This window comes from Leopardus geoffroyi, chromosome C3, assembly GCF_018350155.1.
Source record: "Leopardus geoffroyi isolate Oge1 chromosome C3, O.geoffroyi_Oge1_pat1.0, whole genome shotgun sequence".
NCBI classification, from domain to species: Eukaryota; Metazoa; Chordata; class Mammalia; order Carnivora; family Felidae; genus Leopardus; species Leopardus geoffroyi.
The window spans coordinates 2,783,828-3,063,948 of NC_059338.1; the positions used below are offsets into that span (position 1 = coordinate 2,783,828).

General features: G+C 51.7%; 7 protein-coding genes, 7 long non-coding RNA genes and 2 other non-coding genes across 46 annotated transcripts; 6 read left to right on the forward strand and 10 right to left on the reverse strand.

The window, feature by feature from the left end:
• Positions 1–18,279: 18,279 nt before the first annotated feature.
• LOC123585926 (SLAM family member 9-like) lies at positions 18,280–29,617 on the reverse strand. 7 transcript variants are annotated; one of them, XR_006706488.1, is made up of 7 exons: positions 29,163–29,611; positions 24,098–24,490; positions 23,432–23,728; positions 21,959–22,093; positions 21,670–21,761; positions 20,582–21,417; positions 18,280–19,663 (listed from the first exon to the last, which is right to left on the reverse strand). XR_006706488.1 is itself a non-coding variant. In XM_045454662.1 (6 exons), the coding sequence occupies exons 1-6, from the start codon at positions 29,233–29,235 to the stop codon at positions 21,325–21,327; spliced, it is 1,083 nt and encodes a 360-aa protein (XP_045310618.1). In that variant the 5' UTR covers positions 29,236–29,611; the 3' UTR covers positions 18,280–21,324. The 7 variants fall into 7 exon arrangements, 4 of the variants coding, with proteins under 4 accessions (XP_045310618.1, XP_045310619.1, XP_045310622.1 ...); XM_045454662.1 differs by having other exon boundaries at positions 18,280–21,417; XM_045454663.1 differs by having other exon boundaries at positions 18,280–21,417; positions 21,670–21,753; positions 21,957–22,093.
• A 3,483-nt stretch (positions 29,618–33,100) lies between these two features.
• Positions 33,101–34,144, reverse strand: LOC123585927. The gene is made up of 2 exons (XR_006706491.1): positions 34,093–34,144; positions 33,101–33,621 (listed from the first exon to the last, which is right to left on the reverse strand). It is a non-coding gene; the product is annotated as an uncharacterized LOC123585927 (long non-coding RNA).
• Positions 34,145–48,903: 14,759 nt separating this feature from the next.
• FCRL5 (Fc receptor like 5) lies at positions 48,904–87,434 on the reverse strand. Of its 4 annotated transcripts, XM_045454669.1 has the most exons (17): positions 87,195–87,432; positions 76,873–76,893; positions 75,386–75,640; positions 73,754–74,008; positions 73,187–73,471; positions 71,485–71,757; positions 68,549–68,827; positions 61,300–61,578; positions 60,648–60,926; positions 59,996–60,274; positions 57,734–58,012; positions 54,544–54,822; positions 54,000–54,116; positions 53,408–53,435; positions 52,389–52,471; positions 52,111–52,179; positions 48,904–50,029 (listed from the first exon to the last, which is right to left on the reverse strand). In XM_045454669.1, the coding sequence occupies exons 1-17, from the start codon at positions 87,334–87,336 to the stop codon at positions 49,875–49,877; spliced, it is 3,357 nt and encodes a 1,118-aa protein (XP_045310625.1). In that variant the 5' UTR covers positions 87,337–87,432; the 3' UTR covers positions 48,904–49,874. The 4 variants fall into 4 exon arrangements, with proteins under 4 accessions (XP_045310625.1, XP_045310628.1, XP_045310627.1 ...); XM_045454672.1 differs by lacking the exon at positions 75,386–75,640 and having other exon boundaries at positions 87,195–87,434; XM_045454671.1 differs by lacking the exon at positions 76,873–76,893.
• LOC123585935 lies at positions 55,458–57,217 on the reverse strand. The gene is made up of 2 exons (XR_006706497.1): positions 55,849–57,217; positions 55,458–55,608 (listed from the first exon to the last, which is right to left on the reverse strand). It is a non-coding gene; the product is annotated as an uncharacterized LOC123585935 (long non-coding RNA).
• LOC123585936 lies at positions 70,944–73,931 on the forward strand. Its single transcript, XR_006706498.1, has 3 exons — positions 70,944–71,165; positions 71,576–71,681; positions 73,707–73,931. It is a non-coding gene; the product is annotated as an uncharacterized LOC123585936 (long non-coding RNA).
• A 3,476-nt stretch (positions 87,435–90,910) lies between the features above and the next one.
• TRNAR-UCG lies at positions 90,911–90,995 on the reverse strand. Its single transcript has one exon. It is a non-coding gene; the product is annotated as a tRNA-Arg (tRNA).
• Positions 90,996–105,803: 14,808 nt separating this feature from the next.
• Positions 105,804–131,362, reverse strand: FCRL4 (Fc receptor like 4). The gene is given in 13 exon segments (XM_045454674.1): positions 105,804–107,091; positions 107,225–107,256; positions 111,074–111,142; positions 111,372–111,466; positions 112,366–112,393; positions 113,481–113,594; positions 120,438–120,725; positions 121,696–121,725; positions 121,728–121,976; positions 122,252–122,506; positions 124,019–124,273; positions 127,963–127,983; positions 130,087–131,362. Coding segments are annotated over 13 exon segments (1,584 nt in total). The 5' UTR covers positions 130,118–131,362; the 3' UTR covers positions 105,804–106,974.
• On the forward strand, positions 120,634–122,262 carry LOC123585934. The gene is made up of 2 exons (XR_006706496.1): positions 120,634–120,747; positions 121,787–122,262. It is a non-coding gene; the product is annotated as an uncharacterized LOC123585934 (long non-coding RNA).
• A 25,477-nt stretch (positions 131,363–156,839) lies between the features above and the next one.
• On the reverse strand, positions 156,840–173,627 carry FCRL3 (Fc receptor like 3). Of its 11 annotated transcripts, none has more exons than XM_045454691.1 (15): positions 173,398–173,624; positions 173,229–173,320; positions 172,620–172,640; positions 171,480–171,722; positions 170,751–171,011; positions 170,229–170,513; positions 168,909–169,196; positions 168,302–168,580; positions 166,959–167,237; positions 166,482–166,601; positions 160,979–161,035; positions 159,761–159,880; positions 159,268–159,336; positions 157,393–157,424; positions 156,840–157,308 (listed from the first exon to the last, which is right to left on the reverse strand). In XM_045454691.1, exons 1-15 carry the CDS (start codon positions 173,412–173,414, stop codon positions 157,183–157,185), a joined length of 2,289 nt encoding a protein of 762 aa, XP_045310647.1. In that variant the 5' UTR covers positions 173,415–173,624; the 3' UTR covers positions 156,840–157,182. The 11 variants fall into 11 exon arrangements, with proteins under 11 accessions (XP_045310647.1, XP_045310646.1, XP_045310655.1 ...); XM_045454690.1 differs by having other exon boundaries at positions 156,840–157,320; XM_045454699.1 differs by lacking the exon at positions 168,302–168,580 and having other exon boundaries at positions 156,840–157,320; positions 173,398–173,627.
• Positions 173,628–185,104: 11,477 nt separating this feature from the next.
• On the reverse strand, positions 185,105–202,253 carry FCRL2 (Fc receptor like 2). 7 transcript variants are annotated; one of them, XM_045454707.1, is made up of 12 exons: positions 200,910–201,260; positions 199,515–199,535; positions 197,315–197,587; positions 196,801–197,085; positions 194,845–195,132; positions 194,181–194,261; positions 193,787–193,900; positions 189,214–189,241; positions 188,110–188,195; positions 187,804–187,869; positions 186,153–186,184; positions 185,105–186,069 (listed from the first exon to the last, which is right to left on the reverse strand). In XM_045454707.1, exons 1-12 carry the CDS (start codon positions 200,938–200,940, stop codon positions 186,031–186,033), a joined length of 1,344 nt encoding a protein of 447 aa, XP_045310663.1. In that variant the 5' UTR covers positions 200,941–201,260; the 3' UTR covers positions 185,105–186,030. The 7 variants fall into 7 exon arrangements, with proteins under 7 accessions (XP_045310663.1, XP_045310659.1, XP_045310658.1 ...); XM_045454703.1 differs by having other exon boundaries at positions 194,181–194,426; XM_045454702.1 differs by having other exon boundaries at positions 194,181–194,459; positions 200,910–201,257.
• Positions 202,254–208,543: 6,290 nt separating this feature from the next.
• On the reverse strand, positions 208,544–223,395 carry LOC123585947 (Fc receptor-like protein 1). Of its 4 annotated transcripts, XM_045454710.1 has the most exons (12): positions 222,437–223,078; positions 218,956–218,976; positions 216,310–216,579; positions 214,981–215,268; positions 214,547–214,825; positions 213,596–213,709; positions 212,505–212,532; positions 211,326–211,408; positions 211,050–211,118; positions 210,505–210,536; positions 208,929–209,586; positions 208,544–208,681 (listed from the first exon to the last, which is right to left on the reverse strand). In XM_045454710.1, the coding sequence occupies exons 1-11, from the start codon at positions 222,465–222,467 to the stop codon at positions 209,515–209,517; spliced, it is 1,287 nt and encodes a 428-aa protein (XP_045310666.1). In that variant the 5' UTR covers positions 222,468–223,078; the 3' UTR covers positions 208,544–208,681; positions 208,929–209,514. The 4 variants fall into 4 exon arrangements, with proteins under 4 accessions (XP_045310666.1, XP_045310668.1, XP_045310665.1 ...); XM_045454712.1 differs by having other exon boundaries at positions 208,929–210,536; positions 214,981–215,139; positions 222,437–223,395; XM_045454709.1 differs by having other exon boundaries at positions 208,929–210,536; positions 222,437–223,393.
• LOC123587091 lies at positions 211,909–211,970 on the forward strand. The gene has a single exon (XR_006707147.1). It is a non-coding gene; the product is annotated as a U7 small nuclear RNA (small nuclear RNA).
• A 6,999-nt stretch (positions 223,396–230,394) lies between the features above and the next one.
• Positions 230,395–240,641, reverse strand: CD5L (CD5 molecule like). 3 transcript variants are annotated; one of them, XM_045454713.1, is made up of 7 exons: positions 240,486–240,641; positions 238,140–238,166; positions 235,259–235,600; positions 233,629–233,943; positions 232,096–232,416; positions 231,929–231,984; positions 231,203–231,275 (listed from the first exon to the last, which is right to left on the reverse strand). In XM_045454713.1, the coding sequence occupies exons 1-6, from the start codon at positions 240,511–240,513 to the stop codon at positions 231,953–231,955; spliced, it is 1,065 nt and encodes a 354-aa protein (XP_045310669.1). In that variant the 5' UTR covers positions 240,514–240,641; the 3' UTR covers positions 231,203–231,275; positions 231,929–231,952. The 3 variants fall into 3 exon arrangements, with proteins under 3 accessions (XP_045310671.1, XP_045310669.1, XP_045310672.1); XM_045454716.1 differs by having other exon boundaries at positions 231,204–231,275; positions 235,280–235,600; XM_045454715.1 differs by lacking the exon at positions 231,929–231,984 and having other exon boundaries at positions 230,395–231,275; positions 240,486–240,639.
• A 4,335-nt stretch (positions 240,642–244,976) lies between these two features.
• On the forward strand, positions 244,977–262,102 carry LOC123585950. The gene is made up of 3 exons (XR_006706502.1): positions 244,977–244,990; positions 247,772–247,773; positions 261,965–262,102. It is a non-coding gene; the product is annotated as an uncharacterized LOC123585950 (long non-coding RNA).
• On the forward strand, positions 253,407–255,366 carry LOC123585951. The gene is made up of 2 exons (XR_006706503.1): positions 253,407–253,679; positions 255,168–255,366. It is a non-coding gene; the product is annotated as an uncharacterized LOC123585951 (long non-coding RNA).
• A 7,116-nt stretch (positions 262,103–269,218) lies between the features above and the next one.
• On the forward strand, positions 269,219–273,731 carry LOC123585165. The gene is made up of 2 exons (XR_006705961.1): positions 269,219–269,444; positions 273,182–273,731. It is a non-coding gene; the product is annotated as an uncharacterized LOC123585165 (long non-coding RNA).
• The last annotated feature ends 6,390 nt before the right edge of the window (positions 273,732–280,121 follow it).

Here is a 280,121-nt window from a genome sequence, read left to right on the forward strand (position 1 = left end):
TGTATCCAGAATGCCCGTCTCCAGGAGAAACCTCCTGCGTCCGGAATGTGTTGGCTTTACTCCTGAGCAGATTCCCAGCAGCTCCCCGTCCAGATTCTACATTTCCGCTTTTTCCCACCCTGTACTTCCCTCTGCCTCCACTTTCCAGGTTCATGGTCCTTGCCTCGGTTTCTTTGAAGAAATGTCCCAAGAGCCTCCGTATTCCTCTGCCTCTGAAAGTCAGATTAAACCTGTCCCACGTGCTTGTGTGAAATCACCACCTAAACTTGCAGCAGCCCCGTCCTGTCCGGGAGGGTCCTGGTGAAGAATCGGGCTGGGACCCAGAGCGGGGCTCCCCTGGGAGAACCTGGTCCTGTTCCTGGAAGGGATCCTGAGCAAGCCTCCCGGGAGGGGAGCCGTGTGGACCGCAGACACAGCTGTGTCCCTGGGGACCCGGGGGACGTGGCCGGGACTCGCTGGGGGAAGGGGTGGTAGGAGGAGGCTGGGAAGCAGGTCAGTTCCACCGACGGAGCAGACAGAGTGGGGCCGTCCCGCCTCCTGGGGAGCCCGGCCCTCGTCATGCTGGGGGTGGGGGCGGGGCACAGGCCTCGAGCGTCCCCCGCGTGCAGGGCCCTGTGCAGGGGGCTCCGCGCCTTCTCCGGGACCCCCTGTGGCTCCGCGGTTCTCTCCTCCCCACCTGCTCTACAGAGGTGCGGGCACCCGCACCAGGACGCACGGGAAGAAGGTCGGGATCGAGTGGGAGGGGCTGCAGATGACAGACCACAGGCTCTGTGACCGGCCTTGTGTGCACCCCCAGAACAGGCCAACTCGGCCATCCCGTTCCTGCTGCCTACGGAGGTGGTCCAGCTGGAGAGAGGCAGGCAAGGGCTCACGTCTGGGGACGGGGACTTTGGGATTCGTGAGGACACAGGGAGACTCCTGGGGGCCGGGGCGTCCCTGTCCTGACCCCTGCTGCTTATGTGGAGTGTTTCTTTAATTCATTCACCTAGAGGTTTATGCTGTGATCTCTCTGTATTATTCCCACAACTGGGAAGGTCTTTTTTAATTTAATTTAATTTAATTTAATTTAATTTAATTTAATTTTTTTATTCTTTTTTTTTTCTTTTAAAGGGAGGGTCTTTAACAGAGACCACTGTGGACAACTTTTGAGCATAAATTGTTGCCAATATTTTCGGTTTTTCCGCCTTGGGATCTATTCACAGATGTGAGTGACGAGGCGCATGCTGGGAACGATTCACATTCTCCCTACTCACCGCCCTTGTGTGTCTAGAACACTAGTAACTCGGAACATGAGCCCCAGGTTTCTGAGCTGCTTGTATTTTCTCTTTTCTGATTTCTACGCTCATCCCTGAACATGATCCACTGGAAAATCCCGTCATATTTGGGTGGTGAGATCACTACATTTTGCGAGAGAGGGTCCCTGAGGGAGAAACTACTAAGGACTCAGGGGGGCCTGGGGGAACCGGAGAGGCTTCCGGAGCCTGTGAGGACTTGCTGTCCCTCCCCAGGGTGTGGACTAGGAGCCATGCACTTCCTTCCGTTTGGGGCTCCACAGGAGCAGCTCCTGTGCCTCCCGGGCCTGCAGCCAGCACCCCCCCCCCCCACCCGGGGCAGGAGCAGGTGCACGGGGTGGGGGGTGGGGGGCAACGGAGCAAAGACGCACCTCACGCAGGGGGAGTAAGCAGAGGGACGGGGGAGACAGCACACAGGCAGGGGTGCAGAAAGGGGGTGAGAGCTGAGTTTGGCTCCAGGGGTGGGAGGGATGGAAAGGTCCAGGGACTCACAGAGAATCCCCGGGAAGGAGAAGTATCGCCATCGGGGGGGGGGGGGGGCTAGATTGGAGAGACGGGAAGGGACCCCGAAGGCCTGGTGCCCGGCTCAGCGCGGAGCTTTGTCCTGAAAGTGGCGTCTCCCAGGCAGGCGACGAGCGGACGCTGGCGTAGCAGGAGCCCATAGCACCTCTGCTCCAAAAGACAGGAGTGAGAATTCCGCGCCCCTCGTGCCGGGAAACCCGGATGAGAGCATCGCCGCCGTTCCCGCTGGAGTCGGACCCCGAACAGGTCAGCAGGGACCCGTCTGCTGCGTCTCCCCCATTTCTCTGACCTCGTGCCCCGCCCCCACTCTGAGGAGCCTCCCGCAGAACTCACCCTCCCCGCTCGCACCCGGAGTCCCCGATGCAGGTAAACCGGGTGCCGGCGTGTGGACACGCGGAGCGACAGCGGCCTGGCCGGGCCGGGCCGGGCTCTCCCTCCAGCCCCTTCTCTCTGTCCCCACAGGGGAGCTCCTGGACGCACCCCCCCCCCCCCCCCCGCTCCTGTCTGGTGACCCCTGTTTGGTCTCAGCGGCAGGACCACGTGCAGGCACCGACCGCGAGCTGTTCAGGGTGCACCGTCTGCCCCCAACCGGACCCTCCCACGGTGGACTCGTTCCTTCCACGCCTGCGCCTGCGCCTGCTCCTGAGCTCCTACTGGGTGCACAGACCCCTGCAGGAAGCACCCAGCCCGGGCTCCGCCCCCCTCACTGTACTGGGAGGAGAAAGGCAGTGGGCGGTGCCCACAACACAGAGGGGGAGGGGCTCTGGAGAAAAGAGCAGGTGGGGGGAGGCTCAGGGCCTGGGAGTGTGGTTTCGAGGTCACACCAGGAGGTCGGAGCGGCCTCCCCACGACGCCTCTGAGAGGAGACCAGAGGAGGTGAGGAGTGACCGTGGACATCTGGGGAGCTGCTCTCCGGGCAGAGGTGACAGCCCGTGTCATGGCCTCAGGCGGGACCTGGGCTGTTGTGTTCCAGGAGCCAGAGGTCAGGTGCCCAGAGCATACGTGAGCCCAGACAGGACAGTTGGGAGATTGGGATCAGACAGGTATCAGGGAGCCAGATCGGGTCCATCCTGACCTAGAATCCTGGGATCCCAGGGCCAGAAGGGCCTCGGAGCTGCCCCATAACCCACCACCCGCTGGACGGCTGAGGAAGCGGGGAACAGGAGGGACGCACGCCCCGAGGCACCCGGAGAGAACTTGTCCCCTGAACGCCTTTCTCAGACCCGGGTCTGGCCGGAGCTCACCTGGCCTGGCCCGGTGCAGGGCTGTGCCGTCCACCTTCAGGGTCCAGGAGAGACCTGCTCCCTGGGCCCTGCAGGCGGGGCTGGGAGACCCGGCCGCGGGCGGCCGCCGCTGCAGCTCCTTCCGCCAGGGGGCGCTGCCGGCACAGCTTTGCCCGCAGGCCCTGCACCTGCTGAGGCTGAGACTCAGGGGCGCCCCTGGCCCGCGCCCTGACCCTGACCCTGACCGCAGCCCAGCCCGTGCGCAGGGCCCTTCCCAGCCTCGCTGCCCGGGTCTCCTTGTCTGCCTCCGGTTGGGCCCCGGGAAGAGGCCTGAGGGCAGCCAGCCTGGTTTGCAGGGCGGAGGGGGGGCAGGGGGATGAGGAAGGGCGGCCCCAGGGCGGCCTGGGCAGGTGCAGGGTGCACAGTCAGCTTGTCCCCCGCGCTCCCTGGGGCTGGCCCTTGTCGGTTCCTCTTGTGTTTGCCGCTGCGGGTTCCCCGGGGGCTCATTGGGAGCCAGGGAACAGGGCAGGGGGTAGGAGCGAGGGCAGCAGAGTAGAGAGCAGGGAAGAGTGGGGTGACAGGCGGCCCTTAACCTGCCAGAACCACTGGGAAAGGTGCCATGGCCCCATCCCCACTCACAAGTTGTCCCTCTCCAAGGGCCATAGCCCAGGAAGGGGAAACTGAGGCACCAGAGGACAGGGCCGGCTGCAGGTGCGCTCCTCTCCTGCCCCTCATTCCTGGGTGTCCTGGATGAGAGTCGTGTGGAGGACGCCCCCCTCCGGCCCTGCTCTGTGGACACACTGGGTTTCCGGGGCGGAGAGGGGGGGTTGCTGCTGCCACACCCCCCTGATCAAGGCTGTAGGTCCGGGCCACACCCGCCTGCACACACCTGCTGGGAGAGCAGAGGCGGCCCACACCTCGTCCACCTCACTGCTGGACAGCTGACGACAGGGACGGGCAGGACAGGGCGATGCAGGCGGAGGTCAGCACGGAGTCTCTCCCACCCGTGAGCCCAGCGCCTCCTCTCTCTCCTGCCCCCACCCGGCCTGGCTCTCTGGGCCTTGACCCTCCCCTGCATCTGAAGTTTGGTGTGTCTTCCTAGCTGGCCCGAGGCGAGGAATAAAGCATCTCTCAGGCTGACAGTGCCCGGTGTGCAGAACAACCAGTGTCCCTGGACCTGAGGTCCCAGAGCTGGGGGTGGGGTGCCCTCAGGGTCCTCAGTCTTTCCTCTTCAGATTCTTCCTTCCTCTGCCTGGATTCTGCTGCTAGGTCAGCCCCCCAGGCCCCCCGATGCTGGGAAGGGGGCGTCCACGGGCCGGCCCCACAGGTAGGTCCCGGGGACGAGGCGGTACCGGGTTCTGGTCCGCGTTCTGGTCTTACCAGTTTGCAGACAGGAACGAGAGTATGGACACAACATTAACAATCACAGGGAAACACCATGTGTGACTACACGTTAATCCATTTTAAAATGTAAGTCAAATACTGCCTTTCTAGGAAATCGTACTGGCAAAACTCTTTTAAGAAGGGGCAGGAATCCTGGCGAAACCCACTGACTTATAAGAAGTTAGAAAGGTGGCTTCCGGGCACCCCTCGCGCAACCACCCTCAGGGCTCTCTGAGAAAGGTGCCTAATGCTGGGGTCACACTCTGTGTGGCACCACAGTGGTGTGGTCTGGGGGCAGGGGAGCCGGTGTGGATGTCTCCGTGTCTCCAGGAGAAAACCCAGCAGGACTCCCTGGATGGCTCCCTGTCCCCACGGGGTCCCTGTCCCTAACCAGGAAGCCACAGTGACCGTTGGGTGGCAAACAGGAGAGAATCAGGCTGGGGGAAGACCCTAGCAGAGCGGCTGTCTCCCCGTTGAGAAATACTCATGTCATCATTTCCCCAAGGCTGGGGTAGGAAGGAGGCACAGCTCAGAGAGAAGAGCATTATTTCAAATAGTGGCAGTGTTTCCAGCCCCCGACTGGAGGTCGGAAGACTTTGCATGGGGTGGGGGAGGGCAGTGAACGCCACACAGGGTCCCCCGCTTTGTGCATCCCAGAGGGGACGGCGTCTCGGGGCTACTGGGACCCTGTGTGCCCTTAGTAGCTCTGAGCTCAGGCTTCTTACCTGGCCTCCCCGAGCCTCGGTTCCTCACAGGCAGAAGCAGGGTAGGGTGACCCAGACTTGGTAGCCTGGCCCCCGCCCTTGGCCCCAGAGCCCCCCCCCCCAGGGTGGAGAGAGGGGCTGAGCTCTGCAGTCAGACCCCCTGGGTCCCCAAGTCTGGTTCTGCCACCTTTGGCCCTAAGATTTGGGGCACATTGTCCCAGATCCCGGAACACCGGCTGTCCCTTCCTGAGCTTTGTTTTGCCTGACCCGTCAAATGGAGAGAATGACACCTAAGCCAGGTGTTACTTGGGACATCAAATGACCCAGTGCAGCTTCCGAGCAGGGCCTGACGCGGGGACCCAGCTCCCTCGTGTGTGTGCAGTGACATGTCGTTTCCTTATTGACAGTTTTTCTCATGATCCAGCAGTTTACGAATAGAGAAGGGGTTCCCGTGGGGCCTGAGGGGTTGAGGTGACACAGGGACGGCGCCCGTTCCTACGGGCCCCCCACCTCTGTCCTCCGCGCACGCAAAGGGCAGGGGTGCGTGGAGCGAGCAGAAACGGGTCGGGTGCATGAGCAGGAAAGACAGTTGTCCTCACAGGTGCAGACACATGCAAATAAGATTCTGCTCGCCCTGTTTGCCTAGCAAAGGAGCACCGTCGGGTCTGTTTTGTTGACAGTCCTGAGTGTGGGGACACCCAGCACACCTGCTCCACTCCTGCCCAGCCCCCGGCCCTCCCTGTGCCCGTCCCCCCCAGCCCCCTGCCCCTATCGCCCTGGCTGTCCCCCGCCCTGCCATCGCTTCCTACCCCCACCCCACCCCCCACTTTGGCCTCCCCCCCACCTGCTGAGCTATAGGCGTACGGATTTGAAAAATAAGTTTTTGTTTTTCTGTTGAGAATAATCCATGTTGATTACTTAAAATTTGGAAAAACATAGAAACTGACACAGAAGAACGAAAACCACTTGTTATCACGCCTCCCAGAGCCAATCTTTGTTGAGTCATAATGGACACACAGCGTGGTGACTATATGCACGTTGTGAAAATGTCACCACACGAGGACAGTTAGCACCTCCACACCTTGCGTCATGGTGGTGCCGTGACACGTAGGATCCTCCCTCTCAGTGCCCTTCTGGTCTGTAGCGCAGTGGCATTTTCTTTTTCTTAGTGTCGGCTATTATTATTTTTTTTAAAAATGTTTTTAATGTTTATTTATTTTTGAGACAGAGAGCATGAATGGGGGAGGGGCAGAGAGACAGGGAGACGCAGAATCCGAAACAGGCTCCAGGCTCCAAGCTGTCAGCACAGAGCCTGATGCGGGACTCGAACTCACGGACTGTGAGATCGTGACCTGAGCTGAAGTCGGACGCTTAACCAACTGAGCCACCCAGGCGCCCCGGCTATTATTTTTTTTTAAGTTTGTTTATTTTGAGAGGGAGAGACAGCACGAGCAGGGGAGGGGCAGAGGGAGAGGGAGGGAGAGAGAGAAGCCCAAGCAGGCTCCGCCCTGTCATCATAGAGCTGGATACGGGGCGAGGACCCACAGACCGTGAGATCGTGACCCGAGCCGAGGTCGGACGCCCAACCGACTGAGTCACCCAGGCATCCCTATAACACGATGGTGTTAATTTTAGTCACCAGGCTGTGCCTTAGATCCTGGGACTTACTCATTTCAGCCCTGCAAGTGTGAGCTGCCTCCCCACCCCAGCCCGTGCTGCTGGCAACCACGCTCTAGTCTAGGGCTGGGTGTTCAGCTCTTAGTCTTGTTTTTTTTTAAGTTTTTATTTAAATTCCGGTTGGTCAACACACTGTGTATTGTTGGTTTCAGGTGTACAATGTGGCGATTCAACGTTTCCTTACGTGGCCCCGGTGCTGATCACAGGTGAGTGTAACAGGTATGGATCCACACGTAAGTGAGCGCATTGAGTCTGTCTTTCTCTCTGTCGCACTTAGTTCACCTAACACATGGCCCTCGACGTCCGTCCGTGTGGTCATGAAACGGCCACCTCCTTCTTTTTGTGGCTGACTAGGACTCCCTGTGGTGTGTATGCCCCGTGATCTGCCCATCCCGCTCTGGACCCTGGGGTGCGCACGTGTCTTGGCTGTTGCGACTATGCCGCCGTGAATGTGGGGAGGGGGCAGAGTCTCCGAAATCTGGATTCCAGTGCCCTCAGGTAAATAGCCAGACGTGACACTGTGGGGTCGTACGGCATTTCTATGTTTTAGTTTTTGGGGAAACTCCACAGTGTTTTCCACAGTGGCCGTGCCAGTTTGCCCCTCGTGTCTTTGCTCGTTGCCCCTTGTGTCTTTGCTCGTTGCCCCTTGTGTCTTTGCTCATTGCCCCTTGTGTCTTTGCTCTTTGCCTCTTGGGTCTTTGCTCGTTGATCCTTGGGTCTTTGCTCATTGCCCCTTGGGTCTTTGCTCGTTGCCCCTTGTGTCTTTGCTCATTGCCCCTTGTGTCTTTGCTCTTTGCCTCTTGTGTCTTTGCTCGTTGCCCCTTGTGTCTTTGCTCATTGCCCCTTGGGTCTTTGCTCTTTGCCTCTTGGGTCTTTGCTCGTTGATCCTTCGGTCTTTGCTCGTTGCCCTTTGTGTCTTTGCTCGTTGCCCCTTGTGTCTTTGCTCTTTGCCTCTTGGGTCTTTGCTCATTGCCCCTTGTGTCTTTGCTCATTGCCCCTTGGGTCTTTGCTCGTTGCCCCTTGTGTCTTTGCTCATTGCCCCTTGTGTCTTTGCTCTTTGCCCCTTGGGTCTTTGCTCGTTGCCCCTTGTGTCTTTGCTCATTGCCCCTTGTGTCTTTGCTCTTTGCCTCTTGTGTCTTTGCTCGTTGCCCCTTGTGTCTTTGCTCATTGCCCCTTGGGTCTTTGCTCTTTGCCTCTTGGGTCTTTGCTCGTTGATCCTTGGGTCTTTGCTCGTTGCCCTTTGTGTCTTTGCTCTTTGCCCCTTGTGTCTTTGCTCTTTGCCTCTTGGGTCTTTGCTCGTTGATCCTTGGGTCTTTGCTCGTTGCCCCTTGTGTCTTTGCTCGTTGCCCCTTGTGTCTTTGCTCTTTGCCTCTTGGGTCTTTGCTTGTTGATCCTTGGGTCTTTGCTCGTTGCCCTTTGTGTCTTTGCTCGTTGTCCCTTGTGTCTTTGCTCTTTGCCTCTTGGGTCTTTGCTCGTTGCCCCTTGTGTCTTTGCTCGTTGCCCTTTGTGTCTTTGCTGTTTGCCTCTTGGGTCTTTGCTCTTTGCCTCTTGGGTCTTTGCTTGTTGATCCTTGGGTCTTTGCTCGTTGCCCCTTGTGTCTTTGCTCGTTGCCCCTTGTGTCTTTGCTCTTTGCCTCTTGGGTCTTTGCTCGTTGATCCTTGGGTCTTTGCTCGTTGCCCTTTGTGTCTTTGCTCGTTGCCCCTTGTGTCTTTGCTCTTTGCCTCTTGGGTCATTGCTCATTGATCCTTGGGTCTTTGCTCATTGCCCCTTGGGTCTTTGCTCGTCGCCCCTTGTGTCTTTGCTCATTGCCCCTTGTGTCTTTGCTCTTTGCCTCTTGTGTCTTTGCTCGTTGCCCCTTGTGTCTTTGCTCATTGCCCCTTGTGTCTTTGCTCTTTGCCTCTTGTGTCTTTGCTCGTTGCCCCTTGTGTCTTTGCTCGTTGCCCCTTGTGTCTTTGCTCCTTGCCCCTTGTGTCTTTGCTCTTTTCCCCTTGGGTCTTTGGTCGTTGCCCCTTGTGTCTTTGATTCCAGCTACGCTACCGGGTGGGAGGTGATTTCGTGGTTTTGATTTGCGTTTCCCTGAGGAAATGCATGTTGAGCTGGGCTGTCTGGATGTCCCCTCAGAACAGTTCTCCTCAGGGCCTCTGCCCATTATTTAGTCGCAGGCATTCACATACAGTTCCTCTGGGTATGTTTTCCTGTACATTTTAAAATAAAATGAAAACAAAAAAGCTAGCCTTTTAGATAAAGTACTGGTCTCCAAAGTGTGTTATACGAGATGATCCAGTGAGGGATGCAAAGAAAATACAAGAATGTCTATTTATACTTTCATTTTGATCAGGGGAAAAAACCCCACTTCGAGCATGTAATAGAATTTCACCGGCACCCTGGCCTGATCTGTCTGTTACCCAGTGACAGCAAACAGCCCCGGGAGGAGCCCTCCCACCCACTGGCTGGACTCCAGATTCTTGCTGTCTGGGGGGCACGGATATCACTGACTGAACCAGCACAAAAAGGTGGCGTTGCCGAAAAAGATCCCCTCCCAGGATTCATGGCTTGAAGACAGCACACTTAAGTGAAGAAGAAGAAAAACCAAAGCTGGCTTGTCCCACGCCTGGCATGAGCTCTCCGTCTGCACACTATGATGCAAAACAGACCACCAACTGAATCGGACAAGGCGCTCATCACAGATTCAGACTTGTTTAGATCTCCAGGATGAGATCTCTCTGACTAGCCCCCAAATGTATTTCTAATAGACCCGGCTGTTTGGTGTGACGTTGCCTTAAAATAGACGAGGAATGTAAACAGTCTAAGCTTCCCTACCTTCCCCTGGCCCGAATCCTTGAATTCAAAAATCCAAACTTGCACAGTATTCAAGAAGACGGAAGTCTGGCTGTGCCCCTACTCCCGTCATACGTCTCTTCTAAACCCATTCTGAGCCTTGAGGGATTAGCTAATGTTGTACGAAGCCATCACAAACTGTAAGATCTTAACATATTGTTTGTTTCCTGGGTATGGATATCTTATATTTTCTAGGTTGTAATTTTTGGTGTATGCTTTAAAATGTGCAATTCCCAAATTGACAAATATATCGTGAGATTGTCTGCTTAAAATCTTTTAACATACGTTTTGCAATCTTGCCATAAAATTGATGAACCACTAACATAGACTTTATTTCTTTGCCCCTCTACCTCCTAAAGATTTGGAAGGTTAACATCCCATTTTCAATTTTTTAAAAGTTTGTTTTATTTACGTTGAGAGAGAGAGAGAGAGCAAGAAGGGGAGGGGTAGAGAGAGAGAGTCCTCAGCAGGTTCTGTGCCGTCAGCGCAGAGCTCGACGTGGGGCTCGATCTCACCGACCTCGAGATCATGACCTGATCAGAAATCAAGGGTCTGATGCTTAACTGACTGATGCTCTGGGCGCCCTTCCTAGTTTAATTTTAATTTTACTAGGGGTGTCCTGTAAATAATAAATAAGGAATTTAAATCTACTCTGTCTCTCGTTATCGACACTATGAACGGGCCTCTATTTCTGTTCCTGGGTTTCGTGAGAACGAATCCCGTTTTCCTTCTCCTACTTCTCAGTTTTTGCTGATGTAACTTGGGGTTTTACACAGTTTATACTTCTTGAGTCTTGTGTACTTCGTATCTTCCTTTCCAGAAATTTAGAAATATTAGAATCACATGTCTGGTTCCCTAGCAGCTGGGGAGGCACATGCTGAACTAGACCCATGCTCAAGTTTCGCTACGAGACAGAGGTTGAGGGTCAGGATCTGGCGTGCTGAGCTGGGGGTCGGACGTGGAAAGCCTCAGGAAAGTGGGAGCTGGGGGTGTTTAGGCTGCTAACGTTATTCTAAAGCGATGTTACAACCAATATCTGTGTCCTTTAGAGATATAGTAGTGCCCCCTCACCCACGGGAGATGCGTCCCGAGATCCCCGGTGATGCCTGAGCTACAGAGTCCCAAACCCCATGGAGACTGTATTCGCTCCTGTGCACACGCACCTGTGATGAAGGTTGATTTCCAAGTCAGGCACAGAGATTAACGATACTAACCAACGAAAACAGGACAATCATAACCTTGTACTATCATAAAAGCTACGTGTATGTGCTTTCGCTCTCAAAATATCTCACTGTCCTGCACTCACTCTCCTCCTTCCGAGGATGGTGTCAGATGATAAAATGCCCATGTGACGAGGGGAAGGGAGGCGAAGGACGCAGGCGTTGTGATATGGCATTAGGCTACGGCTGTCACAGGGAGAGTCATCTGCCTCCCGACTGGGATGACGGCAGAGAGTGAAACCACGAACAAGGGGGCCTACTGTACTCTCTGTACTCTGGACTCTCTCTACTGTACTCTCGTGGGCTGCCGTGAGAGAGATCTAATCGTGGTGACCTAAACAAATGACGGGGTTGTTTTTCTCTGGTGTTCAGAAAAAAGCCTGTAGGCAAGCAGGTCAGGGCAGGAGTGGTGACTCTGCGAAGCATCGAGGTCCCAGGCTACTTGTATTTTTCTGTTCCTCGGTATGTGGCTTCTGTTCTCAAGGTCGCAAAATGGCTGCTGTAACTCTAGCCATCTTGTTGCAAGTTCCAGACGCCACAGAGAAGAAAAGAGGGGGAGGGGGAGAGGGCTTTTCCTCGAGCTCCCCCCACGGAATTCCTGCACTTCATCAGCCCTCCCTTGTCGTACAAAGGTCTGGGAAGTGTCAGTTTCCAACGGTGTATGTGAGTTCCCTTTTTTTCCACAGCCTTGTCAACGCTGAACATGATTATCCTGACTGTCAATTTGATATATGGAAGTGGTGTTCTCTTCCACTTCTTTTTTTTTTTAATTATTTATTTATTTTGAGAGAGAGAGAGCATGCACATGAGTGGGGGATAGGGAGAGAGAGAGAGAGAGAGAGAGAGACAATCCCAGGAAGGCTCCACACTATCAGCACAGAGCCCGGCTCGGGGTTTGAACTCACGAACCGTGAGATCATGACCCAAGCCCGGAATCAGCAGTCGGACGCTCAACCGACTGAGCCCCCCAGGGGCCCCCCTCTTTCATTTCTTATTTCGGTGATGATCCGTGCATTTGAGCATGTTTTTGGAAGTCAGCTTGCTGTCTCTGGCCAAAAGGAATTTGTGCAGGGAAAAGCCTCCTCTCTTCTCCACCATCCATACCCCCCCCTCGCCCCCCATCCCAACTGGCCACACAAGACTTGACTTGTAGAGGGTGTTCAGGCCTGGGGACGTATGACAAGTGGACTGAGGCAAGGCGGACAGGTTCTGTGACAAAGCCTCTGAGGGAGAAACCGAGATTCTTCTGGACAGAGTCAAATTCAAACTAAGGAGAAAAGACCAAGGGAGATGCTTGCTGGGCGGAGTCACGAACTCTGGGTGAGGACAGACAGAGAAGTGGTTGTTTACGAGGTTCTGGGAAATTTGATTCCATTCCCATATGTGGTTCCTGAGGAGCCGGTCTGTCTGGGGTCATGTCCCCAGCGGGGAGGAGCGGCCATGGAGGGAGGAGGGAGGACGTCAGCTCAGTCCCCGCTGAAGGCTTGGCTGATCCTCGCTGCTGCAGGGTCATCCAGCCTGCGGGGGGGGGGGGGGGGATGGTAAGCAGGCGCCTTTAGAGCTCCTCTCCAACATAAAAGCCCTCGCACCCCGATGAATGACACGTGTGTCACTGAAAAACCAATGTCGGGAGTTTATCTCCTCCAGCGCCTCTTGGAACGTTATCTTCAATGTAACGCAGACGTGAACTTGATTGAACTTGGCCTGAATCCCTCTTTCACAGCCCGCGACGACCACAGGCCGTCAGACCGGTAATGTTTGAGGTCTGCAGCCTCGCTGTCCTGCCCGTGGCTTCTCCGCTGCGGACCCCAGGTACGCGCGTTGCACGGGTGCCCTGTGTGCACCCCGCAGAAGTGCTCGCCTGGGCTAATCCACCGGCTGGTGCGGTGACCCCAGCGGCATCTGGAGGCCGCGGCAGGGCAAGGGGGGGAGGGGGGCTGCCCGCGTGCCTGACCGCCTCGGTGCCAGGGCGACCCCGCCCGACAAGTGGCCCTCTTCACGGGCGGTCCAGCCTCCGCACTCTGACTGCTTGTCTCCTCCTCCGGCCGGTCAGCCTTCTTCAGCCTCTGCAGTCCTGGTGGACGCCATTCTCTCCGTCCCATCACGTCATCGTGGAGGAGTCCTATAGGTCCTTGCACATTCCGTCTCCCGAGGGGGGAGAGGGGACGACCGACCACCATGTTCGCCTGTGACACGGGGCTGCCCTGTCCTGTGGGATCTCGCACTCTGTCCTCTCTCCAAGGGCGGTGCAGAACTCTTCTCTGGGCACCTGCCACGGTCCTGTAACTTTGTGGTCCCTTATGGCTCTGGCCCTGAGGGGCGCCGGCTTGTCAAATACGGCTTTATCTGTCCAACCCAGCCCGGCGGGGTCTCCCCGTACCCACAGGAGGGGCTGGGGGTTCAAGCTGTGACGTGTGCAACTGTCGTTTGATCCAACCCTTAGCGCTGGTCGCTCACACGGCCTGCCTGCGGAAGGTCAGGGCCACCCCTGGGATCACAGCCTGTGCACCGGCAGAGGGGGCCCTTCGGTAGATGCTCTTCCCCTTTCAGGGGGAGAAGAGTTTATCGACTACGGTCTTTTACCGGTCGGTCTGAAACTACCCCTCACTCAGACACCCCGTTTCCTGGCTTGGATTCCTGGACTCCCAGGTGGGGTCTGCTTCCGGTGTCGGTGTTAATAACACCCTCTTTTGCCTTGACTTAAAACAAGCCGTTAGGGACTTTCCGCCTTCCTGGCCTGCAGGCAGGGCTCGGGTTGTCAGAATCTACTCCACATACCCCACGACTCCCAGGCGCTGAGAGCAGTGCTCCGTCCCGTGACAGCTCCCTGCCCCAGCCCGTGTGCACGGAGATGAGTGAGTGGCCATTGTATGGGACGGCGCCCCTTACACAGTGGGTCTGAGGCCCCTTCCGGGCCCGGAGGTGGACGCTGTCCGTCCTTCCCTCAGAGGGCTGCTCCGCACAAATGTAACTTTGGGGGCTCCACGTACCCGCGGTGCCCCCCTCCCCGCCCTGCCCCGGTCCCTGAACCCCACCGATGTCCCCACCCAACCCAGCCATCGACGAATTACCACCAACCTTTCTTCCTCCTCAAACAGCTGCCCCGAGAACAGTAATTTGGAGGCCCGTCTGGTGAGGTCCGGGACTCCTCCGTCAGACTCCCTTGCAGATTCTTACACAAAGCTGCGTGACTTTTTGTCAGTCTCCAGTAAGCAAATCCCTCTGACCTCTGCATGTGTGGAGGCTTCTCCTGCCCCGTGGTTGATGTGTGGTCAGAAACCTAACAACTTTTGTGGCGCCTGGGTGGCTCAGTCGGTTAAGCGGCCGACTTCCGCTCAGGTCATGATCTCGCGGTTCGTGGGTTCGAGCCCCACGTCGGGCTCTGTACTGACAGCTCGGAGCCTGGAGCCGGTTTCAGATTCTGTGTCTCCCTCTCTCTCTGACCCTCCCCCGTTCATGCTCTGTCTCTCTCTTTCTCAAAAATAAATAAACGTTAAAAAAAAAATTTTAAAAGAAACCTAACAACTTGCAACCCAGACATGGGGGTGCCTGGGTGGCTCGGTCGGCTAAGTGCCCGACTCTTGATTTCAGCTCAGGGCCCGGTCTCACTGTTCGTGGGTTCGAGCCTTGCGTCCGGCTCAGTGCAGACAGCACAGGGCTTGCTTGGGATTCTTTCTCTGCCCCTTTCCCGCTCACGCTCTCAATCTCTCTAAAGAAATAAATAAACTTAAAAAAAAAAATTAGCAGAGACACGGTCTCTCATACGGACCTTGCAGTCTTTGTCTAACCCGCCCCGCTCTCCTCCGAACCCCACTGCGGCGTGCCTTCGGTCGTTGGCACGGCCCCGCGTCTGCTGCTCACGGGACCAGGTGTCCCCTGGCCCGGGGCGGCTCCCCCCAGTGGCCGTCAGTCTTCAGGAGACTCTGTTGCATCAGGGGAAGCAGGTGGGAGGCCCCCAGCAGCCCAGGGCTGGCCACAGGCCTCCTTCCCCTCCCAGGGATGTCTCTGATTTCGGAAGGAGTCGTGGCTCCGAGGGGTCCACGCAAGTGCCCGGCTGACAGCTTCACAAGTGACTTGGTGCAAGGCAGCGGTCCAAGTGTGCTCAGAGGACCGGACTTCACGGCAGAGTGGAGCTTGCTGTGTTGAGCGTTTAACCACGTGGGGGCACAGGCCGCGTGGGTCTGCGTTTGTCCCCTGCCCTGGCTCCACCAACAGACCCGGTCGGAGCAGCAGGGCAGGCGCATGGGGCTGCAAGGGTCCTGCTGGAGCCTGCTCTCGTGTGCAAGCTCCACTCGCGATGTGACCAGACGCGCCCGCTGCTGTGGTCTCATGGCTCAGAAGACACGCGGCTGAGGGCCGTCATCGGGTTACGTGGTCATTTGGTGTGGCCCATGGTCTGGCGCTAAGTGCCTACTCGAGTCCGATACCCTCTCCGTGGGAGGAGAGGTGCTTTCCACGGAAATAGCGGTTCTCTTCACCCCAGAGGAACCTCTGAGTTTTCTTCTGTCAAGAAGGGTCGGGTCTCAAGATCACGTCAAAGCCCCGTGGCCCCAACACCACAGGGCCGATGGCAGGGCCACATACATTGTAGCCCCAGCCGGAAAACCTTCTCTTGTCTTCCAAGTGGGGGTGATGTTGCACACCCGTTGTGACACGCTCGTCAGAGTCACAAACCCTTGGAAAGCCTGGTGTCTCCTTCCCTATGAAGGGGCAAAAAGTGACACAGTTTGCTTTCACCTGGAGGGATGTGCTGATGTTCCCTAAGTGACTGGACCCCTAGAACCTGTAACGGAATGTGAGGAACCTCGGTTTTCAGGAGACTTACGGTCCACGTCCTGGTGCTTTGCTGTGGCCCAGGGCTCCAGGGTAGCCGCTACGTCACAGGCCGGATGCCCGTGGTGGGTCCGCATGACGGGAGACGGACTGAGACTTGGCCCCAGCCGCAGAAGCCGCGTCCCCACGGCCGGAGGCACCCCGAGCAGGTCTGCTCCTAGGAGACCCCGGCGGGTGCCCTTTGCAGAGCCGAGCGGGCAGCTCTGAGTAGCTTGTCCGCAGGGACAACGACACTCAGCTTCGGGCGAGCTGACGTGGGGGCTGGGGGGCTCCCGGACAAGCCCAGACGAGGGACGGATTCTCTCGGGGCAAATGTTCGCCACCTTCCAGCCGCAGGTACTCAACTGCTTCTCTGTGGGAGGGACGGGGGATGTGGCGGAGGGCGAGGGGAGGCTTCTGCCCTCCGATCGCCTACGGTGCAGGGGGGGACAAACGACGCGGAAGCTAAGGACGTCCCCGCGCACAAGCAGCATTTGCGAGCCGCGCGGGGACCGGGTGTGGAAGGGAAGCAAACCCAGGAGAGAGATCCGCACCCAAGCTCGATCTGGTCGCTGTTTGCAGAAGAAGTAAGGGAGGCAGGAACTTTAGTCTCGTAGAGACGCTCCCGGGGGAGAGTTGAGCAGGACCCACCATCCGGTCTCTCCCATTAAAGCCTGCCCATGTGGAAGGTGGGAAGGGGGGGAGAGGGCAGAGGGAGTCGAGGCGCCAGGACCCTGGCACTGGGCGGCCCCGGCCAGGACCGGGGCCCTGTCCCCTCCACCCTGGACGGGGACGCGGGAGGAGGGAAGGAGGTCAACTGAGCATCCCAGGGCTCATCCACCCAGATTTCGCCTCCTGCATCATGGAGCCACTCGCTTCCCGTCCTGCAGCCCTGTAAGACGGTGGCCCCCCGGAGGCCACGTGTCCAACGCCCTCTCAGGGCCTCTGCACCTCTAGTGTCCTCCAGCCTTCCTCGGCGGCCTGTGGCTTCAGGCGGGCGGATAGAGCCGGACCCCGGCTCCCGGCTCCACGTTCGTTCCTGTTCGTCTGCCTCCCCCTCTCCTGCCGCCCCTTTGGCCGTTGTCAGCAGCGTTTTCTAAAACACTCGGCACAGGAACATCCTCTCCCGCGAGCAGCAGCAACCCCACCGCCTCCGTTCTCCTTGTCCCACAGCTGAGCAGGAGCAGGCAGGGCGGGACCGTCCCCTCGTGACCTCGAGGCTCCCTCCCCTCGCCCCTCCGCCCTCTTCCTCCAGTTCCGGGGCACGGTTTTCACGCAGCGGCCGAGGTCCCGCCGGGACAGAAGGTCCCCCGGGAGTCCCCTCAGGCTGGGTGGACGCCTGGGACAAGGGAACCGTGACTCTCGCTGGGACGGTCAGTCAGAGTGGGAGAAAAGCAGGGAGAAAAGAGGGCGAGGGAGAGGATCTCAGGAAAATCAGCCGCCGGGAGAACCAAAGGCCCGAGTGCGCAGCGGGGAGAGAGGTTTGTGTGGGGCCTTCAGTGTGGGCGCCGGGACGGGGTAGGAGCAGGACAGGCAGGGGATGGCCAGGGGGCGCCTCGGCCGGGGGCAGACGGGCAGCTGCACACACGGCTGGGGGTCAGCTCCCTCTGCGACCACACTTCCCGTCTGGCTCGACAGAGCTGGGTTCACAGTCAAAGGATAGGAACACACATGCCGTGGTGTCACTCCGGGTTCTCCAGGGAAGCAGAGTTAAAGGGATGCTTGCAAGTCTAGAGAGATTCATTGTACAGGTTTGGCTCACATTCTCGGAGAGGCTGGCGGGCCTGGGGGAGCCAGGCTGAGACAAGGGAAGGTCTGCTGTTGAGGTTCAGGCCAAATGTCATCAGCCTGGACACACAGGGAAGAGCCAGTGCCGGAGGTCTCGTCCCCTGACCGTCTGCTGCAGAAATCTGTCCTCCTCGGGGGAGGTCAGACTTGGCAGCTTCCAGCCCTTCACCCGATGAGAAGCGGCTCACCCACATTGTGGAGGGCAGCCTGCTTTACCCAGAGTTTATCCTTTTCAGTTTATCTCATCCCACACGTCCTCGCGGAAACATCGAGAATGATACTTGACCGCAATTCTCGGCACTGTGGCCCAGCCGGGTGACATATAAAAGGAACCACCAGATCGCACAAACACGAATCCAGAGAAACGTAGAAGGGCTAAATGATACCAGAGAAAGTAGACTTCAGAGCCCGGGAAGTTACCAGGGGCAAAGGAGAATAGCGGACAATGACGGGAGGTCAGTTCGGCGAGACGTGACGAGAACCCCCGACGTGTGCCCACCTGAAGACGGCACGTGGTGCCGTGGCACCAAATACACGTGGCAAAATGGCAGAACTGAAAGGAGGAACAGGTGCGTCCAGCGTCGCAGCCAGAGGGCCCGGCACTCCGGTCCCGGCAGCGCGGCCAGAGGCGGACGGTCAGCAAGGACACGCGACGCTAAACACGACCACGAACCAGCCTGAGCCGGCTGATGTCTGAGGAACGCTCGGCCCCACCAGCAGCCCGCAGAGCCCTCTCAGCCCCCAAGACAGTGTCCCATCCTGGCCCAGAACACAAACGTCAACGATTTCTCGCGTCCTGAAATAATGTGTTTTCTCGGACTGGGACAGACCTCGGGTAGAATTTAATAGCAGAAAGATGACGGGAAATTTCCAAACACTTACGGAGGAAACGAGACAAGTCTCCATAGCCCAATGTCAAAGAGGGCGCCTGAAGGGAAATATCTCAACATTTGAAGGGAGCGCAAATGAACATACAAGACATCGAAACGTGGGAAAAGACGCGAACGAGGTGCTTATAAGGAAATGGACATGACTCAAAGCACAGTTTACCAAAGGAGAAATGCTCCAAATTTATAATTTAAGCATTTATCTTACAAATCTATACAAATAAGAGCGAAACAAATGCAAAGCAAGTGGAAGAGAGGAAATAAGGAAAACGAAGGTGGAGAAAATGAAACCGAGTCATGTAATCAAACATATTGACAGAAAAGCCGACAGCGAACATCACTGTTGAAGGCGGAAAACTGGATGCTGTCCCTTAATGTTGGCAACGAGCCAACGGTGCTTGTGGTCACCGCTCCTCTGCAGCATCTAGGGAAAGTCTCATCAGATGCACTAAGGCAAGAGAAAGACATAAAGTGAGATATAGACTGGAAAGGGGAAAAGAAAAGCTGTCTTGATCACACACATTACTTATGTTTGTCTACGTAGAAAATCCCAGGAATCTACAGAAAATTCCCCAGACTAGTGAGCGAGTTTGCCAAGAGGGCAGGATAGAGGCCAACGGGGAGGGGACTGACGGGCCACTGTACCAGCCGGATGGAACAGACATGGAACAGTTTGTGCTCCAGGCCGGGGGCGGTCACAGAGGCCCTGAGCAGGTGTGCGGGGGCAGGTGGGGCCATGTGGTCGCGCACAAGGGGATTAAGGGGGGGTGGTCCCCGGTGCCAGGGAACCCCATCACGATTGGGGTGGTACCCTGGTCCTGTGTACCTCATGCCCCTGCCTGTCTGGTCTACACTGAAAATAAGAATCATTTCAGACTTCAGGTCGGGGCTCTTCTCTCACTGAGCGTGTGCAGTGAGGTTAATCATACCAACCGCCTGCTATAGTTCATCCAGCCCAGCGTCCAGGAGATGCCTTCACCTGCTCCCTGCCCACCAGCAGGGGTGAGGTTTCAGGACCCCGGGGCGGGGGGCGGGGGGAAGAGGCTTGTTTCACAACATTTACTGCAAGGTTCAGACACAGCCCGGCTCTGCCCCCTCTCCGGATGCGGATACCGTTCTCAGATACTGAGAATCGTCCTTTCAGTTGCAATCTGGATGTTTCTGGAAGCCTTAGTTCTGAGGCACACGCAGCTGCTTGGCTGGAGGCTGGTGTGTGCATGCTCCCTTGCAGAAGCTGAGGTTTTAGGGGCGATTAGCTCGTCTGCTTTCCTCTGATCTCGGGGGATCCACCTGCTTCCGGTGGAGCCTGAGGCTGAGCTGGGGAGACGGACAGGCAGGGACACTTGAGACCCAAGTCCTGCTTGGATTACTAATTCCGGCAAATAGCAGGCCACTCTGTATGCATGGGGGGGAAGAGGTAGAGATGGAAGGAGAGAGTTTGTGCGTCCAAGAGGTGACCTGAGGCTCAGGTAGGCGACCAGCCTCTCCTCCGAACGGAACACGCACATTCACGGCCTGAAAACACTTTCCCTCCTGTGGGGGCCGAGCTCCTGCTCTGTCTTGCCCGGCCCCTGGATTACAAGAAGGGAAGCTGGGCTGTGAGGGCAGGGAGAGAGGGCGGGGAGGACACAGCGCAGGGGTGAAGAGGGGGAGCCGGACCCACAGCCCCAACAGACGGGAAGGAGAGCCGAAAAGCACGTGTGCCAACCCAGGGACCGGTCCTGTTTCCTCTTGGGTAAGTGGCAGAAACCGCTACGGCTTCAGCGTCTCCGGCTTTCCTCTTACAAGTGCGACAACAAAATAAACTTGTTGCACCCGAGGCGCTTGGCACAGGCCTGGGGCTTCAGAGGCACCGGATCTGGGCCCCTGAGCAGGAAGGAAGGAGTCCAGGGTGGGGCCCATTTCCTGAGAAGGGGCACCTGCTGTGGGTGGAGGTGGCAGCTGACGCGTGGGGGTCACCCCTGGGGGCTCTAGGGGTCCCCGTGAGGTGGGGCCCAGGTGCGGGATCAGCCGTTCAGGAGGCGGAGCACCAGCCAGGGTGCAGGCTGCAGGGAGGGAGCCAGCAGGGTCAGGGGGACGGACCAGAGAAGGGGTGCCTCAGACGGGGCCTCACGTGTAGGGAAAGGTCCTTCTTAGACACGAGGAGCTCAGTGTCCCCTGTGGGGACAGGAGAGAGAGGGAGGCAGAGGTCAGTAAGCGGCCAGGGAAAAGTTCACTGGCAGAACGAGAACTCACTCATCAACTTCTGCTTTTTCCTGAGAAACAGGAGCCCTGCCAGGTGTCAGCACGAACACACAGAAGGGAGGAGGTTTCCCAGGACGCGGGAAAGCGGACGACGGCTGGGACCCAGGCACTGGCTGCGGTGCGGCTCGGGCTCCCCCAGCCGTGCGGCCTTGACACTCAGCCTTTCTGGCCTGCTGCTCCTCGTCTGCAAAGTGGGCACAAAGACACCCAGCTCACACAGTGTCTCGAGGGCCCAGTGAGTGATGAACGAGGGGGGTGACGAGATCAGTGCCCGTCACGGGGCCAGGACTCAGCAAGCCCTGGCTAGTGCGACTTTGTATTCTCTTTACACAGCTCTCAAGCACAGACTGAGCCGGCTGGTGGTGAACTGGTCGAGGCTGGAAGTGGAGGCTTCATGTCGATGGGTCCCAGAGGCCGAGGGTCCGGACAGGACGACGGACGGGGCACACACGTGGGGACAGTGGGCTCCGTTGACGGTTGCCAAAGGGGCTGAGGCTGAGCGGAACCGGACCACAGCTTTGGACTCGATTAACGACGAAGGTCCCCCTCGATCTGCCGCGATGTGTGTCTTCTGCTCAACTTGTGCACGACGGGTCCGCATAGAGATTCACGGAGGGTGGATGAATCCGGTCCCTGCTGAGAGCAGTCAGAGGGGGAGGGGGCACGACCAGGGCCGCAGGCATCACGCGCACTACAGAGGTGTCGGGGGGAGGCTGGATTCCTGCTTCTTCCAGTTAAATCACCCTCAAGCCCTGGCCTGGGTGGCGGACCTCACTGTAGACTGTCGTGAGCGGTGTCTCCTGTTCGAGATGTGGTTCCCCCGAACCCTGGAACGCAGAGGGTTCCTGCCACAGCTGAGGGACAGAGAGGCCCCAGAGGGACCCACACAAATGCGATGCCACTCACGTGACCTCCCCCCAAAGCGCCCAGAACTGCACGGACCCCGTGTTAACTCTGCACTGTCTGGAGAGGGATACAGAGGCAACGAGCCAGAACCTGCTGATCCCTGGGTTTGACAAACTCACACCCAGGCACAGGGACATGGGAGAACCCAGGCTGACCGCCTCGCCCGGCCTTACCTGGTCCCTGCTCTCCCTGGAAGTCTGCTGGCTCAGCTCTGCATACTGGACGCCATCATCATGGTCCCTGTGCTCTTCCTGGGATCCGGGACCTGAGTCCCACGGATGGAGCTTGAATCTGAGCCTTGGAAACCTGTACCCTCCCCCACCATGCCCCCCTCGGTCACGCCCACACCCACCAGCCTTCTGCAGGGACATCCCTGAGCAGCAAGACGCAAGGGGGAGGGAGCTGAGGGTCAGCGGGGGGCGGGGGGAGGTACGCGGGCACGGGAAGGACAAGTGCACCTGCCTCTCCCAGGCTCCAAGCTCTGCTTCCTCCTACGTGAGCACAGAAGGAACAGTCCAGCTCCGAGGATCAGCAGCACGACCACAAGAGCCCCCAGGATAGCTGGCAGGTGGGCAGACCCGTCCGGCCCATGTGGACCTGTTTGCCTCCCACACAGACAGTGAAGAAGGATGAGACAAGAGACAACGTCACATGCCCGTTGCCAGGTCGTGGAGACGTGTGAAGGGGCCCCGTCTCGGCTGGAGAGGGGGCAACACGGCAGGTCCTGTCGCTCAACCAGCGCCGGGCCCCTGCTTGGGGCCGGGGTGCTGAGAGGGACAGGACAGGGTCCAGGCGCTTCAGCGGCTCAGCCGTGGGGGGGAGGGCTGGGAAAAGGCCGAAGGCAGCCAGCCAGGGCCATGGCGGTGCACTAGAGGTTCACAGCCGGGACACGGGTCTCCAGGGAGGGCTTCCCGGAGGAGGGGAGGGCCGAACTGAGTTGAGGGAGGAGCCGGAAGGAGGAGGGTGAGCGGGAGGCAGGAGGCTCCTCCAGAGGGGTAGGGGTCACTGAGGGACGAGCTTCCCTGGGGACTCAGGGATGCTGAGGCAGCAGGGGGACGATGCGGTGGAGGGACGAGGCGGCACACAGGGAAGCTGGTCGCTGCTCACTCGGGGACACGCTGACGGTGAGCAAGTCAGGTGGGGAGGCCGAGGTGGGACAGGAAGGCAAACAGAAGCAGCCGCGGCCCCCCCCTCCGGTGCCCTTGGCCACAGCATCAGCTCTCGGTGGGGGGGGGGGGCCCTGTGCTCCCGAGAGGAGGCGAGGGGTGAGGGCGGCTCAGGGGGGGCTCCTGCAGGGCCCTGAGCGAACGAGGTGAGGAGCCCTGCTCGAGGTCAGTGCCTGCTGGACGGGACCCCAGCGTGGGCTCCTGTGGGCCGGCAGGGGTCACACACGGTGGGGCAGCTGTAGGCAAGGGGGTCCCTGGAAAGGAGTAAGTGGGGAAGGGGAGGACGTGGGACTGGAAGGTCCGGGGAAGAAGGAGCAGCCTGGCCAGAGGCTGAAACCTGGGGAGCCCAGGACACATCCGGGAATCCAGACGAGCACGTGGGCGGGAAGCGTGTCCCCGAGACCGGAGACGGGCACACGAGCCCCGACGCCTGAGCCCTGCAGGCCGCGGCTGGCTCGGCCTCCCTCAGGTGGCACCGACCACTGACCCTCCCCCCTCGCTTGCTGGAAACCTCCCGGGACACACAAGGACTGAAGGATGAGGCAGGGGTGAGGTACCCGAGGGGGCTGCCTGGACCAGCAGGGGTGAGGGGTGCAGAGGAGCAGGAGAGAGACACCGAAAGGCACAAGCAAGCGGGATGTGCTTGCCAGCCTCCTGGACGGGTGACGGTGGCAGGAGGTGACCTAAACATGGGGGACAGAGCCCAGAACCCTCACCCAGGGGGACCTGAGCTCCGGGAGTCCCCTCCCCTCTGACAGGATGCACTCACCGTGGGCACAGACTTCCCCAAGGTCCCGGGTGGCAGTTTTCCGGTCCCCCGGGTTGCTGACCACACAGGTGATGCTGGGGCTGGGCTGGCTCAGGGGCAGCTTCAGAGCCAGGGTCCAGGGGTTGGGGGCCGGTCCTGGGACCCCTCTCTGCTCCAGCTCCCTGGGGAGGACCTTGCTCTCCCAGGACACATTCACATCCTCTCTGGTTCCCGGGGCATGGCACTCCAGGGTGACATTGCACCAGTCTGGTGTGACGGATGGAGTCTCGCCCAGGATCTGGGGGCGGGGCACGGGCTCTGGGGCCCGAGGGACAAGAGGACACGGGGTCACGTGAGTGGGAACCATCATGCTTCATGCTTTCTCGGGCGGAATCTCACTGTCGCCCTGGCATCCTCCCCCCAAGGATGGTGAATCCACTTTACAGATAAGACAGACTTGACCCAAATACACAGCGAGTGGCTATGAGGATGAGAGCCATTGCGTGAAGCCTCAGGCGTGATCTCGGCTCTGCCTCGACTTGTGGTGAACACACTGCGTCCAGTTTCAAGGGAGAAGCCAGAGCCTCAGGTCTGGGGTCTGGAAGGGGTCCTGCGAGGGGGGCCAGGGACACACCCAGGGACAAAAGAAGTGGGTAAGTATGTATTGGGGGAGGAGCCACCACCTACCGTAGACAGTGAGGTGGAAATACCGGTACATTTCTCTTCCTCCACTTAAGGAGACTCGAGCCGAGTACTGCCCACTGTCCTCAAGGGTCAGGTTGTCAATCCTCAGGGTCGTGGTGTTGAGCACATGGACCCTCTTCTCGAGCTTGTCCTGGAAGTTGACCCATGTTGGAACATCTTCCCCAGGAGACACCTGCAGGATGACCGTGTCGTGTGGCTGAGATTTAATGCCCCAAGAAATCTTCTCCAGCTTGAGTCCTGGAAGTGATTCTGGACTTAGGGTCACATGAAACGACACAGAACTTCCTTGAGTTCCCTTCACAGAAACCACGTTTCCAGAATCCTCCAATTGAGATCCATGGGTTCCAGAACCGTTGACCACAGTGCTGAAGGCGCCTAGGGCATTGGAAACAGACACGGTGAGTGTTTTGTCATTGAGAATAAGGAGAAAACCCTAGAACACATGGCGCTCATGAAATCCGCCCAGTAGACTCCCTTGACTCCGGGAGGCGGGACAGAGCAAGAATTTGGAGTCATGCTGGAATCAGGACCTGGTCTTCGTGGGGCGTCCCCTTGAACCCGGTCCTGACCTGCTGTCTCCCAGTGTCCTCGCCGACTAACTCTGAGAGTCTGGACGTGACGACATCACGGATCGAGAGCCCCGAGCACATCTGGGCCGATGGCAAGTGCCCAGCCTAGGAGGCAGCTTCCACCGTGGCTGCCCACACGCTGTGGGAGCCCTGGCCCTGGACTGGGGGCCGCGCCCTGTGACTTGCTCTGGAGCGGAGTGGCCCAAGGTCGGGCTCAGGGAGGCTGTGCTACGGGAACGTGCACTCCAGTCGCTCAGGGGCTGAGACAAGGGGAGATTCTGAGACTGAGGGGGCTCCTGTCACACAAGGTAGAGGCATCACACCCTGGTGGCTGCACCCCTCGGGGCCACAGCAGGGAAGGCACACAGGGGAATCGCCCGTGGGGGTTTCTCTCCCCTCCAGATGCGGCGTGATCTCTGCTCATGGGTTTGGCCACCTAGTCGCAGGGCCCTGCCTACCTACCCAGAACTAAAAAATGTGGGAGAAGATATGATGGGTAGGTGAGCTCTGCTGTGCCTGCCACGAAGACCACGCTTCCCCAGCCGGTCCCCGACACACCCTCAATGTCCTTCCTCAGTCACCTCTTGCAGAGCCGTGACCAGAAGGCAAGGGCCTCCGGGCCGCCCCTCCAGACCCCAAAATGCCCCATGCGGCACAGCCCAGGGGACCTGAAACCCTGGGTCCTTCTGGAGACCCGGATAGGAAAGAAGGGGACGGGCAAAGAGCGACCTTGTCCTGAAAGGAAGACCCATGTGTCCCCTGCAGCAGGGCAGGACCGCCTGGGGGACCGCTGCCTGCCAGGGCCCCAGACCCCTCTCCAGGTCCGTGAGCTGTCCTCACGCGGGGCCTGTCTCCTGGCTGTGCTCACATGGTTCCTGGCTCTCCCAGGAAGCAGAGAACCCAGAGAAGGGCTCAGGCCAGTAGTGCTTGTAGAAGATTCCAGATCCTTCTACGCAATGATGTTCTCACTAACTCCCTCATTCCAACAGCAGGCGGCTGCATCCCGCCTGACGCTTCCCGGCCCGGACGGCCGGTCCCTGTCCCCACGTGCCAGCTGCTGCGTCCCATTGCGGTTTGGATCTGTTTGTGCCCTTGGCTTGTTGTGTCCCATTAGTTTGTAGAAGCCGCCGCACCTGTCGTAAGAGAATCAGCCTGTTTTCTAACACACATAACATAACTCTTCTCCAACGTGCACATCACCTCTGTCTGTGGACTCTGGCCCGGCTCTCAGCCTCAAGAAGCTGGATGTACCTGTTACTTGTAAGGCTTATTGGTTTTACGTCTTGCAAAAAACATCGGCCCCCCTAGCAAAAGTGTGCTTTGAACTCGGTCTGGATGCCTCCTAGAACTTTTGCGATTGCAGTGTTGGTGTGTGAATGTGACCGGAAGGGACCGTGCTTGGGTCTCAGACCAGGAGGTCCCTTGCAGCAGGGCGGTGGGGACCGGGGGAGGGTCCGGGAGGCGGGAGTCCTCCGCTCTCTGCAGCCTGTGGCCTCGGGCAGTCATGTAAGCTCCCTGCCTTCTCCTTGAGTCTCTGACGCAGAGACAATGACCGCGCTCCCCTCACGGAACCGATGCCAGGGTGTCAGAAGGCGAGAGCTTTCCCTTAGGTGTGAGCTGTTCCCATCAGGAGGATGCTTGCTCCTGGCAAGCACAGCTGGGGTCCGCCCCGAACTTCCCACGTCCCGGTTGGAGCCCTGTGCTCCCCACCAGCTGCCCTCTCGGGGTCTCCTCCCGGGATCAGGGACGGGCTCCCGGGAGACAGACACCCATGGTGCCGCCCACAGGCGGCCACGGGAGCCAAAGTCCCCTCGGGCCTTCCGCTCAGAGCCATGAAGCTCCCGGCTGTGTCCACGGCAGCTGGTTTCCATGGTCCCTGTCAAGTCCACAGCAGAAGGAAACTGAGCACACCTGTGCAGGGGGGGCAGCGTCCTAGAGACGAGGGAGGGCCGGATACTGTGGCTCCACATGGTGTGGGCATCTCCCCATTTCTCTCCACCAGGCTTCCTCGTGGCTCTAACATATTGTGTGTTCATCACAGCTAGCCTACGGACGGTGCAGTTGGTCGAAGCAGAAGGTAGGTGTGGGTCCCCCCCTCAGGCTCCTCCAGGAGTCAGACGCCCAGGGCGTGTATGTTTGTTCAGGCAGCCGCAAACACCATCAACCCGAGCGAACGCAGCATATGTTGGTAATTGCACTTCGAGTTTCCTGGTGGCCGGGACCCGTGCGCCCTCGATCCTTCCAATCCTTCTCTGACTGGGCTGTGAGCCCCTGCTGGCTCCCTCAGGAATGAATGGACCCAATGAAGTGTCCGGGGAGACCCAAAGGCAGCTCCCCGGCCAAACGGTCAGGGCTGAGCTGATGTGCAAATAGGCAAAGTTGGCTGCAACTTCCATGAATTTCGGAGAAACAGCCCTTGTTGCAACCGGGGTGGGGGTGGGGACGGTGCCCTGGGCTCCCGGAGGGACTGCGATTCGGCCTCCACCGTGGTACCTCCCCGAGGGCTGTTCGCCAGCAATTCTGAGCCAACAATGACTGTCTCGGTGCCCCCAGCGTTGGTGAGAGGGGCTCAGCACCAGGGAAGTGGAGAGAAGGGAGGTGGCATTTTGTGCTGACCACAGGCGGGCCTGCACGGCTCTAGCCGGGCTGTGGGTTAGCGGCTTTTGTCGGTTCACCGCTGTGGCTCGTGTCCTGAGCCTGCCGTGCACACAGAGTTTGCAAACACCAGGGAAGGGGCTGCTGGCCTTCACACATGGTCTAGAAGACCCTGCTCAGGAGTGGAGACGGAGACAGCAGAGGGTCAAGGATTGTGAGCGGAGCTTCAAAGAGACATTATCCTTCCGGCCTGGGGGGCTGAGCCACTGACGGCGGAAAGCCTAGGCTCCTGGTTTTGAAGGGTCCTCAGCTGTCCGAACCTGTCAGCACCCAGGACTAGGACAGGATGGAGACAGAGAGCACAGGCCTTGGAGAAGCCAAAGGAGAGTCCTGTCCAGATGGGGGCACCCAGGCTCAGGATGTCATAGGGGGGAGGGTCTTGAGGGGACCTTTCTCAGAGGAAGGGGCTCCGTCAGGGGTGAACTTACCCCGGGTCATGAAAGGCAGGGACAGACCTGGAGCCGGCTTCGCTCTCCCCCAGCCCAGGGCTTCCCCTGCAGGGAGCTGCCTGCACCTCTCCCCCTGCCCTCCCCTGCCCGGCGCAGGGGCTCACTCTCAGCGGCTCCCAGCAGTCCTGGGCTCTCACGCCCCAGCTATTCTCCTGGCAAAGGGCACCCAGGTGCCTGTCCGCCTGTGGCAGGGCAAGACCTCGGGCACCTGCTGGGAAGGAGGGAACCAGGGAGGGAGGAGGCTTAGCCCTCAGGCTGCAGGGGAGGGCCTGCCCCCCAGGCTGGATGGTGAGCCTGGGCTTCAGGAGGCCGGAAGCCGACTCAAGCTGGGAGGAAGGCAGTGAGACCTCTCAGATCAGCAGAAGGTACTAATCCCAGAGAGGAAGGACAGAAGGACAGAAAGACAGACGGCCAGGGACACAGCTGGCTGTGATCCAGAGAGCCAGGCTTTATTTAAAGAAGATAAAATTTAACATTCAACAGTGAACTTAAAATTTTCCATTTCCTCCCTTCCTTCCTTCCTCCTTCCTCCTTCTTTCTACCTTTTTTCTTTCTTTCTTTCCTACATAATTTTCCAATCCAGATGTTTATGGAGAAACTCTATGTAATTTCACATATTTCTCCAGTCAATTAAATTGAAAGAAAGAGAAAGCCTACGTTTTTTTATTGACAAAATTATTTGGATAACAGGGATGTCAAAGCCTTATAAGCCAAGCTCATGTCTAATGAGAAACGCCCTGTTTACAGATGCCCCGGAGTCGGGAATTTCCTAGAACCCCGGTACCCCCCTTCCCCGAACAGGCCAGGGCACTCAAGCAAAACATTGCAGGAAATGAAATTCCCAGGAATCCACAGCTCTCGGGACCTCGGTCTTGTCCTTTGTTTTTATTTCATCTGTTACACGAAGGCAGATGGTCTCGGGGGAAGTGCTAACAGGAATATCTGGGTTTCATCAGGACAGTCTTTCAGTTCCCTTTTGCTACTTCCCTTCCCGTCACCCCGTTCACCCTGTCCCGGGGCCCTGATTATCAGCGCCCTCTGTTCCATCCACACTCTTCCAGCAAGTGGGCACAGACACCCTCAAATTCCGGAGGCCGCCCTCCCTTCCTGGTTCCTTGTGTCCGTGCCCTCCTCTCGTCCCAGAAGTGGGACCAGCTCCGACGGGGACCCTGGGTCGGCCCCCCTGCTCCCCTCACAGCTGCAGAGGCAGCCTCTCCCCTGTGCCAGGTGGGTCCAGGCTCAGAGCCAGATGCCCCCCTCATGCTCCCTGACAGTTGGTATTTCGGGCTGTTCCCCACAGACATCAGACACACCGGACCCCCGCCTCCCTGCCCCGCACACCGGCCTCCCACCCGGGGAGCCCGGGCCACTCACTGAGGACGAGGCTGCTGAACCCCAGGAGCTGGGAGGCCCAGCACAGGTGGGGGTCTTCTGAGTGGGCTCCCATCACAGGCTGCCTCCTTCAGGCTTGGTCTGGGCCCAGTTGGCTGTGGAGGAAACATCCAGGAGGCAGAGGCAAGAGAAGAGGCTAGCTTCTGCTCAGAACACTCTTAGGCTCTTCCCACCCCAAGGGCGGAGCCAACTGTCTAGGACAAGCTGGCTGGTCTAGATAAGCCATTCAGATGCTTCCTCTTCTCTCTGGCACCTGCAGTGACCCTCGGGGAACGATGGTGGAATAAACATAGGAACCCCCCCTGGGTGAGGCGCTGTGTGGGAGACGCCCCGTCCTGTGGGCACGACCAGCCTGGTGATCTCAGCTCCCCAGCCGGCACTGCTGGGACCCCTTACCTGTTTCCCTGGGTTCACATTCCACCCAGGCAGCCCTGTTCCCCAGGGCCAGCCGATGGCCAGGCCCAAAATCGCACAAGCCACTGTACCAGGGACACAGTGACCCCCCTGCTTTGGGCCTGTCCTCTGTCGTAACACCATTGAACGAGTCAAATCTCCTTTCTGATTTTCTCTGCACTTAACTGTCGGGTGTCTAAGGAAGACGCTCTGAGCACAAGAACAAAGCGCTTTGTGGGAAGGGCCCACCCCCACACCCCAGTGCAAACACGGGCATTTCCCTTTTGCCAGCAGCCCAGGCTCTCCGGGCACCCAGACCCACCCTGCCCCCACACACAGGGCAAACCCCCCCAACAGGGCAGCACCCCACCAGCGCGTCCCCCTAAGGCTCTGCCAGCCCTGGGCCCGCTCTCACACACAGGCAGGGGGCAGGGACGGGCTCCTCCGTCCACAGACTCGGCTGCCTCAGACTCACGGCCACTTGCTGAGGGTCAGGCCTCTTCTCCCCAGACGGGGCCCCACGACCTCTGAGAACCTTGTCTCCCGTGGACCCTGGGGGAGCAGCCCCATAACTCCCCGCCGGCCGTGCCCTTTCCCCGCCCACGGAGGCTCCCCCCAGCTGCTCAGAGCCTCGGATCCTAAGGCTGGACCCCAGGATGGCCGGGGACACGAACTGAAGGTAGTCAGCCTATGGGCTGGGAAGTCCCTTCTGGGGATGTGGAAGCCCATCCTAAGGCTTTGGACGACCATCGCTGGTCACTCAGCAGGGAGGAGCAGGGACTGGACTCCTAACCGTGATCTCTGAGGCCCAACATCCCAGCCCCCGTCCCTTCCCACCGTTGTGGCCTCCAAGAGTCACCCCGTCCACTCTGGGCTCCCCGACCTGCTCTGCGCTCCTCGGACAAGAGAGCATCAACACCGCCTTCTTCCCCCGCTCCTGTCCAGTAACGGGGACGGTCCTTCAGAAGGCTCAGTCCCTGGCCTCGCGGTTAGAAACTCCTCGGACGGAGGCCCCACCCGGGCAGCTCACCACTGGTCACTTTGGCGTGATGGGGAGCAAGTCGGCAATGCCCCTGTCCCTGTCCCTGCACCCCCGGGGAGCGCCTCGGGGGAAGAATGTCTGCTCACCAAAACCACTGTGTGGGGGACAGGGCCCAGGGCCCCGGAGGGAACCCCCAGCAGCTGCAGGTCAGGGACACGGGAGGGGCCGCCAACACACGTGCCACGCCGGCACCCCACCAGGGACATTTCGACCCCACATACTGATCTCTGTCACTCGCCGCCGTCCTGGGCAGCAAGAGCTAACGTCACCCGTGCACAGCGTGTCTGGTTTCTGCGGTTCCCAGGCTCGGTCCCTGCGAGAGGCGGCAGATATCAAGATTAGCGTCCATTTTACAGATGAGTAACATCGGGGCCCATTTAGGGTATTTGATGAGCCCACGGTCTGGAAGCCGGGACATGGCGGGGCCAGGCCCACATCTCAGGCTCATAGGCCACTGGTCTGTCCAGACCTCAGTCCCTCCTGACCTTGAGAAGCCCCACTGGAGGGGAAGGGGGAGGGAGGCCAGGCCTGCCCCTGGACAGCCTCTCTCCTTTCTCACACCCCCAGGCAGAGGAAACAGGCCCTGTGGCCTGAACCCTGCAGCATCTGAGGTCCAAAGAGGCCCCTGCTGACCACAGCCACCCCCCTACACTGCCTGCGTCACACGTGGGCCAGCCCCTCCAGCCCTGCTCACCATGGGGCTTACTTCTCCCACACTCAGCCGCTTCCGGAACTTTCTAACCAGACTGGCAGCAGCTAATTTAGATCATGACCCTGAGCCGGAGAATGCGCCCTAGGCAACATGGCTTCTGTGCTGACCCGCGGGCTTCGGGCTGGAACCCCTCCTGGACGTGCCGGGGCCACAGTCAGCTGCTGGGAGAGCGGCTTTAGGACCAGACCCAGTGAGAATCTCATCTTTTTCACTCATTCCCTGCATGTCCGGGGACCAATGGCTCCATGGACCTGAGCCAGTGAGCTCTCAACACGGAGGGATTTGGAGACGCTCCAGGGGTCACTGGGTTAATCACCGGGACTGTGTGGGGCCGGTGAGGTCACCAATGTTCCAGAAAGCCTCCAATTGTATCCAGAATGCCCGTCTCCAGGAGAAACCTCCTGCGTCCGGAATGTGTTGGCTTGACTCCTGAGCAGATTCCCAGCAGCTCCCCGTCCAGATTCTACATTTCCCTAATTTCCTTTCACAGAAATAGGACTGACCTTGAGGACGGGAAACCCCTGAGGATAGAAACTCCTTCCGTCTCCAGCGCCCGTCAGCATTTCAGTTCAGGAGCCCGCGGCCGGCTCCCAACAGAGAAACGTGAGGGTATATTGCAGACGCTCACCAACAGCACAATGGAGTCTGTCCCCCAGGAGAGGGAGGCCACTGAGCCCAAACATAACGCGCGCACGTGTGGCCATCGGACGGGGACCGACAGAAGAGGAACGGGAAATGCGTCTGCCTCCCGCGTGCGCCAGAAACAAACGCGAGATACTGCGTCACGTGAACCCCGAGGTCGCACCGCGGGTGGATCCTGAGTGCCCACGGGCCCCACGCGCCTGGCGTCTCTAACAGCAATCCCAGAGGGAACGGGACTGGTGATGAGGCCCTCCCGCCCTGGGGTGTGTGAGTAGCCGGGTCCTGCCTGCACTGTCCTCCCTCGGGACACCGGCTCTGACACGGCACGGGAGCCTCCCCTCCCGATGACCTTCAGGGCCAGGACCCCAGTCATGACACTGCCGTCTATTGCCAAACCCCTCAAAACCCCCCACCCGGGCGTGGAAGGGCCCCTCCCTCCTGGAGATGGCCGACCCGGGGGCGGACCCCGGCCATGTACTCAGACCTGCCCCCGACCCTCCAGGCCCAGTGACAGCGGCCTCGGCCCTTTCCAGCTGGTGAGGGTCCAATACTCCGTCCCCCACCCCTTCCTTTCCTGGGCCCCTGCCGAGGGATCCTGGGGAGGGGGGAGGCAAGTCACTGTCCCCATTGTCTGTAGGGTCCCCAGATCTAGGAGGGCCTGCTTGCCAGACTCTGACAATCGGAGCAGGGCCCCGACCTGACCTGGGGGAAAATTACCGCTGAGGATGCCACCGACCTGTTGTTACATCTGGACCTGGAAATAGTTCGACCCACATCCCGGAGCAGAGGCCCAACTCTACTGTCCTAACAGAATCTACCTGTGGGGACTCAATAGGCCTTGTGGGCCGGGGACATCTGGCACTGTGTGTTCCCGAGCAGTGCTGCCTTGCATCTTCGGGCGGTTGACATTATTGAGCTCCTACTGTATGCCAGGTGCCGAGGCCCCTCACTTGACGGTGTCCTGTGTCTCAGGGCACCCGAGCATGATGGACAAGCAGAGCAGCAGGACCAGGACCCCCTCCTCCCCGGCTGGGGGTCCCCGTCTGGCTGGGGGTGAAGTCAGGAGCTTCCGAAGGAAATCGGGGCCCCTGAGGTCCAGGAAGCTCTTTCCATCTTGCGTCCTCATGTGTCACGCGGGCCATGTGGGTAGTGGGCACGCAATGCATGTTTTCTGGATGTGAGGAAGGCTCTACTCCCACAGACCTTACAGAGGAATTGGGACAATTCTCTGGGCACCAAGCTTTGGTGTGGGTCACACACTGCACCAGATACAAGCAGACGATGCCTCCCACAGGCGTCCCCAGCGATGAAGGCCTGAGGCTCTGAGCTGACCTCTCCCTGAAGGTTTTTCTAGACTCAGGTCAGAGCTCAGAGGCCCTGCCTGCCTGACCTCTGCTCCTCGGGCTTCTGACCACCCAGTTCCCACAGATCTGGCCAGAGAAGGCTGCCTGTTCCCGCCACCCCTGTCCCATCCCGGTGAGCACCTGCCTCACCCCTGCCCCAGCAGGCCCAGACCCAGGACCCGGCGCAGGCTCACGATGGGGACAGCGACCACGGGCTCTGTGCCTGGGGTTTCTCTGACCCTGAGCCCTCACCTCACCTTGGGACTCAGCGAATATCGGAGGAGTGTGGCCAGGTCACCCAGACATTAGCTGAAAAACAAGCAGAAATGACTGAGGCTCATTCTGGGTCCTGCACACCACCCACCCCTACTGGTTTTGGGGGCCCATCCTCCTCTCGATGGGTCTGCACCCCCACTCAACCTCCCATGAGGTCGTCACTCTGTTCTCCAGGACAGAGGGTCTGTGGGTGCTCCAGGCCCCCAGGGCCCTGTGCCGGACAGCCCGCACCCCCAGACCTCTCACGCCGGCTGTGCCCAGCCTGGCCTCCGGGGTCAGTGATCGCCTGTGCTCCCCCTGTCCAGGCAGCGCAGCCCCCTTGTGTGTCCAGCAAATCCCTGAGGCCCGGCCACACCTTCCCCCGGGATGAGCAGGGGGCTGGGGCACGTCCCCTTCTCTTCCTGCCAACCTCTCCAGGTGATTCAGCCCTTAAAGCCTGTTCCTTAACCCACAGGTATATTCAGGAATTCCTCCTGAAACCTGGTGCACGACTAAGAGACCCACCTTGCAAAATGGCACAAGACCCTGGAAACAGCAGTGGGGACACAACAGGGGCGCCTGGGTGGCTCAGTCGGTTGGGTGACCGACTTCAACTCAGGTCATGATCTCACGGCTCGTGAGTTCGAGCCCCGGCGTCGGGCTCTGTGCTGACAGCTCGGAGCCTGGAGCCTCCTTCGGATTCTGTGCCTCCCTCTCTCTCTGGCCCCTCCCCTGCTCATGCTCTGTCTCTCTCTCTCTCTCTCTCTCTCTCAAAAATAAATAAACATTAAAAAAAATAAATGTAAAAAATAATTTAAAGGACATAGAAACAAAGAGAGGAAACTGAGGCACCTGGCTGTTTGTCCAGCCCCCCCCCCCCACTGCCCTCCCTGAGCCAGGCGGCTTCGTTGCACCCCCACCCCGGACCTCCCACCCTGTACTTCCCTCTGCCTCCACTTTCCAGGTTCATGGTCTTTGCCTCGGTTTCTTTGAAGAAATGTCCCAAGAGCCTTCGTATTCCTCTGCCTCTGAAAGTCAGATTAAGCCTGTCCCACGTGCTTGTGTGAAATCACCACCTAAACTTGCAGCAGCCCCGTCCTGTCCGGGAGGGTCCTGGTGAAGAATCGGGCTGGGACCCAGAGCGGGGCTCCCCTGGGAGAACCTGGTCCTGTTCCTGGAAGGGATCCTGAGCAAGCCTCCCGGGAGGGGAGCCGTGTGGACCGCAGACACAGCTGTGTCCCTGGGGACCCGGGGGAAGGGGCCCGGACTCGCTGGGGGAAGGGGTGGTAGGAGGAGGCTGGGAAGCAGGTCAGTTCCACCGAGGGAGCAGACAGAGTGGGGCCGTCCCGCCTCCTGGGGAGCCCGGCCCTCGTCATGCTGGGGGGGTGGGGGCGGGGCACAGGCCTCGAGCGTCCCCCGCGTGCAGGGCCCTGTGCAGGGGGCTCCGCGCCTTCTCCGGGACCCCCTGTGGCTCCGCGGTTCTCTCCTCCCCACCTGCTCTACAGAGGTGCCGGCACCCGCACCAGGACTCGCGGGAAGAAGGTCGGGATCGAGTGGGAGGGGCCGCAGATGACAGACCACAGGCTCTGTGACCGGCCTTGTGTGCACCCCCAGAACAGGCCAACTCGGCCATCCCGTTCCTGCTGCCTACGGAGGTGGTCCAGCTGGAGAGAGGCGGGCAAGGGCTCACGTCTGGGGAAGGGGACTTTGGGATTCGTGAGGACACAGGGAGACTCCTGGGGGCCGGGGCGTCCCTGTCCTGACCCCTGCTGCTTATGTGGAGTGTTTCTTTAATTCATTCACCTAGAGGTTTATGCTGTGATCTCTCTGTATTATTCCCACAACTGGGAAGGTCTTTTTTAATTTAATTTAATTTTTTATTCTTTTTTTTTTTTTTTTTTTTTTTTTTTTTTTTTTAAAGGGAGGGTCCTTAACAGAGAACACTGTGGACAACTTTTGAGCATAAATTGTTCCCAATATTTTCGGTTTTTCCGCCTTGGGATCTATTCACAGATGTGAGTGACGAGGCGCATGCTGGGAATGATTCACATTCTCCCTACTCACCGCCCTTGTGGGTCTAGAACACCAGCAACTCGGAACTTGAGCCCCAGGTTTCTGAGCTGCTTGTATTTTCTCTTTTCTGATTTCTACGCTCATCCCTGAACATGATCCACTGGAAAATCCCGTCATATTTGGGTGGCGAGACCACTACATTTTGCGAGAGAGGGTCCCTGAGGGAGAAACTACTAAGGACTCAGGGGGGCCTGGGGGAACCGGAGAGGCTTCCGGAGCCTGTGAGGACCTGCTGTCCCTGCGGACGAGGAGCCGTGCATGTCCTTCCGTTTGGGGCCACTCGTCCTGCTCCATAGCAGCGGCTCCTGTGTTGCCGGGGACCCGGAGCCAGCCCTGTCCTCCCCCCACCCTCCCCCCCGCCCCCACACCCCTCACCCCCCCCCCCCCCCCCCCCCGCCGCCCGGCATGGGCAGGAGCAGGTGCACTATTGCGTGCCCGACTCCACAGTGATCACTTTTCTTCCATTTAATGTTTCAACCTGTCCCAAGCAGGCAGGTGCTCTCCCATGACCTGGGTCCTCCCGCAGTTCCCTGCAGAGGAAAACTTAAACCCGAGTCAATCTGGAAGGAGCCCCCCTTCCCAGAGATTCAGTGTCAGGAAGGCTCCGGTTTGGGGGAAGAGGCAGGTTATTCACACGCCAGGTACCAGAAGCTCCTCTCCTGCCCCTACCTCAGCTCAGTTTTGAGAATGGGACGATCAGAGGGCTCCGAACTGGGGTGCAGAGGGCAGTTGGCCGCTTTACGAGGTCACTTGCCGCCAGGCTGTGGCCTCTCATGCCACAGCAGCGGGAGGAGCAGAGCATTTCTGCTGGTGTGCTGGCTGCAGGGTCCCCGTGTCCCCTGTTTCTGCCTCTTGGAGCCGCAGACCAAGACCGTGGGCTGGGCCTGTGCCTGTGGTTGCTGGGAAGGACAGGAGGGGAAGACTGGGCCCGAGGGCACCTGGTGGTCCCTTCCCCAGCTGGGCCCTGGGACACAACACCAAAAGAACCCACAAACGCGCCGCTAAAGGTCCCAGAGGCCAGAGTTCAGGGCTGTCAAGCAGCTGGAAGTTTGGAGGAAAAATCAGAAAGCGTGAGAATCTAGAGGGACTGAGACCCCAAATCAGACAGCAATGTGTCAACCCCCTACCTGGCAGCTAAAGAGTTCCCACAAGGGGGAGACCCTGGGGACCCCGTGAAAAGAACAGCACAGCAGAGAGGGACCTCTTGCGGACAGATGGAGCCACGCAACCGGAGATTTTCTCTTACTTTTTTTTTTTTTTTTGGTAATGTTTATTCATTTTTGAGAGACAGAGACAGAGAATGAGTAGGGGAGGGGCAGAGAGGGAGGGAGACACAGCATCCGAAGCAGGCTCCAGGCTCTGAGCTGTCAGCACAGAGCGGGGCTTGAACCCACGAACCGTGAGATCATGACCTGAGCCAAAGTCGGACGCTCAACCGACTGAGCCACCCAGGCGTCCCGTCTCTCATAATTTTAAATGCACGTGGACTGTATGAGTCAGAAAATCTCACTCTTGGTTGTTGACTCCGAAGTCCTATTCCCAAAGAAATGGAAACCAAGGCTGAGGCCAGCGGAGATGAGATCGGTGTCCAGGGAGGGAAATTTCCCCCACCCGGGGCCGCTCTTGCAAGACCCCGAGAGCGAGTGCCTCCTTAAAGCTTGCACCTGACGCTTCCCCTGCCTCACCCTGGTCCCAGCCCTGAGCAAACGTGGCCGCACGAAGACACGCGTGTTCGTGGCATCGGTATGTGTAACAGCCCAAATGGGGAAACAGCTCGAGTGTATCTGTTGGTGGGTGGACAATCACGCTCTGCTGCATCCACACAGGGCAGCGTTATTCAGCACCAGGGAGACGCCAGCCACGAACACGCACGGAAATGTGGGGGGCTCTCCGAGGCACGATGCTTAGCGGAAGGCATCAGACACAAGAGATCACAGACCGCATGACTCCGTTTACATAAATTTCTAGAAAAGACAAAATTACAGAGTCAAAAAGCAGATCGGGCGTTGGATGCCCGAAAATCCAGGGGGATCCAGAGGGAGGGGGACGGATTGAAAAAAGGGTTAGCGGTGGAAATATTCCCCCCCCTGCATCGTGATGGTGGCTCCCTCACTGGGTACCTCTGAACAAATGCGTGCATTACGCATCCTTCAAGGCAAACAGGACTTGCTGGGGCCCTGAGACAGGCTTTCAAGCCCCGAGGCTCACGGACAATCTCGACCACGGGGGGAACCGATCCAGACGCCAGACAAGGGTTTGTCCAGCCCTCTGCGTCTCACCTTCCCAGGACCGGGTGAGGGGTAGCATGCGCTGGGAGAGTGAAACGCACGTTAAAGAAACAGACGCACCCGTCCTTACTCACAAACAGCAAACGCTTCCGAACCAAAGCAGAGGATTCCAGGGGCCCGTGGAGCCCGGGAACCACCCAGAGAAGGGCGTGGAAAGGCGCAGAAGTGGGGGGAGCAGGGTTTGTGCTTCACCAGCTATTTTTTTTATTGATGTGTAAGGTACGTAGAGTGGAAGTTACCGATTTTAAGTGTACGAGATTTTCTCGTGTTTCCCAGAAGGGGTGGGGGGGGGGGGAAACGTAACTTTCCTACAACTCTGTCTTAGATTCATTTAGGTTTTTTACTTCTTGGGCTGCCGTGGGGACAGTTTGATCTGCTATGTGCCTCAAGACATGAGTAGGCACGCCTGGGGGGGGGGGCTCAGTCAGTTAGGCGTCCGACTCCTGATGTCAGCTCAGGTCATGATCTCGCGGTTCGTGAGTTCGAGCCCTGAGTGGGGCTCTGCACTGACAGAGTGGAGCCTGCTTGGGATTCTCTCTCCTTCTCTCTGCCCCTCCCTCACCCGCACGTGCTCTCTCACTCTCTCTCAAAATAAATAAAATTAAAAAAACCTTAGGGGCGCCTGGGTGGCGCAGTCGGTTAAGCGTCCGACTTCAGCCAGGTCACGATCTCGCGGTCCGTGAGTTCGAGCCCCGCGTCGGGCTCTGGGCTGATGGCTCGGAGCCTGGAGCCTGTTTCCGATTCTGTGTCTCCCTCTCTCTCTGCCCCTCCCCCATTCATGCTCTGTCTCTCTCTGTCCCAAAAATAAATAAACGTTGAAAAAAAAAAAAACCTTAAAAAAAGATATTATGAGTAAAGCTGTGCCTCCCCTTTCGGTTTGGATCCTCCTTTCAGAACCATGTGGTTGGGCCGGATGTTGATGTCTGCGGCTACTCAGTTACTGCGACAGGTGGGTTTAGACACGGGAGGCCATGGGCTGCGAGCTTAGTCTGTGGATTTGCTCTGAACTTGCCAGGAGAACTTGCACCTGAGGCGAGTGAGTGGCCTGGGCTTATGACATGGTTCCATTGCATGGTGACAGTAATGGCCTTTTGATTTGTGTGTGTGTGTGTATGCGCGTGTGTTCATTTTTGCACCGCCCTTGTGTAGCCAGCATCATTGGCATCATTATCTCTAGGAGCAGAGCCTGGAGAAAACAGCGCATTGGCAAATGTTGCTTTTTTGCAAACCCTTCTGGGAGAAACTGTTGGGTGAGGTAAAGAGCTTCGCAGAAGTTACAAAGCTTTTTGTCTTTCTTTCTTTCTTTCTTTCTTTCTTTCTTTCTTCCTTCCTTTCTTTCTTTCTTTCTATTTTACTGGAAAAAAAACATAACAGACTATCTAGGCTGCCACAGGGCTAAGAGTTACGTTCACTTGGAATCAAGAGACTCCCCACACTTGAGACGCTCGTTGGTGTCTGGGCAGAGCACCCCCTCCCCGCCCCCGCCCCAGCACGGTGGCAAGAGTGTGGAAATCACAAGGTGCTGTTTGGAACTGCCCAGCGTCACGCGTCTTGTGCGCACTAGCACCGTATGAAGGCAGTGGGAGCTCAGGTGAGCTGGGGAGGGACGCTCCTCACCTTCTACTTTAATTTTCAGAGGCTACGGGGTGGGTGGCGCCCACGCAGATCGCCAGCTCTCCAGTTGTCGTCCAGCATTCTACACTCTTCTGCTAAGGCCCCTTTCAGACTCTGCACCGTGAGGTCCAGAGCTGAGGCTGCAGAGCTGAGCTGAGCCGAGCTGGGAGGGGAACCCACATTCTCGGCCTCGCAGGCAACACCAGCGGCAACGTCTCGTGGCTCTGGGGTCAGTGGTCTTCGATGCAAACGCCGGCAGAGGCGGCTGTGGTGAGGGCCCTGGGGCTGCGAGGGGCTGTTTGGCTCCTGGCCATCTGGGCCCCAGCGACACCTCGAGGAGGCGCAGGAAGGATGGAGGGGACCTGGCCGCTCCTTCTTGCCGAGGTCCCCGAGATGTCTTTGGCTGCCGAGTAGGAGGAAGGTATTGATAGTAACTGGAATGGCCAGTATTTATATAACTCAAAGCTCATCAGCATTGTAATGAACCAGTGCTGCAAAGGACTGTGGGAAATGGGGTACCAGTGGGTTGCATTAGTGAGGTTATAGTCCTCCATTTACTGGGTCAAGAGAATGGGTTGATGACTTAAAGTGAGTCAACTTCTATTTTTATTTTTTATATTAAACCGTTTGAAAATTGTTTACATGTTTTATTTATTCTTGAGAGAGAGAGAGAGAGAGAGAGAGAGAGACAGGGTGTGAGAAGGGGAGGGGCAGAGAGAGAGAGAGAGACAGAATCTGAAGCAGGTTCCAGGCTCCGAGCTGTCAGCACAGAACCCGATGTGGGGCTCGAACTCACGGACCGCGAGATCATGACCTGAGCGGAAGTCGGACGCTGAACCGACTGAGCCACCCAGGCGCCCCGGCACCGGGAGTTTTAAGAGGATCGGAGATCCTGGCGGGAAGGCCTGTGCTTGTGCTGTCAGCGACACCCGGTGGCGCGAGGCGGAACTGCAGCCCCGCTGACCGGTCCCTCCTGGATACGCTCCCCTTTCTTGGGAAGGAGTCTTGACACGGGGTGACCAGCCGTCCCTCGCCTCTGCTGTCCCGTCTGTGTGCACTGCGGCTCCCCGGCCTCTGGAAGCAACTATATGGAAAGAAGTGGGCGCCATGTGCCTTTTAGAGGAAGTTTCCAGTTAGGCGTTTCCAAGAACCACGGTGGTCCCACGATGCACGCGGCGTGGCTGGAGTGGCGCCGGACTGATGTTTTGGGGAATCAACGCCCTGCCGGCAGAAGGGCTTAACCAGCATCTGAGCAGACGCTCACGGCGCCCGTCCAGCAGGGGCGGGGACGGGCCCAGGCTCCCGGCTCCCATCGGAAGCTGACCCTCTGGGGAACGGGGCTGGAGGTCTCCTGCCCGGCGGCCAAGTGCATGACGTCAGGGCGTGAGAGCGCCGCGCACACATGTCTGGAAGCGGCACTGACGCTCTGGGGACCTTTCTACAATGAGACGTTGAGCCCGGGCGCCGGCACTCTGACCAAATAGGGCAAAGAAACTGACGTGCCTCTGTGTCAACGAAACTCTGGCCCGTCACCACGGTGCCACCTTTCCACCATCATGGTTGACAAAACACGTGTTCACCGAGGGGCATGGGCTCCTGAGCCCTGCTCGCCTCTTGCCCCCAGCTGGAAGAAAGCCGCGCGGGTCTGCCCCGGACCCGGTTGCCTCACGTGGGACACAAGGGCAAGTCTGTCACCTTGCGCCCGGTTGTCGCCCGAAGACCGGGCAGAGGCCGGGGCTCCCACCTTCCCCAGCGGCTCTCTTTCCGGATGCTTCTGGGCTTTGAGGGTGAGTGCTTGCTGCCCTCCTTCCCTTCCAACGCCGGCACGCTCCCTTGCTGAGAGCTCCCGGAAGGACTGGAAAAGCCCCTCGAGGAGGACTGTCGTCCCTGTGGCCCGAGGCCACCGGCTGCTGTCCCTGCAGACGCCCGTACGCGCCATTCTGCCCCGTCAGGCAGCTTTCCGCCTGTCCAGAGCCCTGCCGAGGGCCTTTCCGCCCTCTCATGTAGCTGGCCAGACGGGAGCCACAGTCTGGTTGTGGGCGACAGACTGTGCCAGGGGCTCTGTTACCCAGAGCCAGACTTTGTTTGGAACACTCAGTTTCGACTGTTACGTATTTGCTTGGTGTGTATTTTTCTCAAGCTTCGTCTCCTTCATTTCACGCTTGTTGGGAGGAAAAATCTTGCTCTGAAGACAGGTGCTTATTGTCACCAGCCCTTCGAGAAAACACTGTTGGCCACGAAGCCTGCCTCACTCACTGGCCACGCAGCCGCCACGCGTCCTGCTGTGCGTTGGTCCCTTGAGCCTTGCACCTGTCGTGTTTCCGTGTCCCTGCGAGGGTGGCCTGTGCAATCCGTCCCCACCACACGGGGTCACTGGCTGTCAAGGGCTGCATGTAAAACACAGAACTGTTCTTTTCCTTCTGAAGCTGGTGACCTCGTGAATGTGGCCCAGGCCCAGTGGGACCGAGAGTCTCAGGAGTGTCTGGGGGTCTGACCAGCCTCCCTGTGAGCTATCTCGGCCCCTCCTTCCCTCCCACGGGGCCCCTGGCCCAACTTGCCCTCCCTTCTCTGAAGGCAGCTTTCACCAGCCACTTAAATGTGGGTTTCCTCCTCCCTTGTCCCTGACTTTGGACTAAGCTCCTTTGTGCTTGGGTATTCCTGGGCCTCTCTCAGGGTTTTACTGGTTTTTCATCTGGGGATACAGACGAGGGGCACAAAATAGGCAAGTTATACAATTCAAGAACTCCTGGGATGCCTGGGTGGCTCTGTTGGTTAAGCGTCCAGCTCTTGGTTTCAGCCCAGGTCATGATCTCACGGTTCGTGGGTTCGAGCCCCGTGTCAGGCTCTGTGCTGACGGTGCGGAGCCTGCTTGGGAGTCTCTCTCTCTCTGCCCCTCCCCTGCTCATGCTCTCTCTCTCAAAATAAATAAAAATAGTAAAAATAAATTAAAAAAAATAAAATGCTTAAGAAAATTCAAGAACTCCTATAGATGTGACCTGAGGCTTACCAGCAGCTGAGAGTTTTTGTGAAAACCACACAGGCAGGGGAGCTTCCAGGGGGACGGAGGGGAGACCGGCTGGGGAGGTGGTGGCCAAAACCTCCGGGTGTCCTTCTCCAGTGTTGGTGGGAGCTGGGATCAGTCAGGTCTTGTTTAGGTATGAAATAGGAAGTTTCTGCAGTAAGAACCCTACGTTAGGTTTAGTTTAAAAAAAAAAAATTTTTTTAATGTTTATTTATTTTTGAGAGAGACAGAGACAGAGCATGAGTGGGGGAGGGGCAGAGAGAGAGGGAGACACAGAATCCGAAGCAAGCTCCAGGCTCCGAGCTGTCAGCACAGAGCCCGACGCGGGGCTCGAACTCGCGAGCCGTGAGATCATGACCTGAGCCGAAGTCGGACGCTCAACCGATGGAGCCACCCACGTGCCCCTAGGTTTAGGTTTTAATAAAAAAAATTCAGAAATCCCTAAAATTTTTGTTTGGCTGGAAGAGAGCAGTGGAATCTCTCCTCTGGCACGACGATCCTTCCAGCAAGTCCCCCAGCACCAGGCACTGGGGCCGTTTGACGAGCAAGCTGCCGAATCATTTGTGCAGACCTCCTTCGTTTTCCAAATCAGCTCTACCTTTTACCTAATTGGCTTCTTATGACTTCACAAACTTATCTAAACCTCTCACCCTTTACACTATTGGAACACCAAGGTATTAATGTGTATGATTCTGTAAAAACAAAGGAAGCGTCCTTGCATTGGGGGGGGGGTGGTCTTCTCTTTCTGTGGGTCGTTAGGAAACAAGACGAAAACCAAAATCAAAACCAAAGCGCAAACAAACCGAAGATTTTTCCTTTTTCTTTAAGTCTCGATAGCAGGGACTTTCCTGGTGACGAGTGGTCTTGGCCACCTGGGGCCGCTGGGTTAGCCGGGTTCTCCGGGGGAACAGAGCCAACGGTCCAGGCAGACCCACCGCCAGAGGGGAAGAGTCGCGTTACGAGGGTTGGCTCGCCATACGCCGAGGCCAGGGAGTCCCCGTCGGCGGGACTGGGGGTGGGAGAAGGCGGGCGCCCCACTCGAGGACGGGTGGATGTGCCCTCCGTCCCCCCGTTTCTTCTTCTGGTGGGGCCTCAGCCGATTGGCTGGTGCCATCGGCGGCGGCGAGGGTGATTTTCGCTCTGTCTATGGATGCAACTGCTGTCTTCTTCTGGGGACGCCCTCGCAGACGCACGTGGGATTAAGGCTGTGCCAGTTCTCCGGGCCTCGCTCAGCTCAGTCAAGTGGACGCATAAAGCTAACCATCACGGCCACCATCGGGCCGGGGGGCTTAAACCGCACGCACCCCGTGGGTTCGAGGGCTCTGGGCTCATCCCCTAAGTGGCTGGCAGAGGCTCGGGGGCCTTCACCCGGGCCTCCCCGAGTTGCCCGTCCCTCGCCCACGCCATTTCTCCACAACCACTTTCTTCACGTTGGCCACAGACGACAGACCAGACCAGAAGAAATGTGGACAAACCGAGTGTCCCGGGGGGCGAGTCTGGGCACCGGATCCCACCGTCCTGCCTCCGTCACAGACACCCCAGCCCGGGACCCAGGCTGCCCAGCAGTGCCGTCGTTTGCCGCTGCGGTGACGCGTGTGGGGGCCGGCCAGCACGTGCACACAGGCCCAGCCTGGACAGAAAGAGCTTGAGAGCTCCCGGGTTGTCCTGAGGCAGGAGACCACACGGTCCCCCCCGCGGGCCCGTCCCCTCGGCAGGGCTGAGCCCCCCGGGGCAGGACAGGCCCTCGTCACGGGGTGTCGGCCGCAGTGGCCTGGTGGCCCCGCGCCCGCCCTGTCCGGTCCCTCCTTGGGTTTCGGAGAGGCCTTTCTGGGCCCATGCGGTCGGAACAACGTGACCGGGCTTTGGCTGAGCCTTTGTCGTTGTGTGTGTGTCCTGGAGCTGGAAGAGGAGGGAGACCGACTTTTGTCACCCCCAGGGCCGTTTGTCATTTTAATAAAGGTGACAGGTGCACTGGCATCATCGCAGGCCCCCCCCCCCCCCCCCCCCGTGATAAATGTGATCACAGGTGATGGTGCTGTAGCTGCTGCTTGAGGAGCCCTTCCACGCGCCCGGCCCGCTGCGAACACCAGTCCTGCATTGCTCCCAGGCTGCTCCGGGAGACCCCGAGCCACCTGCCCGTTCCATGGCCAGCGCCTCGGAGCAGGCCTTGAACTTCGCCGAGAGGCAGGCCTCCTTCTTAAAAGCGTGCGTTCCTTTCAGCGCGTGGTCTGGGAGTCTCGGCAAGTATACACGATCACGGAACCCCCCCCCCCCCCCGCGGTCGGAGAGACCATTCCACCCCTGCCACGAGCTCCCCGTGCCCACCGTGGGGCACCCTCCCCCCACCCCGCCAACGCCGGCAGCCGCCGACCTGTCCGCTGCCCCTTGCGAGGACATCACGAAGACGGGGGCGCGCCGCCTCCAGGGTGTGGAGATGGCCTCTTTCGCTCGCTGGGACGCGTCCCGGGCTCAGGCCCCTGGTCACACCTGCCGGGAGTTTGGTCCGTTCAGGGCCGCGTGGGATTCCGCCGTATGCCGTTTGCTCCTTCCGTTTATGAGTTTACCGCATCAGGGATATTTGTTCGCGTTGTTTCCAGCTTTTGGTGACTGTAATCAAAACTGCTAAAACCATCCGTGTGCCGGTTTGGGGTGCAAATGGTGGTTTTCATTTCCCTCGGGCGAGTACACGGGGGGCCGGACGGCGGGCTGGTGCAGTAAGTGTGGGTTTAACTTTATGGGAAACGGCCAAACTGAGCAAACTTTTTTTGTTGTTTTTACAATTTGTACATCTTCGGGCTCACCGCAACCGTTTGGGGCAGGTGCTCTGGTCGTCCCGCTCTCCAGGCGAGGGCACTCAGCCCCCCCCCCCCCCGGGCCAGGCGGCCTGCCCAGGGCGCACGCCGGCCCTGCGGCAGATCTGGGGAGCTTGGCCTCGGCCCTCCGGCCCGATGCCATCGCGTCTCGCTCACTGGCGTCTGTCGCTCTCACGCCGCTGCCTTCCCCCGCCTTCCCTCCTCACGCGGGCTGGCCCGGCCCCGCCCTCCTCGGGCCCCTTGTCCGTCAGCGTGCCCACCAGCCGAGCCCCGGTGGGTCCTCTCTCTCCTCCTGGCCTTGATCTTTCCTGCTGCCGGGGGCCGCGAACCCGGGAGCTGCAGGCCCGCCGGGCACCGACGCGAGGCCCTCCTCGCTTTTGCCAGTCAGAGCCCCCAGAGAATGCATCTGGAGAAGTCACTCCTTCGCTTCTATTTCTCTGGAAAATGACCAGACAGCCCCCAAATCGCGGAAGTCCATTCCCGAAGCGCTGAGCACATCCATTCCTCCGCCTCCTCCCTGATCGCCCTGCTCTCGCGTCACAAAGGACGCCGAAGTGCTCGTTTCGGCAGCACGTCTAAAAAAAGGACACCGGGTCATCTTCCGCCGTTTCCTCTGGAGCATCTTTGTGGCAGTTCAGCAGCTGCTTCCTCGTAACGATGAAGCAATAAAGGCAAACGAAACCGCGAGCACGGGCGCCTCCCTGCCTGCTCCCGAGAACACCCGCTCCGCGTGTACACAAACAGTGTCCCCACCTGTAATCCAGTCAAGCAGCTGTCGCTACTTTTCCTGTTGTGCGGATGAGGTAACCAGAGCCCGGGGAGGCCAGATGGGGAGCGGCAGGACCTTCGGACCCCGGGTCGCCCGTGCTTCACAAACGCCTCCGTCCACACGGGACGGGTGATCCGTGAAGCCTGCCGAGGACGTTGGTCGGGTAGCGAAGAGTGTGGGCACTTCTGGCTCCGACTGACCGATGCGTGGCCTCGGGCAAGTGGGGTACTCTCAGCCTCAGTTTCCCCATCTGTAAAAGGGACGCTGACGAGTACTTGTTGCACGGACTTCCTGGGAGGGTCGCGTGATGGATGCAGAACGCCTCACGAGCCACCTGGTGCTCATGAATAATAAATAGTAGCTGCTTTTGTGAGTTAGGTCTCTGTGGGGCGGGCAGTACTAACCAGCGGGGCTGAGAGGACAGGAGCGACCACGAGGCTGGCTAGCTGAAAGAGAAGAGGTTAAATCAGGGGACGGGGTGCAGGTCAGCGCACTGTCACAGAGGAAGACGGGCCTCGGGGAGGCACAAAAAGCACAACAAAGAGAAAGCAGCTGTGACCCAGGAGCGGTCGACATTGTCTTAACCCCCAACGTGAGGGAGGCCAGGCAGGCACCCGTCCTGTTCGAGGAGACCCCCCCCAAATGAGGATTCGTTGTTCTGAGCTGACTGAGGAAAACCCCGAAAGGTCTAGTGGAGGCAAGAGGCCACCATTATGATCGGGGTGGTGGTTTTCGTGTGTCAATTTGACCGGGCCACAGGGTGCCCGGATATTTGGACACTGTTCTGGGCGTGTCTGTGAGGGTGTTTCTGGAAGAGGTTAACATCTGGATGGGCTGGAGTGAAGCAGATTGTTCTCCTGAGTGTGGGTGGGCCTCGTCCAATCAGGCGAAGGCCCGGCTGGGACAAAGAGAGCTGAACCTCCTCCGAGTGAGAGGACAACTTCTCTTGCCTGACCCGCTCCGACTGCGGGCATCAGGCTCCTTCCTGCCTCGGACTCCGACTGAAATGTCGGCTCCTCCGGGCTCTCGAACCCGCTGGCCTTTGGCCTGAAACCATACCAGCTGTGAGTGCTCAGTTTGCCAACTGCCAATCTCGGGACTTGTCAGCCCCCATAGCCCCACGAGCCAGTTCCTGACAGCAAGTGAACACCTATGCCTCTGCATCTCCCTCTGGTTCTGTTTCTCTGGACAACGCTAGTGCACAACTAGGAAAGCTGAGGCGAGAGAGCCCAGCAGGCCGGCCGGCCTCCTGTTCTCCGGGCTGGAACCTGCGGCGGACCCGCCCCAGGGACAGCCTCCGCCTCCAGAGAAGACCCGGGGATCCGACTGGGGCGGGGGGGGGGGGGGTGGGAAGGAGGAAGGAAACAGATCCCCAGGCCGTATACAGGGCCCCGGTAAAGATGTACCGTCACCCGCTAACTGGGGAAGCCTGAGGGGTGCTCGGGGAAAATTCCAGCGTTTCCCTAGCTTCTTGTTGGGCCCGTCGTGCTCACCCTTGAAGCCCGCAGCCGGTCAGGGGTGAGGTGGGCAGAAGGAGTATCGGTGCCGACCCCACCACTGCAGGGTGCTCCCCCAGACCCGACGTTCGACCTCTGTGCGGCCTCCTCCCGGGAGCTCCCGGGCACTGGGGTTTTGTCCCTCGACACTCCAGCTCCAAAGCAGGTCAGAAGGGCAAACGTGTCAGAGGCCACTCCAGGTCCCTCGGCACCCGAAGCCGAGAGCCCCTCTCTGCCCCGCTCCCCTCCGCAAGTCACTTCGGCTGAATTCCCTGCCACGCGAGCCCCAGACCCCGCCAGGGCGCCGCCCCCCACCCCCCCGCCCCCGCGAGCCCCGCCCCTCCACGCGAGCCCCGCCCCTCCACGTGAGCCCCGCCCCTCCACGCGAGCCCCAGACCCCGCCAGGGCGCCGCCCCCCCCACCCCCGCGAGCCCCGCCCCTCCACGCGAGCCCCGCCCCTCCACGTGAGCCCCAGACCCCGCCAGGGCACCGCCCCCCCCCCCCCCCCCGCCCCCGCGAGCCCCGCCCCTCCACGTGAGCCCCAGACCCCGCCAGGGCACCGCCCCCCCCCCCGCCCCCGCGAGCCCCGCCCCTCCACGCGAGCCCCGCCCCTCCACGTGAGCCCCGCCCCTCCACGCGAGCCCCAGACCCCGCCAGGGCGCCGCCCCCCCCACCCCCGCGAGCCCCGCCCCTCCACGCGAGCCCCGCCCCTCCACGTGAGCCCCAGACCCCGCCAGGGCACCGCCCCCCCCCCCCCGCCCCCGCGAGCCCCGCCCCTCCACGTGAGCCCCAGACCCCGCCAGGGCACCGCCCCCCCCCCGCCCCCGCGAGCCCCGCCCCTCCACGCGAGCCCCGCCCCTCCAATGCCCGTGGCAGGTGCTCCCATGGTGGGAGCCGACTGTTCCACCAGGAAAGCCTCAGGGAGGAGCGACGGGGAAGGGAAATGTTTTCCCTGCAAAATCCCCGGCCCGCCTCCTCCAGGTCTTGCTGGGCTCCCTCCTGAGCCCCTGGTGGCGGGAGGGGTGCCGGCCCGGGCGGCGCCCCTCCACCGACACCCGGGGTCCGACGCGCTCCGGGCTCCACCCTCAATGTTGTAGCTAAAAAAATGAAATCTCAGGAAAGTTAACAGAATGCTACAACCGATGCCGTATGCCCTTCTCTGCATTCACCAGTTTGGGTTTTTGCCACGTTTGTGCTCTCTCCGTACACACACACGCACACACAAATGCACACTAAGACAGACACACGCTAACACAGACGCTAACATGCACATGAAAAAATGTTTACTGAATCACTTCAAGGCATTTCAGATATTTTCAAATAGTCTTAAAGTAATGCCAACTTACTGACTCAGTAGTATCAGTAATATATAGTTCATATTCAGTTTTCCCTAACTGCCTCCGAAGTTTCTCCTGTGGCTTTTTCTTGACCCAGAACCCGCTCGAGGTTCCCACCTGTCGGGCCTCCTCCGTCCCCCCGATGCTCTGAGGTGCCTCTGTCGGAATGTGCAGGTGTCCTCACGGGGATCAGGGCGAGCCTCCCGACAGGAGCTCTGTGCAGGTGAGACGCGCTCCTGCACCCACACCGGAGGGCTCACGGGAAGGGGATGTGAGCCCACCGGCAGGGGGTGGGCCCGCATGCAGGGGAGAAGCTCTCCTGCTGTCAGGGGCTGGCCTTAACGTCCCAGGCAGATGGGGGGCATGAAATGCAGCCCCATGGTGTGGAGGTCCACAGCCAGCTGCGCCCGTCCCCACTTGGTAGAGTCCCACGGTAGCCCCGCCAGACGGAAGAGCACTGAAGAAAGGAGCTGCAGGGGAGCAGGTGTCCGGGGGGGGGGGGGCGGGTGTCCAGGGGGAGCAGGTGTCTATGGTGGAGGTCTCTACAGGTGACGGGTGTCCACAGGAAGGGGGCAGGTGGCCTCCTCGAAGTCCAGGAGCAGGCTCCACTAGGAGTGGCTGGCGTGTGCATGGGAGTGGGACCCAGAACAGGGACCGTGGCTGAAGCCCGCTAAGGAAGCCAGGGGACGGGATGGCCCCGGGGGGGAGCAACGCGTCACCAGAGAGACCGCGAGGCGCACGGGCTGTCACTTGGGAAACGGCAGCGTCCCGTAGTCCCGTGCTCCGGTCACACCGAGGGCAGAGGCCAGGGGACGGGGCCTGGACCCGTTCAAGTCACCCCATGCCGATGTCCTTGCCCCCAGGATGGCTTGGGACGCAGGGCGTGTGTGTGGACTCAGCTTTGAGGAGCCACGTAGGCCGAGGGGCATGCCACCTTCACCTGGGAGTAGATGACAGACGAGCCCGGGGGGTCGGAAGGCCGGTGGCTGGCGGCCTGGCCGTGGGAGGGCGGGTGGGTCCGGAGGAGCCCTAACACGGAGTCCGAGTTCGCTGAGGGAGAAAGAGCACTGCTCAGCCGGGAAAGGAGGCCCAGAGCTCCCCGCGCCCCAGCCCCCGTGTCCCTGTGTCCCCGTCCCACCCTGGCGCCTCTCCCCACCCACGCGGCAGCCGCCCTGTACCGCAGGGGCCCTCTCCTGAGCCCTTCGCCTCTGGCCGGGCCTGGCCCCTCCTCGGCCTCACTTCCCACTCTGCTCCCCACGCCGCTCCCCGGGAGCCCGCGAGCAGGAACCTCCCTCTAATCTTGTCAGTGCTTTGAGTGCAGACCCCTGACCGAGCGGGGTGCTGTGCCCCTCTGTGGCCTCAGACGGGTCGCCGCCACTTCTGCCCTGGTGGTCTCGTCCACGGGGTGGGAGCGATAACGTCACCCGCCTCCGGGGTTACTGTGACCTCACGTGAGCTCACGCGTGTGTGCGTACCTTCCAGCGTCTGTCATGTGTCGCGTGTTTGCTGTGTGCCAGGTACGGTGCAGACGCACACGTGTGCACGTTTATGGCGTATTCACGTTTAGCACTTAAAACTACTTGGCACACAGGGACTTCGGAACACATGTGGATGTGATGTCAGACGTTATTATCACTTGTACACGGTCTTAAGCTGGAACGGAATAGGGCAGTCTGCAAGCAGGCTCTGTCCTTGTGGCTCGGTGTGACGCTCCAGGCTTCCTGGAGCCACACCGAGGAGCAGAGCTCAGTCGGGAGCTGGGACTCTGGAGACAGACCGTTCAGTGATGCACTTGCTTTGCGACTTCGGGCTAGTCGGTTCAGGTCCTCTGCCTCAGTTCCCTCGTTTCCAAGATTGAGGTAAGACAGTACTCGCCTCAAAGGGGGTTGTGAGCGTGTGTGAGTCCATGTGTTAACAGGTGCGCCATTGAACCAAGAATGGGCACAAACACGGTTCATCTGACTTTATACAAGAGGATCGGAAAACCAGAGGGAAGCAGAACGGCTAGAGTCACACAGCACTCTTTACGGAGCGCAGCTGGGAGCGGGTTGTCTCCCTGACGCCGGAGGGGTTGGGCTGGGACCGGTCCTGGCAGACCACTCACGAGCGGGCAATGACACAGCCAGACCCCCAGCAGTCAGTCACCCTCAAAGCTGCTGTAATGGCATTTCCGCGTCTGCTCTCTCACCCCTATGAGACAGCGTGGGGGTGCAGAATAATGCCCCCAAGATGTCCATGTCCTGATTCCCGGAACCTGTGAGTGTGTGGCCTTACAAAAAGGGACTCTGCGGATGTGATTAAGATTAAGGATCGGGCCGCCTGGGGGGCTCCGTCGGTTAAGCGTCAGACCTCAGCTCAGGTCATGATCTCGAGGTTCATGGGTTCGAGCCCCGCGTCAGGCTCTGTGCTGACAGCTTGGAGCCTGGAGCCTGCTTGGGATTCTGTGTCTCCCTCTCTCTCTGCCCCTCCCCTGCTCATGTTCTCTCTCTCTCTCTCTCTCTCTCTCTTTCTCAACATAAATAAACATTAAAAAAAAAAAAAGATTAAGGGGAAATGATTCTGAATTATCCAGGTGGGATTTTGAGAACTTAAAATCAGAGAACGTTTCCCAGCTGCACTCAGAGGGAGACCTGACTTGGGACAAAAGGTCAGAGATGTGGCACTTTGAAGACCGGGGAGGGGGTGTCCTCGAGAAGCAGGAAAGGGTCAGGAGATACTTTCCCCCCCGGGGCCTCCGGAAAGGAGCGCGGCCCAGGGAGACGCCGGTCTGACGTCTCCTCCCCCCCACCCCCTACCCCCCACCCCTCCGGAGCTCGTGGCCATTTGCCGCGACAGCAGAAGCAGTCGGACAGAGGCAGGACAGGGACGGTAGCCCTGTGTCCCGTGACGGCTGCGAGTGCAGAAGCCCTGATGGCGTAGCCGGTCCTCAGGCCATCCCGCGGCGTCCGTGGTGAATGGCAGAGCGGCACCGCACGGTGGGCCCGGGGACCCCAGCAGGGCAGGCGGGCGCAAGTGAGGGCGACCCTGCGTGAGGGCGGCTCCGCGCCCGGTCTGCGCCAGACCTGCCCGAAGGACGGAGGCGGGGCCACGCGCGGCCAGCGCTGTCAAAGCCCAGGGTCCCCAGGTCTTACCTGCAGGTTTGCTCCCCTGCGGAATCCTCCGGACTTCCGAGTACACAACTTCTCCTCCTTTAGGATTTACTGGAAAGAGATTGCAGTTTGAGAGACTGCAAGGCTCTTGCCTCTGGTCTGAGTTACTTCCTCCTCCCCCAGCTGGAGTTCGCTCTCTGCAGCGACACGTGTCCCCCGGGTGTCCGCACGCCCCCCCCCCCACCCCGTCCTCTCCTGCCCCACCCCTGCCGGACCAGCCCCGGCTCGCTGCCCCCAAACAGCGGCACCTCGCTCCTCACCATTGCTGTATACTGGCTGCAGTTCCAGCCAGGCTGGTGCATTGTGGTAGACGGGCTCTCGGACGTCAGAGTCTGAAGGGCTCCTGTGGGACAGAAACGGCCGTGTCTCCCAGGAGCCCTGATAAAGGAGCCAACGTTAATAATCGTGCCCCGTTGGCAGGTCTTTGCGCAAGGTGGCTGCCAAGCCCGGAGACACAGACGAACGCGTCCCGGGTGGTTTGCTGGTATGAACGAGTACGTTACAAATCACAACATGTTCCCGGACGTGGTGGGCACCTATGCTAATGCTTGTGACAGTATCAGGGCGATTCTATTATTATCCTTCTCTTACAGATGGAGAAAATGGTGGTTCTGAGAGAGAAAGTGACTTGCTCAAGACCGTGTAACTAGACAGGGCAAACTAGAACCTGGCTCCAAAGCCTCCCCTCTCAGAGAGATCCGCATCTCAGAGGAAACAGTCATGATGGGCACTCAGAGGAACCCGCATGGTCAGGATGCTGCCTCCACGGGCTTGCCCGGAGAGGGTTTTGAGCTGTGGCGTGCCTCCCGAGGTCAGCCGCTGGGATCCAAGATGGCAAACCTTCTTCACCGGCACCGCGTCTGGCTGGCGGACCGCCTCTCCGGACGGTCAAGTCGCGTGGCTCCATCTCCTTGGCTGTCCCCACGGCAGGTGCGGGTTAGGTTGCTCACATTCAGAGATTTCCAGGCCGGCTGAGCTAAGATTAGCTTTGGGCACGGATGGATCCAGTGTTTACAGCGGTCACGCAGACGGCCAAGGCAACAATGGTGCAGGGTGCAAGTTAATAAATAAAAAGGAACTGGCCCTCGATGCAAGGAGGCCCAGGTAGCTAAGGTAGCAGTGAGTTGCTACCTGGGAATTGCCTTGACCTACGCCAAGGGAGACCACAGTGTGCAGACGGCACAACCTGTCTGCGTCCTCAGCGGTCACCAGACCCAGGTCAACTTTTATCCCCTGCGGGCATCTCCCGGAGCACACGAGATCATAGCCCGGGTCTTACCTGGAGGGGTCAGAGGTCAGCCTTCCTCCTGCAAAGGAAAGCAGAGCATTTGGAGCCACGGGAGCATGGCCGCAGGGAGGGGCAGGCACCAAGAGGCGGACCCTTCTCTGCTAAGCCCGAGGGAGGCGGCAGATGGCCTGAAAATTCCTGAGCCTGGCTTCCAGAGGGGCCGAGTTGCAATGTGAAAGGGGGCTCCCTAAAGAGCAACGCTCGACGGCTGCAGGGGGAAGCAGACCTGATGGGCTATGACAACACTGCCCGTTGAGACACTCAGCAAATCACGAGGCCCCACTGGGTTTCTGTCCCCACTCCTGTTTCTCGGTCTTCCTTCTCTTCCTCCCAATCTTTGGGGGCCTCGTAAGGGTGGAGAGGGGAGGGCACTCAAGTGTATGATGCTGGATAAACTCCTCTCCTCTGGGCATCTTCAACGCACTAGGGCTATTTGGGGAACTCTGTGTTTGTGAAGAGGAATTCCGGGGGACCAGGAGGGGAAGGGGGGACCGGGATGGTGGTGGGGGCAGCGGCTGAGAGCTCAGCACGAGCCTGAGGGGACAGGACGGGGAGGGCAGGGGCTCCCGCAGAGGTGACCCACCTGCTTTCCTTGGGAGCCAGCAATACAACAGCAGGGCCACGACCCCAAAGCCCAGGGTGCTGAACAGCCCCCCGGTGACACCCGTAGCAATGGGGCCACTTCTGCTCCCGGTCAGCCCTGGAGAGGAGAGCCCACGCATGAGCTGGAGGGAGAGGCTCGTAGCCTTGACCTGCCCTGACCCCTGGAGATGGTGCCCGGGCCTGGAGGAGGAGGGGAAGAATCTGGGGAGCCAGGACTCTCGAGGCAGCAGCACAGGAGACAGCTCTTCTCTTTGAGAGGAAGCTGCTGTCTGCAGCTGGGGCAAGGGTGGGGGGCCAGGGCGGACAGAGCCCATCAGTGAGCGCTAAAGTCAACGATCCTCTCGGGCCTCCTGCTCCCACTCAGGTACCAGCACTCCAGAAACGCTTCAGAAAATGACAAGTTAGAGAACTCCCAGCTTTGCGCACCTGCCCCTGAGAACGTCCTGGTCAGACATCAGCAGGGGTACCAGAACATCCTCGGAGGTATTCTGTCCACATCTGTGGCCTGGGAACAGGAAACTTACCTGACATGCTGAGTGGCACCGCCTCGCTGCGCCGGGCCCCCAGGCCGTTGTCGGCCTCGCAAGAGTAGTTTCCAGAATGTTCTGCGGTCAGAGAGAGGTTGAGGGACGCTCCTCCTCCAGAGGGGGCCGAGCTGTTCCCCAGGGGGACGTCCTCATGGTAAAACCAGTACCAGATGGGGGGAGAGCCCCTCTGGGCCTCGCAGTGAAGCTCCACCATGTCTCCCACCTTGGCCTGGGCCCCGGGCACCCTGAGGGTGAGGGTGGGGTGCGACGCGGGGACTGAGGGAGACAAAAACCAACAGAAGTTCCTGCTTCTAATGTATCCATAAAGGAGCAGTAATTATAAACAAATGGCAGAAGTCAGATCTTGATCTTGGAAAACAGGCTGAAACTCATACGGCAGACAAAGCTAACAACCTTAATCTACAAATGCACAAAATACCCAGTAGAAGAGTGTGACAGGGTATGAATCACTAAAAACTTTAAATAGCCAATGAACAATTACTTTCATTACTAATTAAAGACGTACAAATAAAAACACCCGTCAGATGGGCAAAACTTAAAAGGACAGACGATACTGATAGAGTTATGGACAAAGAGGTGCCTTGAGATGCTCTAGGCGGGAACGCAAATTTGAGACACTTTCTTGCATGGCGATTTGGCCACACCTGCCAAGTTCAAAACGCACATCAACTTTGACCCAACAAATCTACCTCTAAGACTGCTTCCTTTAGGGATACTGACGTCAGATGTGCAAAGGTCTTTGTGCAAGGATTTCTATGCCAGAATTTTTATAATAGCTAAAAACTAGAGGTAGCCTAGTTGGCTGACTAAAGAAACACAAGAGATAGCCAAGATGTATGTTTTAAGTGAAAAATGCAAGTTGCATCGTTATGTATAATCTGATGCTGTGAAAAATTTTATACTTTTATATTTATACATTTGAATACTTCTAGAAAAATGCCCATGAAACTATTAATAGCAGTTATATCTTGGAAGTACACCGACATAAAAGTGTGTGCCTGCAGGTGGAGACCTTCACTTTTCATGTTCTCCCTGCTGTACCTTCGGTTTTCTTTTCTTTTTTTTTTTTTTTTCAACGTTTATTCATTTTTGGGACAGAGAGAGACAGAGCATGAAAGGGGGAGGGGCAGAGAGAGAGGGAGACACAGAATCGGAAACAGGCTCCAGGCTCTGAGCCATCAGCCCAGAGCCCGACGCGGGGCTCGAACTCACGGACCGCGAGATCGTGACCTGGCTGAAGTCGGACGCCTAACCGACTGCGCCACCCAGGCGCCCCGATACCGTCGGTTTTCTTACGAAGATTTATGTATCCCTTCAGAATAACGAATTGTTAACAACTCGAAAGTTGTGCTGAAACACGGCCATGAAGGATGAAGGAATGCCACGGTGGAGACCAGGGCAGGCCCATGGAAGCCCGGCTTTCCCATCGCTAGCTGTGTGCAGACTGCCTGCTTCCCACCTCTTGAGTCTCATCTTGCTCTCCTGCAAATTGGGGATAACGGCGGTTTATCTCCAAGATGAAATGGGATCTCGCATGCCAACTACTAAGCACAGGGCCATGCACATGCAAGGGCTCAGTGAGGATGATGATGATGACAATGACAAGGACAATGATGGCGGTGGTGGTGGTGGTGGTCAGAAATCTCTCCCTTTCCCGCAGTTCTCTGTGATCGGTACCCTTGTCGCAGAGCTAAGACATAACTCACGGAGTCCAGGCAAGGAGTCCCTCAGGTGTGATGGCAGCAGCAGAAATAGCCTGCATCGTGTGAAGGAATCATAGAAACAAAGGCATGAAGGTGAGCAGAACATCAGGAATACTGAGTGTGGCGGGTACGATGCGCGGTCCGCTGTGTTGTGAAGAGAGAGGGAGTGGCATTTAGCTCACGTTACACGCCTGCGTGGTGGATCTGAGAGGTTAAGTGTGTAAGAGTCTCTGAAGTTTCTCCTTTTGAATATCTCCTTCCAGGAAACTTTGAGTCCAAAATACTCCACAGTCACTGTGCACCAAAATCATAGAATTTTAGGGCTGGGGATGACCACAATGGCCATCTAGTCTGATTTTCCCACTTTATGGGTGTGGAAATCGAGGTCAACATATGGGGAAATATGCTCGGCCAAGGTCATGCAGCTAGTTGCCTCCAGAGCTGAGACCAGAACGCTCACCTCTATGGCCCTTAGCATACTTGTGCTACCCTCCCCCGGGTCCCCCGGAACGGGAGGTTGGAGGTTCGGTCTGTAGGGCTGTCACAACTGGTTCAGAGCTCACAAGAAGCTGTTTCCCTTTGGATTCAACACTGAATGGCAAGTGGTCAGAGGGCAGCATAGAGAACGGAGGAATTTGGTGGAGAGTGGCTCGTGGCATCCGTGCTGTCCTGTTCTCACCTCTCTGTGCTGCTCTCCCGCAGCCCCACTGCTTTAAGATTCACTTTGTAAAAAAAAAAAAAACAAACGTGGACTGGTTGTGTCTCCTAAAAGGCCACACACAGAGCTAATGTTAATATGGAGTTTTTAATATGGAAGTCTGAGGCGTATTTATATTCCTGGTAATAAAGAAGCATAAGAATAGGGGCGCCTGGGTGGCTCAGTCGGTTAGGAGGCCGACTTTGGCTCAGGTCATGATCTCGCGGTCCGTGAGTTCGAGCCCCGCGTCGGGCTCTGTGCTGATCGCTCAGAGCCTGAAGCCTGTTTCAGATTCTGTGTCTCCCTCTCTCTGACCCTCCCCCATTCATGCTCTGTCTCTCTCTGTCTCAAAAATAAACGTAAAAAAAAAAAAAAAAAAGAAGCATAAGAGTAAAGGCTTGAGGGGGGGGTCAAGGAGAGAAAAACCCGGACAAGGAACAGCCAAACCTGTTTCTGGAGCAGAGAGACCCATAGTCTCCCTGTGTAATCTTAACCACAGATCAGAATATAGTCTATGGTGTAAAAACCCTTTGCATTTTTAGTGAGGAGTTTCCATGCCACTGAGGAAGACCGCTTGGGCTGGGTGGCCAGGAAGGTCCAGGTTCTTCTAGGGGAAACCACAGGGAGGATCCTGGATGCACAGAGGGAGGTTGTGGCAGCAGGAAGTACTGGGGGCCCGAGCCTCTTGGCAGCTGGGGGGAGGACCTCAGCTCCCCTCCAGGGGCTGGTCCTTGCCTGTGCTGCTGCTGGGGCAGGACGAACTCACCGATGACACTGAGTGGCACCACCTCACTGCGCTGAGCTCCCAGGCCATTGTCGGCCTCGCAGGAGTAGTTTCCAGAATGTTCTGTAGTCAGAGACAGGTAGAAAGACGTTCCTCCCCCAGAGGGGGCCGAGCTGCTCTCCAAGGGGACGTCCTCGCGATAAAACTGGTACAGGATGGGGGGAGAGCCCCTCTGGGCCTCGCAGCGAAGCTCCACCACGTCCCCCTCCACGGCCTGGGCCCTGGGCGTCCTGACGGTGAGGACGGGGCGGGACGCTGGGACTGAGGGAGGAAAAACAGTTAACCATCAGTTCGTGCTGTTTGAACATCTCCCTCCACAGGAAAGACGTTTCAAACCAGAAACTGTTTTCCTCGGTCTTTAGCGACCTTGTGACATTATCAGAGCCCAGTGATGATTTCCTCAGATCTGAGGACACAATAAGATCTATGTGGTGCCGTATACAGGTCAGAGGACTGGGATACAGAGTCTCCAGTGTGTTTGGGGGCCTGAAGGCAAAAGTTACAGGGACTGCCGAGAAGTCAGGAGACGGTTGGGGGAAAGGAGGGACAGGAGACCCGTGACTCACACAGCCAGGGACGTCACGGAGCCTGGGCCGCGTCGGAAACGAGGTCCACAGAGAATGGGTGCTGATCACCTTATTAGCTCATTTTATAGTCATTCACTCATCCAAAATTAACGGAGCCCTACATCAGTCCCAGGAAGTGCGCTATGTGCTAGGGATTCAAGAGCGAGAAAGACCCCGTCCCAGCCCTCCTGAAGCCTCAATCCAGAGGATGGGATAGGCAGCGATCACGCGAACAGCAGGTGCAGAACGAACACAGCGATGACTGATGCAAAGTGGAGACTAATGTGCTGTGAAATGTGTCATCCCAGGGACCCGGTCTCGCAGGGGCTGGTCAGGGAATGCTTCCTCACAGGGACATCTGAAATCAACCAGGTGAAGAAGAAAATGCAGCGCGTGCCCGGCAGGCAGACAGCATGTGCAAAGGCCCTGAGTTGGAAGAAGGCTGGAGCCCTGGGATTACTGTAACAAGGTGGCAGCAGCAGTGAGAGGCGGTCTGAGGGGTGGCATGAGTAGGAGAGGGAGGCTGGGCTCGAGGAGCCTCGGGGAGGACACTGACCCCCCTTCACACAGCCGCAGGAAGTCGCTAAGTGTATCTGTACAGGGCTGTGAGGTAATCCGATTGGTCCTGACTCATCACGTTAAATAAATGTCCGGGGAAGGGTCCTAGAGAGAGGGAGACACTGGGAGAGGAGGAGGAGGACACAAAGGGCTAATCGGTGTGCAAAGTGTCGGGAATGCGAGAAAGACAGAACCTAGGGATCAGGTGGAGACTCACGGAGAGCGGACGCCTCTCCTCTGGGCCTTAGGCAGAGGACGGAGGGGTCACCGAGTGGGCACCAAGACAAGCGATATGGCGGTGGAGTCGGGGGCCAGCGTCCGGGAGGGAGCAGACAGGTCGGTGAACTGGGGCTCTGCTGGGGTCTGAGGACAGTGGTGGCCAGAGGGGTTGAAGCAGCAAGCAGGGCAGGTTGTTGGACTGGCACGTGTACAGGGGGGTGCAGGCTGGTGTGGAGCAGGTGACGAGGCGTGGGGTCCAGTCACCAGCGGCTACACATCAGAGCCATGGCCTGACGGCAGGATGGAGGGCAGAGCTGTGGGTGAGATGCTGCCCTGCGGGGAAAGGGGCATCTCGGGGAGGCCAGCCCGCGACGGGGCCAGCCCCGCTGGGACACGGTGGTCCAGCCCCAGGCAATAGGGGCGGGGACAAAGTCGGGAGAAGCTCTGGCAAGTCTCGTAGCCAGAGCTCCGGGAGGGGGCCGGAGGAGCCAGAGAGAAGTTCAAGGGCCAGTGAGACAGCGAGGCGGCCTTTGTCCTGATGGACAGACAGAGGAAACCCCACCCCGGCCTCTTCTGGGCTGAGACGTGCCCACGTCAAGTGTCCTTTCCTGCCCATCATTGCGGACCAGGATGCGGTCTGTGGTCTGAAAGCCTTTACTTTACATGAGGGCGTTCTTGGTCACAGTGGCTGCAGGATGGCTTCTGGGGAACACACAGCAAGGGGAAGGTGCAGGTTCCTGGAAACGGAGAGTCCAGACCTCCCAGATGGAGGCTGTGCGGGCAGGGGCCTGCTGTGATGTCATAGTGCAAACGGCCCCGTGGCATCTCCAGCCTGGGCCCCCGGGGAAGTTGGGGGCACGGTCGGCCCCTGGTTGTGCCGTCATTGGAAGACTCAACTCACCTGTGACGTTGAGTGACACCGTCTCACTGCGCCGGGCCCCCAGGCCATTGTCGGCCTCACAGGCATATTTTCCAGAATGTTCTGCGGACAGGGGGAGTTTGAAGGACGCTCCTCCTCTGCTGTGGACCCTGCTGCTCCCCAGGGCGTTCTCCTCGTGATAAAACCGGTACAGGATGGGGGGAGAGCCCCTCTGGGCCTCGCAGCGAAGCTCCACCACGTCCCCCTCCACGGCCTGGGCCCTGGGCGTCCTGACGGTGAGGACGGGGCGGGACGCTGGGACTGAGGGAGGAAAAACAGTTAACCATCAGTTCGTGCTGTTTGAACATCTCCCTCCACAGGAAAGACGTTTCAAACCAGAAACTGTTTTCCTCGGTCTTTAGCGACCTTGTGACATTATCAGAGCCCAGTGATGATTTCCTCAGATCTGAGGACACAATAAGATCTATGTGGTGCCGTATACAGTTCAGAGGACTGGGATACACGGTCTCCAGTGTGTTTGGGGACCCGAAGGCAAAGGTTACAAGGACTGCCGAGAAGTCAGGAGACGGTTGGGGGAAAGGAGGGACAGGAGACCCGTGACTCACACAGCCAGGGACGTCACGGAGCCTGGGCCGCGTCGGAAACGAGGCCCAAGTTGGAAGACTCAACTCACCTTTGACGTCGAGTGACACCGTCTCACTGCGCCAGGCCCCCAGGCCATTGTCGGCCTCACAGGCATATTTTCCAGAATGTTCTGCGGACAGGGGGAGTTTGAAGGACGCTCCTCCTCTGCTGTGGACCCTGCTGCTCCCCAGGGCGTTCTCCTCGTGATAAAACCGGTACAGGATGGGGGGAGAGCCCCTCTGGGCCTCACAGTGAAGCTCCACCACGTCCCCCTCCACGGCCTGGGCCCTGGGCGTCCTGACGGTGAGGACGGGGCGGGACGCTGGGACTGAGGGAGGAAAAACAGTTAACCATCAGTTCGTGCTGTTTGAACACCTCCCTCCACAGGAAAGACGTTTCAAACCAGAAACTGTTTTCCTCGGTCTTTAGCGACTTTGTGACATTATCAGAGCCCAGTGATGATTTCCTCAGATCTGAGGACACAATAAGATCTATGTGGTGCCGTATACAGTTCAGAGGACTGGGATACACAGTCTCCAGTGTGTTTGGGGACCCGAAGGCAAAGGTTACAGGGACTGCCGAGAAGTCAGGAGACAGTTGGGGGAAAGGAGGGACAGGAGACCCGTGACTCACACAGCCAGGGACGTCACGGAGCCTGGGCCGCGTCGGAAACGAGGCCCAAGTTGGAAGACTCAACTCACCTTTGACGTCGAGTGACACCGTCTCACTGCGCCAGGCCCCCAGGCCATTGTCGGCCTCACAGGCATATTTTCCAGAATGTTCTGCGGACAGGGGGAGTTTGAAAGACGCTCCTCTTCTGTTGTAGACCCTGCTGCTCCCCAGGGCGTTGTCCTCGTGATAAAACCGGTACAGGATGGGGGGAGAGCCCTTCCAGGCCCCACAGTAAAGCTCCACCACGTCCCCCTCCACGACCTGGGATCTGGGCCTCCTGATGGTGAGGATGGGGCGGGACACTGGGACTGAGGGAAGAAAAGTAAGTTAGTTGGCATCTGTATCTTTTCACATTTCTTGTATTTTCATTTTTCAGACATGACCTCTGCACTGTATTGATGACGTTTTCTAGATCTTTCCCTGTACCAGAACACTCATGCATATCAACACATCAATGGACACATAAAAGCATACAGGCACGCACATGCACAGGACCACAATATACGCACCGGTCTATGGCCTGGTCTTTCCTTCAGGAACGCACCATGAGCTTCTTTCCACGTCATTGCTTGAAGATCTATCTCATTTGCTTTTAGAGATCCAACTTATTGTGGTATGATTCACACGCCACAAAATGCAACTCTCTGAAATCTACAATTTGCTAACTTGGGATAAACATTGCTCGATTACTTTAATAACCGCAAAGCATTCCAGTGCATGGATTCACCACGGTACACTGAAGCAGTTCCCCACGAGCAGGTGTTTATGTCCCAGCTCTCCTACAATGTCACGTCCCACAGTCCTGCATACATGTCATGGTACATTTGCACATGAGCTTCTGAGCATGAATTCTTAGAAGTGGACTTTCTCGGGTGAGGAATATGAACATTTCAAGTAACCATATATTATGCTAGATTGTTCTTCAAAAACTTTGGACCCTTTTCCCTTTGCATTAATGGAGGTAAGAGCTCCTGCTCCCACACTGTCATGAGTGATAGTCACAGAAATGCAGAGACTCATTTTTATTATTTCTTGTCTCTTCCTAATCCTAAATTCTACAGTTATTCTTTTAATGATTATGTATTTTTGAGAGAGAGAGAGAGAGAGAGAGAGCAGGGGAGGGGCAGAGAGAGAGGGAGACATAGAATCGGAAGCAGGCTCCAGGCTCTGAGCTATCGGCATAGAGCCCGATGGGGGGCTTGGACTCACAAGCCGTGAGATCATGACCTGAGCTGAAGTCAGATGCTCAACCGACTGAGCCACCTAGGTGCCCCTACAGTTATTCTATCTGAACAACTCCCCTGTGTATCCTATGTGACTCTTCTGTCTACTTGCTGATTTTTCATGGGCTGCTGGTGCACTATAATCCATGAATGAGAAGTTACTGCCTGCAAAGTATTCAGATATTGCTTACAAAATGGAAAATTTGACAGCTGTTGTTAGTTTTTCAAAATGTATCAAGCCAATTCTTTTTTGTGCTCCCCTATGAAATAACAGTAGTCATCATGAGAAAATTCTTGTTCTTTTATTTCTTTTTCCCCATCTGGCCAACTAGCTTTTCTTTGTTATGTATATATTTTTTACACCTTTGGCACTCTCTGTGACCATAACTCCCACAGTTGATTAGGCTTGTTTTCATATCTGATTCAGTGGTTTTCAACCCTATGTGTACAATATTCTTAACTAAGGACGTGTAAAAAAAAAAAAAATAGAGATTCTGAGACCACATCTGAGAGATTCTGAATGTAATGGGTCCGGAGAGATTAGTAATGAGCCTGTTTTCAGAGCTCCCAGACTCTAGCCTGCAGCCAAGGCGGGGCTCTGCTGGTCGCTGGTCCAAAGAGATCCAGCTTGCACTTCTTATAGCTAACTCCTTTTGAGCCCTTTGTATCGATTCATATTTTGGCTGGCTGGATTTTGTCATCATATAACTTGTTCGAGAAGGTTTAATGGATACTAAGTTCCCTGGGTCCCTGCATGTTTGAGCATGTCTTTTGGATTTGGTATAAAATTCTCCATTCTTTTTCCTCCTTTGAAAGTGCAAATCTGCGGAGAAAGAGGATCTCTTTTGCATCGTTGGTGGGAATGCAAGCTGGTGCAGCTACTCTGGAAAACAGGATGGAGGTTCCTCATAAAACTAAAAATAGAACTACCCTACGACCCAGCAATTGCACTACTAGGCATTTATCCACGGATACAGGTGTGCTGTTTCAAAGGGACGCATGCACCCCCATGTTTATAGCAGCCCTATCGACAACAGCCAAAGGATGGAAGGAGCCCAAATGTCCATGGATGGATGAATGGATAAAGGAGATGTGGAGTATTACTTGGCAATCAAAAAGAATGAAATCTTGCCATTTGCAACGACGTGGATGGAACTGGGGGGTATTATGCTAAGTGAAATTAGTCAGAGAAAGGCAAAAATTGTATGACTTCATTCATATGAGGACTTTAAGAGACAAAACAGAGGAACATAAGGGAACAGAAACAAAAATAATATAAAAACAGGGAGGGGGACAAAACAGAAGAGACTCATAAATATGGAGAACAGGGGCGCCTGGGTGGCGCAGTCGGTTAAGCGTCCGACTTCAGCCAGGTCACGATCTCGCGGTCCGTGAGTTCGAGCCCCGCGTCGGGCTCTGGGCTGATGGCTCAGAGCCTGGAGCCTGTTTCCGATTCTGTGTCTCCCTCTCTCTCTGCCCCTCCCCCGTTCATGCTCTGTCTCTCTCTGTCCTCCAAAAAAATAAATAAACGTTGAAAAAAAAATTAAAAAAAAAAAAAAAAAAAAGCGTCCGACTTCAGCCAGGTCACGATCTCGCGGTCCGTGAGTTCGAGCCCCGCGTCAGGCTCTGGGCTGATGGCTCAGAGCCTGGAGCCTGTTTCTGATTCTGTGTCTCCCTCTCTCTCTGCCCCTCCCCCGTTCATGCTCTGTCTCTCTCTGTCCTCCAAAAAAATAAATAAACGTTGAAAAAAAAATTAAAAAAAAAAATAAATATGGAGAACAAACTGAGGGTTACTGGAGGGGTTATGGGAGGAGGGATGGGCTAAATGGGTAAGGGGCACTAAGGAATCTACTCCTGAAATCATTGTTGCACTACATGCTAATTTGGATGTAAATTAAAAAAGAAAGAAAGAAAGCAAGCAAGCAAGCAAGCAAGCAAGCAAATCTGGACACGACTCCTCTCTCCCAGCATTGGTTTCTGTGCAAAGTCTAAGACCAATCTAATAATCTTTCTTTCTGAGATGACCAATTTCATTTATTTTTGCCGTGATCACATGTGCACGCGCACCCACACACAATGCATGTGCATGCACACACATGCACGTGCACACAACAAACACATGCACACACATGTACACACGTGTGCATATATAACCTCGAAATTCAGTAACCTTATCAGAGTATGTTTTTTTTTTTTAATTTTCTTTAACATTTATTTATTTTTGAGACAGAGAGAGACAGAGCATGAATGGGGGAGGGGCAGAGAGAGAGGGAGACACAGAAGCCGAAGCAGGCTTTGGGATCTGAGCCATCAGCCCAGAGCCCGACACGGGGCTCGAACTCACGGACAGCGAGATCATGACCTGAGCTGAAGTCGGACGCTTAACCGACTGAGCCACCCAGGCGCCCCGAGTATTTTTTTTTTTAAATTTTAAATGTTTATTTATGTTTAAGACACACACACACACACACACACACACACACACACACACAGTGGGGAGGGGCAGAGAGAGGGAGACACAGAAGCCGAAACAGGCTCCAGGCTCTGAGCTGTCAGCACAGAGCCCAACGCAGGGCTTGAACTCATGAACCGTGAGATCATGACCTGAGCCGAAGTCAGCCGCTCAACCGACTGAGCCACCCAGGCCTTTCGATCTACATATTCAATTTTCTTCACTTTGGGAAAATTTTTTATTTATTACATCTTGGACTTTTGTTTTTTCTCTTCAGTTTGGTTTCCTATCTTAGGGACATTCCACACGGGGGTCTTCACTGGTCTCCGTATTTTGAACACTTTGTTTCTTTCGTTTCTCTTTTTCTACTTTGCATTCTGTCATGTTTTCTCAAACCAATTCTCCCTTTGATTAACGGTTTTCAGAAGGATACATCCTGTTCTTAAGGGTTCAAACTTGGATTTCATTTCTAAGAGAGCTCTGTGGGGTTTTTTGGCTTTTCTTCTGAGCTCTGCTAATTTATAAAATATCTTCTGTTTTCTTATCATCTCTTCTTTAACCTGTTTGTTCCTTTTTGCAGTTTTTTTTTTTTCTGGCATCCGTATTGTCTTTAATTGTATCGAGAATAGTTAGAAGAATTTGTGGGGTTTTTTTGTTTCCTATGGCAATTCTTTTTAAAAGTATTATGAATTACGTGTCCCTTCTTCCCCTTTTATAGTTTCAAATGCATCAATGCAAAACTCCCATCTTCTGCTTCTTTTGCTTATAACTAATCCTTCAGTGGATGGAGGTATATTCAGAGTCTTGTATCTGCTTGAGAACGCTGTGTGTGTGTGTGTGTGTGTGTGTGTTTCGTTGACCCAGCGCTGGTGATAGGTTCCAAATGGGTATATCTTACCAGAACGCCTTCCCGCAAACTCTCTTTGTCATTTCTTCGGGGCACAGTCCCTCAAAAAAGTACATAGTTTTGTCAGAGTATCTGCCTGGCTCACAGTGAAGCTTCCCAGCTCACACAGTTGTCTGCGAATCTAGGGCTCATGAACTTCTGCCCACGTGCAGGAGTGGATGCAAAGATCAGTGTTCTCTTCCTCATCTTGCCTCAAAGGCTTTTTGTTCATCGTTTTATGAATGCCGACTGAGGACCCACACTGTGCCAGGTGCCAAGTAGGCACAGGGATGTGGCGGAGACCCAGAGTGACGAGGCTCTGTTCTCATGAAGCTTACAATGTGGTTTTGAGGGAGGCAGGCAAGAAACAGGAGATAAAGAAGTCTGAGGCATTGCTAAGTTTGAGAACAAAATAAAACGTGGTGATGGGATGGACGGCGCCTTAGGGCTGGGGCCTTTCCTAGGTAGGTTACGTTCCGGCTTCGGAGCCTGGGTCTCACAACACTTAAATTTCTTAACTCATCTCTTGACCCCACAATTTACGTTGGGGGAATGTCTGCCTTTGGTCATTCCTGATTTCTGTGACCTGAGACAGAGGTCGTCCAGGAGCAAGAGAGCCTTCAGATCTGTCTGTTCAAAGATAAGACAACTCCACCCAGACTCACGTGTTCCAAAGACCAGCACGTTGCCAGTTTACACACTCACCAGCTGCTGCCTCCAGCCGCAATCGTGCTCTGACTCCTGCCCCCTCCCATGGCCCCGGCGGTGCCGCCCCTCGCGCCGCCGGGAGCGACGGTGAAGCCGTTGGGTGGCGCTCTCCCCCGGGGGGCCGGGCAAATGGGCGCAGCTCGGCAGCACGCCCCGCTCTGCCCCCTCTGTCTTCTCTGGGGCTCGGAGGGACGCTAATCACCGTCTTGCCTAACTTCCAGCATACGGTGGAAACAGTAAGACAAAGGCAGTTTACACGTTTTGCCCGAATTACGAACCACATTTTCATAGCCAGAGCCAGAATTCAGATTTTCTGACTCATACTTAGATCGGCCGACCCAAGTGTTTTCAGGTATGCTGGCTCTTTCTAGGAAACCCCAGAGTCCCTGCCGTACACACGGGTCCCTAAAACAAGTATTTTCTGAACCGTAGTTCGTGCTGTGCTGTGTCGTCTCCACACTTTTGTTGGGCTGGAGGTGGGCAGTGCATGGCCTGCGGCCCCCGGGGCCTGGCTGCCCGCCCGGTCCTACCGCTGCCTTGGCTCGAGCCATCCGGCCCTGGAGGCCGGGCAGAGGCTGAGATACACGGCAAGGAGTTGCAGCCAGAAGCCGAGAAGTTGATGCCGGTGTGGCAGAGGTCACGAGGTGGAGAGAAGGGAGGGCGCTTAGGAGCAGCGGGGGTGACGGTGGGGACACAGGAAAATAGCTGGTGGCCTGCGAGCAGAGTGAGCTTTGAGCTCGTCACAGGCCAGTATCACCTGCTCTGGAGAAATAAGTGATTTTCTGAGACATCTCCCAGCTCTTCCTTGTGTCTGCAAGTGTTGCCTTGTTTTTCTCGCTCCCTGGACGTCCACGAAACAACCCTCCCCTCTGGGGACACCCGGTCTGTTTCCTCATGACGTAGAATGGTCTGGTGAACCCCGCTCATGGTTTTTCCATCATCCTTCTATTTCTCATAAAAACAGATAAACCAACAGGGGCGCCTGGGTGGCTCAGAGGGTTGAGCATCTGACTTCGGCTCAGGTCATGATCTCACGGTTACGTGGGTTTGAGCCCTGCCTTGGGGTCTGTGCTGACAGCTTGGGGCCTGGAGCCTGCGTCCCATTCTGTGTCTCCTTTTCTCTGCCCCTCCCCCACTCACCCTCTGTCCCTCTCTCTCTCTCTCTCAAAAATAAATGACATTAAAAAAATTAAAAACAAAAAAACGGCCAAACCCACAAACAACTGGGCTTTCACTCCCTAAGAAGCAAAGATCCAAGTGTAAACAGAAGCAACTTCACTCCAAACGTGATGTCACCTATTTGGGTGGTTACATGGGTCACCGTGAGCTGTATGCCTCTGATTCGTGTGCTTTTCTGAACGTATGGCATATTTTAACAACTTAAAAAATGTGATACGATAAAATGAAACTTATTTTCACGGATTCAGGCAAAAGATCACGGAAACTCCAGAAAACCCTCCCTCCTTCCCTCGTCGACCCTGCCGTGAGTGCTTCAACGGCTTGGGAACTCTGGACCAGTTGAGGGCTTGCCGCCTACTTGGCTGCGTGACCCTGCTTGCAGCCAAGTGCACGCGTGTTAGTGCTTCTGGGCACTGGGTTAAGAAAGAGTCTCCCGGGGACGGGACCTACAGAACATGCGAAATCCTCGGAGGGAATGCATTCGTCTGGTAAAAGCTGGGGAGTCCCTTGAGCTATCCAGGGGTCAGGCTGAGCCAGGGCAGGGAGGGCTAAGGCCCACAGCTGGCTGCCAGGGGCGCCAGGTTGGGGAGGTGGAGACTGCGAGATCCGTGCAGACTTCTGAAAGGAAAGAACCGCGTGAGAGGCAAGGACTGAGTCAGCGCCCCCGGGGTTCAGCCACAAAACGCCGCATGCAAAAGCAGAAGACGCAAAGGAGAAGGGAGTCTGGGTGTGACGGCTGCCTCGCCACTTGTCGCATCGGGCCTCAGTTTCCTCTTCTGTAACATAGTGGCAAAACAGAGATGAGTGGCTGACAAGAATGCAGGGCTTACCTTTGACAGAGAGGCTCTTGGCCTCACTGCGCTGGGGCCCGAAGCCATTGTCAGCGGTACAGAAGTAGTTCCCAGAGTCCTGCACCGTCACGGTGACACGGAGGAACACTCCTCCTGCAGACAGGACCGACCTCCTCCCCAGGCTGATATTCTCGTGATAAAACTTGTACAGGATGGGAGGCGAACCTCTCTCGGCTTTACAGGAAAGTGTCACTGTATGTCCTTCAGGAACCAAGGCCCCACGGGGGCTGAGGGTGAGGACAGGACGAGACACGGGGACTGAGGGAAAGAATCATCAGTCAGCGGGTGCTGGGCCTCCTCCCTGCACATTTCCGGTGCTGGCCGGGCTTCAGCCCCTGCCTTCCACGCGCCCCCTTCTCCCCATCCGCCCCCCTTGAGGTGACCCCACTCCTGTTTTCCGGTGTAAATGACGCTCTTGTGGAGGAAGTCCCTTCTTTTACCCCTCCCTGTTCCTTCCTGTGACCCTGGAAGAGCTGCCCCCACCTGCCCACCCCAGAAGAACCCTCCTCCTTCTCCACCTGCCTCTGTCCCACATACAGATTCTCTGGCCCCGCCGGCTTCTTCCAAACTCCATGTAGACGTATTTAATCCTCTCCACATTAGAAAATCAGCAAAGCATGGGGCGCTCGGGCGACTCGGTTGGTTAAGCGCCCAACTCTTTGTTTCGGCTCAGGTCATGATCTCATGGTTCATGGGTTCGAGGCCCATGCTGGGCTCCGTGCTGATGAAGCCTGCTTGGGATCCTCTCTCTCTGCCTCTCCCCTGCTTGCTCTCTAAATAAATAAATAAACTTCAAAAAATTTAAAAAATCAACCACAGAAAACCTTCCGCATCTCTGTGTACTCTTCCCCGTCATCCCTTTCTCCTGTGGACGGATTTCTGAGAGAAGGGGCCTACATTTCCTGTCTCCATTTCTTTGCCTCACACTCCTGTTTTTGTCTGTGAAAAACTGCTTTTTTTGCCTTATCGCCACCAATCTATAACGTTGATCTTCCGCGTTTGCGATTATAATGAGAATATAGCGCTGTCACATCTGCATCGGCTGTATGGGTGCCTGTCGTGTATAATTTGTCAACACATGCATGCAGGCACTAATTATCAAACAAGCCAATGGGACAGGTGCTATTACTGCCCCTATCTTACAGAAGAGGAAACTGAAGCCCAAAGCAGTCAACCGCGCAGCTGGTAAGCGAGGCAGCGGTCACACCCAGACTCCCTTTTCTCCTTTGCGTCTCCTGCTTTTGCATGCAGCGCTTTGTGGCTGAACCCAAGGGAGGTGACTCAGTTCTTGTCTCTCATCAGCTCGCAGCTCTGCTTTGTCTGAAGTGGCCACATCTTCTGCTTCAAATACGTTCTTCCCTTGGTTTCTGCGGTTTCTGGGTCATGGCGCCTCCTCCCACGAGCCACGGTGCTCAGGGCCCTTCCCCTTCGGCGGGGCTGGCCTGAGGTCCTGTCTGGCCTCTCTTCTGGAGCCTCTGCTGTGCTCCGGGTGGCTCCCAGGGCGGGCTCTTCTCTTTTCTGCCATCCATTCGTCACCCCGGCGGCCCGAGTGATCTCTCCGGTGTGAGTCCCGATCGCGGAGCCCGGAGCTCCCTTTGGAATAAGGCCCAAACCCTGAGCATGGGTCTGAGGCCTCCTGCCGCCCGTCCTCCGCCCCTCGGCCCTTCCACGCTCGCTGCACTCTGCACCGCCAGCCTCCCGCCGGGTCCTGGACGGGTCCCTCATTTCCGCTGCGCGTCCTTCGGCGCCTGCCTCCACCCGGGTCCCAGGCCCTCTCCCAGCCCTCAGCTCCCCCGTGAGCTCTCCTCGAGTCCTGTCCCGGGCAGTGCAGATCGGGGTGCCCCCCTGCCCCCACGGCCCGCAGGTACTCGTGGGCCTCGGCCTGGGGCTGGCCGGGGTGCCGGTCCACACCCGCCGGTCGCCCCCAGAACCGTGCGCAAGGCCGGGCCCGGTTCGCCTCAGGCCTCTGCAGACGGCTCGCAGCCCGCGGCGCGGCGCTAGCCGAGCGCATGCGCCGTCACGTAGGCACTTCCGCCGCGGCGGGCGCTTGCGGTGACGTCACTGCCCAATGTCCTCGGGCCTCTGGGTGTTCGCAGCGCGGAGCCCCTGCCCTCCTGGTCCGATGCCTCCGTCGGGGCTCCCTGGCCCAGTTCCGTACGACCTTCTGCGCAGGAGCTGCGGGAGCGGCTGCACTCTGGCTCGTCGCCAGCCTGGTTGTGTGTTTTCTCCAGAAGCGGACACTGAGGCTGCGCGGGTCCTGCGCCGGGACCGGACTGCGCATGAGTACACCCCCGCCCCCAAAGGTGCGCCCGGAACTGGTTCTGCGTCGACGGTACAACGCTGAGACTCGAGGCTCCGCAGAAACCGGGTAGGTTCGTAACTTTTTCGACACTCGCCTTTGTCACTTTGGGGGCCTTAAGGCCATCGGGCGGGCGGGGGGGGGGTCATCCGTGCTTCCCAGACTCGCTCTCCCCTGCACCCCTGCTCCCCGGCGCCCGCGGAGGAAACGCTGATCGCGCCGCGCGGGCTGAGTACCTTTGGTGGCTCTGTACCCCGCTGGGATCCGTACGTGCCGTTCGAGAGCCAAGTGATCAAGGTGTGTGGTGATCAATAATTGATGTCACCTCTGGGCCCCGGGGACTGATTCTGCAGTTACTGAGAGCACGTGCGAGGATGGGGCCTCGCAGGACGAGGGGTGGGCACGAGAAAGCACCGGGCTCCTCGGGTGGGGCCGGGAGGGGGGCTGCGGTGCAGGCGACCCGGGCTCTGATGGAGCTTGCACTGTGCCAGCGACCAGGCGCAGAGAGGCAGGCAGCTGTCCCCGGGAACATCGGTGGGCCTTGGAGGCGGGAGCACACTACCGGAGGGCTGGGGGAAGGAGGCCGAGGATGGAGGGCCGCAAGCCCAGGACTTACCAGTCACAGTGAGGTACACGGGCAGGCTGCGTTGGGCACCCAGGCCGTTGTCCGCGGTGCAGTAGTAGTTTCCAGAATGCTCTGCCCTCAGAGACATGACGGACTTCACGCCCCGAGTGGGCTCCATCTTCTGGATGACGACTTCTTCGCGAAGGAATTGGTACAAGATTGGGAAGGAGCCACTCTCGGCTTTACAGGTAAGCGTCACTGTATGTCCTTCAGGAACCGAGGCCCCATGGGGGCTGAGGGTGAGGACAGGACGAGACACAGGGACTGAGGGAAAGAATCTTCAGTCAGCGGGTGCCGGGCCTCCTCCCTGCACATTTCCGGTGCTGGCCGGGCTTCAGCCCCTGCCTTCCACGCGCCCCCTTCTCCCCATCCGCCCCCCTTGAGGTGACCCCACCCCCGTTTTCCAGGGTAAATGATGCTCTGGTGGAAGAAGTCCCTTCTTTTACCCCTCCCTGTTCCTTCCTTCTGCCTGTGACCCTGGCAGAGCTGCCCCCACCTGCCCAAGCCCTGGGGTCTTCCGCTCAGTCCCTGTTCTCCGCTTCTCCGCTTCTCCGCTCACTGGGGCTGGGCTCAGTGCACCACCCTTCATCCTTTCCCTTCCAGATTCACACACTGTTCCAGGATCCCCTCCTCTGTCCCCGCACTCTCCCTGCATCCATCCTGACCCCCCTCTGTTTCCCTTGGAGAGAACAAGGTCAGGAAGAGGATGGGAGGCCTGTGTGTTTCCAGAGGCCAGGACTGGGGTCTGCCTGCTGAGTACTGGCCCAGTGCTGAATGAAGAGTCTCCTTAGGCCGGGCTGGGTTAGGCAGCCATGACTTCCCTAAGGGCCTTGAGTGCCCTGGTCAAGGAGTGGTGGTTTCAGGGGTCCTCCTCACCCCCGGCTACATCTCTGGAGCGGCTACGATGTTATTACCCATCTCTGTATCCTACAAGGATGTGCGTGTTGGTTATTGTCAAAAGTTAACTGCTAATTGGGAAAAGATACTTCTGCATCCCTGGGAGAAAGAGAGATGGAGACAAACAGGGAGGGAGGGAGCGAGAACGAGGGAGGGAGGGAAGAGACGCTGTGGACACATTGAAGGGCGTGACGGTCCTGGGCTGGACAGAGCACAAGGCCCACGATAGACAGAGAGAGACACTTGTTCAGAGATCTGGGAGACAGCAGAGACATCAGGACGTCACTGGCTGCACCGTGTTCCTCCAAAATGCCTGTGTGGAAGCCCTAACCCCAGAGGTGGCTGTTATTTGGAGACGGGGCCTTTGAGGAGGTAATTCAAGTTAAAGGAGGCTATAGGTGGGGCCCTAATCAGGTCAGACCGGGGCTCTTATGACAGCAGAGGAAAGAGGCCCAGGTAGGACTCGGCGAGAAGCTGGCCAGCTGCAGGATGGAAAGAGTTCTCTTGAGACACCAACCTACTGCTCCTTGATCTTGGACTCGTAGTCCCCAGGGCTGTGAGAGAATGCACTTCTGCGTGCAGGCCATGCAGCCTGAGCAGACCCACGCAGGTGACTTGGGGAGGAGGCAGGAAGCGGGTGAGGCAAGAGATTGGTTGGGAGGCAGTACAAGGCCCGAAGAAGCCGGAGGGGCTGGGCTCCGGTTGACCAGCAGGACAATCAAGCACTGATGTGCGGCTCCGCCCGGCTCCTGCCCCGTCCCCGGGTCCTGGCGGATCAGAACCCGCTGACACTCACTCTGCACGTGTAGCTGGGATTTCTGGCTCTGTTTGCAGACGCCGGAAGACCCTCTCTGGGCCTCGCACCAGTAATACGGCGGGTCTCTGCTCCTCGTGGTGAGGGTCGGGATTTTCAGAAAGCTTTCCGAGCCCAAGTGCAGCACTTGGTCGTCTTTGAAGAAGCGGAACCAGAGTTTGACGTCTGACCTCAGCGGAGGGAGCTGGGTCTTGCAGGTCAGGGTCACTGACTTCCCGGAGACGGTCGGTGAGAGGCTGGCTGTCAGCACAGGACGTGGAAACAGCTCTAGAGAAGGATCACAACGGTCCCCAGAGCAGTGAGGCCCGGAACTGCTCTGGAGAGAAACACAGCCCGTCTGCAGCAGCCGCGGCAGGTGCACAGCAGGCAGGGGGGAGGCCGCTTTCCATCCCCAACCCCCTTCAGCTCAAAGCACTCCTGGGCTTCCTCCGATTCTCACAGGAGTGAGCCCTGAGGTGCGGGGGGTATCCCAGCCCACCCTTCTCACCCTCTGCTGCCTCAGGGAGCGTCCTTTCAGCAAGCCCGTCTGGCAGATAACGAAGGCTTTACCTTGGACTTCGATGTTGACCATGTTGGAAGAGTAGGAACAGCAGCCATTCTTAAATCCGGAACAGTGATAGTCTCCGTTATCTTTGAGACTCGCTTGCTCGATGCGGAAGTCGGAACTGTCATCAGAGACGCTCAGGACCTCGCCCCGCCTGTGCAGGGTCATGGCATCCAGAGTGATTTCTGCATTTGCTCGGCATCTCAGAACCACAGAGTCGCCTTCAAACACGAAGGGGGGAGCCTGCAGGATCAGGTTCTCTGCAAGACAACGCGAGCCTGGTCACTCGGTGCCTTCTCTTGATTAGTGTCCCCAACGGATTCAGGCTCCAGGCTCCCCGCTGTCAGCACAGAGCCCGACGCGGGGCTCGAACCCACGAACCGTAAGATCATGACCTGAACTGAAGTCGGTGGCGTAACTGCCTGAGCCACCCAGGTGCCCCTCCAGTAGGTAAATTCTTAAGAGGGGAATTGCCAGCTCAGAGAGGATAAGCATCTTATTTTCTTCTTGTTACCATACTGCTTCCTTGTTCATGAAATCAGAGAACATCATAACTTGCTTCGAGTTCAAACAGGTGGCTTTATTTGTTATTCTTTCTGGGGTGCCTGGGTGGCTCAGTGAGTTAAGCATCAGACTCCCGATCTCACTCAGGTCGTGATCTCACAGTTGGTGAGATCGAGCCCTGTGTTGGGCTCTGTGCTGGCAGGGCAGAGCCTGCTTGGGATTCTCTCTCTTCTTCTTTTTAATTCAGAAGGAAATTACGCCAAAATAAATCAGAATCTCTTTACATAAAAAAACAAAAAACAAAAACAGGTGGCTTTAGGACACAGGGAAAAAGAGAAATGTTCCTTCTTTCTTTCTTGTTGTCTGTATACATTATACTCTTGCACAACATGGGGGTGGGGCACCGACCCCCCATGCAGTGGAAAATCTGAGTATTACGCATTTTGTGACATTAACACGTATTTTGTATGTTCTCTGTATCATAGACCGTATTGTTGGAAGGAAGTAAACTGGAGGGAAATGTTATTAAGAAAATCATCAGGAAGAGAAAATACATTTACAGTCCTGTCCTGTAGAAAGTCTGCAGGGAAGGGGACCCGTGCATTTCAACCCCATGGCATTCATGGGTCAGCTGTACCTCTGTCTGTCTGTCTGCCTGTCCATCTGAAAAATCCTCATGCTGCTTATTATTCCAAATAAATTTTATAAGTTTGAAACTACACGTGTGGGGTGCCTGGGTGGCTCAGTCAGCTGAACGTCCAACTTCAGCTCAGGTCGTGATCTCGCGGTCCGTGAGTTCGAGCCCCGCGTCGGGCTCTGAGCTGATGGCCCAGAGCCCAGAGCCTGCTTCGGATTCTGTGTCTCCCTCTCTCTCTGCCCCTCCCCGACTCTCACTCTGTCTCGCTTTCAAAAATAAAAAATTAAAAATTAAAAATTAGAATAATTAAACAAACCAAAACTATACGCAGATTCAGAAACCGTTCAAATAGTTTGCTTCTCCAATTTTCTTTGACCTGAGCAACAAACTCTGGGTGTCATCTGTGTAGGTTATTGTTCCGCAAATATAGGCGGCTTCGGGGTGACTGTGATGTTTCTAAAGAAACTGTGGTTTGTTTCTTTTCTTTTTTTCTCACCTGAAGAAAAGGTCAAGCTCACTTGGTCACTTGGGAGCGAGTCCTGGGTCTGGCATCCGTACTGTCCGGAGTCACGGACCTCCAGGGTGTTGCCTGGGGTTTCGCGTAGCCTTCTCCTCCCAAGGTACCAAAGGAACCGTTTTATTTTCTCCGGAGCGTGGAAGTGAAATACATTGCAAGTCAGGGTCACTGTCTCTCCTCTGAAGGCGACGGTCCATGGAGGATGGAGGGAAATCACGGGTTTGGGCGCAGCTTCTGAGGAAGAGAGAGACAGAGCCTGAGATGGGGACGGCTGTGGTCCCCGCCGCGGTCGTCTGTGTGGGACGGACCCGAGGACCAGGCTGGGGGGGATCCCCAGGAAAGCCCCCCGGGAGGGTCAGTGGTTGCTCACGGCTGTTTGTGGATTGGAGCCCCCAGGGGATGGCAATGAGAGAAATGATTTCAAGCCGACAGTATAAGCAGCAGGGTTCATCGCCGAACGTCAGTGGGATCAATGGCCAGTTGGCTTTTTACGGGCGCTGGAGAAGGCCGCCCCTGCCCTCCTACTTCATCACGTCCACTGACTCATGGGGACCTCCCAGGGAGCTGTGCGCATCACAGGTGTGCACTTTCTCTCACGGGATAAATCCTGTTTTCTGAAGGTTTTGGCACTGAGTTAAGCCTGAGAGATTAACTTGTCTAACACCTTCGTGTCACAGATGATGTTTCAGATGCCCAGAGACTCTTGTCACAGCTGATTGTGGCAGAGCAAGGAACGGACAGGTCGTTTGCTGGAATCCAGAAGTGAGCCAGACAAGGATGAAATCCCGGGGCAGCTGATTTCGGGCAAGGAGAGAGGTTGTATTGCCGTTCATGAATCCTCAAATATTCAGGACATTCTCTGACCCAGGGGAACGGTGGTAGGAGTCAGAACTAAGAAAACGTGTGACACAGATAATATGTCTTCTCCCCCAATTCCTATTTTGGGTGCATTTCTTCTTTTTGAGGGCCTAGTTGCTGGATGTTCTTCTGGAGGAGGAACGTTTCCTGCAGGATTTTACTTCTAAATGTGTAGAGAACGTAGTATTCCTGCTCGCGTCTTCACAGTGCGATGCTTACAGAGACGTTTTTCGAGCTTGCTGATGGGAGAAAACCTTATCCCAAGCCCTGCACGTTTGCCGTGGAGTTGAGGACGTCCTGCATGGTCAAGTGGGTTCCATCTGCGGTAGGGTTAAGTTCAGGGTCTACCGAAGGCCAGGAGCCGCTTGTGCATTTCTTAGTCCTTCCAGGGAGAGGTGGGGGGGGGGGCGGTGGGGGGGGGGTGGCGTGTGGCTGTCCTGGCCCTTGGGTGATGCCAGTAGAGCACGTGACACTTTCACATCCCTTCTGGTCTCGGCGAGAGCATGAGCTATTGGAGACCCTCAGACAGACATTGCAAGCACCTCGTGTTTTTTAGGGAGACATTCTTATCCAGGGACACCCGAAGAGCAAAAGAGACGAGAACTCACCAGATTTTCCACTGACAGGAGCTGCAAAATAAATAAATTAGCCAGAGATGAACACAGAGCAAGGATTCTTCGGTTTTTCAAAAGTCATGGCTGTTGTTTTCTGTTCATTTTATTATTTCTTTCAATAGAAATCCATTTAAAAAACTTAACAGACACTTGTCAAATGTCTCTTCCTTGGACTTCGAAGATGAATAAAAAAAAACGGTACCTGCTGGCAAGGAGTTGACGGCTGGGGGAGCAGAAGCAGGAAGCAAAATAACGTAGTGCGGAATGGACGTGCAGTAGTAGAAACACACACGGGCATCTTGAGGGCGGAAGGGCCAGCGGGGCCAGTGAGTGTGTGTGTGAGTGGGGTGTGTGTGTGTGTGAGTGTGTGGTGAGGGGGATGGGCTGTGACACGTACCTGAAAGAGTGATCCTTGAGAAAACTGAATGAAAACAGGAGTCAGCCAGGCAAGGGTGTCTGTACCTGGCAAGACATGGTGGAGAAGGTAAGAAAGGCAGCAAGGGCCAGCAGTGGAGAAATAGCACTGGTGTTCAGTGGGGCTGAGACGGAGTTCTGGAAAGAAGGGAGTGAGGAGGACTCGGGTCGGAGAGGCATGCAGGGCTCACGTCATGGGCGGTAAGTAGCTGAGGTTTTCTTCTAAAAGCTGCAGTGTTACCATCATCAATAGGGAGCCATGGAAAGGCTTCAAGTAGGAGAACGGTAAGGTTAGAATTTGTAACTTCGATGGAGCGTTATGACGGTGGGTAGACGTCCGTGAGACCGGATGTGAAGCAGAGAGGCTGATTAGAAGGCAGGGGCGAGAGATGATGATGTTTACTTTTCTTCAGAGTGTTTATCCCAAATTATTTGCTTGTTTACTTTCCCACCTCTAGAATAGACGTTCTGTGAGAGCAGGGGCTTCTTAGGTTTGTTATATGCCCCCCTGGATCTACAACAGTGCCTGGCATTTAAGAGACATTCCGTAAATATTGAATGTGTATTTATTAAGTAATGAATTAAGTAAGTGAATAGAGGTAGGAGGTACAGGTTTGAGAAATGGGTAACAGGAAGACAGAGGAGGCAAAGTTGGCAAGTTTATAAACCGCTTAGACACTCCAGATGAGGGACTGTTCGTTTATTCAACAAATTAAAAAAATTTTTTTAATGTTTATTTTATTTCTCAGATAGAGACAGAGCTTGAGTGGGGGAGGGGCAGAGAGAGAGGGAGACACAGAATCCGAAGCAGGCTCCAGGCTCCAAGCTGTCAGCACAGAGCCCGACGCGGGGCTCAAACCCACGAACCGCAAGATCATGACCTGAGCCGAAGTCGGTCGCTCGACCGACTGAGCCACCCAGGCGCCCCTATTCAGCAAATTTTAAAATGCCGACTATGTGCCAGGGCCTGGGTAGGACAAAGGAGATCCAGCAGTGACCAAGCGGTACTCTCCCTCTCCACGTGAGGCTGGTGGGGAGAAGTAATCCAGACCTACGAGCTTTATAGAGAACAGTGGATTATTTCCCATTGCCCAAGTATCTTGGTCACCGTGGACTTTGCATGGTTTTAAATGTGGCTAAAATTTTCCCGAGTATATTCTATGTGGTAGACGTTTACGTGTAGTGTTTTAGGTGATCTTGTCAACATCTCTGTGAAGCAAGTTCTAGGATCATCCCTGTTTTACGGGCTGTAAACTGGTTTAAGTAGCCAGGAGGCAGCAGAATGGAGTTTGGGGCCATTTGTCTGAACACGTGCTATGTGGCCCCAAAGCATGTGCTCCAGGCCATTACCCTAACCTGTCCCTCTGTGTTGGCACAACGTTGGGATGTCCTTCTATTTCTGGAGTGTTTGGTGCAGCTTTTTCCTGCCACTGGGCCCCACTACACGTCTGCCTCCTCTAGCTCCTGCTGTCTGTCTCCTGAAGGCATTACCAGCTCCTTGGCAGGCAGTGTGGTATTTGCTTACACCACTGTCGGTAACTTTGGACATTTATTTAACTGGGCTCTTGTTAGGTGGATGTTTCTTGTACACTGGGTTTGCTGGAGGCCTACTTATTTATTTACTTACTTATTGTGTATTTATTTTGAGAGAGCGCAAGCAGGAGAAGGGCAGAGAGAGAGGGAGAGAGAAAATCCCAAGCAGGCTCCGCGCTGTCAGCACAGAGACTGATATAGGGCTTGAACTCCTGAACTGTGAGGTCATGACCTGAGCCGAAATCGAGAGTCGGATGCTTAACCGACTGAGCCCCCCCAGGCGCCCCTGGAGGCCCTTTTAGATCATGAGCTTTCTGAGCACAGAAATGCTGCCTCCCATGCTTTCCCTTCATTCTCAGCACCCCGTACAGGGCTGTGCATATGTGTCAGTAAAAGTTTTTGTGAAATACATGAATAAATATTTTATTCTAAGGTTTTCATTGTTGGTAAAAACAAACCCCTTTGTGTGTGTGAACTGATAGAGACTGAAACACATCCGCAGATGCAGTTAGTGCCGTGTACTAGAAAAATGACACGAGGGGCGCCTGGGTGGCTCAGTCGGTTGGGCGTCCAACTTTGGCTCAGGTCATGATCTCACGGTCCGTGAGTTCGAGCCCCGCGTCGGGCTCTGTGCTGACGGCTCGGAGCCTGGAGCCTGCTTCGGATTCTGTGTCTCCCTCTCTCTCTGACCCTCTCCCATTCATGCTCTGTCTCTCTCTGTCTCAAAAATAAATAAACATTAAAAAAAATTTAAAAAAAATGACACGAGTGAGATGATGGAATAGGAGTTCTCCAACCTGTGTCTCCCGCAGAAGCAAATATTTGGCAGCCATCCATAGATAAAAGCGGGGAAGCTTTGGGACCTGGGTAGGAGATTGCACAATCCCATTGGAGCCCAAGACCAAGGAGGATCACTTTGAAAAGGCGGGCACATGCCCCGGTAGAAGACTCACTGACTGTGAGCCCAGCTGCAGATCTAGAGCTGCCTCGTCTTTCTGGGGACTCAAATCTGGTCTCATTCGTTCGTGGTCTTGCATCTAGATCCTACTGCCGAGAGACTCGAGAGGAACCATCCCCTTCTATGCTGCAGCATCATGGCCCACTGAGCTCAGACCCAACTGTTGTTGCCAAAGTAGTCCTGTGACCCCAGCTCCAGTGTCATTCTGCTGCAGTCTAGAGGCAGTCTTGGCCATCTAGGAATCAGCCTAACTCAGTGGGAGAGTACTCAAGGACCCAGCAGAAATGAGACCCGTTCATACCCCTGGCAATGGAACCGCCAACTGCGGACCCAGCAACAGCCGTGAGACCCAGCTCCAGCTCTGTTCAACCATATCTTGGAGGCAGGCTTATAACCCCGGGGAAGCCGCAGAAGGTATTTACCTTCCAAAACCAGTCTGTGAAGGTATCAGCTCTTCTAAATAGAGACACCAATGCAGAGTTGCACTGATCATGAAAAGTCAGGCAAATATGACAACATCAGTGGAAACTAATAAAGCTCCAGCAACTGACCCTAAAGAAAAGGAGATTCATGAACTATTTGACACAGAACTCAAAATAATAGTCTTAAGGAAGCTCGGTGAGCTATAAGGACACAACTAAATGAAATCAGGAAAATGATACACAAACCAAATGAGAAGTTTAACAAATAGAAAACATGAAAAAGAATCAAACAGAATCTTGGCACTAAAGAATACAGTGACCAAACTGAAAAATTCAGTAGCGGCAACAGCATAATTGGTCACTTAGGAGAAAGAATGAGCAAATTTGAAGACAGGCTGTTTGAAATTATCCAGTTAGAAGAAAAAGAAAAAATGAAAAAGTGAACAAAGCTTCGGTGACTTCTGGGAAAACAGTAAGTGAATCAATGTACCTATTACTGAAGTCCCAGAAGGAGCAGAGAACAAGAACAGAAAGATTACTTAAAGAAATAACGACCAAGAACTTCCCAAATCTGGGGAGGGAAATCTATATCTAGGTTCATGGCTCCCAAATAACCCCTAACAGGCTGAACATCAAAAGGTCTAAACTGAGGCAGTTATACTCAAATTCTCAAAAGTCAAAGACAAGGAGAATTTTGAAATCAGTAAGAGAAAAACAATGCATCAAAGAGTCTCATACAAAGAACCCCCCCGTAAGATTTATAGTGGATTTCTTTAGCAATATTGTAGGCCAGGGTAGAGTGGGGTCATATATTCAAAACACTGAAAGAAAAAAAAAAAAAAAACACTGCCAGTTGAAGTACTATACCCAGCAAAATGAAGGAGAGAGAAAGACTTTCCAAGACAGGGGCTCCTGGGTGGCTCAGCTGGTTAATCATCTGACTTCTGCTCAGGTGATGATCTTGCAGTTTGTGAGTTTGAGCCCTGCGTTGGGCTCTACACTGACAACTCAGAGCCTACTTGGGATTCTCTGTCTCCCTTTCTCTCCCTGCCCCTCCCCCATTCATGCTCTTTCTCTCAAAAATAAATAACATTAAAAAAAAAAAAACTTTCTGAGACAAAAGCTGGGGGGAATTCACCACCACTAGACCTGCCTTATAAGAAAAGCAAAAGAATTCCTCAAGGGCACTAAAGCAAGGACACTAATTAGGAACATAAAAACACACACTCCCTGGTGAAGGTAAATGTATAGTCCAATTCAGAATCCTCTAAACATGGTACCTTAGTGCATTCAGTCTGCTATGACAAAAATACCATCGTGGGTGGCTTATAAACAAGAGAAATGTATTTCTCACAGCTCTGGAGGCTGGAAAGTCCAGTATTAAGGCACCAGCAGACTCATCTCTGGTGAGGGCCTGCTTTGTCATAGACAGCCATCTTCTCATGTAACACGGCAGAAGGGTGAGAGAGCTCTCTGTGGTCTCTTTTATAAGGGTACTAATCTCATTGCCTTGCAGAGCCCTAAAGACTTAATCACCTCTCAAGACCTCACCATCTCCTAAAACTACCACCTGACAGGTCAGAATTTTAACATATGAATATTTGGGGACGCATGTATTCAGACGATAGCATACTGTGTGGTGATATATAATCATTTTTAACTGTAGCATAAATTAAAAAAGACAAAAGTATTACAAATAACGATAGCTACAATCATTTGTTAATGTATGCAGAATATAAAAACAAGGAGATTGTGACATTAATAACTAAATGTGGGGAGGGAGAAAAAAAGTGTAGAGTTTTTATATGTGATAGAAATAGATTTCTTAGCTTAATTGACTGTTATGTTTAATATAAGCCTCACAAAGAAAAAAATCACAAGGAAATCACAAAGAGAAAAAAAAAACCTATAGTAGATAACACAAAAGATAAAAAGAGAAGTTAAAGCATACCACTACAAAAAAATCATCAGATCACAAAGGAAGATAGTAGGAGAAGGAAGAAAAAAAAGGAACTACAAAATAGTGGGAAAACAATGAACAAAATGGCAATAGTAAGTCCTTACCCATCAATAACTGCCTTTAATGTAAAAGGATTAAATTTTCCAATAAAAAATGTGGGATATCTGAATGAATAAAAAAATCCAACTGTATGCTGCCTACAAGAGATTCATTTTACATTTAAGGGCACACATGGGCTCAAAGTAAAAGGATGGAAAATATATTCCATGCAAATGGTAACTGAAAGAGACCAGGAGCAACTCTACTTGTATCAGACAAAATAGATTTTAAGTCAAAAATTGTAACAAGAGACAAAGAAAGTTACTATACAGGGGTAAAGTGGAATTAGGAGGATATGCAACCATAAATGTACATGCACCCCATATGAAAGCACCTAAACATAGAAGACAAATACGAGAACTGAAATAAGGAATAGTAACAATACAATAGTAGTAAGGGCCTTAATACCCCATTTTCAACAATGCGTAGATCATTCAGACAGGAAATCAATAAGGAAATGGCAGGCTTGTACAAGATTCTGAACCGAAGAGTTTGCATATCTAACATGTACACCTGATGGATGTATACAGAACATTCTATCCTACAGTAGCAGAACGCACATTCTTCTCAGGTGGTCATGAAACATTCTCCAGCACAGATTATGTATTAGGTTATAAAACAAGTCTCAAATTTGAGAGGATTGAGTTTTCTGACCACAATGGTATGAAGCTAGCAATCGTTCACAGGATGAGACTGGAAAATTCACAAATAATGGAAGCAAAGCAACACACTCTTGAACAATCAATGGGTCAAAGAAAAAATCTAAAGGGAAATCAGAAATTATCGTGAGTGAAATAAAAATGGAAACACATTGTAAAACCTATGGAATATAGCAAAGCAATTCTGAGAAAGAAGTTAATAGTCATAAATTCCTACTTCAAAAAAAAGATAAAGCTCTCAAATAAAAAAAAACCCTAAAATAAAAAAACCCCTAACTTTATACCTTGAGAAGCCCAAAGTTGGCAGAAGAAAGGAAATAATAAAATTAGAGAAGAAATAAATAGAAGATAGAAAATAGAAAAGAAAACAAAACTAAGAGCTATGTTTTCAAAAGATAAAGTAAATTGACAAACCTTTAGGTAGACTAAGAAAAAGGGAAGACTCAAAATCAGAAGTGAGAGGAGGCATTGCAACTGATAGCACAGAAATATTTTTAAAAAGACTACTATGAACAGTATATCCCAACAAATTGAATAACTTAGAAGAAATCAATAAAGTTCTAGAAACATGCAATCTACCAAGACTGGATGGATCTTGAAGAGATAGAAAATCTGAACAGACCGATAACAAGTAAGGATATTTAATCGTTAACCAACCCCTCACCCCCCAACAAAGTAGTCAGATGACTTCACTGGTGAGTTCTACTAAACACTTAAAGAATTAACTCCAAACCATTTCAAAGGCTTCCCAAAAAATGAAGAGGAGAGAACATACTTGCAAACACACTTTGTAAGGTCAGCCAAATAAGCATTCTACAGGAAAACAAAATTACAGGCCAATATCTCTGATATACATAGATTTAAAACAATCCTAAAATGGAATGCTAGCAAACAGAAGGAACATGTGAGATTTGCCCCTGGGATGACCCAATGTGTGCAACGCAATAAAGGTGATACACTACATTAACAGAATGGATGATAAAAATCATCAGATCATCTAGGAGCGCCTGGGTGGCTCAGTCGGGTAAACATCTGACTTCTGATCAGGTCATGATCTCACCCGAGCAGATGAGGTTCCTGAGTTCAAGCACCGTGCTGGGCTCTGTGCTGACAGCTTGGAGCCTGGAACCCACGTCGATTCTATGTCTCCCTCTCTCTCTGCCCCTCCCCCACGCCTGCTCTGTCTCAGTCTCTCAAAAATAAATGTTAAAAATTTTTTTTGAAAATCATAGGATCATCTCAATAGATGTATAAAAAACATTTCACAAAATTCAACACGTTTTCATGATTAAAAAAAAAAAACTCTCAACAAATTATGTATAGAAGGAAAGTATCTCAACGTAGTAAAAGCCATAAGAGATGAACCTATAACTAACATCACAGTTAATGGTGAAAAGCTAAAAGCTTTTCCTTTCAGTTCAGGAAAAAGGCAAGAATGCCCACTCTTGCCACTTACATTCGGTATAGTCCTGGAAGTCCTAGCCAGGATCATTAGGCAAGAAAAAGAAATAAAAGATGTCCAAACCAGAAAGGAAGAAGTAAAACGGTCTCTGTTTGCAGATGGTTATCTTATATATAGAAAACCCTCAAGACTCCACGAAAATACTGTTAGAACTGATAAGCAATTCAGTACAGTGGCAAGACACACAGTCAATGTACAGAAAAAAGTTACATTTCCGTATACTAGCAACAAACTATTTGAAAAAACAGGAAAACAATCCCACTTCCATTAGCATCAACAAGAATAGAATACTTAGGACTAAATTTAACCAAGGAATCTAAGAATCTCTATACTGAAAACTATAAGACATTGAAGGAAATGAAAGAAAACACAAATAAATATAAAGACATCCTGTGTTTACGGCTTGGGACAATTCATATGTTAAAACACCACATTATCGAAGCGATCTACAGATCTGATGCAATCCCTCTCAAAATTCCAATGGCATTTTTCACAGAAATAGAAGAAAGGATCCTAAAGTTCGTGTGAAGCCACAAAAGATACTGAGAGTCAATGCAATACTGAACAAAAACAAAACTCGAGACCTACTCCTTGACTTAAAAGATATTACAAAGATATAGTCATCCCAACTGGCACAAAAGCAGACATATAGAGCAATGGAACAGAATCAAGGACCCAGAAATAAATCCACACATTTACAGCTGACTGACCTTCAACAAAAGTGCTAAGAACACACAATGGGGAAAGAATGGTCTCTTTTGTATACTGTGCTGATTTTATTTGTACAAAAATAACTCTAAGTATATTAATGACTTACATGTAAGACCCCAAACTGTGAAGCTGCCAGAAGAAAACATAGGTAGGAAGCTTCTTGACATTGGTCTGGGACACAATTTTTTAGATATGGCCCCAAAAGCACTTGGGAACAAAAGCAGAATAGACAAATGGGGTTGCATCTAAGTAAAAAGCTTTTGCACAGCAAAGGAAACCATCAACTGCATGAAGAGGTAACGTATGGAATGGGAGAAAGTATTTGTAAGTCATGATTCTGATAAGGAGTTAGTATCTACAGTGTATAAGGAACTCTAACAAATCAACAAGAAAACAAATAGCCTCACTGAAAAACAGGTAAAGACCTGAACAGATATTCTCAATGGAAGACATACAAATGGCCAGTAAGTACATGAAAAGATGCTCAACATCACTCAGTCGTCAGGGAAATGCAAATCAAAACCACAATGAGATATCACATCACACCTGTCAGAGTGGTTATTATCATGAAGACAAAAGATAAGAAGCATTGGTTAGGAAGTGGAGAAAGGAAAACCCTTGTGCAGTGTTGGGGAGAAAGCACTTGGTATAGCCATTATGCAAAACAGTATGGAAATTCCTTAAACAATTAAAAATAAAACTATCATACGATCCAGCAATCCCATTTCTGGATATATATCCAAAGGAAATGATACCAGTACCTTTTAAAAAAGTCTCTTTCCTTAAGTTTATTTATTTTGAGAGAGAAAGAGAGAGTGGGGGAGGGGCAGAGAGAGAGAGGGTGCTTCACCTACTGAGCCACCCAGGTGGCCCGGAAATGTTACCAGTATCTTGAAGAGACACCTCCGTTCATTCCCACGTTCACTGCCACATTCTTTGCAATAGCCAGGATATGGAAACATTCTAAGTTTCCATACCAAGGAGTATGGAAGTCTACCAACCAAGGAATGGATAAAGGAAATATGACATATATGTATATATATGATGGAGTATTATGCAGCCTCAAAAAAGAAGGAAATCTTGCCATTGTAACAGCATGGATGAATCTGGAGGACACAACGCTAAGTGACACAAGCCAGACCCAGAAAGACGGGTGCTGTGTGACCTCACTTTCACGTGGAGTCCAAAAAAGTTGGAACTCACAGAAGCAGAGAATAAAATGGTATTTCCCAGCTGGTGGGGGAGCCAGGGAGGTGTGGATCCAAGGAAACGAACTTTCACTTATGAGATAAATCCTGGAGACCTAATGCACACCACGGGGACCATAGTTAATAAGAACAGACACTCGAAATTGGCAGGGAGAGTAGATCCTGACAATGAGTTCTTACCACACACGCGCACAAAAGGTGAAATGAAAAGATAGAAATGTTAATTAGCTCAATGGTGGTGGTGATTTTAATCATAGATGTATATCAAAACATCATCTTTTGCATCTTAAACATGTACAGTTTTTATTTGCCAGTTATACTTCGGTCAACCCCGGGGGAAAGAATGTCATGTGCCCCAGGCTTTCCCTGAGCCTCACTGCCTTCCCTCTGGGGCCCTGCTGTCCCCCTCCCCCTGTGATCTTTATCTGCCCATCACTGCCAGGGTTTGCCATGGTGTAGGGAAAGGGGACATCGTCGTGTTAGAAACCGTGCCCTTCCGTGCCCAGGACCAGGGTCTGGGCTGGTCATACAAGCAATAGATGATCTCCTTTGCAGAGAAACAAGGAAGGTCTCCTCTGAGTCAGGCAATAGGAACAAGCAAACAGTACATTTTCTGGACTTCATGAAGTAAGATTTATCGCAGAAAAACAACGAATAGATCCTTCACTGTGTGGTCACTGGGTTTCCTTCTCCATAAGGGTGAAGGTTTATCCCAGCTCCCTCCACTGCTTCAGACTCAAGGGAGAAACCCCTGAGCTGGATGGGGAGTCCCGAGAACAGTCTCCCCTTGCAGGAGAGAACATCTGAGCCCCATGAAAGGGCCAGCCCCGGGGTGGAGAGAGAGGCTGTCCCCGTCCCACCTTGGGCCCGCGTCGGGCACTTGTACTCACCCAGGACCAGCACTGACACCCACAGAAGCATGAAGGCCTGGCCTGCCCCGGGATGAGGCCAGACGAGGGCTTTTCTCAGGAGTAACAGGGCTGGTTTTGATTCTTGAGAAGCACAGCTCCACAGCAGCCCCGAGGAGCTCATCTGAGAAAGTTCTTTTTCGAAGAGCAGGTCGTGCTAGTGAATTAGAAAGAAGGAAGTGGCACTACCCTTCTTTAACTGAGAATCAGAATGTCCTGCCCTACGACCAAGGTGAGAAAATAAATTCTAGGCTTAAAAAAACACACACGGCTCCGTGACCCCACATCTCTAAGGCTGGGAAATTACCTTAAGGGAAGTATGTGCAGATTGTGTAAGAATGTTTACAGCGGTGTTGTTCATAACTGCCCAGAACACTGAAAGCACGTGAAAGGTCATGAACACGGGACCGTGGATGAAGATTCTGTACATCTCTGCGGCAAGATGCAGTGCAGCTGTTACGAATGAGATCAGCCCACATGGAGAGGCGTGCAGCACCCTGGTGAGTGGGAAGAGAGAGCCCAGGAGTGGGTTGGTACTCGTAATATCGTCCCAGTGGGGTAGATGTGACAAATAGAACACATGTGTGCAAGCTGATACAAATACGCTGTTTTTTTTTTTTTCCTGGAAAGTATACCTAAGATAGTAGTTGTGTTGATAAGAACTGTGGATGGAAAGGAAATACTTCATTTTATGGGTTTCTTTACTCTTTTTAAAAATTTTTTAAAAATGTTTATTTATTTTGAGAGAGAGCGTGAACCAATGGCGGAGGGGCAGAGAGAGAGGAGCGAGAGGATCCCAAGCAGGCTCTGCTCTGTCAGCACGGAGCCCAACGTGGGGCTCGATCCCACCAACCGTGACACCATGACCTGAGTTGAAGTCAAGAGTCGGGTGCCACCCAGGCATCCCTATATTGTTTGAGTTGTAAACAACCACTATGTTAATAATTAGTGACAAATACTATGTTGGTGCATTGCTTTGATAATTTGCAAAAGTCAAGCTTCCATCCTGGCATACTGGTCAACAAAGATCCCTAGGACATTAGTAGCATGAGGACTGCCACTTTCTTCCTTTCAAGTAGTGTTTCTCACCTTTTTTCTCCCCCTGGGCCCACACCTCGGTCCTCCTAAGGGGACGTTTAATTTCATGTGGACAAATGCATATCCCGTTGCATACGTGATGCCCCCCTGACCTGCGGCGCTGGGAGACAGGAGAAGCATCATAAGGGTAAATAGAGTTTAACCCACGGCAGCCCAGCAGGACCTCAACGCGAGCCAGGAGCCTTCCCATGCTTTTGGACACAAACAGCGTTGCTATGTATATTCTTGGACGGGTCTCCCGGTGCGCGCGTGCGCACACATTTCTAATGGGTACACCCCTAGGAGTGGAGTCTGTGGCTCCTAAGGCTTGCGTATATTTTGAGAAGGCACCGCTAAATTGCTTTCCAAGGTGGTTGTGCTAATGCACACCCCGTCAACCTGTGTGTGTGAGTTCTCGTCCCTCTAAAATCCTTGCCGATCGATACTGGTATTATACACAGTCTTGTAAATTTTAGCCCTTCTTCTGGGATGATCTCAGTGTGGTTTCAATTGTTGTGTCCCTGGTGAATTTTGCAACTGAGCATGTTTCATATTTAATTGGCAATTTAGATATTCTTTTTAATGTGAAATCTCTTTTCCAATCTTTCTCCCTTTTTCTAGTTTTTCGGTCTTTCTCATTCTGTGTTGTGGGGCTTTTAAAGCTGGATATGGATCCTTTTTCCAGGTAATGTGTTGCGAATGTCTTTCCCTGTCTCTGTCCCACTTTGATAGAGCCTTTGACAAATCCCTGCTGTAACTCTGGCGGTCCATTTAGCCGTCTCTTCATTTATGGTCAGAGCTTTATCTGTCCCTTCCAGGAAATGTTGTCTACTCCAAGCTCTTGAAACTATTCTCCCAAGTTATTTTCTAGAAACTTTATTTCTTTTACTTTTACTTTGTATCCACAGTATCATTGGAATTGACTTCTATGTATAAGCAAGTGTTCATATTCACTTACAGATGGCCACATTGCCTGGGTCTCAAATTTATTGAAAATCCCAGCTTTCCACAGCACCATGCAATTTCACCTCCTTGTAAGACAAACAGCCATGCGGGTCTGCTTCTGCAAACTCTGTTCTCGTCCAGTTGTCTGTTTATTCTCATGCCAGAACCACAGTGTCCTAATTGTTGCCTTTTTTTTTTTAACTTGAGAGAGAGAGAGGAGAGAGAGAGAGATACAGACAAAGAGCACGTGCGTGCGTGAGAGCACGGGAGCGGGGGAAACGGCAGAGGGAGAGAGAGAATCTCAAGCAGGCTCCTCGCTCAGTGCAGAGCCCAACGTGGGGCTTGGTCCCACAGCCCTGGAATCATGACCTGAGCCAAAACCAGGAGTCAGTAACTTTCTTGTAGAAGTTACATTTGTTCGTTAGGCTTATTCCTAAATAGTTGATATGTATTTTTCATGTTATTGTAAGTGGTATCATTAAAAGCTTTCTCTAAATATTTTTTGTCGGTATATAGCTACAGCTTTTTTTTTTTCTGGTTTTCTGTCAATTACTAAGAGAATTATGTTAAAGTTTACCTCTATAATTGTGAATTTGTCTATTTCTTCTTTAATTTCTTGTCTTTTTTTTGTTTTATAATTTGAAGTTGTTTTATGGGTGCATATACATTTAAAATTACTTATTTATTTATTTATTTATTTATTTTTAATTTTTTCTTTTTTTTTTTTTCAATGTTTATTTTATTTTTGGGACAGAGAGAGACAGAGCATGAATGGGGGAGGGGCAGAGACAGAGGGAGACACAGAATCGGAAACAGGCTCCAGGCTCTGAGCCATCAGCCCAGAGCCCGACGCGGGGCTCGAACTCACGGACCGCGAGATGGTGACCTGGCTGAAGTCGGACGCTTAACCGACTGCGCCACCCAGGAGCCCCAAAATTACTTATTTATTTATGTAATTATGTAATTTATTTATGTTTATGTATGTTATTTATAATTTATATATATTTATAAAGTTATATAATTATAATTATTTCTTTCTGGTAGTTTGACTCACCGCTCTTAAATGTCTCTATATGTTTCTAACCTGAGAACCCATTGGCGGGGGCCCATCTACCTTTGGACCTGATTTAGATGATTGAATCTGAATCTGATAACCCTATCCTGTGATTGGATGAGTCTTTGGGGGTCTCTGGAGGTGGTGAGCTTATTTTTCGTGTAAGAAGGATGTAAATATTTGTGGCTAGAGTGCAGACTGCCTCCTAAGAAGCAGTTCTTGGATCTGTATGTACCTCACCCTCTTCCCATCAGAAGTTCCTTATATATCCTTCACACTTGAATCTAGCCACCCAGTAGAACGTGGCAGACGTAAAGCTGAGCACATTTTGAGTCTGGCCCTTCGGAGACGTGGCAGGGTTTGTTTTTTATCTTGGCGCCCTGAACCACCGAGTATGAAGTCTGACCGCCCTACTGGACAGTCCCATCAAGGGGAGCTGCTCCAGCCTCCCAGACCAGGCCCCAGACATGTGGATTAGGCCATCTTTTTTAAAGAATTTTTTTATTATGTTTATTTATTTTGAGAGAAAGAGACAGAGTGTGAGTGGGGGAGGGGCAGAGAGAGAGGGACACACAGAACCCGAAGCAGGCTCCAGGCTCCAGGCTCTGAGCTGTCAGCACAGAGCCCGACGTGGGGCTCGAACCCACGAACCTCAAGATCATGACCTGAGCCGAAGTCAGACGCTCAACCGACTGAGCCACTCAGGCACCCCAGGAATACTCTTTTAGTCATCAAGTAATAATTCATTTATCCCTAATACTTCCTTTGTCTTCAAGTTTATTTTTGTGATTAGATCAAGCTTGTTAATCATGTCACTCAAATCTGCATACTTACTAATTTTAGTCTGCCTCAGCTTCTGCGTTTTGTGCGTGTATAATTTTACCTTATTCTTTCCAATTCTTATGTTTTATTTCTCTTGGCCATTATTCAGAGAGTGCAGGCACAAAGTCGTGAAGCCCGTGTCATCTTCCCCTTTTGGGGTTTCTTGGTGACCGAATGTCCGCTCCTGACTCATATTGGATGTGTAACTTGAGTTAAAAATGAACTTTTATGGTACGGTGTAGGGAATATAGTTAATGATGTTACAAAAATCTAGCTATGAAACTGTCTTGAACTGATGTTTTTTTATAAGAGTGTTCTTTAGCGATGGTCTAAATTTCTACCATGATACGTTATCTGTTCAGACTTTCTTCCCTAACTCAGGACAGTTTTTATTTTTAGTTATTTTCCCTGGTTTTTATTTGCTAGTATTTATTTATTTTTAATCTCAAAATAACCAGCTCTTGAGTTTAATTACAGTTCTTTGTTTTGTAATTTATAAATTTTTACTTTTCGTAGATTTTTTTGTTTTCTTCAAATTATTAAATGAAATGTTTAATTTTTTTCCTCTTTAGCCATGTGAATATTCATGGCTCTGGATTTTTGTGTGTGTGTGCTTTAGCCATGTTTTGTAAGTTCTGATACAGTCTTTTCATTATAACATGTTCTAGGTAGTTTACAATTTCAGTTTTGATTTTGTCTTTGAAACAAGAATTTTTAGAGTTTTCAAATATCTAGATGGTAGATTTTTCTTTTTCTCTTTTCGCTATTATTAATGACGTTTCGTTCATCATTTCATTGTAATCCAAAAATATGGTGTGTGTATATCCTACTTTCTGGAATTTATTGAGATTTTCTGTGACCTAATATAGTCGTTGTTGTTGGTAGTTGTTAAGTATTCCATGGGGCTTTGAGAAGAATGTATATTCTTTATCTTCAGGACAGAAAGTTCTACATATATTTAGTATAACCAGCTGGTTAAATATGTTAAGTAGATCTTCAGTGTTCTCATGTAATACTTTTGGTTGATTTATAAATTGTAAAATTATGTGATTTGATATATGGAAAGTTGTGGTCAATCTTATGTTTTTCATCATTATATACTGCCCTTCTTTTGGTCCAATTAAATACCTTTTTTTTTTTTTTTTTTTTAGCTTGAATTAGATTTGTCTGAAATTAATGTCAGGATTCCTGTCCCTATTTGTCTGGTATGCTTTTTTATTTTTTGTTTTTTTTTAATGTTTTATTTATTTTTGACAGAGAGAGAGAGAGAGAGAGAGGGAGAGGGAGAGGGAGTAGGCGGGAGGGGCAGAGAGAGAGGGAGACACAGAATCCGAAGCAGGCTCCAGGTTCTGAGCTGCCGGCACAGAGCCCGACCTGGGGCTCGAACTCACGGACTGTGAGATCATGACCTGAGCTGAAGTCGGACACTCCACCAATGGAGCCACCCAGGCACCCCTGTCTGGTATGCTTTTTAGCATCAATTCACTTTACCTTTTAGGTCACTTTGTTTTAGAACGATTTCTCGCATATAATAGATGCAAAAGCCTATTGGGTTTCATTTTTAGATCCCAAATGTATCTATTGCTTTTGTAACATTTATTTATCACCTATGCATTCATATGACAACTGTGTTGGTCTTAATCCTGTCACTTAGTTTTGTGTTACCAAACTTTCTCTTCTAATTGCTTTATTTTCTTTCGATCCCTCGTCAGTATTTTCTTTTATGGTCGTATTACATTGCTTACACATCAAAGAGTGTATAGTGTCTTTTCCGTTCTCTTAGTGGCTAGCTGTGCAACTCTAGTGTTCTTAACGCTCTTTTTCTTGATGAGACTCCATTTATTTTCTGACAAAAAAGAGAGACCAGCTCACTTTTACCTCTTGCCATGTTTTCTTCCCTTTCACCTCCTGATGAGTCATAATAGAACTTCCACATTCTCTAAAGTTAGAACATTCATGCCGAGTCCTACAACCACAGTTCTCACACTTGCGGAACGCTGGTGCCGTGTTTGCGTGGGCTCGAGACCCCCCTCCGACTCTGGTTCTTACTTTGTCTTCAGGGCTCCGCGGTGCCACCGTCACCGAGCTCTTGCACGTTAGAAAGAATTTGTCTTGTCTTTGTTCTGAAGATAACTGGGTCTAAAATTCTTGGGCTAAACGTGCCTCTCTTGCCGCACCAGCCGTCGTCGTGGGGCGCGGGGCGCGGCTGTGGCTGCGTCCCCCGTGACTCACCCTTGACCTCTGAAGTGGCGTAACTTCATCAGAATGTGTCGGATGCCCCCTTCCATCACGTCCACCTGCATTTACTCTGTTGGCTCTGCTCAGTGTGCCACGAATGGCTGCGTGGGCTCTTCTGCGTAGCACTCATACCACTGTTTTCCCAGAATAACTTTAGCCTTTTGATTCTTTCCTATTTTAGTTTGTGGAGTTTTCTCGAATCTACCTTCAGTACTTGGTGCGTCGTAGCGGTTTCCCATCTTTCCTGTTTCCTAACGTAGCTCATTTTCCTCTTCCCTTTACAAACGTTGTTAATTTACCTCCAGTCTTGTTTGTTTGATTTTTCACTCCTAATAAGCCTATTACATTAAAAAAAGAGAGCTTTTATTTTTTTTTAATTTTTTTTTTTAATTTTTTTTTTCAACGTTTATTTATTTTTGGGACAGAGAGAGACAGAGCATGAACGGGGGAGGGGCAGAGAGAGGGAGACACAGAATCAGAAACAGGCTCCAGGCTCTGAGCCATCAGCCCAGAGCCCGACGCGGGGCTCGAACTCACGGACCGCGAGATCGTGACCTGGCTGAAGTCGGACGCTTAACCGACTGCGCCACCCAGGCGCCCCCAAAAAAGAGAGCTTTTAAACAAACTCCTCTGATATCACGGAGAAGACAGTATCTGATTCCCCCTCCCCCCCCCCTTGGACTCAGAGGTCTGGCTTTTCTTCCGCCATGCGTGCCTTTTCCCCAAATTGCTCTCGTACAGACGGTGAGCCCCCTGCCAGTGACATTGTCACGCGGCTTATCTCTGCATGGGGCTCAGGCTCCCCGAGCTGAAGGACAGGGCGTGAAAGGATCGGGGATGTGAGTCGGGCCGCGGACGGCTTGTGCTGAGCCATGTTGCTGCAGGGCGTTTTTCTGTCCGTCTCCGCCACGGCCTCTGTCTTGGGGGCAAAGAGGAGGTCTTCCTGTATGTCACAGGATTTCTGCGAGACGGGTCAGCAGGCTTCCGTCCAGCGGACAGCGTTTGCACCGGCAGAGTCGCCTGCCGTCTCCTCCTGTGTCCTGGGCTGCTTCATCCGGTCCTACCGTCCCAGGTCTGGAGGACCTCCGGGGAGGGAGGGACTCCGGGGGGCTTCTGCAGCCCCCACACTCCCCAAACCTGGCCTTCAGAGCAAGGGGTTAGTTACTTCCTGAAGCTTTGGACCTTGCCGCCAGCTTTTGGAGAAGCTGCAGCTCTTCCCAGAGGCGTGTGTAGGAGCCTGTGTTCACTGTCGCCTTCTTTCTTCCCCTGCTTTGGTTTCACATTTGAGTTTCACTGTGGCTAAGAGCCGTCCTTCACCGTTTGGCACTTGGCATTGTGGCTTTTCAAAAGTTTCATCAAAGGTGGAGCTTTTTCGTTCTCTTTGTCATTTGTGGCTGGTCTCAGAGAGTAAAGTGTGGTCGATACGATACGCTTTTATTCTGAACTGCACGAAATCCCATATGTTGGACGCTTTACCATACGTCGCACCAGGTACTCTGCGTACATTAGCTGGTTTAATCTTTGTGTCGACTCTGACGCGTGTGGATCGGTGAATAACGCAGGCAAAGTTTATCAGGCAGGCAGTATGATCCTGATTTTCTAGGTGAGGAAAACTGAGGCTCAAAGACATTAAGTGCCTTAATTTCAAGTGCCTTAATTTCAAGTGCCTTGTGAGGCCAGAGACTCAGAGCAGCCGGACTAGAACCCACATCTGTCTGAGCATGAGCCTGACAACTTCAGTAAAGAGATTCACCAGCCCCTGACATGGGAGCAGGCAGCCAGGTCCGACACTGCTAAAGCCAGACACGGTCAAATGACCCTCAAGAGCAATTAAGGGCCTGTTCTGGGTCCCTGATGGCAGGAAATGGAAACCCGGCGTTCTGCAGTTTATAAATAAGCATTGTGCTATTTATATGTGTGTATGTACCACTGCCCTGCTTACACGCAGATCAAAGCCAGAGGTTTGTGGAGGGCCAGAGAAGCAGGTGTCCTGGGAAGGGGGGTTAAGCACGCTCGTCTTGTGGTCCTTCAGGGCTCTGTCAGTCCCTCTGGGAAAGGGGTGGAATCTCCAGGGTGCTCCGTGGAGGCAGCCACGAGAAAAGGTGGGCAAAAATCTGCACAAAAGGAGGATTTAATTGCTTGTTTTAAAAAAGTGTTTCCAATGTTTACTTTATTTTTGAGAGACACAGAGAGGCAGAGCGTGAGCAGGGGAGGGGCAGAGAGAGAGAGGGAGAGGGAGACACAGAATCGGAAGCAGGCTCCAGGCTCCGAGCTGTCAGCACAGAGCCCCACGCGGGGCTCGAACCTATAAGCTGTGAGATCATGACCTGAGCTGAAGTCTGACGCTTAACCCACTGAGTCACCCTGGGGCCCCGGGAGGATTTAATTTCTTAAATGGTACATCTGGTCGTCTTCCTGAGGGGACACCTGACAGGCCATGTTTTGTGAGGATGGGGGGCGGGGGGAGGGTGTGATGGGCACAGGCTCTGTCACTTAGCAGTTGCAGGACCTTGAACAAATGATTAAACCTGAGACCAGGTTTCCTCGTCTTTAGAAACAGAGGCAATGACACCCGTCTCACTGGGTCGGCAAAGTGTCAAGGCCCAGACCTGCTGGCACCTGGTGCCCCTCCAGCTCCCTCCCCTGCAACACTTCCACCAAATTGCCTTCACTTGTGGTAACGAATGCTTATTAAACATTGCCGAGTGAATACATACATGTTTAATAACTGCTTGGGAGTATAGTTTTCGGTGAAAAAATTCACTTGTTTTTATCACCACAATCGAAGTTTTAAAAATTTCCATCGCCCCAAATAGAAACTCGTCGCCCATTTGCACTTTCCACTCCCACCCACAAGCCCAGGACACAGATTACTCAGTTACTTTCTTCCTCCGGAGTCTGGTCTGTTCCGACCACGGGCGCCTACTCGGCGTGGACTCACACCCTATGCGCTCTTCTGTGGCTGGCTCATTGCACTTTGTGTGAGGTCCTGGGGCTCGGTCCTGGGGCTCAGCCCCCTGACAGCGGGTGTCGGTATTCTGTGGATGGATGGTCTGTGGTTTCGATCTTGGCTTGGGTACCAGGGTGTATTAAGAATCTGCTGGAGTATTTCAGTTTCCTTTAGGGTGCTGCCCACTCCAGCCTCAGTTTGATGAACACGCACGACAGCCAGAGACGGCCGTCTGCCATCCGACTTTCCGGGCTTTGGAAGCAAACCACCCATGCCTTTGGGTCAACTTTGCACACTTGCTACTTTTTCCTGACCGCGTGCGGAGGGGAGATTAGCTCAGTTTAGCCTGGCCCTCAACTCCTGTCCTTAAATGCTGCCCATTCTTTTTGCGTGCGGTGGCTTTGGCGCCCTGCACGGGGCTCCGGGGACAGACGCTCCCCCGCCTTCCGGCATGTTGCGAGTTCCGAAGCCACGCCCACTTGTCCCACGTAATTCAGCCTCTGGACGCCCTGCGTCAGCCCGTCTCCGTGGATTTTTATTTCTTGTCAATTCCCTAATTTGCCTGGTTATATTTAGAAAAAAATAATAACCGAGGCAGGCACCCATCAGTAGGTCTGCCGAGCCAATCTCTGCCCGTCTTGGGGACATGCCAAGGTGAATCTCACCCAGAGTCTTCGCACACAGACCCTTCTTCCCTCCGTGCTTCCTTTCCAGCTTCACCCTCTCAACTCTGGTTCTCAGCCTGCGAGGAGGCTGCCGTGTGGGAGGCAGGGGGTTGCCTGAGTTGGGCAAAGTGGAGCCAAATCCCAGCTCTGCCAGTTACCATCTGGGTGACTTTGGGCAAGTGGCAAGGTGTGAGCCCTGGCTTCCTCAGGTATGAAGCAGGTGTTATGTCTCCTTGCGGCCCAGCTGTCAGGACTGGAGAAGATGTTCCCAAAGTCTATGCCGCCAGCACAGAGGGCAGAGAGGTCATGAGCCCGTCACCCTGACCTCTGACCCCGGGCCTTCTTTCCGCTCACGCAGTCACTGCGCCCACAGGCCGCTGTCGGCCCGGGCATCCGGGGGCAATTGCCCTCTCACCCCAGGACTAACATACTTATGAATGCAACAGTGGTTCAAATCGTTAACGAAGGACTTAGAACAAGAGGGACGCCTGGGTGGCTCAGTGGGTTCAGGTCATGATCTCACAGTTCATGAGTTCAGGTCCCGCGTCGGGCTCGGTGCTGATGGTGCTGAGCCTGCTTGGGATTCTCTCTCTGTCCCTCCCTCTCTGCTCCTTCTTGTGCACGCTCTCTCTCTGTCTCTCTCTCAAAACAAACAAACAAACTCGGAACAAGAGACCTAGAGCTTGTTTGGGGCCTGTTTGATCCTAGAAGGTCGGTTCTCAGTCGGTGATGGCCTCTGAGCAGTGCCCCTCGACATGAAGCCTCAGGCTGCCGCTGGCCTCATGAGGATGCTCGGCCCTGCACTCGGGAAGGCCCTGAACTTGGCTGAATGCTCTGCTGCCATCCTGAAGGTCCTGATAATTTTATCTCCAGACTTGTGTTCTGAAGTCTGATGGGGCCGTGAAGTCAGCACCAGGGCAGGAGAAAGGCCTGCGGTAGGCGTGCCCGCCTTCCTCGCTGCACATCCACACCGTGAATGCCAGCGAGCACAGGACTCTGGGCGGGCCGGCAGGCATGGGGGTTCAGCGGGACTCAAAGTGAGTGAAAAGCAAGCATGTTACATGGATGACTGACAGCCCCGAGAAGCGGCACTTTCCATGTGGACCAGAACTTGCTTGAACGTAGGAAGAGGGCGGGTGTGTCCTGAGTGGGTAACCTGAACAGCCAAGGAAGCGCACCATGCTCCTCTGACGGTGCCTCCCCAAGTTAGCTGACGGCCTAGGCTAGGGCAGCAGGAGGGGAAGAGGAAGGCGGGGCAGTGTGCAGCCCGCTCCTTTCCAGACCCTCCTTTCCAGCTTCCCAGAGGCAGGCTGTGTCGGCGGGAGGTGCACGTATGAAGGGATACACGCAAAACGTTGAGAGATTTTTGCCGCATTTCCACTCCTCTCACAGCATCGGCTAGTAGGTGTATGCTGTCTGATCTCCGTGATCCCACAGATGCAGGAGAAGCTCTTACGTTTGCAGTTGCGCTATAAAGATGAACAGTAAAATCCATGCAAATCATTTCCAACGTTATTTTTTCTCTCCGTAGAAGGACTAAGAACTAAGTAGCAAAAAACATCTTGGCAAGTTGAGGCAGAGACCGTGGAAAGAAGGAAGAAGCTTTATGTTTCTGTATTTTGAACACTTTTTTTCCCCTTGCTTTTTGAACAAGGCGTCTTGCGTTTCTCTTTCTCACTGGGCCTGGAAAGGCAGGTGCGTCCCTGCCTCGAACGCTGCTCTCCTGTCTGAGGTCCTGGGCAGCCCCCGGCCCTCGGCGAAGGGGGGCCCCTGTGCAGGTGAGCTCACTTCCTTTTGTAATGAAAACTCTCATTTTTTACACCAGAAACGAACAGAAGCCAACTGGCTCAAGGCCTTCCCCTTCCCCTCCAGCTCATGTAAATTTTTGAGGTGTTATTTTTCCGTGCCTCTGGGAAGTCCAAAGACCCAACATGCTTTTGCATAAACATAAATGATATATTTATCTTGGGGTTCCTCTTTCTGAAACTCTTGAAGTGACATTTGGCTGGGGGCTGTTTTACCCTTTTATCTCGAGTTCACGCTCAGCCTTAACAGATTTTATTAAATGTAATAAACAAGAAACCGGGATGGAGCTGACGTGAGCCGAAGGCGATGACGTGCACAGTAGGGTCGTCCGATGTACAGCGGGATGGGGCACAGAGACTCTCTAGGTAAACTTTCTAACTTGGCTCAAGTGTGAAAGCAAGGAATGGTCAAAAGCACTCACAATTAAAAAAAAAAAAAAAAGTTTAGGCCCTGGGGAGAGAAAGCCAATGTGAATCTCAAAGTTTTCAGAAGTCTTTGGGGGGCAGCAAACATGGAAAGTTACATCCTGGCACGTGAATCGGGACACTGAGGGGAACGGGTGGGACCGTGTGTGCGTGGCAGCCCGTGTCCATCCAAGGTACCGTCGCCCCTGGTTCCCTGGTTACAGTAGCCGCTTGATTTTGGAGCTCTTCCGGCAGCCGCAGCCGCGGACGCCCCGGGATCTCGAGTCAGCTGTGGGGGCGGGGGCTGCTCTCTTGCAGGGCCAGGGGGAGTTGCTCCTGGAGGCTCAGCCCTAGAGGCTCACTCTCCAGCCTTCCCCTCCGCGTCCGACATTAAATCCCTTTCTTCATAAAGCAGCCGCGGGGGATTCTGCCGTGGCTGCGGAACCCTGACTGATGGAGCGGTCGGCACAGAAAATGGGGTGTCGGTGGCTTCCTCCGGTGACTCCAGCCAGGATGCTCATTTGTTTCCAGTGACGCAGACACGGCTCACTCATCTCTCCCGGTCCTGTGACCCGAAGTCCTGGTCAGCCACGGGATTCCGATCACCATCCTGGCCTTGCTTCCTGCCGTAGGAGCCGCGTCTTCGTGGGTCTCCACCGCCCTGAACCCGCCGTAATCAGGGAGCCCGCTTCGGAAGCAGGGTCATCACCTGTGTCCAGGGCCCATTTCTAGTATGCTTTTCAAAGAGGCTTGGACTTTTTTTTTTTTTCAAAAAAAATTTTTAATGTTTTTATTTATTTATTTTTTTCACATTTTTTTTTTTTATTATTTATTTTTGGGACAGAGAGAGACAGAGCATGAACGGGGGAGGAGCAGAGAGAGAGGGAGACACAGAATCGGAAACAGGCTCCAGGCTCCGAGCCATCAGCCCAGAGCCCGACGCGGGGCTCGAACTCACGGACCGCGAGATCGTGACCTGGCTGAAGTCGGACGCTTAACCGACTGCGCCACCCAGGCGCCCCTGTTTTTATTTATTTTTGAGACAGAGAGAGACACAGCATGAGCAGGGGAGGGGCAGAGAGAGACGCAGACACAGAATCCAAAGCAGGCTCCAGGCTCCGAGCTGTCCGCACAGAGCCCGACGCAGGGCTCGAACCCACAGACCACGAGATCATGACCTGAGCTGAAGTTGGACGTCTAACCGACCGAGCCACCCAGGCACCTCTACAATTTTTTAAAATGTTTTATTTATTTTGCAGAGAGAGAGAGAGAGAGAGGCAGAGCATGAGTGGGGGAGGGGCAGAGAGAGACGCAGACACAGAATCCAAAGCAGGCTCCAGGCTCCGAGCTGTCAGCACAGAGCCCGACGTGGAGCTCGAACTCACAGACCGCGAGATCGTGACCTGAGCGGAAGTCGGACGTCTAACCGACTGAGCCACCCAGGCGCCCCAAGAGGCTTGGACTTTTTTTTTTTTTTTTTAATTTTTTTTTTTTCAACGTTTATTTATTTTTGGGACAGAGAGAGACAGATCATGAACGGGGGAGGGGCAGAGAGAGAGGGAGACACAGAATCGGAAACAGGCTCCAGGCTCTGAGCCATCAGCCCAGAGCCCGACGCGGGGCTCGAACTCACGGACCGCAAGATCGTGACCTGGCCGAAGTCGGACGCTTAACCGACTGCGCCACCCAGGCGCCCCGAGGCTTGGACTTTTATCACATGCCCTCTTACCCGAAGAGGAGGACACAGGCAGGATGTGTGTGTGAGTGGGTCAGACGTGATGAACCCACTTCTGACACCTCATCTGTTCAAATCCTGAATCCTCCCACTAGGTTACACCAAGGGATTGCTGGGACCCCAACTTCACTGATCCCGGGCCGCTGCGGAGTAACAGAGAAGTTCTGACCCACCAAGAGAGCAACTAATGAGGACCGCTGTGCAGTGGCTTGTGCAGGCGCGTTGAACCCAGACCCTGTCAAGTGCCCCAATATCCATGAACTCAGCCCCAGACGAAGTTGCCGTCTTTCTCCCTGGTCTCCTATCCTCAGCAATATCCAGGTTTTGGCTGCTATACGCCCTCCTCTGGCCTTTGCACTGTAATGGCCCCCGTGACATGTGGAGATAGTCCTTCCCAAGACAGACCGGTTGCTGCTCCCATTCTATTAAGAGAGAAGCCAACACCTGATAGGCCACTGGATGTGGGCAACATAGATCACGTTTGGCTGCCCTGCTCTGACCCAGTAACCAAATAGCCCACACAGCTGCTATCCTTGGGTGGGCTCCCAAGCAAGCAAGACGTCTTCGGCTTGTTTAGGCTGTAACGCAATCAGTTCGTCCTTGGATTTTATGACCCCGTGGACTCAAAGGGTCCAGAAGCGCTGTGGGTGATCACGATGTTGTGCGAAGCCCGTGGCAAGCCCAGACGGGGGACTAGCAGTCAATGACCCCAGGGTTTTGAAGCAAACCTGTGCCCTTCACCAGTAACTGCTGTTTCTTTTGAGAAAACTCGTGGGTAGCACTGAAAACCGGGCCAGCACTGGACGCCTGAACGTGGTACCACAGAGACCCGAGCCGGAGGTTGTCCGACCCACTGACCAAGAGCTCCTGTGCGTCCAGGACCATTGCGTCACCCAGTGGACGTGGTTTCCGGGAGGTCGGGCACCTGAAGGCGCCTGCAGGTGTGAAAGACGGTGACTGGCTTGTGTTCTGCTGCTGTCCCACCCTGCTCTCGGCCAGCAGCTACGGCCCGGTGCCAAGTTCCCTGTGACGGGCTGACAAGGGAGGAGAACGGGAGAGTCGTGGCTGACGTATGCCCGCATCAGCTGCGGGGGACACCGCAGCCCCACTCGGGGGGCCCTTGAAGGGCAGCAAAGAGCCCCGCCAGTGCCGGAGCTTCTAGCAGCACATCCACCGGCTCACGGGCCTGCAGGAGGAGTATCCAGCGGCCGGGTCCGCTCTGAGCCATGAGCAGGGGCCATGTGGTCCGAGGTCCAGAAAGCCCAGAGCTGGACGCTTAGGGAAGTTATACGGGTGGGCTGGTGGGAGTGGGCGCAGAGTAGGAGACCATTTGTGTCCCGTGAGTGCCCATCAGAGGCCCTGCTGCAGACGGGGGTCCCTAACCCAGGGGACTTGGTGATCTGCCACAGGTGAGTGTCAGCGGGCGTCTTCCAGGGCGACCCTGTGCTTGCCCGACGGGTCCGCATGTGCAGTGGCACTGATGGCAGATACGGTGGTGACGTACGGGCTCAGTCATATAAGCACTTGCTTGCCCAGGCCGGTCTGGCCACTGGAAGACACGGGGGCCACACCTGCGCTTTGATGGAGTGGGGCCAGCTGTGGATCGTTCACATTGCGTCTCTTCCATCGCCGGGAGGGCAGAACTGTCCTCAATGAAGCCGATGATCCGTTCATTAAAAAGTAGTTATGGGGCGCCTGGGCGGCTCAGTTGGGAAGTGTCTGACTCTAGATTTCAGCTCTGGTCATGATCTCGTAGTTCATGAGTTCAAGTCCCACGTTGGGCTCTGTGCTGAGTGTGGAGCCTGCCTGGGATTCTCTGTCTCTCTCTCTCTCTCTCAAAAATAAATAAACGTTAAAAAGAACTATTTATTAATGGCACAAATATCTGAAATGGTAAGTAAGAGAAAATATATTGTGGTGGGAGAAGTAAGTTAAACCATGGTGTGCTTCAATACGCTTTTGTGACTTTTATTAAAAAACACAGAACTAAACAAACAAAACACAAAAACTCATGGAGTGGCTTTATATCTCGGGGGATGAGACCACGAGAGTCGGAAATGTACATTATTTCTAGTTTTAGACTTGAGATTTTTTGTTCACTGAAATCTTAAAATCTACACAGCTAATCGCAAATAAAGGCAGTCTTCATATCACCACTTTGTAGCAGAACTGAATTTTTTTCGTAAACTAGAACGTTAGATACCTGTTGGTCTTAATACATGTACACTTTATTTACTGTATTTTTTCCACTTCACTGTGAAAATGGTGTGTGTACATAGTGTTTTATTGGCATAGTCTCGGAAAAGTGCAGGACATGTGTATGCATCATTTGGATTATGGATTCAGGTTTTTTGCATGTTTGTATCTTTTGTTATGGATGAAGTGTTTATAAAAACAAAGTGAGCTGTAGTTAGAATACTCAGTTTTTAATTTTGTAATTTTTAATTTTCTTTTTTGTTTGGGGAGGAAGAAAAGTTTTTAGCATAAATGTTTTACATAATTTGTACCAAAAAAAAAAAAAAAAAAAAAAGGGATGGCCTGACACTGGAGACATTACTAAGTATATGTTTTTAAAACAAAATTAAAAAAAAAAACCCACAAAGACGCAAGCTTTTTAAAAAAATTTTTTAAGTGTTTATTTTTATCTTTTTTTTTAACGTTTATTTATTTATTTATTTAAAAAAATTTTTTTTTTCAACGTTTATTTATTTTTGGGACAGAGAGAGAGCATGAACAGGGGAGGGCAGAGAGAGAGGGAGACACAGAATCGGAAACAGGCTCCAGGCTCTGAGCCATCAGCCCAGAGCCCGACGCGGGGCTCGAACTCACGGACCACGAGATCGTGACCTGGCTGAAGTCGGACGCTTAACCGACTGCGCCACCCAGGCGCCCCAACGTTTATTTATTTTTGAGACAGAGAGAGAGCATGAACGGGGGAGGGTCAGAGAGAGGGAGACACAGAATCCGAAACAGGCTCCAGGCTCTGAGCAGTCAGCAGCCTGACGCGGGGCTCGAACTCATGGACCGCAAGATTGTGACCTGAGCCGATGTCGGACGCTTAACCGACTGAGCCACCCAGGCGCCCCGATGTTTATTTTTAAGAGAGAGACAGAGACCGAGTGTAGGCGGGGGAGGGACAGAGAGAGAGGGAGACACAGAATCCGAAGCAGGCTCCAGGCTCTGAGCTGTCAGCACAGAGCCCGATGCGGGGCTCGAACCCACAAACTGTGCGATCATAACCTGAGCCGAAGTCAGATGCTCACCCGACTGAGCCACCCAGGTGCCCCTAAACACAAGCTTTTAAACTGGACTAAACTGGAGAAACTTCTGACATCAGCTCTGCCCCTGTACTGTGTACCAGAGTATGAATGATGCCTCGCTGACCCCAGCGTTGTGGATAAAAAGTATTCAGTAAGCACCTACTCTGTGCCAAGCACAGTTCTAAGTGCCTGGGGTCTGTCAGTGAGCAAAAGAGACAGAGGGTGTTGTCCAATGAAGCGCACTTGCTCGAGGGCTGGCGTACAGGAAGCGTAATAGGTGAGTTTTGTAGCGTGTTTCACAGTGATGTGCTAAGGGGAGAAGAGACGAGGGAGATGGGCTGCTGGAGATCGGGGTGAGAGTTTCCAAAATACACGCGTTTCGGGGTGGGTCTCAAGGCCTTGACGGCCATGCGGGGGGAAGGGCTCTCCCTGCAGGCTTTAGGGGGGCTACAGTGTCTGCAGCTGAGTGATGAGAAGGAGAGAGGCGGGAGGTCACGGGAGGGAGGTCGGGGGGAGCGCTGTGGGCAAGCCAGGGCCCCGCGTCTGCTGATGGGAGAGGGGACTTCACTGCGAGTTTGAGAACACAGCCCGACTGCGGCGCCAGGAATGGGTGGTGTGGGGGAAAGACGCCAGCAGGGACCACAAGCCCACCGCTGTGATGGGCGAGGGGGGCCCTCGCCAGGGCGGAGGTGCTGGTGGTCACCGAAAGAGACCGCGTCCGGGTGTGGATATTTTCGTGCTTTATTGTGGAAGATTAAAAACCTGCAAAGCAGAGGCTCGTGTGAGCCCCTTCCGCCCACAGCGTACCTGTCACCAGGCTTCAGAAATGGTGCACGCGGCTGGCCCCCTTTCACCCACCTGCCCCGCTCTACTGGATTGTTTCAAACAAGGCTGTGGCACTTAATCTACGAATATGCCAGTATGAGTTCTTAAAGATGAATACTCTATTTGTAAAATAAAGCATAAGTATGGGGCGCCTGGGGGGCTCAGTGGGTTGAGCGTCCGACTTCGGCTCAGGTCATGATCTCATGGTTTGGGGGTTCGAGCCCCACATCGGGCTCTGTCCTGACAGCTGGGAACCTGGAGCCCGCTTTGGATTCTGTGTCTCCTTCTCTCTCTGCCCCTCCCCCACTTGTGCTCTGTCTCTCTCAAAAATAAAGGTAAAAACATAAAAACATAACTATAACACTATCACTTATACCGAAAACAGACAATAATTTCTTAACAGTAGTGTACAAATTTCCTTTAGAATTTCCTAAGTAGTATTTTTCCTAACTTGGTTTGAGGCGGGATCCAAACAAGGTCTCTTTGGTTGATGTATGTCAAGTCTCACTTAGCTTATAGGTTTTCTCCCTCTTTCCTTTCCTTTCCTTTTTCCCTCCCCTCCTCCCCCATCTCCCTCCCTCCCCTCTCCTCCCTTCCTTCCCCTTCCCTCCCCTCCCCTCCCTTCCTCTCCCCTTCCCTCCCCTCCCCTTCTCTTCCTTTTTTCTCTCCCCTCCCCTTCCCTCCCCTCCCCTTCTCTTCTTTTTTTCTCTCCCCTCCCCTCCCCTTCTCTTCCTTTTTTCTCTCCCCCCCCCTTCCCTTCCTTCTTCTTGTCATTTGCTTGTTGAAGAAACTGGGTCACTTGTCCTGTATATTTTTCCACAGCATGGATTTTATTGATTGCTGTAGCCCCTCGTATTTCCTGTCAGCTGGTTGTTGGGTCTAGAAACTTGATTGGATTCAATTTTGATATCTTGGGCATGAGTACTTTGTAGGTGACATTGAATACTTCCATCAGGAGGCAGAGTGTTAGGCTGTCTCGTTTTTGATGCTAACCTAATCAGTGGGTGTTCCATGAAATTTGCCATCAAAAGAGTGGTTTTCTGTGCCTTTCATTCCTTCTTCATTTATTGGAAGAATTACTTATTCTCATATCAACTATTCGGTAACTAAAGGCACGCCTCCTGCAGGAAAGACAGCCCAGTACCCTTGGGTGGGAAATTGTGTTTGGAAAGCACAGCCTGTGGGAGGGATGCTCACTGCTGTTGGGTTGCTAATTATTTCTAGGCCTTTTCAGTGGACAGACCTAGGAAATAAATATCTTTTTTAAAAAGAGCTTGATATCAACTTCTGCGGATATTTCCAATTAGGGTTTGTAGGGTTATTAATTTTGTTTTTGTATTTTTTTCTCTAGTGTGGAAAATCTTTGTCTTAAATAACATTAACATAATTACCTTTTGCTTTCGGAAGCTCAGCCTAGAGCCTGCTCCTTAATACCCCAATTAATTAATTAATACCCTATTTAAATTCTTTTCTCTGCAAACTAGTGGTGTGGATTCTTTTGTCTACAGCGCAATCCTGACGTAAGCAGTGTAGGCAGGAGAGGTGGCCCTGGGCTTGGTGTGGGAAGGACCTGGGCACTACGCATGGTTAAGCCAACCGATGCAGATGACCCCAAGTGGGACAGTTGTTGGGGATGCATTGAGCAGAGACCTGAGTCACTCAGGCGTGCCTTTGTGCAAATCCCGAATCACCAAAACCTGTGCTTCTGTTTTTCAATAGGAGTGCTTCTCCACCCTTCTTCCTTTTCCCTAAATGGGACCGTGGGGAGCACATGACATTAGGCTCCAAGCAGGGGTCCAGGGTCTTCTCTTACCCGTGATCCTGGTCACCTGAGCAAGTCTTTCAGCAGCTGCCCCATCACCAGTCCAGAGAAGGTGAATCAGGAGTCGCGGATGTGAAAGCACGTGGGCAGTTGGGACCAGCTGGTCACTCCCGGGACCCTGAGGACTACACTGAGCTGGGGCTTCGGGGCAGGGATGAGTCATGCAGGTGGGACATTCTCGTAACTGTCCGTGGCATCTTCATGCTGAGACCTGACCTTTCCGGCAGAGTCCCCTTGGAGCTGTGTCTTCACCGAGGAGTAGATAACTGCGGCATGCTGGGGTGGAAAGAAGAGGAAGGAGATTCGGGAACAGGGAGAGAGGATGGGGCTGTGGGGAATGGTGGGAGAGAAAACAGGCAGGGGCTGTAGGGAGTGGTGGGAGAGAAAACAGGCAGGGACGGACACTCACCTTGTCCTCTAGGGACGCTCCGGAGGCACTGGCTGTGGAGGGAAAGGCACTCACTGAACTACGGGCATCCCGACCCGCTCAACCCAGGCTGCGAGCTTTCCCCCCAGAGGCTGGGAGCCACTGAACCCTTTGCACCGGTGCTTCTGCTTCCCCCCACCCTCGACCCCCAATGTGCCCCACAGCACGGGTGGTTTCCTGTCTTACCGTTTCGTAGCCCAGCCCTCTGCAAGCTGTCTGTAATCTCCATTGATCTGTAAGGTCCTTCCTCACGACCACGCCAAGAAACCTTGCTTCCTGCCTTTACCACGTGTCAACACAGAATTTCTCTCTGCTTTAATCTTTGCCTCTCTTAGCTAACAGCACCTCCTCCTGACTCCAACCTCAGAGTACCCCCCTGACTGCTCGGCGGGTTCCCATGAGAGCACTTCACGTGCGTGCCCGCGGGAAAACCCTCTGTCACGTTAACGGGTTCTCGTTCTTAGCTTTATCTCCACGGTTCTCCAGAAAGGGAGCTGCAGTGAGAGGGAGGTTTAGCTGATGGTATTTGCCAGATCCTACGTGTTGGGAATTAAGAGTCTCAGAGAACTGGATGGAAGCATCATAGCCACATAGTGATGTGTGGAGACAGAGCCTAATAAAAAATGCTTCTGGGACAATTGGGGCTTCTTTTTATCACTGTGTTCTTACCATCAACCTTTCAGAGTTACAGATCTTCTTAACGATGTGATAGAACCTAGGTTCTCTCTTCCCAGAATTATAGTCATACGTGTGGAACTATGTGTACAATTTTAGGGGTTTCATGCAGACCTCAGGGAACTGGGGAAGAAGTCTTGCTACAGATCATTAGTAAATAAAGTGCCTGAGATAGAATTTGTCCACCAACACAGTGCTCAGCTTCAGTGGTGTTCTGACAAATCCGTTAAAGAGTGTGAACAATAGTACATGATCAAGGTAATACTAGAAGACGCATTCAATTAACCCAAACAACTTGGAGGCAGTTCTGATTCTGCCATTCAAAGGGTCCTGACTCATGGGGGTGGCTAAGAAAGCCAAGTGACGGACAAGGCAGGTGGTCAGTGTTGGTCAAGGATGGTGATAGGCTCTATAAGCAGGAGATCTTACAGCAAGACAGAAGACTTGGTCTTCGGTTCGTCTTTTGCTGGATTTGTGATCTTGGGAAGGCCCTAATGCTATTTGTAATACAAGTGCAAGATTAGACTACAAGTGGAGATTTCTACTACGAAGATACAGAGGATTTCAATTTGCAAGTGAGCTGCCGTATTTGGAAAAGCCACCTATGAAATGGGAGAAAATATGTGCTTGCTATATATCTGATAAGGGGTTAATATCCAAAATATACAAGGAACACAGGGAACTCAATAGCCAGAATCCTCCCACTACTGCCTCAACTAAAAACTAAAAATGACCTGAATATACATTTCTCCAAAGACAGATGGCCAGCAGATGCTGGAAAGGTAATATGGCAACATCACTGATCATTAGAGAAATACAAATAAAAGCCACCATGAGATGTCACCTCACACCCATTAGGATGGCTCTCATTACAAGGGCAAGAGCTAACAAGTGTTGGGGAGGAAGAGGAGAAAAGGTAGCCCTTGTGCCCTGTTGGTGGAGATGTAAGTTGGTGCAGCCACCATGGAAGACAATATGGAGGGTCCTCAAAAAATTACAAATAGAACTACCATATGATCCAACAATCCCATTTCTGGGTTTGCACCCAAAGGAATTAAAAATCAGGATCCTGAAGAGAGAGCTACACCCCGTGTTTGCTACAGCATTATTCACGGTAGTCAAGACATGGGAACCACCTAAGTGTCCCCGAACGGATGAATAGGTAAAGAATATGTCACACACACACACACACACACACACACACACACACTGGAATATAATTCGTCCGTAACAAAGAAGGAAATCCTGACATTTTGACACCATGGGTGGACCTGGAAGTTGCCGTGCTGAGTAAACGAAGCCAGACACAGAAAGAAAAGTCCTGCACCTGCTCACTTCATGTGCAGAATCTGAAATAGTCAAGCTCATAGAAACAGACGGTAGGACAGCGGTACCCAGGGGCTGTGGGAGGGGGAACAGAAGGAATGGTCAAAGGGTACAGGGTTTAAGTTACATAGGATGAGTGAGTTCTGTGGACCCACTAGGGAGCACTGTGCCTGTAGCTGGCGACAGTGTATTGCACACTTACGATTTGCTAAGAGGGTAGATCTGTGTTAAGTGTCCTAACCACACACACACATAATAATCATGATGACGATAGTAATGATCATAATAAGAAATAAGAATGGGTGGAATAAAATTTTACGAGACACTATCCATGCTTGTGGCCTCGAGGATGGTGATGGCTTTGCTGGCATGTACTTATCCTCAAATCGTCCAGTTGTATACATTAAATATGTACAGCTTTTTCCACATCAGAAAAAGTAGTAGTGAACTACTTGTAATATGCTAGAATATGGATGAGTTGCAAAACATCATGTTATGGGAAAGAGGCCAGACAAAGAGACTACATTGCATATGATTTCATTTACATGAAATTATAGAAAAGCAAAACTCCAGGGACAGAAAGTGGGCCATTGGTGGCTGGGGCAGAGGTGGAAAAGTTATCTCAAAGGGGCAGGAGGGGACTTCCCGGGGTGTTGGGAGTGTTCTATGTCCTGATGGTGGTGGTGGGTCTGGGCCTGGATACATTTGTTAAAATTAATTGACTATCTGTCACCTATCCTTAGGTGTCCCCATGGACGGATGTGTCCAGCTTGGACAGAAGATGGGAGTGCAGCCATGGAGCCCCAGCCCAGTAGGGCCCACGGCTCCCAAAGGACTCCAACGGTGGGAAGCTGGATGCGAGCGGGTGGGGATGAGGCCATTGAAGGGTCACAAAAACTGCCGGATTAGAGACGGCCGCTGTACCAAGGAGCGGCAGGAAGGAGTGTCAGGCAGGAGGTCAGAAGACAGCACTCACTCACCTCTCAAGGAACGGCCTTCTTCTGCACCTGTTGCCAGACAGGTGGACGCCAGCTCCCAAGCACCAGCCGGGCGAGTCCTTTCCCACCCAGGTCCCCAGCACCCTCCAGGATGCTGAAGGGAGACCAGCCACAGAAACAGAGAGGCCAACTCCACCCTGCCCTCTCACCGCCAGCAGCTCCCGTTCTGAAGTTTGCCTGAACTAGCGGAGGGCTAAGTTTTGATGAACATCTTGAACTAGATATTCTAGCTGCTGACTTGACACTGTGACATACCGTGTCCACCTGCTGTCTGTTACCTACGAGAATGGAGAGTGTGCTGAAAAGCCTTTGCTGCCAAAATGTTCACCCTGGGCGTGTGGGAAGATCTCCCGCAGAGCAAAGTTTCAAGAAACAGTGGGGAAACACATTTTTGTAATTAAGTCCTCAGTCTCGCTTGTTCCGTATATTGGCTACATGGGGCTGTTTATATGAATGAACTGAACATATGTGTCTATATTCATATACGTTATGTGAACGTGTATCTACACACGTTCTCACCACATAGCAGGTGGCTTGTAAACCTCATTACTTAAATACTTAATTCATTACTTCAGGGAAATTTTCAGACATCCACCTTCACGGTCACAATATCGATCAGAAGGATCTGATCGTCAGGAGATACACGAAGCATCTTTTGGAGTCTGTCTTCTCTCTTTGGAATCTAAGCTCCGCCTACAGGGATTTCCACCTGCCTTGTCTGCCGATCGACTCCGTGTACTCACTGCGGCGCCTGGCACGTAGGGGGTACTCAGGAAACACGTGTTGAATGAAGGAGTATAGTTTGCAACCAGGATCTTCCCCAGTGGCTTACCTTCCCCTTCTTGCCCCAGTCGAATAGTCTGGATCTCAGAATATACCAGGTGTCCCTCTCCGAGACTCCCTGGAAAGGAGAAATGGCACTTTCAAGGCTGCTGCCGTCAGTGGTTATGTGCCACACAGGTTTCTTCCTAAGCTTCCTCCCCACGCTTCTTGGACACAGAATGAAGCAGTGATTTCTCGGGGCGTCTGGGTTTGGGATGCCGTAAGGACACCAGGGCTTTCTCCAGGCATCCAGCACATTATCTTTCCCGGGCTCAGGCGGGAGCAGCTTCCCTACGGGGACTCCTCACCATTGCCGTACAAATGCTGGAGCTCCACTGGGCTGTCTTTCTGTCCCTGGCACCTGCCATGGGGGGCCTGTCCTGGGCCTGTGACGGGAGAGCTCCTGTGACACATGGAAACACATGATCATCCCTGGAACATCGTAAGACGCACAGCAGCAGGATGGCCAGAGAAGAAGGGGCATGGGGGACATCGGCGGACAGCGGGGGCCAGGGACCCAGAGAGGAAGGGGCGTGGCGGGGCGGGGAAGAGGAGAGGGGAATCAGCAGATGGCAGGGGACCAGAGACCAGGAATGGTTTAACTGGACCTTCAGTAGGTCCATATAGAGCCGGACTGTTCTTTGGAAAGAAACCCTAGGACCACAGTATGGGCAGACTTTTGGGGACAAGGCTGGCCAGTGTCTGACATCATTGTAACAACCATTCCATGGAACGGTCACACTCAGTTGGTTAAAAAAGCCTCGCCTCATCACCAGGAGGTGTTGACTAAGTGTCTTCACACGGTCTTACCCGGACAATTCCAGAGGGAATTAGACACAGTCTGTGCTCCCAGTCACTGGCTACAACCCAAGACTGAGACGCATAGGTAGAAGAACCAGATTTTCCAAACCAAAGTTAAAGACACAAAGTCTGATGAGTACACGTGCACATGTGAGACTTCCCTGAAAGCTGGAACAGTTGTGCACATATTTACAGCAACACGTTGCCTGACCAGAGTCTCGTCTGCTCCAGAAATATTCTGCGCCCACCTAGAAAACCTAAAATCTTTGGTATTACCCATTTGGGTGAATGGATACATTTCAAATAAATGGATCTAAACACACGCAAAATCCACAATACGAACGATTAGAAGGTTCTAGAAGTTGTGATTTTGCTCATTTCAGGGGATGTGAAAACGTGGGCACCTAGCCACAGGGGCAGAAAGACACCACGTGAGCTAATTTTGTAAAACCACAGTCCTGCATAGTCTATTCTTGGAAGACCGGAAGCCTGAGGCCTCACCTGGTCGTGTTTCCTGGAGAATCATCTCCTGCAAAACAAAGCAAAGGCACATTTGTGTCAGCAGAGGGCGCTCCTTCCCAAAAGCTTCATGAAGGGAAACTGGCTTAGAGAGGCCATCAGAAAAAGTCCATTGAGACCATGCACCCGATCCTGGATTTTTAGGAAAATGATCTGGAAAAGGACTGAACAAAGCGCGTAGCTTGCTGGGGATAGGGCTATACGTTCCTGGGCCGAATATGCAATCGTCTGAGACTTGACGAGGGTTCAAGGCAGAGATGATACACCTCAAGGAATACTGCCGGGGACCAAACGGTCTCTCTTGCAGAGCAGTGAGGGGATGTCACGGAGCATCCGTGCTCATGCCCAGAGGAGTCTCGGGCTCCGACTCAGGCCTGCTAAGGAGGCTTGTGGTCCAGGTCCAAAGTGGCCCACGCAGCCACATGGATGGTGCTGAGAACAGCGTGGTGGGTTGAACCGAGCTGATTGGATCGAGAGACCGAGTTGGAGGGTGGCTGCACTAGAGCTGAAATAGCTTCTGGGCCCGTCTTCCACACTAGGCTCTCTCGCATCTGAACTATCCTGATGGGACTAAGGCAGAAGCCTCTGGAAGTGTGCGGCTCTCCCCCGGGGAGGGGAGGAGGGGAGGAGGGCGGGCTGGCCATGGAGAGCCCAGCCCTTGGAGCACAGGACGGCAGCTTCAGGCTTTGACGCGGGGAAGTCTCCAAGGAGGAAGGAGGATAGAGATTAGCCAGCCTCCCTTCTCACAGCCCTTTGGTGTCTCTCGAACGCCCATTTGTGGGGGATTCAGACGGACTGCGGTGTGTAGCTGACTGACCATTTGAGCCAAAAAACTGCCCGGGGAAACTGTGTGTATTAAGTTTTTGGAACTTGACATTAAGAAGTTTACTTCCTTCCTACCTCTCACTCGAGACTTAGAGAACCTGGCCAGCTGCAAGCAACCCTCAACCACAGCACCTGTTCACACCTCAGGCGGAGGGTGTATGTCTGTGGGTGTTGAGGGCGGTGAGGGGGGAGAATGGTGGGTGCTCCAGGGAGCGGGGTGCTCGGCAGAGACCGGGCTTGGCCTCTAGCAGCGGGTAAGAGAGAACACCAACCTGACTTCCTCTGGTGCCGGCGGTAAATCAGCAGGCCTGCAGCCAGGACAAGAACGCTGAGCAGTCCCCCAGTGGCTCCCGCAGCAATGAGGCCCATTCTGTTCCCTGGAGTGCCTGAGCGGGGAGAGCCTGCATGAACCCCGGGGAGAGAGGGCCAGGACGTCCTGGAACTTTCCTCAGCTCGGCTGGGGTCCTGAGCCCTGGAGTGGGAGAGGAACCTAGCTGACCTGGGCTAGGCCCGGGCCGGTGCACAAGGGGCGGGACGGGACCCTGCGCTCCGGTAGGAGGCTCCAGGCTGAGGGTCTGGGGGGCCAGGGCAGAGGGGAGAACGCAGCCAGCTCCCTCCGCTCACCCACAGACACCAGCTCCAGATTAGCATTTGAGGGGACCCTCTCTCTGGATAGTCCGTATTCTTGTACTCTGGCCTCTTGGGAATTGGCCCCGGCCACCCGGGAAGATGCGACATGAGGCTGGTTCGGCAGCCCGCTGAGAAAGACAGCACAGATCACTGCCGACGGGCACTCGGGGAACGAGGAGCAGCTGGGACGTGGCTCGCCATTAAAACCACGCTGGGACGCCAGAGGGAAACAGCACTGCCTCGCTCCTCCTAGAAGTGCTGAAGGGGAGGAGAGAAGCCGAAGGAAGCAATAAACTCAGTTGTCAGGGGTTTCTGACTTTTCCATTGGATCCATTCTCCTCATTCAAGAGATTTCATGTGGCTGATGCATTCATTCACTCATTCACTCATTCATTCATTCGGTAGCCATTTATTGAGTCCTGCCATGTGCCAGGCCTTGAGGATAGAACAGTGAACAGGACTGCGAGGTCCCTGCCCTCATGGAACTTACAGTCCAGGGAGGGGAGGCAGACAATAACCAAATACATTTATAACATGTCTGGTGACGGTAAGGGCTAAAAAGCAAACCCAGACTAGAGGGGCAAAGCGTCGGTGGGGGTGGCAGTGTTTGCATGCAGATTCTTGGTCCTGACAGAAGCCAGATTCAGACTTCGGATGCCACAGGATTACACAGAGAACATTCGCGTACCAGAACCACAGCAACGTTAATTATGATTCCCACTTAACTACATGGCACTCTGTGTCTGTGGTTCCTGCCACAAGGTAGGCACTCAGCACCCAGGGCCACCTGCCATTGGTGGCATTTCTGTCTCTATGCTTTCCCTTCCTGACAAAATCAACACACCTATGAGTGATTCTGCCTGCAAACGGTGTTTGTGGGGAGTTGCCAGCCACCCCCCCCACCTCCCATGACAGCTAAACCAGAGGAGTGGAATGCCAGGGAGAAATCCAGGGACACAGCAGCTTGGCTGTGTGTCCTAGAGTAAGTCTTTCCCCATTGCCCGCCTGGGCGTCCACCTGTGCCAAATCAGAATCAGCCATGCCTAGAGTACCTAGAGTTCCAGATTTAACGAGCAGAGAGCAAGTCTTTCCCCTCCCTGATAACCCCATTTCCTAGAAGAAATGGCTCCTCTGGGGAAAGGAGTTGAAATATGTTTTAGTTTGAAAGGCACAGAACAGTTGCGCTCCATCACCTCCAACAGTCTAGAAGAAATGGGCTAATTCCTAAAAACATACAACCTGTCAGGACTGATTCATGAAGACTGGACAGACCAGTAATGAGTGAGGAGATTGAGTCAATAATAAAACCCACCCAATGAAGAAAGCCCAGGGCCAGATGGTGTCACCGGTGAATTCTACCAAGCATTTAAAGAAGAATTTTAACTCCAATCCATTCAAAGTCTTTCCCCAAACCGAAGAAGAGTGAGCACTTCCAAACTATTTTATGAGGCCAACATCACCCTGACACCAAAGTCAGATAAGGACACCAGGAGAAAAGTACAGAGCGACATCCCTGATGCATATAGATGCAAAGATTTCCAAAGAAGGTATCTGACTGGTCAACAGGTACATGAAAAGGGGCTCAGCATCCCTCATCAACAGGGAAATGCAAGTCAAAACCGCAAGGAGATACCGACTCACGCCTGTCAGAATGGCTATGATCAGAAAGAAAGTAGCAAGTGTCGGCGAGGATGTGGAGAAAACCCACATGTGCGGTTCGTGGGAATGCGAGTTGGTGCAGCCACTGTGGAGAACAGTATGGAGGTTCCTTAAAAAATTAAAAACAGAACTACTATGGGACCCAGCAATCTCACTTACGGCTATGCATTTGAAGACAATGAAATTACTATCTGGAGGAGACATCTGTCTCCCCATGTTCTTGACAGCATTATTTATAGTAGCCAGGACAGGACAATACCTCAGCGTCTATTAACAAACAATTGGACAAAGAAAATACGGTATATGTCATTATTATATACATATGATGTATATTCCATCACATACATTATATATAATATTCCATCACATATGTAATATGTAATGTTCCATCATATACATTATATACATAATATTCCATCATATATAATGTAGATGATATTCCATAATATATTATATATATAATATTCCATCATATATTATATATAATATTCAATCATATATATAATATTCAATCATATATATAATATTCCATCATACATATAATATTCCACATGTATTATAATATTCCGTCACATATAATATATATAATATGCCATCATCTATATTCTATACATAATATTCTGTCATATATAATGTATATGATATTCCATCATATATTATATATATAATATTCCATCATATGTAATATTTCACCATATATTATATATATAATATTCCATCATACATATATTTCACCGTATATATTATATATAGTATTCCATCATATATACGATGCACTATTAGTCATAAAAAAGATACCCTGCCATTAGCAGCAACATGGATGAGACTTGAGAGTATTATGTTAAGTGAAATAAGTCAGACAGAAAGACAAATACTGTAAGAGCTCACTTAGATGTGGAATCTAGAAACGCCAGAGTCGTAGAAACAGAACAGCTGGGGTGGCCAGGGGCTCTGGGGGGAGAGCAAGATGGCAGATGTTAGTCAAAGGGCACGACCTTCCGGTCATGGGAGGAGCCAGCGCGGGGCGTGTAACGCACAGCGTGGTTGCTACAGTTCGGGACACCGCGCCGCACACGTGATAGTTGCCGAGAGCAGGTCCTAAATGTCCTCCCCACGCACACCCGTGCGCACACGATGCTGGTGTGAGGTGGTGGAGTGTTAACCCGCCCGTTGCGGCAGTCGTCCCACGTGATAGAGCGCGTCATCATGTTGTATATATCATCATATATGTACCACCAATTATGCCAATTCTGTCTCAATACAGGTGGGAGAAGAGGGACGGAGGTGTAGACTCCACAACTGGATCGGTGGGTTAAGATCCTGGCTCCTCCGGCCGTGTGGCCACAGACAATTATTTCATCTCCCTGTGCCTCAGTTTCCTTTTCCGCTGTTGTTGGTGCATTGTTGACATACGTGAAGCGCTCTGAACGCTTCCCGATGTGGCGGGGGGGGTGGCGTCCAGGCAAGTGTTAGGTCTCGTCTGGCACCCTCGCGCGACGCCCCAGGCCCTTGGGAACCTCGTGCTACCTTCCCATCCGTTCAGGGGACGTCCCCGCAAGTTAGGTCTGCTCCCACACAGCACCGCCCCGGCCACCTTCAGCCCATTCTACAGACTGAGTTGTGTCTCCCCCAAGATTCACATACTGAATGAAGAAGCCTGGAGCCCCAGTGTGACGGTTTTGGGGATGGAGCCTTTGGGGGGGGTCATCAGGTTTAGGTGAGGTCTGGGGGGGCCCCATGATGGGATTAGTGTCCTTACAAGAAGAGACACCCGAGACACCCCCGCCCCCGTCACCCCTCTCTGCCATGTGAGGACACAGGTGCTCCAGGAAGGCCGCTGTCTGCAAGGGGGCGGGGGAGAGGGCTCTCCCGGAACCCGACCAGTCAGGCATCCTGATCTCAGACTTCCGGCCTCCGGGCCGGTGAGAAATGCATTCCTGTGGGGGAAACCACACGAGCGCAGACTGCCAGAAATTCTCTGCTGCCGGAAGCTCTCCCGTTTCTGCGCACAGAGGTTTTGCAATAAGGCCCACGAATTTAAAAGATTTTGTGAGAAATCCCCTCTCTGTCATTGGCCAGCCGAACCCTCGACGTCTGCTTACTCCGTGAGAGCGGAGGATGACACCCGTTAGAGTCGTGCACGCCAGTGCGACGGCACGCGTGGGCAAGGACACAGGTCCCTTGTACTGACCTTAACCTCCAGAAGCAAGAGGGACATGTTCACACTCAGCTCTGAGTTTCCAGCAGACTCTCTCCTGCCCACTTCAGGGAGTGTCGCCTTTGGGCTCCCCGAGGACACCTGTTTCGGTACAAGAGCCCTTTCCCCAGAGGCCGCCCTCTCACTTGCAGAGCCTTTCTGGGGTTCAGGGCCGGCGCATCATCTTCTGGGGGGCGCCCCTCGGCGGCTTCTGGCTGTGCTAGCCTCTTCTCCCTCCAGAAATGCCACGAGCGTGACACCGGGTTCGGTCTCTGCCCATCTGTGCCGGGACCACACCCACTCACAGCGTTCGCTGAGAAATTTCCAGAGTGAGAGGCGGATGCTCCCGTGGCACCTGTGTGTGGGAAGACCTGACCCGGGAGGGCCCCCGTGATCACAGGACTCGCCCCGGGGGAGCTGAAGGGAAACTGCACGGCAGCCGGGCGGCCCCCTCAGCAGCCCCCCTTCCCACAGCCCCTGAGCCACCTGCTCGGTCCACGGCTGTGTCAGGGCCGACCGCTCTGGGCCCATTCAGTGTGGCTGACGGCGGGGACTTCCTCGGAGGACTTCTGACCTTGCCCTCCGCCTCTCACAGCTACGTGATTGTGTGCAGGTGTGAGCTTTGTGACCTTACACGGATTGCCACACCTTTCTGAGCCTCAGAGTTCTTTTCGGTAGAGCGGAGACGCCAGTGTCATCTTCTCCTTCCGGGATAGTTGCTGCGGTCAGTATAACCGTGTGTGTAACATTCGTTCACTCAGTGGGTGTTTATCGAATGCCTACGGTGGGCCAAGCCCTGGTGCTGGCACCTGGGATACAAGAGTGGTCAGAATACAGACCTGCCCTCGGGAGGCTAGTATGACCGGTGGGAGGGACAGAGAGACACGGCAGGGCCGGTGGGGGTAAGCGCTTTGAGGAACGACACGGGGGCCCTGGGGAGGAAGGGCCAGGGTGGTCTGGGCACGTCTCACTGGAAAGGTCTCACTGGGGGAGGTGAGGGGTGAGTATGAGGCTATCACGAAGAGCAGTGCAAAGGCCCTGAGGCAGGAATACGACTGGACGGCTTGAGGAAGAGACAGGGGGCCGCGCTGGCTGCAGTGGAGGAAGTGAGGGGAGGGAGGAGGGAGAGCAGGTCCTGCAGAGCCGCGGGACCTGGTGGACGATGGCCGTCACCCTGAAGGAGACGGGAAGCCAGCACACGGGGCTTTGTACGGAAGAGCAACGTGAGGTGCAGGCTCCTTGGGATGCTGCGCAGGGAAGGGGCTGTGGAGAGCAAACGCGGACGCAGAAGGCCGGTGGGGGCGTTGCCGCAAGAACGCAGGGAGGGAATACTGGCGACTCGGGGCAGGGGAGGCTCCGGGAATGGCTCAGGTCCCGGCCTTTCCTGAAAAGCCAGCTGGATGAGACGCGCAGGTGGCCTAGATGCGCAAGACGGAACAAAAGGCAGGCCTGAGTTTCGGCCTCAGCAAGGAGGAGGGTGGGGCTCGATGTCCCGGGCGATGCGGCAAAGCAGGAGCAGTTGGTTCGGGGGCACAACCCAAACTTGGGATGAGTTCGGTTTGAAGACGCGGACGAGCCCTTCCTGTGGAGCATGTGGGTTGAGCGCTGGATGCGTGAGAGGTCTCAGCTGTAGGGGGTGTGGGAGTCGTGGGTAAATACAAGTCCGAGGTGCATTTAAAGTCACGAGACAGGGTGGGGGGCGCCTGGGTGGCTCAGCTGGTTGAGCATCTGAGCTCAGGTCACGATCTCACGGTCCATGGGTTCGAGCCCCGCGTCGGGCTCTGTGCTGACGGCCCGGAGCCTGGATCGCGCTTCGGATTCTGTGTCTCCCTCTCTCCCTGCCCCTCCCCCTCTCACGCTTCACCGCACTCTGCTTCTCAAAAATAAATAAATGTAAAAAAAAAAATTTGAAGTCTCGAGACAGGGTGAGACAGTGCAGACAGTGGGCATGGAGGGAGGACCGAGGACAGAGGCCCAGAGAGATGGGAGGACCCGGTGAGGGAAGCCTAGACCCCGTGTCTGGCCGTGGGCAGGGGACAGAGCGCGTCTGGTGAGTCAAGGGGGAATGTGGTCCCGGAAGGAAGGCGGGGCCAGCTGTGTCGAGAGCTGGTGACGGGCCGAGTGACACGGAGACAGAATTGCCGTTGACCCCAGCAACGTGGAGGCCCGTCCACCCTCATCAGCGCGAGTCGGGTGCCGGAGAAAGCCCGGTGCCGACGGGGTTGGGAACTCTGCGCGGGAGCCTGGCCGCTGTGGCTTCTTGGGGACAGAGGGAGAGAGACAGGGGCCCAACGGTGGGGCCCAAGGGAAGGCCCGTCCCCTGAGCGCACGTGACCGGGCCTGCGTCCCCTCCCCTGCCCTGCAGTCTGGGCCCTGAGACCGTCAGGCCTGCAGGATGGCTGGTCCTGTCGGGCCGCAGGAGGCCGCGATGGGCCCCGATGCCTCCCTGAGACACGCGTGCCCTTGACACGGACGACCCTGCGATGCCGTTAACGAGCTGACGCGGCTCTTTGACATCAGCACGCGACGGGTCAGAGGGCGGGCACGTGCGGTCGTCTCCGGGGCGAGAAACGGCTCCTGCCGGCCAGGCCCCACGTGCCCTATCAACGTTCCCAGAAACTGTATCGCGGTGGAAGATGGCAAAGTGGAACCAGAGGAGGCAGAATCACCAGCGGCGTTGGCCACGCCCACCCCCAACCTGAGGAAGCCACGCTAAGTAAGGCCGCTGGAGAGGACGGCTCACCTGTGACAGTGACGTTCAGGACCGCGCTGCAGGCGAGGCCGTGGCCGTTGTCGGCCGTGCAGAAGTAGCCCCCCGCGTGGCTCCCGCCGACCGCAGGGATCTCCAGCTGCGCCCTCTGGGAACGCCGGCGTTTCCTCCCCAGACTCTCCCCCGTGTCCTCCCGGTGCCAGGAGAACGTGGTGTCCCCTGTACCTTCGGCCGCGGAGCAGATGAGGACCAGAGGCTCCCCCGCAAGTGCCCGGCCCTCCGGGGGCTGGGTCTCCAGGAGCACTCCGGACACCGGGACCCCTGCGTGGACACGAGACAGCGGGTGAGGGCCTGGGGGCAGGGGGGAGCTGGCATGTCGGACGGGGTCACTCTTTACGTGACTTTAAGATAAGATCTCCTCGTCAGCGTGGGGCCCCTGGGTGGCTCAGTCTGTTAAGCGTCCGACTTCAGCTCAGGTCATGGTCTCGAGGTTCGTGAGTTCGAGCCCCGCGTCGGGCTCCGGGCTGACAGCTCGGAGCCCGGAGCCTGCTGCGGATTCTGTGTCTCCCTCTCTCTCTGCCCCTCCCCCACTCGTGCTCTGCCTCTCTCTCTCGCAAAAATAAACATTAAAAAAAAAAAAAAATAGACTGTGCAGTTGGGACCCAGACCCTCACTAAACGTCCTGTTTCCATCCTGAGACATGAAGTCCCAGGAGAGAGAAAGCAGTGTTTGAGTTTTGTCTGAGGTCCCGGCGGCCGCCTGAACGGTCTGCGGCGACAGGGGACCGTGACCTGTCTGCAGTGACAGGCGGTGGCTGGCACTGGGCTGGACCACACCTGTCTCTGGGAGCCCTGCTCAGGTGCCTAAGACGAGATGGTGATTGTATTGATCTTTGCACGTGTGTGCGTCCCGCTCTTGGGCGGGCGCTCCCGCTCTGGGTGGCTATTGCTCGGGAAGAGGCTACGCCTAGCCCCTCCGTAGTTCGCCCCAGATCTGGCCTTCTAGAAGGTGCCGGCTCAGTAAGGAGCAGGGCGCCTCGTCGTCTGGCTCGCGTTCGTCTTCCTGAACCCTTGCGTCGAAGTCGGCCGCTAGCGTTCCGAGGCGCTACGGCTCCCAAGGAAGGCTGAGTTTTTAGCAAAATGGTGGTGGTCCTTTGATCACCGTACCTCGCTTCTCAGGGCCAGCCGCCCCCATCAGGAGGCGGTCCCCAGCTGCACAGCGCGAAGGCAGCAGTTTGTGGGGGCGGGGGAAGCCCCCACCCCCACCCGGCCGGCGGCTCTCCCACACTCACCCTGCACGTCGACCTGCACCGGAGGCTGAGCTTGTGGACGCCCTGGGCCGCAGCAGCCCCGCACGTGTACGACCCCGCGTCTTGTCTCCAGATGGCTGCGATCCGCAGTTCCGGGGACCGGCTCCAGTCTGACAGCACGACCCTGCGGTCCCTGAAGAAGCCGAAATGAAGCACAGTGTCCGGCCGCTCTGGAGGCAGCTGAGTTTCGCAGCTCAGGTTCACAGAACTGCCCTCTGTGGGCTGGGAGGGGGTGACTTTCAGCTTCGGGTGTGGAAACAGTTCTAGAGAGAAGAGGGAAACCAAGGTCTCAGAGGGCGGCCCTGGGGGCCCTGGAGCAGGCGGGCTCGGCTGCTGGGTCCTGGGGAACTTCAGACACAAGGCACGACACGGGCGGACCCCGCCTTCCCCTCTTTCGGGCCCAGCTCGAGTGCAAGGGCCCCGCGGCTCTGCCTGCCGGGGACACGCGTCCCTCGTTACCCAGCGTTGGGACGGCGATGTGTGGGTGCCCTGTCACACGCTGAGCAAGTCGATAATCTGCATGAAATGAAAGGTTTACCTTGAATTTGAACAGACTTGGTATTTGACCTCCGTGTGTGCATTTTGTCCCCACGCCCAGTGCACTGGTAGAAGCCACTGTTGTCTGAACTTGCTCGTGGTATCCAAAGGTCCTGGCTCTGATTGGAGGCGGAGATGACTTTTCCGTTCCAAATGTACTTCACAGAGGTCAGTGTCTCTCGATGCCTCGTCTGGCACCTCAGGACCAGTGTGTCACCTTCAAACACGCCGTGTGGAGCCTGGAGCACGAGCCAGCCTGGAAGCCACACAGAGACAGGGGCCTGGTGCTGAGGACGCCCTCTCCTCTGGGTGCAGCTCGGATCACAAGGCTTGGCTGTGTTTTTCTTTTTTTAAAAAGTTTTTTTTTTCGGGGCGCCTGGGTGGCGCAGTCGGTTAAGCGACTTCAGCCAGGTCACGATCTCGCGGTCCGTGAGTTCGAGCCCCGCGTCGGGCTCTGGGCTGATGGCGCAGAGCCTGGAGCCTGTTTCCGATTCTGTGTCTCCCTCTCTCTCTGCCCCTCCCCCGTTCATGCTCTGTCTCTCTCTGTCCCAAAAATAAATAAACGTTGAAAAAAAAAAAAAAGATAAAAAAATTTTTTTTTCAACGTTTTATTTATTTTTGGGACAGAGAGAGAGACAGACAGAGCATGAACGGGGGAGGGGCAGAGAGAGAGGGAGACACAGAATCAGAAACAGGCTCCAGGTTCTGAGCCATCAGCCCAGAGCCCGACGCGGGGCTCGAACTCACGGACCGCGAGATCGCGACCTGGCTGAAGTCGGACGCTTAACCGACGGCGCCACCCAGGCGCCCCCTTGGCTGTGTTTTTCCTGTCTCTCTCGCAGGGTTCGTCTCCTGCCCCGGGCCCACTCCTTCCCTCCCGAGTCTGTATGACCTGCTTCAGCGGCAAGTCGTAAATGGGCCCCAAACACACCACCTTGACACCCCCCTGCCCCGCCACTCGGGGGCAGAACCACAGCATGAGGATTCTAACGTGACCGTGAGCCACACCGCGACTTTGCCGAGTGCGGTTACAGATCACCCCCGACAGGCTCACCCGGGCCCGAGCGGGAGTCACTGGGAGTCGGGGGGGGGGGGGGTGGGGTTGATTCCGGGGAAGAGACTAGAAACTGTCACCGTGCACTGGGGTTTGCTCTGTGGCAGGCTTGTCAAACACAAACCCCGGGGGCGAGGGACGGGGAGCGGGGGCCCTGGCGGACATTGTCCCGCTCTTCAGATGCTCGTGACAGGTCAGTTCTGTCCCCTGTAAGGGGACTCAGGGACTGACTGCCTGTTCCCTGCACGGTCCCCATGCGGTGGTCCAGACCATTGTCTGTGAAGTGGGCAAAGCAGGACCGGGAGAGAGTGGGTGCCCCCTGAGGCAGGACCGTGGGAGGAGAGAAGGGACGGGTGTCAGGAAGGGGGAGGGGGAGGGACACAGGCCTGACGGGGAAACTCCCCTCCTCCGAACTCCTCTGTGTCCCTGTCTTGTCTCTTGCAGGAGGCTGGCCGGCCCTGCGGGCACGGGCTAAAGCAGCCTCAGTTTGCAATCCCCTAAACGACGTCTGCTGAGTGGTGTTGGAAAATGACACTCTAACGTCTGTCCACAGTCCTTTGAAAAACAGCTACAGACAATGAGGGGCCCTGGGAAATGACGGTGTTGGAGGTCAAGGGTTAGCGCTGAGCCAAGGCCCCCAGGTCTGCCCACCCCAGGGGGCGAGGATATGCGAAACGACTTGTAAAGGTCTAAGTAGTTCACGTGCTTGCTCACCTGAAGAAAAGATCATGTTCACTTGGTCACTTGGGAGCGAGTCCGGGGTCTGGCATCTGTACTGTCCGGAGTCACGGACCTCCAGGGTGTTGCCTGGGGTTTCGCGTAGCCTTCTCCTCCCAAGGTACCAAAGGAACCGTTTTATTTTCTCCGGAGCGTGGAAGTGAAATACATTGCAAGTCAGGGTCACTGTCTCTCCTCTGAAGGCGACGGTCCATGGAGGATGGAGGGAAATCACGGGTTTGGGCGCAGCTTCTGAGGAAGAGAGAGACAGAGCCTGAGATGGGGACGGCTGTGGTCCCCGCCGCGGTCGTCTGTGTGGGACGGACCCGAGGACCAGGCTGGGGGGGATCCCCAGGAAAGCCCCCGTCGGGAGGAACACGATTTGCCTAGGCTCGACTTTCCTGGCTGCGTTCACCTTTGCCAGGGGTGCGGTGGCCGCTCTGTGGTCTGTAGGGGCAGGCTGGCCTTCCAGGGGACGACCCCAGCCGGCCCCGCTCTTCGTGGAAGGGCAGCCATGCGGGCTGGGCCCTCGGTCGGTCCCTCCTGACTCCCTCCTGTTACAGCCGTCTGTCTAAGAGGAGCCTTTGTGTGGCGTGGCTGCGTGGTGGGGTGGGGGCCGTCGACGGGGGCTTGGGGGGGGGAAGTGTAGGAATTTGGGGGTTGATTATGCAATTATGGAGAAGTTGTATTTTTACCGAAACACGAAGTGGGTGTGGGATAGTGATGCTCAGACAGAGGCACACCGAGCGTGAGTGCCAAGAGCCAGAAGCTTCTCACTCCCCAGACTCAAGGATCTGCTTCTTGACAGTGGAATATGGGCCTTGCATGAAATCAGGCCCTAAGATCTTTGGAACCCTGACGGACAGACAGGAGCTGGAGTGTGTGCAGTAAGAGTTGAATTCTCCCCGTTGAAAATCAGGGAAAAGACTTCTCTCTGCCTTCCTTTTCTTTAAGAATTCCTTTCTAGCGTACGTGAATCTTTGGACACTTGCCAGTCTCACCACCGGGGAATGTCCTGCTCGGGAAGGAGCCATCGCCTTTTGGAATGTGGACAGCTAGGGGCAGAGACGTCTCCCTGCTCCAGCACGCACAGCAGCCCCAGCCCCAGACTATGCAGACGTTCTTTCCTGGGGTGGCTAAAAGCCAGTTACCCTGCACAGTGGTCTTCCCAGGTACTGAGATAGAGCTCGGATGAACTGTGTGGGACAGAAGGCACCATCAGGGCCTTGTGCCTGACAAGTGACTATTTGGCCGTGGGACCTGTGTGCAGTGGGAGGAGGGGCTGCTCAGCTGAGTCAGGAGTCGAGATTCCCTGGTGCCCTGGTGACCTCTTAGCGGATGGCCTGAGATGCCCGTCGCACCCTGGTTTGACTTGTCTCCAACAACAAATGTTTTCTTTCTCTGCTACCTCTGTGGAGAAGATTTCTGGACTGGGAGAAAATTTTGCTTTTAATTACATTTCCCCAGCAACAAAGTGCCACGGAGGCACTTCCCTCTCTAGGTGTTTATTTTCTGAGTTTTGTACCTTTGAGATTGGGAGGGCTGGTCACTGAAGCGGACCCAGAATACACCACCGTGGCCTGAAAAATTATGTTGAGCCGAGGGCATTTCAGAGTAGATTTCATATGTATTTTTTATTCTGAACACCCTTACCTGCCTCCCAGAAGGACTCCGTTATAAATCGCCTCCCAGGAGTAACCAGGAGCAGTGGACTCTTACCAGCAAGGACTAAACAGACGTCGCGAAACTACCCTAACGTGCCATCTGCTCTCCAAAGGGCCGGGGTGTCTTTCCTGAAAGCCCTTCGTTTTCCAAGAAGTGTCCTCCTCCCTGGCCCCTTTCCCTGCTCAGACGGTGTCTGAGCCCCAAGTCCCAATCGCCTCCCGGGCTCGCAGTTTCTGTGTGCCCTGGTAAGAAGGGAATACAAATCTTTCTCCTGCGAATCTGTCTTTTGTCTGTTTAATTGGCAGTCCCCAGTGAGACACTTAAGGGGAAAGAGATGTTTTTCTTCCCTGAGATGCTACTCACCATTGGAAACCTCCACCCACACCACCTTCCCCCTCGTGGCCTGCTGCCTGGGCCAGCAGTCTGTTGGGCTAACCTTTCGGTGTTACCGAGGAAATACAATTGCAAAGTGACCTCTCGCATTCTGCCTGAGATGCAGGAATTCATGACTTTGGGGACAGTTACCAGCCAGTACTGGGTCGGGAGATGTCAGGGGAATAGAGCCAGGAGAGGACCCCCCCCCCACCTGCCCCCAGTGGGGGGCGCTGGGAGTGGTCTTGCCTCTATGGTGAAGGACCCAAGCTTCCTGGGGGGTTGGGGGGTGGGGAGAGCTCTCATGCGGTTTTGGTTACCTCCCTCCTCCCCCAACTTCCTGTCGTGCTGCCTGAAGCTGGGGCCCCTACCACGTGTAAAAAATCAATATGAGACTCGAGCTTTGTTCTGCAGAATTGCCTGTGGTAATCTAAATCCGGTGAAGTAGAAAATAAACCAGATTATTTCCATGTGCAATATTCCATTTTCCAAAACTAAAATCTCAATCACGCGGGCATGCAATTTATCGTAAAATCTTAAAGTGGAATGACCGTAGGCGTGCTTTTTCGTTAATGCCTTTACGCTCACACGAGGAGTGTCTGCATTTAAGGGCGGCTGGAGACTTTAAACATTCTTACCTTTGTCTGCAAGAACACCCAAATCGATCTTTTAGTTATACCCGAATGTAAAGGGGATGCTCTCCCTGTGTTGGGGGCAAAATTATAGAGTAATGGGAACGCTTGTTTTAGATGAAAAAGCTGATGTTCTGTTTGGTGATGCAAACGTTCTTGCGTCTCCACAGACTTTTTCTGTCTCTCTCTACAGGACCGTACAGACGATTCCATGTTCACAGTGACCATGGATAGAAACCCCTACTGTCCGTGTTCCTGGGAAGCATCTGGGATGGGAAGGGGGACTGGGAGGCGGGTCTTGGACCCGAGGGAAGGGAAACCTTCTGCTGGCGTGTGCAGCTTGTTTCTCACGGGTCCGCGGAAGCTGTCCCCTGCTGTGTGCTCAGAGAAGACGCACCTTGTCGGGGTCTCGTGAGGTTTGGACTGAGTCAGTGAGCTTAACCACATCTAGTGGCTGATCTGAGATACTTGCTGTATTTTCTTCTCTACCCTAGAGCATCTAGCAAAGTCTGGCCAAGTGACAATCTCTTCCCAGTTAGGCAGGGTTTTGTGGGAGATGGTCCGTGTCCCCTGACCGAGGTGGACGGCCACAGACCCAGGAACGGCAGGGGGTGGTGTACATGAGGGGGCCGTGGCTCCTGCTGGCTGGGGCCGGATGACAGCAACCAGCTCCCCAGGATGAACTCAGTGGTCCTGAAGGGATTTTTCGGGGGTTACTAGAACAGCTGGACGCAGCTCCCCCAAAGCCTGGTCTTCCTGCGGACCAGCAGGGCGGGGGCTCAGAGGCGACACGATCTGAGCCGTTACCAGGAAAACATCTACACAGCCTGCTGGACTTTGGGGTGGAGAGCTTGCTCATGGTAGGGGTGGTGCTGTGTCGGGCCAGGAAAGGTGAAGAGGCAGAGATGTTTGCATCCTGGGTGCCCCTCACTGAGGTCTCAACCTACCTCTCGCCTTCCCTCCCAGGCTTCTGTGCACCTGTCAGGGCGGCCAGCACCCCACACCAGGTGCGGGCACGCCCCTCCTTGACCTCTGTGACATGCGCCCCAGCCCTCCCCCTACCATTCATCTGACACAATGGCAGGTATGACCTGAGATCATGACTCTCCGGCCCATGGGGTCAGAGTCATAGGACAGGATGACGTTGCCCTGCCTGTGTCCTCAGGATGGGGATGCGGGGACCAGGTCTCCCCTTAAGAGCACTCCAGACGGAGGCCGGTCACTAGAATATCTAGAAATGGAAAAGAGAAAAGAAAGAGGGGGCCTACTTACCAAGCTGTCCACAGACTGGAGCTGTAAAGAGAGGTGAGGGTGAAGGTCAACGCGAGGCCGGAGCTGAACCCTCCCACCCAGAGAGCCCCCTGCCGGGGCCCCACTCCAACGAGGGCGGGAGAGGCGTGCCCAGCCCCACCACCCGGAGGAGTCAGGGGACACCGTGGCGGCCAGAGCGCAGGCGGAAGAAGGCCTGGACCTCAGCGGTGTGATGCTGGGCGAGCCACGGAAGCCCAAGCCTCCCCTGCCTCATCGGCAACACGGGGACCATAGAGGTGACCTCGTGGTCTTGTTTCAGTGGGTGAAATTAGTAAGGCTTCCATTACTGGCTGCTGTCCCTGTCCTTTAAACGTGAGCCTGGCGGGGCGCCTGGGTGGCCCCGTCGGTGGAGCCTCCAGCTTCAGCACCGGCCATGATCCCAGGGTTTGTGGGTTCGAGCCCCGCGTGGGGCTCTGTGCTGGCCGTGCAGAACCCGCTTCAGATCCCCCGTCTCCCTCTCTCTCTGCCCCTCCCGTGCTCCTGCTCTCCATCAAAAATAAATAAACCTTTAAAAAAATACATAAACAGGAGCCTGGTGTGGCTGCTGCTCAGACCTGGCTTCACCATCTCCTTGCCTGGGGGCTCTTCCCTTCAGTATCAAGAAAAGGCAGGTCACACCCTGATGAAGTCTACCTCCTCCTTGAAGCCTTCTCAGATGCCTCTGGGCTGCAGGGTCCTCACTCTGCTCTAGGCTCTAGTGAGCCATCACAGCTCGCTGAGACTGGAAATCGGATATGCGGTGCGGCTAACAGCACGGTTCCTGCGAGTGTGGACTTGACCCCTGACGGCCGCTGTATGGAGCTTAAGGGCGAGAGACCGTCTCTGCGCCTTGGCTCCCGTATCGGCAAGGTGGGATTTATCGCAGTTCCAGCTCACGGACCGCTAGGAGCTTGGAGTAGACTCCCACAGGGGGTATTGTTAGAAAAGTATCTGGCGTGGTCGGGGCTCAGCAATTCATTATCCATTGCCATCAGCGAGAATTAACGACTGTCACCACACGTTCTCTCAGGAGTCATCGTGGAATATCTTTGTGGTCTGTTTTCAAGCCAAATGCTTTTGCATTTGTACTTTGAGTTCCTCACCAGAGTGTCAGCTCTTGGGGACAGAGACCGTGTCCTCTGTGTCCTGTGTTCTCCCCCGTGCCCACGATACCCCCTCGTTCACTGTTTACCAAGTTCCCGTGATGTGCCAGCCTCACTGATAACTCTGCCCCTAGTTAGGGTCTGGAGAAGCAGCTAGGAACAAGAAATGAGCTTAATAAATATTTGGTGTACAAGTGACCGACTGGTCATTTGTATTAGCTTGTGCTGCTAGGACATTAATGCCTCACTTGGACCAATATTGAAAAATAGTACAGAGGTGGAGTGAGGGGGTGGGGGGGAGAATCCAAGGGAAATCATCTTATTTCCTGTCTTGCAAATATCAGAGCAGGGCATGACTGTAAGATTCAGAGAAGGAAATAACTGTCTCAGTAGAAACTCATTTCTTTCTTTCTTTTTATTAATTTTTTTAAATGTTTGTTTATTTTTGAGAGAGAGAGAGCCCATGAGCAAGGGAGGGGCAGAGAGAGAGGGAGACACAGAATCCGAAGCAGGCTACAGGCTCTGAGCTGTCAGCACAGAGCCCGACGCGGGGCTCGAACCCACGAACCACGAGATCATGACCGGAGCCGAAGCCGGAGGCTTAACCGACTGAGCCACCCAGGCCCCCCGGCAGAAACTCATTTCTATGTCGACTCACATTTAGGACACGTTCCCTTCGCACGGATTTAGGGCTTCTGTGATCAGGGAGGTAACTGAATCTAACCGTGGATATTTTACGTGGCGAAATAGGCCCACGTCGGGAGTGGGAGGAAATTTTTTGTAGGCAATTAAAAGTAAGCGATGAACACACTTTTGGAAATCATTCCCCAACCACCCCCCCCCCCCATACCGTTCGATCAACACCTCGCCTCTCGTTCATTTCCTACTGTTTTGAAATAGGAGTGGAACCCATTTGTTCAGCAGCCCAGAGGGGGTGGGGGGCTTTTGCTCGCGGAGAGGTTCGGGTTCCCCCGAGAGCAGAGGCGTCTGCTCGCCCACTTACCCAGGACCAGCAGAGATGCCCACAGGAGCATCAGCACGTGCTCTGGGATGCTCTGGGACGGACGGACTGGCCGGTCCCGGCGCCGGGCAGTGAGTAGAGCTAGGTGCCTGTGCGTGTGGCCGGCTGTGATAGCGAAGTGAAAAGAGGAAGTGCAGGAATGTTTCTTAAAATACCAGCAGCACGTTACCCAGGGCCAGAGACTCTCAGTGATGACAGTGACTGTCTAGCAGAATAAGTGCTGCTCCGACTTCGTGGTGTGAACGGCGCCTCAAAGCTTCCGTTGTCTTGGTCCCAGAAGCTTCCAGCCGCTGCCTTCCAGGGAACCTGCAACACGTGCTCTCTCTGCTGCCAGAGGCCGGGCAAGACTGCTGACCTGCTGTGAATCACATAAGCCAGGGACGTCCTCGAATCTGTCCGGAGCAGGAGAGGTTCTCCTTGGAGGCCGAAATGCGCTTCTCTGACCTCAGGGGCCTCCGCCGGACCACCTCCGGCCGAGCATCCACATGTGACGAAGCACGAATCGTAAGACAGCTCGCGCTCCGTCCGACACATATGAAAATAGCCTGACTCATTTTCTCAGAGGAAGCTACCAACTTTGATCTGATTAGCAGGTGGACGGCAGAATCAGTTATAGGCCCATCTCGCTCTTCCTGGAGAATGCACTGCCAAACTTTCCGTTGAGGGTCCCGGAAGCTAGAGTTTGTTTACAGGAATGTCCTGACGAATGCACACAGATTCTCTAGCTGTAACTTACGCAGGGGGGCCGGGTGCTGGGAGTCCAGGGGCAAGCAAGGGTCAGTACGCTTTCATGGGAAGGGGGCAGGCAGAAGAGCCAACGAAAGGCTCAGTACAGAGTGAAAAGCGCTGTGAGGGTCCAAAAGGAGGGAGATCTAACCCAGGGCTGGGGAACCAGGAGAGGACGCTCAGGGGAAGTAACAGCCAAGTTGAGGTGTCTTTCCAGGACTGAGCAGTGAGAATGGACCAAGGTGGATGGCACTCGCCATCAGCATCATCTTCACCCCCAAGACATCTGTGACTCGGTGACCCTTGATCCTCCTGTGAGTGGCAGATATCAGACAGAGGACGGAGTAGGAGTGATCTGCATCGCTGTAGCACAGCATTCCACGTGCCTACAACAGCTCCTTTCTCTAACTGGGGCTTGTACTGAACACCACTCGTGCTCCGGGCAATGTCCGTGACCTTGGAAGTATAATAAGATGAATAAAAGACACTTCTTTTAATGTTTTTATTTATTTTTGAGACAGAGGGAGACAGAGCATGAGCAGGGGAGGGGCAGAGAGAGAGAGGGAGACACAGAATCGGAAGCAGGCTCCAGGCTCTGAGCTGTCAGCACAGAGCCCGACAGGGGGCTTGAACTCACAGACCGTGAGATCGTGACCTGAGCCGAAGTCGGATGCTTAACTGCCTGAGCCACCCAGGGGCCCCGTGAACACACAGATCTTTTTTTTTTTTTTTTAATTTTTTTTAACGTTGATTTATTTTTGAGACAGAGAGAGACGGAGCATGAACGGGGGAGGGCCAGAGAGAGAGAGGGAGACACAGAATCTGAAACAGGTTCCAGGCTCTGAGCCATCAGTACAGACCCTGACGCAGGGCTTGAACTCACAGACCGCGAGATCTGAAGTCGGACGCTTAACCGCCTGAGCCACCCAGGGGCCCCGTGAACACACAGATCTTTTTGCTCGAAAACTGGGCCAAATTAGAACAGAATCACAGATCCTTAGTGCACCCTATTCCAGACTCGCACCCACACTGATGTGGGAGAGCGTGTGGAACAGACTCTGGATTTGTAGCCTGAGGCCCAGCTGTGGATTTGCTCTGTCACTTGCACAGGTCAAGGCAGATCCACTTTGCTACTTTGAGACTTTTTTTTTTTTTTAACAAAACCCTATTTTTTCCCTACGTTAAAGTTTTTTTTTTTTTAATTTTCAAATTTTATATATTTAAAAAATCTAAGTTCAAATTCATTAACATACGTAGTATCGGCTTCAGGAGTAGAACCCGGTGATTTATCACTTCCATGCAACGCCCAGTGCTCATTGGAACAAGTGTCCTCCTGAATGCCCATCCCCCGCCTAGCCCATCCCCCCACCCCCACCCCTCCAGCAACCCTCGGTTTGTTCTCTGTCTCTCCTACATTTTTTTTTAAATTAAAACTTTTAGAAAAATGGCAAGAGCAGGACAATAAATATCTGTGTGTTCTTCACCTAGATTCGGCAATTGTTCACATTTTGTCATATTTGCTTATCTTTTTCGGAGGGATGGCCAAGGTGGCACTGTTTGCAGGCTGTGGAAGAAGGCTGCATGCGGGGGGCTCGCCCACATGTATTGTGCTGCAAGACGGAGCTGGGGGCGGGGGACAAGGAGGACCCTGTGGGCTTGGGGCCAGCGGCCAAGAGCTTACTTTCCTTACGTTGTCACGTTCTGCAGGGAATCCAAAGGATCCAAGAATTTTATATTTGAACCTAAACTAGCCGGTCATAATACAGCTTGATTTGTCACTGATTTCATTTATAGGTAGCACGGGGATCAGAATGAGTGGTCCCAAGGTGTGCCACTTGGGCATGCAGATTTTTTCCAACTGAAAACAGTCAAAGCCCTAAAGACTCCGAAAGAAACTCTGATACCCTCCCCTCCTTAGAATTTAGACGGAGGACCTGCCCCAAGAAGAGAAGCATCACCATCGAGAACCGTAGAATAATACAAACTAGTCTGGCGGAAGCAGCTGAGCGAAGCCGGTGTTAGAATTCCTCCCTTCGTCCCGTGGCTGCCGGCGGCCCCCAGACATTTGTTTATCCGACATTGACTTTTCCATCTTCCTGTTCATGGTTTTCCTTCCCTCTGAAGCCCAGCTCTTAGTTCACCTTAGTTCAGAATGACGTAAATACCTCATTTTGCCCAACGTCTTTGGGATCTCCTTTATGTGGATTCTCCGTATGGATGTCCTTAAAGTGTATTTCCTCTCATTAATCTGTCTCATGTCATTTCAATTCTTAGACCAGTCAGAAGAATCTTGAAGGGTGGATAAGAATTTTTCCTCTCCAACAGCAGAAACCATTTTTTTTTTTTTTTTTTTACTATTTCACCTCCGTTGACTAAAACATTTTGAAAAAAAAAATCAGCAAAATAAAAATTGTTTTAAACTGTAACTTTTAGTCCAATTTTGTGATTTCCCAAACCAAAATCACTGGAGGTCAATATGTTAGAGAATTTAAAATTTAGATGCGTATGTTGTACGTCTGAAATTAGTGTAACATTGAGTGTCAACGATAATCGAATGAATGAATGAATAAAATAAAAAACAAAACTTAGATACTATAGGGGCCGAGGGCAGGCTGTTCCAAGGTAGGCCACTCTAGCATAAAGGTTATTCTGAGCAGAAGGCAATCAAGACCCTACAGGCTCAAGACAAACTTTCCTCCTTTAACCGCACAGAAGACTCTAAACTGGGGTCTTTCCCAGAATAAGGGTTATGAGCAGAGATAAATTCGATCTGAGTGGCCCATCTGTATGGCAGGGCAAACATCTAGTTACCAAACATCTGTTCTCCGTGTCGCCCTGTGAACTACTCGCCTCCCCTCGGAAGTCCCAGACCCCTGCCCCCTTCTCCTTAGTTCAGGGTGACGTACTGACCTCATTTTGCCCGACCGTCTTCGGAATTTCCGTGTCTGCGTGGAGTCCCCCATATAAACGCTATTAAATATGATTTTCCCCTGTGAATCTGTTTCATGTCAATTGGACTCTTTGTCCGGCAGAAGGACCTTGAAGGGGACAGGAATCCTTGCTCCCTGATAGCACCAAAGTAAAATCACCCATCCACTGGCAAACAACATTAAACTGCATTTGGCTTCCAAATTTCATCTGTGACTACCCGTTTTTAGCTGGAACTGCACATCACCAAGACCTCAACAGAGGGAAGGATTTGGAGAGGCATGATTTAAAAAATGACACTGGAGGGGCGCCTGGGTAGCTCATTTGGTTAAGCGTCTGACTTCGGCTCAGGTCATGATCTTGCTGTTCATGAGTTCGAGCCCCGCATCACTTCAGATCCTTTTAAACATTAAAAACATTGCACTGAGGGTGCTCTCTACCTTATGGGAATGGGGCAAGTTTACATTTTACCAATTTATTCTGGTTTAATTGCTTCTCATAGATTGGTGCCCCTGGCATCTGTTTTATTCTGACTCAGCCTATTTTAAGCAGTGTGAAATCAAAGCCTGTGGGGTCTGGCATTTTACAAGTGTGGTGTCAGCGCTGACCAATGTCGGAACAGATCTACGTTCTGTTGGCTATGTTTGCCTGGGCTGTTCCCAACTTTTCAGGACTTACAGCAGATTGCAAAAATGGCCACAAATTCTTCCCTTCCCTGCATGAATGATCTTATGATGTGACTTTGCCGCTCCTCTCACGAAGAGGGAATCTGCTTCTGTACGTCTTTAATGTGGTCTCGTCTTGTGACTTGTTTTGGCCAATAGAAGGGGCAGCTATGCAAGTTGCAGATGTTTATCTCAAGAGGCTTTGTAGGATCTGCCTTCACAATAGCTGCCATGGGACCGAGCCCGGACCAGTTTGCTGAGGATAAAAGACCATGGGAGAGGACCCCACGATCCCAGCCACCCCAAGTCAGGCCATCACAAACCAGACAGCCCAAAGCCATCCTTCTGCTGACGTCAGAGAGTCCAGACAAATCAGCCCAGCACTGCCCAGGCGATAAGAACTGTCTAACTGAATCCGGCCCATGCCGCCCAAGTGCAAAATCCTAAGATAAATAGAAGTTCCAGGGTGGTTCATTATATAGGATTAGTATCTTACATAGGATTAGTATCTGATATGACTTATCTCAGTACACTGTAGGTGCCGTGACCAAAGTCCCATCTTAATTTTAATGATGTTGAAATGAATACAGTTATTCCAAGTGGTGTTATTTATACTTATAATCTTACAAGTTGCCATAGAAAAATGCCATGAATTAATTCAAATTTTCGTATGCTTAGCCTTTCAGTTCCAACCATATGTTCAACTTCCTGAACATCAGCCTCAGCTTGATTCTCTTCAGGAAACTTAATATTTTTTGCCCTCAGGAGACATTCTTCTATAGATTTGCCCTCTATGAAGGTGTTTGTGCTTGGGAAACTTCTTGGTTTTTATTAAACGCATAGCTGCCTTCTCTAGTGGCCAATATTGAATTGAAGAACACGAAAAAGAAGCCCTGTTTCAAGTTTAGTTGTGTTTTTTAGTTCATTCCGTTCTTCAGCACAAGCCTGCCATCATTCTTACTATAACTAATTTCATAATAGTATCTTTATTTGTATTTCATTGACAAAGGCACACTTTATTTGCGTATTTATTTAGGACTATTTTTTTTTTTTTTTTTTTTTTACTTTCAGAAAGAAATGATCTCTTTTTTTCTTGAAACTCCGAGTTCTCATTCTCTCTTTTGTTTCCCCACTTTTGGTAGAGACATGGGTAAAAAGCCACTCTTCTCTAACATCTACTGGAAGTAAAATAATCAGATATTTGAAAGAATAAATGGCAGCTTGTCACCCAGCTTCAGATTCAGGGAGACGACAGACACTGCTAGAGACTGTGGTCGATTGGATTGTACACCCTGCATTTGAAAGCAGCCGGATATTCAACGACGGTATCCTTACCAAGGCTGAAGATCTGTTGTTAGCTGATTTTCCAATTTTTTAAGAGAAGCCCCAGATACAGATTGTTGTGTGAAATCTCCTGACTGCCTAACTGCAACTAATTTAAACAATAAATGCCAGGTGGGTCGACAACACGAACCAGAGGAATATGTGTGCAGTGAGATTTTATACGTCCCCCCTCCCCAGGGTCAACACATAGTATGGAGCACAGTGGCCTAAACACAAACCCGGTAAGCGAATGAACGGGTGGATGACAGAACAGTATTCTTCAAAAGGGCATGAAATAGGAAAGGGCCACCCTGTCACTGTCCTGCCCTAGGCTGTGTATCAGCATGTGGTGGAGTAAGTCGGGAGGAAAAGAGAAGACGGAAGTGGCGGGAGGCCACTGAGGGAAGCCTTCCGAAGGAGACTTGGTCTGAAGAAGAAAGAGCAGAAGCCCCTTCTCCTGGGGCATCCTCATCCTTAGCATGGCAAGCCACTTGTGTCTTTGACAGAGAAGCTCTTTCTCTATGGAGCCCGATAGTTCTGAACTCCTTCCGTCCTGATCCCCCCTGCATCTTCTCTCAACTGTGGAATGGGTCACGGCTGGGGGAAAAAAGGTCACACGAAAGAGATAAAGAGCCATAAACCATCTGTTTTCCAAGGCAGAGCTCTGCTTGAGGGGGGCAGGACAGGGTCCAAGGGCTCCGTCTCGTCTCCCTTCCCATCTATCCGGTGACTTCGGGATGCAGGGCTCTTGCCCATCCCCGAAGACACCTCTCAGGTTCAGGTAGTTGGAGGATTCCCTAAGCAGGTCTCCTTGTCCAATTCTTGGCAATTGGGTTGAGTTCCTACCTTGAAGAACTCAAAAATTAAAAAAAAATTTTTTTCTCACCATATGTGTTGAGCAAAAGCCGGGTTGGAGTCATTGTTGGTCTGTGGAACTTAACAATGGTATAAATTAAGAAAGAAACAAGAAGAACTTGATTCTCCTGTTTTAGAGTAAGTCACCCCAGTACGTGTATCGGTTTTATAAAAACCACAAAACATTTCTAATTAAAAAAATCTCCCATTTCAGACTAGAAAGTAGAAAGTCAAGAAAATATTTGAACTGGTTAATGAAATAAATCTGTAATTGGAACATACAGAATCTAGAACTTCTGAGACTCAAGTTCTTTTAATGTCCAAGTTTTCCAGGCAGGAAAGGAATGGAGTGCGTGTGGCCGTGTGCTCGTAGAGGGTGGGGGGCAGGGTGCTGGGGTAGGCCGTTGGCGAATAATCTCACTTACCTGCGGGGCTGGGACCAGCCCGACCGTGGCAATTTCATGCAAATGTCTGGGGGTAGAGGTGGGAATGCACAAGGTACCACTCACTGACTTGGAGAAGCTTGGTGCCCTGAAACTGATGTCAGAGTTGTGGTAATGGGGGTTCCCATGAGGTTAAGAGGAAGAAACTTTAGAAAGTAGAAGTTTAAAGAATCATATCTGCAAGGGCGTTCTCTGAAATTTAAGAGGGGAAGTTGGGCTGTGGGCCAGTTGGTCAGATTCTCAGTTACTGTCTTCAGCAGATTCTTGTTGTTTACTTATTTATGAGATATCTTGGGTACCACACACCCTTCCCATTGGCGCTCGATCTCCCTTTAGATGGACCCACCTGATGTACATGCTTGGTGGGGAGTGGTGCAGCCTCTATTTTAAAAGCCCCAGGAAGGAGACTCTTCATCCCCCATTCCTGAGCTGCCGTGGGGTGGGCATGTGACCTGGGCTCAGCCAGTAAGACTTTTACCCCAGGACTTTGCTGGTGGCTGTGGGGCCAGGAGCGTGGATGGGCAGCGTGCGGGGCACTTTTGTGTAGCAGGACACTTGCCGTGGCTCCTGATGTTTGGGACTCTGGCCCCCATTTGTTCCTACCCATCTTCTAAGTCTCATTCTCCCAGTTTCCAAGCCCCTGATATACTCCCAGGAAAGCACCTCCTTTTTGAGATGAGAGCCAGGGTCAGTATCTGTTGCCAGAACCAAGAGTCCTGACTGAAATTCTCTCTGAAGACTGGATGGGTGTAGATGAAGCCACTCGGGGCCCCGTGCGTGTGGCTGGGTTTGCACCCCCAGTATGGAGAATGTAGCAGCAGCAACATGGGTACGACTCACTGGAGACTTCCTGATGAGTTGGTGTTGGGATGTCTAAGAGGGACGGTACTTCCTATAATGAAAATGGTAACAATGATCCAGTATTAAATTTGCCATTGATTATTTGCCTTCTTTGCGACAGGCATTTCTTAGAAGGTCTCGTTCAGTCCTCCAACAGCCCTGCTAGATGGGGTGACTGCTCCCATTTGCAGGTACGATGCTTGTGGCCCATTGAGCGTGCAGGGCGGTCGGCACTCCCGCCCAGGTCTTGTCCTTTGCTTGTTGTGCCGACACACCGGTCTTCCTTTCCCTCTGCACAGACAACGTGATACTCCATATGGAAAACCCAAAAGATTCCACCAAAAAAACTGCTAGAACTGGTCCACGGATTCAGCAGAGTCGCAGGATGTAACATCAAGGCACGGAAATCAATTGAATTTCTATACACCAATAATGAAGCAGCAGAAGGAGGAATCGAGGAATCGATCTCATTTACAATTGCACGAAACCCATAAAATACTTAGGAGTAAACATAACCAGAGAGGGGAAAAATCCATACGCCAAAAACTACAGAAAACTTATGAAAGAAATTGAAGAAGACACAAGAAAGTGGACATCTGTCTTTCAAAAACAGAGTGGGGAAGAGTCTGTCCCCAAATACACCCCACGAACTGCTGCTGCTTTTGTTGAGTCTCTGCAGTGATCTCTCCCAACCACGTGTCAACCACATATTCTCACACCGTCATCTCGTGTTTGGATCTTTCCAGGTTTGTAGCCTCCTCGTAGGTGCCTGTCAGGCTCGCCAGCTCCAAAACACAGAGGTTATGCTGCTGGGTGGAGTCCGGATGCTCTTGTCCCAAACATGTCTACTTTTTTGTTGTTCTAGATTGTTCTTTGTGCCTTGTATCCATCAGGGTTCTCCAGAGAAAAGAGGTTTGCTATGAGGGATTGTGTCATGCAATTATGGAAGCATAACCCATACTGTGGGTTTCTCTGTACAGAGAAGTCTCACAATCTGCCATCTGCAAATTGGACGTCCGAGAACCACAGGAGCCAACGGTATGAGCCCTGGTCTGAGAACCACGGGAACCAACGGTGTGAGTCCTGGTCTGAGAACCACAGGAGTCAACGGTGTGAGTCCTGGTCCAAGAGCATGGGAGCCAATGGTGTGAGTCCTGGTCTGAAAACCATGGGAGCCAACGATGTGAGTCCTGATCCGAGAACCACAGGAGCCAACGGTGTGAGTCCTGGTCCAAGTCCAAGACCCAAGAACCAGCAGTGAGGATGTGCCCCCTCAAGCCCCTTCTTCACTCTCTTGTTCTGTTCTATCCTCTGCAGAGTGGGCGGAGCCTGCCCACACCAGTGAGGGCAGCCTTCTTTACCCGACCTACTGATTCAGATGCAATGTCTCCAGACACACCTGGAATCAATATTTCCTGGGCGTCCCAAGCCCGGTCATATTGACACATAAAATTCACCATCACATCTCGATTTCACCCACGTACTTTGTCGGGACTTCCTTCCTTCTTTTATTTAGTTTTTTCCCCCATCTTGTCTGTCTGTGACATTTTTATTATTTCTGTAGCTGCCAGGAGTTGATGGGCCACGGCATTCCTCTTTCTTAGGATTTATTCTCCCCACTCCCTCTTTTAATTCAGAAATCTATGTCTTGTCTACTTTGCCTAAACAAGTTTCTGGGAACAGTCCAAGGATTTTCATTTTGCTTGTAATCCAGGAGGCTGTAGTGGTCTATGGTAGGAAGTGGGGACCGAGGTGAGGGGTGGGAAGAGAGACAGTCTGTGGTATTTGGGGGACCAGGGACTCTGCAATATCTGGCATAAAAGAAAGAGACAGGTGTCTGCTTTTAGGAAGAGTTTCAGTGAACTGTCCTATAAAGACGGATTCCCATTTGTGTCAATTATTTTTTGTGTTTCTTGACATGAAAGCCTTATTTCATAACTGTTGGAAATTTCTAGAACTCGAGATTGAATGGATGCTTGTGGGCAGCTCCTACTCAGCCGGGTCCCCTCAGCCTGTGTCCCCTCTATGTGTTGGCTGTCCTGGCTTCACCTCAGGGTACAGAAGGGCTGGTCCTGAGTGACGGGATGAAGTAAGGAAGGGCTGGTCGGCTTGGCAAGCCCTGGTCCCTGAGGGTTTGGGTCTGGGTCATGAGCAGGTCATGGACTGGACGGTCTCAGAGCCTTCTTGGAGCCACCGGCCACCTCGTCAGCTTCCTAGTGACTATTTCTCCTTTTCCTTGAAGCAGCGGCTGAAGACTCCAGGAGGGAAGAACCTGGGCGTCCCAGCTGGCACCTGAGCCAAGGCCAGACACGCCTGCAGGGCACGTCTCACTTTCTGTGCCTCCGCCGAGGCTGCCCTCTCTTCACCGTGGAACAGACCACGGAGGGGTCCTGAGGAGGAAGGCCGTCCTGGAGAGCAAGGAAGGTGATGTTTGTTGAGGGCCCACTGTGTCAGGTGCACTGAACCACACTTCGGTTGGAGACCAAGTCCCTGGAAGAGAAGAGCCGGGAACGTGGAGCCTCCTTCCGAGGTGTCCCTAGGGGAGGCCGTGGCCGTGAGAGAATCAGGAGCCGTGAAAACCACAGGCCTCTCACAGCCCAGTCCCACAGCTTCCACCTGTCTCGCAAGACAGGACAGAGGCACGACAGCACCAGCTCTGGAGGAAACTGTCACAGAGACCCACACTCTCTCCCTTGCAGTCAATGCCAAGGCTGCAGCAGCCACCTCCCCCCAGCTCTGGCGAAGACAGGGGTGCCGCCCCAAAGCCCTCCCGCACCCTCCTGTCCTCGGTGGATGCTCCAGAAATGGGCACCAGCCACATCCAGACACGCCGGAGCCTCTGAAAGGACAAGCTTAGACAGGAGCCTGCGGCCAAGGACAGGGCGCTGGCTGCATACCCACTTTGACACCCCAAGTGAGTCTAGGCAAGACTTGGGCTGTCAAAGGCATCCCTACAAGCCTCACCTCACAGAGGTGAGCCCCTTCCTAACAGCCGCACTCTCCCTGGCTCTACACGGGCTCCTGGTCCTTGGCTGGAAGGTTCCTGAAAGCACAGAGACGTGGGTCAGTCCCCAGGACAGTGAATGGAGGCGGGAGGGGCAGGTGGAGAAAGGTCGGCAAGGGGCTAAAAGTAGACAGTGTCGGGGGACCAAGTACTGAGAGAGACACAGCATCCTCAAGGCGGGGAGCCTGCTGCCTGATCGACTGTGCACGGGCAGTTCAGGTGGGGTCTGTCAGGAGTCACTCCCGAGGCCTGGTATGACCAAGACTAATCTAAGCTGGAGAGGTCCAGGTCAAGTTCAGAGAAAAATAATCACCCAGTTGGAGACTTTCCCCAAGAGCATTGTTCATTGTCATTTTCTTCAAAAATATAGATAGTGTGAGTATCTTTCTATCATATGGGGCTCGTGTCCCAGAAAAGATGCTTAACTTTCAGTAACACATGATCTAACCAAGATAAGAAACGAAACGTTGACTCTAAACAAAGCTTGGCATTCTCTGATACGCTCGAACTGTGTTATCACCTCTAAAAGTACAGGTGTATATCACTGTTGACCAAAGGGGTTCAGAAGAAGATTCACACTGAGTGAGAGGGAGTGTTGCACGCAAACATCCAATGTGAAAAAAAGAGGATGCAGTTGTGTGCATACGTATCGATTATTATCAACACGGGGTTTTAGTTTACATTTCCTGCAGTGTTTCTCTTTTGTATCCTGAAATAGTCATAAAATAGTGTCTTACGTCTACGGCATCTTTGTATTGATTCTGGAGCCCGACTTCTGGGTTCAAAGCTAGGCTTTATCACTTACTAGCTGTGTGACCTTGACTAACTTACTTACCCTCTCTGTGCCTAATGTCCTCATACACAAACAATACTGAGTACAATCAGCCAACATATGTCCAGCAGCTAGAACAGTACGGGCCACACGGTAAGTGCTGTGTTCGAGATTAGCTCGTATGATCATTAAGAATTACAACGTTTCATCATTATTTCTAAAAGGGGAGACGGGGGGGTGCCTGGGTGGCTCCGTCGGTTGAGCGTCCGACTTCGGCTCAGGTCATGATCTCGTGGCTCGTGAGTTTGAGCCCCGCGTCGGGCTCGGTGCTGACAGCTCAGAGCCTGGAGCCTGTTTCAGATTCTGTGTCTCCCTCTCTCTCTGCCCCTGACCCACTCTCATTCTGTCTCTGTCTCTCTCAAAAATAAATAAACATTAAAAATAAATAAATGAATAAATAAATAAATAAATAAATAAATAAAAGTGGAGATGGGAGGACAGTGAGACTTCTCAGAGACGGTGACACTGGGCTGGAATATGAAGATGTAGGAGTTAGACAGGGATGGAGGGAAGAGGTGACAGAAGGGGTCCCTCTAGGAGGTACAGCACGAGCTCAGTGCCAGAGAAGGCAAGGGATATAGAACACGGCACGTTCGTGCTCCAATTGCCACGTTGGAGACCTTCCCAAGTGCTCTGTTTTGACTGTTCAGTCAGGATCCCAGCATCCTTAGCACACGGTGCATGCATAGTAAATGTGGGATAAATGAACCAGCCCAACACGGGGACTAGACCCAGAGGCTCAGCTGGGGGCACTCGTCCAGCTCCCATCGGGCACAGCGGCGCGTTAGCGTCGGCCGTGGGCGAGCTGTGTCTCCGGGACGGATTGCACGAAAGGGGTCCACTCACTTCAAGTACCTTGGGAGACGGTCTGGCGGGCTCCTCACCCAGGAGTGTGCGGTCAGGACGGGCACCCACACATCACCGGACCGCTGGCCGACGCGCTTCTTGGCCGGGGTGCCCCAGCCTGTCCCGCCGTGTCTCTCACTCCTGGCCCGGCGCCCGGCAGACGGCTGGTGCTTCATGCGTGTTAGTGGGAAGAATGAAAAATGTTCGCGAGGCCTGTCCTCCCGAGGACGGCCGGCGGGTGCCTGGAGAACTGAGTGATGTGGCTACTGGCTGATTAACCCGAGAGAGTCACTTAGCTTCTGGGGGCCTCGGGGTACTCTTTACGAGTAGCATGGGGTGCAACAGGGCATGAGCTCTGGGGCCACGCTTCCCCAGCCAGCTGCTGGCTGGGTCGCTTTAGGGAAGTTGCTCAACGTCCCTGTGCTTTGGTTTCTGTATCTGTGAAATGGGGAAAACAGCAAGAATACCTCCCAAACGAAGGTTGGATTTGTTTAGTGCATGCTGAGTGACGGTGACGGTATCTGGCCAATGGCAAGTGCTCAGTGTTTGCCATTGTTATGGCTAGTTTCGCAAATTCTCCCAAACTAGCCCAGGGGCTATGCATCTCAGTTACCCAGGGGACTTAACGGTAGGTGAGGGAACAGAGCGGCCAGGACCCCAAGCAGCATCCCCATCACTGCAGCCAGAGTGTGGCCCTTGTCCTCTTGTGAGGAGGCTCTGGGGGCTGGGGCCCGGGCGGGAGCCCCCAGAGGGGCGGGGAGGGTCCCCAGGGGTCTTGCCCTGGTTTGGAGAGGTTGTGTGGACATTCGCTCGTCTGTCCCGTGGCTGGTGTGCAGTGTGTTCCTTTCAGGACAGCCCCGGGGAGAAAGACCACCGCCGGATGCCCTGTGTGCACAGGCTCCTGTCCCCATGTCAGCACAAGTCACGGAGAAAACCCAGCGTCAAGCCAACCACAGCCCGATGCTCCTTCTCAGAGGCTGGCACCTTGGGTCTGTCTTCCGGAAGGAGAGCCCAGGCTCAATTAGCCCACCTACAGCACGGAGGGCGCAGTATTGCTGCGCCGGACCCCCAGGCCGTTGTTGACCTCGCAGGAGTTGTCTCCAGAATGTTCTGCGGTCAGAGAGAGGTTGAGGGACGCTCCTCCTCCAGAGGGGGCCGAGCTGTTCCCCAGGGGGACGTCCTTGTGATCAAACCAGGACAGGAAGGGGGAAGAGCCCCTCTGGGCCCCACAGCAAAGCTCCACCACGTCCCCCTCCACGGCCTGGGCCCCGGGGGCCCTGAAGGTGAGGACGGGGCGGGACTCTGGGACTGGGGGACCCGGCGTCTGGCGGAGGGGACCCCGGTGCTGGGCAGGACCCCGCAGCCGCCCCAACACCCGAGCTCACTGACCACACATGGATTGGCCTCCCGGCAGGCCTGTCCAGGGACACTTACTGCCACGGCAAGTTTCCACGCCTGTGCTGCCCAGTGTGGCGGCCCAGGCCACACGTGGCTTTTGGGCGCAGAAATGTGGCGAGTGTGAATGAAGGAGCGAGCTTGTACATTTTGATTCAGTTAGGGGTGGCCAGCCCAGGTGACTCATTGCTGTGGGGACCCGCCCAGTCACTGACCCTCTCCCTTCTTTCTCTGCCATAACAAGCCGTTGAGCCCGCTAAAGCAGCTGTTCGTTCTGCAAACTCTGCCTTTGTCGGGAAGGGTGAGCTCTTCGTAGCTGTGGTCCCCACGGGCACCTTGAAATGTCCTCAAGACCCAGGGTTCCTGAGCCCCGTTTGAGAAGCCCTGGCTGACGTGCTGTGATGACGGTTGAGGTGACGGTTGTGGTGACATTCAGGGCCCTCCCCGGGCAAGCTGTGCAGGAGTGACTCCGGAAGGCTCTGGAAGGCGGGGAGCTCCCCTCTGCTCCCCGGGAACGCTGACGGCTCCTCCCCAGCCTCTGCCACTGGCAGCCTGCACGGCCTCTAGAGTGTCCCCACGGGCACAGGAGAGGTAGATGTAAGAGAAGGGTGGCGGCCATTCTGAAGTCCTGTGATGCTCGGTCTCTGGGTCACCGTTCCAGTCCCGACGCCCCCGCAGACATGAGAGGGGTTCAGGATGGCATCAGGACCTCTCTGGGACAGACTCCTGTTCCCACCTGATGGGAAAGAGGGAGCTGAGGTCCCAGTGATGTCCCCACTCTACCCTCCGCTTGCCGGCCCTGTTGTCCCTTTCCACCAAACTCACTCCACATGTGGCTTTGGGATCTCTGGCTCTGTTTCCAGACACAGGCAGCCAAGGTCTCTCCTGCTACTGCTCCCCCCTCTACCCCACAGCCCTGCTTCACACACGCACTCACACAAACATACGCGGGGGGTGGGGGTTAGGACCGACGACACTTCCTACCAAATTCTTGCAGAAAACCGTAAAACAGCGTAGGGCCTCCGTGGACCATAACGCTCCGCGCGGAATGATTCAGACCCAGGGCAGCCAGCTGAGCAGGTGTGAACCGGCTTCTTGAATTTGATGGCGGCTTTCCACGAAGACAGATGGCTTCTCTCCTGTCATTGCCACGTCTGACGTTACCGCTGTCCCTTCTGGTTCTGCTGATGGTGGCAGGCCGTGGTCAGGGCGGGGGGAAGGGGGAGGAGCTGGGAAGGCCTTGTCTGTGCAATCTTGCTCAAATTTCAAGTAGGCAACCATCACAAGCCTAATCACCACCCGTGTCGTCATCCTCAGAGCTAGTGTGAGAACCCGCTCAGCCACGCACCGGGCCCAGTGTCCCGCTCTGGCCCCACAGAGTCCCTATTACGTGAGATGATATTATGGCCCCCATTTCGGGACATCCTCCGGGCTAATCACCACCGCTGGCGCCCCTCTGTCACTAAAGAAGACGTGCGACGCTTGGCGGGTTTCTTTGGACTCTGGAGGCAACATCGTCCTCATTGAAGTGCGTCTGTCTTCCCCAGTCGTCGAGAAGCCCACGAGGCCGTCAGGTTTGAGCGAGGCCCAGGGCAACAGAAGTTGCCGCAAAAGCACTGATTGCCACAGAAGCTGCTCAGCCACTTGACACGTGGGAAACAGCAGATCTCGCGGCCCCCGACGTGACAAGCAGGGGCACCGCGTGGGCCTCCGAGGAGCCAGGACAAGAGAGTTAGGGCATGGGCTCCTCGGATTCTGCAGCAAACTATATTCCCTTTGGAGAAAAGGCACCCAGTTTGCCGCTGGTTCTTACTAGAATGTAATGCTCGGGGAGGACTTCTCATCATGAGCAGAGTCTCCCGTGACCACAAGGCTGAGCGTGCACAGCACGGGCCCCTCCCCCGGGGGAGGTCATATAGACCAAAACCCTGGGCTCAGGGCTCATGCTGGCACATGTGTTACACGAGCGGGTTGCCAGACCTCTGCTGCCTTTCCTCTCCTCCCGCGGCCCAACCTATGGCCTCGTGTAGAACTCCGTGTCAGCGGTGAGTTGAGGAAGAAACACGGGGGCTGGTTCGCAGGTGTTCGTGCGAGTGGTGTTCTCACGAGGCGGCCTGCTGTACACGATGAGGCGGCCAGGACGCTTCCCGGAAGCAGGTGATGCAGGAGACCCTTCCAGGGGTCAGCACTTCCGGGTGTCTCATGTGTCACCTTCTCCGTCAGTCTGATTCGAACCCAAGTGAATTCCGGTGACTCCATCCGACGGCCGAGGTTCCCCGCACTCGCCCCCCCTGGGCCGGGAGGGAGCCCGAGGCCGCAGCACCAACACACGGCCCGCAGCAGCCTGTCCCCCTCCGCGGAGCCTGCGAAGAAGGGCTGAGGTCTCACAAATGGACGGTTACACGAACAGGAGAATTTCAGATGGTGGGAAATTCTGTGAAAGAAACAAAATGGGAACCGCGATGCGTAGGCAGACAGATGAGCAGTTGCTAATAAATTTGAGGGTTTGGTACGTTCCAGACAGTTCCCAGCCCTTCGCACCCATTAACTCCTGTAATCCTCACCAGGACCAGAAGGCGGAGGCGCAGGGAGCCCCAGCAGCCCGTCCAGGACACAGACGGCAGGTGCGGGGTCTGGCTGGCTGCGGGGGCAGGTTCCCGCCAGGTTGTCACAGCGTGCTGCCTTCTGATTCCAGTATGGTCTTGACCTTCCTGATCAGTATTCTCAAAGCCATCCTTTAAAAAACAAAAAAGAGGGGCGCCTGGGTGGCTCAGTCGGTTGAGCGGCCGACTTCGGCTCAGGTCATGATCTCACGGTTCGTGAGTTCGAGCCCCGTGTCAGGCTCTGTGCTCACAGCTCGGAGCCTGGATCCTGCTTCGGAGTCTGTGTCTCCCTCTCTCTCTGCCCCTCTTCCGCTCACGCTCTGTCTGTCTCTGTCAAAAATAAATAAAAACATTTTTAAAAAATTAAAAATAAATAAATAACAAAAAAAAAGAATAAATTCCCACTTCTAGTTGAGGTCACGTGAATCGGTCCATGTTCTCGACTCCGAAAGAAGACGTCGATATTTTATGAACAAAAGGGCAAGTCCCACGTTCAGTAGATTTAAGCCTGCGTGGAGACCAAGTGTCTTCCCTCTTCCAAGTTAGCGTCCAAGGGTCTCTCTCTTCCAACTGTCTTCCCATCAGGTGTCGAGGGGCCAAAGGAGTTTGTGCCAAGTATCGCAGGCACCTTGCTACTCTGGAGCGGGGGCAAGGTGCCCGGGGGGGGCTGGCTTTGCAAACGCATGCTGCTCACGGTGATGCTACTTGATTCTGGTGGGACGCGGGGACTTCTCAGGAAGACTCCCGCGGTGCGTGTTTGTTTTCAGACCCGCATCCCAGGGGTCGGTCAGCTGCGGAGCCGTGAGGAGATTGAAAGTTCCATCAATAGCCACCCGTAAGGCCCGCCCTTCTCTTGGTGGCTCTTATCCAGCCTTCATTGCCCTTCCTCCCTGGCTAGGGTTACCTTGCAGGCAGGCCGTGCTCACACGGAATGACAGGCAGGTGGCTGTGACCACAGAGCTCCCGTGGCCTCCAGTGGCGGGGACCACTCTCTTGTGGGCTGTGGGAAGCGGCTCAGGTAGATGCTTCGGAGCTTCCGGGCGCTGACCGGGGAGGCCGGCGTGCCTGGAAATCACGAAGAAAGAACAGAGGAAGGCATGGATGCTTTCTCTTCTGCCCGGAACTGCCAAAGAGCAGAAACCGGAATTGCACGGAAGTGTTCATTTTCCAAGCTTTCTGACTTGCAGCCCGCGGAGGACTTTCTCAGCAGGCCACCGACCACCGTGTCTTCCTTTTGTGTCTCCTTCCCTCTGTTCTGGTTTTACCCCTCACGCCGCATGTAAGGCAGGTCCTTCCTAGCTCAGGGGCACAAGAGATACCGGCTGTGGGGGCAGAATCACATCGATTCTCCACCGGAAGGAAGAGGGAAGAGGTCGAGGCAGGAATGGCACGCGTAGGCAGAGCCAGTCAGCCTCCTTCAATCCGAGGAAGGGAGACAGAGCGCACAGTTATGAGGAGGGACAGTTTGGGAACATGACTTCATCTACAGAGAGGTGGGTCTCAGGAGGACACAAGAGTCAGAGGGGTCTTTGAGAGGCGACCGCGCTAGGGGTTAAAATTCATCTTCATTCATCAGCGAGGCACTGCTTCGGGCTTACGCATTAGGGGTAAGACCTTTAAGACATTCTCCTTGAGAACACAGTTGGAGAACCAGCCTGTTTCCCACATTCGCACGGATATTTCCTCTCTTTGAACTAAGCTTGGATTTCACGTTTAGAGACATTTAGAGACGTCTCAGCAGATGTCCTTATGGCTCACAGCCCGCGGCTACAAGAGAGCACCTGAGGACAGAGTATATCTTCATAATCTCCGAGGTGACTTTGACATGTCAGAGTGCCACACACAAAAGGCAAATGACACATCATGACTGTCTACATCCCACGTGTTGGATAAGGAGTTAGTGTCCCTAGTTCATAAAGTATCCACATAATTCATTAGAAAAGTACTATTCCAATTTCTAGAAAGTCAGTAAAGTTCTGATCCTTAACTACTAATTGAAAGAAGAAAACACTGCCAGAAACATATAAACTGATATTCAGCTCCACAGTAACCAAATAAATGAAACTTTAAACAAGAAAAAATAATTTCTATCATTTTTGGTTTTTTTTTTTTTTTTGAACGTTTATTTACTTTTGAGAGAGAGGCAGGGAGCGTGCAAGCGGGTTAGGGCAGAGAAGGAGGGAGAGAGAGATAATCCCAAGCAGACTCCAAGCTGTCAGCACAGAGACTGATGTGAGGTGTGAACCCAGGACCCAAGAAATCATGACCTGAGCTGAAGTTGGTCACTTAACTAACTGAGCCACCCAGGCAGCAACCCCCGCTGCTAATTTCTTTTTTTTTTTAATGTTTTATTATTTTTGAGAGAGAGAGAGAGAGAGAGAGAAAGAGGAAGCAAGCAAGCAGGTGAGGGACAGAGAGAGAGGCAGACACAGAATCTGAAACAGGCTCCAGGCTCTGAGCTGTCAGCACAGAGCCCGACACGGGGCTCAAATCCACAGACTATGAGATCATGACCTGAGCCCAAGTTGGACACATAACCGACTGAGCCACCCAGGCTCCCCTCCTTGCCCCCTGCCGCTAATTTTTATCATTTTTGTAAAAGAAAGCAAAGTGAACCACCTAGTGTTGAAACTTGGGTACAACGTTTCTAGAACCATATAATGTAAATCTCTGTGTTAAGAGCCAGAAAGTTCTTTATAATCCTTTTCCCAATAAGAATTGATTGTGAGGAAAAAGAGATACAGACAAGTTTCATTCCAGGGGTGCCTGGGTGGCTCAGTTGGTTAAGCATCTGACTCTTGATTTTGGCTCAGGTCATGATCCCAGGGTCCTGAGATCAAGCCCCATGTGGGGCTCCACTCCGGTATGGAGCTTGCTTAAGATTCTCTCTCTCTCTCTCTCTCTCTCTCTCTCTCTCTCTCCCTCTCTCTCCCCCTCTCTCTCTCCCTCCCTCTACCTCCCACCCCTGCTCATGCATGTGCACTCTCTCTTTCTCTAAAAAAAGTTCCATCTCAAAATGTTTATGAAAATAGAAAAAAATGAAAATTCAAATCTGACGGAATGGCAAGTGAGAATACATCTGTATGATGTAATATTATCAGACCATTAACCATTATATTGAAGCTTTAGAATATTTAAGTGTGAAAAAAGGCCCACATAAGAAATCAGTACCAATACATTTTTGGAGAAAAATCCCAAATACTTGGAAATTAACAGCAAACTTTTATACCATTATTGAGTCAGAGAAAGATCGTGATGGCTATTACAGACTATTTAGAACTGAATAAAATACTAAAAATTATACGACACTACACTAAAAATCATCTAGGAGAAGGCAGGGAGGGTGAGCAGAGAAGTACAAATCAGAGGGAAGCGAAAAACCAAACACCGGAAGGTCTAGATCTAACCGTATCCACAATAACCAAGCTCTGGGATTTCGCTACTCCATTGTTAGTGTCAAAACCTCATAGCCTCTAATGCTTACAATAGAACAGAAGAAAGGTTGAAAAGGAATGAGCCGACGTGCCATTTTAAGAAAAGGAGCAGCGGAGCAGACTACCTATTAATTTCCTATTGTTGTGGAACAAATCACACAAACATAGCAGCTTAAAGCAGCAAACATTTATCGTCCCCCGTTTGGGCGGGTCGGGGGCCCGTGCGCTTCTCTCGGGTCTTTGGCTGGAGGCCTCATGAGGCCAAAATCTGGATGTAAGCCGACCGCATCCTCGTAGGGGCAAGATCCCACTTCCCTCATTTCCTTTCCACCGTGTGACACGGGTCCGTCCCCTCGTTCTTGCTGGCCGTGGGCCGGGGACCAACCTCAGCCCCTCCACACGGCTCGTCTCCTCACAGGCCCCCCACAGCGTGCAGCTGGCTTCTTCTTCGAGCCCGAAGGAAAATCTTGCTGATGCCTGACTTGTTTTTCAAGGCTAACCCGATTAGATGGCTGAGGAAAAGCTCCCTTTTGATTAGCCAAAGACCAATGATTGGTGACCTAACGGTTGAGTGACATCTCATCACATTGACAAGTCCTGATCACGTTTAAGAAGAGAGGATAAGACAAAAATGAGTGTCATCGGGGGCAGGAATCTTCGGACCCATCAAAGAGTTCTGCCTCCTACACATGAGGCAAGTGGAAGGAATAAAACCATAAAGATAACAGCAGAGACCAATACCTAAAAAACATACACAAAAAAATAGAACCGATTAACAAAGCCTGAAGTCAATTCTTTGACAAAATTGAGAAACTTAGCTAAACAGATCAATGAGCAAAAGAGAACAAAAGCAGTACTAGCAACGAAAGAGAAGGTGGCACCAGACAAGAAGATATCATGTAAAATTTTATGCTAACAAAATTGACATCTAGAGGAAATGGACAAATTCCTTGGAAAATACAACTTGCCAACATTGACACAAAAAGAAAAAAAAAATGTACGAATAGTCCTCTTTCAAGTAAGAGTTTAAATTCCTTAACAGAAAACTTCCCCATGAAGAAAAATCCAGGTCCAAACAGCCTCACTGGTATATTCTATCAAATATCCAAGGCAAGAAAGTGGTTGGGCATCTGACTTTGGCTCAGGTCATGATCTCACAGCTCGTGGGTTCGAGCCCCGCATCGGTCTCTGTGCTGACAGTTCGGAGCCTGGAGCCTGCTTCGGATTCTGTGTCTCCCTCTCTCTCTGCCCCTGACCCACTTGCATTTTGTCTCTGTCTCTCTCAAAGGTGAATAAACATTACAAAGATAATAAAATAATGGAATAAAAACTCCACTTATATTGGCATGCAATATAAAAACAATTAGGAATACATTTAATAAAAAGTGTGCAAAATTGACAGTTGTATGAAGTTCACGGATTGGAAGACTGACTTTAAGAGGGCGGTTCTCTTCATGTTCATCTATAGATTCATAGGAACCCTAACTGAGATTCTAACAGGCTTTTTTGAATGAATTTAAAAATCAATGGAAAGATTCATACGGAAAGGCAAGATTAATTAAAATGATTTTGGAAAAAAACAACAAAGTCGATGAGCTCATCCAACTGATCTCAAGACTTAACACAAAGCAGCAGTAATCAAGAAAGTGTGCTTTTGGGCTTAAGGATAGATGTATAAGACCGTCTACTGATAATGCAGAGGTAGGCTTACATTGATACGGTCAACTGATCATTGACCAGGGGTACAACAAAGGAAAAAGATGGGCTTTTTTTTTGTTTGTTTTTAAGGAAATGGTGGCAAAACTGGATATCTGTATGGGAAAAATTAACGTTGAGTCTCACCTCTTGCTGTATACAAAAGTTAACTTGATATGAACCGCATACGCAGAAATGAGAGTTAAAACTGTTCCATTTCCTAAAGAAAAGGTGGACCAAGGACCTTTTGATATTCTGTTAGGCAAATAGTATTTATTTATTTATTTATTTGGGAGGGAGAGCAAGTAGGTTTTAAACAGGCTACACAAAACGTGAACTGTAAGAGGAAAAAAGGTAACCAATTTCCATTAAGTTAAAAATCTTTGCTCTTTGAAAGACACAGTGAAGAGACTATGGAGGCAGGTCACAAACCAGGAGGGAATATTTGCTAAGCATGTGTCTGAGACAGGGACGTATATCCCCAATACATAAATAACTCCAGTAACTGGAGAAGAAGAAGAAGAAACTCGAGTAAAAAGAGGCAAAAGGGGGGCGCCTGGGTGGCTCAGTCAGTTAAGCGTACGGCCTCAGCTCAGGTCATGATCTCGCAGTTTGTGAGACTGAGTCCCATGTCAGGCTCTGTACTGACAGTGCGGAACCTGCTTCAGATTCTCTGTCTCTCTCTCTCTCTCTGTCTCTCTCTCTGCCCCTTTCCCTCTCTCTCTCTCTGTCTCTCTTTTACTTTCTCAAAAATAAATAAAACAAAACGTTAAAGAGAGAGAGGGAGGGAGGGAGGGAGAGAGAGAAGAATGCTTACTCAGCAAACAGGGCTGGAACAAGTGCATTTCACAGGAAAGAAAGTGAACATTTCCCCCGCGTTCTACGCACACGAAAACTGAACTTGAAATAGTGCCTAGGCCTGAATGTAGATGCCAAAACTATAAAATTTCTAGGAAAAAAATAGAAGAGAATCTTTTGACCTCGGGGGTGTACCTTCTCAGATAGGAAACACAAAGTAGACTCCTAACATTAAAAAGTTGATAAATGGGACTTCATCAAAACTACAGACTTTGGCTCTTCAAAAACTACTGTGAAGAAAATGAATAGCAAGCTACAGACATAGAGAAGATATTTGCAACATGCAAATCAGACCAGACTTGGAAAAACAACTCTTGCAATTCGATCATAAAAAGACAAGGAACCCAACAAAGAAGGGGTAGTTGTGGACAGACCCTTCTCCGGAGAAGATGTGCAGAGGGCCAGGAAGGACTTGGGAAGACAACGGAACCACAGATCACCAGGGAAACGGAAGCCACAAGGACATCACACCACGCTACCGCCCACCCTCCTTGCGATGGCTCAAGCGAAAGACTGCAAACGCCAAGAGTGGGCAAGGGAGCAGAACACCTGTAACTATCAGCACTCGCGGGGGCATGAAATGGCGTAGCTGTTTGGAAAAGAGTATTCGAACGTTAAACACGAATCTATTGTGTGACTCAGCAATTAGACTCCCAGGTGTATACAAACGAGCAGCGGAAACATGTCCACGCAAACACTCGTTCGTGAATTTTCATGGCAGGTTTATTTTTCATAATGAAGAACAAAACAAATGTCCATTTACAGACATGAATGGACAATGAATGAACAGACAATGAATGGAATATTCCACACAGTGGAATATTATTCAGCAGCAAAAAGGAATGTGTTGTGGCGATTTGAAACAATGTGAATGAATCTCAGAATTCTTTTGCTTGGGGAATGAAGCCAGGTGCAAAAGAGTATATACTATATGATCCTATTTATGTAAAACTTTAGAAAATTACGCTCTCATCTGCGGTGCTAGGAAGCATCTCGTGATGCCCTGGGCAGTGAGGGAGATGTTTGGGATCTTGATTGTGGTGGTGGTTTTGTGGATGTATACAACTGTCAAAACATCGAATTGTATACTTTAGGTATGTGTGATTTATTTTTTTTTTATTTATTTATTTTTTTAATTTTTTTTTTTTCAACGTTTATTTATTTTTGGGACAGAGAGAGACAGAGCATGAACAGGGGAGGGGCAGAGAGAGAGGGAGACACAGAATCGGAAACAGGCTCCAGGCTCTGAGCCATCAGCCCAGAGCCCGACGCGGGGCTCGAACTCACGGACCGCGAGATCGTGACCGGGCTGAAGTCGGACGCTTAACCGACTGCGCCACCCAGGCGCCCCAGGTATGTGTGATTTATTGTGTATAAATTACTCTTCAAGACATTTGTAAATAAATAAAATCAATATAATGCAAAGAATGAAAATAATGTCTTAAATCTTGATGTCTCCCACGTTACCTTCTTGACTGCTTGGACACATGATTTCCTCTTGGATGTTCTCCTAAACATTCCTCAGAGTCTCCCTGACTGCTCACAGGTACTGTTGTTCCTCAGTTTGAGGACCTGGACAAGGGGTTCTGGAAGGAAGGTCTGCATCCCCTCAGAACTGTTCTGTCCCCCTGCCGTCCTCCTGTCTCGCTGGCATTGCTGATCCTGTCTGCTCGAGTGGCTGTCATCATGGTGGGTACTCACATTGTGGACACGCCCTCCTGGAGAATGACTCTTACTGGGCCCGGGATGCTGCCTGGATGCTCCCTTTTGTCACCACTCTTTTAGATGGGTTTCCCACAGCTGGCACCTCATGGCATGTCCTGCCTTCCTTATATGGCTTTATTCTTCCCGCAGCCCAAAGTTGGGGGGCATTCAGAGCAAGATCGAAGCGTAGACACAGATTTCAACTGGATTTCTTGCTCTCTTTAAAGGCCAGGCATACGTTCTAGATAGCATTTTGTATCTGATGATATGGAAATAAGACATCAAGTTCCCCTTTCATAATAAAAATACGTATTTCCTGGCACCTGGGTGGCTCACTCGGTGGAGCCATGTGACTCGATCTCAGGGTCATGAGTTCAAGCCCCATGTTGGGTGTAGAGCTTACTTAAGAAAAAACTTAAAAAAGAAAATTAAAAAAAAAAAAAGAGGGGCGCTTGGGTGGCTCAGTCGGTTAAGCGTCTGATTTTGGCTCAGGTCATGATCTCGCGGTTCATGAGTTCGAGCCCACGTCGGGCTCTGTGCTGACAGCTTGGAGCCTGGAGCCCGATTCGGATTCTGTGTCTCCCTCTCTCTCTGCCCCTCCCCTGCTTGCACGCTGTGTCTTTTTCTCAAAAATAAACATTAAAATTTTTTTTTTTAATATGTATTTCCTCTTTACGAAGGACATCACTTTTGTCCCTCAGCAAATTAGCTCACCAGCTGATTTTTTAAGGCTAAGATTGAAACCTCAGACTGGACTGCATTTTGCTGTCTGTTACACTTCCTGTTGTCCAAGCTTCTGACGCCCGCGGGGGAAAAGAATAACATCTGAAATACACATTACTTTTTATTCTTGAGTTATTTCAAAGGTTTGCAAAGCGTCACTGTGCTGTTTACTTAACGTCATAAACAAGGGGGGGGGGCGTAAAATCCACGCTGCCCATAACTTGTATCAGTTCATACACATCCGTCATCAGTGAGTGCGCTAGCTTGCTAAGGCCTGATGTTTTCGTGGCTGCGAACAGTTCAGTGTCACCCCAGGTGATACAGGCTAACAGCTCCAGCTATCCCTAACGAACACAAGTGACTCCAAGCGACTCTGCCCCTTCTCCAGAGACTTAAGCACACGTGGCATGCTTTTTTGTTGCAGACTTTGAGTCTGGAGTTCTCTCTCGTCCAGCAAGAGAGCGGACGCAGAAATGATAACGAGAGAGGCGAATGTCCGGGCGGAGATAAGAACCCCGAGTAAGGGTCCTCACTCCGTATTTATTAGGGTCAGAAGGCTTACATACGTGATGGATGTGCAGAAAGAAACGATAAAACAGTAATTGTTAATTCACGTGTGTGAGAGAGAAGGGGTTTCGAAGGTATGGGGTAGTTAGGGCTCAGGGTCAAGACAGATGGACATCTGGGCGCCCAGCAGGCGGCCCTTTACTGCAGGCACCGTTTCTGTTTATCTTAACTTTTCTAGGGACTAAGATAAGTGAGGCATGCCGCCTCAGGCTTAACGAGCCATCTTTCTTGCTGGCTAACGTGGGGCACTTTCGCCCTGTGGTGGCGGCCCTCCGCCTCAACCTGTTCCCAGACGCTTTCGTCCTGTGGAAGCGGCTTTCCGCCCCAAGCCTTGTTAACCCATTGGTGCAAGCTTAGAGAATCCTTCAACTTATCCCCCACACGTGTCCGATGTTTCTTCAGTGGTAGACACTCAGTGCTTGCTAGGCCCTGGAAGAATCGAGTGGGAGCCGGTGGGCAGAGGGAGGGTGTCTCCCGTGGGCCCAGGACTGCCGCGCCCCCTCCCTCCTCTGCCGGCTCAGGCCATGCGGGCTCTGGGGCGGCACTAGGCTTCGCCTGCTGAGTCGTGAGAGTCGCCAGCTCCACTGGGCTTCCGGGGTTGGTGGTCAGGCCTCCGGAGCCTCCAAGTAGTGGATGTTGAACAATTAGACGGTGGAATTCAGCTGCTATGGGTACGGGGGAAGTTTGATGTTGTGAGGGAGGAAGGGTCTTGAAGACCACAGACTCTGTGTGGGTTGGGGTGTGGGTCCCATACCTGCATCTATCTTTTTTTTTTTAATTTTTTTTTTAACGTTTATTTATTCTTGAGACAGAGACAGAGCATGCACAGGGGAGGGGCAGAGAGAGAGAGGGAGACACAGAAGCTGAAGCAGGCTCCAGGGTCTGAGCTGTCAGCACAAAGCCTGACGTGGGGCTTGAACTCATGGACTGTGAGATCATGACCTGAGCTGAAGTCGGACGCTCAACCGACTGAGCCACCCAGGTGTCCCCGAATCTTACTCATTAAAAAAAAAATTTTTTAACGTTTATTTTTGAGACAGAGAGAGACAGAGCATGCACAGGGGAGGGGCAGAGAGAGAGAGGGAGACACAGAATCCGAAGCAGGCTCCAGGCTCTGAGCTGTCAGCACAGAGCCCAACGCGGGGCTCGAACTCACGGACTGCGAGATCATGACCTGAGCCGAAGTCGGACCCTCAACCGACTCAGCCACCCAGGTGCCCCCGAGTCTTATTCATTAATATCAGCATCAGCGTCATCACTTACCATCTGTCTACCTAAAAAAGGAAGCAAGGTGTTTGGAGCAAACTGTTTATTCAGAGATGGTGCATTGAAGGCTTTTGATCACGCTTGGAACACGTGGCCATTGATTGTGACCTCGTGATCCCGGCTAGACGATCCCTCCTTCCTCCTCTGCTCCTCGGGCCCAGGAGGTGAAGGCCCAACCGCCCTGCCTTCACGTGTGTCTCTACTGTGAAAACGTGCAGCATTTATTGAAATGCTGTCCCTTCTGTTCCCACAGAACACCCAGACTCAGGCACGGAGGAGTGGGACGGATCTTTTACCCAGCCTCCCAGACGGAAGGTGAGTGGTTGCAGAAAATGGGGAGAAGGTATCTGGGGGCCACTCTGGGTATGGGGCTAGTGGTCCAAGGCCAGCGACGCGCATGGGACATTCTCATAGCCTTCTGCGGCCTCCTCATGGTCCTGCCGTGCAGGGTCGTCAGGGTCTGCCCTCTTCACCTCTGAATAGATGATTGCAGGTTCCTGGTGGAAAACCTACAAACAGTAAGTACCCAAGGATGGGTGAGGAAGAACGGAAGGGAGAGAGAGCCAGAAAAGGGGACCTACCTCACCCTTCTGATGCGTCCTTGGTGAATGTGCTGTTGGGTGGGAGGAGGAAAGAAAAGTATTAGACTGCGGGTGACAACTTAACAATCCCCTCGTGATGCACTTAAGTCTTTCTTCTGCTGCCTGAGCTGTTGACTGTTGGCTCTGCTGGATTCCTCCCAGCCTCAGACAGAGCATCCCTTCCCCACACACTGATAAAGCCTTTCCCCTGCCCACCAAATGCCCAGAGTGGCTTCCCGGTGTTTCTTTCTTTCTCCACTGCTCATCGCTCCGGCAGAGTGGGTCCCTGCCCCCATCCCACCCCCACTCAGGGCCTCTATGGCCACGCTGGTTAGGGGAAGGTGGCACGTGTGGTTTAGTCTGTGCGGGGAAAGTGGAGGAGGCTGGAGAGGGGGTTGGCATCCTAAGGCCACACGGCAAATTCCCAGTGGAGATTCGCGGTGAAGCCTTAAGAAAAGTCAGTGTGTACGTCTCTTCTATCCTTCCAAGGGGTCCTCAGGATCTCTTTCTTGTACTTATTCAGCCAATATGCTCAGTGGGCAAGGACTTTTTTTTTTTTTTAATTTTTTTTTTCAACGTTTTTATTTATTTTTGGGACAGAGAGAGCCAGAGCATGAACGGGGGAGGGTCAGAGAGAGAGGGAGACACAGAATCGGAAACAGGCTCCAGGCTCTGAGCCATCAGCCCAGAGCCCGACGCGGGGCTTGAACTCACGGACCGCGAGATCGTGACCTGGCTGAAGTCGGACGCTTAACCGACTGCGCCACCCAGGCGCCCCGCAAGGACCTTTTTAAAAAAAATTCTTTTTAATGTTAATTTATTTTTGAGAAAGAGAGAGAGACATAGAATTGGAAGCAGGCTCCAGACTCTGAGCCGTCAGCACAGAGCCCAATGTGGGGCTTGAACTCACGAACTGTGAGATCATGGCCTGAGCTGAAGTCGGACACTCAGCCCGCCGAGCCACCCGGGCGCCCCCACAATGACCTTCTATTAAGCACTGGGGAGCCATAAGGGCAGAGAAATGACGACAGGTTCAGCTCATATGCTCAAAGAGCCTATAATTTTTAGGGGGGGAAAACGGGCGTGGAAGAAACGCATCAAGTATTATGCACACCAAGACCGAGGTACAGACTCAACTCTGTTGCTGTTGCAGAGGCTGGACACAGGGAGGGCTGACAGAGGCACCCCGAGTTGCTCAGACAAACCTGAACTATGTCTTGACATGGGAGCAGGGCTCACCGGGTACACTAGGTGGGGGTAGGGACATTCCAGGACAAATAAGTCACGTGAGCACCGAAGCATGTGACAGCCCAGTTTGATAAGGAAAACAGCAAGGGTCTGCGAGGCGAGAGTAAGAACAGAGCTTCGAGGAGGCGGGAGGCAAGGGTCTGGCTTTGGAACGAAAAGCCGCTGAGGCAGTTATTCTAGGAAGGGTGTGATCGGCCGTGGGATCTCAGAGGGATCGTGCTGGAAACCGAGTGCTGGGGGCCCAGGGAGGAGATCAGGAATAAAGAGACCAGTTAGGAGAATGATGATCGTCTACACCTTAGGTTATGAGCAGCTTATGCCAGCAGTTGCTGGCCATGCGTCCTTTCAAAAAATATTTGAAGAGGCCCACGCTTTTCTAAGCATTGAACTAGATGCTACCGATACATTAATAAAAAACGACAGCGTCTGTCCTCAGAGACTTTATGGGGTTCCGGTGGCAGTGCACACGGGCAAGCGGGAAGGGACGCAGTCCTATAACAGCAGCACGAGAGGAACAGACGATGCCTGCCTTCCGTGGCGCACTACTCGGGTGGCCTGACCAGAGGCCCCTTGCGGATCCGCTCGCACGCTGCCGCCTCCCCTCTGCGTGTCGCGAAGAGGTCTCACCTGGACTTCCTTCTCTGTGCTGTCTGCTCCAGATCTGGGAATAAACCAGGTCGTCATCGCCAGGACTGACTGTGAGAGAGGAGATCATACCCAGTTGTAGTCAAGAGCCCACGTTCTAGATTCTTCTCAGCCACCAAGTTCATAACCGCCTTCTGTCTCGGACACAGTGCCAGGAATGTCATTTTAAAACTGAATGTGACTGTGTGGTGTCTGGGTGACTCAGTCGGGTAAGCGCCTGACTCTTGATTTCAACTCAGGTCATGATCTCACGGTCTATGATGTTGAGCCTCCATGTCGGGCTCTGGGCTGATGGTGTGGAGCCTGCTTACGATTCTCTCTCTCCCTCTCTCTCTCTCTCTGTGTCTCCCCTACTCGTGTGCAACAAATAAACTTTAAAACTAAATGGCATGTGGCTCGGCCACGGGCTGTCGCTCAGTCTGTCCTCCCAGCCTGGCTCGTCCCTGGAGCCCTGAGCTCCTTGGGGAACCCTCACCGTTGCTGTACAAGGGCTGTAGCTCCATTAGGGCTGGCCGGCTCAGACTGGGTGGGCCGTGGAGGGCCTGTGCTGGAGGGTCTGGGCCAGGAACGCTCCCGATGTTCCTTGGGATTGCCCCTGTGACAGACGGGGAGAGGCACAAGGGACAGAAGCATTGGCAGATCGTACCGAATCTCAGGGAAGCCAGAGTCTGCGTGGCTCCCTCAAGAAAACCCAGAAGGCACGTGATGCCAGATGCAACCCAAGGCAGCATTGCAGAAAAGGTGGACGGAGGCAAGGTCAGAGGGCGAAAGTGCACCGTCTCAAGGTCTTTCCGACACACGAAACACTAGTATTTGCCTAACTTTCTATTGTTCTCAAAATTTTAAATGCTTAGACATTGACACACAAAGACTTCTGCGTTCCCATAGAACCTGACCTTGGTCTTTTGTAAAAGGTCCCTTTCAATGTTCCAGCTTGTGTTACAATAATCTACCTTTCCTATAAGGTAGCCCGAAGGCTCTGTGGGAAAAGGGTTGTTTTTTTCCCCCCAATTTTATTTCCTTCCGTGATAAATATTGTGAATTTAACACTGATAGCACTCAAAAATGATGTGCTGAGTGACTGCGTACTGGAGGAATGAGCTGGGGAAAGAGTGAGGCTTAGCCGAAAGCGGGTGCCATTAAGGTGCCAGGGGTCAGCTCTCTGCCAGAACACATTTAAGGAAATAGATTAACATGGATAAGCAAATGACACGTAGGTCTGAGTAGCATCCACAAATACGACTGAAAGCAGCTTTCGCGAATCCCATTTATGGATTTCATGAGAATTTGAAAAGGTTAATGAGAAGTCCAGTCAAATATCTTTGAATGTACATAATTCTGTGCCCCTATCTTGTGGGCGTAAATAAATCATGCAAATGTTGTCAGCACAAGAAGCAGAGACCTCACCTGGGTGCTTCAGTGGCCGAAACTCCTCCAGAAAAACAAAGGATCGCTGATGGTGGGTGAGCTGTGTCAGTAATGTGCCCTACTTTAGAATGTCCTTTCCTGGGAATCAGATTCATTCTAGATCTCAGCTACAGTAGATCTTAAGGAATATCTGGCCCCATCCTCCACGTCATATTACAGGTGAGGAAGGTGGGATCTTGAAAGATATTTGTCCAGAATCATACCGAGTAACAACAGGGTGCGCTCTAAGGAGGTATGGCCAAGCAGCACAAGAGAGACAACTTACTACTTAATTCTGGGCCTGGTGCTTCCTCACTTCCTCTTTTCTGTCCTGTCTGTGGCCCTGGGGGACAGAGACCGGGAGACAGAGTTCCCCACGGCGTGAATCAGTAGGGCCCCCATAACAAGCTCAGAACTCTGTGTCCCTGGGGCCCTGGCAGGCCCAACCACTGTGGGTACATACTGTTTGCTCCACACCCCTTTTTCTCTTTCACTTGGCTGATTCCAACTTATCTTTCTTCCTCCAGGACTTTGCCTGGTCCCAGCAAGCTGTATGCAATGACCTCTCTCTCCGCACATGGAGAGCCCTGCAATATTAGAATCGCTGTATTGGATGGTAATTACCCATTTGTATGTTTCCCTCGATCTCTCCACCATGAAAGAGTGTGTTACTTGAGGCTGCAAGCTGTCTTAATTGCTTTTGTATTCTCAGTGGCTAGAATGTCGAAAATATTCAGTAAAGATTTGTTAAACAACTGAGCAAGTTGAAGTATGCACTTTGAGGACTAAAAAAAAAAAAAAGACACGTTGACAATTTTGTAATAGGTGATTACATGTAAACGTAATCTGGAAGGCTACTCCATCGGCCTTGAAAATACGACAGTTTTCCATCATCACTGAAATACTGAAATCTGTTTGGCCTGCCCCCATGCCAGACTCCTCCCAATTTCCCATCTCTGACCTTTGCCTATTTATCTGTGGCTCTCTATCTGTCTCACCGGGCTTACAGACCACGAGTTATTACCCCAAGTAAACACACTCATGAAGAATAACTGACTGATGTCTGCAAACCCTGAGTTGAACTGGAGGTTCGTGATCCCGGCTCAAGTCTCCCTCCTTAGAGCAATTGAAGTTCACATCAGTCAACAGCCCACGTCCTCCCTTGCGGGTAGGTTAGCTAAGTCCCACGATGCATCTGTAAGTCATTTTATCTCTTCATTTTTAAAACAGAAAACAGACCCAGAAGGTGGCTATTTACATAACACAAGCTAATAGCACTGAAGATTTATGGGCCAGGCACAGTACTAAGCAGCTTATGTAGATAGCACCAAAATAGTAGATACTATTATATTGACCACAAAGAAAGGGTTTGGAGAGTTTAATTTACCTGCCATATAGCAAGTATTTGGCAAGTGACATTACTGGAATTTTCATCCAGGCAGCTCAATCGTAGAGTCATTACATTTGTCATCGCCTTTGGTAACAGGTTGGGTACACTCAGGCTTAAGGAGCAGAGCTCTTCTCTTTTAGAAAAGTTTGCAAGGGCTGAGCTCCTCCCTGAGAAGACTGATGGATAATGAGAAGGAAGACTTTGCTGTGAGGGAATCACAGCCAGTCAGCCAGATTTTGCAATGAGAAAGGCAGATACCCCCTGATTGGTGGACTGTCAGAATTTCTCACTGATCTCGCTATTTAAAACAACACTTCCTGTAGATCTGGAGGTCAGAAACTCTTGGGCTCCTGTCCCCATGGAGCACGTGAAGTGATGAGTGCTAATCTTGCCTCCCGTGTGTTGTTTGCTGTTGCTTCCATTGAACCAGCTGGTGTTTTGAACACTATCAACTTCGGCAGTAAGGTTTCAATGTCTGCACTTGTAGTATGTTACTAATTAATAAGTGCCACCCACATAGGTGATGAGATCGAAAAAGTAGGGCAAGTAGGATGTGTAACCAGCCTTCCATAAGTCACCAGGGTGTAGTGGAGAGAACATGGAGTCAAGGGCTAGGGAGATCCCCAGGTGAACCCCAACTGATGCTTAATAGATACATGAACTTGGAAAGATGACTTCACTTATGAAGTAGCCTCATTTTTCATTCTAATATGGTGATAATAATATTGATTGGATTGAATGTAGTTATGGAACGATTGGGAGAAGTAGACAAGCTATAAACTTTCATTTACTGGGCTCTAAATGAATGGCACATTTTATGATGAGTACTGTTGGTGTTAGTGCTCTTATTCTCCTTATATATTAAGAAAAATGAGGGGTGCCTGGTGGGGGGCTCGGTCGGTTGGGCGTCCGACTTCGGCTCAGGTCATGATCTCGTGGTTCGCGAGTTCGAGCCCCACGTCGGGCTCTGTGCTGACAGCTGGAGCCTGGAGCCTGCTTGGGATTCTGTGTCTCCCTCTCTCTCTGCCCCTCCCCTGCTCATGCTCTGTCTCTCAATAATAAATAAGCATTAAAAAAAAATTTGAAAAAATGATGTACACGTGTAGTTTTATAGGTAATGTTATTTATGAAAATACTAGGTAGCTTTAAGATATCAGTCATAAGGGGCGCCTGGGTGGCTCAGTCGGTTAAGTGTCCGACTTTGGCTCAGGTCATGGTCTCATGGGTTTGTGGGTTCGAGCCCCATGTCAGGCTCTGTGCTGATAGCTCAGAGCCTGGAGCCTGCATCAGATTCTGTGTCTCCCTCTCTCACACAGATTCTGTGTTTCCCTCTCCCTGCCCCTCTCCTGTTCGTGCTTTCTCTCTGTCTCTCAAAAATAAATCAACATTAAAAAAAAATTTAAATATCAGTCATAAAGTGTTGGTGTTATTTTTCATACAAAGAACAGGGCAGAGGCTCATTGATTGACATGAAAAGAAGGGTAAAAGGACAATGCTTGACCAGCATCACTAAGAAAAATATGTAAACTTTTTCATTAAAGTTAGATCCAAATATTTTATTTGTTTGTTTGCTTGATTTTCAGTATGAGCCCTAAGAAAAGGAGAACAGAAACATTTGGCCTGATAGAAAAGGAAATGCCATTTTATGCCAAGCAGAGTGGCAGACAGAAAGTAAGGTTTTAGTAATTCCAAAATACAAAGTATTGAAACTTTACAGGCACCCAAGGCATTGAATAAAAGAGTCCATTAATTCAAAAATCCTTGATCCATGAAAAATCACGTAGAGCGGAAAACCGCAGTCACAGAAGAACAAAGAAGGATGGCAGATTTCTTGTCAGAAACAATGCATACAAGAAGACAGTAGAGCAACATCTTTAAAATACTGAAAGAAGAAAAAACTCTCAACCTATAATTCTGTGCCAGCAAAAATGTCTTTCACAAGGAATACAAAATAAAGGCTTTTTCAGACATGTAAAAGCTGAAATAATTCATCACCAGCAGACCCATACTATTAGAAATGTCAAAAGAAGTCTCTTAGGCAGAAAGAAAATGATACCAGATGGAAATATGGAGATACAAAAAGGAATGAAGGACATTGGAAGTGGCAACTACTTGATTCAATATGTAAGATTCTTAAATTATACTTAAGTCTACTTAACAGGTAAGTGATTATTTACAAAAATAACGTTAATGTAGCTAGGAAGGAAGGAATGGAGGACACAATGGTAATATTCTCATACTATATGTGAAATGATCCCATGTCACTTGAAGATAGACTGTGGTAAGTTAAATATCTATACTATAAACCCAAAACAACCAATAAAGTAAACAAAACAAAGAATTATAAAGTGAATAAACCAATAAAGGAAGAAAATGGAATCATAAAACATAGTTGTTCGAAAAGAAGGTAGAAAAAAAGAGAAAAGAAAACAAAGAACAGATGGGACAAATAGAAAACAAATAGCAAAATAACAGACTTAGATCTAACCTTATCAACAATCACATTAATGTAAATGGTCTAAACACTTTAGTTAAAAGGTAGAGATTGACGTATTGGATTAGAAAGCAAGAACGAACTCTATGCTATCTATAAAAAAATGCTTTAAGTATAAGGGCACAAATAGATTAAAAGTAAAAAGATGGATAGAGAAATACCATGTTAATAGTACTTACCTTAATATCAAAGACTATTTCAGAGTAAATGATACTAACAGAGATAAAGTTATCATTTCACAAGGATAAGGTAGTCATTTCATCAGAAACACAAACAATATAAACACTTATGCACCTAATAAAAGACATTCCAAATACCTGAGGCAAAACCTAATAGAATGCAAGAAGAAATGGCTAATCCACAATTATAGTTGGCGATTTCAATACCCCTCTTTTGGTAGTTGATAGATCAAGTAGAAAATCAGTAAGGATAGAGTAGACTTTAGCAACACTATCAGTCAGGTTCCCCAACAGACCCATACTGTGATAAATGTGAAAAGAAGTACTTCAGGCAGTGGGGCGCCTAGGTAGCTCAGTTGGTTGAGCGTCTGACTCTTGACCTTGTCTCAAATCATGATCTCATGGTTTGTGAGTTCTAGTCCTGCCTCAGGCTCTGTGCTGACAGCGCCGAACCTGCCTGGGATTCTGTCTCTCCCTCTATCAGTCTCTCTCTCTGTCTCAAAATAAATAAACAAGGAAAAAGAAAGAAGTACTTGAGGCAGGAAGAAAATGATACCATATGGAAATATGAAAAAGAATGAAAAACACTAGAAGTAGTAACTCAGTGGGTATTACCTTGACATCAACTCAGACAAAGGCATGACAAGAAAATAAAGCTATCAGGCAATATCTTTCATGACCATAGATGCACACATTATTAACAAAATTTTACCAAATCAAATTCAACAATCATGACCAAGTGAAGCTGACTTGAGAAATGCAAGGCTGGTTTAACATTCGAAACTCAAAATCCATATCGATTGACTAGAAAAGAAAATCCTATGATCGTCTCAATCAATGTAGAAAAGTCATTTGACAAACATCTTTTCTATAAAAACTCTCAGCAAATTACAAATAGTGGGAACGTTCTTAGCCTAATGAAGAACATCTAGAAGGAATCTACAGCTAATATTATCATAACGATGAGACCAAATACTTTCCCCAAAGATCAGGGACAAGACGAGCATGTCTGCTCTCGTCCACCACTTCTATTCAACATTGTATGGGAGGTTGTAGCCAGTGCATTAAGGCAAAAAAAGAAATTAAAGGAACCTGGATTGGAAAGGAAGGAGGAGAACTATCTTTATTTGCAGATGACAGAATCACCTATGTAGAAAATCTGATGGAATCTACAAAACAGAGACTGGAACTAATAAATATGTATATAGCAAGGTTGCAGGGTACAAGACCCATATACAAAGATCAGTTGTATTTCTATACAAGTAGCAACAATAAGAAACTGAAATTTTAATTTCATTCTCAGCACCTGTATTAATTTTATCCGAATTTCACAATATGTGACTGGCATTCAGATATATCTCAGAGTTTATGGTTTGCATCTATGGCTGTTGTCTATTTTTTGTTACAAATGAAGACTTTTTTCTTTTTTTATGCCTTTGGTTCTCAGTAAGCTTTGGACCAGGGGTGGAATGGTAAATACTTACCGTTCTAATTTTTAATTGGAAGCAAACTCTGCTACCTGACTTAAATCTCAAATTAAACACATGGAGTAGCAACCTTATTGAGAAATTTATTTTGTCACTTGCCTACAGAGTGTCAGTGAGTAGAACGGAGGGTCTAGTATTTGGAAGGGAATAATGACCTTCATGGGATGCATCGCATAAATCCAAATTATCATAGTGATGGCAAAAGTCACAATGCCAAAGGGCAAGACATAGACACCCACCTGACTTCCTTTGGGTTCTGAAGCGACCCACCAGAGCAGCCGTAGCAGCAAGACCAAGCATGCTTAGCAAGCACCCGATGACTCCCACAGTGATATGGGTTACTTTGTTCTTGGAAAGCCCTACATGGGAAGAGCTATATTTGAGTCCCAGTGGCAAATGTTTTTAATCTAGACAACATGTCGGTGGGGGCTAGAGATCTCTCAGGGAAGGTTTCTCCCAGATTCTGATTTCTCCATTTGGTTGATTATCTCCATGATAATTTGTAATTTTCAAAATAACAGCACATGAGGGTCAGCATCTAAGATTGAATAATTCCCTTATCCTTCCCCCATGAAATCAGCACCAATCTCTGGAAGTCCCAAGCCTTGTGTGCATGTTCAAAAACTCTTTGATGCTTGCAGAATTTGTACAGTCTATAGGGAAAACTATTTTCTTGACCTTAACTGTAACCTGGAGGCCAGCTACCCCCAACCCACCTGTGATGTTAAGTGACACCGTCTCGCTGCTCTGAGCCCCCAGGCCATTGTCAGCCCCACAGGAGTAGTTTCCAGAATGTTCTGTGGTCAGAGAGAGGTTAAAAGATGCTCCCCCTCCAAAGGGGGCTGAGGTGTTCCCCAGGATGACATCCTCATGATAAAACCAGTATAAGATCGGGGGAGAACCCCTCTGGGCCTCACAGCGAAGTTCTAACACATCTCCCACCATAGCCTGGGCCACATCAGGGTTGAGGGTGAGGACAGGGTGAGACACTGGAACTGAAAGAGGAAACACAGTTCATTTTCAGTATTAATTGAGTATGCATACTCGATAATAAAGGAAATATCCAGCCTGATTTAGTGGTAGGAACATGGACCTGGGATCAGGAGAACCCAACTAACGTTGAGTCCTGTCTCTGCCCTTTATCAGTTCTATGATCTCGATGTTTTGGAAGTTTTAATCTCTCTGAGTCTCATTTTTACAACATGCATTTAAAGTTAGTAAAGTTGTGCATGTATATAGTTAATAAACAAACATTTGGGGTGCATGTCCAACACTTTTGTCAGGGATGTGGGGTCATGGAAAAATCCAGAGAATGTAAGGGTTTGAGTCACTGGAAGTCATTGCCCTATCTCTTTTATCCCGCCATTTTTCCTATGCCCCAGTGCTCCACTCCAGCCCCCAAATGCTGGGCACTTCAGAGTAATCCTGGCTTGGATGAGGGGGTCTCCCCTAAGTGGACTTGCGCTTTGCTAACTGAAAATGGAAGATGTGAGATGCCTTGGGTCCTCCGGCGAGGAAAAATTTTGTTTGGGGATACTGAGAACAACAGATGAAATAGGCTGTCGTTCAAGGAGTCAGAAGGCCACAGAGGTTCTTAGAGTCTGGAAGCCATAAGGAAGCTCTGTAGGTCTGGTTCCCGTGAGTGTCCGTGAGGAGACATGCTGTCTCATAATCCAGACAGACATGAAGTATTCGGGATGGGATGGGAGTAGTGGAGGAGCACGTGGGCAAGGACCAATCTCGTCATTCGTTCTTGGACAAAGGGATTTGGAGATAAAGCTTTCTATCTGCTGAGCCATCATACATTTGGTATTTTGGAGAGTCTGTGAGCCTCCAGTAGAAAGACTGAGTGGAATACGTGGCTGTCAATGACAATGACAGAAGAAATGATTTTCAGAATGTGTGGTCACAAGGAAGAGTCCCAGGAGGTCTCAGGCGGAGGCAGAAGTGGGGAGTTTGCTGGGACACCATCCCAGCCAAAAGCCTAGAGGGGCCTCTCTGTTTGTGAGAAGACATAATCTGTTCTTAGCTGTGACTGCTGAGAGCATATTCTGCTTACCTGTGATGCTGAGGGACACCATCTTACTGCGCTGAACTCCCAGGCTGTTGTTGGCCTCGCAGGAGTAGTTTCCAGAATGTTCTGCAGTCAGAGAGAGGTTGAGGGATGCTTCTCCTCCAGAGGGGGCCGAGCTGCTCCCCAGGGGGACGTCCTCATGATAAAACCGGTACAGGATGGGGGGAGAGCCCCTCTGGGCCTCGCAGTGAAGCTCCACCACGTCCCCCTCCACAGCGTGGGATCTGGGCCTCCTGATGGTGAGGACTGGAGGCGAGACTGGAACTGAGGGAGACAGGGGGCCATCAGAGAAGGTCCCTGACACTGTGACACTGTGGTAGATTAATGGCTCCACTCAAGGCCCCTAAAAGTAGACGTACTCCTTGAACCATGGGGAGGAATCCTGGATAATTTTTATTTGTTTTCCTTGCTATTCAGTCTTCTCCACAAGAAGCGAGTTGTTTTGACTGACTTTGCATCTTTGCTGTTCCTTGGTTGGCCATTAAATCTTCAAACCTCCGTTCCTTGCTTCTGTCAGAAGATCCTCGTGGCTGATAGAGAACCTAAACCCCAGTTTGGGAATGGGGCCAAGTGACAGGAATGAGGAACTTACCTCTCAGTGTGATTCTGATCCGTTTACTGAGGACAGGGCCATCCATGTTGTCGGCCGCACAGTAGTACCTCCCGGCATCCTGCTCCCTCACGGAGGCTATCCGCAGCTCTGCAGACAGGGTGTTCTGGGTCTTCCTACCCAAACTCCTCTCCGAGCCCTCCCGGTGCCAGGAGAACGTGACAGTCCCTGTACCCGCAGCTACTGAGCAGATAAGGACGAGGTCTTCTCCTTCAATCAGCTGGCCCACAGGGGGCTGCGTCTCTAGATTCACATCAGACACAGGGACCCCTAGGAGGACAAAGGAGGACAAGACAGGGTCTCCATGGCAGGTGCTGCAGGGCCAAGGAGAAGGCTGGTATTGCCGTTAATAAGCCAATAGCAGCAGGTGCAATAGTCAGGGGTCTTTTATTTATTTATTTTAACTAAAAAAAATTTATTTATCTTTGAGAGAGAGAGAGAGAGAGAGAGAGACAGAGAGAGACAGAGTGAGAACAGGGCAGGGGCAGAGAAAGAGGGACACACAGAATCTGAAGCAGGCTCCAGGCTCTGAGCTGTCAGCACAGAGCCCGACGTGGGGCTGGAACCCATGGACCGTGAGATCATGACCTGAGCCGAAATCAGACGCTCAACTGACTGAGCCCCCCAGGTGCCCTGCAGGGGTCTTTTAAAGGAGGAATTGAGGAATTGATTGCGTACGTGATTATTAAAGGGAGCAAATCCTGTCCCCCACATACCAATTCCCACCCTCGGGAAATGTGGGCACGTGCCTATGATCTTCTTTTAAACCTAATGTTGACCACAGTCAAGTTTTATGGACCTTTATGTCTAAGGCATCTCTGATGCATCACCGGACGGCAGAGCAAGTGAGAACACGGGAAGCTTGCGTGGGCCCTGACGTGACTTGATCGGAACCCAAACCTGTCTCCATAGGTCCCTCCAGCCTCACCTCTCTCTCCCCACATCCTGCTCTGGCTATTCTGGTTTGTGTTTCTCTTCTTCTTTTCTTATTATTTTGGAATAATTTTCAACCAACACATGGACGCACCATAGGGGCTTCTATGGGCTGCGTGTGGTCAACAGAGCTTCTTGTTCTGTGATGACCCACAAGGAAACACATCCCGTATGTGTCTGTGGCCCCCACAGGGCTGGGCACCCCGCACACGATCAATAACTACTATCACCTAACTCAGAGGGAAGAGAATGCTGCGGGGAAGTTAGGCCAATGCCAAGCACAGGAGAAAAGGATGGCAGGATGCCTGGCTGTTACTCTCAGGCACGTTCGTGGTCCCAGGGGGCAAGACCGACCCCCCAGACACTCACTATGGACACGTATCTGGGATCGTGGGCTTGTTTTCAGGATCCTGGGAATCACCGTCCTTGCTTGGCACCAGTAGGAGGCGGCGCCTTCACTCCACGTGGTGGGGATCTGGAGCTCCGGGGAGTTGCTCCAGCCGGCCCCCAGAGCCTGGTGCTCTTTGAAGAAACAGAACTGAAGTCTAGTGTGCGATGTCTGTGGAGGGAGCCAGGTCTCACATGTCAGGGTCATGGGGCTCCCCTCGATGGGCCAGGAGGGGCTGGCTGTCAGCACAGGACTCGGAAACAGCTCTAGAGAGATGAACAAATGTAGTTCCTGGGGCAGTGAGGCTCTGAACTCCTGGAGAGGTGGACCTATGTCCTCAGGATCAGAGGTAGGGACCCACGCAGGTGGGGCCACCTCTTGTCTCCCTCCCACGGCTGCTCAGAAGAGGCTGCTCATGAAATCCCCACCGCTGAGCACCCCTCTTCCATCCCACATGCTGGTCCCTTGCCAAGCCCTATTACCCATGGGAGTGTAGCCATTACCTTGAACTTGGATCTTTAAAGGTCGTGAAGTTTTTGTCCATGACCCCCACCAAATAGATGTCCCAGAAGCAGTACAATGATATGTGCTGTCATCGTTGAAGGCTGGATATACTGTGAGGTTTGAGTCTTTAGAACTTCTAATTTTTTCTTCATTTTTGTAGTAAGTCCTTTCCATAATATCTTCTTCTTCTTTCCCTCGGCATCTCAGAACAACTTTATCTTTTTCAAAGGCAGGGTGTGAGGCCTGGAGGACCAGCCAGTCTGCAAAGAGTGAACGAACATGACATATCCCATCTATTTCTTCCTGCAAAGCCTCATTTCCACCCATGAAGAAAGAGCCCTGCATGCACCTGTGACCGTCCTCCGCCAACATTTCCCTGTGGCCCCAGTACCCAGTTCTCCCTTGTCCTAGGACAGCGAACGAATTTTCAGAGCAGGTCCTTGAGACATCCTCGTAAGTGTCGTTAGCTGAGGAATTTGACACCCTACCTTTCTTCAGACCCGTAGTCCCTTTTTGCCTGGTGGCTTCTGGGTTACTGACTCGTCTCTGGACGGAGGAGACGGACAATGATCCTCTGCAGCCTATCTCCTTATTCTCCCCACTGGCATCAGCTCACCGAATAGCCACATGCGGGCTCGCAACCCTGTCTGGGTTCCCTGCCTTCGCCCAGGCTCCAGACGTGCCGCCCAGGGGCTTGATTTCAGAGACCCACCCCCTTCTTTCCTCACCAGATAAAAACTGCACATGCACGGGGTCACTGAGGGAAGATCTTTGGGTCTTGCATCTGTAATGTCCAGACTTGCTTATTTGGAGTTTTCCGGATTGTTTTCTCAAGGGAGTCTCATTGTGATACCAAGATACGTATTCCCAGGCTAGAGAATGGTGATCCTTACAGAAGAGAGTCACTGTCTCTCCTTCGAAGGCTGTGGACCATGGAGGTTTGAGGAGAAGTAAAGCTTTTGGAAGTGCTCCTGAACAGGAAAGAGAAAGGGTCAGGCAGGTGAAGGTGAATGGGACATGGGTGGAAACCAGGGCTGGTTGCCAGTGGGAAGGGAGCCGACAGGACCCAGGGACCTGCTTGGGGCGGAGTCTGCCCTTCCTTACTCTTTGCCCAGCCTGGAGGTGGGCAGGGGGGTGTCACGGGGGAGAGGTCTCAGGTCCCTGGTGTGGGCTCAGAAAAGCTCAGGAGATGTGACGGGCCTCTGGGGGCGGGCTGATTCTGAGATGCTCTTGTCCTCGACATTCCTGCCAAGGCACAGGTGGGCCTGGCTGAATGAGCCTCAGAAGCACTTTCTAGACTCTGACAAAGCACTTCCTACTTGGTTGCTCATAATTAATACATATTTTTTCCACTTTCGTTACTTTTAAACCTTGCTTCCCTTGAGATTTCACGGGGAAGGCAACTTCTGTCCGCTCTCCAGCCAAGTCAGACACAATACAAAACGGAGGGATATGAAGAATTGGAATGGAGGGGCGCGGGCTGCCTGTGCAATCGTCTTTGTGCATAAAACTGCAGCTGACCAACGGGACCAGAAATTGAAGCGGGACAGCCACACAGGCTGCAGCACTTTATCTCTCTGTCCTTCGACGGTGGCTCGGGCTTGAGCATACAGGGTGGGGGTAGGGGGTCCTTAGGGAAGAGAGGAGACGCGTGGAAGGTTCTGGGCATTAGCCTCCTGCCTCTGCAAATGGTTCTTTCACTCACGCAAGGGGGGAGAGAACTGAAGGCTGGAGAGACCACAGGAGGCTCGGTGTGCCCGCCAAGGTCACAGGTGTCACCGCTGATGTTGACCCACTCCCCGCAGCCCCCATGTACAGGAGAGGACCTGTGCCCGGAGAGCAGGGGGAAGAGAGAAGGGAAGACTGACCTGCCGGCTGTCGTCCGGGAGCTGTGTGAGAGCCAAGGTGAAAGGTTAGCACCGGGCGACGGGGCTCCTGCCTTTGCACTTAGACTCGGCCGTTCCTCGCAGCCCGGCCACGGCTGCTTCTCTGACGCTTCCTCCCATTTCCTGGCCCGCATCCCACACTCCCCCCCAAAGCCCCCCCACCCACCCCCCCTTGCTGCTTGGGCCCCATCCCCCTACTTTCTTCAACCTCTGGTGAAACGTTGACTTAAATTCTCAGGAAGGGAGCTATGTTGCTCTGCAGACCTTCCCTCCCTCGCCCGCGTGGGCGCTAACTGTTTATCTGCGTGTTTCGAGGTGTGGTTTGGCAGGGAGAAAGCCCCAGCTTCCCAGGAGCTGGGAGAGGACACAAGGGGGAGGCCCAGGGTCCCTCACTTGGCTTGCTCTGGGGGTCTCCGGACCCTGTGGGTGTTCCTGGGCACCAGCTCTACTCGTTTTGTGCCTCTCGCTGTGCCTCTGAAGTCCATTGGGAGCAGAGACAGAAGCCTCCCAGGGGTTTGGCCCCCCGCCCCGGGGTTGCCCCGGCTGGCATTAGGAACGTCGGGCCCCCAGCCCAGTCTGGGCTCTACTCACCCAGGATCAGCAGCAGCCACAGAAGCATGGGGGCCGGGCCTGGCCGAGGGCAGGGGAAGACTCTCTCACCAAAAGCCAGGCTTCTGTCCCATCTGTGAAGGATGGGGAGCGGGACTCAGATAAGGTCTGTGAGAACTAAAGAAGAGGAAGCAAAGTGATCCTAGCTTGCCTGTGTTCGCAGAACATAAGTGTGGCCGCCTCCCTGTCTGCCGTTCGGGGCTGGCCGATGTGAAGTTTTAGATGCTGGTGGCCTCCTTCCACCGGTTCACGTCTGCCAGGAAAACTGTCTGAGGCTGTGCCCGGCTTCTCTGAAAATGCCACGCTGTAGATTTCCTAGTATTCAAATGACACTGTCCTCATTTTTCGGATGGAAACCCCCTACATTATCTTATGTTCACACAAACTTGAGTGTCACGTGAGGTACCGATATAGACACAGGTGGGGAGTGTGCTGTGTGTGTACGTTTCGGAGTGTGAGCCCCACAGAGTCAAGGCATCAAAGCAGATGTAAAACACTTTTTGACCTTTGCATACACCAGGCTGAAGTTGCTGAAGAGGAAAATAATGGAAACTTGTGGGGGCACCTGGGCAGCTCGGTCGGTCGAATGTCTGACACTTGATTTCGGCTCAGGTCATGATCTCAAGGTCATGAGATCAAGCTCCGCATCCAGCTTGGTACCCACAGGGTGGAGCCTGCTTGGGATTCTCTCTGCCTCTACTCCACTCATGCATATTCTCTCTCTCTCTCTCTCTCTCTCTCTCTCTCTCTGTCTCTCTCTCAAAATTAAAAAAAAAAAAAAAACTTTAAAAAACCTAATGGAAATTTGCAGCTTAGCAGGGTGCCCTGCTGGCTCAGTCAGTAGAGTATGTGACTCTTGATCTCGGGGTTGTGAGTTCCAGCCCCACGTTGGGGGCAGAGATTACTTAAGAAACAAAAATTACTCAAGAAACAAATAACATAACCCTCTTCAGATGAGGAAAACGGGCTTCCCTAAGTCCCACCCAGACCTGCAGAGCGAGGGGGTGAATGGACAAGCACACAAACAGGAAGCTGTTTCATGCAGGTGACAGTGGCCGGACTCCCTCCCCACCCCCATGATTCTTGCTGTGGCAAGACGCCTCTGGCAATAACCATCAGGAAACATGGGGGAAAGAAAAGATTTGTGGGGTGCCTGGGTGGCGCAGTCGGTTAAGCGTCCGACTTCAGCCAGGTCACGATCTCGCGGTCCGTGAGTTCGAGCCCCGCGTCGGGCTCTGGGTTGATGGCTCAGAGCCTGGAGCCTGTTTCCGATTCTGTGTCTCCCTCTCTCTCTGACCCTTCCCTGTTCATGCTCTGTCTCTCTCTGTCCCAAAAATAAATAAACATTGAAAAAAAAATTTAAAAAAGAAAAGATTTGTTATTTACATGTCCTGGAAACTACAACATGTGCCTACAGCCACACAACGAGGTCACAGGCCTGGGGTTCTTCTGCTTTCACTGGGGTCCAGGGGGTGGGGAGAGCACTTAGGGTTTCATGGGCTTGCTCTTTATCAGTGAATTTAAAATATAAGAGCAGGAATGTAAATGCGTGAAGAACAAACACAAGTGGTCTAAGTGGTCGGTTACCCAAATCCACCAAGACCAGCTACAAGCTGCAGACGGGACGCCCCCTGTGGGCTCACGCACAGGCCCTGTGTCTGACCCGGACCCTCCTCAGAGACGCCGTCCCCAACCTCAGGGTCCAAGGGTCCCTCCTGATTATTTCCTGTTTCAGCCCCACCTGCGTCTCTCACTGTCCGTTTCCCTCCCCAGGTCTGCAGCATCTGCAGCCATTATTTGCTTATCTTTCTGGCCCTTTCTCCCTTCTGAAACTCTCATAGTGTATTGTTCAGCCTCTTTGGCCTCTCCCTTTCCTTTCTTCACTCTTTTTCACCTTTTCTCCTTTGCTCCCCTGACTGAAGTATTTCTGTCAACCTGTCTTCAGTTGTCTGGTCCTTTCTTTCACGGGGTCTCGTCTGCTGTCCAGTCGCTTCCCTGAATGTTTCAGGTCAGTTGTGTTCTTCTGTTCTGTGATTCCTGTGTGGTTCTTTTATATGGTTTCTATCTCTTTGTTGTAGCTCTTGCTTGTGCATGCATGGTTCTCTGGACCTCAGGGAGTGTCTTTCTGGGGTTATTTTTAATTCTCTGTCAGGTAAATCCTATAATTCTACTTTATTAGAACTTGTTTCTGGACATTAAAAAAAATTCTTTTAATGTTTATTTTTGAGAGACAGAGAGAGACAGAGCATGAGTGGGGGTGGGGCAGAGACAGAGGGAGACACAGAATCCGAAGCAGGAGCCAGGCTCCGAGTTGTCAGCACAGAGCCCGACACAGGGCTTGAACTCATAAGCTGCGGGATCATGACCCGAGCCGAAGTTGCACGCTCAACCAACTGAGCCACCAAGGTGTCCCTTAAAATTTAAAAAAATTTTTTTAATGTTTATTTATTTTTGAGAGAGACAGAGACAGAATGCGAGTGGGTTAGGGGCAGAGAGAGAGGAAGACACAGAATCCGAAGCAGGCTCCAGGCTCTGAGCCATCAGCACAGAGCCCGATGCAGGGCTCGAACTTACAAGCCGCGAGATCATGCCCCAAGCCGAAGTCGGATGCCGAACCGACTGAGCCACCCAGGCGCCCCGTGGAAATTTAAAGTGTTACTGTGTTTGTCATGTCTTTGGCTCTTCATTTTCCTTGACTCTCTGGGTAGGTGTCTGTTCATTAGACAAAGAAGACACCTTCCCAGGTCTTTGCAGACTGGCCCCATGCAGGAGGAAACCCCTACCAATCAGCCTGTCAGAGATTCTGGGGCACTCTACAACTCTTTCCCTCCCCGGGGAGAAGCTGAAAACCAGGATTTTTGCCTTGTTCTTATGTGCTGAGCAGGGGGGAGGATCACTGACACCTTCTAGTGCCATCTGCAGACTCCCCACTCTTCCCTGAGTGGCTAGACCCATTGGTGCTCCAGACTGGCAAAAGGCAGGAAACAGAGGCTCCAGATGCAGGAGCCAACCCCCACCTCCCCTGGGTGAAGCTGGGTTCTAGGGACTCTCTTCCTGCTCTCATGCTGCTGTGTCAGAGGCAGAGTCCCCTGGACTCAAATCTCCCTTCTGGCTCTGGTGGGTCTCAGTTCACGTTCTCACGGGACGTAGAAGCCTTTCGTTAGTTTCTGATTTCTCTCACAAAGGGAATTTGTCTGTGAGCCATTCCTGAGTTGGTGTGTTTGCGGGAAGAAGGAGCGTGCAAGGCTTCCCGTGCTATAATCTTGCTCATATCCCAAATCCCACTGTGTTTCCAGAGCTCTGTCATATGGTGATTCGTCAACAAGTGGTTGCTGAATGAGTGGAAGACGAATGAACGACAAAGCGCAGGATGACAATTGAAGAAGTTCAGACATTAAGGTGTTTCCTGGGGCGCCTGGGTGGCTCAGTCCGTTAAGCGTCTGACTTTGGCTCAGGTCGTGATCTCGCAGTCTGTGCCGACAGCTCGGAGCCTGGAGCCTCTTTCAGGTTCTGTGTCTCCCTCTCTCTCTGCCCCTCGCCGGCTCCTGTTCTTTCTCTGTCTGTCTCTCAAAAATGAAGAAACGTTAAAAAAATTTTAAAGGATATTTCCTTAGTCACTCCCAGTTAAAGGTTCCTGCGATAGTCTGGAGATGAGGTATCAGTTACATCGCTCTAAATTACATTAAACTATTTATTAAAACTGCACTCCATTTGTCGTGTAGTGTGGGGTTATTGTAAACTATTGATTAGACAGAGTGTGGATGCCACCTCTTCTGAGAGGTCTTCCCTACTGAATCTGAGCTGGGTGTTCACCGTGGGTGCTTCAATGACACTCCGATTTCCTCTGCAGAGCGTGCACTTGGACGGTGCAGCACAATGTCTTGTGTCTTTGACAATATCCCCAGTAGTGTAAGCACCTTTGGGGAGGGAAATGGCGCTGGCTCAGCTTTGAATTCTCTGCGTCCGGCACAACTGTCAACAGAAGAAAGAGTCGATTGAATGTAGCTCTGAGATGTAGTGTGTTCGAGTCAGACTTACTCTACATGTGAACGAATACAATTCATTCCACGGTCAGAGGCGGAGGTGATGCTGATTCTTGCCAACCATCGTTTCCTGTGTCTGGAAAGAGGTGCTCGGAAAGCAGCCTTTTGGATGCTGTTGCCACGTGGTGCCAAAAATATTGGATTTCCGATCTTCCCCTCCGTAAGGCGAGGACACATCGTGTGCATGTTATAGTCTCAGCTTCTAGCCCGACGCATGCCATTAAGTGTAGTATTGCCAGATACAGGGTCCCCAGTAAATTCGAATTGCATACAAAAAACGCATGATTTTAATTGTCACTGTGTCCCATACAATATTTGGGATAAATTCACACCAAAAAAGCAGTCTTTGTGTGTCTGAAATTCAAATGTAACTAGAAGTTTTGTACTTTCAGTTGCTATGTATGGCAGACCTAACCGGACAGGATCACTTCCGACGTGTGTGAATAACTTTGTGAGCGTTGCGTCGGGGGCACATGTTCCGTGCCGTGTGTGTGCACGTGGCTGTCTCCTCAGCTCGCTCCATCCCGGGAGAAGTGAAATGATTCACCTGGTAAATCTGGGTGAGTAATAAATGAGGCATGCCAAGTCAGCTTCAAGCTTTCCGCCTTGGACGCAAGACTAGAGGTCTAGTCTCTGTGCAGGCACAGACCTTCCTCTGCCCTGGAGGGAATCTAGAATTTTGAGAGCAAATTCTCCGAGACACAAAATTTGGAGCATAGGCTTAAACAGAACAGAGAGAAAAACAAAGGAGAGGCATATTCACAAGGTGGGCTTTCAGCGTTGGGATTTAGTGAGAGCAGGGCATTTGCAGAAGGAAGAGGCTCATACTGAACCTCCCTTCTAAGTTTACTGAGCCCACAGCCTTGAGGCATATGGCTTTGTGACCTTGCTAGGTGACATTGGCTTGTGGTACTTTTATGAAATAGACCAGTGGATGCTTCTACAGGGCAGGACTACCCCATGGACACCAGTAAGGAAAGGGTTCAATAGCCTCATCGGGGGCCTGAAGAGAGTTGGGGAAATCCCTTTGAGCAGGAGCGAATGAGGCAGGGCTTTACCTGTGGGCAGGAGGCACAGGGATGACCAGGGGGTCTGCCCGGCAGCGGAGCCTTGGGGGGCTCAAGGGTGACGCCACAGAGGCCAGGGTAGCCTGAGTAACTTTCCAGGGCACTCACAGCTTCAGCGCTACGGCATGCTTTAGTCAAACTAGAAATCTGTGAAGCTTTTTAAGGCCCTGGTGACCGGAATATTTTTGAGCTGTAAGGTTCCTTGTGAGCTACAAAACACGAGGAACAATCTAGCTTCAAATTGCTCATGTCAGGCCTAGGAAGTCCCCTGCATCAGTCTCCCCAAACTCCACCCTGCGTGAAGGCCCACGATGCAAATTGGAGGCTCACTCTTGAATTCCTGCGGTATTCCCTAGGCTCAGGGGTGAATGTATTTGAAGAACCAGTGGGTAAAGGTCAAGACTATGTAGTTATTATAAATGGGCATGCGGGGCTTTGCCTGTGCCTCTGAGGACGTGACCAACAAATGTAGGAAGTTAAAAAAGGGGGAGGAAGTTCAGGTTCTTGGGGTGCACACGTAGGAAGGATCGAGTCTCACTGGACCGGTCAAGGCACGCGCTTCAGAAACACACGCGGCAGTTTAATTTCCAGAACCCGCTGAGACGCGTGTTCCGCCTGGACTGAGTGTGCGGCACAAGGCAAAAACCCCTCCCGGGCTCCTCAGGCTGGTGCAGACCCCCCCCCAGGCAGCAGCCCGTCTGCTTGGTGGAGGATGTGGACGCTGTCACTCACACCTCCCCTCGGTCCACAACCACAGTGTCATATCTTACTCAGAGGGGAAGTGAAAGCCAGGGGGACGGCACAGAGTAAGTGGTTCCCACCAGCTCCCAAAATAGTAAGCGTTTGGTGCCCACATTAACCTTTTGCTGGAAGGTTTCTCGCCACTGAGTTTATGTCCAAAGGTTCTGGGTTAACCGACTGGCATCCTACTGGTGCCAACGAGAATTTACCTGGCTTCCTTCCTCATATGTGAGTGGGTCTGTGTTAGGGGCTTTGGAGACATTAACCATGGGTGAGAGGGCATAATGTATTCTGGAAACATGCTTGTCATCCAAAGCATTTGTATATCAAAGCGAATTTCAAGGACCCATTGGCTCAGTTGGGATCGTGTGACCTTGGGTATCGTGTACAACTCGTATTGCAAGACATCCCTCGTTTATCAAGTTAAAATGTATTCGAAACACGTTACTCGCAATCCAAGGTTTTACTGTATTTCGATTTAATGTGTCTGGAATTTTTCTTACAGGGGGATCCGATCTTTGAACCTCACTTTCTTCCTAGGGATGCCGACAAGGGAAGGAGTGTACAGGAAAATCTGTGGCATCTCGATGTAATTATACTGTTGGAAGATCTTAGGTTACTGTTTAATCTCATTGCGGAAACCCTGAAACCCAGAACCCCCTCACTGCAGAAACCATTCAGTGTATTGGGCTGAATTGGGGGATGGAAAATAGAATTAGAAGCGAATTTTCACCCTGGGATGCCCAAATGACATTGGTATTACTGAATTAATGGTTTTTTCCCTGAGTCTTTGGGAAAATTGCACAGCCTGCCCGGCGGTGTGGCCACGAGGATACCCACAGGAGCCGGGCTGGTCTTGGGGAAGCAGTCGTGAGTGCAGCTGGGAACTCCCAGAGCTCTGTCGGCCCCACAGGAGAAATGAGATCCCTAAAGACCTGCAAAAAAACTATACAAGCTCCTCTAGAAAAGGGCAACAGATGTGATAAAAACTACACTTGCTTCACACAGTCGCTCACGAAGCGCATTCCCTGGTTCGAATATTGGCGGGTGTTTGTGTCAATTGCTATTATTTCTTTCAAAACACTTGGTAGGATTGTCAGCAACACTACCTGGGCTTGGAGTTTTCTTTGTCGTGAGTTTTAAACCACTGGTTCAATTTCGTTCATAACTTACAGCAGTACTTAGGTGTTCTTTCTCAGATGGTGTCTTTTTCAGTTTTGTCTTCAATATTTCTTCCTGGAAAAAAAAATTTTCTGGGAACTGTCCATTTCATCTAAGTTTCATTTTTACTAAGATTGTGTATTATCTTCTCGTGTTAATTTTTTAAGTGTATTTATTTATTTTGAGAGAGAGAGAGAGAGAGAGAGAGTATGAGCAGGGGAGGGGCAGAGAGAGAATGGGGGAAAGAGAATCCCAAGCAGACTCCACACTGTCAGCATAGAACCCTACGTGGGGCTCGAACTCACAAACTGTGAGATCCTGACCTGAGCTGAAACCAAGAGTCAGATGCTTAACTGACTGAGCCACCCAGGTGGCCCTTGTTTCAATTTTTAATAACTCCAGAATATATAATCATGGCATGTTCTTCATTCCAAATATTGGTTATTGGGGCCTTCTGTCTACTTTGGTCCCGATCAGCCAACCACAGGCATGACCTGTGTCTCCTTCCTTCTTCCAAGTGTGACTCATGGTGTCTTGTTTCCTTGTGGGCCTGTCTTTGTGTGCTTATTGCATTTGGAAAATCATCTCTAGAATTGATTTGAAGACTCAGTTGATTTTATTTTTTCCCAAGCATATTTAGCTGCTAAAATCCATTTTGGGAAAAATTGGTCTTTTGGAGGCACTAGCAGTATGGGATCACCTTACTCCACGTCCAAGCATGGATTTAACCAAATGACCTGAAACCAGGCACCCGTCGGTAGGAGGGCCCGCTTCCTTCCGATTCCCTCTTACTAAGACTGGCAGTCTTTGAGGTCCCCACTCAAAATGGAGGTTGGTTTCCCAGGTTGCTGGAGCTTCACAGACCCTAGACTTTGGTTTTTGATGTCAGCCTTACAAGGCTACCTCGATCTCAGCTCAGTCCCTTAGCATCATTCTCACATGGGTGTGCCCCCCTCCCCATATTGCCACAGGGCATGACAGCCCCCCAAGTTTTTTGCATTCTGATCTTTATAATTCTGATCCTTATCCCAGATCTCTAGAGCTAGCTGAAAGGACCTTTTTCTTCTTTGTGTGTGTGTGGGGGGGGGGGGGGAGATTGGAATTTTTGGGAATCGTACCTCCGGAAAGGTAACACTGCTGAGATGAAGCATCTTTAACCTGGAGACCCAACGGCTTGTTCGGCTTCACCTTCTGGTAAATAGAGCCACCAAACTCCGCCTCGCTATTCACTTCTGTGTCTGGACTTCACGAGTCTTAAAGCCAAGCAAAGTTGCTCTGGGTCACTTGGGACTTTGCTGCTTCATGATTCGTTTGTTAGCCAGCCAACCAGCCCCCCGAACTCAGCACCGAGCACCCCGGAGCCCAGCGAGGTGAAGACTCTCATCGCAGCCCAGGCTCACATGCTCCGGCTGGTGGCCTGTCCTGGGTTCAGCTGTCCCCGCCGCCCCAGCGTGAGTGGAGAAGCGTGAATCAGAAGCCACCTTCCCTGCACGTGTGAGCCCATCTTCCCCGATAGTCTTGGTGGGCAGTGTATTTGGTTGTGTTCTGTTTGTTTGGCCCACCTGCACCTGCTACCACGCTGCCCTTGGCTGTGACGGTCTCACGGTCGGCTGAGCCTTGGCTGGTAAATTTCAGTCCTTTCTAAGACTTCATTTCCAAGTCAAATTGCATGAATAGCCTTTTTATTTGTAGCCCTTGGTGAAGACATTCTGGTGGATTTGCCAAGCCCAGCACACACGGGGGCACAGCCATCCTCTCCGTGGTGGCCGTGGCCTGGGGGGGCAGGCTGTCCCGAAAGTCACGTGCTCTGCTTCCGGTGTCTGCTGCCCGTTACTCGCTTACAAGGATGACTGACAACACTCATTTCTATGTTTCGAAACAACTCCCTCCCACCCTTCAATCGTGCTGTCAGACTCTTGAGTTTACACGACAGAATTTCGAAAATTCTTTTTGGTTGTTTTCTTTCTATTATTCAGCAATTGTTTATTGAAGCAACCAAATTTTAGCAGAACTGCCGTCTTCCAGTAACTCACCAAGGGAAAGAGGAGAGGGTGCCCCCGACATGTTCTCCAGGCCTTTTAGAAAACGTGGGGTGGTCCCTTCGGCCGCCCATGGGCGAGTCCATCAGAAGGGTGATACTGTGGCCATGACGGAAATGCCCCAACAGCAGCACCCCACAAAGGTTCCCATGGCCAATCTGGAAGAGTCTGCTGTGTCACCCAGCATGCTGTCCGAATGGTTGTAAACACACCAGTCAAGGGCAAGCTTCTTGCCAAGAGAATTAACGTGCGTATTGAGTGGATTAAGCCCTCAAAGAGCCGGGCCAGCTTCCTGAAGTGCATGAGGGAAAAAGGCCAGAAAGGTACTTGGGTTCCACAGAGCCGCCAGCCTGCTCTTTCCAGGGAAGCACGCTTCGTGAGAACGCGTGGAAAGAAGCCTGAGCTGCGGGGAACCCGCTCCCTAGGAATCCAAGTGTAAGATAAGTGTAAAAAAAATAAAATAAAAAGAACATCCGGAGACTGTGAAACTGGTTCTCTTAATTGAGCAGAAGGAGTGTGGTGTCCCCTCCCCCCAAGAAAAGATTTAAAGCAAACTTTGATTGTGTCCTGATTCACTGGGTGATGTCTTTATTCAAATTTGGTGGGTTTTTTTCCTTGCCGAAAGACGTGAGGGAGCTTATTATGCAACAGAACATACTCAATTGGTTAGGAAACTGCCAGATATTATTCATAAAGTATTTATAGTAGTTTGAAAATAGACCCTGTAGATCACTGAGAAAAAAGAATTTAAAAAATGCATGAAAGGCTACCCGTTGGGTATTAGAGTCAACGCTTCACAGCAGTGTTGGGGGGCAGAAGTCTCACCCAGAGAGCACTCCACCCTCCAATCTGCCTCTTCCTGTCTCAGCAGCTCCGGGTTCCCCTCATTTCTGTCTCCCTGTGTATTTATGATCGTTACTGTAAGCTTTTGTTAGGCACCTACTTTCCACCTGTTTATGTATTTCCAAGGTACGGATTAGAGAGAAGAGCCTGAAGCCATCTTGTCCACAAATGGAAAGTTTTTAATGGAAAAGAAACAAAACCCAAACGCTAGTGAAACAGAAGAGGTCTGTGAGCCAGGGCTCTCTGGGTTTGATCCTGGCTTCCTCACCTAGAAGGCAAGGGCGACGGAGATTACTCTTTTCTGCGAGGTTGCCTCCCTTGTGCTCTGCGATGTAGTGCCCAGGCCGCTGATGGGCCCTTCGCACGACCACTGGGATCTCTCGGGAAAAATTCTGCCAGGTTATGGTCTGACTCTGAATAGAGCCTTAGGTTTTGATCTCTCTCAACTGTAACACTATCCAAAGTGTTGACTTAGAAACAAGGATATTCACTGCAATAGTGTCTATCACAGTGAGTGACTGTCATTACCCCAAACGAGTAATTTACAGAACAAATTACCATGCATCCACACGTACAAAGCAATGCCACAAAGATCTTTGATCATTTATTAGTATGAAAACATCACAAAAATTTTTTTGACTAAAAACAGATGACAGTAATGATTCCTTTAAAATCACATATTTATGGGGGCGTCTGGGCGGGTCAGTCAGTTAAGCATCTGGCTTTGGCTCAGGTCAAGGTCTCACGGTTCAGGCTCTGTGCTAACAGTGCAAAGCCCGCTTAGGATCTTGTGTCCCCCCCCCCATCTCTCCCCCCCCATTCACATTCTTTTGCGTTCTCTCTCAAAAATAAATAAACATTTAAAACTAAATAAGTAAAATCACCTATTTAGGTATATGAGAGCACATCCATAGAAGACATTCTGGCTGATGGATCTTGAAACACTAGTGAAATTGTCTGAGTGATGGAAGTAGGAGTGAGTTTAATAGTTATCTTTTTCATTGTCTGTATTTCCAGTTTTTCTACAATGAAGATCTATTACCTTATGTATTAAAATCCGTAGGTTTTGGTGGCTCCCCTCAGCTCCAAGTGTCAGCCCCTCAGGTTGCAGAACAGGTCGTAGGCATGTGTGTGAAGTGTGTGGACCAGAGGAGCGTTAAGTGTCAGCTCTTAGGCAGTCCCCATCTATGGTTCAGCGTGGCCACTGGCTACTTAGCCATTGGAACAGACCCTGGTAACATGGAAGGATTCCTGACCTGACTGCCTAGAATTTCCCACTGGTTCTTGCAAGCCAGAAATAGCTAGATAAGTAACTTGTGATGAATAAATGTGACTTGGAGTGGCTTAGTGGGAGGCTGAGCAGAGATACATCAAATTACCTAGGTCCCTAATATATAGTCTTGGTATGTTCCCTAGAAGTTTTCACACCAGAGTTACTATTAATCACGAGGCTGTGTATACCCTCCAGGGATAGTTGGGTGTAAAGAACAGCGAGGAGAGGTTCATCACTGCTAAAATGGTACCAGGGTTAACGGTCAGACTGAGATTACCCTCACCCTGTCACAATTAGATTGTTGGGATCATGCTAGTTCTCAGTCCCTGATGCTCAGAGCTCAGTAGTTTGGTGGTCTTGCCAAGATTGTATCATCGTCTCAGCATAAAATTGAAATAATCATTGTAACCATTCTTAGTTATTTATTTTTTTCTGGTATGCTTCAAATTTGATGTGTGTGGCTTATGAAATATTCCAAATTATCTCTGTGTAGATTAATGATCAAACCCAAGCCTGCAGTCAACTATGTCCTTCCCGTTGGTGACCTACCTTTAGCAGGGAGTGGATTATAAGAGATGCTAATGAAAGTGGTATTTCAGTAAAGATTCTGACACTTGTATTTGATAGTCATTTTGTTAGAGATTCTCTTCTCAACGTTTCGAACTTTCTTTGTACCGGGCTTGAGGCTAAGTGATCGTTATGCATATTTTATTTAAGGAATACTTCTTTAGTGCTAACCATGCCAGACACTGTTCCAGGTGATTTATGAACATTTAATCCTCATAATAACCTGTAGGTTTTGCCCATTTAAAGGTGAAGAAACGGAGGCACAGGGAGGTTAAGTGGTTGGTTCAAGACCATGTGATTAGTGGGGGATGGGGTTGGGACACTGCCCCAGGCAAAGGGTCCCAAGGGCTGTGGTCTTCTTACCCCTTACATGAGGGTGCCAATGAATGTAATGGCCATTGTCCATTTCAAACAGACATAAATACCCTTGTTGTTATTACATCAATGTGAATTGATTACGTTACAATGAATGTAATGGCCACTGACCATTTCAAACAGAGGTTTGTTGCTTCTACATCAATGTGAATCAGGGTACAAACCAAACATTCAAGAATGGACAAATAAAGCAAGCTCATTCAAGATGCTGTTCCCTCCCACAAACTCAACCCTACATTCTCACAAAAGCAAGAGAGGATTCATTTACAACTTGAGAGGTCTGTGGAGACAAAGGACAATGAGGTCCCAGTTTGGAAGAGAAAGCAAAGCCCAGAAATGGATTCTGTTCACATCATCTCAGAGTAGGTGTAGGCAAAAGCTCGTCTCTCTTGTTCATTTCTCCTTCTCAACTCTTTGAACATTGAACCTTAAGAGCAGGTAACAGAGATAATCTCACTGCACGGTATCTGGGGTACAATAACACTTCAACCAATGTTGAATGAACAGAAGGAGACATTGGGAAAGAACATGATAACAAAAATGGCAGCCTGCTCATCCCCTGGAGCACATTCTGTCTGTGAGAGGTCATGAGGGTTGGGCGTCTTTATAAGGTTTTATGTAGCCTTTAGTGCTGTTCCATCTTTGTTGGTGATCTGCCCCCCATTCCTCCAAGTGTTACATCTCCTTCACGCCAGAGTAGATGACGTGGGGGTCCTAGGAGAGATGCACAGGTGAAGGAAGAGAAGGAACACGGTGGAGGGAGGCAAGATGGGGAACTTTCCAGGAGTCTAGCTCACCTTGTTCTCCAGAATTGTCCTTCTGGTGTTTTCTGTGGAGGAAAAAATATTACTGAGCTCTTGGGTTTCCACTTAGACCTCATTCCCAGACTTGATGCACCAGAGCACAGGATGGCTGTGCTTAACGTGTAGGTTTCCAGCTTCTTCCGCTCTGATGTAAACTCCATGCCTTAATGTTGTCCCCTCTGAAGTCCTTCTAAGACCACCCATGCTCTAAGCCCTCCACCAACCCTTGCTGAACAAAATCCTTCTTCTCTTTGATGCAACTTCTGTGGATTATTGACATTATTCTGTGAGGGCTCACTTTCCCATCATCTCTCTATGTTCTTCAGATAACAACCACAGTGGTTCACGCTCCATAGAGAAGGAACCAGAAGACCCAGATAAGGGGGGTGGGGAGATCCTGAGTCACACCAGCTTGAGGGCATGGTGGCTGCTTCTTTCTCCCTTCACTGCAGGTGGGCAGTGTGGGACTGAATCTCCTCCCTGCCCTTGGTCACCCACCAACACCTGCAGGGAAACCGGCTGTGCTGCTGGTGGCCACTGGTTCCTATAGAAGTAGCTGGGAGCACAAAGCCCATGTTTGAAGACTGCAGCTTCAAGGGCACTGTGGCTGCAGCCTGAAGGACATGGCTCTGAACAGCTAAAGAACCGCTGTCTCGATCCTTGCAAGGCTGCCCGTGGCAATGCACATTCTCTAGATTAGGATGATTTGTTCAGTAACACCTTCCATGTCACCTCCACACGGCAGGTCCTTTAAAAGAGGCTCTGCAATGACCCTCTTCAGCTGGGACAATTCCCCCTGGGCTTTAGCTACCATACTTCAGGGATCCTCACTCTTCAACCATGTGGATGGAGCTAGAGGGTATTATGCTAAGCGAAATTAGCAGTCAGAGAAAGACAACTATCATAGGACTTCACTCATGTGTGGAATTTAAGATACAGAACAGATGAACATAAGGAAAGAGAAGTAAAATAATATAAAAGCAAGAAGGGGAACAAAACATGAGACTCTTAAATACAGAGAACAAACTGAGGGTTGCTGGAGGGGTTGTGGCTGGGGGGATGGGCTAAATGGGCAAGGGGCGTTAAGGAGGACACTTGTTGGGATGAGCACTGGGTGTTATGTATAAGGGAGGAATCTGGAATCTACTTCTGAAATCAGTATCACACTGTATGCTAACTTGGATATAAGTTAAAAAATAAAGATATAAATAAGTATGTAAAGTCCCCAAAGAAAGATTGAAATTTGAGTAGTTGAGTACTTTCGTTAGTATTAATAATGAAATTTGACTTGTTGAAATGGATAATGGTCATATTATGCTCAACTTTAAAAAAAGAAAATAAAAAAATAAAAGATATTCTCACTCTTACCTGACTTGATTTTTGTATCCCAGATTCTCCCTAATTGTCTGTTCTCAACTGACCATCTGTTTTAGTGTGTGTGTGTGTGTGTGTGTGTGTGTGTGTGCGTGTGTGTGTGTTTTAATTCAGCTTCTCCACAAGAACCTTCCTGCAAATATCTCTTGCTCCCTCTTGGGCCTGCAGATTTCACATCAAGGGCAAGGATTGTATTAAAGCCTCTACTGCACATCCGGTCCCACTTTCTTGGGAAGATGCATCTGACAAGAACCACTCTGGAGTTTCTCACCTGAGTCTTCTGGTAGCTGGATGCTCCAGACAAAGGAATAAGCCACATCCCCATCTCCAGGGTCCACTGCAGGGAGAAGACAATGGTTCACAGGTGTCCGTGGACAAGGGTTCAAACTTCATATGTGCCTTCCCAGTCCCCTGCTCCGTGACTGTCCTCCCAACCCCAGCATGATTCTGAGGGTCACTTCTTTATTGAGACTGGGCCTCTTGGAGGCAGGGCGTCCAGACCACCCCATGGTTTTCTCCACCTGCTTTCTTCCCTCCCGACCGCAGCTCTGGAGCCCCTTCTAGTGGGGAGACTCACCATTGACATAATCTGGCTGCAGGTCCTCAATGGCTGGGGATGGGCTGGAGGGGGTGGACGCCTGAGAATTTGCACTGGGAACATCTCTGAGAGAAAGGAAACTCACTACATGACAGTTTTCAGGGAAAGAGCAAGAACAGAGAGGAGGCAGGCTGGGGAGAGACTGGGGAGAAGCCAGGAAGATACAGCAATCGGCTCTGGTGATTTGGTGGCCCTTTGTCTAGACTCTCGGGGGTGGCCTTTCAGGCGTCACTTCAGGGGGGCAGGCGGAGACAGGCCACGTAATCACAATGTCCTTTCCTAACGACTGAGCCAACCAGGCACCCCCACAATGTACTTCTTTAATAAGATGGCCACTCTGATCTGGCAAAAATATTCTATTCCTCGTCTTTAGCTTTTTCAAAAGTTATAAGTAAGATAATGATATTGCCCCTGCTTTAATTTTTTTTCCTATAAACTCTGCTTAGAACTTCATCGGCTTCTTTCTTGTCAGTTTCTCTCTCTCTCTTTTGTTTATTGTACACATCTAATATTCTCCATGACACAATATGTCCCCCGTGGAAATAAACCTCATTTTATGCATATTTTCACACCTTTAAATATCTAACAAAAACTTGCTCATACATTGTAAGTACTCCATAAATAATCTTGGTTATGTGAATTACGAGATTCACTTAGAAATATCGAATCCTGGTGTGCCTGGGTGGCTCAGTTGGTTGAGTGTCTAACTCTTAGTTTTGGTTCAGGTCATGATCCCAGGGTTGTGTTGGGCTCCACGTTGAGCTTGGAGTATGCTTGAGATTCTGTTTCTCTCTCTCTCTCTCTCTCTCTCTCTCTCTCTCTCCCTCTGCCCCTCTCCTACTCATGCTCACTCTCTCAAAATAAAAAAAAAATTAAACAAGAAATACCGAATCCTATGAAGATAACACCTAGGATTGTGGCCTGAGACAAGCACCCTGATAGCAGAAATGTAGTGAATAGACACGGGTGAGTGTCACAGAGAGATACTGTGTAATTTGCGCAAGCAGAAGGAGCAGAAAGTATTTAAAATTGTGAATGAGGAAGGTCTCTGGAGTTCCCAGTTTCAATAGGAAAAGTTCTCACCTGCGTGCTTTAGTGACAGAGTGTCTTCCTGAAAATCAGATGAAGGAACATTCATTTTAGAGGAGGAGGCTTTAGCTCTTAAAACTCTCACCCAACTTAATCACGTGTTGTTACCGGCAGGATGTAGGACACAGAGTAGGGATCCAGTTATATTGTGTCCTGATAACTACTTGTTCCCTCCCACGTGGTCGGTTGGACAATCCATTCTTTTTTCCCCACTGATTTGACATACCACTTCAGATGGCAAACCCCACGGGCATGGGTCACTGTTTCTGGATTTTTTTATTGCTGTTTTGATTGTTGCAAAAATATACATTAACTGTTGGTGACTTTACTGCTTTCCTTATTTGGACTTTGAGGGTTCTCACTTTTTAGATGTTCTGATATCAGCAACTCAAGTCCAAAGCAGTAGTCTTGGGGTAAGGCTTGATGTTGACATTCATAGGACCCAATGGGCCCTCCTTTGCACCATTTAGCTTTTCAGGGAGATGTAGAGCAAGAAACATGGCGTCTCAGCATGGAAGTATGGGCTGAGTCACCAGAGGGAGTCTTTACAGTGGTCAAGAAACTCTTTCCTGGTCCTTCACCTAAGAGCTGAGGGGACAAGTCCACATGGATGGGAGCAGGGACCACTACAAGGGACACAGTTAGTCTCAAGGGTTGCATTGCACTTGGGGGTATGCCCACTGTGCCTCCCATCAAACGTTTGTAATCCCACCCAGAGCCCTTCTGGTTTAGGTGCAGCTCAGCAATCATGAAAAACCTCGCCTGGTAATACAGCCAGCGCTCCAACTTTATCAGGATTTCAGGAGACAGTGTTGGAAGGCTAACCTAAGTGTATTCTCCAAAGAGAATGAGGAACTAATTTATTTTCTTCAAGGAAAGGAAGAATGACCTCAGGATTTTCTACCAAGCCAAACAGTCACTCAACCATAAGGCAAGGCACACATATCTTCAAACAGTATGAAATCAGGGTGTGTGAGCCTAGTAACTCCTTACTGAAGACATTATTTTAAAAATGGATTTAAAATGGGCTTCTTAAGCACTTTTGAATATTAACAAAAGTCGATGAAATCTTGGCTTCCAAAGAAAACTTCAAAAATAGTCTATAAAGTGAGTATGATATCAACAATCTTAGATCTTAGTGGAGCAGATAATTCACAACAAAACCACGAAGAAACCTGGATGTGTCTATAACTTGTACATTTAAGGGAGTTAAGTCTTAAGCTGCTGAGTGCATGGATAAATATATAAGACAGAAGAAAGCAAATACATTAAATATCCGATTTGTTCTAAAGAATAGGACCAACGGGAAAAATGCTGCAACTAAGAAAAGCAGAAATTTCAGATTTAGAAAGCAAGCTGGTAGATGAAATAAATGATTCTAGGAGCTTCACTTTGCAATCCAGAGGATGGATACGCTGTGCCATTCAAGAACGTGAACGAGAAAGAACGGAGGACTGAGTGCCGCCATGGGAAGCGAGAAGAATCACAGGGAAGCGCAGGACTTCACTCAGTTCCAAGGAAGGAAATTTGGAACCCTGGGAAAAACAGGTACTTTTCTAGGAAAAGTCCCCAGAAGATAAAGGAAACGTGAACAGAATGTGGTGTCAGGATGGGGTGTGTTCTGCTGCATTAACAAGCGAGGCTCGACTTGTGGGGGATTTGCGTTTGCAAATTTCCCATTTGTGCTGCAGTCCTGTCAGAAGTCTGCTGGTGGGGGAGTGTCTGTCACCACAGTCACTCAGGGATTGAGGCTGCCAGAGGCCACTCCAGCCGGAGACACTGTCCGCTCAGCATGTGCGTGCCTGGTCACTGGCACACGGGAAGGAGAAGGGGCATCAGCACCTCACTCGTAAATACTTCTGACAGGAAACAACACGTACCACTTCTGCGGACATGTCTCTGGCCACATGGAACTTCAAGGAGACAGGGAAACACAGACTGTCCACATGCCCGGAAGTAAAGGAGGGCTGGGTGAACATTAGCAGCATCTCTCACAAGATTGGTTACAAGAACAGAAACAGAGAAAGTTCCAGAAGACCTGCTCCCCCAAAGCCCCACCAGGCAAAGGTTCCATAGGGGAGCACGTAGACTCTTTAAAAAACAGATAATTAGACTGCTATGTAAACTATTCCAGAACATACAAAAATATAAAAAGTAGGACAACGTTGAGCTTCCTTTTGCAAAAATAGAATAACGTGGAGTACAAAACCCGGAAAAGATCACGGTAGCAACAAAGCTGGCAAATGTCACACATTACCATCAAGGAAGAAAACTTCAAAAGAATGCTAGTTTCTTAAAAATGCACCATCAAAATTGGGTTTTTATCAGGAATGCAAAGGTGAGTCAACATTAAGTATTCTGGTATAATTTAATTAATTGATTTAATAGATGAAAGAGAGAGATTATATTATTATCTTCACAGGTACTAACAAGGTATTAGTTAATTTTTAAAAAATTAAAAGTTGTTTCTGAGAAGTAGTCTTGATAAAATAAGAAAACTGGAACTTCTCTAGAAGGAGTATTTGAATATAGTATATAGCAGAGAAATACTAGAAAAATTTCCCTCAAAAACAAGGGCTAGACAAGCACACCCACATAACATAACATTTCAGAGGCCCTTGGGCATATAATTAGACGTGAAAAATAAATTGCTTAAAAATTGGAAAAGAGAAAGTAAATGTTTCATTGCTTTGTAGATTGTTTCTATATTTAAAAAAATCAATAGTATATTGGTGTATAACTTGAAAGAGTGGGAGAATTCAACAGTGGATGAATTAGAAATTATTTTAGATAAACAACCTCTCTCTTCATAGACATATTTTTATCAGTTAAAAACCATAGTGAAAGAAAAAACAATATCACAATTCCTTAGTCTTAGATGGTCTGTTTAAAAATATAACTTCCGCTGAACTTGAAAAAACTGAGCTACATTTTCACCATCTGGAAAAGGAATGACTGATGACTTTCCAAAATTTCTCTCACTCGGTGGTAGTTGATAGGTCTAAGGGGACATTTTGTAGGAGCTTAAAAAGTTTATCTTGCGACTCTGTTGTCTCCCATGCTTGTCCTGTATCTTACAGATTAATAAATGACACCTCAGGATGTCTGGGTGGCTCACTCGATGAAGCATCTGACTTCAGCTCAGGTCATGATCTCACAGCTCGTGAGTTTGAGCCCCACATCGGGCTCTGTGCTGACAGCTCAGAGCCTGGAGCCTGCTTCGGAGTCTGTGTCTCCCTCTCTCTCTCTCTGCCCCTCCCCTGCTCTCTCTCTCTCTCAAAAATAAAATAATATTTTTTAAAATTTTAAAGAAAAGAATGACACCACTGGAGCTGGGGAAACTTGTAAGAGGAGAATTGTTCAGGTCAAGAGTCTCTACGTGCAGGCTTGAGGCTTTCTGGCCAGGCCAGTGTGGACACTGGATCTTAGCTCTGCCCTCTACTGGATGTGAGCACCTCGGCCCACTCAGCTTCCCCAAGACTGTTAAACCTGGACCATGATGCACACATCCAAATGATTTTTTTATAATTACACATAATATGTGTAAGCTCGTCATACGTAACAGATGCAATAATTGGTCATTGGTAACGTGTTTTGGCTAGCAGTATGCTGGTAAGGATCAGTATGAGCTACCCCTTCGAAGAGTTTCCTAAATTCTTGGTCTTAAAAATAATGTTACAAAGATAATGCACGGTCGTGCTAACACGGCAGCGGCTTTATGGGAGTGTTGGTTATGGAAGAAGGTGTCTCGTGCTTCTAGGGATGGTGGAGGAAACGGAACTGGCCTTTTTTCTGAGAACTGGAGATATTGGACAAAATCCTGGTGGAAGTCTATGTACTGGTGTTGAAGAGGGGACAGGACAGGGAAGAACCTCCCAGGCCAGGTCGGAGAGGGGAGACGCTCCAGGAGAGAGGCCTAGGTCTGGAACTGCTGGCCCCCCATGGCACTTGCTTCCAGAAGTCTGGTGGGAGGAAGGCAGGGACTGGCATCGTGGTGATTCGTGTGGAAATCTAAAAAATACGGCTGCGAGTTCTTTAACATTTAGAGCTGTCTTTGGAGTGGAGACTGTGCCCTCTCCCCTTGCATCTGGGCAAGTGTTAGGTAGGGGACCTGATGAGATTGTGGTGAACGTGCGTGACACTGTGGTCTGAAATTAGTTGGACAAAGACATTGCAGACTCACTACCACACTCGCTTTTGAAGCAGAAGCCACCATGTAAAACTGTCATGTGTAAAAAGAATTGATGAGATTTGGGAGCTTCCTTCCCTCCCTCCTTCCTTCCCTCCCTCCTTCCTTCCCTCCCTCCTTCCTTCCCTCCCTCCTTCCTTCCTTCCTTCCTCCTTCTTCCTTCCTCCCTCCCTCCCTTCCTCTCTCCCTCCCTTCCTCCCTTCCTTCCTTCTTCCTCCCTCCCTCCCTCCTTTCTTTTTTTCTTTTCCCTTCTCTCTCTCTCTCTCTTTCCTTCCTAATTTCTTCATTTCTCAAGTCTCCTTTCCTGTCCAATCTCTATCAGTAATGGAAAAGTTCACAGCAATAAAGGACAATGAAAACAAATGGTAGATGACCAACCCGGTGTCTTGTGGAACCTGCAGTAAAACAGCAGAGCAGCAGCAACACAAGCAGGGACACCCAGCAGCCCGAGAGCTCTGGCTGTGGCATGTTCTTCTCTGTAGCTGCTGGTCCCTGAGGGAAGAGACCAGCGCGTCAGCCTCAGAGGGTAAAGGCTGGAATCCCCATCAATACTATGCAGGAATGGTGGTCACGCAACGTTGTCTAAGTGTAACGTGCACTTTCCAGGTTAGTGTGGAGAAAAAGAGGCGGCCAGGCACCGAGCCCACCTTCTCCAGCCTCCCACCACCTAGACCTCCACCTACCTTCCGAAACCCCAATAGGGTACCAAGGAAGATGGATGGGGCAGAGCCACTGGTCATACTGCTCCTGTATCCAGGGACCATCAACCCACCTGAGAGGCTGAGTGGCACCACCTCGCTGCGCCGGGCCCCGAGACCATTGTCGGCCTCGCAGGAGTAGTTTCCAGAATGTTCTGCGGTCAGAGACAGGTTGAAGGACGCTCCTCCTCCAGAGGGGGCTGAGCTGTTCCCCAGGGGGACGTCCTCGTGATAAAACCGGTACAGGATGGGGGGAGAGCCCCTCTGGGCCTCGCAGCGAAGCTCCACCACGTCCCCCTCCACGGCCTGGGCCCTGGGTGCTGTGATGGATAGGATTGGGCAGGACACTGGGACTGAGGGAGACAGGAGCCGTGGACAGGGTTTGTGAGGACGTGGCGGACACAGACCCCCAGACTAGGACCTCAGCAACGGGCCTGGCCTCTCCAACCCTCAACAACGTCTTTAAGAATTTGGGAGAATATCAATTCTGGGGAAGTATCTGGAGACACGGTCATGTGTAATTCTCAGCGTGTGTTTTTCTAATGCCAGTCCAGCCCCCTTTGTTATTCCCTTTCTAGGAAAAGAAAGACATCCACAGTTTAACTTGCAAGGGTAACCCATCCTTCCATTGCTGTTGGTGTTGCATAGCACCGACCCTCCAGCCCCTTCCTCGGGACCCCCAGGACTGTGGCCTTGGCTCCGGGGTTTCTGTCTGGGCTGAATCAGAGCGCAACTCACTTCTCACAAGGATACTCAGCACCTTGCTCTGGATGGGGCCATGGCCGTTGTCCGCTCTGCAGTAATAACGGCCAGCATCGCGCTCTTGCACAGCTGGGACCTCCAGCTCCACCGACAGGGAACGCTGGGTCTTCTTCCCCACGCTGGTTCCTGTGGCCTCTCTGTGCCAGGAAAATGTGATGTTTCCTGTGCCTTCGGTCACCGAGCAGAGCAGGACCAGGCTCCTTCCTTCGATCACCTGGCCCCTGGGGGCCCGCATCTCTAAGCTTACGTTAGAGACAGGCACTCCTAGACGGACAGAAGATGGCAGGTGAGAACCTGACCGCGGAGGACTCTGGGACCAGGTGGTCCAAGAAGTGGGTGCACGGGCGTTGCCCCCGTAATCCACTGTAAGTACAGAAAGGTGGGGGGTCCGCAGCGAGTGCCCTTGAAGAATGTGGATAAGACACTGCATGCCCCAACCCCAATCCCACCTAATTTCAGGGCGTCACTAAAGAACATGTCATCTGCTCCACGAGACAGGAAGTATTTCTGGGGGGGAGAGGAGTCGCTGTCCAGACCAATGCGTTGAGCACAGAGTGAGGGCGTCCCAGTAGCATCAGTCCTACCTTGGACGAGACGCTGCTCCCCCTAACAATATCTGTGACCATTCCTTCATTATTCCCAATTTCTTACAATTTTTTTTTTAATGTTTTATTCATTTTTGAGACAGAGAGAGACAGAGCATGAACGGGGGAGGGGCAGAGAGAGAGGGAGACACAGAATCAGAAACAGGCTCCAGGCTCTGAGCCATCAGCCCAGAGCCCGACGCGGGGCTCGAACTCACGGACCGCGAGATCGTGACCTGGCTGAAGTCGGACGCTTAACCGACTGCGCCACCCAGGCGCCCCATTATTCCCAATTTCAAGGCTCAACAAGAATTACCACCCCTCCTCCAAGTGCTTAGTTCACTCTGATTTCTGCTTCCTCTGATGCTTCGCTTAGCTGCCTGCACTGGAGCACTGTGGTGCCTTCTAATAAACCAGCTTGGGTTGAAAGCCAGCATGTGGGGCTGTAGGCAGAACCACTGCGGCGCAGGTGCCCAGCCCGCTGCTAGATGCAAAGGCACCCAGGGATCATTGAAGGCATGACTGATGGACATTACTTTAATAAAGAAGAGAGAGATTATAAGGAGTGTTTAAAAGAGACGAAGAAAAGCCCCAAATGGAGTATTTGTCCTTCACTGACGGCCAACAGAGACTTAATTATGGTTTCAGCCAATCCTAGGGATGTGACCTTCTAATTTTTTTTTTAAGTTTCTGTATTTTGAGAGAGACAGAGAGAGTGCAAGCGAGGGGAGGGGCAGAGAAAGAGGGAGAATCCCAAGCAGGCTCCAGACCATCAGTGCAGAGCCCATGGGGGGCTCGAACTCACAAGGCCGTGAGATCATGACCTGAGCTGAAATCAAGAGTCAGACGCTTAACCCGCCGAGGCCCCCAGGTGCCCTGGCAATGTGACCTTCTAAAAGTCAGTCTGAAATTCTTGGATCCACACGAGGTCATCTGCATGACAAAACGAAAACCGAAAACCAAAAAAACCCCTGCAGTTTCCTCCCCACAAAGATGTCCGGGACCTGAAACGATGCTTTTTAAATTTTCTCATCACTCCCTGGCCCCACCTCCTGCCTATAAAAACCTTCCGCTTTGCGCATCTCTGGGCATCTCTCCACAGGCCGGCTGGGGTCCAGCTGACTCACAAATGGCTTGATAAAGCCAATTCGGTCTTTGCATTTGCTCCATTGGATTCTGTTTTTCAACGGGGGCTTTGTCCGATTGTTATTTTTACGAAATGCCCATTTTCTAGCCCAGGTCCCACTTTCCAGAGGGACAGGAGCTGCACAAGCTCCCGAAAGACTAGGCGTCCGGAGAGGGGCTGAAGGACCCCTGTCCCCCGGGGCTCAGACCCACTGCCACTTACTCCGCACGTGAATCTGCGACTGGAGGCTCTGTTTTCTGACGCTGGGAGTCACTGTCTGTGCCTGGCACCAGTAGGACCCTGAGTCTCTGCTCCACATGGCAGGGACCCTGAGCTCTGGGGAACTGCTCCAGCCGGACCCCAGGGCTCTGCCATCTCTGAAGAAGCAAAATCGGAGCTGGGCATCTGACCTCTGTGGAGAAAGCTTGGTCTCACAGGTCAGCGTCACTGGGTCCCCCTCGATGGCCCGGAAGGGGCTGACTGTGAGCACAGGGCGTGGAAACAGCTCTGGAAAGAAGGGTCACAGTGAGGTCGAAGGTTCCTGCTGAAAAGCAACCCCAGCAAACGAGACATTCAGACCAGCCGTGTCACCCAACACATGGCCTCCCTTCCTGCTGTCGGACTACAAGACTCGGGGTCCCCTCTGGTCGGCGTGCGGGGGCGGGGGGTCAGGCGCCCCTCCCAGGACCTGCCCTGCTCTGGTCCAGCCCCTGTCCTGCAGGAGGGAAGACTGTACCTTGAACTTCAATCCTTACACTTCTTGAGGTTTTTTCCTTTTGGAAAGGAAAGATAGGCCAAAGAGGAGCAACAGCACAGTGATAAGTGCCACTGTCACTCAAAACTGCTCTTTGGATAGAAAAGTTGGAGACTGCGCTTGAAAACCGTAACTCTTCTCCGTCCTTGTAATATGACACCCTCTTGACTTTCCACCGGTCGCTTTTCTTCTGGCATGTCAGATCTATTCTGTCTCCTTCAAAGACGGCAGAGGGAGCCACGAGGGTCAGCCAGTCTGCAAGAGAAGGGGTGAGGGGGACGCAGATGTTGACCTGTCTCTCTGCTGTTGGGCAGCGAGAGGGTGTCCGTGTGGCCCCTTCCCCTTTCGGCAGGATGGAGGTGCCAACCCACGCCTTGATTACTCGGGGCCGCCTCCGATTTTTGTCCCGAGGGGGTCTCTGAGTCAGCTTGGGCTGCTGTAGCAGCTTGGGCTGCTGGGTGTCTTCTCCACGACAGACATTTCTCTCTCCCGGTTCGGGAGCCTAAAAGTCCAGGACCAAGGTGCCGGCGCAGCGGGGTTCTGGTGGGGTCCCTCTTCCAGGCTGTAGACTGCTGACTTCTTGTGTGTTTGCACGCGCAGCTCTCCCGCCTCTCTTTCCGAAGGCACTAATCCCATCACGAGGACCCCGCCTCCATGACCTCATGACCTCCCAAGGGCCCCACCCCCACATACCATCCGCTGGGGATTAGGGTTTCAACATGCGATTTGGGGGGTGGGGACTCAAACATTCGGCCCGTTGCAGGGGTCTCAGCGTAAACTTCTTTTTCTACGTGGACGCGGGAGTGTGCTGCTGGTGCTTCTCCTGCCCGGCTCTGTCTATTGGTGATGTCACCCCGGGGGACCATTGTCCTCAGGGGACACTTTGCTTTCCTGCCCCCTCTGCTTTTATCCAGCCTTTAAGGGCCCCACACTGTGCTCTGAATTCACATTCTGCCCCGTCTTCCCGCCTTGCCGGAGGAAACCGCCAGGGGGCCCAGATCACTGGGGAGTCAACTGGCTACTGGAATGGGATCCAGTGTCTCAATCCTCAGAAATTGCCCCCTTGAGCATGTTCCAGAAAATTCCCCCATCCCTTCAATGAGTAATAAGGTGGAGCTGACCTTTAACCCAAGGGTCAGCTCTTAGGTGACTGACTTTCACGAGAAAAAAAGTCATTGCCAAAAATAAGCGTCCCCTGGGGCCGTTTCTCCGTACCAGACCGCGTTCAGCGTCTGGGACATTTGCATTATATTTTAGGGTTGTAGTTGAGGATTCCGACCTCCAGGTGAGAAACTAAGCTATATCTCGACACAAATCTTCTAACACTGTTCAACTGTAGCAGGACTGGCAGAATCTGGAGGTGCAGTGGAAGGAGGCAGAATTCGGTCACGTAAGAGACGAAGCGTCTCCTAAAACGCGGAACCAGAACCCGAGCCCTTTCAAGGGAGTTTGATGACATTTGGACGACGTGTGACTGGCTGTCCACGCGGAGAACCAGATTTGCCTGTTGGGCACTGGGGGACAATCTGGGTTATAAAACGTGGAGTTAGAAGGGCAGACGAGGTGGGTTGCGGAAACAATTAGATTAATTGGAGATGTTTGCCTTCCTGCAGTGACGGGGACTGGATCCCCTGGGGACTCGGCTGTGGGACTTATAATCAAGCTGGTTTTTAAACCACGGGTACAGACTTCATCCAGAAACTGGAAGAATTCCCCGGGGAGAATGCTGTCGGGGGAAGACAGACGAGAGTCTGTCATCCCAGGACGGTTCCTTGGGGCCCCGAGAGAGCCCCTTCCACTGGTGGTGGCCCCGGCCGGAGAAGCATGATGGCACAGGACCGTCCGACCACGCAGACGCTCTTAGCCACAGCTGTGAGGACCTTCAGCCGGACCTTGTGGAGGAGCCGGGGTCCCAGGGCCTGGAGAACCATCCTCCCACATGGGCCCGTGTCCAGCCTGCACATTTCCACACGCCTCCCTCCCTGCGGGCTGTGGCCACACGGCGGACGTGGGCCCAAGCAGGCCGGGCACACCCTCCTCACCCATCCAAGCAGAGCAGCCACGGGGCAGGCTGTCCCAAGGGAACAGTGACACTGGAACGTCTCCGAGGCCTCTCCTTGTCCCACTCTGCAGGACCTTGTGGGACCCAGACCCCGAGAACAACAGGCCAGAGGTGACTCACCTGATTTTCCATCGACTGGAGCTGTGGGGACATCAGAAACCTGAGGTTAGCCCCGAGCGTTTGCCCCCACAATTTAGAAATCTATTATCCCTCTGCTAGAGTGCCCCCAAAGTTCCCATCACTCCCTTTTCTGTCCTTTACTCCATTATCACCAGCAATCCCACCCCTCCAACCTCAACTGGCCCCCCCACTCATGTCACATCCACAAGGCAGGTGCAAACCCATCCCTGGGCCGAAGGGACCACCCGAGGCACGTCCCAGGGATGGACGCTGGGTATCCAGCGACTCTCTCCTTTTCCTCGTCCTTCCCTCGTCCCCGTCGACCACCTCCACACCCGGTGTGTCGACTGCACCACGACACGGCATCCCGAGTCACCAAGAGTCCATAGGGAAACACACCCAGTCAGAGTGAGTAGTGTGAGCCCTGGAAGTCGGGGGTTTTCTGTTGTGTAAAGCCCGACCTTGTGCCTGACTTAAGCTTTGATGCTAAGGCACCCATTTCAAAGACAGTGACGGCCACAAGCTGCAGGCCAAGAGCCGGTCCCCTCCCCCCACTCTGAGGCTCTTCTGTTCTAGGGGTCTCGGTGGATTTCCGTAACTGACCATGTGGGCCACCGGGTTTATTGTCTTCTCATGCTTCAAATTCCCACTCATTTGTTTTAATTCTCCAACAAAGAGTGAGCCTCCACCCCAGGACGAGCAGAACCCCGGACCCAGGCTCTGTCTCTCCCCTCCACCTCGCTGTGCGGTCCCGGGGTGCCGTGGAACTGCCCGGCCCTGGAAGTAATAAACCTGTCGTTTTTCAGAGCTTCCTGACCGCTTATACCGAAGGGCATCTTGCCGTCTTAATAAGACCCACGAGGGCTGGACCGGCCACAACCTCGCTTACCGACAGGTGGAGAGCAGCACACAGTTTTGAAAGCCAAACCCACCTTGAGCAGATTCCCTTTCCTTGGCCACGTTTCATGTGAGAGTCCTTTTACTCATTAACAAATGTTAGCGCCTCCTGAATGTGGAGAAAGGACTCTTGTTGCCCCGGTAGCGGACGGCTAACGGAGGGGGCCTCAGCAAAGAGTGTCCACGCGTCTCTGAACCCAGTCTTGGAGAGATGTGTGTGAGTAGTTCTCGGGGAGGAGTAGTAAATGTTGAAATTATGAAAACTGGATTCAGGAGAACATATCACTAATTGCTAATTATCTAAGATCATAAGCCTTGAACACTAAGGGCGAGGATGCGTTACCGTCTGACTTTCCCCTCGGACTCTGCTGTCTAAGCTGCAAGCAGAGACCTGAGCATTTCCACTGATCCCCGGGCTCTGATAAACCCTTAGGGCGTCCAGGGGCTGGAGACCCTGTCAGCTGCCACCTCAGTCCTGATGCACATTATGGGACTCACCAAAGATGACCAGCAGTGACCACAGCAGCATGAGGACCCGGGTCAGCTATCCGAGAAGAGATGTCCCTTTGGCCACCCGCTGGAGTCTGTGTGCAGGGAATGGAAACGGCTTTTCAAAGTAAGTTGTATACAATTAGCAAAAAAAGGAAGTAGAAGGGCTTGTCAGTGTCTGGCCGCTGTCTTCTTTCCTACAGGCGCTGAGTCAATGCAGATGGTCCCTCTAGATGCAAAGAAACTCCTCCTCCTGATGCTGATGACAGTTACACTTAACTTCTGTCTGCTGGTGCCTTGGACATGGCTGTAAGTGCTTTATGCTCACAGAGTTATTTGGTGCCCTGAGCAAGCCCTGAGCAAGCTTCTGAAGTGCACACTATCCCTGTTACATGACTGGGGAAACTGAGGCACCAGAGAAGGCAAGCAATTGACCAAGATCAGCATGGCCACTTTCCAGGAGCGACAGCTGGGAGTCAAACTCAGGAGGGCCCATTCCACAGTCTGGCTCTCAAACGCTGTCACATCTCACTGTGACACCATGCTTCTCAATGATCCTTAGGATAGTAGGGCCATTTCTGCAACCACGCGGGGTTCTCAGGCGAAGATTTTTTCAGCCTTCTGGAACGGGATGTTGCTAAGATTCAAACCGCTTGTCCTGGTATCATTGAAAACGTTGTCTTCTTCCGTATTTCTAATCCATACTGCTCCCGATGCAGCCACACCCTCCAGGGCACGCATCCCCAAAGCCGGTTGTCACTCCCATTCTCATCAGATGTGGTCCCCACAGGTGTTGTGTGTAACAGCCCCCTCGGACAGGCTGGACAGGCAGGTGTACGTTGCCTTTTTGGACTATATGTAGCCTGAAACTTTAAATCACAAAATCATAGCTGTTTGTAACCTGTGGGCTGACCGACAGTGAAGCGATCATAGGCTCAACGTCCTCTGTTCAGGTGAATATTCACCATTGTCACTCACCATAAACGTCCTCTGTTCAGGTGAATACTCAACATTATCACTCACCACAAACATAGTTTCCCTTTGGGACACGTTGGTGTCGTATGTGATGTCATACATCGTATCATCAAAGCTCTGCTTATAGCAGTGTAAAAAAGGTGCTGAAAACGCCCAAAAAGGCAGGTAAAAAAAATAAATTATATGTCCGTGTACTACCGAGCAGCCACTAAAATGATTTTGTACAATATTGAATAGCAATAAAAGTCGTTCATGATATACTGTTAAGGAAAAAGGGCTGCTGAATGCGATTTACTTGTACATTATCATCCCCTCATTTGTCCAATAAAAATGTGTGGGACAATAAACACCAAATGTTGGTATAATCATATTTGAATAATGTAATTAAAGGTGGCTTTTATCCTCCACATTTTGCTTATCAGTGTGTTCTAGTATTCTTATATAATATATAGATTATAATTTATATTCTACATACATAGAATATAATTAGAATATAATATGGAATATAATATAGATTATATGTTATTATATATTATTATTTAGTATATAGAACATATAGAATATTATATATGGAATATTATGATATATAATATATTACTATATATTCTATATATTTACAGAATATAATTTATAGAATAATATATATTCTATATAATAAATATTCTAGTATATATATATAAAACATTATATGTTCTAGTCTTCTATATATCTAGTGTTCTAGTATTCTTATATAATATATATAAGCATATGTTTATTTTACATTATGTATTAATGATATACTAATACATATTATAATTATGTAATGTGTAATTCCAATATATAACATTTATTTTAGATAATATACATTAAAATAAATGTTATATGTTATAATATATAATAAAGCAAGTAAACATTATATAGTTAATATATATCATCTAAAATAAATATTACATATTAATATATAATATATATGATATAAAGTAAACATATGCTGTTTATGTATTTCTAAAAAATTCGTAAAAAATAAGGCCCAGTGTTTTTGGCCTCTCTCGCCTCAAAGTGTATCAAGCAACGCTACTTTAACTTTCTGCAGAGCCAATGGTCCATTTGTATTTGGAAGAAGGTGTTTCTCTCCCTGGGACAGAGCCGCTCACCAAGCTGCCCGTCCAGCCCTTGCCTGTGGAAGGCCTTCTAGGCGGTCTGTGGCTCCTCCTTGTCCTGCCCAGTCAGGACGGCACAGGATTCTGAAGGACGACAGTGAATTAAGGAAGAAAATACAGAAAAAGGTGTCTGCAAAAGGTGGAGGAAGAGCTGGTGATAGGTATTGGTTTTTCAGACTTCTGAGCAGATTTTTCAAAATATTTGCGATTCCATTCTGTCCTGTATGGGAATGGGGCCTCTGGAGTTGAGAATTAGTTCTTTTCCACGGCATTTTCAAACAGGAGGGGGTGTGGTTTGTGTGCCAGTGAGTGATGCAGGGGAGAGAAATATGCCTTGTCACAGTGAAGTAGGGGGGCCCTTGGGGCGGCAGCAAGTCCTTAAGACGATAGGCCTCTGGGTGCTCTCACAGCTGACAGATGGCAGACATTTGCATATGGGCGGCCATGACCTAGAGGCACATCTAAACTCAGATGCAAACTAGGGGCCGCAGCCAGAGGTGAGAAGCTCAGTGGTTCACTGGAGAACAAAGTAAATTCATGTTCAAGGTTACAGTGGAGGAAGTGAAACTGGGTGGGAGGCGTGGGGGGGAGGGGGCCATTGGCCAAAAGGAGAGATAGAAAGATCCTTGTGCGAGGATATTTGGCCACCGGCAAGATGGAGTCACAGGTGCCACAGGGAGGCAGAGTTCTATAAAGACTCGAAATCCTCTCGGATGGACCAGGTAGACTCTTGGCTTGGAGATTCTGAGGGTTGCAGCATACACAAGGGTTCTCTGTCAGACGCAGAGCAACAGTGTCCCTGTCAACTCTGTCCAGTGTCTTGGAAGGGACGTCAGGTACAATGCCAAGGCGGGTGTGTAGGGATTAAGACAGAGACAGAGTCTTCATGAAATACAACTCAGAACAAAATAAATACCATCTCCCATTTGAGGAAGTTACTAGGATAGTCACAATAAGAAAATGAAGCTGGATAACTTCAGAGGTCTCTGTTATATTTGGTTGACCTTGGGGCCACGAGGCCGCGATGACCGAATGAAATGTCACCACGTATGCGATCTCTTATCACAGGAATTGTTGTACACATGGTGGTAGACATGGTCATAACTCACGGCCATCATCATGTGGTAGGAGTTATGGTAGTCATTTCAACCGTCACTATAATCATCTTGAACAACATGGCGTCTTTGTTGGATGGGGTTTGACTTAGAAATATTATATCCAGGGTAAGAGATATATTCTTTTGGGGGTGCTAATGTTTGTTGCAGCAGAGCTGGCTGGTGGGGCTCTAGACGGTGTCTGTGTAGACACTCTCCAGACATTATTTAGGCAGACCCTTCTGCCCAGAAGAGTCTCTACAATGCAATTCATTAGTTCCCAGAATTCTGTTGGGCCCTCCATAGTCCAGAGAGCATGGCAGGGAATTCAGACCCACAATGCCTGGAAACTGCCGTCCGTTACCTTCCTGGCAGATTAGAAGATGAAGATGTCCCAGAGACCCAGTTTCTCCCAGAATTACCCACGTGTCTCCTCCAGGCAATCTGAGAAGGACAGGGTAAGTCTCCGTTCAGGTAGTGATTGTTTTGGGAGACTGGACTTTTCAGAGCTCAAACTTTTCTTCTTCATGAGGAAGATCATCTTCTTCAGGGTCAATAGAAGCTATTATAAACCCCTTTTGAATGAGGCTATGCCATTCCCATGATGGGGAGTAGAGGCAAGCCCAGTCTTGATGTCTGAGGGGAGACAGAGGCACAGGGAGACTCAGCGGGGCTGTTGGTAGATGTCTGAGCAGCAGGGAGCAGACCTTCCTCGGTGTGTGAAAATCCCTCCTGCTTGGTGGCCTGGGCTCGCTTGGGGTGGGGGAGGGGTGGCAGGTGTGGAGGGGCCCCTGGGGACCAAAGACAATTCAATTTGAAGCTTTTGTTTTCTGTTTTAATTGCCTATGTGTGGGTTTTCCAGAAGGTGGATGGTTGTCACTTGTCACTTTCCAGGCAGAAAGACCAACAACCAAGGGGAACTCTGGACCACAGGGGACCCCCTTGGGACATTGAATACACTGACCCTTTGATTGTACTTCCGGCTTTCGGTCCTGATTTCCTGCCAAGGGATTTGCTCATCTCACGTGCCCTGCTAACAGCTCCTTCTCACCAGGAGATGGTGATTGACCAGTCCAAGGAAGTGTGCATTCACTCACTCATTCATTCCGTGATGGATAAATATTACATAATTTTTTAAATGCATCATTAAACAGGTAAAAGAAAAGGGAAATTCCTCCATTACAGATAAGAAGATAAAGAGGAAGTGAAAACAGAGTATTACACATGTAAATTGACATTTCTGGTGCCGTGAGGAGAAAATATTACATGAGATGATTTTTATGAACTTAGCATTTCATCCAGGAGGAACCAGGAGACAAAATCGTGGGCCTGTGAAAGGCAGAAGCTTGAAACTAAAACACATAAAATCTGGGCCATCAGAAGGCTTTCCTCTTAATAAAAGAGTGGTTTGGTGGGGAAAAAATTCACCCACCAGCACAGAGATGACAGTAACCTGGTCTTTCTACGAGCTCTGGGAGGAAATAGACTTTCCCCTGAAATATCAAAACCCCAAGACAAGGCCACTCCCGTGGGTGCTCTGGGAAGCTCCACATGGGGAATTATCATGAAAAGTGGTCCCGGGCCACTGACACCCCCAGGGCTTGGAGGAAGCACATACAAAATGGCTTTTGAGGGACAGAGTGAGAAGCCCCGGCCACATGAGACTCCTATAATGCATAGGAAGTGTCTCAATCTGCAGTCACAAAACCCACCAAGTTACAATGACCAAGATTCAGGAAATGTGACAAATGCAGGCTTAACTACATAAAACTTCAGGCAGAAGAATAACCTAAGAATTACAATAAAGTAAATGTATTTATACTATTTCAAGTTTGTTAAAATAATAAAGTAGGGCACTCATAGAGTAAAATGCCATAAATAATAAAAAGGGAAATTTGAGACGGAATAATAATAATAATTTATTTTTTTGAGTGTTTAATGTGTGCCATGTACAGCTTGAAGCATTTTAACCAAATGGTTTTACATAATTAGCAAGGCAGCATGATGTATCAGATATGATTGCTATTCCAGTTTTAAGCATGAAGAGAGTTTATTTTTATTTATATTTTTTAATGTTTATTTTTAAGAGAGAGAGAGAGACAGAGTGTGAGCAGGGGAGGGGCAGAGAGAGGGGGAGACATAGAATCCAAGCAAGCTCTAGGCTCTGAGCTGACAGCACAGGACCCGACGTGGGGCTCGAACCCACAGACCGTGAGATCATGACCTGAGCCGAAGTCGGACACCTAACCCGACTGAGCCACCCAAGCACCCCAAGAAATACAGAGTTTAAATAATTTGACCCAAACTGCAGATCCAGTAAATGGTGGGGCTCCCATGTAAATCCAGGAAAAAAAGTCCACACTTCTGGACCCTCGGGGCTCACGTTTCATTTCTTGAGCTCTCCCTGAGGTCCAAATACTTCGCGGTGGCAGAAAAAATGTAACATATAAAAATCTACATTTGTCCTAAAAAAGAAAAAGTTAAACATTTCCATGGGCCAGAAACAGAGACTCAAGAGAGAAACCCAGCCAAGGGACGTGATGGGGAGGGCGCCCCACGGAGCCTGGGTTGGCGCGGGCAGGGTGAGTGTGGAGCTGGGACAGCGGGGTGCGTGTGCCAAGAACACAGGGCACGTGATAGGAGCCCGTTGTGCGACGGGCAGACTCCTCCTCAGCAGAAGTTCAAACGGTGTCAGTATTTGGTTTTCAAAACCGTATTTAAAGTCTAGTTAGTTGACGTGAAGTGCAATATTGGAGTCAGGAGTAGAATGTGAGGCATCGCTGACATTCAACACCCAGCGCTCATCCCAGCGAGTGCCTTACTCAGTGCCCATCCCCCATCTAGCCCATCCCCCGCCCTCTTCCCTCCAGAACCCTCACTTCGTTCTGGATTGTTGAGATTAGCACTAGGCAGAAGCAGTAGAAAGGAAGTTCACGTCAGGCATGCTAAGGTAGCACGGAAATTAAAGGAAAGAGAATAGACCTAACCAATCGTAGTAGATAATTTATACCTGTTTGGAAAAACAGTTAGATCTCTGGCTCATATAATTTTTTTAATTCCAAAAAGTAAAGTCATAATACAAATAGAATATAAAACACCAGAATAGGAAAAGGCAGATTCTTACCTCGCCCCAAACATGCATATGATACACTGTGTGAATATATATCAAAATTATGAAAGCATTTTAAGAAAATGTACGAACATTTCTATAACGTAATCGCAGGGGAGGGAATGTGAGGGAAGTTTCTGGAACGATGGAGAAATTTTCTATCCTGACAAGACTTTGGGTTAGTTGGGTGCGTGCTTTTGTCCAACTGACCTAACTAAGCACATAAAATGTGTGCACCTCACTGTATACAAATTATAAATCGTTCCTACAAAAGCTATGAGAAAAAGGTAAACGAACACTGAGAAAATAGGCGAAGGGTCAGCACAGGAAACTTTTGGAAGAACTACAAATTAACAGTCCCTTTATGGGGAAAATGCTCAATTGCATTCGTTTTAAAATTTTTAACTGAAATGACAATGGTGCTTTTCTCTCACAGGTCGATTGTCTCACGCACTGTTGGTCGACGTGTGCACTGATCCAGCCTTATTAGAGAGCAGTTTAAGAGTATTTAACAAAAATATCAAATGTGCACAACCTAAAATGTCCTAATCCCTGATTTACAAACTTCTCCTTCAGATGAATTAACAGGAACAGAGAAGTATATTTGTACAAGGACTTTCATTTTATTATTTTCTTTTCAATGTTTATTTTTGAGAGAGAGAGTGAGGGAGGGAGGTACAGAGAGAGGGGGGACAGAGGATCCAAAGTGGAGTCTGTGCTGACAACAGAGAGCCCAACGTGGGGCTCAAACTCACGAATGAGGAGATCATGACCTGACCTGAAGTCAGACGCTCAACCGACCGAGCCACCCAGGCACCCTAGGACATTTATTTTAGTATTGTTTTTATAATATAAAAATTTTGGAAACCACCCCATGTCCATCAGTGGTTGAAAAGACTACAATATACTATGATAGTATTTCACGGCAGTGAATGGTACACTTAAAATGGTCATTGTGGCAAATTTTATGTTACTTCTAGTTTGCAAAAAAAAAAAAAAAAGCATATATTATGCTTTATCTGTATATAGCCAATATATATATATAGCCTTTTAAAATAGTAGATGTCTACGTAAAGCCTTGAAAATATTCTGCAATTTTTAAAGGTAGGCATATTTCTAAATATTTGTATATTTACTCGCATGTATAAGAGTTTGTATGAAGAATTAAAAATATCTGTGCAGCTAAGTTTTTAAGCAACGGGCATCGTTTGTGGTGTTAGACATAGGGAAGACCCTTAGTTTTTACATTGTATACTTTTAAATTGTTTTAATTTGTAAGAGGTGGTGAATAATTGTTTTCAAATGAAAATACAGACTCCAAATTGCATTGTCACATTTTTAAAAGGCTTGTGAATAAAAGAAGAAAAACTGTATTCATAAAGCTTCTAGAAGCCGCGGCAAGCACAGAACTTTGGATGTGGTGAAACTCACCAAGATTCTGTCTCATTACAAATATGGCGGCATCTAGGGGCACCTGGGTGGCTCAGTCGGTTAAGTGTCCGACTTAGGCTCAGGTCATGATCTCGCGGTTCGTGACTTCAAGCCCCGCGTCAGGCTCTTGTGCTGATGGCTCAGAGCCTGGAGCCCGTTTCAGATTCTGTGTCTCCCTCTCTCTCTGACCCTCCCCCGTTCATGCTCTGTCTCTCTCTGTCTCAAAAATAAATAAACGTTAAAAAAAAAATTAAAAAAAAAAACACAAATATGGCGGCACCTAGACTGGCCTACGCACACAAAATACGTCGCCAAAGTTGAGTGCACCCACAGTACGTATTTACAAAACTTTGTTTGAATTCTAATTTGGTGTCAGTGACCCCAAATGCGCCGAGTGACATATTTTACGCAGAAGCAGGCTGCACGTAAGTGGCAGGACTGGACGTCTGCTCTGGAGATCGGTACAGAGCCCAACTACACTTACGAGGTGACGACACCCATCTCTGTGTGCGGCAGCCCCGTGGAGTCACTGACCTTGCATCCCGGCCCGCTGAGTGAGCTGCACTGTCCCTCCACCCCAAGATCCCAAGTTCTTTCACCCACCTTGTGTCCTCTTATAAGAAGAAGGTAGAGCACAATTCGACCTGTGCCTAGAAGAACCGGTAGGTATGGGGTCCTGGTAACAAGGTCCTTCCCGCCCCCACATTCATGTTGGTTCTCTTGGCTGCTTTGAAGAATAGTCTTGGGAGGAAAGCACCTGGGTGAGAAGTACTGGAGGGCTGACTACCCCAGGATCTCTGAAGAACGTATTGCTTCTGAGGCTTAGGGTCATGGATGGTTTCCAAAGGGCAGAATCTTCCGGAACGTTACATAGCGTCATCATAGTCCTCATCTGTAACGTTTGCCTTCTTCAGCCTAAAATAGATGGCGGAGGCATCCTAAAAGCAAAGGCACATAGACGGGACCAGAGCAGGGAACACACATGGGGCCTGTTTCTTCCCCAGGCAGCCGGGGCACGTCCTATCATGACGTGCCACACACATGCAGCACAGCCTCTTGGAAGACTGCGGCCCTGGGCGAGCATTTTCAAAGGGCCTGCGTCCCATCCCCCCGGTGGATCCAAACGTGTAAGCCCCTCTCCCGTTCGGAGGGGCCACTGCTAGGCAGTTCCGCGGGCTGGCGTTTTTTGCAGGATTTCAGGATTTTACACTCATACACTAAATTCAGTGTGTCACTGGAGCTTCCCAAGGACATGGGTTCTGTCGTGACACATCTGTCTCCCCCACCTCACTCGACAAAACCACAAAGTGTCTACTGTCTTTACACACACGCCGAGCTGGGATTCCCGCAATTTTCTGAGAGTATTTCCGTATTATCAGTGATGTCGTCAATTATTCAAGGTTGACAGATCACTGAGTTTCAATGACACAAATCCCTCTTAGTTTAGCTTCGTTCAATATTAATTTAGTTTTCCACGGGTTGTTTGGTTAACCTCACAACACAAAGTTGTGTGTATGTGTGTGTGTGTGTGTGTGGCTGAACAGTATTTCACAACAAGGATTTTCAAGGAATGACATGTTTAGACTTGGCACGTGCCAGAGTGTAACTACAAATCATCCATGTCTCTGTGGCCAAAGGAAACGTCTACGCAAGCCTCCAAAATTCCCTTGCACAGTGACGCTTTACTGTTACAACCAAATGTTTTTATCCCACTGTGTGGGGAGATAAGGGAAGAGACAGACCCTGGAGGCATTTGGGTTTTGCTAAGTGGCCATAAGTTTTAAAGTTGGAGGAGCCCGTCGGCAGAAGAAAGAGAGACGAGCAGGAGGGAAAATACGATGGGGATTCTGACTCACCTGGTCCTCGATGCGTGTCCTTGGGGGCGGTACTGTGGGAGAGAAGATGTGCGCTGTAAGATGTCATTTATATTTAAATGTAAATTTTTATATGCTTTTTTATGCTACTTGTAGTGTATTGGCTGCCCTCGGTTTTTGGTCTTGCTTTCCTGCCTTTCACAAACACGGTTGCCTTGCCGTTCACAGGACAATTGCAGCCTCGTGGGGGCGGACGGGTGTGTAGGTCCCTCTGGGCATTTACACACTTGGCATTTCTGGAGCCACCAAGTATGGACGGGACAGCAGCAGGTGAGCGGACGCCCGGGCTTCAGAGAGAGCACGGGGCCCCTCGAGGAGCGCAGGCCGACATCGCCACCCCCACGTGCCGTCCGACTGGGGGCACGAAGCAGGCACCGGCACTGGGCTCCCCTCGGGGCGGCTCCCAGACCCAAGGCCGGAGCTCAGGGAGGCAGAGCAGCAGCACCGAAGCCGCTCGCGGCCCCTGATTATCCCCTTGGTTCCAGGACGGACAAAGTCAGAGACAAATTCACTCCCTCGCGTCTCACCTGCTGGTGGCCGTTCCTGCTGCGTGTGGTACACCAAAGAGTAAACCTCGTCCCCGCGTACAACATTCGCTGGAAGGGGAGAAAGGAGGCGTCGTGACACGGCCCTTTCTTCCCACTCCATGCCGACTCCCCGTGGCCACGCGGACAGACCCGCCACCTGTTCATGGAGGCGGTGGCTGGGGCACAGCAGACACAGGTGGGGCCGGCAGACGGCACCCCGTCGCCCCTTCCCCAGCTCACTCGAGCTCCTCGGGCCAGGCCATTCGGTACCCTCACCGTTTTCGTACACAGACGGTCCCTGCAGCGGGGCGGGTGAGTTGACGTAGCTGGATGCTGGTGGCACAGGGCTCGGAGGGCTCCTGCAGACATGGAAACACACGTCATCTGCGTGGGGTGGCGTCCCAGATGCCCCGCACATCTCCCTCGACGGTCGTGAGCAAGACATTGAAGGAGCAAAGCCTGCTAGGGAGGGTCCTGGGAGGAATACTGACTCCTGGGGAGAGTCCCCGGCACGGCTGCGTCACCCACGCCCTGGCCCGACCCAGCAGGGTGCAGCAGGTAGCGGCTGGGGCACACAGCCCGTGAGCGCCGGCCCCCATCTGACGGGCTCACGGTGGTGTCGCCCACACCCGCATCGGTGCCCCTCACATCACACGCGCTCAGTGAATATTGAATGAAGCAATATTGATTCCCCCCCCGACAGAAAACAGGTTGTTAGGCAGAACAAGCAGCTTGAGGAAGGGAGAGAAGAAAGTGGGCTTGTGCGTGCATGTACCGCTGGAAGAATGCTACCCTGATCTGGGGGAAAGTATCTGTATTTTCTCGGCATAAAAACAACACGGTATAAAAATACGTCAACTAGTGTTACAGCTCTTTTAGAATTTGTCTAGCAGGTTTTCCGGTTTTTACCGGAAGACCCCCTAAAAAAAAAAAAGAAAAGAAAAAAAAATACGTCAACTAAACATTGATGTCCCCAGATGCAAGAATTTAAAAAAAAAAAACTCCCCCCACCCCCCTAAACTTCTAAAGAACTTCACCAGCAATGGTTATGGCTCTCTGGCTTGAATTACCGAAATGTGCCCGTATCTTAACGCCTCTGGGGTACTTTAAGACCCTAGGATCCCGTTTTCCTTCCTCATCGGAACGACTCACAGACCCTCAGAGACCGGTGAATTGATTGAATGCGTCAATTCATTGGTGAATGTGCGAAACGGGTCAAGGTAGTTTGTCGAGGGAGCTAAATTAGGAAGAATGGTGCAAGGATTTAAATGCAAGTAGAACGAAGAGGGGTGGCAAGCAGGTTCTCAGCTACCAGGGGGAGAGCTCCGGGGCGGGGGGAGGGCGCGCAGGGTGGGTTATAATAACATGAAACAAGCACAGGAGAGAAGATAACTCAAAACCGGGAAGACGGATTTTTCTGCCGCATCCGTGCACATGCAGAAAGCAGAGCCTCACCCGTGTGGGTTCCCGGAGGGACGTCTTCCTACAAGTCAAGCAGATGAGCAGACAGGTCAAAGGGGGACTCTGTTCACCACTTGTTCTCGGGTGGCCCTCGTGTGGGGACTGCACCCCGGGCCACAGTGCCCCTCACAAGGCCACCGCGTGCCAGAGAACAAGCGGGCACTCGCTTGCACAGATCCTACATCCTGCAGGTGAGGAGACCCTGTGCAGAATGGTCACGTGAGCTTCCCGAAGATGGTTCGCACCGGAGCGAGGACTTGAACCCCACCTCTGAACCCTTATACCTCCACCTCTTATATTGTGTGCTTCGGGTTTGAACAACCACACCCCCTAGTGTTGTCATGACAAGTCCTCAGAAGCAGGCACTGCCACAGCCGCGTTATAGACGGGGCGACGTGCCCCAAGTGGCAGGAAAAGCTGGGCATTCAAGTGAAAACCTCACGTCGTCCCCATCTTGCTCGGCGGAGAACAGGAGTCCCAGATCAAATGCACAAATACATATGTAATTACCCATTGTGAGCATGGCGGGGCTAACCAGCTTAGCGCCCTGATGGAGAATAATGAGAGAACACGGGCTGTGGCCAGGGGAAGCCTCTTGGAGAAAGTGACACTTAAGCTGGAAAGCAGGAGGGATCCTGCAGTGAGTGGAACACGAGGATGTGTGGACAAGCATTCCAGAAAGCGGGAAAGGCACGTGACCATGCTCGGGGGAGGGGGAGAGAAGAACCGAGGCACTGACTTTACCTGGGAGATGGTCAGCAGGGCTGGGATTGCTAACCGTGTGTCTCCTCCAGGCGCTGACTAGTTAGTTTACATAGAGTTACATTTTGGTGCAAATATTAGATCAGACGAACACAAGATATCGGGGGGACCTGGACCGATAACACGTAGCAGACGGAAGACTTGACCTAAGACACTGCGTCAGTTTAATGGGTGCTGCTCCCGTGCGGGGGGCTGGGAGCAGGTGTGCAGGCAGGGTGGCCAGCAGGGCATATCCATCCCTCCGTGTTATGCGTCACCGGCCCAGCCTGTGTCCGTGAAAACAAAGGTCACGGTCACAAAATACCAGTCTCTGAAATACTAACCTAGTCTTTTCCGGAGCCCACAGCAGAATAAGGCCAGAATGACGGGACCAAGGACGCCAAGCATCCCCTCGAGGATTCCCGAGGCGAGAAGTTCTTTCCTGTCCTCTGTGGGCACTGGAGGGAGAGGTCAGAGCATGAGCTGCTGGGCTGGACGGCTGGCCTTTGGAGAGCAGACATCCTGGCGGTGGGTTGAGGCCAAGGTCTGCCCTTCCCAGGGATGGGGCGGGGGGACAGTGAACTGACTTCTGTATCGAGGGGCCTACAGCTCTTCACACTGATGACAGGAGAAGAGGCACCAGCCTTCAAGCCTTCGTCACCTCCGTGCCCTTCAGATACACCTCCCAGGACAGCAACCGCCCACAGACGCCCATCGTTGGTTGCACGATGCCAGAAACGTGGTGGGGTCAGGAGAACTCCCCCAGGAGGGAGGCAAAGCATAAGAGACTCTTAACTACAGAGAACAAACTGAGGGTTGATGGAGGGAGGTGGCTGGGGGGATGGGCTAGATGGATGATGGGCATTAAGGAGGACACTTGTTGGGACGAGCACTGGGTGTTGTATGTAAGAGACGAATCACTGGGGGTGTCTGGGTGGCTCAGTCAGCCAAGCGTCCAACTTCGGCTCAGGTCATGATCTCAAGTTTCACGAGTTGGAGCCCCGCGTCGGGCTCTATGCTGACAGCTTGGAGCCTGGAGCCTGTTTCGGATTCTGTTCTGTCTCTGTCTCTCCCCTCCCCTGCTCATTCTCTCTCTCTCTCTCTCAAAAATAAATAAACATTAAAAAAATAATTCTACCAATTAAAAACAAGAGAGATGAACCACTGGGTTCTACTCCTGAAGCCAAGACGACACTGTTTGTTACCTAACTTGAATTTAAGTAGAATTAACACAACCTCTCCCAGGATGCTGGAAAGAGGCAGTGACCAGGACAGCTCTATGCCCTGGGCTGTACCTGTGACGTTGAGTGGCACCGCCTTGCTGCGCCGGGCCCCCAGCCCGTTGTCGGCCTCGCAGGAGTAGTTTCCAGAATGTTCTGCGGTCAGAGAGAGGTTGAAGGACGCTCCTCCTCCAGCGTGAGCTGAGCTCCTCCCCAGGGTGACATTCTTGTGATAAAACCGGTACAGGATGGGGGGAGAGCCCCTCTGGGCCTCGCAGCGAAGCTCGACCACGTCCCCCACTTCGGCCAGGGCCCCGGGCCCCCTGATGGTGAGGACGGGGCGGGACACTGGAACTGAGGGAGACAGGGGGGCCGTCAGAGAGGGTCCCCACACGGGGACGGACTCGTAATCCCAGCCCATGGAGGCCCAGCCCCGCTGAGCTCCCTTGGGGTGCCCCAGGGGAACGGGGAGCCCAGCCGGCGGGCCGCTGGTGGGTCGCAGAACTTACTTCTGACGGTGACGCTCACCAGCTCGCTGAGGCTGGGGCCGTAGCCGTTGTCGGCCGCACAGTAGTATTTGTCCGTGTCGCTGTCCCTCACCGCCGGGATCTCAAACTTCGCTGCCAGAGAGCGCTGGGTCTTTGTTTCCAGGTTCAGACCCAGGGCCCCTTTGTACCAGAGGAAGGTGATGTCTCCTGTGCCCCTGGCCACCATGCAGACGAGAGCCAGCCTCTCTCCCTTCTGCACTTGCCCGCCGGGAGGCTGCGTCTCCAAGCTCACATTACAGACGGGGACTCCTACACACACACAATGTGACCCGGGAGGGGTGACTGTCCTGAACCCAAAGGCCTTGGGTAAAGTCAACAGTTCATGCGGTCAAATGGCTAATGTTGGGGGCCGTTTTGAGGTGGGGGGGTTCTGCCGATTTGGGTCTGCCTTGGTCCAGCGGATGCTGGCAGTGTGACAACGGCCATACTGTTACCATGCACCCCCTCCCGCCCCAGGACAGTGGGGCTCCCAGGACCCTCACTCTGCAAGGCACAACGGTAAGGAGGCCACGGTGTGGATCGAAGGTCAAGCTGCCTGGGCTTGGGTGCTGGTTCTGGTCTTACTGTGTGTGCTTGATCCGAGGACTTAACTTCCCTGGGACTCGATTTCCTGTCTGCACAGGGGAGCGGGCAACGATCGCTCTCTCCCGAAGTCGGGAGGGCTCCCTTACGTGTCGCGACGGGCCGGGAGCACGGCCCGCTGCCCCGCGTGTCTCCAGCCTCACCAGGGCTGGGCTGTGAGCGAAGGCGGGAAAGCCGGCCTTCTGGAAGTAATCGACACTCGCTTCCCAGCTCCGAGGATGCATCTCGGACCGAGAATGGGGGGAGGACGTCGGCGTGTCCACCCTGACGTGGGGCAGCACGGTTCAGAGTCACAAAACACCCCCCTTCTCTTTTTCTCTCTCAAAACCAAACCCCAACCTCTCCTCCAATAGCCTCCTGTACAAAGCTTCCTCTTTCCGTGCGGTTCTGATTTCTCCCTTCTCTGTGGCTCCCGTCAGCCCCCCACCGTGGCCACGCATCTCGCCCTGGCTGTTGAGGGCGCTGCGGGAGCTGTGGCTCCTGGAAATCGGGGGGCCCCCACTCTCCAGCACACTGAGGGCTTCCTAAATACCCTTCTGCGCGTTCGAGCGGGATTGGCAAGGATCAGGGAAGATCCCTCCGGGACCCTGGCCAGGAGAGAAGCTTGGTACACCTCCATTCCTGCAGGAGCCGAGCCCCCAGTGTCGGGGGAGATCAGCCTCGTGCCCCCGCCCGTGTCTGCCCCCCGCCGCAGGCCCACGCACTCACTCTGCACCTGTATCTGGACCCTCGGGCTCCGAGCGACTCTGGCCGCCATGGTCTTTTCTTCGCACCAGTAGGATCCTGAGTCTTCCCTCCACACCTTGGGGAGCTGGAGCTCCGGGGAGCTGCTCCAGCCCGGCCACAGGACCCGGCTGTCTCTGAAGAAGCAGAACTGGAGGGGGCCGTCCAGCCTCCGTGAAGGGACCAGAACGTTGCAGATCAGGGTCACTGAGCCTCCCTCCACGGGCCGAGAGGGCGTGGCGGTCAGGAGCAGGGCTGGAGAGAGGGACGAAACACATATGTTCCAGGGCCCAGGGGTTCAGAGTCCCCGGGCGGAGGCACTTGGTGTTCTCAGCCTCCGAAACAGGCTCGGATAACCACCCAGTGGGGTGCAGAGCCCATCCCGCACCCCGGCGCCCCCCGCGCCCCACCTCTTCCATCCATAAGACAACCCTTGCCTGCCACTTGGTTCTCACGCTTCCACATTTCTAGCCACGAGCTAAACACACCCCTTCCGGAGACAGGGCAGGGCGCTGACGACCGTGATTGGAGGCGGTGAAGCCTGACGCTTCAGGAAAAGTGAGTGGGTTTCATTCATTCTTGTTGTAAATCAGGGCGGCCGTTTTTCTTCTGCCTCATTCCCCTGGCGTCCCAGAGCCACACTATTTCTTCCAAGGACGGAACGTGACACCGGGGGATCTGCCAGTCAGGGAAAGGTTGAGAGGCGCTCGATGCCTTCTTTACGGATTCTCTCCTTCCCACTGGAAGCAACAGGGCGCACCTGCCAGAAAATGCCTCACGCACGCACCGGGCTCCCTTGCTCTGGGACCGTGCCCACACCTCCGTGGAAGGCAAGGTTGTGCAGAGCAGTTTCAATCCGTACCTTGAGCTCAGGGATGCCTCCCTCTTCGGCCGTAAGGCTTTTCTCCGCGGGGATCACGGGTGGGCAAAGCTGGGTCCTGCTTCCCCTCACCTCCTTCTGCCCAGCGTCAGCGCCCGGGAAACCCCAGAATCCCTGAGCACACTGGCTCTTGCGACATTTGTTTGTGGAAGGCTCAGAGCCTCTGCTTTTCCGGAAAGTTTAGGAATTTTCCTAAGAGAAGCCTGTCTCCCCTCACCAGCGAAAAATGCCACGTGATCTAGGTCACTGAGAGGCGGGGGCTGTTCCAACACCTGTCACCTCAAGCCTGGCTGGCGGTATGCCTCGCCTGGGAACTCAAAAGAACTCGCTCCCGACGTCGGTACCAGAATGCTTGCTCCGTGCTGGGGCCTGGACGGAACACCTGTGCGCCGGGAGGCATTTTCTGTCCTTGGAAAACTGCAGTCCCAGTGGGCTGAGGACAGCGCAGCTTTTGAACTGAGCAGAGGAGGGGCGCCTGGGTGGCGCAGTCGGTTAAGCGTCCGACTTCAGCCAGGTCGCGATCTCGCGGTCCGTGAGTTTGAGCCCTGCGTCAGGCTCTGGGCTGATGGCTCAGAGCCTGGAGCCTGTTTCCGATTCTGTGTCTCCCTCTCTCTCTGCCCCTCCCCCGTTCATGCTCTGTCTCTCTCTGTCCCAAAAATAAATAAACGTTGAAAAAAAAAAATTAAAAAAAAAAAAAAAAGAACTGAGCAGAGGAAGGAATAAAAAAGGCATCTAGGCAGCTGGGCCCCATGCTTCTGAATGGGGCAGGGCAGGCGTGGAGTAGGACCCGGACAGGGCCGTTTGCAAGGGCTGGAGCTCAGCCTCGAGCTCAGAGCTTGCCCCAGATCATTCTCGGGTGTTCCCAGAAACACCTGGCAGATTCCCGGTAGCGGGAGTTTCGTCTCTTCTGGGTGTGGTCTTGGATTTCTGCTCACGCTCGGATTCAGCCCATGAGCCCATGGCCTGAGTTCCACCTGAACGAATCTCAGAAGAGCCGTCCAGAAGGTTGGGCTGGTCCCGAACACCCCTGACCGTTGGCATCAGAGGCCTGTTCCCCCCGGTTGTACATGCAGCCCGTGTTCTTGAGGACACAGAAGGCCCCTTCCAGCCCCGTGGACAGTACTTTGCATAGAGGAGAGCAGTTCTGACGCCTCCTGGATGTAAACACACGTCAGCGGAAGGTTCCTTCTGGGGGGAAACTTCCTCTTCTCTTCTGGTAAAGGTAAGACTTTGGATCAGGATCAGAGTGAACGGTGGCACCGAGCAGGGTCTGGGAGAGAAGTCGTGCGGGCCGACCGCTGTGGCTACAGCAGGACTGCAGGAGGAAGGAGGCAGACTGACACCTGGCGCGCCCGAGGCCCGGCATCCACTGTCATCGTCGCCACGGACGGGTGGCGGCCGAGATTCCTCCAGCGCTCCTGGGGGAGCACCCAGCGGGGAAGACACAGGGGCCTTGGGGCCCCTGAGGCCGGGAGGGTGGACAGTCTCCTCACATCCGTCTGCGACACTCTGTGACTTCCCCGTGAAACAGCATCTCCCTTCCGGAGAGCGGAGAGGACCGTGCTTCTGAGAAGGTCACAGCAAGACCGCCCCACCCCCAGCGGAGCAGGCTCCTGTCAGGTGCAGACACTGGTCTGAACACAGGCCGCGGGGGCCCCGAGGGAGCCGCTGTCACCAGATGTCAGACAGCATCCACGGCTGCGACAAGATTCCCACAGACCGCAAAGGGGGAGGGGAAGAGAGCTACTCACCAGTTAGTTCGCAGGGCGGCGCTAGGAGAGAATTCGGGAGAGATCAGTGCGGATCTGGAGTTGGGCAGACCTCCCCCGGCACTGCCCCCTCCCCCCCCTCCTCCCCCACCTTCCCTCTCCGCTTCACTCCTGCCTCTTCCTTCTCCTCTCTGCTTCCTTCTTGGCCTCCGCTCCTTCTCCCGCATTCATTTCTGATCACTGCCCCCATCCGTTGTCAGGACGCGGTACCTTCGTTGGTGACCGCACCTCTCTCTTATCCCTCCCTCAAAAGTCCAGAGGACCCTGCCCCGGCCCGGCCAACTCGCAGTGACAATGGCCAGGCTCCTGACCAACACACACACACACACACACACACACACACACACACACTGTGCCCTTTATTCACCTACTTCCCAGCGGAGCAGGTCCAGAGAAGGAATTCTGATTTCCCCAAAGATTCTCTCATATCCCAAGGATTTGACCACAGTATTATGACATGATGACCAAGGACAGGAGATTCCGGGGAGATGCAGGCTCTCAGCCAGAAGGCACGGGCCTGAACCCTGGCTCTGCCCCACTAGCTGTGTTACCTCGGAGACAATGCTTTCCCTCTCTGTGCTCTATGTTCCTTTTCTGTAGAATGGAGGTAATACTGGACCTACTTCACAGAGTTTTCGTGAAGATTAAATAAGTTGACATCCATAAAATGCCTGGAATTTATTCCACATTCAGTAAATATTACCTCATTATCACTATCTATTTGAACCCATACTTGGTCTGACATATTTAGCCTGTTTTTTTTTTTTTTTTTTTTTTTTTTTTAGCTAAATGCTTATTTGAATGATGCGTTCCTCGGGTAGGAGAGTGGAGTCAACGGGGGCTGGCACGACCATCACGGTTTTCATTCATCCGTCCTACAAACCGTTTTGAGGGCCTCCCGTGTGTCACGCATTGCGAGTAGGACACGGGTGGCCGGAGCAAACGTGACCAAGTCTTTGCTGTTCGGGGGGAGAGCGCCAATTAAAAAACCAATATGCAATCTGATTTCAGAGAGTGATCAGCGTGTAGGAAAGATAAAGCCCAGGGGCGCCTGGGTGGCTCCGTCGGTTAAGCGTCTGACCCTTGATTTTGGCTCAGGCCGTGACCTCACGTTCAGTGGGGTCGAGTCCCGTGTTGGGCTCTAGGCTGGCAGCACGGCACCTGCTTGGCACTCTCTCTTTTCCTCTCTTTCTGCTCCTCCCCCACTCACTCGTGCGTGCTCTCTCTCTGTCTCTCCTTCTCAAAATAAATAAACTGAAGAAAAAGATAAAGCTGAGAAACAAGTTACAGGGTATCATCGGACGATCTTGATCGGATAGCTGTCAGTTGGGTAGAAAACAGAACGAAATTAGAGAGCTGCCTTCCCAGTGTTCGGGACCAGCACCCCGGGCAGAGAAGGAGCAAATGCGGAGGACCTGAGAAGGAGTGAGCTCATCTGTGGAGGGAGGAGAAGGCAGTGCCCCTGCAGCTGAGGGAGGGGCAGCGATGGGCACTGCTGTGGTACCTACAGGCAGTCCGAGCCAGTCACGGAGGGCTTCCTGGACGTGGTGCCAGGCCTGGGTTTCATTCCAGGTGTGCCGGGAGCCGTGGGCAGCTCTGACTGAACTTACGCTTGTAAAATCGCTCTCACGCACGCGGGGAGGAGGACGGACCACCGTCCTGCAGGACAAGCAGGGAGGACATGGGTGGAAACTCGGTCTGGAAGCCTGAGGATGCCGGCTGAGGCTGGGCGGCCATTGACTGCATGGAAGGTGCTCAGAGGAGAGACCAGCGCTGGGGAAAATTAGCCTGAGTTCAAGGTTAAAGTGGCCACAAAGCACCTGAACGGTGCAGCTGGGAAGTGAGCGAGGTGGGGGTGGGTGGGGAAGAGCCAGGTCTGGGCAGCAACCTTGGGAAAGTCAAACCTTGGGAAGGTCAGGAAACAACGGGGGTTGAGTTAGAAAGAAAACCAGCAGAATGTGGTAGTCCAGGGGCCACGGGAAGAAGCGTTTCCAGAAGAGGAAGCAGAGGAGCATCCCCGGGAGGCCGAGGGCGAGGAGATGGGACCCGGAGTCCAGGCCGGGGCGATGCGCAGGAGGCTGCTGGTCCCGGAGGGAACAGCACTGGGGACGAAAGACGGACGGCCGCGGCCCAGGACAGGGCGAGGGGGACCTGCCAGCACTGAGAACCGGCCGACGGTCCCAGGGCTTAGGGGCCGGGCGGGTGTGATGCCAAAGGGGTTGAGGCACTAGAAATGTGGTGAGCGTGCTGGTGGTCACGTGGCTGCAAATCCTTCCGGAGAATCTTAGACGGCGTATCAGAAAAGCGAATCTTACTGTCCCGTCAGTTAAAAATGAGCTCAAAACGATGGCAGGAGACAAAGCAAAGCCCAGCAACGGCCTAGAAACTTTGCGAAAGGCCAGCCGGAGGCCGTCAGGATACATTTCCGTGGTTTCCGGGGAAAGACGTTATGCTGTTTGTATGTTTACGGGAATCACCCAGAAGGAAAAATCGTGCTGATGGCACAGTGGAGGTTGTGAGGGAGCAGGAGCGCCTGGGACGCAGTGAGGAGGGAGGGCCCCTGCGTGGGGACGGGGATAGGGCAGTCCCGAAGGAGGGCGTGTGAGGGGTGGCGGGGAGATCCGAGCCCGGCCGCAAGCAGGCGAGGACTTTCTCTTCTGATAGTGTTCATGTCCTCAGCGACATAGGCAGCAAGGTCATAAGCTGAGTGTGAGAAGGGAGGAGTTTGAGGAGGCGGAGAAGCTGGGACGTAGTGGTCCAGGCGTGAGGCTCAGACTCGCAGGTGTAGGAGGTCACCGGCCCTGCCAGGACCACTGGACACGCGTGCCCTACCTTGAAAGGGACATGAGTCAATGGGACGGTGCCTTTTGTGTGAAGGCACTGGTGTGACGCGTGCAGAGAAGTATGCTGATCGGGGGCTGTTCACGAGGAGAGAGATGCAGGTGTGGCCGGGAGCCTTGCGCCCCAGAATCTAAGGTGGGGAGGGGGCAGAGGACAGTACCTGGCAATGAAAAGTCGCTCCGGGGGTTGAAGAGTGGCCACTCGGCGGGGGTGGGGGGGTGCCTGAAACAGGGATTTTGAAAGCGAACAGTTGTTGGTGATAAATTCTAGGGTTTGATGGTAGGAATGAGGGGGCCAAGGACAGACGATAAAGGGAAAGGTGTTGGCAGTAAGACAAGGAACGAAGGCCCGGTTTGTTGTATGAATTATCCCCGTGGCTATCAGCAACAGCGAGGACAGACAGAATTCACACTGGAAGGAAAGACAGCCAGTGAACGCTTCCTAGGAGGTAAAAACCGAAATGAACGTGCCCCTCAAACACCTGCCTTTCCAGTATTTACCACCTGCTGACCGGCTCTGAGCTGCCGGTTGGAGGCAGAGATCCCAGCCCCCGCGGGCGCAGGCAGAGGCCTCGGGAGGCCCTGGGGCCGGAGCCCCGCACCTGCTCGGACGCCCTACTCACCGCACATCAACAGCATGAGCCCCAGCAACATGAGGACCAGGTCGGGGGCTGTCTCTGGAGATGCTTTCTCATCGGAGGAAGAATCCAGCTCCGAGTCGAGAGGCAGCAGCTTGTCAGAGGGCTGCGGAAGTCACGCTGCAACACGTTTACAGAAATAGAAGAACCAGGGAGCTCGACGGCCCTCCTCTATTTCCTGTCCCGTGGGGGCCCAGACGAGCAAAGGTGCTCCTTTCTGAATTTGCTTGACGGTCCACGACTTGAAGAGGGTGCACTCCAGAGCGCAGGGGGTATCTCGAGGGAACTTTCCCAGAGGCAATTTCTGACCCCGATGAGCCTTCCTCAGACCACGGTCCCGCGGAAGTTCAATGGCGGGTTTTCCTCGCTGGGAAGCATGTCTCCTGGCCCACGTCTGCTCCACACACACTCTCGTTTCTCAACAGCCTGCACTGTGGCCGCTCTGGGCACGAATGTCCAAGCCAGAGACCAATGGGCTGTCACCCGGGTCCCCTGCAGCATCGGAGAACCATTGTGGATGATGATTCGTACAGAGTCAGGCTATTTGTAAGGTGCCGGCTCCCATATTTAAACTTGCAGGGTGTAGCAGTCAGTGAACCAGAAACAGAAGAAAACAGAATCACAGGAAACTACTGCCTGGGTGGGGGGCATGTCTGTGAGTGAAACACAGGAAAGAGGCATATGCAAACTAGCTTCTGGGTGTTTGGGGACATTCGCCACTAGCTCCTGGCCTGGCACTTGTGGTGGTGTTCCTTCCCTTCCCCAAGTCAGCGTCATCTCTGCCTCGAGCATGCAGGGGATCCAGTCCTGGGCACCCAGAGCCTGCATGGAATTCAGATTATGGTTAGAGGAGAAGAAACCATCTTAATTTCCAACGTCTCTTGAGTCTTTGAGTATCTAAGGTTAAGAAGAACCCAACAACGTGTGGGAGCAAAGCTCTTAGGGGACATGGCAAGACGCCATGGAGCGATGACATCCAAGTCTGAGTGTAGAGTCGGAAGAGGGTGAGAAGAGAGGCAGGTGATCAGGGTGGCCAGCGAGGAGCCACCTGGAGGAAGAGGGAGCAGTGCCGGAGGCTGACTGAAGGCAACAGCCGCAGGAGAGGCTGACGTGGGTCCACGGCATGCGTTCTCACCTTCGTTTATCATTTCATCTTCGAAGTGGTGTCACTCACCTATTTACGGACCGCTAGGGGTGCGCCTCCAAGGGTCCCCGTGCTTCCGTAAACGGGAGAGACTTTCTTCACTGTACCTCAGGGAGAAAATTACCAAGGGGATGTGACTTATCTGGCCGATAAACTCAGGAGCAGCAGCTGAGCCTGTGTGGCTGGGTGCCACGTGGGCTCTGTCCTTGAGAAGCAGGCCTCTGTGCGGTCTCCTTGGTCACCCCCCTTCCACGTGCCGGGCTCTGTCCCTGCTGCAGAGGCCCAGGGCCGTCCACACTGCCTGTGGCCACGATGGGAAATCTGCCAAGTGTCGTGGTCACTTATGAGAACCACTGAGGCCACACAGCACAGCCAGTTCCTCCGAAGCAATTTTTACTGGTGGAAAGCTCAAGTTTGCTCCCCTCTCTGGGACTCCCGTTACCCTCCGTCCGTCCTGCGCTTGGGTGGATGAAGGAGCATTACCCGTCCCCTGAAAACGGCGATACGTGCCACACACTAGGCTGTGTTCTGAGCACGTACATATGGACGTGAGAACCGCACGTTCCTTAAGCACCGAGAACCCACAGTGTGGCAGGCGAGAAAGATTCGCGGGCAAACGGGACACAGGGCATTGCGACAATCGTGACTGCGGGAGTCCTGGGGGAGAGGTAAGAGCAGAGAGCCCGAGGGAGCCGGTGTCGGGAGAGGGGGCGCTCCAGAGGTGCCCTAAGGTCTGAGCCGGCCTCCGAGGTGGCTGGGAGTCTCCAGAAGCCTGGGGGAGGAGGGACGCACGCAGGGCTAAGAGTGCACGCACGCACCAAGTCGCGGAACGGAGAGGCGTTTTGCCGAGGTTCTGGAACACAATTTGAGGGAGTGCTGGCACAGTGGGAGGCTGGAGAGACAGAGAGGGGAGATTGGAACGGAGCGCACCCTGCACGAAGAGCGTGGGGATCCTTCAGACGGGGAGCTGGGCCAGCGGGGGCGCCAGGGGCTGGAGGAGGGACCGCCCACCTCGGGGAGCAGAAGGTCATTGCCCTGAGGGTAAAAGGACATGCTGTTCCATCATCTGATTGTTCACAGAAGCCAGGATTTTGGAATTTTCTATAAAATCTACTAATTTTTTAAAAGTTTATTTAAAAAAATTTTAATGCTTATTTTGAGAGAGAGAGAGAGAGAGCGTGTGTGTGCACAGTGAGGGAGGGGTAGAGAGAGAGAGACAGAAGGTTCTGTGCTGTCAGCTTGAACACAAGCTTGAACTTTCGAACCGTGAGGTCATGACCTGAGCTGAAATCAAGAGTCAGATGCTTAACTGACTGAGCCACCCAGGCGTGCCCCCCCCAACCTGTTTCCTTTTTTCTTTCTTTCCTTCCTCCCTCCCTCTCTCTCTCTTTCTCTTCCTTCTTTCTTTCTTTCTTTCTTTCTTTCTTTCTTTCTTTCTTTCTTCTTTTTTCTTTCTTTCTTTTTACTTTTTTCCACTATGGCTACTAGAAAATTCTACATTCTACATTCTACATTACATTTCCACCGGCCAGAGTTGACTCGACCATGACTCTCAATGACAAGATGCCTTCTCATCCCGCCCACGGCCAGCCTGCAGGGAACAGCTGGACCTGGGCCGTTGCCCGTCAAGTCCCCACAAGAGGCGATGCCCTCACCTCAGGGTAGAAGGAAAGAAACCCTAAGAGGGAAAGCCTGAGTTCAGGGAAGAGTAGAAATGGTAGCATGTCTGAGGAGCATGCTGGGTCTGGGGTCCTGTGTCGGGAGCAAATCACAAGAAGAGGTCATTCTCCCGACTTTCAAATCGAACTATGGGCCAATCCCACTGAATCCTCATGGTCTGGGCCACCTTCCCCACCACAGGTTACTGGCTGGTCCTGCTGAGGAAGCAGCGGGAGAAAGACCTTGGGAAGGGAGACGAGGTCACGGAGAGGAGGTGGCCGAGGCATGAGACTCGCCCATCCACCTGCTGGGTCCTTGGGAGTTTGCTCTGTGGGGAAGAGGGTGTCGAGCTTTGGGCAATGACATCCCAGTCTTGATGGCCCCCGTCGTGTCAAATGCAGTTCTCAAGTACTAACCATCCCTCAGTGCCAAAATGAGCACAAAATTTATCATCTAAACCAGGACACTTTGGAGAGTGGAAGCGTCCACTAGAAATTACTTACGGAAATTAACTGACCTTCAGCGGACATCAACCATCCTGTCCCGGGCAAAGCTTTATGAGTTCACCAGAACGTCGTCTCTATGCTCCTATCTTCAGGCTGCCCCTCTTTCCTCCTCAGACAACCAGGGATCACCTGCAGTGTTTTCCTCCCTGCTTTTCTGACCCCGACGGGACTCCCCTCCTGTGTCTCTGGGGCAACCTCGCGGGGAGGTTCTCACAGGAACAGAGTCCAGTAGAAGGGCCACTGAGGTCAAGGGTGCCCTCTCTCCTCCTGGGAGTTAGAGAGACCGAGCCTCCTTCCAGGCTGTCACTGCACATCGTGTATACTGAGCGCCCACCGACACAGCAGGAACACTGGTGTCACTCGAGAGCAGGATGGCTTCAGGCCATTGCCTGAAAAGAGGCCGAGAGAGGAGGCTGGACAGGACGTGGCTGGAGGGACATCAGCTCTGACGATCTCAGAGAGGTCATGACCTCAGGCGTGGACTAAACACTAGCACCCCGGGACACACAGGCGTGGGCCAAACACTGGCACCCCGGGACACACAGGCGTGGACTAAACACTAGCACCCCGGGACACACAGGCGTGGACTAAACACTAGCGCCCCGGGACACACAGGCGTGGACTAAACACTAGCACCCCGGGACACACAGGCGTGGGCCAAACACTGGAACCCCGGGACACACAGGCGTGGGCTAAACACTGGCACCCCTGACACACAGGCGTGGACGAAACACTAGCACACCGGGACACACAGGCGTGGACGAAACACTAGCACCCCGGGACACACAGGCGTGGACTAAACACTAGCACCCCGGGACACACAGGCGTGGACTAAACACTAGCACCCCGGGACACACAGGCGTGGACTAAACACTAGCACCCTGGGACACACAGGCGTGGGCCAAACACTGGAACCCCGGGACACACAGGCGTGGACTAAACACTAGCACCCCGGGACACACAGGCGTGGACGAAACACTAGCACCCCGGGACACACAGCCACCTGCACCTGTTGTTGTGGCATCTCTGCCTTTCCAGATCCTTCCCAGGTTTGACGCTTCAAGTGCGGTGAGAATTGACTCATTACTAACACACGAGCTTACCTAACGAACCTCACCCGAGATGCGCAAATTATCGCCGCATTAATTTTAAGCTCGTAAACTGGTTAGGGTTATTTTGGTTAGCAGTGCAAGAACCAGCGAGGTAAGTCGATCAAAATTTAAGCGTATATTTTTGTAGATGGACATATACATCCATAAAGTGTATACGATAAGCATACAGCGCTTTGTCACGGAGCGCAACACTAGGAATGCAGACGGGAAAAGACAAGGACCAGAAACGGAAAGTGCTGTCTGGATTCTCTGTCTCTCCTCTCTGTTCCCCTCTGTTTCCTACATTTTAGCGCATCTCTCTGGAAGGGCTTCTGATGCTCTGATCCTCCCACTGCTCCTGGGACAACTCACTACAAACCCAGCCGCCTGAAGAAACCAATGTTCCTTCAGTGACAGCTCCCATCTCCCAGGAAGGGGTGATCCTTCGAGCTCCAGACCGACGCCCACTCATGCTACCGATGGGCCGTGGCCAGGAGGACAGGGCGGTGTGGTTTGAAAATGCTCCTTAGTATTTACCCAAAGGAGCTGAAACCGTGTCCACAGTAAGGTCTGTGCGTGGATGTTTATATAAGCAGCTCTGTTCGCGGGTTTGCAAACTTGGAAGCAACCAAGATATCCTTCCGTAGGTTAAACTGTGTGCATCCAGACTGCGGAATATTGCTCAGCGCTAAGAAGAAACGAGCGGCCGAGCCGTGAAAACACACAGAGGACATTTACACGCGTATCGCTTCGTCAAAGAAGCCAGTCTGAGAAGGCTCCGTGGGGTGTGATTCCAATTCCACGAGTTCCCGGAAAAGGCAGAACAATGGAGGCAGTGAAAGGATCAGTAGTCGCCAGAGGCTGAGGGGTGACTAGGCAAACACAGAGGACTCCAGAGGGTTTGTAGGGGGATAAACTTCCTCTGCGTGACGTTATAATAGTGGATACGTGTGTATGAATTTGCCCGAACCCTAGAACAGCACCAAGAGTGAGCCCCGGTGTAACCTATGGAATTGGGGGATAATGACGTGTCACGATGTGTCACAGCAGTTTGGTGGCAACTAACGTGCTCGCTGAAGAGGGATGTTTGTAACGGGGGAGGCCGTGCACGTGTGGGGGCGGCGGGTGTATGGGAACCCTCTGTATCTTCCTCTCAATCCCGCTGGGAACCTAAAACCGTTCTTGAAAAAATAATAAAGTCCTAGGGGCGCCTGGGTGGCTCAGTTGGTTAAACATCCGACTTCAGCTCAGGTCACGATCTCACGGCTCTCGGGTTCCAGCCCCACGTCGGGCTCTGTGCTGACAGCTCGGAGCCTGGAGCCTGCTTCGGATGCTGTGTCTCCCTCTCTCTCGGCCTGATTAATAATCAATATTAATTAATAATTGTTAATAATAATATTAATATTAAAATATTAATATTGATAAGTATTTTATGAATAATTAAAAAGTCCCAAAACACACACACAACGATGGCTGCAATGGACAGGCTGGGTATAGTTTACAAACAAAAAGGCTCGGAAGACTGTCAAAAATAAAAGATTATTAATTTACACTATGAAATTACGAGTGGGCCAGGTCGGACGTCTCCTGATTACCGCCAAGTTCTAGAGGCTTCCGAGGAAGCCGAAGTCACGTCAGAGAGTGTGTTGGTGAGCTCTGAAGCAATGCAGTTGATTTTGTAAAAACTGTTTATGTCCATGGGAGCCAGAATCAGCCGAGGGCCGTAAATGAGACACCCAAAGGTGTTCCCGGCTTAACACAAGCCATATTTGTTTCTTATCAGCAGAGACCCGATGAGGTTCATATGCCACCGGGCCATTTGGGTGTCCGGGCCCCTCCACGCTCTGGCTCTGCCCTCCACACGTCGTCAGGGTCTCCAACCGCCAACCGGCAGACAGAGAGAGACGGCCCGGGGGAAGCGAGCTGTGTCAACTGCCCCGGTGGGAAGGCGTCCCGTCCGTTCTGAGAACCGGCCATGTGTTGCATCGTGACAGAAGGGACAGCTGGGAGCCCCGGTTGCTTGGAGAAGCCGGGACCAAGAGGTGGCAGGTCCCAGCGGGGACTGACTGCAGCCGATTTGCAGCTGCTGCCTGAGGGTGATTTCAGGGCGTGGCCCTCTGCTACTGGGGACTCTGCCCCGGCTGGCTGTGCAGACTGGGTGTAGGTGTGGGTGCCGTGATCGGGACCCTCTGTCGAGGGTGGGACAGGCAGGGCCACAAGAGTGGCCCTTGGGGAACGAGGCGTATGGCAGCTTGCGAGCCCTAAGTCACCTCCCCAGGGGACGATAGTCCACTGAAGGCACAGTGGCAGGAGAGTGGCCCGCCTGCCCGAGTGCCCAGAGGGTTGCCCACAGTGTCTCCTACTAAGACAGATCTGGGAGCCCTGTTTGCTGGCGAGGCCCCGGACCCTGTCAGGCTGCAAGGGGGTGCTGATTGTCACAGACTTGTAACTGCTGCCTCAGGGTGATTTTCAGGGCCGGGGACCCCTCTATGCTGGAGACTGTGCAGGTGGAACGGTCGGTCCCCAGCCCCACAGGCCCGGAGGGCCCCGTCTGCCCCAGGCCAGATGTGGGGGTGCACACGGGGCATGTGTGGGCCAGGAAGTGCCCCGGCAAGGGCCCTGACAAGGGTCAGGAGGGGTCGGGTCTCAGGAGGGTCTCTTGGAGGAGAAGGTGTGAGCCAGCTCACAACCCCTGGCCTGTGCAGGCACTATTCCCCCTGAAGGCAGAGCTCGAGGGGAGCAGACTGCTTTGCCGGGGCCGGGCTGGGGCCGCTGGCCGCTGTGTCCTCTGATAAGAGGCACCTGGGAGAGACTAGCCGCGCGCGTGTCCCGGAGGACACAGCAGACTCTGAGCGCGGGCAGTCACTGTCACACGCGAATCTCCTCAGGCCCTGGCTCGCTATTTCATCCGTGCCCACTGTGGACATCGAGGTGGCCTCCTCCCCAACGGTTCCAACAGGCCAGCGTCAGCTCCGCATTCTCTCCTTCGGTGACACCACTTAGGCTCCTGCCAGCTCTTGCCTCCGGGTGGGACCCACCCCGTCTCTTCCAAGTGCTGTTACTTTGATCTGACGGGTTCTCAGGGGACCTGGCCGGCATGGAAACAGACGAAATTCCAATGCAGAAATTAAGGGAGATTCAGAGTTCCTGTTGTGAAATCCCAACCCTTTCTGCTCTACGTTGGACACAACAGCTTTTCGGTGCAGGCAGCTCTAGGTTTCCAGCTCCTCTGGGGTGACGGGAACAGGGTACTGGTGTGTGGGGGAAGTCGGGAAGACCTCATCTGATAAAGGGAGCTGAGCAAATGGAGGCAAGTCTCTTTGAGTCACAGGGTCAGTCCCCAAATGTGTGATAAGGCCTTTTCTTCTCTGCTCTGGAACCAGGTTGTTCCCTGTCCCCACCCTAGGGAAGGGGCAGGAGGGTAGGGCTCTAGAAGGCACGGGGTCCTAAGTGCTGGCGGGGTCTCTGCTGCCCCAAAGGCCATCGCTGACGCACCTGCTTCCCCGGGGCAGAAAAAAAAGCACCTCGCACATGAGCCAACGGTTGAGACGTTTAGACCGTGAGATCGACTTTATTGGGTGGCGTAAATGCAGGCACATTACAGGTGCTCAGAGTCTAAGGCTCGAGTTTTAGAATCAAGTGTCGATTCTCTCCTTACCAGCCTCGCGCGTCGCCTCAGATTTGCAGGTGCCAGCGTGTGAGAGGCTAAAATGAGAGGCACCATCTGACTGGCGTGAGGCACGGCCCCGGGCCTCTCCCTCCTTCTGGTCGCAGCCGCACAGCCAGCGCGTCCCCTGGGACCCGTCAGGACGCGTGTGTGCGTGCAGCGGCTCGATAGGCCGCAACCTCGCTGGCTGGTCACCAGAGCCGTTTTCTTCCAGGCGTTCAGGGGGTGCAACATGGTTTCCAGGTGCCACGAAAGGGTCTAGAATTCCAGGACGCTGCTCAGCTGCTGAAAGGACATGATGCCACCGAGGAGCAGGAGGGCGGCGAGGTGCAATGAATCGTCGTGGTCGTCCGAAGCGTGAGAAAAAGAGTTTAAAAGGTTCTAAGCTTTCCCCCCAAGTTCCATGTAACCGTCCTGCTCCCTTCACGTTCTTTGCAGGCACAGAGATGGGGCCGGGCAACAGCCCGTGCTGCAAAGAGCACCGGGCTGGGCGAGGGGAGGCAGGACAGGCCCCAGCCGGGGCAGGGGGGCCACTGTGCGGGCAAGGGGACGAGGGCCCATCTCCCCCGGCGGAGGGCCTGCAACACCCGGTAACTCCGGGCGACCACGGGAGCGCTTGGCTCTGGAGCAAGGCGTAAGCAGAGTTCAGACTCTTCCTGGGGGCAGAGCGGGGCTCAGGCCGGGCCGATCAGGGCCCAGGAGAAGTAAGGGCGCTTGGGGCCTGTGGGTCAAACATCAAGTAGGCCAGGCTGCTGTTCTGCAGAGAGAAGAAGCATGTACACTGAGAAGGGGGCACGTCCAGAAGGAAGGCTTCATGCAAGCTCTAAGCGGCTCAGAGAGAAGACTGGGTCCCAGAGAGGAAAGAGAGGTCACCGCCTTGCTCGGCCCCGTCGGCCCTTACCCGGCCCCACGGCGCTATTTCACCCGAGCAGGCCTGCATATCTACCCTGCTCACAAAGCGGAGCTTTGGACCCCAGGGACCGCGCCTGCATTTTTCTGGCTTCCTCCTTCCCTCCCCCAAAGACGCCTGCAGCTCGGGGCTGGTCTGCCAGCTGTCTGAGAAGACTCTGTCTCCCGGGCGTTGCCAGAGAGCCCCCTACCCCAGCCCGGTTCCCAAGGGTTCACCTCAAATAAGGCAGTCACACGGGTAGAAGGAGGAGGGACAGGCTCCCATAGTTTAAAGTCAGGGTGCGAGGGTTGGGGTCGTCTGGGACAATGACCCCTGAGTTCAGAGTCAGGACCCGGCACTTTCGTTCTGCTCTATCATTTCCAAGCAATTTTTATGATTCTGGAAAGTTGCTTATCCTCTCTGACCCTCACTCTCTTCGTGTTTGATCTAAGGGTGTTGATCCAACCATTTTTAAAACCTCTCTTGCTCTCACATCAATACATAGACAGTTTGGGATTTATCAATAATCAGTATCGTTATTGTTTCTATTTACGGCTGGAAGGCCTCACTCGTGTCCCTGGAAGAAAGCGTAAAGTGGGGGAGTGGCGTGGCAGCCGGGGTCTCACCCCCAGAGGGAGCCCCCCTGTCCTCCCCTCCCGCCACGCTGGCCCATCCACCCAGGACTGACCTTCACAGACCACAGCCACGTCCTCTCTGTGGTTACAGTTGTGGTAGCCCCAGGACCTGTGTGGGCACTGTTCCAGGGACGGCTCCTTCCCCGAGCAGTTGACGTCGTCCAGCCAGATGCGGCCGACCCCGGGGCCGAACCTTCTCCGGACTTTGACAGGTGGAGACAGGGGCTGCCCGCAGCCCAGCTGCCTGCACACCACCCGGTCTGCTTCTTGTCCCCAGCCGTCGTCGCAGACAGAGCCCCACTCGCCCTTGTGCAGCACCTCCAGCCTCCCCTCACAGTGGCTGCGTCCTCCTACCAGCTTCAAGCCGAAGGGATCTGCAGGTGCAGGAGGAACAGGGGGGTGGGCGGGAGGCAGGGAGGATGATGGGTAAGCCCCTCTGAGCCGGGACTCAGATCCCATCAGCACCTGAGACTCTCCACCTGGCTTCCAAGCGTACATCCCCTTCTCTGGGCCTGACCTTGTGGCCCTGGTCCCTTTCCTTCACCAGGATTTCCCACCCACCCCCCCATCTAGTTTATTAAAATGTGACGTTAGTAGGGGCACCTGGGTGGCTCAGTCAGTTAAGCCTCCGACTTTGACTCAAATCATCGTCTCAAGGATTCGTGGGTTTGAGCCCCGCGTCGGGCTCACTGCGGTCAGGGCAGAGCCTGCTTCGGATCTTACGTCCCCCACTTTCGCTCTGTCTCTCTCTCAAAAATACACATTTTTGGGGCGCCTGGGTGGTGCAGTCGGTTAAGCGTCCGACTTCAGCCAGGTCACGATCTCGCAGTCCGTGAGTTCAAGCCCCGCGTCAGGCTCTGGGCTGATGGCTCAGAGCCTGGAGCCTGTTTCCGATTCTGTGTCTCCCTCTCTCTGACCCTCCCCCGTTCATGCTCTGTCTCTCTCTGTCCCAAAAATAAATAAACATTGAAAAAAAAATTAAAAAAAAAAATACACATTTTTTAAAAACGTGAAAAAATCGAACGTTACTAAATGACTTTCCACTAGTTTTTAAAAAATTGAAGAGCTCAACAATACCTGGAATGGTGTGCCTGTGCCTACTAAATAGAATTCAATATAATAATAGTTCATATGAATATAGTGTTTAAGATGGCTTAAAGCACCTCTGTATACAAGGGCACATATTATTGTCTCCATTTTAACTTTTTTAATGTTTTATTTATTTTTGAGAGAGAGACAGAGACAGAGACAGAGACAGAGCATGAACAGGGGAGGAGCAGAGAGAGCGGGAGATGCAGAATTTGACCGCTCCAGGCCCCAAGCCGTCAGCACAGACCTGAACACGGGGCTCCAGTTCAAGAACCGTGAGATCGTAACCTGAGCCGAAGCTGGACGCTTAACCGGCTGAGCCACCCAGACTCTCCAATTGTCACCATTTTAAAAACAAGAGAATTGATGGGCGGCACAGCTAAGTTACTTTGACACCGTCATCTGATGGATGACGGGTTCTCCGTGAGCCTTGGTGAAAGCGAATCTGATTGACCTAAATTCATGACTGAACCTGCCTCTGGACTCATAGGCATTACCTTCACATTCGACCCACACATCCTCATTGTGGGTACAGTTGTGTTCCCAAACTTCAGAAAGGCAATCTCGAAGGCTCACTTCTTGTCCTGAGCATGACGCCTTTCTCTGCCAGATGGCCCCTTGGCCCTGGGTCGCTTTGTTGCAGCCTCTCCGGGTCAGGGTGGCCCGTCCACACCCCAGCTGCCGGCACACCACCTTGGCGGCTGCAAAGCTCCAGCCTGCTTGGCACACAGAGCTCCACTCCCCTCGGAACTTCACCTCCACTCGGCCCTGGCAGCGCCCGGGGCCATCGGCCAGCCTCACACTCTCCGGCACTGTGGGGAAGCAAAGAGCAGGTGTCTGCTTACCCAACAACACGATCCTCCCAGAATAGAGCCCCACGGACACGTCCCTCTGCTCTTGGCACTTAGTACGACGCATCTAGAGTGCTCAGCGTTGCCTCGTGGGTGCTTGTGGAAAGGATGGACAAGTGAGTCGATGGAGTGAATGTCATTTTTCAGTTCCAAGTGAGTTAATTATTTCTGTAACATTTTTAGTTTTTCAAGTTATTTTCACGTTCGTATTCTCATTTGTTCCTCCTAAGAGGCAAGTGGAGGCGTTGCGTAGATTTTTACAAAATAAATGCAACAGTCACCTACACATTGTGTCCAAGACCAAAAGCTTTTGGGTTTGCTTTCAGTGTTTATCACCCAAGTATCGTGGGTTAGCGCTCCTGACCCTCCACCTCTCCAAGAAATAGGAACGAGATTCCAGCGTCAGGCAGCCTGAGTGGTTGTGTCCCTGGTTACAGTCTGCAGGGTGACAAAGAGAGGACACAGAGCAACCTAACCCTAACCGCCACCAAACCACAGTCTAATGGGGGGGAAGTGCACACAGAGAGGGGACTGTTAGCGCACAGGAAGCAAGTGTGTGGAGAGGGCGAAGAAATACGGCAACTATACATACATACACCAGGCTTGTGTGGGTTTCCTAGGAACGGCTCTCGTCCACGCTCCAGGTGGTGGACTCCTTGAGAGCTGGAAGAGCATGCATCATACTTTGCTTTTTTTCTAATGTTTGTTTATTTCTGAGACACAGAGAGACAGAGCATGAGCGGGGGAGGGGCAGAGAGCGAGCGCAAGACACAGAATCTGAAGCAGGCTCCGGGCTCTGAGCCATCAGCACAGAGCCCGATGCGGGGCTAGAACCCACAAGCCGCGAGATCATGACCTGAGCTGAAGTCGGACACTTAATCAATTGAGCCACCCAGGCGCCCCTGTACTTTTTTTTTTTTTAGCACCAAAACCCGGGAACCATACATCGTACTTCACCAGCTCTTTTCTTCCCCATACCTCCCGCCAAGCTCCAGACACAGGTTATACTCTTGATCCAGCATTTAGTGGTGGATGGATCTGTGCGTGCTCGTGTGTGTGTGTGTGTGTGTGTGTGTGTGCACAAAGGGGAGAAGCAGCCCTTCACGTAGGCTGAAACTAAGGTGAATGTGGTACCTCAACCAAAGAGCATGGGCAATACTAAGTGAGGGTAGTGTTCACCTGCAGGGCCCACGATCAGGAAGAAGTGAGACACGAAGGGTAAGGAGCCAGTTAGCCGCATGTTGAGTCCACAGTGGGCTCAGACAGGTGAACCGGCCCGAGGGGCTGTGGTACTCACGCTCGCACACGGCTCCCGCATCCTCAACATGGGAGCATCCGATAGCATCTTCCTTCTTACACTGAGACAGGCTTTCTTCGATCCCATTGCATCTGAACAAGTGGACGAAGACTTTTTGGTCCTTTGGTGTCACTGGTCCATATACGGTGCCACTCATGGTCTTCCTGGCCGCTCCACAGCCCAGCTCCCGGCACAGCACAGCCACAGAGTCCATGCTCCAGTAGTCATCACACACGGTGACCCACTCGTCATCCTGCTGCACCTCCACACGACCTTCGCAGCGGTGGTCACCTCCCACTAGCCGCACTCTGGACAAAGACCCTGCAAAGGAACGGGGGCCTGGCTGGGCATCTGGAGGAGCCCGGAGAGGATGCAGGCATCTCAGGAAACTTCCATCACTGACAGAGGGTGTTTGGAAAGCTGGGGGATGGGAAAGGAGGGCTCAAAAGGGAAGGGGGTGGGGAGAGGAGCTTCAGGACCTCATCCCTAAGCTCTGATTCTGCTCCCTTTTAATTTACCCTGCCAAGAAACTCCACGGCAAGACACCTACAAACACATGCTCACGTGGCCAGACGGTGGAAGCCCCAGGTCAGAACACAAACGTAGAGGTATTCCCTGTTGCATTCTATCTTCTTGACCCTGTCCTTCCCCATAGCCACCAGATGAGGCAGGATGTTTAGATATAATTTGGGCTGAACAACCTGACTCTCTCTCTCCCAGTATCAACGATCTCCCCTACCTTGCTGCTCCCTATGACATCTTCCCATGTCCGAGAACACAGCTCAGAAGAATGCAGAGAGAAGTAGGCGAAGGGCCAAGCCTTTGCACATCTGAGCCTTGGTCATTAGTCCAGAGGGTTCCAGCAGCCGGGGTAGGAGGCAGCCTCCCCAGAGCCTCCAGATAATTTCTGAGGAATCCAGAACCTGTTTCTGCTTCCCGGCTACAACTCTGAGGGTGGAAAAGAATAACTGAAATCCTCTCCCTCTTCCAGCAAGACATAGACATAGAGTGATGGCTGTGGGGAGGACAGAGACGAGCTCATCAGGCAACACACTTTTATTGAGCACACACTATGTTCGTGAACTCAAAGAACAGTGACCAACAAGACTGTCCACACTGCTGTCCTCAAGGACATTATATTTAAGACATCTGAGGCAACCCCAGCGGGTCTCCTGCAGCCTCCGAGTGACAACGTGGCACAGAAAAGCTGAGTCAGCCTTGCTTCCACGGGATGGGGCGGTTGACCTAGAGAGGTCTGGGGCACCTGGCGGGACCGCACGTGCCTGCTGGTCTGTGACCAACCAGGATGCGAGCATTGTCGCCTATGACCACGTGGGACACGTGGGTGACTCAGGCACCTGCAGGAATGGAATATGACCTCGAAGGAGCAGATCTCCCACTGCCTCCGCGGCACACAAATCCTCTAGAACCTGCATTCCACCCCAGAAGACATGGCTGAGTGGGAAAGCTCTGAGCTGGCTGACTTCAAAGTGCTTTGGAAGTTGACCTTTGGTTTGCTCATTTGCTTTTGTGTCTCTCCTTTTCCTCCATGTGTCTTTTGAGGGAAGCAATGTGAGGCATGGAGGCTAGAGACAGAGATTTAAATGCAACTACAAAACAACTAAGCAAGGTTTTCATTTTTGCACACCTAAGTTTGCAGCCTACAAATAAAGATAACCCTAGAGGAGTCACCCAGAAACAGCATTTCATTGCAAGATTAGCGTTTAGACAGGCATTATTGTGTCCTCCGGGATGCTGGCTGCACACATTATCTGATTCTGAATTGTAAAATTCTGGCTCTAAGTGAGTTTTCCTTTCCACAGAAAGGAGGCGTAGAACACCTCCTAGGAAAGAAGAAATATGTAAGAAAGAAACAGCATTAGTGTCCAAGAAACCCAACTGCGAAGAGATCTGGAAGCCAGGGAGAAGGGCTGGGGGGCCATCGAGGCAGCTGCGTCCCCGGCAGTGTCCTCGACCTACTGTGTTCGCTGATGGCTCCAGAGCAGAACCCTGGGGTGGAGGGGGAACGTCCTGGGCCATGGAAAGCTGGAGAGCCGTGGTCCCTGTGCCAGGAGCAAGAACAACCTTGGAAGCCACAGGAAAAGGCCCGTGTAATCTGCGCGTCAGGCTGAGAACCCCAGGCAGCACTCCAGAAGGAATCGAACTGCACCCTGCAGACGCGGGGCCCCTCTCTAGTAAAAAGGCTAGAGGCTAGTGGCTGCCCCTCTCTCGCGAAGCCTCTACCGTCAAGACAAAGAAGACGGATGGGGTAATATCTAAGGAGCTGATAGTCCACGACCAACCCCCTAGAGTCTGGAGCATCAGTCTTCCTCTTGAGAGACCCATTCCCCTCGTATGTTGCCCAAGGACCCTCACTCGAGGGGCCCGTGGAGGCTGAAATCCAGCCCGCCTGCTGCCGGTCGAGCCACAGGCCGCATACAAGTCGACGCATTTCTAGTTCAAAGGAGCCACGTAGGCTGACACAGGGTCCCGCCAGTGGTAGAGCCCAGCAGGGCAAGAGGAAGCTCCTCACCCAGATATGCCCGCGAGGAGGTGAGGTGCTTTCCGAGCCCCAAACAAGGCCGTCTGCTGCTTGGAGGTGCCCAAGGGTCTTGGGCCACAGAGGCCAAGTGGGAGGGAATCCCCTTTCGGGAAATGCCACCCGAATCCCTCCCAGGTTCTGGAGGTGGGAAGCCATCCACATAAGACTGAGTGGGCGGACTGAGAAACCGGGAAGGAAATCTACCAGGGCTGTATCGAATAGAGCCTTTCTCCATGCCCCAGGAAGCTTCAAATTTTCCATCTCTGGAGCTTGGAGCCCCCCACCCCCCCACCTCTCAAGGACCTCAAAAAGTCTTACCTAAAATGCCAGGTCCAGTGCAAATGGCTGGGGAGAGAAGAAGGAAGTTGAGTGAGATCATACAGTCCATTTCCAAGGCTTTGTTCAAACAACACGACTGTCTAGAAATTTTTTGCTAGACTTTGTGGGGCAGCTACAGTGTGGGTACAGAGCCTCCGGACTCGGTCCTGTGGGGACCTTCCCCTGCAAGGACACACAGACAGTGGCTGGGAACCACAAAGACCGGTCTGCCACAGCCCACCATGTTCCCCGAACACGCAACGTTGGCTCTGCCCCAGGGGTGTTGTGCAGCCTCTGGGCTCCACAGGAAGAGGTGTCAGAGGTCCCCGGAATGGGCTCTGGTGCAGAAGGCGGCGACACCACCACGGCAGCTCAGAGCGGGGGAAATGGGAGGGATCGTCTACGTTCACTGGCGCTGCATTGGGACCACAGCCAGCGTACTGTTTCTGTAAAGGGCCAGATCGCAAATAACCTGGGCTTTGTAGCCACACGGTCTCTGTCACCACTACTCAACTTTGTCACTGTAGCGTGAGAGTTGCCCTGTGTCCGAACGAGCACAAAGAGCATGGCCATGTTGCAACCAACCTTTATTCATAGACTCTGAGATTCAGACTTCGGTGCACAAAATATCATTCTTCTTTGGATTTTTTTTCCCCACCGTTGAAAAATGTAAACACCATCCTTAGCTTGGAGGCTGTTTGCTGGCCCCCGGGGGCTCAACAGGTCGGAAAGCAGCTCTGTATTTGCTTCCCAATCCCCAGCCTTAAGCACCGGCACGTCTTAGGACATCATAGTTTCTTCCCGCAGGACCTCTGGGTGGCCGGGATCCTCCACGCGTTGGGCTCCCTTCTAATGCTGCCGAGAGTCCTGAACCCTGTGTCCACCTGTGGTCCCCGAGTGGTCCCCGAGGCATTCTGCAGTGCAGAACAGTTTTTCCCTCCCCACATCTTGTGGAATGTTTGTGAAGGAGCTAATATCTTTGGTCCAGAGCCTTTCAGGCAGATCCAAGAATTTCAGTGGCTTGTTCTGGACTATTTGCCAAGTAGTTTCTTAACAACCCTAAGCCCTTGGCCTTCAGGATGTGGCCGCTTGTCCGCAGCTGTCTAAAACTCCAGATTGTATCACACGTAACCCCCCACATCTCCAGTAAAGAACACGAAGCATGTGCACACGGAGAGGAAACTGAGCGTGTCGACCCTGACATGCAGGTGTGAAAGTGACAGAGCCCAAGAGTGACTTGAAAACTCTGGGGCAGAGTAGACGACTGCGGGGGACCGGACCGGAGAGGCTTCACCAAGGAGGTGGGGCCGAAGGAAAGTCGGGAAGACAGGGTAGGATGCATGTGATGGGCCGGCCCGCTCTTGGGTGATACAGGGGACACACTGGAGTTTAGGAGAGTGGCCAGCATCCTGCACAGAGCACATCGATGCCTGGCTGAGAGCCCAGTGCAAGCTCCAGTGATGCACCAGAACATCAAGACAATACAAAGTGGGTAAGATTGGGATGCCTGGTGGCTCAGGCAGCTGGGCGTCCAACTCATGATTTCAGCTTAGGTCATGATCTCGCGGCTCATGAGTCTGAGCCCTGCATCTGAGTAGAGGCTGCTTGGGATCCCCTCTCTCTCTCCCTCTCTCTCTCCATCTCTCCCTCTCTCTCTCCAAATGAATAAATAAAACTTAAAAATGGGTGTGATTAGTTAGGGAAGGGACCTAGTAGGCATTGTTGGATGCCCCAAGCTTCTTAATTTGTGAAAAGTCTCCCACAGGCCTCTAGAGAACATAATATTCTCCTCATTCCATAGATGAAAACAAGATTCCAGAGAGAGAGGATAACTGAACAATTCAGACAGCCAAGAAATCAAAGGACGAGAATTGAAACTCGGGTCCCTTTGACTCCAAACTCCCATTTACTGTGAATGAATCTGGATGATAAGAAACTGGGAAACCCCGCATGAAACACTTTTTGAGGGAAACTGGACAGCGTGGCCTGTGGAAGGTGTTTGCCTGTGGTTCTACTTCCTTTTCTTCCCCCACCTGCTGCTACGCATGGTTCACTTGTCTTTTTCAAAAAAAGAGAACCTTTGGGGAAATTTATGCAACGGGGGAAATGATAGACTATTATAAATTTGTCAGGGCAAATAGAAAGTAATAGGAAAAAAAATAAAACCTCTGGTGATCACAGTGGATTCTAAATTGGGTGTGGGCTGCGTGGCTTTGGGTTTAGAACACTGTTGGACACAGAAGGGGCAGGAGAGCAGAAGTCACTCCTTGAGAGGGAGTGGGACCAACTGGGCAGGGGGTTCTGGGGGGGTCTGAAGCCTCAGCCAGCAGGGCCCGAGATACTCACCGAGGATTAGGGAGAAGAGTAGGGCCATGAGCCAGGTGACGGGAGAGGCTGAGCTGGAATCCGAGGCCGCGAGGAGGCCCCAGGGCAGCAACGGAGAGTTCTGGGCACAAGTGCACCGCAGGACAGAGGTCCTGTCTGCAGCAAGAGCATTATCAGGTGACCAGAAGCCAATGGGCTCAGGGGGCAGAGCTGGTGGAGCCGGGCTTGCTGAGCTCAGCGTATCCCCAGAGGAAGGGAGGTGTCCGGAACTGGCAGGAAGATAGCGAAAACAGAAGGAAACTACAAAACCCCCAAGCTGCCCTGACTTGGTTCTGCTCTAATCTCAGCTCCAACCACCTCTGCTTCAGACCCTTCACTGCGTAACCACGGCAATCAGCTCCCGCGAGGGCAGGCGGGGACCAAGAGTAGGGCCGTTTCACCTGCTAGGATCAGGCAACCCTTGGCCTCCGTGTGGGGTTCGTGGGGGTGACAGACCAACTTTGATTCCTTCGCCCCAGATGGAAGCACCAGGAGAATAGAGAAGGAGAGTAGAGTGAATCCAGACTTGCCCTTGGAGGCACCACGATTCAGAGTCAAGGCGTCAATCTCTGCAGCCGAGGCTCCTTTTCCTTCAAGCCAGCCATTCCGGCACAGAGCAGAGGGCTTAGTACACGGATCTGCTCTTCTCTACCTGTCTTGGTTCATGCCCATCTTTGGAAGCTGAGCAAAAAAGAGGTCATGAAATCAAGTCACTCTTAAGACCAGGATGTGATAGACAGCAGTTGAGTAGCAAGATCCCTGGTCTCCCCAGCCTCCCGCCTTGCTATCGAGCACAGCCGCGCGTCCAGAGCTGTTCAACGCTGGACTACGGAGCGCTCAGCTGCGTAGGCCGGCGTCACTCCTACTGCTGCTTCTCTGAAATGTCCTCGCCACTCCACACAAAGCTTGGCTCCTTTGGGCTTTGCTCTTTAATCCTGTCTTTCGTCGCTTGGTTATCACTGTATCCGGTAAAGGGCTCTGAGTAGCGAGAGAGCCGGATGAGTGTGACAGGCGCAGGAAAGACACTGATGCGGGACACGGTCGTGCAGCTGCGACAGGGTCTGCGAACAGCTGAGGGAGCAAAGTACACGGCACTTCAGGAGCACAGTGGAGGCCATGGTCACTTGCACTTGGGGCTAATCAGGGACTTCACAGGGGTGATGACTCTTGGGCAGGAGGCGAGGGGCAAGGGGGCTGGAGAACCGGAGCGGGAAAGGCTTTGCTCTGCATGTGTGGACAGAACAGAATCATCTACCTGAGTGACGCAGGCTGATCTGGAAGGGCTGGGTCTCAGCCCGCGTGGCGGTCGGGTGCCAGGGATACTGGTGTTGAAAAAGGTACGCGTGGTGGAGGGTCTATCACAAATGGGTCTGTAAACGCTAATTACTCACACCCTCACTCTCCAAATCTTGAAATGATGCAGTAGCAGACCCAGAATGCAGAAAAGCCTCAAAGCATCAGCTTTCCTGTTGACGACCCTCCGTCAGGTTGCGACCGGGATCCCAGACCCTGTGCATCTACCTTCACCTTCGGGAGGCAGACCTGCCCTACAGAGTTTACGCTTGGAGAAGAAAAGGCCTGCTGTGGCCCATGAGCCCACCAACCAGCAAGGAGCTCAGGCCTCCGGGCTCAGAGATATTTCTCCCCCATCATGCGGGACATCGGGTGAAAGAGAAGGGAGGAAAAATAAAGACGAAAGCTTTCCTGCCAACATATTTTACTAGCAGAGTCAGGAACGTGAAGAAAGGAAAGGAAGGCTATCGCCCCAAGGATGCAAAGAGCCGCCCTGTGATGTGATGCATGTGGCACTCGTGTTTTGACTGCCACGTCAGGCACCACAGGAAGTGTGGCCCCAGGGAGGCTTCGGTCCAGGGGGAGCTGGCGAGGGCTGTTGAGCAAGGGGAGGGCTACGAGAGGTAACTAATTATAGGGTCTATAAGGCTTTGCTCTTTGAATGTTGGTGGCGTAAGGTAATTCTCAGATTTCTGGAAGGGAAAAATGTGACAGAGGGTGAAAATATCGATAAGTGTCAGCACCTGTCGGTGGAGAGTGAAGGACGGCACGTCAGTCACAGTCACCGTGCCTTGGGTGTATCATGGGGGATATGTCACTTCTGGGGAACCAGGGAGGCTGGACTGGACAGGGGCCTCTGAGAAGTGGTCAGAGCTGAAACCATCACAAAGAGGAAGGAGACCCACATGAGGGCGAGCACTGTTTTCAGCATGTGGCTGGACACCCACATCTGTGAGAGGCAGCCTGTGCCCGGCCGCGAGGCCCTCTCTGCAGTCAGAGGGTGGGGGTGAGGGTGTGGGCCTAACAGATCTGGACTTGGAGGCTAATCGGGAAGGCACGCTGGGAGGTGACCATGCCGGGGTTCGGGCCGACAGAGCGATCCAAATGTCTTGCAAGATGCAGAGGAGGCCGGGAAATGGGCTGAGAAAAAGTGAGAACAGAAAGGAGCCGTGGCAAAAGGGATGTCTCTGAGGAAGGCCAGGGAAGGCCAGTGTTGGGAAGTTCACGGGATGGGAAGGCACTGGAGACTTGGAATGCAGCGTTTAGGGTCTTAGAGGAGAAGCAGACCTGGGCAACGATGAAACCCGAGCCACAGGACTGGGTGGCAACGAAGGTGGGAGTTTCGGAGATTGAGGAAAGGTTAGCAGTAAGAGGCTCATCCAGATGGGGACGATGGGCTGGGGCGCAGGGGGTGGGGAGGCCCAAAGCTGTGTGGACGTAGATCGTTGTCTGGAGGGCATCCATCCACGACATGCCTCAGAACACAGAAGATGCTCTCTGGGGACGCCATCAAAGGGCGAGCCTCCTGTTCTGCTGGTTTAGCATCAAGGCGAAAGCCCCTCTACGAGTAACGAGCGTGCCCATTACTAGTGGTCTCTGCGAGAGCAGGAAATCGCCTGCCTTGTTCCTCCTCAGCGGCCCAGAGCTTGACACACAATAAGTGATTGTTGACTCTGACCGAATGAATGATTGCATTCCAGCGAACATCACGGAATCTTTAGAACCATCAGGAACCTCATGCCCTTCCTGTTATGTCCATGTTGCCTTGAATGGACATGGCTGGGGGAGAGAGGCCATGGGGTCTCCAGGAGGAAAAACTGGCAGGACATAAGTACTCTGTCCACACGGAGTTTGTGTGATCAAAGGAAGATCTGAAGAGCTAACGAGGCACCAAGTCTATGGGAATCCACCACCATGATGATGGATACATTATTTTTCCAGGAGATTCATCCCACTCAGTCTTTGGAAGACAAGGCTTTCGTGTGCTCCTGTCTTACGTAGGTCTGGCTTCAGGACAGGTGAGACAGAGCCCACCGGTGAGGGTCACGGGGCTGTGCTTTCTGGGAGGAGCAGGTAAGGACTGGCATTCTGACATGGTTGTCAACATGACTGGGGTTGTCTTGGGCTGATTTTCTAAAAGTAATTGATCTAGAAAACAGGATTGGGGGGGATTCGGCTACTCTTCCCTGTAGACAGCTGTAAACACCCGTAAACACCACCACTGACCCCCTCTGTTCCTCTCACGTGTTTATCTGCCTCCCTCCCAGCACAGTGTCCAGAATTGAGAAGGAACTCAAGACCAGGATGGTGGACTTGGGGTTGATGAAGGGTAAGCACAGGCCTCTGGCATTAAGAGTAATACTGGTCCCTGAGCTTCCCAAAGAGGTAACAAGACCTACGTATGGAAACTGCAGGAAAATATATTTTTTCAACTCATCATGAAAAAAAATCTAAAGACAGAATGGATTGTTCTGGAGAACATGAACTCTCCAAAACTGTAGGTGTCCAGTCACATGGCCTATTAATAGATATTCTGTTATTTATGGTTTGTTGATCATTATTTTTTTAAATTTTGTAATTTTTTTTATGTATTTTTGAGAGACAGAGACAGACAGAGCATGAGCAGGGGAGGGGCAGAGAGAGAAGGAGACACAGAATCCAAAGCAGGCTCCAGGCTCCCAGCTGTCAGCACAGAGCCCGACGCGGGGCTCGAACTCACGGACCACGAGATCATGACCTGAGGCGAAGTTGGACGCTCGACCAACTGAGCCACCCAGGCACTCCTATGGTTTGTTAGTCATTATTAATGATTTTTTTGGTCACTAAGTCTCAGAGCTACAAAAACATTCTCATCAGTGTCAGGAAAAAGAGCCCAAAAGTTTCTTTAAAAACTAGCAGCAACCTGTCAGTCTGGGGGCCTGTGTGCATGCTGAGGGACAGGCAGGGCACCTGGGCTGTGGCCTCCCTCAGGAGGACTGTGAAGCTGTGAGCTGTGGTGGCCTGAAAAGAGGCCTTCAGGCACCTGAAAAGAGAAATCCAAGAGAGAAGGACCAGGGGTGACAGTCAGAAGAGTGCGGTCACAGAGAGAAACCTTGTAAGCTGGGCTGTCCCATCTGTGTCCTGCCTGACTGTCCGTGTCCAGGTCCAGAAACCCAGCCCTGGCTGTCCCGATGTCCCTGATGTGCTGTTCCGATGTCCCTGGTGTGCTCTGCCCTAGAACTTGAGCCAAAGCTCGACTTGCCTGGAACTGTCCTCACAAGGAGGCTGCACAGCGTAGAGGCTAAAGCATGTGATTTGGAGGCAGGTGGACTTCAGTATCCTGTTAGCTCTTCAGATCTTCCTTTGATCACACAAACTCCATGTGGACAGAGTACTTATGTCCTGCCAGTTTTTCCTCCTGGAGACCCCATGGCCTCTCTCCCCCAGCCCATACAAGGCAACGTGGACGTAATAGGCAAGACACGGTGTTCTTGATCATTCTAACTCAGTCAGTTAATAGCTACGTGACCTTGAGCAAGCCACTTTGGCCCTTTGCAAGTAGCTTCATTGGCTAGGATTTATATCTTTTTTGCTAGAATGATCAGTTTTCGTTTCTGCCTTTTATTGAACAAATATTTAGCGAATTTAATCTTGCTTAATCCGCTTTTGCGTTCCTCTTTTAAATGGGAAATAAAAAATGACAGCAAAGCAAGCAGCCGATGGGGTGCCACCTCAGATAAGCACCGAGCAGGGAAGGCCGGTTCACTTCCTGGCATGAAGTAGCCTTAATTGGCTCTTTTCTGCCCCACAACTTGTTCCCTGAACATCACCGATCCTAAACCTAGTTCCTATGAAAGACAGACATTCCCATGTTAAAAAGCCCCTTGTCTGGTAGCCCGAGAATAAATATTCCAGGACAGGGCCAGGGGAAGAGGGCAAGAGGAGTTGTCCAACGAGCCAGCCCTGGACCAGGAAGTGTCCCGGGGTTACTGGACGTCACCACACTCTGCTGCCTCCCCCCCCCCCCCCCCCCCGCCAAGGCAATTATGGCTCTGTAACAAGTCACATGCACAGTTTACTGTGCTTCCCACTTGGCTGTGGGGCTGCTGCACTGTCAGATGCCAATTCTTCCTCCCCCAGAAGATGAAGATCATCCTTCATCTGTGTGACCAAGAGAACTATTTCTGCTCCATTCATCCCAGTTGTCTCCTCTCTGGGGTCTAGGGATCCTCTTCTGGGAGTCCACACTATGCCTGGCCCATGAGATCTGGGTGGGGCGTCAGTTTGCTTTGTTTCTTACTCTCTAATTATTTCCTGGAGCACGTCACTTGTTCGCGAAAAGAGGGTGTGAATGAAATGAAGACTTGATGGTGTTCTGTTGGGGGGGGGGGGGGGCTAAGAGCACGGGGAAGGAGAAGAAGGACCAGAAGAGCAGACTGCAGACATGCTCTGTCACCACCTTCTCTCAGAGCGGGTAATACAATATTATTTAATTTTGAACAACAGTGGTGAGAGTGGGCATCCCTGTCGTGTTCCTGACCTTGGGGGAAAAGCTCTCAGTTTCTCCCCATTGAGGACGATATTAGCGGTGGGCTTTTCATAAATGGTTTTTATGATGTTTGAGTATGTTCCTTCTACCCCAACTTTCTTGAGGGATTTTACCAAGAAAGGATGCTGTATTTTGTCAAATGCTTTCTCTGCATCCATTGAAAGATCATATGGTTCTTATGTGTTTTTTTATTAGTGTGATGAAAAAGAAGAAAATCTTGCCATTTGCAGCCATGTGGATGGAACTAGAGTATATTATACTAAGCGAAATAAGTTAGTCAGAGAAAGAAAAGTACCAAAAGATTTCACTCATATGTGGGATTTAAGAAACACAGCAGATGAACATCGGGGAAGGGAAGGAAAAAGAAGATAAAAACAAAGAAGGAGACAAGCCATAAGAGACTCTTACATACGGAGAACAAACTGAGGGTTGATGGAGGGAGGTGGGTGGGGGGATGGGCTAAGTGGGTGATGGGCATTAAGGAGGACACTTGTTATGAGCACTGGGTGTCGTATGTAAGTGATGAATCACTGGGTTCTACTCTTAAAACCAATACTACTCTGTATGTTTATTAACTTGAATTTAAATAAATATATTTTTTAAAATGCATTTGGGGGAAAATCTTATTAATTTAACTAGAAATGTTCACTGATTATCTCTTGTGCACCAAGCATGTTTGAGACTCTGGAAGGAGGAGGACAGGAGTTAGTGGTGAGATAAAGATAAAAATTTATATAAAGATGTCAGTGCCATATAAAAAGGCAGCATATTTTGAATGCTACTGGATAAGCGTAACATTTCTAGGCTAACATTTTAAATTTATAGTTCCTACTATATTCTTGTAATTATTACGCTATTTATCCTTTCTATTTGGTAAATTAATTAATATTTTGATGAATAATTATTTAGAATCATATTAACAATCATCATAAGTAATATAAATTATAATTCATAACAGATTAATATTTTAAATAAATTGATAATTTAATATTAATTGTTGATACCTGAAAATATCAGTAAGTTGTGGGGCACCTGGGTGGCGCAATCGGTTAAGCATCCAACTTCGGCTCAGGTCATGATCTCACAATTCGTGGATTTGAGCCCTGCGTTGGGCTCTGTGCTGGCAGCTCAGAGCCTGGAGCCTGCTTTGGAGTCTGTGTGTGTCTCTTTCTCTGCTCCTCCTCTGCTCATGCTCTCTCTCTCTCTCTCAAAAATAAATAAACATTTAAAAATTAAAAAAACAGAAAATACCAGTAAGTTGTGAAAAATAAGTAAGTTGGGTAAAAACCCTCCATGTATAAATGGAGATAAGGGGAGTAAACTCTATGTAGATGTTTATTAATACAGGTAAACACAGACACAGACACAGATATCTTATATGTCATAGGGGCAGAACCCAGAGTCGGTTTCTTTGAGACCAAGAAGAGAGTCATTGGGAAGAATGAAGCTGTTTAAATGGAACTCATTTGATTTTTATTTTTTGTTGTGTGGGAGTAATGTACATTCTCTAATGTCTCTCATAGTTCCTCTGTAAGATCATTGGTAGTAATATGTCTTGCTCATAAATCTGACTTTTCATATGGTCACTGTTTGGACAGAGGCCCTAAGGTCTGGAAACATGAGTGTTGGAGTGTCCATTCAGGACATGTTCAAAGATTGTGAAACCAGATGACTGGAGTTTGTAAACAGCCCTGAAGTGTTGCTGGTCAAGTTGAATTAAAACCATTTCTAAACATCACCAAGATGGCAACATAGGAGGCTCCTGAATTTCTATCCTTGCAATAATGTGGATGGAACTAGAGTGTGTAGCTAGATGAGAGAAATCCAGAAATGAGTCTAGTGACTCCTACACATTGTACAAGTTAGAAAATACCCACATTAAAATGGGTAGGAAAGGCTGAGACACACTCTTACCACAAACACCACCCATGGCACAGCACCCTTGTTCAGGGTGAACCTCCAACTTCCAGCTTCTCTTTGAGGAGTAATGGGTTTGGACCATACATCTAACACTCCAAATTCTAGGGCTTCTACCCAAGGGATGTGCCCCTGAATCACCGAGCTCTGAGAGACAATGGGGCTGGCATTCCTAAGACCTGCAGGACTATAGCAAACAGAGAGGCAGCTGCTAAATCAGTACACAAGCACCTTCTACTGCTATGTCCTCCCACCCCAGGCTCAGTGCAGAAGGAGGGGCAAAAAAATGCCACCTCTCCAACAAAGTTCAAGATCAGATGGCTTCAAAGGTGTATTCTACTAAACATTTAAAGAAGAGCTAATACCTAGTCATCACAAACTATTCCAAAAAATAAAAGAGGGAAAGCTTCCAAATATACTTTATGAGGTCAGCATTACCCTGATACCAAAACCAAAGACACTACCAAAAAAAAAAAAAAAAAAAAAAAAAAAGAAGAAGAAGAAAGAAAACTGCAGGCAAATATTCCTGATGGGCATAAATGCAAAAATCCTCAAAAAATAAAAATACAAACCAAATTCAACAATACATTAAAAGGACCAGTCACAGGGTGCCTGAGTGGCTCAGTTGGTAAAGCGTCCGACTTCAGCTCAAGTCATGATCTCACAGTTCGAGTTTGAGCCCTGTGTCAGGCTCTGTACTGACAGCTCAGAGCCTGGAGCCTGCTTCTGATTCTGTGTCTCCCTCTCTCTGACCCTCCCCTGTTCATACTCTGTCTCCCTCCCTCCCTCCTTCTCTCTCTCTCTCTCTCTCTCTCTCAAATAAATAAACATTAAAAAAATTTTTTAAAAAAGGATCAGTCACCATGATCAAGTGGGATTTATTCCCACAATGCAAGGATGGTTCAATATCTGCAAATCCATCAACGTGGTGTATCACATTAATAAAATGAAGGATAAAAAAACCATATGATCATGTCAATCAATACAGAAAAAGCATTTGGCAAAATTCAACAACCACTCATAAAACTATCAACATCATAAAAACTATCAACAAAATGGGTTTAGAAGGAATGCACCTCAAAATAATAAAGGCCATTTATGATGAACCCACAGCTAGTATCATACTCAATGGTGAAAAACTGAGAGATTATCCTCTAAGATCAAGAAAAACCAAGGATGTCCACTCTTGCAACTTTTATTCATCATAGTACTGGAAGTTCCATGATCCCATGGAGCAATTAGGCAAGAAAATAAATAAATAAATAAATAAATAAATAAATAAAAGGCATCCAAACTGGAAATAAAGAAGTAAAACTGTCACTATTTGCAAATGACATACTCTACATAGAAAACCCTAAATATTCCACCAAAAAACTATTAGAACTAATAAATGAATTCAGTAAAGTTGCAGAATACAAAATTAATATACAGAAATCTGTTGTTTCCATACACTAATAACAAAGTAGAAGAAAGAGAAATTAAGAAAACAGTTCCATTTACAACTGCACCAAAAAAAAAAAAAAAAAAAAAAAAAAAAGCCCTAGGAATAAATTTAACCAAGGAGGTGAAAGACTTATACTCTGAAAACGATAAGACACTGACTGAAGAAACTGAAGAAGACACAAACAATGAAAAGATATTCCATGCTTGTGGATTGGAAGAATTAACTTTTTTAATGTTTATTTTATTTTCGAGAGAAAGAGAGAGAGAGACAGAGCATGAGCAGGGGAGGGGCAGAGAGAGAGGGAGACATAGAATCCAAAGCAGGCTCCAGACTCCAAGCGGTCAGCACATAGCCTTATATGGGGCCTGAACCCACAAAGTGCGAGATCATGACCTGAGCTGAAGTTGACGCTTAACTGACTGAGCTACCCAGGTGCCCCTGGAAGAATTAATATTGTAAATATTTCTATGCTACCCAAAAGAATCTACACATCTAATGCAATCCCTATCAGAATACCAACAGTATTTTTCACATAACTACAACAGAGAATCCTAAAATTTGTATGGAACCACACACAAACACACACAAATCAAAAACCAAAACAATCTTGAGAAGGAAGAAAAAAGCTGGAGCTATCACAATCCTGGATATCAAGTTATACTACAAATCTGTAGTAATCAAAACAGAAAGGTGCTGGCTGAAAATAAACACATAGATCAAGGGAACAGATAAGAACCCAGGAATAAACCCATGCATATATAGTCAATTAATTTTCATCAAGGGCCCAGAGAATACACAACAGGGAAAAAATAGTCTCTTAAATGGTGTTGGGAAAACTGGACAACCACGGGCAAAAGAACGAAACAAGATGGCTATCTTACACTGTACAAAAAAAAAACAAAAAAAAAAAAAACAAAAAAAAAAAACAAAAAAAAACCTCAAAAGGAATTAAACACTTGAACGAAAGACCTGATAAAACTCCAAAAGGAAACAAGCTCCTTGATATTGGTGACTTCTCGCCTCTGATGTGTGTCAGACGTCAGTATTCTCCATCCAACTGTCTACAGCCACACGGCTTTGGGATTCTGCACCCCAACCCCCATCCTATCTCCCTCATCTGGATAAGCCTCTTACTGATAGCCTTTTCTCAATCCCCTAAACCCAACTTCTGAAAATCCCACCTTCACTCCCTCCAAGTCCTATGGCTCAGGCCCCATCGTTACCCAGATCTGCTTCTCTAAAACCTTAAATGCCACCATCTAAACCTCCGAATGCAGCCTCTCTTTCTTGAACTTTCTAACACTTTCCTTTCCTCCAACCCTTATCCCATGACTTGTTTCTATTTCCATTCCTTATCAGCCCATTTCCTGGTCTTCTCTAAGCCTGAACCCATGGTAGGCAACTTGAGTTGCTCCCTCAACCTGACCCCAAAGTTATGGGTATTTGATTATGTGACATCCCATCTTTTGACTGTCTTTGCCTCAACACACCCTCAAGAAGGCAGTAAAGTGAACATCTGAATCTGGACTCTTTTAATCTCAGTACATACCCTGATGAAGCCCAAACCTGGCATCTACTCATCATTCCCAGCCTTAAATTGAAGCCACGTGTTTCATGTATACTCAGATCAAGATATCAGTCCTGAAGCAAGAGCATCATTGATATTTCCTACACCTACCTTGGTTATAACTCTACCTCTAAAAATCTCCACAATTTAATCCTCACTTTGTTATTCAACTTGACCTGAATCACACTGAAAAATTAAAAAACATTCTCACATCTGCAGTGATCCTTAAGTTGTCAAAGCATAAAAGTGAGTTTATTTTAATACTGGATTCATTCAATCCAAAGTCACATGGAAAACTTGCTAATGATCTGATCATCAATATCTCCTAGAATATATTTTAATGACAATCCAAATACTAATCTTAATTAACATGCCACATACAGACACCAAAGTGATTTCCAGATGCTTCCAATTCAATTAGATTTATAACCAGGTATACTGAATAAACATATAATAAGTCATAAACTAAAGTGTACGACAATAATAATTTTCTCATAAGTTTTATTAGTTTAATTTCCATCTCTAGTCTCCATTCTGCCTCCTGCCAAATAAATTAATCGACTTCAGTCTTGCTAATTCAGGTTAATTTCAGCTCTATCAGAGTTTTCTCATTTGACCCAATGTTTCCCCCTACCACTTATCCCTGAGAAGGATTCCAGGGTCAGGCGTGTGTAGGATCCAGCTCAGAAAGGCACATGTTGGGGATCTGGTTCTCAATAGACACTTTCTATCCATGTAGATATCTGGACCGTGCCATTTGGCCTTCAAGCAAGATCATCCCTCCATGTTGGTGTCTCTCAAGGTTTCCGGTCATCATTACATGCACTTCCCCTCCTCGTCTCCAACGTAGCCCCTTCAGGACACTTGGTAGGCTGCCTCAGGCTTACTAAATACAAGCTCTTTAGGAGAAAGGATGCCATCTATCTCGTTCACCATTGTTCTCACTGTGTAGAGTAATACCTGAAATATAATACCTGCACAATAAATGTTTGCTGATGGACAGACTCTTTGTTTCTTGGTTCCCCACCCAGCCATCTCTAACCTACTTCTATGCCTTGGTGGAATGGAGAATTTCTGTCAGCCTATTGTTGCCTAGAGCTCTGACCACGAAGCAGACATGAGTCTTGACTTTCCCACAACTTATCTGGAAGTGAGGAGTCTACCACATACAACTATGTCCTCACTGAATTCCCTAAAACAGATGTTGGGTATCACAAGTCATGACACTGCTGAACCCCGACAAATTAGGTCTCTGCTGTCTTTCAATATCCATTTTGGCAAGGTAGCACTTTAAAAACATACAGAAATTCAGAAGTACTGAACAGTAACCCAGGCCTTACTGACCATCTCTTGAGGAGGTGACCAGTGTGGGTGATGGATATTGCAACACAGAGCACACAAAAAACTTCCAGAATTCTCCCCAGAGATCTCTCTTGACAAAGTTCATCATAGCATCTGCTCACCCAAGCTCTTTTGTTTGCTTCCCCATCTCCAGTTTTCTGATCTCACTTTAGACTTCTATCCCAATCTCCTTACTTCTCTGACCCCTCCTCTCGCCTTCTAGAGGTTTCTTCTTGATCTTATCTTTGGGTACCTTCAAGCCTCCTTTCTTCATTAGAAAAACCCTAGAAGCTCTGACCTGAGATCCAGAAGCCAGCATGTAAGATATGCTGCTTACAGCCATACGTTGTATAAGTATCTGTGTGTATTGTGTTCCTACCACATAACACTGTGAAGAGGGTTTGGAATACAATCAGTTAGGTCCAACCTAATGGCAAAGAGACCTGATGGGGGACGGGTGGGCGGAGGATCATAGGCTCAAACCAGGCTTGAAATTTTGTCAGGTTGTAATTTGCATCAGGGACAATGAGCAAGAAAGAGTCTCTAGTAGAGACTTGAAGTCTCTACTGGCATGGAGACTATAAAACAGAGGTCAACTTCTTTGTCACAGTTTTGAAAAAGTCACCCTAGAGGTCTGCAACCTCGGATGTCCTACACGCACGGTCAATCCACCTATACCAGAGAGCCACAGGGGTCGGCAGGGTGTGGCAGAGGCTGCCGTGCCCAGAAAACAGTGACAGCGAGGGGCAGTGACGTGACAGAGGCACACCCGGGTTTCCCACCGGCTCCCCCTCAGACAGAAGTGGCCAGGAATGGTGTCCCTCCTTCCTCCTACCTCCCATGGGAATGTTGCGCCTGCATCCTGAAGGCGACCCTTAGGATGGAAACCGTGTGCTAAGGGTGATGGAAAAGAAAGCTAGAGGGAGCTCAGGACACTGAGGATGACAAAGGCGTCACATTCAGGAGGAAGAAGACAATACCATCGGTGAAGGGTTGAACCCAAAGTGGACGGGACCCTGCGTGACTCAGTCAGACTGCAACCCTCTTTGTGAAGATTCTGTTTTTACAGGAATAGATGTTTTTCAGGTGAAATAAAGATAAATTCCTAACACTTTCCCGCCGTCATCACTCAGGTTTCTGTGACTAGCAATTAGTCAAATTCCTAATATTTAGTAATTCCAAATTCCATCAAAATGCTAAAATTGTTTCTTTCGTGGATCAGAGGCTTTAGCCCAGTTAAAGAGAGAAGTAAGAATTGATCCACCAAAGTAAAGAAAACACGTATTGTTAATATTTCTCTACTACACTGAGAAATAATCTTTGTATATTTGGTACTTTGGATATTGGTAATATTTAAGATAGTTTGAATATGTAAATACCTAATAAATTCACTACAAGAATGGCATTTTTCAATGTGTAATAAATAAAATGATTTAGGATTGAAGAAGGTGTTTTGAGAGGAGACAATCAATATTTATTTGAGCTCTAATATGTGTCTTGCACGTAATTCTCTGAAAAATTTTCTAACTAAGAAAAAATTTTGATTATATTCTAAGGAAAGAACTCCAAAGACTCCAAATGATTGGCATATTTTCTCGAAAACAGCATCGTTTTCCTGATACTCCATGGGTTCAATCTGATGATATAGAAGCGATGGCTCAATTTCTTTTCATTGTGGTTCTCATTTTACTCTCCCTTTAATAATTCATACAAGCCCTCATTTTTCTGTCTCGTAGTACAAAAATAGAGCCCATAGAGTCTCTATGGTATTTCTGCATCTGTAAGAACGGCCAGTGGTGTGCAATTGACACTCACCTCGCTGGGAGTCAGGGGACGCTAGAGAGCCACGCATCCTAACTGTGTCAGAGCTCCAAACCTTCCACAGGAAGCTTCTTTGAGTGAACCCAGAGCAAGCACTGTCAGCGGCAGCAAGGGATCCTACCAGCCCACCTTGATGCTCTGGGTATTTCGCAAACTGTTAATTGAGAGAAATCATAGCACCCCATCTTTTTTCTTGAATGGGTGCTGGGTGATCAGTTAAATAAACCAAACCACTAGATGGCGGAGGGGGTCTTTGCCCGGCAGAATTGTGGCTTTGAGTTGAAGTCGTAAGAGAATTGTACTGTTGGTAAACATCACCGCGGAGAATGTTGTAAGCACCATATTTGTAAGTGGAATTTATTTAATTTGTGATTGCTTCAGTACATGAGAAGATTTATTAGCCCGACGGTTTCCTGGGATGCACATGTTTTCTTTAATTTTTAAAGATTATTTATTTTGAGGGGGTTGCAGGGAAGGAGACAGACAGAAACCCAGGCAGGCTCCATGGTGCCAGAGCAGAGCCCAATGTGGGGCTCGAACCCACGGACTGTGAGGTCATGACCTGAGCAGAGATCAAGAGTCAGATGCTTAACCGACTGAGCCACCCAGGCGCCCCTGGAAATTACATTTGTAAATGCAGTTGGAAGTGTCTTGGAAATTTAATTAACTAACCTCTGAAAATCCCCCTTTAAAAATACATGTTAAACTTGCATTAGCAAAAACTGGTATTAACTATTGTTTTTTGCTTTTTAGTTTTTGTTGCTGTTGTTAGTGTGTGGATAACATTTCACCATAAGTATCTGCAAAGTCTTTTACGTGTCCTCAAACCACCTTCCCATGCGCTCCAGAACTCACCTTACATCACGCTGATCTACTGTCTCCTGAGATTATATCGATCCGCACGACTGAACAGCACAAGCAAGGAATTTCCCCACAAGGGACACGGATGAGACAGATGGCCAATTCCTAACACTTGAGGTTTGGTCCCTGCCACAGGTTTCCCCAGGGAAATAACTGTAATCTTTTAACGAGGTCTGAAACATCCAATTGGAAAAACAAACCTACTTGGGTCACTCAGGGTCCCGTCAAGGTCAAAGTCCATCCTCGTCCTTGGTGCCACCTTGCTTTTACTGGGCTCTCGTGGCTTCTCTCTGCCACCCCGCAGGGTGGTGTTTTCTGGCTCAGGAGTCTGCCAAGGTTTGGTTTCGCTTATATTTTTGAAATTCATAGCAGTCCTAATGGAAAATACGGACTACCTGTCGGACAAATATCTGGTGCCTCTTGACAAGCGAGAAGAGGCTCTGTTTCCTCTTTCCTCCCTGGTGCCACCAGATGTCGCCCTTCTCCGATCACTGCTAGGGTCCCCTGCCCTTCCCACATCCTGGGAAGTTCTGCTTTATCAAGTCTGTGACACTCCGGGGGGAACGGGAAACCAGGAAACGTTGCAGGACCTTGAAAAGTCACACCTAATCCCTGAGACTTCTTTACCCCCCAGGTCGGCCAACCTGTAAGCTTCGGGGGTGGGGGGGGGGCTCTTACAACAGCTCGGGATCCCCCTCTACCATCTCCCACCATGAGTTTTTCTTGTTCCTGACAGCACATGGCCTCAAACTGTGGTTTGGTATTCATTTGATGGTGCGCACAACAGCCACTCAGTCCCCAGGAGGCCCCATTTCAGGTGGCGGGAAGGACAAAAGTCTCCCCCCAAACCTTTCTCCTTCCACGAAAGACTCTAACTTATCAGGAAATTGTATTTCCTTGGAAGCTGGGTTAAAAAAAACAAAGTCTGACCTATAGGGGAATTAATTTAGACTTCAAATCAATGAACTGACTTAACCCTGTAACTCTGGTTCCCCATCTAATACACCCGGGGTTCAAAACTGTGTTATTTCCCCAGTGGGTGTTATTAAGATATCACATGTTCTCTACCATATCCTTTTAAATTCAAATGGGTATTTTGAAGCTCATTTTAACTCGATAGGGATATATTCTTTTTTGTTTATACCACGGGTGCCAAAGAGTATAGCAGTCAGGGTGAAGTTTATCTCTTTCCTAACTACATTTAAAAAGAAGTTGCGGGGCGCCTGGGTGGCACAGTCGGTTAAGCGTCCGACTTCAGCCAGGTCACGATCTCGCGGTCCGTGAGTTCGAGCCCTGCGTCGGGCTCTGGGCTGATGGCTCAGAGCCTGGAGCCTGTTTCCGATTCTGTGTCTCCCTCTCTCTCTGCCCCTCCCCCGTTCATGCTCTGTCTCACTCTGTCCCCAAAATAAATAAACGTTGAAAAAAAAAAAAAAAAGAAGTTGCATCTAGAACACACAGGCAAATTTCCTCAGTATCTCATTTCTACACCTTTCTCCCTCAACACTGCACTCAGCATAGCAGCGATTACTCCTAAAGCTTAAAGAAATAAATCTCTTCCAACGCTGGTTCCCTGACTCTCCTCCTTCTTCACCTGTTCTACCTCTGAATGCCTTTTCTCTTTTGTTCAGAATTATTTTCTTCTACGGCTACCTCTGTGCCCTCTCTCCGGAAGTCAGTCCCTCTGGTCTCGGCTTCTCCAACCCGTTTACCTTGGTTCGGGGCCGGATGCTGAGCAGAGCAGGCAATGAATTCTACTTCAATAGAGGAACAAGAGGAAGGCACGTATATTTATATCTCAATATTTTCTTAGGCAACGCAGCTAAATTAACAAAAACACACATAAATAGTACGTCGTTTGGAAACAAGGATATTGCCAGTAGCGTTGAAAAATGGTAGTTTTTCAGAAAAATAATTTCACAATATGTGAAAGGATCTGTTCAAATTCTTTCTGGTTCAGTAATCTCATTTTAGAAGTATCCCCCTAAGAGGAAAGTAAATGTCAGAATGTACAAAGATGTTTGAGGCAGTGCGCTGTAAAGTGAGCTAACAGAGGGAGTCATAAGTACCAAACCTGATACACAGCCAGAATCGTGATAGACGCTGCATAGAGAATGCAGCCTTAGGATGTGAAAAATAACGTGCTCACTCTGGGAGATGCAGACACACAAGGTTCAACAACCAAGGGAAGGAAGAGGCCACGGCCCAGTTTTCCCAACAGGAGTCACCATCCAAAAGAACCATTAGCAGGTTTGTTTTGGTAAGGCTCGTGGCTCCCGAGTCCCAGGGAGCAGCCTAGAGCATCGCTAGGTGGCCATCAGTGAGCTGTCACCTTGGAAACTGTCGTACAAAATGGTAGGTGAAGAACCAGGATTGACGATCAATGGTTCTCAGCCATTTTCCTCCATCGGATGGAGGAGCATCGGATCAGTAGTTTCCAGGAAGGGGAAGTGGTGCTAATGGCCTGTCGACGAGAATCTTTCTAGGAAATGATCCAACTCATCCTTGGACATCTACCTGCGCCTCTCCTAACCTGTGGTTTCTGTCCCTGGAGGACAGCCCCGGAGGACGCTTGTCCAACCTGACCCAACAGCCGGCCTGGCTTAAAGACCATGAGGACTCCTTTCTGTTCCAGTAAAGAGGGAAGAGGCAGAGAGGCTGCAGGGCCCCTGGGCTTCCCCCATCACGCGCAGCCTCTTGCCCCTCAGAAATGCCCTTCTTCCTTCTGGGCAGCTCTGGCAGCCTCCTTCACAAACGCAGAAGTTGGGTGCTGGGTCTATACCCAGACACGTACTTCCCAGACAGAGAAAAGGAAGCAATTTCACAGTGCTTCCTGACATCTGTGTGCCAGTCCGACCCCCTGTGCACGTGCCATACTGTCCTCAGCCCCCAGTTCGCACATCCTGTCCTCTCTTCTCCTTTCAAGGCCCAGAGCCCCTCCCACATGAGAAGGGAAAGCAGGGGCATCCTGCGTGGGGCCACCTGAGGCAACATGGAGTTTTACAGACCCTGGGGCGGGGTGGGGGGGTCACCCTTTTTCAAGCCAGCAAAGTGAGGGATACCATTCATTCTTTCCACTAAGACCTACTGAGCACAGCCGTGGAATGGGCACCGTTGGACATGGACGATGTGGCATTAGACACAAGGCCAAGTGTTTGGCCTCGTGGAGCTTACATTCCGGTGGGGAGAGAAAACATAAATAAACTACGTGGTGTTTCGTGTATCGGTAAGTGCTGTTTTACAAAGAAGGCGAAGGAGACAAGGGAAGAGCTGCCCTTCCAGGTGAGCTGGCCTGGCGAGGCCTCGCTGTTAGGGCGACACGGGTACAGATGAGAGGACGAACCATGCTGCTGGCTCGGGGACAGTCGAAGCAGAGAGAGGAGCCAGTGCAAAGGTCCTGATGCAAGGGTGTGCCGAGCATTTTCCAGGAAGGCCAAGATGGCTGCCATGGTTGACAGCATGCGGGGAAGCAATGGGAGACAAGCCAGAAAGTGCATACGGGAGCCAGACAGCATAGCCATCGTGAGCACTCGGGCTTTTACTTTAATGGACATGGAAAGTCATTCGGGGGAGCTTTGAGAGTTTCCATCATGCCCAACGACCCTACCATGTGAGGAGGCTTGGAGCAGGACAATGCACACATACAGTGATTTTAGAAAGCCTTTGACAATATGAATCAAGAACCTTGCAGGGACGCCTGGGTGGCTCAGTAGGTTAACCGGCCCAGGTCACAATCTCACAGTTCGTGGGTTCAAGCCCCCTTTCGGGCTCTGTGCTGACAGCTCGGAGCCTGGAGCCTGCTTCGGATTCTGTGTCTCCCTCTCTCTCTGCCCCTCCCCTGCTCATGCTCTCTCTCTCTCTCTCTCTCTCTCTTTCTCTCTCTCTCAAAAATAAATAAATGTTGGAAAAAATTTAAAAAGAGCTTTACAACAGCCAAGGCCAACCATTAGTAAGAAAAGAGAGTAACAGATCTTGTTTGTAAATAAAAAAATGGGGTACCTCGCAACAAGCCAAGCAAAAAATTGCAGAACTTACATAAACACATTTTCAAGCTCTAATGAGTAAGATAACACAAGATTCAAATAACACTACAATGCAAACCCTATTTTCAGACTCTCAGTATCATGAATGTTATTTATATATTTATTTTTCATGTATGTTATTTGTAGTTATTTATTTGTTCCCTTTTTATGTGTCTAAAAGTTCGATGTAATTTTGATAAAAATGCTGAATTCATTTTTGTTGTGTTTACTAGCTAAGCTCATTCTCAAGCTTACATGAGGAGATAAGCCTATGAGGATGGTCAGAGAAATTTTGAAAGAACACTAAAGAACACAAGCTCCATAATATGTGAACGTGTTATTTCAAAACCATGGGAATCATAAAGCTGAGGGAAAAAAAGAGAACCCTGGGAATCAATCCACAATACTAGTTGGAAACTCCAGCACCCACCGCGCTCTCAGCAACTGATGAAGCTGTTACACAGAAAACAGACACAGATGGGGAATCACTGGACGACATGCTGAGCAATGGATCTAAATGACTTTCCCAGGACCCTCCACCAACAGCAACAGACACCATCTCTCCAAGCGTGCACAGGACATTCACCACAACAGACTATTTCCAGACTTTCCTGGGCTATAAAACAAACCTTAACAGGTACAAAATAATTGAAATCACACAATATGTTCTCCAACCATAATAGAATAAAAATAGAAATGAATGACAGAAAAGAACAGCAAAATCTTCCAACAAGTGGAAATCAAGCAACGTAGTAGACCCAAATGTATAAAGAGTGTCTACTGAAACTCTGCATCTCACATCATACCTAATAGTGAAATACCAAATATCTCTTCCCTAAGATTAGAAATGAAACAAGGATATATGTCCTCACCACTCTTAATAAGACCAGAAGTTCTAACCACTACAATAAGACAAGAACAACGACAGAAAAGGGCATAAAAATTAGAAAGGAAGAAATAAAACTGCCTCTATGTGTAGACGGCAGGATTGTCTACATAGCTAACACCCCAAAATCTACCAAAAACAAACAAAAAGACCCTTTCTAGGACTAAAAATTGAGTTCTGTCAGCTCAAGGGACCCAAGATCAACACACAAAAATCAACCATGTTTCTGTGTACTGACAGCAAACAAGTGGAAATAAAAATAAAAACACATGCTATTTATAATTTCTTCAAAGAAAATGAAAGACTTTGGTATTAACCCAACAAAATTATATACACGATCTGCATGCTGGAAATTACAAAATGCAAATGAAAGAGATCAAAGAAGGACCACGTACTTGAAGAGACACACTATTTGTGGGTTGGAAGACTCAGCGTAGTAAACATTTCAATTCTTTCTATATAGGTCTGTAGGTTTAACAAAATTGCTGTCTAAATCTCAGCAAGGTTTCTGTAGACATAAACCAGCTTACTCTAAAATCTATAAGGAAAGGGAAATGCTAAGGATGGGCAAAACCAGTTTTGAAAAAGAACACAGCAGCATCAATCACTCTTTCCAATGCCGAGACTTACCGCATAGCTACAGTAAGCAAGTCTGCATGGTACTGTAGGGACAGACACAAAGACCGGGGGACGAAATAAAGAACCAGAAATAGAACCACACAAATAAGTCTAGTTAATATTTGATAAAGGAGCAAAACAAGTCAATGGGGAAGAATAGTCTTTTAAACAAACGGTATTGGAACATTGGACGTTCATAGGCAAAGCTAGAAATGAAAACAAAACTCTCAACCTAAGTCACATGTTTTACACAGAAAATATTCAGAATGGATCATGGATGTAAGTATAAAAGGTATAGAATTAGGGGCGCCTGGATGGCTCAGTCAGTGAAGTGTCTGACTCTTGATTTCAGCTCAGGTTATGATATCATGGTTCGTGAGTTCAAGCTCCACATCAGACTCTGCACTGACAGTGCAGAGCCTGTTTGAGGTTCTCTTTCTCCCTCTGTCTGCCCTTCCTGCTCATTCTCTCTCTCTCTCTTTCTCTGTGTGTGTCTCAATTAACAAACATTTTTTTAAAAGGTGCAACTACAAAACTTCTAGGAAAAAAGGGATAAGATCCTCAGGACCTACAACTAAGTAAAGATTTATTAGATTTGACACTAAAGGGGTACCTGGGTGGCTCAATTGGTTGGGTGTCCTGCTCTTGATGTCAGCTCAGTTCTTGACCTCAGAGTGATGAATTCAAGCCCTGTGGTGGGCTCCACACTGGGCATGAAGCCTACTTAAAAAAAAAGATTTGACACTAAAAACACAATTCATGAAAAGAAAAACTGATAAATCAGACCTCATAAAAATGTAATACTTTTGCTTTGCAAAGACTCCTGTTAAGAGGATAAAAATCCAAGCTATGGGCTGGGAGAAAATATTTTTAAACCACATATCCAACAAAGCACTAGTATCTAGACCATAGTTTAAAAACACTAAAAGTAACCAATAGGAAAATGGAAGACCCTATGTAAAATCGACAGAAGACCCTATTAAAAATGGAAGACATGGATGTGAGGGCAATCTGGCTGCGACATCTGTCACCCCATTGATCGCCTGGGTTGATTCGGCTGATCTGGCTGGCTAGGCGGGTGTCCCCTTCCTCCCTCACCGCTCCATGTGCGTCCCTCCCGAAACTGCGTGCTCGGTGGAAGAGGACGACTTTCCCCGATAGAGAAGGACCGTTCTTCGGTCAAGGGTATATGAGTAGCTGCGCTCCCCTGCTAGAACCTCCAAACAAGCTCTCAAGGTCCATTTGTAGGAGAACATAGGGTAGTCAAGCTTCCAAGACTCCAGACTCATCCAAATGAGGCGCTGCATGTGGCAGTTTGCCTTTAAAAAATAAATAAATAAATAAATAAATAAATAAATAAATAAATAAATAAAAATAAAAATAAAAATGGAAGACATTCCATCAGAGGACATACAAACAGCACGTAAGCACAGGAGGAGTAGCGCAACACCAGCAGCTAGAGAAAAACCAGCGTAAACCAGTGAGACATCACTACACATCTAACAGTACACCTGAAAGTAAAGACAAAATAGTGCTGGCATGAAGTGCTGCTGGCAATGTGGAGAGTGAGGTCATGTGGACATTTCTGGGAACGCAAAACAGCACTTCCACACCAGAAGAGTAATTTGGCAGATTTGAAAATATGTATTAAAAATGGACTTACTGTACAACCCAGCACTTGTACTCATGGGCAGAGAAGTGAAAGCTTATTTTTAAGCAGAAACTTGTAGATAAGTGCTTACAGCAGCTTTATTCCTAATAGCCCAAACCTGAACACCACAAATGAATGGTTCAGCAAAGTGTGGTGCATTCTATGATAAAAAAGGAACAAACTATTGATGCAAGCAAAAACTTGGGTGAGCCATAAGGAATTATGCTGAATGAAAACAAAAGCCAGCCTCAAAAGGGCGCATACTATGTGATTCCATTTATATAATACTTGTGCAATCACATAGTTTTATAGGTAGAGATCAGGTTAATGGCTGCTCGGGGGTAGGGAATGATGTGTGTTGTGGGGGGGGGGGACCACAAAGCTCTAGTCTCTAGTTAAGTACCTTGATTGTTGTGATAATAACATGAAGCTGCACATATGACAAAACTTCATACACACACCCATCCGTGCACAGAAGTAAATCAGATAAATGCATGATAACTAGTAAAATTTGAGTGAGTTCTGTGATTGTACTGTGCCAATTTCCTGAGTTTGGTGTGCTCTACAGTAATGGAAGACATTAGCATTGCTGGAGGCTGACTGTGGGAGACCATATGGTGGATCCTCAAAGTATTAAAAATAGGGGCGCCTGGGTGGTTCAGTGTTCGAGTCTTGGTTTTGGCTCAGGTCATGATCCCAGGGTCATGGGATCGAGCCCCTCCTTGGACTCCACACCCAGTGTGCAACCTGATTAAAATTCTCTCTCTCGTCTGCCCTCTCCCCTGCTTGTGCTCTCTTTCTGTCAGAAAATTATACATATATATATATATGTATATATATATATATATATATATATATATATATAACCATGATATGATCCAGAAATCCAGTTCTGGGAATATATCCAGAGGAAATGAAAACACTGACTCAAAAAGATATCTGTGCTCTGTGTTTGTGGCAGCACTGTTTACAGTAGCCAAGGCACGGAAGCAGACGGGCGTCCATGGATGGATGAATGGATAAAGAAGAGGTGGGGTGTATACACATGGAATAGTGCTCAGCTGTGAAAAACAAACACTGGAAAACAAAGCAAAACAAGGAAATCTATTTCCGACAACATGGATAGACCTTAAGAGCATTATGCTGAATGAAATAAGTCAGACAGAGAAGGATGGATACTGTGTGACCCCATGTATACATGGAATCTAAAAGAACCAAACTCGGGGCGCCTGGGTGGCTCAGCCGGTTGAACCTCCAACTTCAGCTCGGGTCATGATCTTGTGGTCTGTGAGCTGGAGCCCCGCGTCGGGCTCTGTGCTGACAGCTCAGAGCCTGGAACCTGCTCTGGAGTCTGTGTCTCCCTCTCTCTCTGCCCCTCCCCCACTCATGCTCTGTCTCTCTCTCTCCTTCAAAAACAAATAAAAACATTAAAAAAGTAAATAAACAAAAGAACTAAACTCAGAGAAGCTCATGGACACATCTCTGTGGTCAGTGTGCCCTTTAGGCTTTGCGCACCACCTTTAACTTTGGAGATCTCTCCACAGGGCTCTAAGCTCACTGCAGGGGAGACGAGGTCCGGGTCAGCCTCGGTGTTTTACCCCCAGGGGCCTCAAATTCAGGCCGTGTAGTGGAGTGTGCTCAGACTGGATGACAGGGAACATTGCAAATGGTAGTAACCCTGTTTTCAATACCACAGTACACGGCTTCTTGAAGTCTCCGCTTGCACGTTGGCCCGTGGTCCAGCCAGTCCTGGGGAAGAGACGCTCCCCTGTCCTGTCTGAGGCGGCCTCATGTTTTGTTGTTCATGGGCCTGGACTGGTATGGAGAACTACACTGGGGCTTTCCTCACACAGATGGCGGGGGTGGGGGGTGGTATTTTGAGAACAAGAGGGTGGTTTCCCAGGCAGCTGCCACTTGCTGACGGGACCCCATTTTCCTCCTCGGTAGCACAGAAAGATGGCCTTGGACATCAGCTTAAACGGTTTGACTCTTCCCTGGGCATCTCTACTCTTGGGAGAGGGGCTTCGGTGCCCATATTCTGAAGTGGCCTCATCTTCCTGGACAATATCCGCGTGACACCCCACTTCTGGAGCCTGAATCAGAGCTTTCGTGCTTCTCCCTGTCGCCTTTCCTGATCATCCTTGGTCGTGGAGAGACGGGAATTCCTGTGGCATCAGATCATGGAGGGTTTAGGATATTATTATAGATAGGACCGTACGACAGTCACTAACTGTTCCCTGGCTCTCCCCAGGGTCACTTCAGGCTAATGACCAGACCTATAGATGGAGATGAAGAGACAGGAGAAGATACTCTTTGTGGCCACCACCTACTGGCTAGATGTGCCACAGATTCCAGGCCCCTTCACGGGCTGTGCTAGATCTTGAAACACCACCACTCCCCAACCACCACCACCCCCCCAAAAAAAAGAGAAAGAGGATTTTGAAAATCTTTCTATGTCAGCATCAGGACCTGGGTTGGTAGAGGGCAGGAGACCGTCGCGGGGGATGCACCGGTGGGGACAACACATCAGACACAAAGTCTGCTGCCCGCAGTGTTGCCAAAGATTCTGGGAAAGAGTTTCCAAGAGCCTGAGGGGGGTTATTTCATACTCAGCTGGATCTGTTCCTGAAACGTCAGGGCCCCCCTGCTCCGGCAGCCACGAGAGACCTACAGATAAGACCCCACTGTCAAGGGAAGTTACCCATTGCCGCAGTGGCTCTCCCCATTCTTCTGGCAACCTCCTCCCTCCTGGGGACAAAATTTCTGGGAGGGCTGGAAGATTCAAAGTCTGAGAAGTCCCGCCTCCACTGATCTCAGAACCTTCACGCCCTAGTGTGTTCACAGTTTCATGAGTTCCCTTCTCTCTGTTCTCTTAAAACTCTAGGGACCGTAGAGTCATAAGGCAGAAAGCCGTCAGGTGGCCGCCTCAGTGACCCTTGCCTGTCCAACCCCTTTTGCCAAAGACTACAGGGGTGAGCTCTCCAGATGCTCCCAAGCCCCCCTTTCCCCAGTTGCGTGTCCTTCCCAGAGGGGCTGGATGCCCCAGAGGACAGGAGCCTGGCGTGAAATCTTAGAGAGCCTGTGTTCTCTCGCTTGGGTGATAAGCAGGCAACACCACACCAGGCTTCCTCTCGTGGCTTAAAATTGTAATGTCATCAGTAAAGAGGAGAGCTAGTGTTTAGCATCTGCCAAGAAAGTTCTGTTTTTCAGGAATCTGTCCTTGGAAAATCCATAGTTGTCCATTTCTGTCCTGCTTAGCCTTTGTGCTGCGGGGGGCTAGTGGCTCTTGATTTTAATCTGATGTTCCTGGATCACTTCTGAAAGTTTCGAATCTCCCAAACTATCTGAAAAACCCTCCTACCTTTGTGTGTTTGCATATTTGAGGGGGGAAAGTGTCTGTACCTTATAGCAAGATCCCAAGGAGCATGTGATAGTGAAGAGCCATCACGTTTTCTGCCAGCCTGCTGCTTAGCTGTCATGACTTATTGTTAAATCATCAGCCCGTGGTTGGAACGTTCCAGAGGCATCTGATCTTGCTGTTCGCCTCCGTCTTTGTCACACCATCTTGTTCTTTCTCAGACATTGCTTTTTTTAAAAAGTCCATCCATTTATTTTGAAAGGGAGAGAGAGAGAGAGAGACAGAGAGACAGAAAGAGAGAGAGAGCTCACACACAAGTGGGGAAGGGGAAGAGAGAGAGAATCCCAAGCAGGCTCTGTGCCATCAGCACAGAGCCCGACGTGGGGCTCGATCCCCCGAACCACAAGATCATGACCTGAGTCTAAATCAAGAGCCGGACACTTAATTGACTAAGCCACCCAGGCGCCCCTCTCAGGCATTGCTTTGACTTAGCCACTCTCCTCTCTCTTTCCTGCTGACTGAAAGCTTACCCAGAACATGTACTTGTCCACACTTCTAGAGGGTGAAGCATCAGAGTGATTGCAAGATAGAACATGTATGGATGCATGCGGGTGTGACTTCTTTGGTACCCTGCCTTCTCCCACGCAGTCAACAAGGCAGACCTGGAGTCTGAGCCCTCAGATGCTGCCCCTTCCAGCTTCCTGCTCCCCACAGATCCCAAACATGAACCAATCAGCAGCGACAGGCCTGCGGCCTGCTAGCCTAGTTAAGCTCTGGCTTGCCCCAACCCCTGAGCACACTGGGTCTTCCTGGGCCACACTGGCTTCGGGAGAAGAAGTCATAAGGGGCTATGGAAAGGAGCCAGGCGGAAAGGAGCACCCTTTGGAAGCTGGATCTGAAATTGCTAGTGAGAGGATGTTCGTTTGTCTTGCTCCTGGAATGACTGACTGAAGGTGACCCGGGTGTTCTGTTCTGTCTGACCTAAATGCCTTCTGAATCTTATCTCAGCAATCAACCCACCGGCGGCATTGGGTGGACACGGGCAGATTCCGACACGGAGAGAGATGTTTGCCGGGAAGACCCCAGGGCTGGCGCAAACCTTTCTCCCCAACGACTGAGGACTCTGCTGGTTGCTCAGCCACCGCCCCCCAGTTCCATCCTCCGTCCCTTCTCTGCTGCTCCGTCCCCTGGGGAGCTGATCCCTGCAAGATCCGCCAACCTCTCTGGCTTCCACTTGGGCCCCATCAGTGAGAGGCAGCCAGGGGGCTCCAGGTGCAGGAAGGGAGACAGTGGGACTTTTGTCCCCCCCGTGGCTGGCCTCTGGGTGGCCTCAACCCTTCCACCCTGCCCACATCTCGGCTGGCAAGCCCTTTATGAAACCCCCTTCTTTTAACCACCAGGATGGATTCTATTTCCAGCCGGATACGAGGGCTCTCTTCCAAAATTTATTCCTGAACTCTGGCGTGCCAGGGGACAGAGCTGAGCCGTCCTGTGTGTGTCAAGGCCCTTCAGACCACCGCAGGGTCGTTCGGAGCTGATGTCTCGGGCTAACACCGCAGCGTCTGGGTCATCTCATCGGCAGGGGTGGCTAGGGTGGGGAGGGTTTGCGCCCTCCTGAGTCCCCGGACCACACGCAGAGTTATCCGGTGTGTGGTCCCACCGTCGTTTCTCACAGGTGCTTGTTGGTCTCCTCCTGTGGTCTGGGCGGGTCTGGGCAGAGCAGCCCCCACGCTGGCACGCTGGAAGGTGTGTCAATATCCGGAGCCGTGTCACAGGCCGGGCGTGTGACAGCAGGGATTCCCCCCCTGCGAGAAACCGGGCATGGGATGTGGATCTCTGCAGGTTCACAACCCAAGCAACCGTCTCTGAGAACCGAAAGGTGTTAGAAAGCCTTCCCTACGGGGAGCTTAGCCATAGGGCGAAGACACCTCACATCGTAAGGAGCATTTCTGGTCGGTACACATACATCCGAGCACCTCGGTGAAGAAGAACATTTATATTCTCAGTACCTGTGGGGCTGAGGGCGGGGATGATGCCGACTGGCAGAGAGCTTTCCTACTGCCCTTCTCATTTTTCTACAAAGTTCCTGCTGAACCTCAGTGCCCAAGCCTGGCTCCCCAGTCCACGGGGAGGGACCTACTGTAGGACCTGAGCTGCCCCGAGCTGTCACTGGGATAACGTCTTGCCTCCAGTCTCACGTTGTGGCTGCTGTTTCCGGTTCTCGGTCAGTAGAAACTGGATCAGGGTTTGGGCGGAGCCGGGGCAGAGCCACCTGTGCCCGGACATCCCAGAGTCTGCTCCCGAGCCCACATCTCTCTCCTGGGAAGGATGGGCCTCAGCTTCTAACTCGGGACCAACAGGCATCGTGGGAACCCGTACCGAGCAGAACAGGTTCCCAGGAAAACAAAGGACTCTGGATCTCTTTTGCAAATACTGACACTTTTCTGTCTCTTTAAAACATCCATTTCTGCTGGGGCACCTGAGTGGCTCAGTTGGTAAAGCATCCAACTCTTGGTTTTGGCTCAGATCATGATCCCACGGTTCATGAGTTCAAGCTCCAAGTCAGGCTCTGCACTGACAGTGCAGAGCCTGCTTGGGATTCTCTCTCTCTCCTTCTCTCTTTGCCCTTCTCCTGCACTCTCTCTCTCTCTCTCTCTCTCTCAAAGTAAATAAACATTAAACCGGGGCACCTGGGTGGCTCAGTCAGTTGAGCGTCCGACTTCGGCTCAGGTCATGATCTCATGGCTCATGAGTTCGAGCCCTGCGTGGGGCTCTCTGCCGACGGCTCAGAGCCTGGAGCCTGCTTTGGATTCTGTGTCTCCTTCTCTCTGTGCCCTCCTTGCCTCACTCTGTCTGTCTCTCTCTCTCTCAAAAATAAACATTAAAAATTTAAAAATAAATAAACATTAAAAAAAACCCATCCATTTCTGCTTTGATCTCTCAGAACATTGGCACACTTGTTAAAAGGACATCAAAGGAGGAAATTCGATTTCCAACCCACAGAAATCCTACTCTGCCCCAGCCCCACCGCCAGCCGCCACATCTGGGGCTGATCTCTTTGGAGAGAATTACTACACTTTGGAGCAGCTTCCAGTCCTGCCGACCGTAGGTGAGACCACAGCTTCTGCTGAGAAATCTGACTCTCGCGTTCAGTTGCAAACGCAGCGCTAGATCCGGAATAGGGAAGGAGGGAGAAACAGTGTCCCCGAGATGCCAGCGGACATCTCGTTTCCGTCCCCGTCCTTCCTGGCTTCTGTGTTGCCAGCAGGCAGGCAATCTGTCTCCAACAAAATAGTCTTAAAAAGAGAAGGTGGGAGAGGAGGAGACGAAGCATGAAACTTCTTGAGAATTTGCCTACATGGTAATGAACTCCGGTAAAGGGGGCCACTATGCTTACACAACGCCGGGGTCTTGCAAAATGAGCACTTGTTTCCACGGGAGGCTGTTTGCCAATGAGGGAAGGAAGGAAGCGAAGGTGAATGAGGGAGGGAGGAGGGAAGGGGCCAGAAGTGGGGGTTAGGGGGAGGAAGGCAGAGGGAACAGGGGGGTGTTGGGTGGAGGTTACAACCTTTTCAGAAAGTGTGCAGACCTGTGATCTCTGCCTCTTCCGCTGCAGCTGCTGTGGGTGTTCAGTCCGGTGAGTTACCCTTTCTGTGCTCTCTCCCGTCTCCGGGAGGCACGCTCAGGCTCACTCTTGCAGACAAGGCAGGTGCTGTCCGTCTCGCCTCACCCCTGGGGCTGTGGGGGAAGGGCCAGGACTGGGGTGGGGCGAGCGGGAGGCTGGTCCCCACCGGGCAGGTGCGCTCCAGGGTCACTTCGACTGCTCCCTGCCTGTGTGATGGGCTAAAGGCCTGCCCCGCCCCTGTCAAGGCAGCGAAGTCTTTTCTGCTTCCTGTTGGGCCTGCGACAGGACAGCAGTTACTGTGGGGCAAACATTCTCCTGCTTCGGACCCCTCCGTTGCTGCCGGAGGCCGGGATGAAAAGCGCCTTTACCCGAGGCTAGAGAGATGCCGGGCATAAGACAGGACCATTTCTGACCATTTCCTTGGATTGCAAACGAACCACGCCTGACTTGTTTCCATCCTTAGCTACCTGATATCTGATCCTATAAACAAGTCACGGCTGGAGGGCAGAGCCCACAGAGGAAACAGACACTCCCGGCCCGGCCTCTTTCTTCGTTCGGTTCCTCTGCGTCGGACTCTGTCTCTCTTGACACCGAAGGAGAATGGTCCAAGGTCGGGCCTGGGGTTAGGCATTTTATCAGAATGGCAAGCATTGTCTCTGCAACTCAGCCCGATGCACTACAACTCCAAGTTGAAATTTGAACGTGAATTCCCAGCTCAGTTGTCGGCTGAAAAGTTTCCCCCAGGACCCCCAGGCTGCAGGGTTGGGTCACCGCGTGTGGGGCTGGGTCCCCTTCCTCTGCATAAACCCCAAGCTCCTCTCCAGCCTGTTGGTCTCCTTCCCCTGCTGGGGCAGATCCAAACTGTCCTTAGTTCTGGGGACCTCTATCCTCCAAGGGGAGGCAAGGACCTGAACAAGCAAAGGAGCCCACCCCCCTTCTTGCCGGGCCATCCAAGAAAGCATCCTCGGATGCCTCTGCCAGAGGCATTCGGGAAGGGGGCTCTAGGTCCTGACTGTACAGCCCCAGCTACTGTCCCAGCAGAGGGATTATGTCATCAGGGAGTGACGAGGGGGGGAGGTCTTTGAATTGTACCACTGGGTAGGACACGTCCATAGCTCCTTCCAGGAAACCAGTTACGTCTGCCCACTGGAAGCTCCCGTCTGTCGGGAGCTCGGCTGGCGCTCGGCTCTCCGGGCTCTCCTCTGCATGGGCCCTAACCCTGCAACCTGCCCAGCATCCCCCGGCCCTGCTCCTCCCTCTAGCATGAGAGAGCTGGGGTGCGCCCCGGTGGCAGGACTCTGTGCTGGGACCCAGCCACGCTGGCAGCCGGTGACACGGGGCGTGCAGGGGACCGGGGACCGTTGCTTGCACACAGCTCACGGTAAGCGGGAGGTTCAGCTAAGCCTTGTCGATAACTCAGGAAATGGAAAACCATGAACGGAATTCTGTGAGTCCAACCTTTACCGGGATCCTCTCGCTCAGCCTCAATAACGACACTCATTCTACTGACGAGGCAGTGCGATTTAGAGGCTGGAACTTTCCTGGGGGGATCGCTCTGCCGCTGGGCGCGAAGGTGGAGCCGTAGGCCGTCAGGAAACCGCGCAGTTGGCCAGCGACACGGCGGCCCCACGATGCTTCCCCTCTAGTTTATCGTTGTGGAGCCGGCAGTGGGTGTCGTGTCGTCTGCTGGACAGTCATCGGCCCCCCGCTGAGCCCTTCACCACGCCCCCCCCCCCCCACTCCCGGGCCCGGAGCTCCGAGCACCCTGCTGGCATCTTCCTTCCAAGTTTTGCATTCCGACTTGTAAGTTTGCATCTTGGAGCTGTGCTCCTCTGATTCTGGCTCCAGGGAGAGGTTGGCCTCGGACGAGTGATTTATTTCAGAAGCTTTGCACAGGCCCCAGGCTTCATCTCTAAGGCAGACGTAGTTCCAGCCTCTTCTCTCTGTTTTTCTAAGATCTTTCTGTGCTCCTGAGTCAGAGCATAAATCCCTCTGTCCCCACATTCCTTGTCTTCAGAACGCAGGGATGCTTTCCCCAAGGGTCTCTAGGTGGGGGTCACTGGTGGGGGCTCCCCTTAGGAGATGGATTCCACGCCACAAGCCCCCCACCCCCACCCCCAAACAGCCTCCCCCAGCATCACGCTCTGCTGGAAGACCACACGTCTGGCTGTGCTGTGACTCCTCCTGTTTGCAGAGCCCCATCCAAAATCCGCCGTAGGAATGGTCCCCACCTCTGCAAAGGGCAGGTAGAGGTGGAACAGAAGGGTTGCTGGGTATCACGGTGACGATGATGGGGACACAAAGGAGGTGGCCGTGGTGTGCCGGGAGCTGGGCTGGTGGGAGGCCAGGCACACCCCCGCAGGCACGTTGTACCTGCCACTGGCAAAAGAGGACCAGCCTGCGTTCATCCGAGTGGCCCTGTGCAACGGGACACAGGACGCGAGCAGGTGGAGACCTCTGACTGCGGGCACGGCGCGTGAAGGTGGGTGACGGCAGGGCCCGGCTGGGGACTGACCACCCAGCTCTGAGAACCTTCTCCTCGCGGCCACCTCTAGGCCACCTCACTATTCACCACAGCTGTCCCTCCTTCTGAGCCACTCACCTGTTCTGCACGGACAGTGGTCAGGACAGCACCAGAGCTCACGTGAGGTTAGTCCGGGGTCGCCGAGGACTCTTGCAGACATTCTGTGATTAGCTCGTATCTGCCATTGCAAAGGACAAAACACTGATGTTTTCATAGCTGTGAGTTGAGGGCGTAACACTAGGCAAATGATCGTGAAGCCGTAGAATTACAGAATTGGAGTGACTCTAATCCGGGTCACCCTGCTTATGTTGCCTGCGACCCCGTCAGCACTTCTGAGGTCTCTCCCCACCACAGCTCTGCTCACCAAAATCCACCCCGGAATTGGAGGCGCTCTGGGTGGGGAAGACGCGGGTGCTGTTTTTGTCCCAGATTCAAATGGGACAGGGGGCGGGGGCAGGAGGAAAGTCGGAAAGACTCCGGGTCAGTCAAGGAAACCAGGCCACAAACGGTCAAGGACAGAGCTCCCTGAGGGTGGAAGTAAAAGAAAGTCTGGCACAGGTCCCACGGCCTCCATAGAGCTTGTGACCAGATGGAGGCCGGTGGGACCTCTCCCCCCAGCCTCAGCCCCAGCCTGGCTCCTACGGGGCACCCCAATCCCTTGGGCTGAGAGTAGGGGAGTGGCCTCGTGGAGCCCGTGGCGAGAGCCACTGGACCAATGCCCAGCGTTAGGAGCGCGTAAAGGTCTGTGGCTCGTTCTGGGACATGGAATCGGTCCCCCAATCAGCTGGGAGGGACCCAGGATTCAGGCCCGCCTCCCCCACTTACCGACCGTCAAGTAGCAAACATCTTTGAAGGTCACTATCTCGGTCAGAGAAGGGGGATGATACGCGCTCCAACTTGCTCACAGAACTGGGACCCGTCCAACACTCCTCACTCATAAAGACCTTCCGTTAAGAGCAAAGTCTGGGAAGAAGTCACAGGGCACACTCCAGATTGCAGGTTTGGGATGGTCTCCGTTGGAGGGTGGGTCTGGGGCTTAGGCTTCTTCCTTATTCTCGGCCCCACTTTTCTGGCAAGACCCCGTGATGTGTCTGGACAGTCCCTTCCTAGACTGTCCCCTCCTCACCTCCCTTTACCCCCTCTCTCCTCCCTCCTCTGTAGCATCCTTGCTTCGTTTTTTGTGAAGATGAGCAGAACTCAGATTTTCTCCCTTTTGACCTCACAGGCCTGGGTGGCCCCTAGCACTGGATGGACCTGAACCCTTCACCTGTGGCTCCCACGGCCCCTCATCAGGACTCCAAAGTACCTTCTAAGCCGGAGATTCTATCCTGCCTGCATTTGGGGCAACACCCAGCTCCCAAAGGAGCCAGAGTTGGTGAAATTCTCCCCCCATTCTGACACCCTGGCCCAGGCCCCAGATTTTCGTCTCTTCCCAAAGATCTTTGGGGATCCCGGCACCGTCCCCTTGGAGGGATGTGACAACTCCTGAGGATGGAACCAGGAATAAATTGAAATGGGCCCACGTCTGCGGGAAATGTGGGCGTGTACAACAGACAAAGTGAAAGAAAATGTGGGTGTTTCGTTTCGATTCTAAGGGTCTCGGGAAGAAACCAGCTTTTAAAAAATTTCCTTTTAAAACATCTTCTTAAATTACAAACGTAAAACACATTAGACAAGGGGCGGTATACGAAAACGAAAAGAAAAACCAGCCAAGGTTCTAATATTCAGAAGTTAACTGCTATTAATATTTATGAAATATAAATTGTTTTTATGAATATATGATTACATTTGAGTTTTTATGAATATATGATTACGTTTGAGTGACGGCATACTTTTGAGTTTATTGTACTGTAAACCACATCTTACTTTACACTGCTTTTTAAATACAACAATACAAGATTAGCAGATATTTTGTAGATGTATGTGTTTGGACTTAACTGTCCCATTAAGATGGAGAATCCTGATCCACAAATGTCCTTTGTCATGCTGCATGTCCTGACTGGGTTTGGGTTTCTGTGGAGTAAAGGGAAACAAGAAAGTACCTGTGCCCGGTGGTGACCCAATCCCTCAAGCCCTCTCAACGTCAGTAATCCTAAAGTCCCAAAAAACATTTGAGTAGGTGGTTGCTTCTAGAGATTAGTAACTAGGTTTTGAATCTGGGTGAATACGGGGAGAAGAAAATTGGACCAAATATATATATTTGGTGTATATATATATATACATGTGCGTGTGTGTGTGTGTGTGTGTGTGTGTATATATATATATATATATATATATATATATATATATATATATATATTCCAGATTAGATATCTATGTTGATAGGTAATTTACTGAACCCGTATTATGTGTCTCACATTTGCTCCTTATAAGTAAAGCTTCAGAAGGTATTTTTGGTATTTTCACTGTGATCGCATTAGGTTTGTATTGAAGTAACAGGTTACTTTTAGGAGAATTTGACATTTTTACAGCATAATCTTCCGGCCCAAGAACAAGCTACATCATACCATTTGTTCTGTCTTTGTCTACATCTGTCAGTAGAGTCCAAACTTTTCTTTTAAGTTCTATGGATTGCTTGTCAATTTTATTTTTAGACTGTTTTAAACGGCTGAAGCCATTGTATAGAATTTTTAGCCCATCATACTTCCCAGATGTTTATTTTAGTACGTAGATCTAACGCTGTCACATACGCTTCTCCAATCTCTGGGTACACGGTCATACCGCGGATGAGACAGTCCTGCTTCCCTTTGCTAATATATACGGGATGTGTTTCTTTCTCTCCCCAGAAACACCAGCCAGGCTTTCCAGAACAATGTTAGGTACCCAGGAGGATAATAGGCATCTTGCTTTGTTCCCAAACTTAACTGCTGTGCTGTGTGAGTTTCACCATTAACTGTGAAGCTGGCTTTTAATTTAAGATATAAGTATTTATAACATCAACAAATTACCTTCTATCCAAACTTAATAAGAATTTTATTTGCTGTTTAATCAGAAGTAGATGTTGAATTTTTAAAATATCTCTCTGTTACCCTTTACCTTAATATGGTGAATGACTTTAATAGACCCTCCTCTAATGAATAATTCTTGCAACTCTACCTGCCTGTGATGTATATCGATATCCTGCTGAATTCCATTTGATGGCATCTTATGTAAGACTTTTGCACAGATATTTAGAAAGCGTTGATATCAATGCTGTGCTGGTTTCTTACACAGCATATTGACTATCAACTATTCTCGAGTCTGCAATATCAGTTGGATTTTCTTCTTTCTTTGACCTCAAAGGTGATTTAAAGCAGGATTTAATTTTTTGATTTTTTTATTTGCGAGAGAGAGAACTCACATGAGCAGGAGAAAGGGGCGGGGGGAGGGAAGAGAGAGAGAGAGAGAGAGAGAGAGAGAGAGAGAGAGAGAGAATCTTAAGCAGGCTCCACACTCAGCACAGAGCCTGACATAGGGCTTGATCCCACCACCCCGAGATCATGACCTGAGCGGAAATCAGGAGTCCGACGCTCAATCGACGGAGCCACCCACGCATTGCTAAAGCGGAATTTTTACCTTATGAAAGGATTTTTCTCCTGATTTTGTGATTTTTAAAATAACTATTTATAATTTTTAATTCATAAAATTTTATAATTTTTAAAGATTTCTTGTGGGACGGAAAGCATGATCAGTTTTTGTAGATCATCGGCAAGTACTTAACAGAAAGGGGGCTCCCGGGATCGAGCGTTTTAGGGACTCTTTTCCCGTCCTGTTGCTCGGATCGCACGCAGCCGTATCTTTATCTGCCTGATGTGCGGTGGGACCACAGGCTTCTCACTGCACTGAAGTCTGTGTCTATTTCCTGCTTTCCACGGGTCAGTGTGTAGATGCCGCGGCCTTGAACTCTAGAGGTTCCTGAGCTTAGAGCTTTCCCATCCACGGCTGGCTTTTCTGTTGGCCCCCGGATCTCCTGCCTTGACGAGCCTCGTGGTTCCTCCGTTTCTAACCTTCCCAGCAGCTTTTCTTGACACGTGTCCTTTGCACATCCTGTATAGACTGTAAGGTTGAGCTTTGGTTTTGCACCAAATACAGAATTCTTCTCTTCATTGTAGGACATGCTTGTTCTACGTTACATTTTCTCTTCCTAATGCTCCCTTTGCTGTTTTGTTGTGTTGCGTTTTCCTTCCTCTTCAGTTTGCAGCTCAGATGCAGAGTTTCTCGCTCAGGGCTCACTCCCAGCGTTGGCCCTGCCGGCTGTCTTTCTTTATAGCCTGTGTCTTTCGTTTCTCCGCCTTCCCCAGCCTGCAACCATTCTAATGTATTTGGGGGTGCTCCCTTCACTTACATGTAATGTTTTCTGTGAACCTAAATTTTTCGTTTACATGACGTATGGCACCGTGTTTCACTCGGTGCTCTTTGTTGATCTGTCCATTTGCTGTGTGTACGTCTAGTCCACCGCTCCCAGCTTCTGCACTTCGCCCTACCCACTTTCTTTATCCAATGCCCCAGCGAGGGACACCTACGTTACCCCCAACTTGTCACTACTGCAAACTCCGGCAAACGCCGACAAGTTCCCTCTTTCCTGTCCTGCCTTGGGCCATGTGAGAATTTCTCTGGATACATACCCAGGAGTGGAACTCAAGGAATAAGACAGGCTGGATGGTCCTCCGAACTGCAACTGCTCCCAACAGCACATGAGCATTCCCCAGCCTGACATTCCAGGCAACGCGTGGCATTATTGAGTGTTTTAATTTTGCCAACCCAATGAACATAAAGAGAGATCTCATATGTTTTTGTTTCCATTTTTCTAATTATCAGTAAGGATTTCACACATGCTCATTAGCCTTTTGGGCTTCCTCTTCTGTGAACTGTTTGCCCATTTCCATAATATTATTTTTTCTTTTTCTTTCTTTCTTTAATTTAATTTTAGAGACAGAGAGAGAGAGAGAGAGTGCAAGCGGGGGAGGGGGCAGAGGGAGAGAGAGAAAATCTTAAGCAGGCTCCATGCTAGGGACTGAGCCCAAGGCTGGGCTTGGTCCCATGACCCCAGGATCATGACCTGAGCTGAAATCAAGAGTTGGACGCTCAACCGACTGAGCCACTGAGGTACCCCATTTTTGTCTTTTTCTACTTGATATCCTTGAACTACTGCTTTCTTTAAATAAGTCCTCTGCTTGTTCTAGACTTTGCAAATATTACCTCCCATTCTGTCAGCTTTGTCCACACGGTCTTTTACTGAGAAGGATTTTTTTGTTTTTATGCAAAGTCATTAATTTTTCATCCTTTAATTTGTGTTTGTTTATGAAGTCCTTTCCAAGCCTGAAGTCGCAATGAAAGCTTCTTAGATGATCTTCCCTTGAATTTATAGTTTGGCTTTTTATGGGTTAGGTCTTTTAGAACCCACCTTTACATTTGATATTAGGTATAGGTCCAATTTTTTTTCTCCTGAGAGTAAGCCAGTTTTCCCAATGTTATGTACTAAAGAGGCCATGCATTCCCATTATTTTGTGATGTCAACTTTCAGTTTCTATACATGCATGGGGCCTACTCATGATCTTTTCATTTTGTTCCATTGTTTTGTTTGATTTTGCACATATATTATACTGATTTTATTACTCTAGACTTTAAAAAATTTTTTTTAATGTTTATTTATTTTTGACACAGAGAGAGAGAGAGAGAAAGAGAGAGAGAGCATGAGTGGGGAAGGGGCAGAAGGTGAGGGAGACACAGAATCCAAAGCAGGCTCCAGGCTCCCAGCTGTCAGCATAGAGCCTGATGCGGGGCTTGAACTCATGGACCACGAGATCATGACATGAGCCGAAGTTGGATGCTTAACCGACTGAGCCACCCAGGCGCCCCTACTCTAGACTGTTAATATATGTTAATATCTATTGACATAAGACCCCTCCTTGTTCTTCTTTATCAAAGTTAATTTGGGGTCACAAATTTTTATCCAAGTACTTTATAGATTTTTATTATTCTATAAAACTTATAGAGTAAGTAATATTAAGTATACTGAATTGCTCAAACTATCCAGATGGGATTTTTATTGGATTTTACTGTATTTATAGATTAGTTGGAGAGAAGCAGGTGTGGTGAGCCCTCCCACATCCCCATTCGGCTCAGCTGCCTGGCGTGTTTGGTAAATAGAACAAGTCAGCTAACTCTCAGTACCTGCCAGGGTAGCTTTTCACCTGCAGAGGATTTCTTCCCTTGGGGGGAGACCCCCTGAAGCATCCGTAATGGTTGTTCACTGTCCTTAGAGCCATACCAACTCTCCAGCCCTGTCACATAATCACAGGAAACGTGGTCACCTTCTCTGTCCCACAGGATATCATACTGGTCCACAGAGGCCCAGCAGCTGGCCTCAGAGGCCACAGAAGAGTGGTCCCTGACACCGTGTGGAAAACAACTGGGAGCCACTGTTCACAAACCTGGACAATTACAGGAGAAAGAGACATGGTAGACCAGACCAGAGAGGAAGTGGTGTCATGGAGACGCTAGAGACACTTGGGCTTGAGATAAGTGTGCAAACAGGAGGAGAAAGAGAGATTCATGACCCTCAGGAGTGTCCCTCACATGAGGGTTAGATCCCCCCTCAGATCTCCCCAGTGACCCCCCAGGCACATGTCCGGTGATGTCACCATATTGCCTACCTTCACCCTCCTGGGGAAATCAGGGTTTCTGAAATGATTTCCAATATCTGGGGGTCATATGTTCTTAAGCAAGGAGGTATGATTCTGCCCCTTCCACAGAAATACGCTCAAAACTGACTCTCATTTTGTGTAGTGGATGCTGTGATGCACCCCCTGCCCAGCTCCTGTGTCAGAATGCGGGATCTGTTCCCCCCGTTGTTGAGATTTCTACTGACAGAGTAGCTGGCTCAGTCATCAGCCTCTTGGCAAAGTGCCTTGGCCATGTCATACAGGATCACCGTCCTTTCCCATAGCAGTGCCTCCAATGGCTGGCCAACAGGGGGGCAAGAGCAGGGCTCCTTCACACCAACTTAGGACCACTCTGAGAGACCGTCCCGGCCTCGAGCTGTCTGTGGGGCTGGCTGAGACCTTCATGGAGATGCTTCCAAGCCCGGCTTCAGCTCCTGCCTCTGCACAAGCTTGCTCCCTTCCATGGAAATTCTTCACCCTGACACCACTCCTTAATAAATTTCCTACATGCCCATTTCCACATCAGGGTCTGCTGCCCAGGAGACCCAAGCTGTGATATCTGGTACTCATCTGAGATTCCCCATGTCTAGAGTAATCACTGTCCCTCCCGACCTCTCCCCAAAGACCCCTCCCCAGAGCAGGGGAAGCTTGCCTCTTTTGTGACTGTGGTGTCAGGGGATGCCACATGCTCCTGGTGAAGAGCAGCAGAGAGAAGTTCCAGGAAGGGGCACCCCATATTTCCAGAGGGTGAGCCCTCGATCCCTGTTGAGAGGCAGAATGATGCTGCATATCCCACCACCCCATTTTTAGCGGGTGGGTAAATATCACCATGAGAAGTACACTTCCATTAATTTATCTCAACGAGCAATTCCCAGACCAGAGTCAGTGCCCACAGCGGGGGGTCATGAGAACATTTCAGCGAGGACCCAGAGACCGGTTCTACAGATTGCAATTAGCTGCTCGGTGTGGCGGGCCCGGGAGAGGCTAGCTCCTTCGTGCTACTGCTGTTACATATGGTGACGGGAAGAAGGGTGTTGAAGGCACGGGAAGATCACCATATGGAATCTGTGGACATCCAGGACTCAGGATGGTTGTAGAGAGGAAGGATCGCTCCGGGCGCAGGTTGCATGTGAGGAGCGGTGTTGCATGTGAGGAGCTGGCTGCTGACCTACCGTAACCGTAGGGACGGGGTGTTTACGGAAGCAGCAGGGGCCTCCTCCAACGGCTCCTTTGTCTCTGCCATGACCAGGGCCTCATTCTGTCATAGCCCTCAGGGCTCCCAGAATCCAGAGTGACACGGGTGACGTGGCAAGACCTACAGAGGCCCTCCCACCATCCTGGATCAGGAACAGGTCACTCTGGGGAACATGGCCACATCTTTTGGAGGAAGGGCATCCTTCACCCTGTCTCTGACCACAGAACATTCTGGAACTACCTCCTGTGAGGTTGACCATGGCCCCAGGACCCAATGCGGTGAAGCAGTTGTTGGGGGAGGTCATCAAGAGGACGTGATCACTGGTT

Coding starts and splice junctions, on each gene's coding strand:
- LOC123585947 (XM_045454709.1), bottom strand. CDS start 222,467: ATGTTGCTGGGGCTCATGCTGTTGATGTGCG. Junction 212,533..213,595: donor TGGGCTCCGGAAAAGACTAG/GTTAGTATTTCA, acceptor CTTGACTTGTAG/GAAGACGTCCCTCCGGGAAC. Junction 211,119..211,325: donor ACCGTCTGTGTACGAAAACG/GTGAGGGTACCG, acceptor CTCCCCTTCCAG/CGAATGTTGTACGCGGGGAC.
- FCRL3 (XM_045454690.1), bottom strand. Junction 169,197..170,228: donor ATCCCAGATACGTGTCCATA/GTGAGTGTCTGG, acceptor TTGTCCTCCTAG/GGGTCCCTGTGTCTGATGTG. Junction 159,881..160,978: donor ACCAGGCCCAGAATTAAGTA/GTAAGTTGTCTC, acceptor CGTCTGTCACAG/GGGCAATCCCAAGGAACATC.
- CD5L (XM_045454713.1), bottom strand. CDS start 240,513: ATGGCCCTACTCTTCTCCCTAATCCTCG. Junction 238,167..240,485: donor ACTCTTCTCCCTAATCCTCG/GTGAGTATCTCG, acceptor TTCTCTCCCCAG/CCATTTGCACTGGACCTGGC. Junction 233,944..235,258: donor TGAGTACCACAGCCCCTCGG/GCCGGTTCACCT, acceptor GCTTCCCCACAG/TGCCGGAGAGTGTGAGGCTG.
- FCRL5 (XM_045454669.1), bottom strand. CDS start 87,336: ATGAGCTCCTCGGGGCTGCTGTGGAGCTGTGCTTCTCAAGAATCAAAA. Junction 76,894..87,194: donor GGTGTCAGTGCTGGTCCTGG/GTGAGTACAAGT, acceptor TTTATTTTGCAG/CTCCTGTCAGTGGAAAATCT. Junction 74,009..75,385: donor GAGCTTGACCTTTTCTTCAG/GTGAGAAAAAAA, acceptor GTTGTCTTGCAG/AGAACCTGATCCTGCAGGCT.
- FCRL2 (XM_045454702.1), bottom strand. CDS start 200,940: ATGCTGCTGTGGTCACTGCTGGTCATCTTTG. Junction 199,536..200,909: donor GTCACTGCTGGTCATCTTTG/GTGAGTCCCATA, acceptor ATGTCCCCACAG/CTCCAGTCGATGGAAAATCA. Junction 197,588..199,514: donor TCCAGTCGATGGAAAATCAG/GTGAGTCACCTC, acceptor CTTCTCTTGCAG/ACTGGCTGACCCTCGTGGCT.
- LOC123585926 (XM_045454662.1), bottom strand. CDS start 29,235: ATGGGAGCCCACTCAGAAGACCCCCACCTGTGCTGGGCCTCCCAGCTC. Junction 24,491..29,162: donor GTTCAGCAGCCTCGTCCTCA/GTGAGTGGCCCG, acceptor CCAATGCCCTAG/GCGCCTTCAGCACTGTGGTC. Junction 21,762..21,958: donor GAGCTTGGAGCCTGGGAGAG/GCAGGTGCACTT, acceptor CGTGGGACTCAG/GTCCCGGATCCCAGGAAGAG.